This window comes from Delphinus delphis, chromosome 21 (genome assembly GCF_949987515.2).
Source record: "Delphinus delphis chromosome 21, mDelDel1.2, whole genome shotgun sequence".
Classification (NCBI taxonomy): Eukaryota; Metazoa; Chordata; class Mammalia; order Artiodactyla; family Delphinidae; genus Delphinus; species Delphinus delphis.
In genome coordinates this window covers 14,215,900-14,450,426 of record NC_082703.1, presented here as the reverse complement: position 1 = coordinate 14,450,426, position 234,527 = coordinate 14,215,900, and the positions used below count along the sequence as shown (strand labels likewise).

General features: G+C 44.9%; 1 protein-coding gene, 1 long non-coding RNA gene and 1 pseudogene across 4 annotated transcripts; 1 reads left to right on the top strand and 2 right to left on the bottom strand.

The window, feature by feature from the left end:
- Positions 1–6,268: 6,268 nt before the first annotated feature.
- Positions 6,269–77,370, bottom strand: LOC132417737 (alpha-ketoglutarate-dependent dioxygenase alkB homolog 4-like; annotated as a pseudogene).
- Positions 77,371–83,287: 5,917 nt separating this feature from the next.
- Positions 83,288–130,899, bottom strand: PRAG1 (PEAK1 related, kinase-activating pseudokinase 1). Of its 3 annotated transcripts, none has more exons than XM_060001064.1 (7): positions 130,788–130,899; positions 126,077–126,496; positions 122,220–124,051; positions 102,995–103,152; positions 102,707–102,787; positions 91,590–92,329; positions 83,288–84,870 (listed from the first exon to the last, which is right to left on the bottom strand). In XM_060001064.1, exons 2-7 carry the CDS (start codon positions 126,404–126,406, stop codon positions 83,704–83,706), a joined length of 4,308 nt encoding a protein of 1,435 aa, XP_059857047.1. In that variant the 5' UTR covers positions 126,407–126,496; positions 130,788–130,899; the 3' UTR covers positions 83,288–83,703. The 3 variants fall into 3 exon arrangements, with proteins under 3 accessions (XP_059857047.1, XP_059857046.1, XP_069396382.1); XM_060001063.1 differs by having other exon boundaries at positions 126,077–126,579; positions 130,788–130,886; XM_069540281.1 differs by lacking the exon at positions 102,707–102,787.
- A 242-nt stretch (positions 130,900–131,141) lies between these two features.
- On the top strand, positions 131,142–171,364 carry LOC132417525 (uncharacterized). The gene is made up of 3 exons (XR_009517867.1): positions 131,142–131,256; positions 138,937–139,044; positions 171,266–171,364. It is a non-coding gene; the product is annotated as an uncharacterized lncRNA (long non-coding RNA).
- The last annotated feature ends 63,163 nt before the right edge of the window (positions 171,365–234,527 follow it).

The window sequence follows — 234,527 nt, the reverse complement described above, 5'->3', positions numbered from 1 at the left end:
GAAGTGACTAAGTTCTGTCGTGAATTCCATATTTCAAGCCAAGGTGGCTGGTGGTTGATCTTCTTTTCTTATACACCTGTCTCTACAGGTCCAGTTCTTCCTGTTTCTCGAGATCAACTTGAATGCCTTCACTCAGCTAAAACCCTGAATCCGTAGCACTTTCCTTGTGCTTTGCTTATAGCATGTATGGGGGATATTTGAATTAAATACATAAACCCTCTCCTGAGTATCAAGATCAGTGTCCAGCAGTTTAGACAGATTCAATCTCCAAGACACAGGGTGACCACTGAACAGGGTTGATGAAATAAATGCCAGTTAAGAAGGGAAGTTGAATAAAGATGGTTAGACTGAGCAAATACCTCGTCTTACCTTCCTCCCCAAGTTCAAAACAATGACAGTAAAGAAAATGAAATCTAATGGCGTTGCAAAACTAAAGTCAATGCTTTTTGAGGAATTTTTGAGATATGGAAACGGGATCTAATATAGAAGACCAGAGGAGAGCATAGCTTTATAGAAACGGAGGACTGCAGGGGAGCCCCAGACTGGTAAAGGGTCTTGGAAAACTTGGGCAGGTTCCCTGGGGAGGCTGTATGTGACACGGCTGGATCATTTGGCCTCTCCCCACTTGGCCAGGGCAGCAGGCAGCAACAGCAGCTGTTCTCGGGCCAAAGCACCAAATGAGGGCGTTGGGCCAGAGAAGACCATGAAACCTTCATTAGCCACGTGGGATGGAGGGCCCTCACGCACAGACAGTAGGCTGCTGACTTCGCTCACACGGCAGGTGTTCCAGCGTTCACCAGTCAGCAGAGGCAGGCCACCCAGAACCACACCAGCACCCACAGGAAGGAACAGAGCTCCCACGTGACAAAGATGAGGAGACAGTCAACTCCTACACATTTGAGGAAAAACATTCTAAACAATACAACAAATCCAGTGCCCTTCGATTTGAGGACGTGCAATTCCAAAAATTATCTGGAGATCTAAAATATGTTCCTCAGACAGTCCCTGGCACCACAGAAGCATTCAATAAAAGTTTTTGGAGTCAGTGAATGAATCGTAAAAATAAACTAAGCAAAAATAAATAAATAAATAAAATAAACTAAGCAGACGAGTTAAACAGAAGAATGAATTCAGACAAAGGATGAAGGAATGAGGCAGAGCGTTGAGTTGGGGTCCTTTCCAGAACACAACGCAGAAATCAGTAGAGGCAGAGTAGGAGGGAAATATCGAGATGTGGGGGAGAGATTCAAAGTTTTAACGTTCATCTGAGAGACGATTCTTAAGAGTAGGGAAGAAACAAATAATGCACGTAATTAGCTCAAGAGTAATAAAATAATTTAGGTGCTTTCTTAGGTACCAAGTTGATCCATTTAAATAGGACAATAAGGCAAACTTAGATGACCAAGGACAGACAAAACAGCAATATCTCAACTGTCTGGCTCATCGATCCACAGGGAAATGACTGGCTCAATGAGATGAATTTTCTTCCTAAGCCAACACTTAAATGCCAACATTTTTTATAGATAGGACATTATGACGTGGCTTAATAAATGAGCTCTCTTACAGACCTGCCTCCAAATAGCCTTTGGCTGTTCACCAAAATTTAGAAGTATCCTTAAGGACTTTTTTTTTTCTTTGGGCGGGGGCAGGTCACAGTAGGATATTGAAAAGCCTACAGACTTCGTTCAAAATGTGGTAAACACGCACATTTAATCCTCAGAAAAGTCCTGTGAAGTAGGTAGTGTCCTTGTAAGGATGAGGAAATGGGAACACTAAGTAGTTAAGTAATTTGTCAAAGGATTACACAGCTAATGTGTGGTGGAACTGACCGAAGCCAGGCAGTCTGGCTCAACCTTACCACCACCCAAGTTCTAAGGCATCTAAGAAGGTCGATATGTGAAGGGTCTGGAAGTGACTGGCGTGACTCCCTGACTTAGTAGGCTTTACACTTGGGGGAGGGATGCATTTTACAGCGATAACATTAGGACTTATTTTTAAGCACCTCACCAAGATGGTGAGATGGCCAAACTGGGCTCAGCCCTATATTTTTGGGAGCAGTGTAAATTGCTAACAACCTTTAATATTGCAGTTATGTATCAAGGATCATTAAAATGTTCATAATCTTCAACCCAAGCTCATACTGTGGCATCTTCTTATCCCCCATGTTTCAAGTCACAGAGACCCAAATTAAAACAAAAAAACCCACAACAGAACAATGGTATCTAACATTGAAATTGGGAAAATCTCATATGCTTATATACCCCATGCTTATAATACCTTCTGTATTCTTTGAAATGCCTTTGTTGCTGTGTACTCAGTGACTTTCAAATCTTAATCCACTTGATTTAATTGTAAACCAGTATTACTGGAATTAGTCAAGAGAGTCAACAAACTCTTCCAAAAAAGGAAAGGAGGGAAGGAGGAGTGTATATGAGATTCCTGAAAAGAATTTTCTTATCATCAACAAATTGAATATGAAGCTAGAGAAATGACGACGTAGCAACATACAGAACAGATCACTGCTGAACAGCCGAACATGCTAGAACACATTTAAGCAAGGACAGCAAAGAAAACAAAATGGCAAGGTGAAAGGCTGTAAGAACTCCTTGTGCAAGCCAAGGAGTGAAAGAAAAACATACCTTTAGTTCCAAGAACATTTCCACATCGGTGGAGTTAGAACAGACTTAGGAATTACCAGACTTAGGAATTACCTCTTGTACTCAAATGTCCAAGCCCAAGACAGGATGTTAAGTGGCAAGTAAAAACAGATGTGCAATAACCAGGTCTCTTGGTGTGGAGCAGTGGCGTTCGACTGAGCTCCTCTTAAGTACCAGACCCCATACTAGGCACGTACACACATGTATGTTGCTGCTGAAAGTCTAATGCAAACCTGACTTTTGTTCCTTTGGTAAGTGATCTAGGTTCTTCCCTGGCACCCCAATTTTTAAATAACTTCCCTGTTCTCTCTCGGCATGAAATAATAGTTGAATTTATTCAGTGTTTTGGACTTGGTATTTCACTGTAAATGTATTAAACTATGCCACAGATGCACATACACATATACACACATACGCATCTCCAAATACACATTTTTCTTTTTCTCTTCTTCTTTACCATTACATGTATGTTAGCCCATCTGATATTCTTTCATAGCTCTCTGATGCTCTATTTTCCCTTTCTTTGCTCTTCGTGTTTCAGTTTAGGTAATTTTTCTTTGCTCTATCTTGGAGGGTGGGCATTGGTTTGTGTTGAGGGGTTCACTAAATTACTCCATAATACTGCTGCCTGGGCATCAATTTGTGCAGCCAAGTGCCCAGTGGGGGCCTTGAACTGACACTAGCCCTCCCACAGGTGCGTGCCCTCCATGGCAGCCTCAGAGTCAGGTTCCTGATGTGACTTCTCCAACACCCCGCTGATAAACAGTCTCTCCTGCCTCCTAGCTTTCTCCACTTGTGCACGAGAGCCCCCTGGAGCTTACTTAAACCCTGCTCTTTATGGTTTGAATTAACTGATCCAGCCTTAACCCGGGACCCGCAAAGCACTGCACCTGTGGACCCTAATAAAGCCAGGCGCCCCAGGTCCTGCTGCTCCCACCCTGCCTGCATCCTGCCTTTACCTCTCCATGTGGCCGCTTGAGGCTGCCACGGGCCTCCGCCAGGACCTCTGAGGAATAATCATCTTCTCTATTTCCCTTTCAGTCTTCGTTAAACTGTGGCTCATCATTTGACTCAATACCAAGGTTCTACCTAACAAATGTTAATTTAACAAAATCACAACAGTTTGCCTGAGGTTTTTTCTTTATGTTGGTGTTTTATGCTTTTCCTGCTGCCTGTGCCTCACGGCAGTTTATAATTTTTCAGTGCTTACTTGCCCGGTAAATAAGGGGGTTTCTCTCTTATCATGGGCCCCCCTCCGTTGGAGACACTCCACTCCAGCATGAACTTTGAAGATGGCTCTGCTGGTTTTGTATGTAAAGAATAGGTTCCTACTGTTTAAAGCCACTCGGTGTGTGGTACACCGCAACCTCAGGACCTAATACAGCATTCAATTCAGGCTGACGACAAGGATTATGATGCAAAGGCCACGTGGAAGTGGGTCTGAAACTGGTGGAAAACTTCCTTTTTCAGATATAATTGATTCTAGTAACTGGAGTTGGGAAATTTGTACGTAAAGTTGACAATAATGAAGAAAGGTAGGGAATGAAAGACAAATCAACAGATGAGACTCAAAATAATTATGCCTTGACTCCAGAAACATCTATTCACAAACCCATTCAGACTGTCAAATATGAGACACTGTAGACAAGAAAATCATCCTCCCGATGTGGAGAAAAGGGCACACGACACTGTTGGTGGGGATGTAAGCTGGTGCAGCCACTATGGAGAACACCAAAAATAGAACGACCATATGACCCAGCAATCCCACTCCTGGGTGTATATCCAGAGAAAACTCTAATCCCAAAAGATACATGCACCCCTATGTTCGTAGCAGCACTATTCACAATAGCCAAGACATGGAAACAACCTAAATGTCCATCGACAGATGAATGGATAAAGAAGATGTGGTACATATATACAATGGAATACTACTCAGCCACAAAAAAGAATGAAATAATGCTATTTGCAGCAACATGAATGAAACTAGAAATTATCGTACTAAGTGAAGTCAGTCAGAAAAAAAAAGACCATATGATATCACTTATGTGGAATCTAAAATATGACACAAACGAACCTATCTACAAAACAGAATCATGGACACAGAGAACAGACTGGTGGTTGGGCTGTGAAAGGGGAGGGGGTTGGGGGAGGGATGGAGTGGGAAGTTGGGGTTAGCAGATGTAAGGTTTTATATATAGCATGGATAAACAACAAGGTCCTACAGTGTAGCACAGAGAACTATACTCAATATCCTATGATAAACCATAACAGAAAAGAATATAAAAAAAAATGTCTATATATGTATAACTGAATCACTTTGCTGTACAGCAGAAATTAACACAACACTGTAAATCAACTATACTTCAATAAAAAAATTTTTTAAATCCTCCTCCCATCCCAAGCCAACACATCTGAATGATTCTAGCACGTCATATGTGTACTAGTTACTCAATAAATACCTCTAGAATGACTGCCTATCTGGATATAAATATGAACAAGTGATTTCATGTTACTATTAAGTTGGTTTGATTTTTAAAACTGAGAGATCAATGGGGTCTCTGGGGAAACAGAAATTTCATGAAGCCAAGTTACTCTCATTCTTAATTTTACAGAGTCTTATGCTACTTCTGTACCATATTGTTGACAATATATGAAGGTTAAGAATGTCAGATGGTTAGAAAATCTAGATCTAAGTGAGACAGCACTTTTTACTGTTGTTGGGCAAGGAATACCAACTTTATCTGGAAAGTCCGAAGGCTGAGAAGACAGCAGACTAGCATCCCAAAGAACCATCTTCCCGGAGGTAGAACTCAGGCTTCTTTTATACTAAAAGAGGGGAGGGGGGCTTCCCTGGTGGCGCAGTGGTTGAGAGTCCGCCTGCCGATGCAGGGGACACGGGTTCGTGCCCCGGTCCGGGAAGATCCCACATGCCACGGAGCGGCTGGGTCCGTGAGCCATGGCCGCTGAGCCTGCGCGTCCGGAGCCTGTGCTCCGCAACGGGAGAGGCCACAACAGTGAGAGGCCCGCGTACCGCAAAAAAAAAAAAAAAAAAAAAAAAAAGAGGAGGGGGTGAAGTCCTGGGTCCCGTCACACTTCAAAGGACATGTGTCAATTTCTTCCTTCCTGCACCCGTTCACAGGATGTGTCAGGATGTTTCCTGTGAGCAAGAGCCTACTTTGTGCCAGGTGCTCTCACAGCGACAAGGGACTTTGTGGAATAATATAAGTAAGGTCTGTGCCCTCAATAAGCTTCAAACACTACACTGCGGGGGAGAGACTAGATTAAATAGTCCAGAGTGGCCACAGGGCAGGTCAAAGGGGACTGATCCGGCACACAGTCCATCACAACCAGCTCTCAGGCAAGGCTCACATCCCAGGGTCTGAGGATACTGAACGGTCTTCTCTGAAGACCTGGGCTTCCTTTGAGGGAAGGAGGGAGATCTGCAGGCTTCCTGGATCCTACTCTAGTCCTTGAAGCCTCTGGCCTGGACAGACACGCCCATGGCTCCCTGAAGGTGGCGCACACGCGGCCCCATGGGACCGCGGCAGAGGGCGTGCCGCCCCGGGTCCAGGTCCGTGCGGCTCTTGGGTGCCCAGCAGAGACCAACGGGGTTAGGGGACAGCCGCCTCCACCTGCTGGCCCAGTACAGAACTACTGGGGCCGTCGCACCTTCCACCAAGGCCACGGGGAAGCTGGATGGGGCTAGGACAAGGAGGCTCACCAGCCCTCCCCACGCCAGGCGTGGTCCCCGGTGGGGTCTGCGGCTGAACTCCACTCGTGGCAGTGGTCCAGCGTCCACTGCTAGACGCGCCGGAAGTCCTCCCAGATGGGGAAGAGGCCAGTTCTCCGCACCACCGGCCGGCTGAAGCTGGGGGGGCCTCTGAAGCCAGCAGTCCTTAGCTTCTGTTTCTGAAAGCTGCCTTTGGGTCCATAGTCCTGCCTGCTCCGTCCAGGCTGCGAGAGCTACCGGGGCTCGTGGTCCAGCAGCTGCGCCATCTCGGCCTCCTTCCCCCTGGTCACGAGGTCCTCTAGCAACGTTGCACTGGGAAGCGGCTGGCTCAGTCTTAAGAGTCAGACTCCTTGGCCCCCACGGCCCAGCCAGCGTCTGAGCAGTAGACGAGAGGTCGTGCTTCGTGTGGGTAGCGGTGCCAGGACGGGGCCGCCTCCCTGCTGCTGCTGGACCAGACAGGTCCGGATGCCCATGCACAGCATTCCTGAAGGCCCTTCAGGGCCGCCACCGCAGCAGCCAGGATGACACTGTGAGGGCGCCACTGCAGACAGAGGAAGGAGTAAGTACAAAACCCTAAGGGGAGATGAGATTGGTGTGTGCAGGTATGAAAAAGGAGGCCAATGAGGCCAGAGTTTAGGGATTAAAGAGAATAGCAGAAGCAAAGGACAGAGTATTAGGCAGGGACCAGATTACATAATATTTTATAGGCCACAGTAAGGACCCTGGATTTTCTGTGAGTTGGTTTGGGAAGCTGTTGGAGAGTTTAAAGCAAGGGAGGCATATGCTCCCAGTGGCTCCCTGCTGTGTGGAGAATGAGAGAGAGTACTATTTTCACAGTTAGATCTTTGGTTCCAACAATACTTATTAGCATCTACCATGTGCCCAGAACCGTTACAGGTATTTGGAATACTTGTATCGACTCCTTTTACACTTACAGTTTGGTAGGAAAGACAGATACGTCTGCAAATGTGTTATGTGTATGATCAGTGTTCCAGGGTGGGCTGTGCTGACTGGGGAGTATATGGCCACTGTGAAGTAAACGAAGAATGAAAACTAAATGGAGAATTGATAGAGACTAGGACTGGACCGGCGAAAAAAATGGGTGTGGGCAGTGGTCCAGGTAGACTGATCAACGTGGGATCAGAGAACCACAGGGAATTTTGTATTGCTTATGGTGTGGCCAGAAGGAAGGTGGGTAAGGGGAGAAGTAGGTCTAGATGAGGCTGAGGTGGTAGGTGGGTGTCAAATCACAAAGGCACGAGAAAGAGCTAGGACTTTATCCAATGGAAAGCATCCCTTATCAAACACTCATTTCAACCAGATTTTTTCATACATGACAGATCACAAAAGGCTGCCTCACTTTAGACCTAACCAATGTTATTCCTGCACTCAAAAGTTTATAACAAAATATCCATGGCCAGAAAAAAAATTCAGTCTGGTATCAAAATAGCTTTAATTAGATGAAATCAATCAATATGCTATTTGTTGAACTTTTACTATGTATACAACATATAAATACTAAAATCTTATGCCTGTTGATTTTAAATCTCTGGGTGGTTGATAGGTATTAGGAAAAAATTATTTACGTATTTTAGACTTTTAAATTCAAAGTATAACGCACATATAGGAAAGTGTACAGGATTCTGGACAAGATGGTGGAGCAGAAGGACTTGAGCTCACCTCCTCTCACGAAAACACCAAAATCACAACTAACTGCTGAACAAACATTGATAAAAAAGACTGGAACCTACCAAAAAAGATATTCACATCCAAAGACAAAGAAGAAGCCACAACAAAATGGTAGGAGCAGCACTTTCACAATATAAACAAATCCCATACCCACCAGGTGGGCGACCCACAGACTGGAAAATAATTATATGGCAGAAGTTCTCCCACAGGAGTGAGAGTTCTGAGCCGAACATCAGGCTCCCCAGACTGAGGGTCTGGCATTGGGAGAAGGAGCCCCCAGAGCACTTGACTTTGAAGGCCGGCAAGGCTTGAATGCAGGGGCGCCACGGGACTGGGGAACAGATTCCACCCTTGCAGAGCACACACAGGGTTTCACATGCACTGGGACCCAGCACAAAACAGTGACTCCACAGAAGCCTGGGCTAGATCTACATGTGGGTCTTGGAGACTCTCCTGGGGAGGTAAGGGTTCGCTATGACTCACTGTGGAGGCAAGGACACTGGTGGTATAGGCCCTAGGGAACACTTATCAGTGTGAGGTCTCCCAGAGGTCACCATTTTGGCACCGAGACCTGGCCTCACCCAACAGCCGGCAGACTCCAGTGCTGGGACACCTCAGGCCAAACAACCAGCAGGGGCAGGGAGAGAAAACAGCCCCACCCATCAGCAGACAGGCTGCCTAAAGTCTTCCTGAGCTCACAGCCACCTCTAAATACAGGCCTTGACATGGTCCTGCCCACCAGAGGGACAGGCCCAGCTCCACCCACCAGTGGGCAGGCACCAGTCCCTTTCACTAGGAATCCTGCACAAGGCCCTGGACCAACCTCACCCACAAGGGGGCAGACACCAGAAGCAAGAGGAAGTATGATCCTGCACCCTGTGAAAAGGAGACCACAAACACGGAAAGTCAGACAAAATGAGACAGCAGAAAAGTATCTGCTGTCTTGTTCCAGGTGAAGGAACAAGATAAAAACCCAGAAGAACAACTAAATGAAGTGGAGATAGGCAATCTGCCTGAAAAAGAATTCAGAGTAATGACAGTAAAGAGAATCCAAGATCTCAGGAAAAGAATGGAGGCACAGACAGAGAAGATACAAGAAATGTTTAACAGGGGGAAGAGTCAAGATGGTGGAAAAGGAGGACATGGAGTTCACCTCTCCCCACAAGTACATCAAGAATACATCCACAGGGCTTCCCTGGTGGCGCAGTGGTTGAGAGTCTGCCTGCCGATGCAGGAGACGTGGGTTCGTGCCCCGGTCTGGGAGGATCCCACATGCTGCAGACCGGCTGGGCCCGTGAGCCATGGCCGCTGAGCCTGCACGTCCGGAGCCTGTGCTCCGCAACGGGAGAGACCACAACAGTGAGAGGCCCGCGTACCGCAAAAAAAAAAAAAAGACTACATCTACAAATGGAACAAGTCTCACAGACCACCTGCTGAACACTAGCAAAAGACCTTAGAAACCTAAAAGGACAAGAAAAATCCCCACACAGCCGGGCAGCATGGGAACGGACCTGCACCCCTGGTGGGGAGCTGAAGAACAGATGAGACTCCCATACCCGGGGAAAGCCTCCCTCACCAGCAGAGAGATCAGCTGGGACAGACAGCTGGGACACAATACAAGCAAACCGAATCCAACAATACATTAAAAGGATCATACACCATGATCAAGTGAGATTTGTCCCAGGGATGCAAGGATTCTTCAATATCCACAAATCAATCAGTGTGATACACCACATCAACGAAAGACAAAAACCACATGATCATCTCGAAAGATGCAGAAAAAGCTTCTCAAAAAATTCAACAACACTTACGATAAAAACTCTCCAGAAAGTGGGCACAGAGGGAACCTACCTCAACAAATAAGGGCCACATACGACAAACCCACTGCAAACATCATTCTCAATTGTGAAAAACTGAAAGCATTTCCTCTAAGATCAGGAATGAGACAAGGATGTCCACTCTCACCACTTTTATTCAACATAGTTTTGGAACTCCTAGCCATGGCAATCAGAGAAGAAAAAGAAAAAAAAGGAATCCAAATTGGAAAAGAAGAAGTAAAACTGTCTCTGTTTGCAGGTCACATGATACTATACATAGAAAATCCTGAAGATGCTACCAGAAAACTACCAAATTCATTGATGAGCTATAGTAAAACTGGAGGATACAAAATTAATACACAGAAATCTCTTGCATTCCTATACACTAAGAACAAAAGATCAGAAAGAGAAATTAAGGAAACAATCACATTTATCATCCCATCAAAAAGAATAAAATACCTGGGAATAAACGTACCTAAGGAGGCAAAATACCTGTACTCAGAAGACTATAAGACACTGATGAAAGAAATAAACGATGACAAACAGATGGAGAAATATACCATGTTACTGGACTGGAAGAATCAATATTATCAAAATGACTATACTACCCAAAGCTATCTACAGAGTCAATGCAATTCCTATCAAATTGCCAATGGCATTTTTCACAGAGTTAAAACAAAACATTTTTACAATCTGTATGGAAACACAAAAGGCCCCAAATAGCCAAAGCAATCCTGAGAAAGAAAAACAGAGCTGGAGGAATCAATTCCCTGGCTTCAGATTATACTACAAAGCTACAGTAATCAAAACAGTACGGTACTGGAGCTAAAACAGAAATATAGATGAATGGAACAGGATAGAAAGCCCAGAAATAAAACCACACACCTATGGTCAATTAATCTATGACAAAGGAGACAAGACTACACAATGGAGAAAAGACAGTCTCTTCAATAAGTGGTGCTGGGAAAACTGGACAGCTACATGTAAAAGAATGAAATTAGAACATACTCTAATACCATACACAAAAATAAACTCAAAATGGATTAAAGACGTAAATGTAAGTCCAGATACTATAAAACTCTTGGAAGAAAACACAGGAAAAACAATCTTTTACATAAATCTCAGCAGTATCTTTTTGGATCCACCTCCTCAAGTAATGAAGATAAAAATAAACAAATGGGACCTAATTAAACTTAAAAGCTTTTGCTCAGCAAAGAAAACCATAAACAAAATGAAAAGACAACCCTTAGAGTGGGAGAAAATATTTGCAAATGAAGTAACTGACAAGGGATTAATCTCCAAAATATACAAACAGCTCATGCAGCTCAATATCAAAAAAACAAACGACCCAGTCAAAAACTGGGCAGATCTCAATAGACGTTTCTCCAAAGAAGACATGCAAATGACGAAAAAGCACATGAGAAGATGCTCAACATCAATAATTATTAGAGAAATGCAAATTAAAACTACAATGAGGTATCACCTCACACCAGTCAGAACGGCCTCATCAAAAAATCTACAAACAATAAATGCTGGAGAGGGTGTGGAGAAAAGGGAACCCTCCTACACTGTTGGTGGGAATGTAAATTGATACAGCCACTACGGAGAACAGTATGCAGGTTCATAAAATAACTAAAAACAGAGCTACCATATGATCCAGCAATCCCACTCCTGGGCATATATTCGGAGAAGACCAGAATTCAAAAAGATACATGCACCCCAATGTTCATTGCAGCACTATTTACAATAGCCAGGACATGGAAGCAACGTAAACATCCATCAACAGAGGAATGGATAAAGAAAATGTGGTCCATATATACAATGGAATATTACTCAGCCATAAAAAAGAACAAAATAATGCCATTTGTAGCAACATGGATGGACCTAGAGATCGTTATACTGAGTGAAGTCAGAGAAAGACAAATATCACAATATCACTTATATGTGGAATCTAAAAAAAAGGGGGTACAAATGAACTTATCTACAAAACAGAAATAAAGTTACAGATGTAGAAAATAAACTTATTGTTACCGGGGGAAAAGGGGAGAAGGATAAATTGGGAGACTAAGACTGACAATATAAACACTACTATATATAAAACAGGTAAATAATAAGGACATACTGTATAGCACAGGGAACTCTACTCAATACTCTGTAATGGCCTATATGGGAAAAGAATCTAAAAAATAGTGGATATACGTATATGTGTAACTGATTCACTTTGCTGTACACCTGAAACTAACACAACAGTGTAAATCAACTATATTCCAATAAAAATTTTTTTAAAAAGATACAGGCACCCAAGTGTCCACTGCAGCACTATTTACAATAGCCAAGACATGGAAGCAACCTAAATTTCCATCAACAGAGAAATGGATAAAGAAGATGTGGTACATATATACAATGGGATATTTCTCAGCCATAAAGAAGAATGAAATAATGCCACTTGTAGCAACATGGATGGAGAAAGACAAATATCATGACATCACTTATATGTGGAATCTAAAAAAAAAGATACAAATGAACTTACAAAACAGAAACAGACTCATAGACTTCAAAAACAAATTTATGGTTACCAAAGGGGAAAGGTTGGAGGTGGGTAGGAATAAATTAGGAATTTGCGATTAACATATATACACACTACTATGTATAAAATAAGACAATCAACAAGGACCTACTGTACAGCACAGGGAACTCTATTTGATACTCTGCAATAACCTATATGGAAAAAGAATCTGAAAAAGAATGGATATATGTATATGTATAAATGAATCACTTAGCTGTACGCCTGAAACTAATACAACATTGTAAATCAACTATACTCCAATATAAAATAAAAACAGAAAGAGAAGTGTACAAAGGATAAATGTACAGCTTTAATGAACTATCACAAAATGAAGATATCTGGGTAAAGCAGTAGAACACAACTAGTACCCAGAAATCCCTCCATTCTCCTTCCAAATTACTACCCTCACCTCCTCCCCAAATGTAACTACTACCTTGACTTCTAAAACCACTGATTAATTCTGCCTGTTTTTTAATTTATATAAATGGAATCACATGATATATATTTTGTGCTTGTCTTATTTCAATCAATATTATATCTTATTCATTTTCCTTGTTGTATAGTATTCCATTTTATGAGCTTACCACAATTTTTAAATTTGTTCTAGTGTTGATAGACGTGAATTATTTCCAGTTATTTTGCTATTATGATTCATACATTTGTGTATGTGTCTTAAGACACAGACACACATTAGGGAGGTTAAAAAAGGGTGTGAGGCTAAGTGTGCTGGAATCACTCTCAAGTGCTGTGAAAAGCCAAGAATTGGTTGGCCCTGAATTTTGTGTCATTATGATGTATTAAATTGATAGAATATTGTTTTGCAATGTAACCCAGAGTTAGGAAGGAATCAAATGTTTTTCAGTTATCCTGCAGGGGAGGTAAAGTCTGAGATATGTCTGACTTTTTACCTGCATGGGGTCAACCTACAATTTGGAGTGAAGTGAATATGCATACACCATGCACATTTTTTATTTATTTATTTTTGGCTGCAGTGGGTCTTCATTGCTGTGCACGGGCTTTCTCTAGTTGTGGTGAGCAAGGGCTACTTTTCATTGCAGTGTGCGGGCTTCTCATTGCGGTGGCTTCTCTTGTTATGGAGCATGGGCTCTAGGCAGGCAGGCTTCAGTAGTTGTGGCCAACGGGCTCTAGAGCACAGGCTCAATAGTTGTACATGGGCTTAGTTTCTCCACGGCATTTGGGATCTTCCCGGACCAGGGCTCTAACCCATGTCCCTTGCATTGGCAGGTGGATTCTTAACAACTGCACTACCAGGGAAGTCCCACTCTGCACTTTTTGATTGTTAACCTAATGCCTACAATCTTAACTATAACTTTAGAATTTAGATATGAGGATCTTCAGAATGAAATCAGAATGTCATCTTAATTGAGGAGAAAACAGAATTTCTTACCAAGGTAAAATTTTCTGATCTGTTTATAAAAACGTGTCAAGAAACACCTATACTCCATTTCTGCATGAGATAATCTGGTGATTTGTTAAATATCCTGAATTTCTAAAAATTACTGTCTAGATTGTTACTCAAATCTCTTTCCCTGCAGAGACACACAAGCGTCACCTGGTGGCCAGGAAGATCAACTCCAGTCTGAGATGTCATGCTTTTCGAAGTCTCATTCTAGCCTATTTTCCTGCACAGTCCTATGGGGGGATGGAGGAAACAGGGGCACTTGCTAGTAAATATCAAGGCTCACACCTTTCCTGCCTCACACTGGTTACCAGAAAGACTTGCAAATGTAGTAAAGAGTATTGCCCAAACCTAGAAAACGAGGGTTAGACTGACTGCTCACCACATGGTGATTTAGATAATTGTTTTGACGGCTTGTTTTAATGTAATTACACATATATAACACATTTCTATAAAAAAATTAAGTAATACAGACATATAATAAGCAACAAAATTTCCTCCCCATTCCTTCCTAGCATTCCCGTTTTCCAACCCCATATGGGCTCTGGTCACTGTCTGGACATGTTTTTAGATAGAAAAGGCTTGCTGGAGGTCTCTTCATACTAAATTAGTAGAAAGTTGGGGGGAAAAACCAATGTAGCAGGAAGCTCCATCTGCCACATCTCCTCAGTTGTAGAAATAAGTCTCAGTTAAGAGATCTAGGGGGAGGAGTCAAGATGGCGGTGTGGGAAGATGCGGGTCTTCCCACAACTAGGGCACCTGCTGGCTGCTGGTGGGGGACCCTGATGCCCAAGGAGACGGGAGGGAACCCCCAAGTGAACCAGCAGGACGTGCGGGGAAGAGGAGGGAGAAGTGGAGGCCGGACAGGATTGGCACCCCTGAGGCCAAGGAGATCAGGAGAAGTAGGCAGGAGGAGCAGAGGGTGACTGCCCCGCCCACTCGGGTACAGGGAGCCTGCTGAGCTCCCAGGCCGGTCCCCTGCTCTCCAAAGCCCCCTCCAGGCCGTGTGGGTCCTTGGGGACATAGGAGGGAGGCTGAGGGGAGAACAGGAGAGGCAGGTGCGAGGGGCCCTCCGGGACCGGAGGAGCAGCAGAGGAGCGGAGAGCATTTGCTCTGCCCACTCGAGCCCAGGAAGCCTGCAGGGCTCCCAAGTGAGGTCCCCTGCCCTCTGAGACCAGGGGTGGGGCCACGCCTGGGCCCCTTCTGTTCCTTGAGCCTAAGCCCCACCCCCCACAGCCCCCAGGGCCTTTTCCAGCCCTGTGGGTCCTGAGCATAGGCCCCGCCCACTGCCCAAACCACACCCTTGCTTAGGCCCTGCCCTCCACAGCCAAGGCCTTCCCCCCCCGACCCCCACCCCGCTTTTCTTTTCTCTTTTCCCTCCTCCTCTTTTTTTTTTTTTTTTACTATTGTGGTACTGTTGTACCTTCCAGTTGTTGATTCATCTATATTTTTATTTTTATATTCTTTCTAACATATCTGTTATTTTCCTAGTCTAACTTTATTTTTTACTTTGTTATTGTTCTCTGTTTTTGTTTTTTTTTTGCCACCCCATGCAGCTTGTGGGATCTTGGTTCATGAGCCAGGGGTCGGGCCGAAGCTCCTGTGGTAGGAGCTCTGTGCCGTGACCACTGGACTAACAGAGGACCTCAGACCCCAGGGAATATTCATCGGAATGAGGTCTCACAGAGGTCCTCATCTCAGCATGAAGACCCAGCTCTACCCAACAGCCAACACGCTCCAGTGTTGGAAACCTCAGGCCAAACAACCAGTAAGACAGGGACACAATTAAATAAATAAATAAGACAGCAAATATGTCACAGATGAAGGAGCAAGGTAAAAACTTACAAGACCAAATAAATGAAGAGGAAATAGGCAAACTACCTGAAAAAGAATTCAGAGTAAAGATAGTAAAGATGATCCAGAATATTGGAAATAGAATGGAGGCACGGATTGACAAAATACAAGAAATGTTTAACAAAGATCTAGAAGAACTAAAGAACAAACAAACAGAGATGAACAACACAATAGCTGCAATGAAAAATACACTAGAAGAAATCAATAACAGAATAACTGAAGCAGAAGACCGAATAAGTGAGCTGGAAGACGAAATGGTGGAAATAACTGCCAAGGAGCAGAGTAAAGAAAAAAGAATGAAAAGAATTGAAGACAATCTCAGAGACCTCGGGGACAACACTAAATGCACCAGCACTCGAATTATAGGGGTCCCAGAAGAAGAAGAGGAAAAGAAAGGGTCTGAGAAAATATTTGAAGAGATTAGAGTCGAAAACTTCCCTAACATGGGAAAGGAAATAGTCACCCAAGTCCAGGGAGCATAGAGAGTCCCATACAGGATAAACCCTAGGAGAAACACACCAAGACACAGTTTAATCAAACTAACAAAATTTAAATTTAAAGAAAAAATATTAAAAGCAACAAGGGAAAAACAAAAAATAACATACAAAGGAGTCCCCATAAGGTTATCAGCTGATTTTTCGGAGGAAACTCTGCGAGCCAGAAAGGAGTGGCAGGATATACTTAAAGTGATGAAAGAGAAAAACCTACAACCAAGATAACTCTACCCAGCAAGGATCTCATTCAGATTCGACAGAGAAATTAAAACCTTTACAGACAAGCAAAAGCTAAGAGAATTCAGCACCACCAAACCAGCTTTACAACAAATGCTAAAGAAACTTCTCTAGTTGGGAAACACAAGAGAAGAAAAAGACCCACAAAAACAAACCCAAAACAATTAAAAAAATGGTAACAGGAACATACATATCGATAATAACCTTGAATGTAAATGGATTAAATGCCCCAACCAAAAGACACAGACTGGCTGAATGGATATAAAAACAAGACCCATGTATATGCTGTCTACAAGAGACCCACTTCAGACCTAGGGACACATACAGAATGAAGGTGAAGGGATGGAAAAAGTTATTCCATGAAAATGGACAGCAAAAGAAAGCTGGAGTAGCAATACTCATATCTAATCAAATAGACTTTAAAATAAAGACTGTTACAGGAGATAAGGAGGGACACCACATAAAGATCACAAGATCAATCCAAGAAGAAGATATAACAATTATAAATGTTTACGCACCCAACCCAGGAGCACCTCAACACGTAAGGCAAATGCTAACAACCATGAAAGGAGAAATCGACAGTAACACAACAGTAGGGGACTTTAACATGCCACTTACACCAATGGACAGATCATCCAAACAGAAAATAAATAAGGAAACATAAGCTTTAAATGACACAACAGAACAGATAGATTTAATTGATATTTATAGAACATTCCACTCAAAAGTGGCAGAATACACTTTCAAGTGCACACAGAACATTCTCCAGGATAGATCACATCTTGGGTCACAAATCAAGCCTCAGAAAATTTAAAAAAATTGAAATCATACCAAGCATCTTTTCTGACCACAACGCTATGAGACTGGATATCAACTACAGGAAAAAGAACTGTAAAAAACACAAAAACATGGAGGCTAAACAGTGTGCTACTAAATAACCGAGAGATCAATGAAGAAATCAAAGAGGATATTAAAAAATACACAGAAACAAATGACAATGAAAACACGACGACCCAAAACCTATGGGATGCAGCAAAAGCAGTTCTAAGAGTGAAGTTGAGAGCAATCCAATCTCACCTCAAGAAACAAGAAAAATCTCAAACAATCTAACCTTACACTTAAAACAGCTAGAGAAAAAAGAACAAAGAAAACCCAAAGTCAGTAGAAGGAAAGAAATCATAAAGATCAGAGCAGAAATAAATGAAATAGAAACAAAGAAAACAGAGAAATAGCAAAACAAAGAAAATAGCAAAGATCAAAAAAACTAAAAGCTGGTTCTTTGAGAAGATAAACAAAACTGATAAACCCTTAGCCAGACTCATCAAGAAAAAAGGGAGAGGATGCAAATCAATAAAGTTAGAAATGAAAAAGGAGAAATCAGAACCAACATGGTAGAAATACAAAGGGTTATAAGAGACTACTACAAACAACTATATGCCAATAAAATGGACAACCACAAAGAAATGGACAAATTCTTGGAAAGGTACAATTTTACAAGACTGAACCAGGAAGAATTAGAAAATATAAACAGACCTATCACAAGTAATGAAATTGAAACCGTAATTAAAAATCTTCCAACAGGGGCTTCCCTGGTGGCGCAGTGGTTGAGAGTCCACCTGCCGATACAGGGGACACGGGTTTGTGTCCGGGAAGATGCCACATGCTGCGGAGCAGCTGGGCCCGTGAGCCTGTGCTCCACAACAGGAGAGGCCACAACAGTGAGAGACCCGTGTACCACCAAAAAAAAAAAAATCTTCCAACAAACAAAAGTCCAGGACCAGATGGCTTCACAGGTGAATTCTATCAAACATTTAGAGAAGAGCTAACACCGATTCTTCTCAAACTCTTCCAAAAAACTGCAGAGGGTGAAACACTCCCAAATTCATTCTACAAAGCCACCATCACCCTGATACCAAAACCAGAAAAAGATATCACAATAAAAGAAAATTATGGACCAATATCACTGATGAACATAGATGCAAAACTCCTCAACAAAATACTAGCAAACAGAATCCAACAACCCATTAAAGGGATCATACACCATGGTCAAGTGTGATTTATCCCAGGGATGCAAGGATTCTTGAATATACGCAAATCAATCAATGTGATACACCACATTAACAAATTAAGGAATAAAAACCATATGATCATCTCAATAGATGCAGAAAAAGCTTCTCACACAATTCAACAACAATTTATGATAGAAACTCTCCAGAAAATGGGCACAGAGCAAATCTACCTCAACATAATAAAGGCTATTTATGACAAACCCACAGCAAGTATCATACTCAATGGTGAAAAACTGAAAGCATTTCCACGAAGATCAGGAACAAGACAAGGATGTCCACTCTCGCCACTCTTATTCAACACAGTTTTGAAAGTCCTAGCCATGGCAATCAGAGAAGAGAAAGAAATAAAAGGAATACAAATTGGAGAAGAAGAAGTAAAATTGTCACTGTCTGTGGATGACATGATACTATACATAGAAAACGCTAAAGATGCCACCAGAAAACTAGTAGAACTAATCAATGAATTTGGTAAGGTTGCAGGATACAAAATTAATGCACAGAAATCTCTGGCATTCTTATACACCAACAACGAAAAATCAGAAAGAAAAATTAAGGAAACAATCCCATTTACCATCGCAACAAAAGAATAAAATACCTAGGAATAATCCTGCCTAAGGAGACGAAAGACTTGTACTCAGAAAACTATAAAACGCTGATGAAAGAAATCAAAGATGACATAAACAGATGGAGAAATACACCATGTTCTAGGATTGGAAAAATCAATATTGTGAAAATGACTATACTACCCAAAGCAATCTACAGATTAATGCAATCCCTATCAAACGACAAGTGGCATTTTTCACAGAACTAGAACACAAAAGTTCACAATTTGTATGGAAACACAAAAGACCCCAAAGAGCCAAAGCAATCTTGAGAAAGAAAAATGGAGCTGGAGGAATCAGTCTCCCCGAATTCAAACTATACCACAAAGCTACAGTAATCAAGACAGTATGGTACTGACACAAAAACAAATATAGATTGGTGGTACAGGATAGAACGCCCAGAGATAAATCCATGCACATATGCGCACCTAATTTACAACAAAGGAGTCAAGAACATACAGTGGAGAAAAGACAGCCTCTTCAAGAAGTGGTGCTGGGAAAACTGGACAGCTACATGGAAAAGAATGAAATTAGAACACTTCCTAACACCATACACAAAAATAAACTCCAAATGGATTAAAGACTTAAATGTAAGACCAGACACTATAAAACTCTTAGAGGAAAACACAGGAAGAACACTCTTTAACAAAAACCACAGCAAGATCTTTTTTGACCCATCTCCTAGAGTAACGGAAATAAGAACAAAAATATACAAATGGGACTTAATTAAACTTAAAAACTTTTGCACAGCAAATTAAACCATGAACGAGACAAAAAGACAACCTCAGAATGGGAGAAAATATTTGCAAATGAAACAACAAAGGATTAATCTCCAAAATATACAAACAGCTCATGGAGCTCAGTATCAAAAAAAACAAACAATCCAATTTAAAAAATGGGTGGAAGACCTAAATAGACATTTCACTAAGGAAGACATACAGATGCCCAAGAGGCACATGAAAAGATGCTCAACATCACTAATTATTAGAGAAATGTAAATCAAAACTACAATGAGATATCACCTCACGCCGGTCAGAATGGTCATTATCAAAAAATCTAGAAACAATAAATGCTGCAAAGGGTGTGGTGAAAAGGGAACCCTCCTGCACTGTTGGTGGGAATGTAAATTGATACAACCACTATGGAGAACAGTATGGAGGTTCTTTAAAAAACTAAAAATAGAACTACCATATGACCCAGCAATCCCACTACTAGGCATATACCCTGAGAAAACCGTAATTCAAAAAGAGACATGTACCACAATGTTCACTGCAGCACTATTTACAATAGCCAGGACATGGAACCAACCTAACTGTCCACAGACAGATGAATGGATAAAGATGTGGTACATATATACAATGGAATAGTACTCAGCCATAAAAGGAAACGAAATTGAGTTATCTGTAGTGAGGTGGATGGACCTAGAGTCTGTCATACAGAGTGAAGTAAGTCGGAAAGAGAAAAACAAATACCGTATTCTAACGCACATATATGGAATCTAAAAAAAAAAAAAAAGGCATTGATGAACCTAGTTGCAGGGCAGGAGTAAAGATGCAGACATAGAGAATCGACCTAAGGACACAGGGTGGGAGGGGGAAGCTGGGGCGAAGTGAGAGTAGCATCGACATATATGCACTACCGAACGTAAAACAGATAGCTAATGGGAAGCAGCAGCATAGCACAGGGAGATCAGCTCGGTGCTTTGCGATGACCCAGAGGGGTGGGATAGGGAAGATGGGAGGGAGGCTCAAGAGGGACGGGATATGGGGACATATGTATGCATACAGCTGATTCACTTTGTTGTACAACAGAAACTGACACAGTTTTGTGAAGCAATTATACTCCAATAAAGATCTATTTTAAAAAAAGAAATCTAAAAATTCCACCCATGAGTTTTCAAAGATCCAAAAATTGTAACAATTGACACTAACATATGAATAAATACCAAATCTCAAACTTCATGCAGTCTATTAAAACAATACCACTTAAAGACTATATGTAGTGAATTTCCACCCTCACCACAATCTTTTACTAGTTTATCTCCCATTTGGTTGAGACTTTCTTGCCACTGGTGTTAAAATATGAAAAGTCACAGTCCATTGTCAAATCAAACTTTCTAACAGTTCTCTGGTCCTAAAGACATATGCATCTCTGTAAGCTAGTCCAACCACACACATCTCTCCTTTTACTACATTAATCTATTGACTAGATCCTGGTTTTAGGCTCAGGAAGATAACCAGAGGATACTCCCTCAACGATCTATACACTATTATGGTTCTTCATGACTCTTAACGATTGGGAGTGTATGTCACTGGCATTTCCTGTGACCCACTCAACATCTTAAATCCAAGCCAGTCCTTCCCCCACCCCCACCCCGCGCCCGCCCCGCCCCACAATCTGAGAAGTCACCGAGACCCAGGAGAGCTCCGGCTACAAGCACCTATAAATGTTCTTTCAGAGCGGTCATGAAGCCAAGGTCATGTCTCTGTTTTCATTCACAAAATGAGTGCCTAGTATGTCCTGCCAGATGCTTGGCAACAAAAATGAGTAACACCAATTCCTTGCCTTCAGGGATCTCTCATTATAACAGGGACTTTTTTTTTTTTTTTTTTTTTTTTTTTTTGCGGTACGCGGGCCTCTCACTGTTGTGGCCTCTCCCGTTGCGGAGCACAGGCTCCGGACGCGCAGGCTCCGCAGCCATGGCTCACGGGCCCAGCCGCTCCGCGGCATGTGGGATCTTCCCAGACCGGGGCACGAACCCGTGTCCCCTGCATCGGCAGGCGGACTCTCAACCACTGCGCCACCAGGGAAGCCCTATAACAGGGACTTTTAACAAAGTTAAAACACAAAACTGATTAGAATAAAACATTGATAACTTCTAAGATAGAAGCCTCTGTCCAGAATATATTAATAGTTCCTATAAATCAGTAAGAAAAAGACAAATAATCCAATATAAATGTTCAAAGGATGCAAATGGCCAGTTCACAGAAGAAGAAATACAAATGATTAGTAAATAAAACTGTTCAACCTTGATAATAGTCAGGAAAATGCAAATTAAGATAATGAGATGTCATTTTTTAATCTAATAGGCTGGAAAACAGTTTAGTAGGTTATTAGCATCCAGTCTTGGGTATGGGGAGACGGCACCCCAAGCTCAGCTGGTAACAGCATAAATCGGTGTCATGAGGAAGGGGCAACCTTTGGGTTTTAACTTAAAAATATTCATATTCTGTGATCTAGAAATCTTTTCTTGAGGTATACTTCTAAGGGAAACACTCAAACATCTGCAGAGAACGAGGATTACAGGGTGTTTATAGCAGCACTGTTTGTAATGCCAAGACACAGAAAAACACCTAAACGCTCACCAATGGAAAACTGGGTAGTTAAATATGCTAGTTAGTTCTAGATAACAGAGTATTATGAAGCATTTAAAAAGAATAAGCTCTGTTTCTGCTGACATGGAAAGCTCCGCCAGAATATTTGCTAGAATGATAACCCATAACTTTACTGACAGACCTACTAAGTACCCACTGTAATAAATGGGAAGGGCCCTGCCTAGGTATGTCACTGAAGGATCACACAACACCTCTTTCCTCTTTTCTCTCTTTCTGAAAATTCCGTTAGACAGATTTTCCCCACTTAAGATTTGTTCTCAATTTCTAGTTTTCTTTTGTCTCCAATCTCTACCTTTTTTCTTAATGTTCAACATTCCTGGAATTTCCTCAGCGTCAGCCTTCAAAACTTATCGTGAATTGTTATTTCAGTTACCATTTCTATAAACTGCAAAGAATTATTTTTTCTGTTTTCTTTTTTTTTTTTTAACATTCTCTTCTGATACTATTAAGTGTAGCTTTTGTCCCCTTCCTGCATCTTCTGTTTCCACTCAGCCTCTTTTCCCCATTTGCTGGTTTTGGTCTTCATTTTTCATGTCAGAGCTTTTCCTTGCAAGCGTGATGACTTCTGGCCATCCATTCACATTTTAGAGAGACTCATACAGGTAGGGCTGGGTTTGTTAAAGGCTGGTATAAAAAATTAATGAACAGAAACCTCAGTTAAATAGAATCTGGAGACCAGAAGGGGGAGCACTCAGGCCCTAATGACCACAGCAGAGCCCAATAGGAAGAAGAAAGATTCCTCTTCTTTCCTGGCAAGGAGTCAGCTAAGGAAAAGCCATGGACTCTGTTTGCTATAACCCTCCCAACTTCCTTTCCCCCCCCATAAAAGCGCTCTTCTTCCCTTGCCATGTGGGAAACTCACATGCTGCTCATCACGGTTGCAGCCCCCGAACAGCAATTCTCTGTTGATCCTGAATAAACCCATCTTTGCTGGAGCAATAGCTGTGCATTTGTTTCAGGTCAACACTGCCATCACAAAGGACAGCAGGGAGAGCCTTCGCCCTGAGGGACTTCTGTGGCTGTATTTTTCTCCAGCGTTCTTCAGTTTCTCCAGGACGGATGCGGGTGTCGCATGTGGGAAGGAGGCTGACGAGCCACCGTTCAGGGCGCCGATTTTTCTTCAGTTCCTGCCTCTTAATCCTCCTGGTCTATGCGGGCCTGATGTCCCTGAGATCAGCACCTTCGGATCAAATCCTCTTGAGTGTAAACCTCCTGAGCATGGGCAGCAGGTGAACAGATCAATTCGCACCCCCTTCCCACTTTTCCAGCCCTCTTCACAGATCAGACTGCCTCTAAGTTCCGGTCCTCTCGGGCCATCTTCGGTTATCAGTTATCCCCTCACGCAGGCCGTTGCCCTGAACTTCCTTTGTTCTGTTCAGGCATCACCTTCTGTCCTCTTTCTGTCTTTAGTATTTGTTGAGAAATTTTTCCAGGTAAAGGAGGTAAAACATATTTGGTCATTTTATTTTGAATTGGAAGCCCCGGATTAATCTGTCACTCTCAAAAACAGGGTTAGTTGTCCAAAGAAGAAAACCATCCACTAGGGCTATGTCTTTCTTTGCCACTAGGTGGTGCTGCCACATCTGAAGATGAAATGGGGCCAGTCACCTCAGCTTCAGAGGGAACTGGATCCGTTCTTAAGGATTTGTCTCTCATTTGGACGAAGCATATGCTCTTACATAAGGCCATAGTGCTTTTAAAGTTTTTTTTCTGTTTTAGAAAAATATTCTCTGTATTAGCAGGGGCACACTTTTTTATCCATAATCTTTGAAGCCTGAATGATAAACGAACATTTTTACTAATATTCGCTAGATGTGAAATCTTTGATGAGTTCACTTACCTTTTCCAAGCCTCACTTCTCTCATCTATAAAATGATGAAAATAATAACTATATCTCATATTGCGTAGGAGTTAAATATTCATTACATATCTCACAGGGGCATAGGGTGGGTGCACAAAAAAATGCTAAGAATGGCAACACTGTTAGAATAAACGTTAGGCTTTTGAGAGCACTTCAAAAGTCAATTTACAAACCAGGAAGAAACAGAAAATATGAACAGACCAATCACAAGCACTGAAATTGAAACTGTGATTTAAAAACTCCCAACAGACAAAAAGTCCAGGACCAGATGGCTTCACAGGCGAATTCTATCAAACATTCAGAGAAGAGCTAACACCTATCCTTCTGAAACTCCTCCAAAAAATTGCAGAGGAAGAAACACTCCCAAACTCGTTCAATGAGGTCACCATCACCCTGACACCAAACCAAAGATATGACAAAAAAAATTACAGGCCTATATCACTGATGAACATAGACGCAAAAATCCTCAACAAAATACTAGCAAACCGAATCCAATAATACATTAAAAGGATCATACACCACGATCAAGTGGGATTTATCCCAGGGATGCAAGGATTCTTCAATATCTGCAAATCAATCAGTGTGATACACCACATTAAAAAACTAAAGAATAAAAACCATATGATCAACTCGATAAATGCAGAACAAGGTTTTGACAAAATTCAACATGCATTTATGATAAAAACTCTCTAGAGGGCTTCCCTGGTGGCACAGTGGTTAAGAATCCGCCTGCCAATGCAGGGGACATGGGTTCGAGCGCTGGCCCGGGAAGATCACACATGCCGCAGAGCAACTAAGCCCGTGCACCGCAACTACTGAGGCTGCACTCTAGAGCCCGCGAGCCACAACTACTGAGCCCGTGAGCCACAACTACTGAGCCGGCATGCCTAGAGCCCATGCTCTGCAATAAGAGAAGTCACAACAATGAGAAGCCCGCACACAACGAAGAGTAGCCCCCGCTCACTGCAACTAGAGAAAGCTCGCTCACAGCAACGAAGACCCAACACAGCCAAAAACAAAAATAAATAAATTTATATTTTTTAAAAAATCCCCAGGGACTTCCCTGGTGGTCCAGTGGTAGAGAATCTGCCTTACAATGCAGAGGACGTGGGTTCGATCCCTGGTCAGGGAACTAAAATCCCACATGCCATCTGGCAACTAAGCCTGCATGCCACAACTACTGAGCTCGCGTGCCTCAATTAGAGAGGCTGTGTGCCGCAAACTACAGAGCCCATGTGCCCTGGTGCCTGCGAGCTGCAAGGAAGAGCCCACATGCCGAAACGAAAGATCCCACATGCATGCCTCAACGAAGATCCCGTGTGCCACAAATGAGACCTGATATAGCCAAAGATAAATTTAAAAAATTTTTTTTAAAAATCCCCTATAAAGTGGGCATAGAGGGAAGCTATCTCAGCATAATAAGGCCATATATAACAAACCCACAGCTAACATCATTCTCAATGGTGAAAAGCTGAAAGCATTTCCCCTAAGATCAAGAACAAGACAAGGATGCCCACTCTTGCCGAGGCAGGAGATAGATGGGCCCCAGGCTGAGCAGCTGGAATCTTCCCCTGTGGACAGATACTCCAGGATAAAGATAACGGCAGGAGCAAGGGGAGCTGAGTCCTACTCGGAGAGAAGATAGAGAGACCACATACTTCTATACTTGAGGTCAAGGACACCTTCCCGACTGCACATGCAACAGAAAGGTTCCTCAGAGGTCAGAGAAGGGAAGGGGTGTCAGACCATAATATGTTCTTCTTCCCAGAAACCCCTGCACTGGAATCCGTCTTGGCTAAAAGATGCACGTGCACGCAGGGGAGGGCCCTGAGTTAGACCAAATATGGACTCAGAGCCAGGCAAAGCAGGATGACTGGCCAGAGGGAACCGGGATGAACTGCCCCATATAAGTGATCTGAACTACCCCAAGGGTGCGACTCTTTCTCTGGGCCCTCCCATGTGTGTCTATCCACATGTACTTTCTTTTCCTCCTCAAAAACACTACTTGTTTCACTACCTTCCTTCTCTTTGTTGAAATTCCTTTCTCCAAAGCAGACAACCCAGGGCCTTGTAACTAGCCGCTGGCCCTGGAGATCTAGTGGCTGGGATTTGGTGTTCTCACTGCCGCGGCCTGACTTCTGGTCGGGGAACCGAGATCCTGCTTCAAGCCACTGCAGGCCGAGGCCACCCGCGATCATTTGTGGTGCCCAAACCTGGGAATTCAACGTAAACCGCGGGCTTGGCCCAGCTGCTGCTTGCGGCCCCTGACTTTCGCTCTCGCCCTGTTTCTCGCGCTCCCTGCTTCGCTTTCTTTTCAAGACCCACGGGGCCTAATCTCGGTCCACTCACTGTGTTATGCCTCCCCCAGGTGACGGTGGCAGCGGACATCCCCCAGGCCATGCAGATCCAACTAACACTGGGGTGACTGCTGCCGCTGTCCTCTGGGACCTGGTGGAAATGTGATTTCTCACCATGAAGGAGTCCAAGGGGTGCCTGCCTCTCTCTCCCCATCTCCCTCCATCCCTCCTTCCCTCCCTCCCTCCCTCTCCCTCTCCCTCTCCCCCCTCTCTCTCCCTCCATCCCTCCCTCCCACTCTCTCCCTCCCTCCCTCTCCCTCCATCCCTCCCTCCTCCCTCTCCCTCTCCCTCCCTCTCTCTCCCTCCCTCCCTCTCTCCCTCCCTCCCTCTCTCTCCCTGTCTCCCTCCCTCCCTCCCTCTCCCTCTCTCCCTCCTTCCCTCCCTCCCTCCCTCTCCCTCTCTCCCTCCTTCCCTCCCTCCCTCCCTCTCCCTCTCTCCCTCCTTCCCTCCCTCCCTCCCTCTCTCCCTCCCTCTTTCTCTCCCTCCCTCTTTCCCTCTCCCTCCCTCTCTCTCCCTCCCTCTCTCTCTCTCTTTCTCCCTCCCTCCCTCTCTCTCTCCCTCTCTCCCTCCCTCCCTTTCTCTCCCTCCCTCCCTCTCTCTCCCTCCCTCCCTCTCTCTCCCTCTCTCCCTCCCTCCCTCTCTCTCTCTCCCTGCCTCCCCCTCCCCCTCTCTCCCCCCCATCTCTCTCCCTGTCCTGTATGGAACCCCCCTCTATGCTTTTCTTTCCCACCTCACTCGTACAGCAAGATCTCTTTCTCACTTTGTATCTCTGCACCGTTTCAGGGAAGGATTTTCTGGACCTCATTCCTAAAGTGCGTCCCCTCCCCGCCGCTGCCAAACTCACTGTTGCCTCTGTCAGATAAAATTGGGAAGTGCCTGATGATTTTATCTTAGCCTCAAGATAGATAGGGTAATGGATTGGGGGCTCTTCTGTTGTCTAGTCTTTCACGTCTCACTCAATGTCCAAAAATCTACTCTGAGAATTTCTCTGCCTCCCGGCCCCTTGGGTCTTGAACGTGTACCATCTTCCAGAGCGCCCACCTCTGATTTCTCCAAGGGCTCCTCTCTGCACCTATCGGACCCCCTACTCCAGGCCTCGGCAGCCTACACACTGCTACACAGAAGCCTGCATTATAAGCTTTGTAGATGCTTAATCACGAGGACTACACCCCAGCATAGGAAGACCTGTCACAGGGCATAAGCTCTATAGACCACAGATCCCTCCCTAAGGGGAATCCTGGCAACCGGTCTGCACTGGTTCAAATGTCCTCCCCTGGCCACATGGGGGACACCTTGCACAAGGTACCAAGGATGACTGGAAATGTCTGGTTAGGAATCGATGGGGAAGTAGACGATGCTGCAAACCCCATCAGCAATAAACTGAAGGGAATTCAGAGGATGCTCTGAACCTCCTTCAAGCGCCTCCTCGTGATGTTTCTGGGACACCAAATTCCATTTCTAGGAGAGCTCTTCTGTTCTCGGTTGCAGGCTACCCAACATGAGAGGATCCCCTCCCAAGCCAGAAGAAACACCTCTGGAGTGTAACCTTTAAGAACTAGAAACTTTTTAAAATAGACGGGTTAAGAAAGGAAAAACAAATTCTACTGTAACACTGCCTGGCCTTTGTTTCAGTTTCGGGATAGAAAAATGGCCTGAAAATGGGTCTGTAAATTATAATACCATTCTGCAATTGGATCTTTATTGCCGCAAGATAGGAAAGTGGACTGAGGTTCCCTATGTTCAAGCCTTCATGGTCCTTTACCAAAGTCCCGCCCTATGCAGCTCCTGCAATCAAAAGCCTGGGGAACCAGAGAACCCTCCCGACGTTTTAGATGATCCCCTCCTAACTTCCCCCAACTGTCAGGGGGGAAACCGAGCTCCCCTACTCCTGACAGTACCCGACTTCTTCAGAGCCACCCACTTCTCTGGTGTCACCTACCTCTCCAGAGCCCTCTGACCGATCCCAAACTCCACCTCCCCATGTCCCTCTATACCCTCCGATACCCCAAGAAAGACAGACTAGTCCGTCCAGGGTAACTCGCAGTGGAGCTTCCTGTCACCCAGGATCGGGGAAATTATCCCCTCTTAGGGAAGTGGCAAATAGCAAAGGGACAGTCAGAATACATGTGCCCTTCTCTTTAGTTGATTCAGCCCAATGCAAACAAAGACTGGGCTGATTTGCTGAAGACCCTAGTTTGCTGAAGGGTTTCAGGCCCTAACTCTGGCCTTTGATTTAATTTGGAAGGATGTCCAAGTTGTCCTATCTACTTGCCGTACCCCTGAGGAGAAACAGAGAATTGGGGAGCAGCCCAGGGGCACGCTGACCAGCTTGCCAGGGACCAACCCAAACATTTTGTTATGGGTGGAGTCGCAGTCCCAAATCAGGAGCTCTGTTGGAATTATGATTCCTGGGAGGGAACAGAAGCCAGCAAGCACATGATCCAATGTGTATTAGAAGGGATAAGAAAGTGTATCAGAAAGTCAGTTAACTATGGAAGGGTTAAAGGAGTGACACAAGAAGAAAAAGAAAATCCAGCCCTCTTTTACGGATGGCTTGTGGAGGCTTTTAGAAAATATACTAACATTGACCCCTCCACTCCCGAAGGTCAATCCCTGCTGGGACAACCCTTTATCAGCCAGTCTGCCCCTGATATTAGGTAGAAACTCCAAAAGTTACAATTAGGACCACAAGCCCCCATGCCCCAACTCCTAGAGGTGGCCTTTGGAGTATTTAATAATCGAGATCAAGCTGAGGAGGAAGAAAGAACCAAACATGAGAAAAGACAGGACAAGGCTCGTGCAAAACTGACAGCCGTTGCTGTCAGCCACGCCTTGCAACCTCAAGACAACCCAAGGGGGCCAAGAAAGTTCAACTATCTGTCTGGAAGTAAGACCAACGAGGGGGAATGCTCCAAGTGCAAGTCAACAGGCCGCTGGGCCCAAGAATGGCCCTAGGCCGTGCCCAGCCCGCAAACAGGTCATTGGAAGTGGGACTGCCCTCGGTCCCAAAGGGGAAGGGGGGTCCCCACTCCTGATATTGCCATGCTGGACGACATCCCATGAGATGTCTTGTCTCCATCACGGAGCCCCAGGTGGTCCATGATATGCCAGGTGAGAAGATCGATTTTTTGACTGACACGGGAGCCACTTACTCTGTCCTGATTTCTCATGCTCGGCCTCTTTCCTCCAAAAGCTGTACTGTGACTGGTGTCCAAGGAAAGCCTCGCGCCCATTACTTTACTGGGCCTTTCACTTGCCAATTTGAGCAGCGTTTGAGTTCACATACCTTTTTAGCTGTCCCTGAGTGTCTTACCCCACTACTGGGGAGAGACCTTCTGGGCTCCATCGGGGCCATATTACAGTTAGGAGGAGAGTAGCCCCTTATCTTGACCCTGACTAAGGTAGATCAAGGGCCTGTTCCCAGCTGTATTCTCCAACCAGTGAACCCTGCAGTTTGGGACAAAGGAGTCCCTGGGAGGGCCATAAACACCCAACCTGTAAAATTAACTTTAAGCCAGAAGCTGCCTACCCTAACAAGAGACAACACCCCATAAAGTTGGAAGCAAAAAAGGACTTAAAACCCCCTGTAGATAAATTCTTAAAACATGGCCTCTTGGTGTCCTGCCAGTCTCCACGCAATACTATTTTTCCCGACGTTAAGGCATATGGGGAATACAGAATGGTACAAGATCTTAAAGCAGGAAATGATGCTGTGGTCCCTATTCACCCCCCTCGTGGCCAATCCTTATAACACATTAGCCCAAATCCCTGAGGATGCTAAATGGTTTACTGTGCTCAACTTCAAGGATGCCTTTTGTGCATCCCAGTTCATCCCTCCTCACAGTATCTGTTTGCCTTCCAGTGGCCTAATGCCCTCTCAGGCCAAATGCAACAATACACCTGGACAGTATTGCCTCAGGGACCGCCCACACTTGTTCGTCCAGGCCCTAGGAAAGGAACTAAGGGAGATAACACCTAAAAGAAGGGGCTTTTCTACAGTATGTAGATGTTGATATATTAGTATGCAGCCCCTCCACGGAGGCCTCAAATCAGAACACAACTGAAGTCCTTAATTCCCTTGGGGCCCGAGGTTAGAGTCTCTCGGACACAGGCACAAATCTCAAAGCAACAAGGTAAACACCTGCACTATATTATAAACCTCGGAAGTAGACCGTTATCTCCAGATAGAAAACGGGCTAGATTAGGCCTAAGCTCTCTAAAGACAAACACCTTTTTTGGGCATGGCAGGATTTTGCAGAATTTGGATTCCAGGATTTGGGATAATGGCTTAAGCCCCTGTATGAAGCCACTAAAGGCCCAGATACAAAACCATTACTTTGGACTGGGGAACAGGAAAAGGCTTTTAATACTATCAAGCAGGCCCTCACCAGAGCCCCTGCTCTGGGTCTCCCCAGTTTGAAAAAGCCATTCATCTTATACGTGACTGAAAAGCAAGGGACAGCTTGGGGGGGTCCTAGTACAGAAGCTAGGGCCAGTTCCTCAGCCTATAGGCTATTTTTCCAAACAACTAGACTCGTGGCCCAAGGTTGGCCTGGCTGCCTTCGGGTAGTAGCTGCCTCTGCTCTATAGGAAGAAGCTAACAAGCTTACCTTTGGACAGCCACTGGAAGTCCAGACCTCCCATCAAGTACAAGGGATCCTGGAGATCAAAGGCCACTACTGGCTAACTGGAGGCTGCTTTACTGAGTACCAGGCTTTGTTCCTCGACTCCCCAGAGGTAACCCTCAAAACTTGCTGCACCCTCAACCCAGCTACACGGATGCCTGCTGACAGCCCAGAGCTAATATATTCCTGCCTCGAAACCCTTGACCAGGTCTATGCCTCTAGGCCTAATCTAACAGATCAAGCCATAGAAAACCCGAGGAAGAATGGTTTACTGACAGCAGTAGCTTTATTAAGGACGGGGTCAGGAGGGCAGGGGATGCTATCATGAGCGCTCACAGTGTCACAGAAGTGAAACCTTTGCCACCCAACACTTCAGCCCAGAAGGCTGAACTGATAGCTCTAACCCGAGCCTTAACCCTAGGGGAAGGAAAAATTGTAAAATATACACAGACTCAAAATATGCCTTCCCTGTTCTGCATGCCCACATAGCTATCTGGAAGGAAAGAGAGAATTTTTAAATACAAGAAATTCCCCTAAAAAATGAGGCTGAGATTTTACATCTCATAGAAGTGGTTCAAAACCCAAAACAGGTAGCACTCATTCACTGCTGCGGGCACCAAAAGGGAACTTCTCAAATTACCCAAGGGAACAACAGGGCAGATCGGGAAGCCAAGAAAGCAGCCCTGATACCCACAACAGAAATGGCATTGATCCCATCCCTTGCCCCTTCTAACATCGTACCAAGATACTCAACTTCCGAAGAGACCTGGCCACGAGACCAAGGGGGAACTAAGGGAATAGATGGCTGGTGGCACATAGATCAAAACTTGCTCGTACCTCTTTCTGACCAATGGAAAATTATTAAAGGGCCACATGATTTCTCCATCTGGGGAGGGATGCCATGTCTGCTGCGGTTTTCCAGATTTTTACAGGAAAGGGCTCCCAGGGACAATCAGAAGGGCTACTGGAGCCTGCGCCCTCTGTACCACCCATAATCCGGAGGCAGCCTCAAGCCGCGCCCCTCCCCCTCTTGTTAGCCCAGCCCAGTGACGTGGAACTTACCCAGGAGAGGACTGGCAAATGGGTTTCAGTCAGGTGCCCTCTTTCCAAGGCTTCAAATACTTATTAGTATTTAAAGACACTTTCACTGGATGGGCAGAGGCCTTCCCCAGTAGGACGGAAAAGGCAACCAAAGTGGCTAGAGCACTTCTATCAATACAAGAAATCACTCCTAGGTTCAGGTACCCCGCCACCTCCAGAGTGACAGTGGACCCTCATTCAAAGCCAGGGTTACCCAACAGCTCTCGCAGGCCTTCGGGACCAGATACCACCTGCATTCGTCCAGGAGACCTCTGTCCTCATGAAAAGTAGAACAGGCTAATCACACCCTAAAGAAAACCGTGGGCATACTGTCAGGAAACCAGAACCGTGGTACCGCCTGCTGCCAATAGCTCCCTTAAGGGTCAGGGCAGCCCCTAAAACAACCACTAAGTTAAGCCCCTTTGAAATGACACACAGAAGGCCATTCCTTACCTTGGACATGCTAACTGGCCCAGAAACCCAAGCCCATCTTAAATACATTATAAACCTACGCCAGGTCCAGAGGGCGACACAAGCATACGGCAACAGAACCCAGCCCTCCCCAGGTAAGAGCCCCAGTCACTCCACTGTAAATCCTGGGGACTGGGTGCTCTTAGAGACCTGGAAAGATGAGTCCCCCGGCGCCCAGCTACTCCCGAAGTGGAAGGGTCCTTAACAAGTCCTGCTGAGCACCCCTACAGCAGTTAAGCTCCAGGGAGTCACGAGTTGGGTCCATCTGTCCAGGATTCAACCTGCCTCCACTGATGGTACAGGAACCCGAAGACCCACATTCCAGCCATTCCCATGAATCCACCCCTTTCCCCCAAGTCTCCACAGGACACGGAGGACCCTGAACAGCCTGAAAAACCCAGGTGGACGAGGAAGCCCCTCCAAGACCTAAAGCTCTATTCAGGAAGGACAGAGACTTCTTGGACCCAGGACCAAGTACCCACAGCCACTAGCTTCCTCCCTGCCTTCCAGTGCTCTAGTCCGCTTACAGAATAACTGGCACGCTCTGGGAGAGTTAGATGATAACTGTCCCCCTCGCTCTCGCGTTTGCTTTCGCAATTTATCACGAGTGCCGCTGCAGTCCTGCGCCTATACCCGAGAGAGAACTCCTCTACCCATGCTGGGCGGTTTAGTGCGACTCACCTGAAACCTCAGGACCCATACTTAACCACTGGCTTTCAACTCCCTACAACACTTCTTTTAATGCTCCTGCTTTCCAGTCATTTTTCAAGATCAAAACTCTAATTGGTGCAACTATGAAGGTATTAATTACTTTAGATTTCCTCTACCTTTTTCCCTTGTCCACAGGACAGACGGACAACTCTCAGGTTCACACCGTGCAAACGCCTGCTTCCTCCCCTCAGTTGACGGGACGCTGGAGTTGCTTACCCCGCGAGCTAAGTCCGTCATCGACCATAGCGACCTCTTTGTCTATCCCGTAAAGAATTTTCGCCAAGTTCCTGAGGGAAAATGGACTTTCAAAGACCCATGACTCAGTGCTGTGATGTACAGAGTCAAATTGTTCATCTTTCCACAGAAAACAATTCTCATGTCTCTTGCCTACCTCTTCCTTAGCAGCAGAAAGAGAACATGAGGTCGAAACTGGGGAATGAAAAACTGGCATTAAGACACCCCAGCGTTTCATGATGCCCCTCGCCCAAGCCAGAGGTCCAGCTGCCCGTCTGTGCTCAAACCCTAACCCACTACCTGATGGAAGAAGGATCCATACCGGTGGAGCAATTGACAGAACGGAATGGATGGAGCGCATTGGGTGTATGGTTGGAAAATATTTCCACAACGACAGGATTGGATGGCTAAGCTTTGAAACCTTAGGCCAGTTAGTCTATTGTGCTCCAACAGGATATGTCTTTGGATGCCACGTAGATAAACAACTGTGGGCTACTAACTGCCTACACCATCATTCCACACCCACGCAGTGTAGGCTGGGAACATTGATTTCCCCTTTCTCAATCCACTCCTCAAATGAATCCAAGCACTGGGTCAGTTCATTAAAACCGTTCACTGGATTGACTCGAAACTTACCCGGGAATATCCCAGATGGAGATGCCCATTTCGTTGGGTATGCACTGTTACCATGGCTGGGGGACAGCTGCCCACCAATACGTCCTTCAAAACTTGCGTCGCACTCTTACCACCACAGCCAGTGAGACTACTAAACCTCTTATTAATTTACAGAGTCTCTAGATTCCCTGGCCAAGGTGGTACTTGACAACCGATTGGCCCCAGATTATCCATTGGCAGAACAAGGAGGAGTGTGTGCAACCGCCAATACTTCCTGTCGCAGGTACGTTAACCCCTCTTCCCAGGTAGAAACCAACACTGAAGCAATTCAACAATAAGCCACCTGGCTTCAGGAGACAATTAACCATCAATCCTCGTTATTCAATATGGGCGGGAAAACTGAAGACTGGTTCTCTAGTTTGTTCTCTTGGATCCCACAAGGTATTAAAAACTTTCTGACAGGCTTCCATTTCCTTATACCCCTCCTCTTTTCAGTCACACTGATTTATGTTATACTTCGCCTAGTGCTTTGTTGTCTTCCGTACTGTTATAAACCTATAACTAAGACTTTTCAGCCCAAGTAGGAGGGCTGGGACCAACAGGTTCAGAACTTCCATTTTAGAAACGGAGAAACATGCGAAATTTTAACCCTGAGATTAACAAAAATGTGCTGACCACGTATAACCGGATTCTTACCCCTGCTTGAGTCTCGGAGTATAACTGTCGTCACTAGTCTTTAGCCCCCGCTCCTCTCATCTCCCTATTCAGTTTGCTTCCTCGAGGGCACAACAGGGTAATGGTGATGCATAGATTCCAGCTGCTCCCCGAAAAGACCCTGCAAGAATAACAGAAGTCACCCCGGGATCCCTCAGCAAGATATGGCAAGAGTTGCATGGCTCCAGTTAGGTAGGGTCTGTAAGCCCCATGCCAGCCTGAAGAAGCTACAGAAGACAGACCTTCGGTCTTTATCTTCCCAGTAAAGATTTCTTGGGGTCCACGTCTCTCAGGGGGAATTTGAGGCAGGAGATGGATGGGCCCCAGGCTGAGCAGCTGGAATCTGTCCCCTGTGGACAGATACTCTAGGATAAACATAATGGCAGAAGCAAGGGGAGCTGAGTCCTGCTTGGAGAGAAGATAGAGAGACCACGTATCTCTCATTCTTGAGGTCAAGGACACCTTCGCGACTGCACATGCAACAGAAAGGTTCCTCAGAGGTCAGAAAAGGGAGAGGGCGCCAGATCATAATATGTTCTTCTTCCCAGAAACCCCTGCGCTGGAATCCACCTTGTCTAAAAGATACACACACACACACACACACACACACACACACACACACAGGGGAGGGCCGTGAGTTAGACCAAATATGGACTCAGAGCCAGGCAAAGCAGGATGACTGGCCAGAGGGAACCAGGAAGAACTGCCCCATGTAAGTGATGTGAACTACCCCAAGGGTGCGACTCTCTCTGAGCCTGCCTGTGTGTGTCTATCCACACATACTTTTTTCCTCCTAATAAACACTTTACTTGTTTCACTACCTCTGTCTCTTTGTTGAAATTCTTGTCCACAAAGCAGATGACCCAGGGCCTTGGAACTAGCCACTGGCCCTCGAGGTCGAGTGGCTAGGATTCGGCATTCTCACTGCCACGGACTGGCTTCAATCTCTGGTCTGGGACCTGAGATCCTGCTTCAAGCCACTGCAGGCTGAGGTCACCCGAGATCATCGCCACTTCTGTTCAACATAGGTTTGGAAGTCCTAGCCCCAGCAATCAGATTAAAAAAAGAAATAAAAGGAATCCAAATTGGAAAAGAAGAAGTAAAACTGTCACTGTTTGCAGAGCACATGATGCTACACACAAAAAATCCTAAAGATGCTACCAGAAAACGACTAGAGCTCAATGAATTCAGTAAAGTTGCAGGATACAAAATTAATACACAGAAAGCTTTTGCATTCCTACACACTAAAAATGAAAGATCAGAAAGAGAAATTAAGGAAACAATCCCATTTACCATCACATCAAAAAGAATAAAATACCTAGAAATAAACCTACCTAAGGAGGCAAGAGACCTGTACTCAGAAAACTATAAGATACTGATGAAAGGAAACAAAGATGACACAAACAGATGAAAAGATATAGCATGTTCTTGGATTGGAAGAAGCAATAATGTCAAAATGACTATGCTACCCAAGACAATCTACAGATTCAATGCAATCCCTATCAAATCACCAATGGCATTTTTCACAGAACTAGAACAAAAAAATTTTTAATTTGTATGGAAACACAAAAGACCCCAAACTGCCAAAGCAATCTTGAGAAAGAAACACGGAGCTGGTGGAATCAGACTCCCTGACTTCACACTATACTACAAAGCTACAGTCATCAAAACAGTATGATGCTGGCATAAAACCAGAAATATAGCTCAAGGAAACAGGATAGAAAGCCCAGAAAAAAACCCCACACCTACTGTCAATTAATCTACAACACAGGAGGCAAGAATATACAATGGAGAAAAAATAGGCTCTTCAATAAATGGTGCTGAGAAAACTGGACACCTACATGTAAAAGAATGAAATTAGAACATTCTCTAACACCATGTACAAAAATAAACTCCAAACAGATTAAAGATCTAAATGCAAGGCCAGATACTATAAAACCCTTAGAGGAAAACATAGGAAGAACACTCTTTGACATAAATCACAGCAAAATCTTTTTGGATCCACCTCCTAGAGTAATGAAAAAAAAACAAAAATAAACAAATGAAACCTAATTCAACTTAAAAGCTTTTGCACAGCAAAGGAAACAATAAACAAAACGAAAAGACAACCCTTAGAGTGGGAGAAAATATTTGCAAATGAAGCAACCAACAAGGGATTAATCTCCAAAATATACAAACAGCTCATGCAGCTGAATATCAAAAAAACAAACAACCCAATCAAAAAATGGGCAGATCTCAACAGATGTTTCTCCAAAGAAGACATACAGATGGCCAAAAAGCCATGAAAAGATGCTCAATATCACTAATTATTAGAGAAATGCAAATCAAAACTACAATGAGGTACCACCTCACACAGGTCAGAATGGCCATCATCAAAAAATCTACAAACAATAAATGCTGGAGAGGGTGTGGAGAAAAGGGAACCCTCTTACACTGTTGGTAGGAATGTAAATTGGTACAGCCACTATGGAAAACAGTATGAAGGTTCCTTAAAAAACTAAAAACAGAATTACCATATGATCCAGCAATCCCACTCCTGGGCATATATCTGGAGAAAACCATAATTTGAAAAGATACATGCACCCCAATATTCACTGCAGCACTATTTACAACAGCCAGGACATGGAAGCAACATAAATGTCCATCAACAGAGGAATGGATAAAGAAGATGTGGCTTCCCTGGTGGCGTGGTGGTTAAGAATCCTCCTGCCAATGCAGGAGACACTGGTTCGAGCCCTGGTCTGGGAAGATCCCATATGCCGCAGAGCAGCTAAGCCCGCACGCCACAACTACTGAAGCCTGCGCACCTAGAGACCGTGCTCTGCAACAAGACAAGCCACCACAATGAGAAGCCCGTGCACCACAATGAAGAGGAGCCCCCGCTCAGCAACAAGAACCAATGCAGCCAAAATTAAATAAATAAATAAAAGAAGATGTGGTACATATATACAATGGAATATGACTCAACCATAAAAAAGAACGAAATAATGCCATTTGCAGCAACATGGATGAACCTACAGATTGTCATACTGAGTGAAGTAAGTCAGACAGAGAAAGACAAATATCATATGATATCGCTTATACATGGAATCTAAAAAAAAGGGTACAAATGAACTTACCTACCAAACAGAATTACAGATGTAGAAAATAAACTTATGGTTACCAGGGTTACGGTAACGGAGCGGGGAGGGATAAATTAGAAGATTGGGATTGACATATACACACTACTATACACAAAATAGGTAACTAATAAGGATCTACTGTATAGCACAGGGACTCAATACTCTGTAATGGCCTACTTGGGAAAAGAACCTAAAAAAGAGTGGATACACGTATATGTATAACTGATTCACTTTGCTGTACACTTGAAACTAACACGACACTGTAAATCAACTATACTCCAATAAAAATTTTTAAAAAACGAACAAACATAACAAAACAGAAACAAGCTCATAAATACAGAGAACAAACTGGTGGTCGCCAGAGGGAGGTGGGTGGGGGGGGATTAGGAAAATAGGTGAGGGAGGTTAAGAGGTACAAACTTCCAGTTAAAAAATAAATGAGTCACAGGTATAAAATGTACAGTGTGGGAAATATAGTCAATAACTACGTAATATCTTTGTATTGTGGCATATCATAACTAGACTTATTATGGTGATCATTTTATGATGTATAAAAACATCGAATCACTACGTTATACACTTGAAATTAATAAAATATTGTACTTCAATAAATTATACTTCAATAATAAATAATACTTTATTACAAATAAATATTACAAATAAATATTTATTTGTAATAAATATTACAAATAATACAAAAATAAATAAATTATACTTCAATAAAAAAAATGATACAAATGAACTTACTTACAAAACAGAAACAGAATCACAGACTTAGAAAACAAACCTATGATTACCAAAGGGGAAAGGTGGCAGGGGAAGGGATAAATTGGGAGTTTGGGATTGACATATACACACTACTATATTTAAATTAGATAACCAACAAGGACCTACTGTATAGCACAGGGAACTCTATTCAATATTCTATAATATCCTAAATCAGAAAAGAATTTAAAAAATAAATATATGTATATGTATAACTGAATCACTTTGCTGTACACCTGAAACTAATACAACATTGTAAACCAACTGAACTCCAAAGTAAAATAAAAATGTAAAAAATAAAATTTTAAAAAAGAAGTTTTTTGTTTGTTTTTGTAAAGCAATGACTTTTTCTAAAAAATTATTTATTTATTTTTGGCTGTGTTTGGTCTTCGTTTCTGCACGAGGGCCCTCTCCAGTTGCGGCGAACTGGGGCCACTCTTCATCGCGGTGCGCGGGCCTCTCACTGTCGCGGCCTCTCTTATTGCAGAGACAGGCTCCAGACACGCAGGCTCAGTAGTCGTGGCTCATGGTCCAAGCTGCTCCGCGGCATGTGGGATCCTCCCAGACCAGGGCTCAAACCCGCGTCCCCTGCACCGGCAGGCAGACTCTCAACCACTGCGCCACCAGGGAAGCCCCGCAATGATGTTTTTAAAAATTTGAAAATGATTATACATAAAAGTGGTCTGTGTATGTGATATATCTTATAGTCAATGACCCACTGGAACCCTTATCTCTTTGAGGAAATGGACTCAGATCCTGTGGGGCTCAATAGGTCATCTTACAGACATTTCTGAGGGTGCCTGGCTAACACGTGTGGATTTCCCCTCCTGGGGCAATTGTCTTTGATCCTCGGAGATACGTGTTTTTACTATGAGACACAGGTAGTCTTCTCTGAGTTCCATTAGAAAGCACAGTATCCTTACGATAGATTCCTAAGCCAGCTTACCTCAGCTTCATGTGGATTCTACGACTCATAATCAAATGAGCCTTAACTAGTGCAGCAAGGTGAAATAATAAATGATTTTAACAGTGCCAGAATTTCCCTTAGGGATGGAACTTTTTTTTTTTAACCTGAGAAAAATACCTTGAGATATAGCTTAGAACTTATGGTGAAATTCCTAAGGCAGAACTTGGCAGGAGAGAGCTGAACTGCTCCAAAAGGAACGAGCAGGAATTTGAAGGTGGAGAGCAGTGCAGTGTGTGTTTGCTGCAGCTGAGGACAAAGAACACTCCGAGCTCCCACTGAACGTGGAGTAGAGTTAAACCAGTTTTACTTTGATTTCAAAGGTTAGGCTACTTCTGACAATCGAATTACACTACCAAGACACCCAGAACTACCAACATTTCCGAACACCCCTTAAGAGGGTGAAAACCATGAGAACTGACTGTCAACCAGGCACATAGCAATAAGGGCCAGGTGTGGGTGAGTGCATGATACACAACAGGACACGGCGGTGAGACCACTTACCACACTGCTCGTCCGCCCCATCCGGGCACTCCTGCTCTCCGCTGCAGAGCCAGGCCACAGGAATGCATCTCCCACCACATGCAGCTTGCCTTGTCATCTGACACTGTATTTCATCTGCAATGAAGGACCAAGAAGCAAAGCCATCAGAGTTCCTGGATTCCTTGGGTCCAGGAGACCTTTTCATGTAAGCTGCTTTCACTGTTCTGTTTGGAAGACCTTCCTTCAACTATCATCTAGGAGAACGCTAGGGGGTTCAGTACCCTGAAAACCCATGCAGGTTCTCCAGTGACGATCCTTGGGGACCATCCTTTCTGATGCTGTGGAGTTGTTGCTGGAGAGCTGTCATTCGCCTCCCCGTTGTCTTGTTAGAATGGCTCAGACTTACACTTGTGCTTAAAAAGATACTACTATCTTCTAGGCCTGATTCGGTCTTACAGACTCAGAGTATGAAGCGTTGCAAGTTTAGAGGTCTAGGCTCAAAGCACTTGACTTTAGTTTCCTTTTAAACATGGGTCGATACAGCTTCAAATGAAGTTACGGTTTGGGGTCCTATATACAATCTTTATAAGAATACCTCTAATAGCCTGGTTATAAATACTTAAGTTTTCTGTTATTTGCAGGATACTGATTTATATTATCAGCTTTATTCAAATCATGAACTTGTGTTTCTCAACCCTGAACGATTAATGGTCAAAAATAAGCCTGTTATGGATGTGGTGCTCAGAGAAGGTCTGGTTATACTTAGTTTACTATTTTGCCTAACTTTCAAAGAGAAAAAGCCAATCCTTGGTTCCGAGAAAACATAAGCCACATGTCCCATTTGGCAGAAGTCTCCGTAAGACGCAGTGAAGACCCAGCAATCCTACCCCAGGGACAGTGTGTGCATACGGGATGGAAAGTCGTGTGCAAAGCTATGTGATGGGAGTTGACAATGGAAGCCCACTGCGTAGACTACACCTTCTTTGGTAAGGAACCAGACCTCAGTCTTACTTGCATCCCTCTAAGATAGTGCTTTTAGCATAGTTACTCAGTGTTTGATTTTAAAGGCTGGCTTATAAATTGCATTATAAGTGAAAGACTCAGGAGGCACTGGTTATTAATGAATAGCTAACAACTTTGCCAGCTACTCACATACCATCCGGGCAATCCCACTTGACTTGACCAAAACCATTCAATTGCGAGCAAGTGAGGTCAGCAACCCCTAAGATGGGACCCCAGGCTCAGTCGTCAGGCTAATTATTAGGTTGGAGTTCTGGTTAGACCACGTACTAACAACATCACCTCGGGAGAGTTACTGCCTCCCTCTGGACCTCAGTTTTTCTTGTCTGTAAAGTGAGGCTAGTAAATAAGTGGTTCTAAGAGGAAAATGCAAGGATTAAAAGAGTACAAAGTCACTGGGCACAATACCCACCAAACAAGTGCTCCCAAAGTGTTAGCTCTTCTGCGACCTCTTCTAGCAGATCCTTCCAGAAGGGTCCCAGTTAGGGCTGCAGTCAACCCTCAAAGACTCACACTGCTAGGCGAGTCCCACCTGGAACACTATTTGCCCTGGTGATTCTCAGTCTGGAGACCCAGTGTGCACATGGATTCTGAACACCATCTGTAGATGGGTCTCAAACATTACTTTTCAAATTTAGGTACATACTTGCTGTGAATAAATTTAAAATATATTTATTAATCTATTTACATATTAAGTTCATGGTAGCTTTCTCCGAGTCTGTCAATATACAAAGTACAATGATCATGGGCTGTTCTACAACAGACATCACAAAGATGTCTTCATACCAGAAGGCCTGGGCGAACACTGCTTAGTGAAAAAGGCAAGTAACTTTAAACCCTGTTTCTGGGGTGGAGCAAACAGACCACCCAGGGCAAGGGCTTCCTGCCACAGAGACGCCCCACCAGGTTAGGCAAAAACCCTGAGGGTCAGAATCCCTCCTGGAGGGCAAACAGCTCAGAGACTAAGTAACATCTCCTGCAAACCAGTTAACAGTACCTTGACCAACAACGTGTCTGCATGAGTTAAAAAATGAGTTAAAATCTGCCTCCATCCATGAGGGCCAATTGGGAGCACCTGTCAGGAGAGATGGGCAATCCCGCAGGCCAGGTCGTTTGACAAACACTGGGCACCTCCTGCACCTGCCCAGGTCACCAGCCACCAGCCCTACGGGAACTCTGGGTGTCTCAGTCACCCTGGGACCCCGACTCAGCTCTCCTCTGCCTTGGGGTCCGCCTACACCTGAGTGGTATTAACAAGCGCCGCTGGAAGTTGCTTGCTAATCGCACCTGGGCCCAAGCTCCGTTTCCCCCGGGCTGTTTCTGGAGGGAAGCACCTCTTCTCAAGGTCCCGGGCCTCCAAGAGGCTAAATTTGCTGTCTCGTTAATCCTGGGCTGCGGGCCCATCAGAGACCAGGGCTAGAAAGCCAATTCCACTCCCTTGGATGTTGGGGAAAGGAAGAACCTAGAAGGGAGTGTGCGCCCTGCACTCAGGTGCGGAACGAGCTTCCTTTCTCACCGGCCTGAGGGCCAGAGAGGAAAATACATCCAATCCATCCGCTGAGCCCACCCACCAGGCAGGCTTGTTAAGGAGTTAAGGGCTGAGAAGCAGGGGGCCCCTCAAGACAGTGTACCCTCGCCCTCCCAGACAAAAGGTCACCGCAGGACGGAGGACAAGCCGCGCACACCCAGCGAGGGCACCCCAAGCTCTCCTCCGCCCCCGCCCGGCAGCCGGGCAGCCCCGCGACCCGCAGCCTGCAGAGCGGGATACGGTCCCTCCCGGGGCGCCCCACCCGCGGGCCCCACTCACCGGTCGCGGAGCCCCCGAGGCCGCCCACTGCTGCCAGCACGGGCGGCAGGAGCCGAAGGAGCGACCAGAGTCCCATGGCCGCGAGGAGACAGCGCGGGGACCCGGGCGCGAGGCGCGCTGCGCGAAGACGCCACGGCCAGGCGGAGCGCACGGGCCGCCCGGGCGGCTTTAACTCGCGCTCGCGCCGCGAACTGGGGAAGCCTGCGCCGGTGGGCGGGGTGGGCGGGGTGGGCAGGGCGCACTGGGAGTTGGCGCCGCCCAATCACTGGGAAGAGCCGCGGGGAGCGAGAGGGGCTGCAGACCCGGCCGTAGTGCCTAGCATCCCTCTCCCTCCGGGTTCTCACTGGGTACTAGCGCCTGGGACCCCGCGCCCCTCCTGCAGTGGGACAGCAGACGCTCAGCCGATTCAGGGCCCCTGTCACACTCATGGTCAAATTAGGGTTGGTCAGCCATACTTAAGGCTTCTTAAACTTTAATTTTAATTGAAGTATAGTTGATTTACAATGTTGTGCCGGTCTCTGCTGTACAGCACAGTGACTCAGTTATACACAGAGACATTCTTTTTTAATATTCTTTTCCATTATGGTTTATCCCAGGGGACTGGATATAGTTTCCCATGCTATACAGTAGGACCCTGTTGTTTATCTGTTCTAAATGTAATAGTTTGCATCTACCAACACGGAACTCCCAGTGCATCCCTTTCCCTGCCCGCCCCCTTTGGCAACCACAAGTCTGTTCTCTATGTGAGTCTGTTTCGGTTTTGTAGATAAGTTCATTTGCGCCATATTTTAAGTGATATCATATGGTACAGTACTGTATGGTATCTTATGGTATTTGTCTATTTCTGACTTACTTCACTTAGTGTGATAATTTCCGGTTCCATCCCTGTTGCTGCAGATGTTACCAAACTTGAGTCTGCTTGCCCATGGGCAGTAAAGCCAAGTGGTGGAAAGCGTTTGTTGCAGGGCGAAGCAAGGAGTCCAGGGCAGCCAGTGCTTAAAAGACTCAAACTCCCTGAAGGCTTTCAGGGAATGGGTTTTAAAGACAGGATGAGGGGCTTCCCTGGTGGTTGAGAGTCCGCCTGCCGATGCAGGGGACATGGTTTCGCGCCCCGGTCCGGGAAGATCCCACATGCCGCGGAGCGGCTAGGCCCGTGAGCCATGGCCGCTGAGCCTGCGCGTCCGGAGCCGGTGCTCCGCAACGGGAAAGACCACAACAGTAAGAGGCCCGCGTACCGCAAACAAATAATAATAATAAAAATAAAAATAAAGACAGAATGAGGGAGGGGCGTTGTGAGGTGTGTGATCAGCTCCTGGACATTCTTCTGATTGGTTGGTGGTGAGGTAATCAAGATCAACATCATCAACCTGGTTCCAACTGGTCTGGGGTCTAAGTGCTTGTGGGCAGCATACAGTTAACTTCTCCCACCTGGCGGGGGTTTCAGTAGCTGCAAAACAACTTAAATGGTGTGGCTCAGAATAAGATCTATAGCCCTTCGGATTTGGATGCCTTTTATTATGTTTTAAGTTTTAGAATGTATACAACGTTCATGCCTGTGCAGCCATCTCACTTCCCCACCTCCACCCCCAGCAAACACAGAGGCACTAAGCAAGCACTAAGTTGGTCTCAGTCCACCTCAGGCCTCCTGCACAAAGGCTGCGCTAATTATGGGCATGTTTCTGTGGCCGAATCTCAAACGCAGCAGGCAACAATTTAATTAGCCCCAAGTCAATAGAGCTCCATGAACCCCATCAAGTGAACCAAGCCTCACTAGTAATTATCAGCAGAAGATTTTTCATGTGGAACTATGATGCGTAACATTTGACAGTACCCAACGCAGAATATTTGTAATTTTCTGACAATGACTAACAATGGAGAATGGCATTAAAATGCATCAGAATTAATTCTGCTACAATCCTGGATTTAGAAGGCACTCCCACAAAAGGCTATAACACACAGGAAAACCCCAACTGATATACGGTCAAAGGGTAGACAATTCACAAAATAATTTCACAGACGCTTTATAAACTTTTTCTCAAATAAAGTGACTGCATGAATATTTTATGTAGAAAAAGGCTAATGTTGGTGGGATGGGTCACAGTGCGTTACTCTTATCTGTATTATATATAACTAGCCATCATATAATTCCCTCACTTGAATAGTTCCTTATATTAAGCAGCCCTTGGAATCTGCCACCAAACCTCATTTATGAAGCTAATCACTGTTTTGGGTTAAGAGGTGATTTTGGGCTTCGATTGGAGACTTTGTGAGAGTTTCAGTCAAAGAGATCTAATGAGATAAGCCAGATAAGCATGTGGAACGGGCACCCAGGCACCTCCCTCAAGGTACAAAAACTACCCCACCGCCACCGCCCGTGACACAGGACAATGCGAATCCAGCAGTGCACCCAGTTCTTCAGGGCCAGCCCCTTGTCTACCTATAAAAAGTAGAATGTAGGAATTTTCTCTACAAAGTCATAAAAATAACTTCAAATTTTCAAGGGTGGTAGGCTAATGGAGCGTTATTTTTCCTGCATTCTCATAGGCTCGGTTATTCTCACTGTCCGATCTTTTTAGAGTTTTCACAGCCTAGTCCTGCGGACCTTGCTAGTCGGTATGGATTCGGTTTGGCTGTGAGTGATGGAAAACTCAAAATAACATTTTCTTAAACAAGACACAAGACTCCAAGTAGGTGGTAAAGGGCTGTGTCGTTGTCCGCAATGGCTCCGTCGCTCTGCAGTACCTGACAGGCTTCCTCTGGAGAGGAAGAAGGGGGTCCTGGATGCTTGGGAGGGTCTACTCTAGAGCATGGACGGATTCAGTGAGAATCACATGTAAAGTGTTTATTCCTGGGCTTGACTTCTACCAATAATTAATCAATATTAACTTGGTGAAGGGGCAGTGGGGGAAGCTTCTGTAGTTCTAGAGAAACAGAAAGAACCAGTGCATTCAACTCAACTCAGTGGCATTTGGTATAAAAATCCACTGTACTCGTTCCCCAGGAGTACCCCACTCCATAAGAATAAGCCTGGCCGAGGGCAGGCGCTCGGGGCGGGGCAGCAGGAGGAGCTGTGACACCCGGAAAGACCTCTGGAAAACCCTTTAGTATGCTGAGGGTCAAAATAAGTCATAGGGGCTTCCCCGGTGGCGCAGTGGTTGAGAGTCCGCCTGCCGATGCAGGGGATGCGGGTTCGTGCCCTGGTCCAGGAAGATCCCACATGCCGCGGAGCGGCTGGGCCCGTGAGCCACAACTACTGAGCCTGCGCGTCCGGAGCCCGTGCTCCGCAACGGGAGAGGCCACGGCAGTGTACCGCAAAAAAAAAAAAAAAAAAAAGTCATCAACGGATAGCTGTCCAGCCCTGAAAGAGGACATCTCAGCGGAAGATGCCTGGGTCTCCTTCAGAATCTTCCAGACCGAACGCATCAGAAACCAGAGGTCCACTCGGGCCCTTGAAGCTTCACCCCACGGCCTCCTGTCCTCAGCTTCCACCCGACCATGCTCCACAGATCTCTGCTGCCCCCAGCCTGCCACAAACAGCCGACCTTGAACACTCGATCCCCATAAGGGCTCCGGTAGCTAATGCACTGTGACCATGGGAACCTCCTACCACCTTAGAAATGCAAGCTCCAGACTTCTCCAGAGCCTTCCACCAGGCAAATCTAGGGAGGCTCTGCAGGAGAAAGCCTGGGGGTCGGGGGTGGGGGGTTCATTCTGAATCACTTGAGTGCTTCGCAGTGCAGTCAGCCTGACCTCAAATCGCTGCCTCCTTGGGCACTGCCTGATACTCCCGTTCAGCTGTTCTCTCTTGTTTTGCTAACCCATTTGGCGCCTTACCTTAGCTCCCACTTGTTACTTGGCCCCCAGGCTTGCTGACCCGGCTTAGAATGTTGGTTTGGGCTCTGACTTGCATTTCTTCGGGGACTTGACTTTCAGCGTTTACCTGTCTGTGATTGCATCAGAACTTCCAGCGACAGAAAACCCTCATTCCTCTGCCCCATCCCAGCCCCTGCACCAAGTGGGGCCCTTTGCCAGCCCCACCTGACCCAGGAAGGCGATTACCGAAGAGGATTCTGGTGGAGAATCTACCTTATCTCCTTGGACCCTGTGCACACCACTGGTCCTGCAGGGCTCTGGAGAGGGTGGGGAAAGGGATCTGATTGAATTGATTCCACCTGCTGTGTGAATTATTAATACGCATTTAACCCTCAAACATATCTTAGATGTATTTCTGGTTTTTAGAAGTAAATAAATGTAATGAAACAAAGTGAAGTACCCAATTTTTGGGGTACGAAGAGCCTCAGGCTGGTGTCAGCCCCTTCCTCCTGGAGGTGGAATCGCCCCGAGGCTGCCCTCAGCTGCATCTTATTTTTATCTCTTTCCCTATTCCAAGTCTGAAATCACAGATCCCATAAATACTTCCATTTTTCAAATGACTGCTATGGCTGTCACAGCGGGTACACAGATACGGGAGAGTATACATACTTTGTTTTTTGTGCGTGATTTGGTAGCAAATCATATATTTGTTTTATATTTGATTCTTTCCTTTTTCCTTTGTGTGCTGGCATATGGAACTGTCTGCTTCCAATTCCACCTTGAACAGTGGCTCCAATGATTACCTTTGGGTTTTCTGTCCCCACTCGATGGAAGAGCTCCACAGACTGAAAGACAAGAAGGGGATATATTTGACTTACCTTTATAAAAGCAATAAATTAGGTTTTAAAAAGTAAGATAACTGGGACTTCCCTGGTTGCGCAGTGGTTAAGAATCTGCCTGCCAATGCAGGGGACCCTGGTCCGGGAAGATCCCACATGCTGCAGAGCAACTAAGCCCATGCGCCACAACTACTGAGCCTGGGCTCTAGAGCCCGCGAGCCACAGCTACTGAAGCCCACGTGCCTAGGGCCTGTGCTCCGCAACAAGAGAAGCCACCGCAATGAGAAGCCCACACACTGCGATGAAGAGTAGCCCCCGCTCGTCGCAACTAGAGAAAAAGCCCGCGTGCAGCAACGAAGACCCAATGCAGCCAAAAATAAATAAATAAATAAATTGGGGAAAAAAACAAAGATAACTGGTGTCTTGAATTTTAGTAGATATCAAGTAAGGTTCTATTCCTTTCTTATACCTTGTTACAAAGAAGTGTTATGAACTGCAGGTGAACAAAATCTGCTGCTGGCTGGGCTAACATTAGGGCAGATGTTTCTAATGTAGTCTAACTGATGAGGTTAGTGCAACACTGTGATATGATAATAAACATATATTTTGGTCTTTGTCCTGGGCTCCTGGCCAGAGCTCCCCAAATCTTTGTAATGTCCTAAGTGATAAATGTGCTAGGAGCATCTCTTTTTTTTAAATTAATTAGGCTGCGTCAGGTCTCAGTTGCTGGCACATGGGAATCTTTGTTGCGGTGCACGGGCTTCTCTCTAGTTGTGATGTACGGGCTCCAGAGCACGCGGGCTCAGTAGTTGCAGTGCTCTGGCTCAGTTGCCCTGCGGCATGTGGGATCTTAGTTCCCTGACCAGGGATCGAACCTGCGTCCCCTGCATTGGAAGGCAGATTCTTAACCACTGGACCACCAGGGAAGTCCCTAGGAGCATCTTTTATCCTCATATTTGGCCTCTGACCCCAGTTCCTGACCCAGAGCTCCTAAATCCCTTGGAATTTCCTGGGTGATAGGAGTGTCTTTTGTCCTAATAAGGTGACTCTTAGTGGCTTCCTCCAGAGGCTGGGGCTGGTCACCAGGAAGACCAAGCGATGGTTAGAAGCTTCGACTTTTCATCTGCACTCCTCATCCACCAGGGAAGGGAGAGGGGCTGGAAACTGAGTTAATAACCAATCCCGTTTTCATGATGAAGCGTCTATAAAAATCCCTAAACTACAGTGTAAAAGGGCTTCTACACATCCACGTGCCAGGAGGGTGATGCACCCTAAACCCACAGGGACAGGAGCTCCTGAGCTTGGGGCCCTTCTGATCTCGCCCTATGTATCTCTTCATCTGGCTGTTCATTTCTATCCTTTATCATATCCTTTATTAGATAATAAACTAGTAAATGTGAGTGTTTCCCTGAGTTCTGTGAGATGTTATAACAAATTATTGAACCAGAGGAGGGAGTCTTGGAACCCCCAATTTGTAGCCAAGTTGGACAGAAGTGTAACTGACCTAGGGACCCACTACTTAGGACTGGCATCTGAAGTGGGGTCTGTTTTGGGAGATGGATCCCTTAACCTATGGCTCTGATGCTGACTCCAGGTAGACGGTGCCACACCTGAAATTGAATTGTAGGTCACCTACCTGGCGTCAGAGAGTTGGTCGATGTGAGAAAAAATCCTACACGTCTGGTGTCAAAAGTGTTGTGAGTAGAGAGTAGAGGAATAGTTTTTTCTCTCATTTAGTGAATTAAAGTCATCAGAGACTTTACCAGGTAATGTCTGGTTACATATACAAACCACATGTGGATCCCTGAGTCAGAGATGCATATGAAATTTTGTGTAGTTTTGGAAACGCTAAGGATATGGAAATATTTGTAATTAACCATTACCTGCACTTCCCATCAAAACTTTACTGAGAAAGCCTGCCCAACCTCTAAACCCCAGAACAGGACTCTTTGAAATGATCTGCACAGAGAGTTCTCTCGATAACTGTCAAGTCCAGGTCATTAGTTGTAATAATTCTAGATGGTTTTATAAAGCTGATTAACAAAAGGTTTAAATAATCATATATAACTTCCTACAATATATAAAATCTGTATAACTCTTATAACATAAATGGATGTGATGATGCTGTGGAAGCCAGCAAAGGAAAAGACCTGCTTTGGGGTTTCATTTGGTATCCAAATGCAAGGTCACTGGAGCAAGACTAAACTCGGAAAATTTCCATGAGCCAATGGACAATTTTCCAGTAATAGCTCAGGACTAGTGATACTGAGTTGTATATGAGGCCAGAGGTTTATAACAATATCAAGTTGGTATTAATATCAATTTGCAAGTTTGTTTCACTTTGATGAGCTTCAACTGTGAGAATAAGCACATGGTGGTGTAGGATGTTTATCTTCCTTCCTAGAGTGATATTACTTGTGTTATCTGAAAAAAAAGGATAATTTCTGGAACATTTATCTATTTACCATGGCAAAGCCAGGAAATGTGTCTATTGACATTCAAAATACAAAATATACTTGTAGTTCAAAAAAAAAATAGAAAAAATGGTTTCCAAAATTGGATACCTTTCAAACATTTGTAGATTTTTAATTTGAGCCACTGACAATAGTTAGTCAAACAACATTGTACTTTTTATTTTCTGTTTGAGAAGCATAGACAGAAAGGAGCCAAAAGACTGAGAAATTGAAAACTACTATAAAACTGTCCTCATTTTTCCTGATTAAAGAGTAGGCTAGGGGTTTCCCTGGTGGCGCAGTGGTTGAGAGTCCGCCTGCCGATGCAGGGGACACGGGTTCGTGCCCCGGTCTGGGAAGATCCCACATGCCACGGAGCGGCTAGGCCCATGAGCCATGGCTGCTGAGCCTGCGCGTCCAGAGCCAGTGCTCCGCAATGGGAGAGGTCACAGCAGTGAGAGGCCCGCTTACCACAAAAAAAAAAAAACCTGCCCTCATTTTTCCTAATTAAAGAGTAGGTTAGGCACTTCCCTGGTAGCGCAATGGTTAAGAATCTGCCTGCCAATGCAGGGGACACGGGTTCAAGCCCTGGTCCGGGAAGATCCTACATGCTGCGGAGCAACTAAGCCCATGTGCCATAACTACTGAGCCTGTGCTCTAGAGCCCATGAGCCACAACTACTGAGCCTGTGTGACACAACTACTGAAGCCCACATGCCTAGAGCCTGAGCTCCGCAACAAGAGAAGCCACCGCAATGAGAAGCCCGTGCACCACAACGAAGAGTAGCCCCAGCTCGCCGCAACAAGAGAAAGCCCACGTGCAGCAACGAAGACCCAATGCAGCCATAAATAAATAAATAAATAAATAAATTTCTAAAGAAAGAAAAAAGTAGTGGGCTAGTCTGATTCAGAAAAGAGCCTGAATCAGTGAGGACTTCCTAAAAATGTAACTTATGGCAGCCCTTGACAAGGATAGGAGAATCAAAGTTAAAGCCTTAGAAAATTTTAAAAATTGTTTTAATAAAATAAAGACTAATCATTTGTAACTCCTTGGTTTCTTCTTCTTCTGTTTTAATGCATTTGCTTTAGCACTTAATGGACTAAACACACACACTCCTTCTTTGATTATTGCTGGCAATGTGCCCTCTCTGGAATGACACAAAATTCCAGATTAATAGAGTTCAAATTAATAAACTATCTTGGCTTTGCCTTTATAATGTCAGTTAGAGATAGATCAGTTGCTGGCTTTTGGGGGGGTATTTTTTTAACATTCCCAGAAAAAGAAGTTACAGCTGTATGACAAGATGATTGTACATTTCTACTAATGGCCGCCAGAGGTCTGCTCACCACTGCAAATCCTCCAGGCCTTGCTGCTGAAATGTGAACCACGGACAAGCAGGGTGGGCATCCCTGCTGGTAAGAAATACAGAATCTCCAGCCCTCCCCCAGACCTACTGAATCAGAACCTACACCATAGGTGATTCGTACGTAAAGTTAGAGAAGCACTATCCTAGGTTACGGGAAGAAAACATTTTATATTCAATATATGATCAGAATTAAGAGATCTGAAAGCTCGGAGGATCTCGCCATCCAGTTCCATGCTCAATCTCCTATCTTCTGATTTGTTGGTTTTTCATAAAAGCATTACAGCTCAAAAACTTTTTTTTCTCAAAAACAGTCGACCTAAAGTGTTCCTTTCATGACACATTCTAATCCCATAAATTATCATAGTCGTGAATATGTTTTATCTAATCTCTGATTTATAGATTTGGGGAGTTGAAAGAGCCCTTAAATATGATCTAACACTAGTCTAAATTTTCTCATTTTACAGAAAGAAACCCTTGGGCAGGGGATTTTCAGAATGTGATCCAAGTGAGATTGCCTTTCCCTCTGCTCCCAAATCCAAGAGACTTGCCTCTTAAGAGCCAGGACCTACAGTGGGAGTATATGAGGGCTTGGGCTCTCTGTATGGGTCACTCCCCACGCCCGCTTCTTCTTTGCAAAAGCAGTGGTGCTGAGCTGGGTGAGCTTGGAGAATGGAACAGAGCTTGTCAATCAAGATGTGCAGAACCCTAGCATGTATTCTTTCCTACTTGACTGTGCCAGGATTCCCTAAAGGGACGTAAAGGTTTGGACAAGCCCTCCCTGCCATGGGCGCCGGGAGAGCCCAAGACGATGAGAGATCAAGGATGCTTCCTCTGGATGTCTTAGAGGGGGGTTGTCAGTTTCTATACCAGGACCACAGGGAGGGGATCTAGAAGAATCTTGGATCTAAAGGTGTCTAGAAGCCAAAGAGAACACATAGAAACAACATTCAGATCTTACACCCAATGGAACAGACCTACTGGAGCAGACAAATGGGTTCCTAAAAACTAAAATTAAAAAGAGCACTTAAGAACAAAACTATAGGACAACAAATAAAATTTAAAAAGTCTTCCTAGAGCTCAAAAAACCTTACCAATTCAGCATATGAATCAAGCGGGTAGATGGTAGCTGACGAGGATTGTATTCGTGGCCTAGAAAGTCAAGGACCATCAACATCACAAATCCCAGAGCAAAACATGCAAAGAGATGGAAATCATGAGGGAAAAGGAGAAAGATTTGGAAAATGGATGCAGGATTCCTATCATTTGAATAATATACATTCTAAAAGAAGAAGGACAGAAGAAGTAGAAGAAATAATTTTAAATAACAGGAGAAAATTTTCCCAAGCCAAAGAAAGACCTGAGTTTTCAGAGTAAGAAGGCTCAGAATCCTTGGCTGGATTGAGGCGACAAGCGCACACTTAGGCATAACCTGGTAAAACAAGTTCCAGGATTTCCCTTTTTTGACTGCTCTTGGATCTCTTACCTGCAACACCAGAAGCTAGAGGTCTGTGGATTCGTACATTTAGGCTAGTGCAAGAAACTCCCAAGAATCCTATATCAGGCATTTCAGTCGTTTACCTGTTAGGGTGAAAGAAAGATATTGAGGACATGCACTAATTCAGAGAATAAATCACTGAGTTTCCCATCTTAGGTAAGTAATTGAGGAAAGGACCTTTCCAAAGACCAAATGTTATATACGTCTAGCAATCATCTATCTATATACACATCTATGCTTATATAAATATACATCTAGCATTTTTAGGTAAGTTATACTTAAAAAGGTGTATCTGAATATCCCGTCTGCCATATTACCAGAAATGGAACTGGTCTGTGTGTGCGTGTGTGTGTGTGTGTGTGTGTGCGCGCGAGCGTGTGTATGTGTCGGCTCTTTTGCTCCAGGAAATCTAACCCTTCACAGGGCCTTACCTTACTGCATGAATGACTTCACTGTCTCAGCTGGGCCGCCTCAGCCTCAGAGACTCTCTTCTACCTTATCCGGCTACCCTGAAAGCATTCTAAGACAGATTTTTGCTCTGACTGGACTTTTGTCATATCTGGTAGCAAGACTTCAAAGGTTGTTATCCAGTGGAAATGTAAGATAAGAATCACATGCTTCAGTGGATTTCTGGGCTACTGAATAATTTCATAATTATGCCAACTAATAAATGCCTGCCAACTACAGAAATAAAGGCAGGAAAAGAAGAGGTAGGTACATGTCAGTAAATGAGGAAAAAAAAAAGAAATCCCTAGGTCTTGTGGGACACTGGGATACTGATCATGGATGACTGATCATGATTGGTATTAGATAACTTTAAAATTACACTCAGCTAAGGTCATCTGATGTAAACTTGAACTAGTGGAAAGCAGCTCCCGTCTGGATTAAGAAACATCTTTCAACCCCTACAGACTCACACTCAATAGCAATTCCAGCATAATATCTATAGCTTGTTCGATAAAGTCATTGTTTGAGTTACACTGAAGGCTTCACTCTTAATTCCTTATTTCATTTCCTTACTGTTTGTTCTCAGCGCTCTCACGTTCACAGTCACTTTCTGTCTGAAGCCACCTCAGAGTCTTCTTTTTATCCGAATTGCGCCATCTACTTAAAAGAATGATAATTCTATGTGTACAGCTCTGTCTTAATTTCGAGGCAACATTTATTACATTTTCCCCACTTTCTTGAATCCCGTGTTGTAACGTGCTTGTCTTCAGATGACTTTTTTCCCCCGAAGACACTGAACTTTCAGTATCATTCTGCTGATTCATTTGTGTTGCGTCATTCATTGCATGCCTTCTATGATTAACAGTCAAATCTAGGAAATTAAGGAAAGAATTTCCAGGAATTAAATCGCCTCAGATCAAATGAAGACATTATCATGGGTAGGTTTTGGTTTCCTAGCGGATGTATTGGATGCGTGGCAGGGTCATTCACTGAAGCATTTAAAATGGGTTTCTGCTAAGTGTCCAGTGACAGATGAGTGGATAAAGAAGATGTGGCACATATATACAATGGAATATTACTCAGCCATAAAAATAAATGAAAGTGAGTTATTTGGAGTGAGGTGGATAGACCTAGAGTCTGTCATACAGAGTAAAGTAAATCAGAAAGAGAAAAACAAATACCATATGCTAACACATATATATGCAATCTAAAAAAAAAAGGATCTGAAGAACCGAGGGGCAGGACAGGAATAAAGACACAGATGTAGAGAATGGACTTGAGGACACGGGGAGGAGGAAAGGTAAGCTGGGACGAAGTAAGAGAGTGGCGTGGACATATATACACTACCAAATGTAAAATAGCTAGCTAGTGGGAAGCAGCCACATAGCACAGGGAGATCAGCTCGGTGCTTTGTGACCACCTAGAGGGGTGGGATAGGGAGGGTGGGAGGGAAACACAAGAGGGAGAGGATATGGGGATATATGTATAGGTATAGCTGATTCACTTTGTTATAAAGCAGAAACTAACACAAATAGTAAAGCAATTATAACACAAATATAAAGCAATTATTATACCTTTAATAAAAATGTTAAAAAAATAAAAAATAAAAAAAAATACAATGGGTTTCTTCTTTCGGTTTCCCGCTGGTGTTCCTAGCTGCTGGGTGCTGACCTTGCCTCAGGCACTTTGGACAGAGCAGAAAGCAGAAGCTGATGGAGGACAAGGTTGCTACCTTCCCTTCACAGGGGTTGGCGATCACTAAAGGCAATGTGTTCTGTGTCCCAGGGAGGGAAGAAAGAGACACTTTCTGTTGTCTTATTGTTTTCTCCTCCGTCCCTCCCTCCCCCCCTTCCTTCCTTCCTTCCTTCCTTCCCTGTGTTTCTGTAGTGAGATCATTCAAAGTGTCCCGGAGACCCACACCCCAGCACCTCTGGAGGAATCCACGTGATGTAACTAGACACACCAGGCTTCACGGCAAACGAGGAAGGTGGTCTTCTTGGGTTGAGAGCGGGGAGCAGCTCACCTCTAGGGACCACGGGCTCAGAGAATTATGTCACGAGGCAGCCAGCATGCACTGAGAAGCACGTATGAATCCTTCTCCCTTCTGAGTACCATTCTCAGTACTATTTGTGTGTCAGAGAGGGGAGGGGGACATTTGTAATGATAGAAATGGAACTTTCTGCTGGTCCCCTCCAAATGGAAATCCCAAATCAGAATTAAGCTAAAGTAAGAAAACAGTTACATTTCTTGGATACATACGTGGATTAAGGTTTGCAAACGCACGTCCTCCACAAATATCTATCACAGGAGAGCATCACTGTACTGGCCCCACTGCTGTGACAGAGTTTTGATTCTTGAGACTAAGATACCTGCAGACCATGTTGATTCTACCCACCTTTGAGAAAATATATGTGGAAATCTGTGCAAAGTAGAAAGTGCTGGAAGCGATTATAATTACTAAGTAAAATAGGTGTCAGGTATGGCTTGAAGGACTTGGCGTGAGAATCCCTGTGAAGCAGTATTGAAAATTTGAGGAAAAAAAAATTGAAAAGTTCCTTTAGAGATTTATAAAACTGAATTTTAATACAAAACATCACCCAAAAAATCTTTAAAATAATTTCAGAGTCGCCTATAACAACACGCTCTGAATCTCAAGTCTGGCAATCTCGCTGCACTTCATTTGTCTGAGTTTGGTTGAAACTATGAAATTGCCATTTTGTGGGACAAAAAATTGTCGACTGTCAGTGATTTCATGTAGTTTATTTACCCAAATCAGTGAGGGGGCTTCTGGTTTCTGGTCAGACGTGTGAAGAGTGTGAAAGTCCTCATTCCTGTCTTCACAGCAAGAAAAAGGTTGAACAAAGTGAAGGCTGACAACTCTTCTTAGATCCATCAGAGAACTGAGGTCACAGGCCAGCTATCGCCCCTAAACCTGGAAAGACAGACAGGTGGAGACAGTGGGTCACATCTTCCTGGGAACCGAAGCCCAGGAGCAGAAGGCTGCAGTCAATATGGATACGAACACTTGAAGGGGTAATTGGCAAGTTGCTGGAGGCTCAGTGTGGGTGCCTTGAGGGTTAGAAACTCCTGGCATCCCCGCCTCAGGGAGATCCCCCCACTTTCAGGAGTTTTACCTCCAGGAGCTCTGCCAGGTTCTTCTGTGAAGATTGGAGAAAAATCCCCTTGTGTTTCTGGCAGGTGGAGGGGAAACAAACATTCTGAAATATACCCAGAGCATTCTGTTCTCCTTAGCAAGGACCACACTCAAGGGAAAGCCTCAACGACCAGGCTGAAGAGAAGTCCCAACTCCAGCCCCTTCTAGTCCTCAACGTGGGGAATGGGAAATGCCCGAGACAGGCTCAGTAAAAGACTGAGACCTAATCGTAGGACTGTAGATGCCTCCCTTCCCCACACCTCACCACCACGGGACAGAGCTCCTGGGCCATGACAGGGGAATATGGATTAAGAGCTGCAAGCCTCAAGACCCTTTTTTTTTTTTTTTTTTTTTGCGGTACGCGGGCCTCTCACTCTTGTGGCCTCTCCCACCGCGGAGCACAGGCTCCGGACGCGCAGGCCCAACGGCCATGGCTCACGGGCCCAGCTGCTCCGCGGCATGTGGGATCTTCCCGGACCGGGGCACGAACCCATGTCCCCTGCATCGGCAGGCGGACCCCCAACCACTGCGCCACCAGGGAAGCCCTCAAGACCCTATTTAAAGAGTCTTTGGGGAAACGCAAAGACAATAGGGGAGACAAAAGCAACGGCACTGGAGGACACTTTAGCCTTGGACACCACAGCTATAGGAAACAGTAAACAGACTAACTCCTAGCCAGATAAATGTGAAACCTCAGGCATAGCCTCTCTACCTCAGCTCCTTCTAAGGGCAAAAGAGAGGCACGGATAGTCAGGAAGCACCCAGGGAATCTCTTAGAGGTGAGGGTGGGGATACACTGAATCATTCCCACAGCGTTTATATACAAGTTACCCCAAGGCTATAGCAGTTATCCTGTGCAACATTGCCAAAGATTCACAAAGAAACATGACCCTTCTTGAAAGATTTACAGATTACCAGCACTGAAAGGATTCATCTAGGGCTGGTCCAACCCTTATTTCGCAGATAAGAACACTGAGCTCCAAAAACGATGAGCATTGCCCTGTACAATATAAATAATGGGAGAGTCACATCTGGAAGCCGGCTTTCCTCACTGAAGAAAACAAGCAAATATATTGAACAGGAAGGACTCTTGGGATGTTATGTTAGAGCTGAGTTTATTTTTTGTCTCCCACTGTTCTGGTATATTTGCTCTGTAGTGGAAGTTCTTCCCTTACCTCTGAAGGAAAAATACATCTACTGTTAATCAGCAGGTTCTTGATGTAGTAATTTACAGTGTTCAGACCTACATAATGAGCAAAATTGCAATCAGACTTAGAGGAAACGTCTCACACCGTCCTTCCTTCCGCTCATATACTCAAGCTGGGCCTGCTGAGGACAAACCCCTTCAAATAGGAAAGGAGGGAGGGGTCATTCCCTTTCTTTTCTCCTCCTCCAGCAACAGTGTCTGTCCCTGTGATGTTGTGGTTTATAATAAAAAATATATATTTGGTCTTCATCCCTGGTTCCAACACAGAGCTCCTAGAACCCTTGAAATCATCTCCTAAATGATGAGAGTGACAAATGTGTCTTTTATTTATTCATTTAATCTTATTTTTGGCTGCATTGGGTCTTCATTGCTGCACACGGGCTTTCTCTAATTGCAGTGAGAGGGGGCTACTCTTCGTTGCGGTGCACAGGCTTCTCATTGCGGTGGCTTCTCTTTGTGGTGGAGCACAGACTCTAGGTGCGCAGGCTTCTGTAGTTGTGGCATGTGGGCTCAGTAGTTGTGGCTCACGGGCTTAGTTGCTCTGCGGCATGTGAGATCTCCCCGGACCAGGGATTGAATCCATGTCCCCTGCATTGGCACGTGGACTCTTAACCACTGCACCACCAGGGAAGTCCCGACAAATGTGTCTTTTGTAACATTGATCACATAACTTTTGGGTGCATCTAAGGATGGGGACTGGTTGCCAGGGAACCAACCATGTGGTTTGAGGATTGGCACTTTTGGCCCCCCCCATTTTCCCTACCCCAAAAAGGGGAGAGGGGCTAGAGATTGAGTCAATTGTCAAAGGCCAGTGACTTAATCAACCATGCCTACGTCATGAAGCTTCCATAAAACCCCAAAAGGATGGGGTTCAGACAGCTTCAGCGTTGCTGAACACGTGGAAATTTGGGGAGAATGATGCAACTGGAGAGGGCGTGGACGCTCCGAGCCCTTTCTTCCTACCTGGCCCCGTGCATCTCTTCCATCTGGCTGTTCCTGAGTTAAATCCTTTTATAAGAAACAGGTAATCTAGTAAGTAAAATATTCCTCTGAGTTTTGCGAGCCGTTCTAGCAAATTAATTGAACCCAAGGAAGGGATTGTTGCAACCTCAGATCTACAGCCGGTGGACCAGAAGCACAGGGAACAAACCGGACTTGCTGCTGGCATTTGGGGGAGGTGGGGCGGCAGTCTGGTAGGACTAAGCCCTCAGCCTGTGGGATCTGACACTGTCTCCGGGTGGATAGTGTCGGAGCTAAGTTGAATGGTAGGACACGCAGCTGGCAATGGAGAATTGCCTGTTGGTGTGGAACTCACCCCATCCCCTGTTGGAACTGATGATCAGAATTGTTTAGACCTGATTAGGTGGATGCAGGGAGAGCAAGAAGTAAAATGTGATGGAGAGTTTTTACTTGAATGGTAATGTTTTTATAAATTTATTTATTTATTTTTGGCTGTGTTGGGTCCCCGCCGTGCGTGCGTGGGCTCCCTCCAGCCGCGGCAAGCAGGGCCCACCCTCCGTCGAGGAGCGCGGGCCCCCCACTGCGGTGGCCCCTCCCGTAGAGCACGAGCTCTAGGCGTGCGGGCCTCAGCAGCTGTGGCTCGTGGGTTCAGTAGGCGTGGCTCACGGGCTCCAGAGCACAGGCCCAGCGGCCGTGGCGCACGGACCCAGTCGCTCTGCGGCATGTGGGAATCTCCCCGAGCCAAGGCCCGAACCCGTGTCCCCCGCACCGGCAGGCGGACTCTCAAGCACTGCGCCACCAGGGAAGCCCTGAACGCTAATGTTTTAAGGTGGTTTCATGCTCTCTGGGTCCACTCTTTCCCTCCTGAGGCACTTCTGAGAGTTTCTGAGACTCTTTCCCAGCGGTCAGCAAACATGTTCTGTAAAAGGCCGGGTAGCAAATGTATGAGGCTTTGCAGGCCCTACGGTCTCTGTTGCAACTCAACTCTGCCATTACAACGCCATAGACAACATGTCAAAGAATGGGTGTGCTGTGTTCCATAAACCTATACAAAACAGGCAGCGGCCTGCGGGCCTCAGTTTGCCAGTCCCTGATCTCTGCAACCCTGGGAAGCTCCCACTGAAGTGCCTTTGACCTGGGCAAATGGACTTTATTTTGTGGCTGTTCACGCCCCTCTCAGGCCTTTGGGAAGAGCAGAGCCCGTCACCTTCTCCTCTCCTGAAGCCTGGTGCTTTCCTGAAGGTCACCCAAACAGGTCCTAAGGCAAATCTTCATTCCTTCTCTTGGTCGTAGGCTCACCAGATCAGGCCCACGGGAAACACAAACCATCCCCCAATCTCCCCAAAACTGAGCAGCCAACCCTCAACCTGGCAATCTACTTCACTCTGCCATCAAAACAGCTGGCCAGGCAGTTCTGGACCTTAGATTCCTCGGGCACAAGTCAAATCCAAGCCCACTCTGTCTATCTAGATGTAGGGCACAAGTGTTCTGAGTGATCTTTTAAAGACCCCCTGCCCATCCTCTCTGCTTGAGGTAAGAGGCATAGGTAGAACTTGTAACATGCTGGTAGCCATCTCCAAATAAATATAATCTCCACAAACCCCTTCCATCTCCAACAAAGCGACCTCCTTGACCCTTAGTGTGGATGAATCATCTGACAAGCTTTCCCATTTCCATGGGAGAGTCAGTCTCACAAAGCACCTGGAACACATCATCTATTGTCTTCATGCCTCAGATAAACTGAGACAGGAGATGCCAGTTTCACATTGTGTGAATAAAGCACCGTCCCCTGACTGTGCCCAATGATTCAGTCCCCGTGTTTCTCTTCCTTCCGTCTGAGTTCCGGTTCTCCAGCGTGTCTCAAACTGGGGTCATCTAGCTCTCTCACATAAATTTTAATTTTTTTGTGATGAAACTCCACAGCAAGTTAACACATGCATGTTCACAATCTCCCTTTTTCTTTCACTGCACTCGTGAAACAGTGGGGAGGAGCTGCCAAGAGGGAAGAGGACAGATTTGAGGGGAGAATGAGGAGGAAGAGAGAGTGAGGAATCGCATGGAGCTGGGGACAGGGAGGCTGCTGCGGCGGAGACCCTGGGGCGATGGACACGGGGAGGAAGGATTTTAGGATGCTTGGCTGTGTGTGTGATGCACCCATGTAAAGCACTGAACCCTCCTTCAAAGAAAAGCCGTAAGAAATATCTATATTACTCTTTGAGGTTTCTGGAAGAGTCTGCTTCCCCCCCCAACCCTTTTCTTTGTTATTGTTGGTGGGGAAGATTGGCATCAGCAGGCAGAATTATGCTTCAACATGGCCCAGCTATATTCAGGCTGCATTTCAGATTGGTGGATAAATACAAGTATTGCCACCTGATTTCAGTGCCCATGTCTGTCTTACCAATTACAGACCACCCTTAGGTAGGGTAACCCTATGGCCGGATTACCCAGAGCAGTCCCTATTATTGTTTGTTGTCCCAGCATAATAAGAGGGTGTTATTACACCCCCTTTCACTTTCAAAAGTGTCCTGATTTGCATGATACATTATCTGGTCACTTTGAGTGACAACTTTTAACTTTACTGCAGTGTTTCTCGCTGCTCGTATTGCTGAAGATTAAAGTATGTTTTATACTATGAAAAAATAGAAGTCAGGGCTTCCCTGGTGGCGCAGTGGTTGAGAGTCCGCCTGCCGATGCAGGGGACGTGGGTTCGTGCCCCAGTCCGGGAGGATCCCACATGCCACAGAGCGGCTGGGCCCGTGAGCCAAGGCCGCTGAGCCTGCGCGTCCGGAGCTTGTGCTCCACAACGGGAGAGGCCGCAACAGTGAGAGGCCCGCGTACCGCAAAAAAAAAAAAAAAAAAAAGAAGTCAATTATTTCCATTGACAAAATCAATCCGGGACTTAAAAAAAACAACTGTTCAGAGAGTTAGTCACACATTGGATCCTCATGGTTCCAGAAATGAGGAGTAATTTAATTAGCCTCTGTTGCACAGGAAGCAATGGCACCAATGTTGTTATGGTTCACCAGCTTGGCTATCCGTTAACATCGGTACCCAGAGACTTTATTCTGCTCACCTTCTACACATGGGCAGTTCTGGGCATGAACACCTCCTGTCTCCCTTCCTCCTAACCAATATATTTCTGAGACTTCCCAAATAACCAGCCTGTTCACGTCAGAGCCCCCAAGACATCTGCCATATTCCTCATCTCCTCCTCTTGTTTTTTCCTTTTCCACATCTGCTGCTTACAAACGTACTTGAAGGAGCCAGCTTCTTGCTACAGCTGATGGAATCACAAATAAGGCCCAAGGTCGGTGCAAAGGTGATCTGTCCTCAAGGGGTCGCTGCAGAGCCAGCTCCGTGGAGAACTCAGGAAAGGATCCCTGCTGGCTGCAGTTGGTCCCTGGGTCCAAAACCCAGCCCATCCTATCGCATAAGGACTTTCTAATAAGTAGAACTGTTTGAAAGTAGAAAGACGTGCCTGGTTAGGTCATGATTTGCACATAATACAGGCAATATTCAAGGAGTAACTGGATCTGGGTCATTCCCAGGCTGTTACAGAAGGAGTCTCTTCATTGGGTGAGAACTTAGACGTCAAGCCCACCAGGATACCTGCAATTCTGGGTCTGCTATTCTGAAATTAAGTTACTTACTGTCCATCGACACACTTAGAGATATGAAAAGAGTTTTTTCAACCATGGTACATTGTTTAGATCATGCGATTTATAAACTAGAAAAAAAGCATGGACAAAAGATGTGTTCTCTAAGCAAAGCTACCTTTTTGGTTTACGTGATTATTCTTCTCCCCTCTTAACTAATATTTTGGTTTGGGACAAGACATTCATTTTGGACTCTATATACTCTTGGCTTACCTACTTAGATCCGAATGTCAAACACTTTGATACCTACACTTTATAACAGAGCCGAGGCTGTCTACAGCTGTTAGTGATGACTGGGCCCAGACCCGTGCTGTGGTGTGTGTGGCAAGGCACCTGGTGAGCAATCACTCAACGCCCCACCTTCCCCTTCAAGGAGATGGTGTTGGTAGGTCTTTTATCGCTTCCCGGCTTCCTGTCACGCACTATGCGTCAGGGCAGGATAATTGACAGGATGTATACCAAGTTATGAGTAACAGTCTTTCCCCAGCAGTACCTAATCTTTTATTTGGTTGCTGTTGCCCTATCATTAGCATTTCTTACAAGGACAAGAGGTCTGCCTAGCGGAAGAGCTGACACATCTGTGGGGAAATAAAGTTGCAACCAAGGTAACTACTTTCATTCCATTTGCCGAAAAGTTAGGACTTAGGAGAAGCAAACAAACAAACAAACAAACAAACAAACAAAATCCAGGGAAACCAAGAAAAACAAACCCCAAGACAGTCTAAATCGTTTTTAAAGGCTAGTTATGCTCTCATATTTAAAAATACAATGTTATATAAGCCATGTATATGCAAACTATATGTGATATCTGAATCCATTCCCTCCCCTGTAAATAAAGGGGTGTATACAACCTCTGTGCTCTCTCTCCACCCAACAATTTGATATGAACCCAAGCATCATGAACATGGAAATAATTAATTTTAGAAAATGTAACTAAACACATTTAAATGTGTTTATGTAGACACATACTTGCATTTACCCTGCGAAAGCAATACAGTCAAATATTAAAGAATACATTTCCTCTCATAGGGAAATAAACTGGGAGAGTGACTTTGCCTCTGCTGGTGCACAGTGACATGAAAACCTTTCCAGCGTGGCCAGATCTGGCCAACTAGCCTACTGTTGCTTGATGCAACTCTTCCTTCCTGAACCTTCCCTATTACACTCTTCCGTTCCCCACCCTATTTCTAAACCTTCTTCAGTTTGTAACTTCATAGGGATACATTTTAGAATCTTGCAGCTCTTTTTATGGTTTTGTGACCTCTTGGGAGAAAAGCTCCTCTAAAGAGAGAGAAAGATGAAACCATACCCTGTAACTTACAAGGCCCATTATTAGGTAGAAACAAAATGATTAACTGACACCCCCCACAGACTTGCCTCCAAGAGTACCAGGGAAAGTGCAGGAGTGGAAACAACTTGCTAACCGTGCATTCAACTGGGCACGGCAAGGGAGCATTGAGGGACTAGAATAAGGACAGGGAACTTTGGATGTCACAGGCTGAAAAGCCACCGCATGGAACACATGGAACACCCTTGCCCCCCAAGTTGCGCACACGACCCAAGAAGAGGCATGAAGGCAGTCGCACCTGCGCATTGAACTCTTGAAACTTACACTTCCCACCAGCCATTTCTTTTTTTTTTTTTTGGTCCGCGGGCCTCTCACTGTTGTGGCCTCTCCCGTTGCAGAGCACAGGCTCCGGACGCGCAGGCTCAGCGGCCATGGCTCACGGGCCCAGCCGCTCCGCGGCATGTGGGATCCTCCCAGGCCGGGGCATGAACCCGTGTCCTCTGCATCGGCAGACAGACTCTCAACCACTGCGCCACTAGGGAAGCCCCCCACCAGTCATTTCTTAGACCCCTCCCCATCTCGCTCCCTATGTCCACGGTAAATAGCCCACTCAAAACCTGATCACGGTAAATACCCCACTCAAAAGCTGATTGGGGAGACAGATCTGAGCATTGCCCGCATCTCTTTGCTCGACTATCCTGCAATAAAGCCTTTTCTGTCTCTGAAAAAGGCCATTGCTTCGGTACCTGGTCTTTCCGTTGTGCAATGGGCAGTGACCCCGCTTGCTCCATTACAGAGAAAGAGTGACACAGTTATTCCCCTTCATTCCTTTTATCTTTATTACCATGGATTTCTTTCTCCTTCCCTGTTTCCCTAACCTTGCTGTCTCTTTAAAACTGTTAAAACGATTTTATTAAGTCTAAATACATGAGAAAAATGTATCTTATGGTTCACGACTTATGCAAAAATACTTAATCGTTAGCCAACTAGTGGGACTGAGACAGAGAAATATTACCCTGTATATTTTTTCTCCTCTGCCCACAAGTTTCTATCACCATTTGGGTACAACACAGGGTACTGCAAAGAGCATTAGAATGGGTCTTAGAGGACCAAATTTGGGATCCCTGTTGAGCTCCGACTAGGTCTGACTTCCTCATTTCATTTGTGCTCTATGCAAATTTAAGATATATGCAAATATACATATGTATGCACACACATACGTAGATATACACACATATTTTTATTTGATCATGTAATCACTACAAACTTCATTCTCTTTTTTTGCTTTTTTCAGTATAAATTGATAAAGACTTGTCTTGCTGAAATTTGTACACAACGGAAGTTGATTTTTTGAGGGTATCGTCATATTGTTTTTCATTTGGCTTTCAAATAATCAATATTAGGAATCAGAGGTGTATGATATGTATAAAGATGTGCTGTCTACAGGGGATGTCAGATGTATGCTAACTCTCCACTGTGTAAAGAGATCATCTCTAAATCCCTTGAGTGACTGTTTAGCTAACGTTTAGAGTCTCTTAAGCTTATATTTGATGCTAAACCAAATAGGCCCTTAGGGAAGAATTAAGAACAAGCCAGACAGTATAAAACTCTTATTTTGTTAAAGTTGAATAGTATTTGTTGCATTAGGTATAGCCAGGGTGATTACTCTGAGGGTTAGTTGAGTACTGTCTGCCCTCATAGCCTCTAAAATAAAGAGACCCAGGTACACATGTGGACTAAACGGATTAAATGCTTTTATCTTATTATTTGCCATTCAGAGGATGCCCTTTCAGAAACCAGAATGTCATTCAGATTAATAGACAAGGTCATGCCTCCACTACCACAATGAATCAAAATTGTGGGGGCAGGGGTGGGGCTGGGGTGGGGGAAGAGGTAAGGAACAAATCTTGACCTAAATGCCATGAACTTTCTTTTTGTATGCTTGAGTCTTGGATTTTATCCATAGAAACAGCAATGTTATTCAAACAATAGGAAGTAGAAAAGATTCATCACTATTTAGCAAAACTTTAAGGAAACGAAAGTCAAAAACATTCCTAAATAAACAGATTTTTTAAACACTAACTCTCCTTTGGGTTAATATTGTGATAACCTAATATATGTTCTTTCATTTCAGGAAAATTATTCATGAACATTTTTTTTGTTAAAACACAGATTTTGCCTAAATTCTAAGTTAAAGCAATGCAAATACTTCTCTGTAAGTCTAGTTGAATTTTTTTTTTTTTTTTTTGCGGTACACGGGCCTCTCACTGTTGTGGCCTTTCCCGTTGTGCAGCACAGGCTCCGGACGCGCAGGCTCAGTGGCCATGGCTCATGGGCCCAGCCGCTCCGCGGCATGTGGGATTCTCCCGGACTGGGGCACGAACCCGCGTCCCCTGCATCGGCAGGCAGACTCTCAACCACTGCGCCACCAGGGAAGCCCTTTTTTTTTTTTTAATTAGAGGTTACATGTTCAGTAATCACTTGTATTTATTGCTCTTGCCACAGTTTTTTTTCAGGGATTCTTTGGAGTTTTTTCGTATATTTATTCATGAATAAGATTATTTCTCTTTTTCCCATTTCTTCTGTTTGGACATAGCTCTGCTGGATGCTTCAGTAACTGCCAGGTCCCACCATCGCTTCCAGATACCACAGCAGGTTTGGTACCAGGGTTCTGCTCGGGACCTGCTGCCTCTCCTAGGCAGCTTGCTTTGTGCACTGGGTGCCCAGCCACACTCCCGCTGAGCTGCCAGGTGCTACGGTCTCTGCCATCCTCCTGGCACCATTGTTTCCCACTGTTCGCTTTTACCCCCCAGACACCCAAAGCTGGATATATAGGCCCTCTGTATCCGCAAGCTCTGCATCCACGGGTCGAAAATATTACCCCCAAAATGCCAGAAATTTCCCAAAAGCAAAACTTGAATTTGCCTCCTATCTCATGGCAACTATTTACGTATCATTTACATTGTATTAGGTATTATAAGGAATGGAGAGATGGTTTAAAGTATATGGGAGGATGTGTGTAGGTTATATGCACATACTACATCATTTTATATAAGGGACTTGAGCACCCATGGATGTTGGTATCCGAGGGGCATTCTGGAACCGATCCCCCCGTGGGTACGAAGGATACTGAGAGAGGACTGTACCTCAGGCTTAAGCTGGCGTACACTCTGTATAACGTAACTTCCCCGGTAAGAACAGGAAGAGAATGAGGGGAGAATTTTCCCAAACCCCTTAAGTAAACTTACTGATCGTGAACTTCTGGTATAATATATGTAGACTGTTAATTCTCATCCATTGCATGTAGCCGTTCTTTACTTCTTCAGTTCCTTTACTTCTCTGTGCTTCAGTCTCCCCATCTGTAAAGTGGGGATAATAATAGTATTCATCTCACAGGGTTTCCATGAGGCTTAAATGAGTTAATAAATGTTTCATGCTTAAGAAAGGGCTTATAGAGCGACTGCTATTTAAGTGTTGGCTGTGATTATTTTCCTAGCTTACTGTAATTCATTTTGTCATATCCTGTATTTCATTAGCTAACTGAATGGTTTTCACAGGTGACCTAAGTTTGCTTTTCCCTTTCTCTTTTTTAGTTTTGTCTCCCTACTTCCAGTGTGAGGATTTTCCTTTGAAATATCCTTCCTGCTTTTGTTTAGCGCTTTTGCTAGGATTCCTGATGTGGTTGATTTCTCATTCATTTACTGGCTAATCTCATTCAGATTTTCCATCCCTTCCTAGGCAAAAATGGAGGGGTAGGTGGTGCTTAAGAGTCAAATCAAGGAGAAGCCAGATTTGTGACAAGTGAGTCAGGATCCAGAAGAGGGGGATGTATGAATAAATTATCCCAGAGGCGGAGAGGGTGACGGGAGATGAGAGGAAGGTGCCCCTCGCTCCCCACAGCCTCCTTCCAATTCAAGGACTGTATGAGCCTCTCAAGGCTTGATGGAGAATCAAGAAATGGAAGTCCCTCCTGCCCCCACTCACCCGGTCCCCCGTCACTTCAGCCAGCTCACGGTGCCCTCAGCTGCTATCACTCACCAAACGTGACGTGCTTCTCAAGTCCCAGGCCTTTGTGCACCCATTCCTTCTCCCCAGAATGAGCACCATTTCCTTCTTGGGGAAAACCATCCTCCACCTCTCAAGACCCAGCTCACGGCGTGGTCCTAACTAGCCTCTGAGAAGCCTTCCCCTCCCCCCATCGTCCTGACAGGGGCCCTGACTGTTTGTCCCAACTCTTCCTCCTGTTGCCACCAGCACAGAACTTACTGGGGTCTTCATGATGAACCGGGCTTATTTCTCCAATTTGAAAGTGAGCCCTTGGAAGGCTGGGACTTTTTATCTACAGGCCTGCTAAAGGGCCTGGCACCCGGTAACCAAACCAAACCAATGGTGATTACATGACAGACTGAATGACAGCAGAGCGAGGAGAGAAGAGGAAAGTTGCTAAGAGGTGAGATTGTCCGAAAACTCCCTGTAAGTACAGGATAGTAAACTATGGCCAGATGGTAATAAGTAAGGGAGAACAGTGGGAACAAGAAATTGTTAGGAAGTATTCAATATCCTTCCTTCTGTGAATGAGTCACTCGACCCAGCTGTACCCTGCGAACCTTTGTCTACCTGGCTAGTTCCACTGGAGCTGCTACACCTCACCCCCAGGGCTGGGCATGATTGAGGTCAAGTTCATGGCTCCCCATTCACCCCTTCCTGACTATGCAATTGGTCACTCCCAGGAGGGTGAGGGATCCTGAGAATGGAGCATGTAAAGTGCTGTGAGCATGGAGAGCTAGGGAACCAGCTGAACTCGCCAGCCATGTGCTGCTTCTTTCCCTGTCTCTGGGCGCTGTCCTTCACGTCCTTCACAGCAGTGACTTTAGAGCCCTTCAGAACTGGGGGCCCCCAGCTCAGTGCTGTAAGCAGCCTACTTGCTTCAGCTCCAAGCTTCGGGGCCCCCCAGCCTCACCCTGGTCCGAGGTCTCAAGTTCAAGGCGGGGTCCTGTCTCAGTCAGGCCTGTGGCACCTCTGTGAAAACTACTTCTTTTAAAGTCACAGGCCGGGTGCCACAATTAGGCCTCTGCCGTCCTCTCTAAGCTGCTAGATCCCGTCTTTGGAAGTGCTGAGCACATGGGTACTATTTCTGAATCTGTGAGTTAATTGTCTTGAGTTCCAGTCCATTCTGTTGAGAAAATGGGCCCCTGCAAGTGATTGATGGGAGACACTTCTGAAAAGTGGTGCAAGAGCACACCTCCCACTTCTCAGTCCAGGGAGTGAACGTCATTGATGGCCTGCTATGTGCGGGGGACAAGGCACAGCCTCGCCTAGTCCTCAGCAGAACGGCATCTTCCCTCCCCGTGGAGGTGGCTGGTAGAAGCAAGCGGCTTCCTCCCACTCCTTCCCAAGGAGCCCAGAAGAGCAAACCCATCCAAGGAGCGACCAAACGTTTAGTTTGTTCCAAGAGGAGGATGTGTGGGACTCGGTGGAAGAAACCTGTGTTGAGTCCCCTGCCTGCACCCCGGGGCCCAGAGCAGAGCGAGGGACCTGGCGGGGGAGGAGGGCCGCCCAGCTTCCTCCCTTCCTTGGCGCTCGGTGTGCAGTCTTGCTCGCCTCTAAGTCTCGGCATCTGGATCCCTCTGACTCACCTCTTGCTCTGACTCGGAGGGTGTTTCCAGAGCATTCCATCGGCCTGAACTCAGCGGCAGCCCCGGCCTCGCCCACTGCCGGGGCGCCCAGGGCGCTGCTTCCTGAGCGGCCTGTCACCCCTTCGCCCCCTCTTTCTGCGAGGAGCCCACTTTCCTGGGAGCCGGGCAGGTCACGCCTTCCCAGAGGCCTCGACCCGTCCACACAGAGGGAGATTTTGTGCAGAGCCGCGAGACCGAGCTTTCTCTGAGCGTCCCCGGAACAGGAAGGGGAGAAATTCCGAGCTGGGCCTCAGGGCTTCTGCTCCACAGGGATCATTTGTGGAACAAGAGGACATCTTCTCGGTCGCAGGCACCCGTGTGGTGCCGAGAGGCTGCCAAGGGACCCTTCCCTTCAGCCAGGCTGGGAAGGACACCGGGAGGCAAAGCTGGCCATGCGGAAACGGGGGTGGGGGCCGCCTGGGGCTGTTTCTTCTCCATTTTCAGGAGTCGGTGTGGAAAATTCCCATTCAGACATGAAAACGGAGCCCTCGGAGGGGCCATGGAAAAATGTAGATTGGACCAAAGGACATAATGAGATCTGATTCAGATGCAACTTCCAAAGAAAGCTAAAGGTTTAGGCCTTCACTGAGTCCTGTGTAACCAGATGATGTGGTGACTTTGATGCCCTCCAGCTCCCTTCTTTTTTGAAATGGAGTTAATTGTATGTCTTGCCATCCCCCAAAAGACACAGCAGGAGCATAAGCACTTAGACGGTGGTGACATTATAGTAAAAAAAAAATCACTAGTGTTCAGTCATCGCAAAGCAGGATTTGGAGCGCCTGGGAGAGACCAGGTGCGGAGACCAGGTGGAGAAATTCCTCTCTGAGTTTTAACTACTGGGTTAGGGTTTCGGGTCTGAGCTCTGCCTGGGAAGGTGGGCAGACTCAGAAGGGAAATGAATGGTGTCCCCTGAGGGCTGACCACCTAGACAGGGTGGGTGGGTCAGCTGAGAAAGTCTTATGGATGGGGGAACTCTCGGGACAGTATTTTAACAAGTGGCAATGTTACCCCACTAATGGAAGGTGGAAATCAAGAAAAAGCCAAACAGGGTGGGAGAGAAAGATCATGTGAGACAAGGAAAGAAGAAAGAACCAATGGGTAGTGTAGAGGGACTCAGTGTCAGGAGAAAATGAATGTTAACTTTCCAAAGAGTCTCTGCTACAGTAAGCCTTTCAGCCACCTTGAGAAAGCCTTAACCTCTTGGAGAAGTGCTTCAGCTAAACGCGAAGACTGAGGATAAATACTCCAAAGGAATGATGGTAAGAAAGAGAGCAGGATAGAGGCCCTGCTTTAGTGACCGTAATTGCTAATAGTGGCAGTAGAAGATCTTAACCATTCATATATTTTAATAGCTTTAATCATAAGTTAAAAGAATAGTTGTATCTATTAACAGCTTATCACGTACCTCCTCATTTTGACCCAAAACAAGGCCCTCAGAGCACTTACAAAGCACAGAAAAGAACGACTCAGGTGCCACCCCAGGACCACGGACCACAGAGAGGGCTCCAGTCGAAACAGCCAGATTCTAATTCTAATTCTCATCAGTGTCCCTCGGATTAGAGTCGCCCAGTGAGCCAGGATGGCTTGTCCTTTGTACACGGTCCTCAGCTGCGTCTGGCTGGTGTTTAAAGACAACAGTCATGTTCAGTCCCCTTTTCGGTTGGAGTGAGCCAATTGTCCAAGGAGACAAACCCCAACCTACTGCCAGACTGTCTAAATGAAGAATCACAGTTAAAACTTGACAGGAAAAATAAATCCCTGAATTCCTAGGCTAAATGTCCAGGTACCATGCTGGGCCTGCATTAATAATAAAGTTCCTGACATCTGTGAAAGGGCGGAAACCTTCACTGCTTACAAAACAGACGCAGTCATTGTTTGTTTGTTTAAGGGGAAATAGCCTCTGGAGAACCACAAAACTGGAAAAGACATCACAGATTATCTTCTAAGGTAACCCCTGGGCTAAATTTTTCCCCAAAAGATTTTAAATGGACTGATTATAAAAAATAAACATATTTATAAGTGATTACTAATAGTGAGGTCGTGTTTGAGAGACGGAAAAAGGAAAGCTGTAGTTTTAACCAGGCTTTAAGAAACTGCAAGTATAAAGACAGAAAGTAGCTCCGGAGTTGTCCGGGCCTGGGAGGAATGGGCGCTTGAGAAGGGATGGCTAAGGTGGCAGTGTCTTTATGGAATAATAAAAATGTTCTAAAATTGATTGTGGTGATGGATGCAAAATTCTGAATTTACTAAAAGCTATTGAACCGTACACTATAGATGGGTGAATTGTATAGTATGTGAATTATATCTCAATAAAGTTTTTAAAAAGTAAAGCATTTGTATGATAATTGAGTATTTTGCTTATAGCCTGGGGATCTAGAGAACTAAAAGGTGTACAGCAGCACTTCCCGAACTTTAATGTGCGAACAAATGACATTGGGATCTTGTTAAAATGCAGCTTCAGATTCAGTAGGTCCTGGGTAGACCCTGAGATTCTACATTTCTAGCAAATTCCCAGGGATACAGACGCTGCTGGCTCATGGGTCACGTTTTGAAGGATGTCAAAGATGTAAAGGATTGTCATTTTCCCTGAAGAATTTGAACAAGAATTGGTGAGACAAGGTGCCCAGAAACTACTGATTAAAAGAGATGTGTTTGAAAGAGGGGTGTGTGTGTGCAAACTTTAAGTGCTCTACAATTTTGTGAAAATTATCCAAATTCCAGCCCTTAGAATGCTCTAAGAAAATGAACATAACTTTTTTCAAGCCCTGACTATCCCCATCCTAAGCCCATAATCCTTTCTTCGTGTCTATGAGTCTCATGGATAAAAGTCACAGGACATGGTCGTGTCATTGATCTCTGTTTTTTTCCCATATGGCTACCCTGTTCCTTACAAGGATGCTGGACAAGTGAGTGGGGGGTTCTCACCTGGGTGTAAAAGCGACTTAGCGAAACTTTCTGAGATTAGCATAGCTCTTAGTTGCTGAACAGTGCCACACATTTCTATCAATCAAAAGAGCAATGACTTGAGGACATTACTTAGGGCTCGGGGCATCCAACAGGGATTGCATTACAGCTCAGTGATTGACAGAGAGAAAACATGACTTCTGACCCTAGGATTGTGGCCTGTCACATGTTTCGTTGACTTTTTTTTTTTTTTTTTGGCCGAGCCAAAAATCCCTGCAGGATCTTAGTTCTCCAGCCAGGGGATCTTAGTTCCCCAACCAGGGATCGAACCCATGCCCCCTGCAGAGGAAGCATGGAGTCCTAATCACTGGACCTCCAGGGAATTCCCTCATTGACTTTTTTTAATGCAGACAAATTTCCTGAGGAGATCTATGGATGCAAGAGTGAGTTAAATAGGAGTTGGAAATGTTTGTACCTCTCTGGTGTTCTTAAAAAAAAAAAATCTAATTTCAGCATTCTGCAAGATCCCAGATTTTACCAAGAGCTGGATATTATCAACTCAGAAGCTTAAAAAAGGTTTTATGATCTTTATGGCGCACGCGGCAGCCTCTGCCCACTTTGGAGACTTTCAGTTCTTGTCAGGGCCCTTGTACTGTCTTAACTTCCTCCACCCTTTCTGGATGACGGGAGCTGGGGGAAAGGCATGGCACCCACAAATCCACCTGGCTACAGCCAGAAAGAGTCCGTTGCAGTCACCCCTGACTCCGGATGCAGAGAATATAGTCATTCTCAGCTAAAGCAAACACTTTCCCATCTGGGAGGCCCACTGAGCGACAAGCAGCTTTTGATGTAGACATCACTCCCCCAGAGAGCTATTTGTCTGGAGGCTTTGGTGGGGGGGAGAGGAAAGAAGCTTGTCTGCCAAGATGCCGTGCTATCATAGTTTTGCTTCCTGCAATGCGATCCTCATGGGTTTGGGTAGAAGCGGTTACCCTGGCACTTTCAAAGGAAAGTTGCTTCTGAAACCAGATTCTTCCTGCCAGAGCCCTGACATGCCTTTATTAAGGCTGATGAAATAATCTGCTGAGGCTTGAGCTCACAGACCTTTCTGGCCAGAAATGGACAGAAACCAGGCATAGGTCTGAACTCCACCAAGTGCGGCTGTCAGGGACACTGGGCTAGGTTCATGGAGCCTTTATGCCAGAAAGACTGAGAAATTATTTTGGAAAACTGAATTCCTGCTGTAAGAACATCACACTGAGAAGCAGCTCAAAGGGAAGGCACCGTTGGGCCATTGCCAAGAAATAGAACTGTGTCTTAAAACTGGTCTGAATTTCGGGAAACCCAAACAGAGCACTACATAATGGAAATTTTTCTCAACAGTATTCCTTAAAAATCACTGATAAACATTGAAATGATTTGTAAACTTATGTACACTCATGAATTCAGGTGATTCTCATTAAATTTCATCCTACATTTTACCTAAGCATTGAAGGAAAATGCTCCTCATATAGAGGAAGTCGCATGAAATTCTCTATTGCAAGTAACTAAGGTGACGCGTATCCAGGCTTTCAGCCCTGCGCCCCATCTCAGAGGCTCAGTGCTGGGGCTACTGGGACAGCCTCATTAGAAGCCCTATGTGCCACCAAGCTGGCGTCTCAATGACACTCAGACTCAGCCTTAAGGAGAAAAATCTCCCAATGCAGAGTGGAAAATAAGCAGCTTGAGAAGTGTGAAAACTCTTGCTTCCTTTTTGCCCAGGGAGCCTCAGTTCGGGGCAGAAAATGGAATTTGGTGTTTGGAGCCATCTGGCAAAGAAACCACACTGCTCTCTCTGTCCAGCTGTCCTTCCTGGAGCTGGGCGCCAGGGTGACAAGCCCGAGGTAGGGAGACACCTCAGGAGAGCGACTGTGGAGTCATAGCAGTTTCAATGTGAGTACCTGCCTGGGACATCCCCTACGTGCCCGTCCCAGGCCCCTCACCCCCCGAGGCCTCAGCACAGCGGGGCGGCAGCTTGGCAACTGGTCAGGGCTGAGCAGAGGGTCTGAGGAAAGAGAATGTCTTTCGCTGGGTACCACGGAGGGGGGCATCATCACTCTGGGAGCGCATAAAAGGTAATTCAATTGAAAATGGCGCTGATAAAACTTGTGTGCATCTGTTACTACCCACCTCATTCCTACACATTTTAGAGGGACAGATAGTGTTGGCATGACGTGCCAGAGAAATTGTAAAATGTTCCTTTGAATTTAACTTTTAAATTTGTTTTATTTATTTATTTTTGGTTGCGTTGGGTCTTTGTTGCTGCACGTGGGCTTTCTCTAGTTGCGGTGAGTGGGGGTTTCTGCACGGGCTTCTCATTGCGGTGGCTTCTCTGGCTGCGGAGCACGGGCTCTAAGCATGTGGGCTTCAGTAGTTGTGGCACGTGGGCTCAGTAGTTGTGGCACATGGGCTCTAGAGCACAGGCTCAGTAGTTGTGGTGCACGGGCTTAGTTGCTCCGCGGCATGTGGGATCTTCCCGGACCAGGGCTTGAACCCGTGTCCCCTGCATTGGCAGGCAGATTCTTTTTTTTTTTTTTTTTTTGCAGTACACGGGCCTCTCACTGTTGTGGCCTCTCCCATTGCGGAGCACAGGCTCCGGATGTGCAGGTTCAGCGGCCATGGCTCACGGGCGCAGCCGCTCCGCGGCATGTGGGATCTTCCCGGACTGGGGCACGAACCCATGTACCCTGCATCGGCAGGTGGACTCTCAACCACCGCGCCACCAGAGAAGCCCCGAATTTAACTTTTGATGTTAGTCATGGAGCTCAATGTAGTCACTATTGGAATGGAAAACCAGAAAGCAGCTTAGGTGTAAAAGACAGAGGCTTTTCGGTGCGGATGGTCCCTGTGTGAACAGGAGTGAGTCGTTCTTCAGAAATGTGGAGGCAAGACCGATGGGTTTGACCACAGAAGATGTGGTTCCAGTCTGGGTCCTGTCACTCACCAGCCATAAGGACTGTCCGGCAGGTCAGTTCCTCTCTCTGAGGTGCACTGTGTGGACTGTCCTTGGGGAAGCTGTACCTCCTTGGAGGGCTGGTGTGAGATAAGACGTGTGAAAGTGCTTTGCAACTGTACGGCCCTGGATGATGAGCGGAGCACCATTTTCCCCAAGCAGTGGTCCCAATCATCCACTGTAAGCTGTGCATCATAATCAATTCCATCAGCACATTTATTAAGCACCCACTATATACAATATAAGGGGCTGGGGTCGTTCCAGACATGGTCACTGCCCTAAAGGAGCTCATGGTCTACTTAGTGAGAAAGAATATACTCCGTCGCCACTCTTATTACAATGAGATAAAAAAACAGGCCCTGCCTCTCCATGAGTGTGCCAGGAGTGAGTCAGGAGTACCTGGTCAAGAGTGACCCAGGAGGAACTTCCCTGGTGGCGCAGTGGTTAAGAATCCTCCTTCCAATGCAGGGGACACGGGTTCAAGCCCTGGTCCGGGAAGATCTCACATGCCACGGAGCAACTGAGTCCGTGCGCCACAACTACTGAGCCTGCATGCCACAACTACTGAAGCCTGGGAACCTAGAGCCTGTGCTCCGCAGTAAGAGAAGCCACCACAATGAGAAGCCCACGCACTGCAACAAAGAGTAGCCCCTGCTCGCCACAACTAGAGCAAGCCCGTGCGCAGCAACAAAGACCCAACGCAGCCAATCCTCCTAAAATGTAGATTTCCTGTCTTGATTCCTACATACAACAGAGAAATGTTCTACGGAGGTAAAATGATATTTCAAACACCAGGACTTGAAGTCTTTTGGAACAGAGAAATCAGGTAAACAAGGAGACTATTATTATGTCATTCATAGTTTTCCAATATTTTCATTAGACACCAAACTAGAAACTTCTGTTTATACAACCCGGGGAGTTCACGAATGAAACGTTGCCCAGATAAAGGCATTCCTTTCTCGGTGCTTAGACCACAGGGTGAGTGAAAGCTGGACAAAGAACCTGGATTACATGGCCGGTTTCTGTTCACTAAACATCGGGGTGTCCACTTACAGACAGACACACTGACAGCAAACAGAGTCCTGCAGTAGCATTCCCAGGGCTTGTGACATGCTCTTAACAGAATCATTCCAGGGATATTAAGTGTCTCTCTCCGACAGCCTTTCTTTCCCTTCACGGTAACGTTAGAGGTACCACAGAGGAGAAGTTCCAGACCTTCCAGGGTTTGTGCCCTGGAAGGCGATAATCCTGACTCTTCAGCAAACTGCTCCCAGAGAGGAGCTCCCAGAGAAAGCTCCTTTGTAGGAGCACTTGTGAGCTGGGCATTGCTCAGCAACGGTTATCCTACCCAAAGGACATCAATCCCCATGTCACAGTGCCCTTGGTTTTCTTCATTTCAATGCTTTCTCCGATGGGCTGCTGTCTTCCCAGAGTTGAAACAAAGGGGGCTGCCCAACGATCAGGCAGGGCCCGGCAGCTGGCTCGGGGCTGTCAGCAGGCTGAGGGCTGCAGTCAAATGTGTGATTCATAGCTGGGAGGAGGCTGCCAGCTCCAGCTGCAGGGGTAGAGTCGGCACTGGCCGAGAAGGCCCTGTCTGCTCTGTGCCCTTGTGTGCCTTCTGCGCTGGAAGCGTGGCCCGCACACTCACCCCCCACTTCTCTCCCCCAGTCCCTGTTTCCGTGTGGAGCTGTTCCACTGGACAGAACAGCCAGCGAGCCCCTTCATTCTGTCCATAGTCAATCAGGTACTCGAAACAGCGCATGACTCATGCTGAACTCGGCCAAGACCAACAGCATCAGGCTCCTTTTGCTGAAGAGTTAACTCTAAGTTCCATAAACAATTTCCATTAGTGGAGTTCTTGTTGCTTACACGGCACTGTCTACAGTCAGGGAAAAGCCACAGAAAAGCCAAGCCGCAGAGTAGCACAGTCTTTTCCCTCCTTGAACGCTCTTTCTGGAAGATCATTGTGGAAACGTTTTCCTCTGCGACCTGGCCATGGTCAGCAGGTCGAGTTGGTGGTGCGGGCTCAAGGCAGAGCTTATCAGAGAAGTGCTGGGTTTCAAGTGCAAGAACCAGCAGTGCTACGCCAGAGAGGAGAGAGGGTCAAGGATAAAATTCATCATTAAACTCAGGGGTCTGCTGTCAATGCTGACTGCGGTTTGGGGCAAACCTCAGGATTTCTATCTGGGAGGAAAAACAGTCCATACCTCTCCATGGCAATGAAATGTGTTGTCCTAAGAACTGAGGAGCTGTAGCACTAAGGGATCTTTACAACTTTGGTGTGCAAATGATGTTTTTAATACCTGGGTTGAAGGCGATGAAACCTTGTCAATTCTCTGAATCAAGTGAGAGGTCAAGTTGCCTCCTCGCTTTAAGAAAGCTTCTGTTGACACACTGCTAAGAGAGAAAAGCAAAGTGCTCTTGTATCTCCAGTCTACTAACTTTTGTGTGAGACAAAAGAAATATATTTGCCGCTGCCCATTTGGTTCATGGCACACAGGAAGGAAAAAGAAGAAATCAGTGAGGATGGGTGGGAGCAGGGTGGAAACGATGGAGGGATGGCGACAGGAGATGGGGGGGTGATACTTCTCTGAGTATATATTTTTTGAATAGTTTGGGCTTTTATCGCCATGTTATGTTTTATATTCTCAAAATAAATAAAGCCAGTAAGACTGAGGGGTAGGGGAGAGGCGATCTCTGTCACTCCTTTAGGAAAACCAAAAATTGTTTCCATCATCATGGTGATGGGAATGGTCAGTAAAAAAAGGACATAAATAAAGGGCACAATTTTTAAAAATAAATTTATTTATTTATATTTATTTATTATTTTTGGCTGTGTTGGGTCTTCATTGCTGTGTGCAGACTTTCTCTAGTTGCGGCGAGCAGGGGCTACTCTTCATTGCAGTGAGCGGGCTTCTCTTGTTGTGGAGCACAGGCTCTGGAGCACGTGGGCTTCAGTAGATGTAGCACGTGGGCTCAGTAGTTGTGGCTCGCAGGCTCTAGAGCGCAGGCTCAGTAGTTGTGGTACACGGACTTAGTTGCTGCGCGGCATGCGGATCTTCCCAGAGCAGGGATGGAACCCGTGTCCCTGCATTGGCAGGTGGATTCTTAACCACTGCACCACCAGGGAAGTCCCAAGTCTTTCTAACTTTTAAGGGAAACTGCTATAAACTTGGAAATTGAAATCTACACAATCTAGAGTTCTATAGTTTCCACATGGCTGGAGCTCTTTGAGAACAGAATAGTGTCCATATGATCCCAGTGAGGGTCTTGACAAGAGTGATGCTGTGGACTGAATGTTCGTGTACCCCCCCCCCCAAAATTCATACATTGAAACTCAATTCCCAATGTGATGGTATTAGGTGGTGGGGCCTTTGGGTGGTGATAAGATCATGAGGTTGGGGCCTTCACGAATGGCATTAGTGGTCTTACAAAAGAGACCCCAGAGAACTCCCTCACCCTTTCTGCCACGTGATGATACAGTGAAAATATGGCCATCTATGGACTAGGGAGTGTGGTATTACCAGAACTGAATCTGCTGGACTAGGGAGTGTGGGAGTGTGGTATTAGGACTAGGGAGTGTGGTATGGACTAGGGAGTGTGGTATTACCAGAACTGAATCTGCTGGCACCTTGATCTTGGACTTACCAGCTTCTAGAACTATGAGAAATAAATTTCTGTTGTCATAAGCCACCCTTTATGGCATTTTGTTACAGCAGCCCTACTGGACTAAGACACAAGAATACCTTTTTGGGAGTTGTGGGAAGTCCTCAGGGCTGGCTCCAGGCAAGTGATAAAACAGGTGGTTTGTCTCTGAATCTTGTCTTCTCATTTCCTGCCTTCTCTTCCACCCTTAGATGAAGAGTTCAGTTGCCATGCTCAGTTCCCTTAACCTGTCTTCATGCCTGATTAGCTCTGAGAGGGCATCAAGTCAGGAGCCTGAAGAATGACCTTTAGGTCTTAAGACCATACATAAATGTTCTGGTAGTCTAGCCACATCCGGTGTTCAGGACAGTGTTCTTGTAGGAAATAGCTGTAATCACTTCTGGTAAAAGATCTGGAAAGATCTGAATCCAGCATTCAGAATATGTGCTAAGTGTACATGTTCAAGTCCTACTGGGATAGCCCAATACCAAGTTGGCTTGCTGGCATGCAGAAAAACACCAAGTAAACTTGACTTTGCTTCCGCTACTCCAGAAAGTTGGGATGGATGTATTCAAGTCCCAGGAGGAAACATGCAGATCAGAGAAGACTGAATACCCAGGATCCAGTAAGGTTCCAAACTGACCATGGAAGTTCTGGCCCATCCCCGGTTCCCCCTCAATCAATGATATTGTGTTCGGGTTAATTTGGACTCCTTTCCTTGAGACGACCTCCATTCCAGGGCACAGGTCCTCCAAAGACATCTCTTGCCTGGAGTAGGTTTCCTTGACTGTCATTAACCACATACTTAGCATTGGAAAAGAGAAGGAAAGAGTAATTTGTCGACTTTTGTCCCATAGAACTTACCCTAGATGTTTTATTCTTGTCTTTTATTTTTAGCAATGACAGCAGTTGGTTTAAGTTTTGGTTTCTAATAAATCAATTCCATTTACCTCACCCTCTATTAAATATGCCAAGCAGATTTTACGTTATAAATCTACTATTTTAATGAGATTTAATGAGCTTATCCTTAGATCTTCAAAGATTTATAGACATTCATCAGAGTGGGAAAGGGCTGCTTCCTTTATTGGCTGTATATTTAAAGAACACATTTCAGAGAAGTCATTAAAGTGACGTGTGTCTTCCCTCTTCAGAATCTTCATAACTGTTTTGTGTACATGTGTGCATCACAAAAGAGCTTTTTCCAGCCCCGAGCCTTTGAAAACCAGGACGTGTCACACAGTGGTAACTACAGCTCCCCAGAGCCCTGTCTTTTTAGATCTGAGCCATGTGTTTTGATAAATAAATCATCTCTGAAGTGCTTATCTTGCTTCTGGCAAGGATATAATAATTTAGATGCCTGCTTCGTAACGCCTACAGGAAAGAGAACGACTCCACATCTTGGCATGAGAAAGGGAAAGGCCCGTTAACCACCCAAATTACAATGTGGAAAGGATATGGGGGCGACTTGACTCAGAGTTGGAGGGAAAAAAACCTGGAGATTTAAATACCAGTAGTTGGGTCTAAAGCCAAGAAAAAAAGGAGATGAACTCACAGATAACAGAACTATGAAATAGCCGGATGTTACAGGACTGTCATCATATAAAGGTCCCTGCTTATTTCTGAACCTCAGTCCGTGGAAGAAACTTTTGTTACTGGACTTAATCCATTCGGTGTTTGAACCTTCTGTGGGGTAAAGCCATGCATCCCAGGTGTTTTTTTTATAAATTTATTTATTTATTTTTGGCTGTGTTGGGTCTTCGTTTCTGTGCGAGGGCTTTCTCTAGTTGCGGCGAGCGGGGGCCACTCTTCATCGCGGCGCGCGGGCCTCTCACTGTCGCAGCCTCTCTTGTGGCGGAGCACAAGCTCCAGACGTGCAGGCTCAGTAGTTGTGGCTCATGGGCCTAGTTGCTCCACGGCATGTGGGATCTTCCCAGACCAGGGCTCGAACCCTTGTCCCCTGCATCGGCAGGCAGATTCTCAACCACTGCGCCACCAGGGAAGCCCCCCCAGGTGTATTTTGGGGTAACAAAAAAACAGTTACATCGAGCCCCTGAATTTTCTGTGAATGAAGCGGTTTGCCAAAGCTAATATTTGTAGCCACGTGACTTACCGTTCACGGAAGAGGTGCACCAATGGGAATGAGTGGGTGGCCAGTGCCCTGCAGAACCACCTTGATGAAACGAGGCCTGAACACTCCACACTTGGATTTCACCAACTGTGGATAGAAGAAATTGCCCTATCTAGAAAAATGTTATTTTGTTTATGTGCTATTGGGAACATTATGCGATGCCTTCAAACAAGGAAATCCTTGGCAAAGTCCCTTCAAAACCAAGCACCGGGAAAAGGTTTGTTCCTCCCGATGAACAGTTTCCTAAAATTACACGAATTCTGCAACCGGTTGTTTTCCACTTTTTTAGGTTGGTGGACAGCTCAGAAGTAAGTTTGATCGCTATCATTCCTCTCAATTAGAATGTATTGCTATAGTTCCTTTTCTTTCCACCTTAATTTTGGGTTCATTTTGGTTCCTAAAACCTTTTCTACCATCTCAGTTTTTTTTTTTTTTTTTCCTGAAGTGGGTGGCATATAAAAAAGGTGCAATTAATTCAGAGGTTTAAAATGTGCCTCTTGAGACGTTTATTTCCAAATAGCGCCTTATTCCCCGGCAGAATATTTGTTTCCTCCCTCTCCATTGTTTATTTATTTGAAGTAAGAAAGAACAAGAAAGCAAAAGACAGCAAATCGAAGGAGAGGGTTTGCCTGGAAAATTCCCAGGAAGAAGCAACGGACAAAATAATACCCCCTGAAACAGACAGGTCCTATGGAGAACTATGATTTCCATGTTCAAAACTCTTTCTCTTGTACAAACATAGTTGGAAGCTGGTTTTAGCCACTTCTTTCCTCAATGCTCAAGCGAGAGTTGAAATGACAAATGTGCCCCGAAGCCCCAGGTTTCACCTCAGATGTTTGCAACTGTAGGTGTGTTTACCTGGAGTCCCAGGATGGAAGGCTTGTAAAAGGAGTGAAATTAATATGCAGAAGGTGACCTGGGAGATTTCCCCATCCTGGTTGCTAGCCACATTCCTAGATTTCTAGGACATTCATTAAGATCTTTGCATTTGTTTTAAAATTGTCCATAGTTATTAACAAGGTTTGAGAAATTAGTTCACAAGTTGGAAGATTACTCTTTAGGTAGAAATACAAGGGCCTTGGGCTGTTTCTCTTCAAATGAGTATTTAGTGACTTCTTGTGAGTCTAGTTTTGAGGAGGAAAGATCTGCTGCTTCCTAATTTTCTTTGAGTATTTTTAAAGTATTTTGAATGAGTTTTTGAAAATGGAAACCCAAAAGAGCTTAGAACAGCAGGGGGACTAGCGATCTGAAAGTGGGAACACTGGAGTTCGATTCTTGCCCTGTCCTTATCTAGGACAGCAGTACCAGTGGGCTGTTTTCCACCTAGCCCTCTATCCATCCTTCTCAACCCTGCCCAGGGAGGCCAATCCTGCAGACTGTATCACCCAGGTCCCCTTGCTGTCTGGCATCTCACTGGTCTTGGCCTAGGGATGACAGGTGGGAAACAGGTTGAGTGAATCCTCCCCATTCCTGCCCTTGCTTTTGCCTCATCGTCCTTTGCTTTTCTCTAACCCTGCCTACAACTCTCTAAGTGGTCCCCTGTTAAGGTCTTGTCATTTGAACCATCTGGGGTGGCTTCTGCTTTGAGCCAGGCTTCTGATACAAATGACAACCAGCTTTAGCAAACTGGAAATGGATTTCAAGCAGTGGGATTAAATTCTGAAATTCTGGGATCACACCAGCTGTGTCTGAATTCTTCCTAAGAGACTTGTTAGGTGGGGAGAGAAGCGGGGAAGATTAACTGGTCTCCGCATGCCTGGGGCCCTTGCGGCCTTTTGCTCTATCTTACGAGAAGTGTAAGGCAGAGGACAGTTCAGGTGGTCTTGAAGCCACTGCTCCAGGGGCTTAAAAACAATTTTACCCGCCAAAGGTATTAACGCACTTGGGCACTTGAGGATAAAAGAGCTTTCTTTACTCATGAGTCAACCGAAAATTTTAATTAAAAATGGAGGGTTTTTTGGTTTTTTTTTAAATAGCCACTTGACAAGAGGGTAAAGGGAGCCCATAATGGGATAGTGAGACCAGAGTCCAGGCTTCACTCTGCTGGCCACACTGTCCTCAGGACCTTGCAATAAGCTAGAAATGTACACAATTGTAGGCGAAAACTTCGAGGCTAGGGGAGGAGAGGAGGCCAGACCAGGGTGGGCAGTGACATCCTCAGTCTTTTGTATTTATATCTTACACACACACACACACACACACACACACATATATATATAACATCCAAGTACAACAGTCATTTGTACCATTTCCCAGGAGACACAGATGTTTCCAAGGCAAGGCAGGGCGGGGCTGGGGGCAGCACGCGGGACCGGGGCTGCCTCACAGAAGCTGCAGGAGCTTCAGCGATTGTAAGAGAGCTCCGGGCTCCGCCGACGCCAAATACTGGCAGCAGAGCCAGTCCTCCAGCTCCACCCCGCGCCGGCGGTCCACCGCCTTCTCGGCGAACTTCATCATCATCAGGGCCCGCTTCATGTCGATCCAGTTGCTGAGCGTGGCGCACAGCGCCTCCTCCGAGGTGCCCGGCTGCTCCACCAGCTCCCGCCGGGGTCCCCACAGAAGGCACTGCAGCACGCGCTTGGCCTCGCCGATGCGGATGCGCTTGATGGGGTCGGCCTGCAGCAGCAGGTGCGCAAGCCGCTGCAGGCCCGGCGAGTAGAGGGACAGCGCAGGCAGTGGGGGCAGGTCCTCCTGCCGGTAGTCCTGCTCCCGCAGCTGCGCCCGCACCTCGAACGGGTTGGGCTGGTGGAGCAGCTCGTAAATGAGGATGCCCGTTTGGAACTCGTCGAACTTGCGGTACTGGGAGGCAGACACAATCTCTGGGGCCAGGCGGGCCTGGCTCTTTTTCTGCTGCAGGTTGGTGGAACCGCCCGGCTTCTGCTTGGCCTTCAGGAAGTTGCTGATGATGAGTCGGGGCAAGTGCTTCTCGCCGGGCCCTCCCTGACAGGCGGGGCCAGCCGGAGGGGTGGGCGTGACGCCGGCCGGGAGGGCGGCAGAGGGGCAAGAGGAAGGGGTAGCGGCAGGGGCAGGGGGTATGGTGGTGGGAGGGGCCCAGGAGGTGGCGGAGGAGGGGTCCGGGGAGGCCTGCGGGGCGCAGTGCACCAGCAGCAGGTTCTCCAGGCATAGGTCCCGGTGGATGATGCCGTGCTCCTTTAGGTGCTCCAGCCCGTTGCAGAGCTGCAGAAGCAGGAAGCACACGCGCCGCTCGTAAACCTCGGGCTCAGACTGGTGGCTGGTGGCTGAGTCTTGCACAAAGTCCGAGGCGGTCTGGTGGGGTACCTCTCGGGTGATGACCACCACGCAGTCCTGCTCCTGGGCGGGGGGATGTGAAGGCAGGGCAGACAGGGGGTCCTTGGGCGCATCGGGAGAGGTGAGCATGCTGGAGGGCACCGAGGCGACAAAGTGGCCGCAGTCCTGCTGGATGTTGAAGTGCACGGGCACGGAAGGGCTGCAGTATGAGGCTGCTTTGGGCTCAGGGGTTTTGCAGATCTGTGGGGGAAAGGGGCAGTGAGGTCAAAGGGCCAGAGCCAGCATTCGGTTCAGCAGCTGGGGTTGGGACATTTAGCTTTCCACATGCAAAACGGTGAACTTACACCCATATCTCACACCGTACACACAATTTAACTCAAAATGGATCCCAGAGACCTAGGTCATAATGGAGAGACTTAGATGTGAGAGCCAAAACATACGCACTTTTGAAGAAAACACAGGACAGAATCTTTGAGACCTTAGGCTGAGCCAAGGACCTCTCAGATACCACACCAAAAGCATGGTCCATGAGAGAAAAAAATGGACAAGCCTGACCTTACTGAAACTCAAAACGTGTATGCTTCAAAAGATACTAAGAAAATGCAAAGACAAGCAATAGAGTGGGAGGAAATATCTGCAAAACACATATCCAGTAAAATGATTTCTATCCAGAATTTACCAAAAATTCTTGCAATGCAGTAATAAGATAAATTACCCAATCAAAAAGTGGGCAAAAGATCAACAGGCATTTCACCAAAGAAATATATAATTGGCCATAAACACATGAAAAGATGTTCGACATCATGAATCATAAGGGAAATGCAAGTCAAAACCACAATGAGAGACCAGGTGAGGCCCACCAGAACGGCTATAATAAAATGATAACCGCAAGTGTCTATGAGGATGTGGAGAAATGGGAACTCTCATTTATAGCTGGTGGAATGTAAAATGGTACCACCACTCTGGAATACAGTTTCGCAATTTCTTAACAAGTTAAACCTAAAATTATCACACAACCCAGCAAGAGTGAGTTCCCTTGGTAGGAAGACGTCCCCATGCCCACGGCGTAGGCTGGACAAATTCTCAGGAAGCCAGATAAGAGCTTACACAGGCAGCCAGCCTCACTCCCCAGCCCTCGCACCTGAATTGGCAGCTACCTTATAATAGATGTGTTCGACCCCTGGGATGTTCCCTTCTTGGGGAATCTCGGGGGCAGATGCAGGCCCTAAACCTCTAGGACTTGGTCAAATTCTCTTAGGCTGCCCTAGTTTCTAGATCCAGGTACATATGCCATGCCTACCGGCTGGCACAACCTGTGGGGCTGATTTCAGTGGAGCCGCTAAGTGGAAGCCATGAGCTTTTCCTCCAAGGGTGAGTCAGAGCAGTTGAAAGAAAACAGAAAGCTCTCCAGAGAACAGGGAACCCAGAGGGCCCAAAGGCACCCTCTGAACCAGAGGTGGGAATAAACAGACGGATGATCTCAAGCTCCTTTGGGGAATTCCCAGTATCTTTCCCACCTCTTCTACATCTTCTTGTACTAACGACAGCGACTGCCAACTAAGGATCCTGAGCAACAGAAACCCTCATCTGGTGGCCACACAACTGAAGAGTCTTGAGCCAGACACAATGGCCCCCTGTCAGGCCTCAATTTCCCTCTGATTACACTGAAAGGGTCGGTATATGGTCTGTGGGTGCCCCTCTCAGAAGGAGATGATGCAACCCCAGCCGTACTTTGTAGAAAGGTAAGGATCAGTGCGTAATCCTGAGAAGAAAGGCATTTCGCCTCCATCTATAAAATATCATCCTGCAAACAATCCAAAAATAACCCTTTGGGGTGCTGCACGGCTGCACTCAGATGAGTACAGCAGTGTTTATGGAGCACCACAATGCTTACAGGTGACGTTTTTAGAAGTTCTGTTGCAAGTACCTTTTCAAAGAGATTTATTTATATTGCAGTTCTACAAAGCTCAGCATAAAACCTGGCATAAGAGAGCTCCGCTTCTGAGAAAACTTTTTAAAAGATAATTGGAGGGCTTGGGGGAGAGAACACATTAATTTATTGATCCCTCTATTAGAGAAGTAGAATCGAAATAAAAGGAAAGTACATTTTATCCCAGACAGTGCTTCCTATTACTAACAAAAGTGATTTCAGAATGCATGCCTAAAAGGCACTGCGGCAGGCTCTTTCTTATCCAAGCACACCCAGCTATATTCAGTTTTTATTTTTGGCTGTGTTGGGTCCCCATTGCTGCACATGGGCTCTCTCTAGTTGAGGCAAGCAGGGGCTACTCTTCGTTGCGGTGCACGGGCCTCTCTTGTTGCAGAGCACAGGCTCCAGAGCGCAGGCTCAGTAGTTGTGGCGCACGGGCTTAGTTGCTCCGCGGCATGTGGGACCTTCCCGGGCCAGGGATCGAACCCGTGTCCACTGCACTGGCAGGCGGGTTCTTAACCACTGCGCCACCGGGGAAGCCCTGTATTCAATTTTTAAATGGCAATCTTCTGGAACACTATTACACTAAAGGAAATTTGGGAGGGGTCCTCAAAAAACAGTCTTGCATATAAATACCAACCCCTGTGTATGGACCCGTCTGCTGTGCCATCCATGGATACTGACGTCATCCCCTCCAGTGAGGGCTTCTCAACTACAACATATACCTACTGAACTCTTGCACCATGCCTACAAGCATTTTGTCATGTAGTGTCTCGTTAAATCTCATTGAACAACTCAATGAGGCAGATGCTACTACAGAGGAGGAAACTGAGACTTCAAGAGGTTAAATTATTTGCCCTAGATTATACAGCTAAGAAGTGTTCTGGAGGTGAAAAGTATGGGCTTTGGAGTGAAAAGGACCTTAGTTTAAATATAAACTCTGTAAACATTGGCAACTTTCCCTTGATTCTTGTTATTTGTAGTAGTTATGTTCTATTAAGTAGCCACAAACACTGAATGCATGAATGCTGAACCACTGCTCCTGGGGAAATACAATGTGAAGTTCTTGCAAGCCTCTGGTCACAAGATGTTCACCAACTTATCAATATGTAACCTTGTTGTATACTGTGTGTGTTTCTGTTTAAAGACGCCTTATTCATAGATACTGCTGATGCACTAACACTGACTCACAGCCAACAGCAGTGTAACTCATGCCTGAACTAAGCCGATCTAACACCCTCTCAAAGGTGCATCACAGCCTTCCTGACCTTAGGAACACGAGACAGGACTTCAGCGCTCAGCGTGGCCATTTTAAAGCGAAATCGCCAACGAAAAGCACGGAAGTGTGACGATGAGGCACTCAATAGACACAAAAAGCACACCTGTGTACAGTTATGAGAGCTGAAACAAGAAGGCGGAGGGTCCCTTTGTACCACCTCAGCTGAAGACGTGCAAGTCAGATGACCCGGATTTCCGCCCCTGCCCACTGTGTGCCAGTTCAGGAATGAACCCCAAAGCCCTCCAAGTATTGACGTGGGGTTACAAGTAAGTTTCAGCATCGAATTCACAAACGCAGAATCCACGAATACTGAAGATCAATGGTATTTATCTCCAAGTATGTTTCTCCTCTGTATCTCAGGGGCAGTGTCCCTCTTCACAGGGCCACTGGGAGCATTAAAGGACACAGCACAGGTGTGGCTTTCAACACAATGCCCAGGCGAGCACCCACCGGGAGAGGTTGCTATGGTGACTGCCCTTGCGGGTCCAGCTGTAGCCATGTGGTGGTGCTGGGCAATTCCAGAGCTGGCTGGCTGTACAAACCCAGAGGGTTCAGCTGCCGGGGCCTGGGCTGTGTTTCCAAGGATCCCCTTTCTCCAGGGTATCAAAGGCCTGGGCCCGGCAAACACTCTCCTTGGGAGCTCCAGGCACTTCGCACAGAGGTGTAAATGAAAGAGGAGAGTAAATGACAAGTGGCCTGGATGCATTTCAGAATCAGTGAGCTGGTCCCTCTGGCAAGACCTGCAGCTTCCTCACTGCCTCGAACAAAAGACAGAGCGCGTGTTATCCAGAGGGGCAGCCCTGGGCCACCGCCAAGATCATTCTACAGTGTCAAATTAGAGGTGAGGGGAGAGGAGGGGGCGGAGGGAGGGGACGGCTTCTTTTCCACCCCATCTCCCCTCACCGCCCCCCAAGTTCATTTTCAGGGAGTCTGTGCTTGGGTTCTGGCTCAAGACCTTCACACAGACCTTTGGTTCAGCTCAAATTTCAAACGTTTCACTGAGCCAAGTCTCACTTTAAACTTTGGTGCCACGGCCTGAGTCGTGGTTGAAAATCTGGGCTAAGTCGCGTCTGTTAAATAAAAAAGGCCCAGCCCGCTTAGCGCAGGTCCCTAATTACCGGAGTTCTGGCTGACTGAGGCATGAAACAGCTTCGAAAGCACACACAACTAAGGCTTTTTTCCCCTCCTCATACTCGTGGAGCTGGGCTGCATGAGCTGGCTTCACCTCCTCGTGGCTACAGGGCGTCAAGCCCACAAACGGAGGGACCAGCGTCAGCCCGAGCAGGTGGGAGCCTGCAACTGAAGCTCCCGCTTCCCAGGCACGGATGAAATGAGCTCAGCCACAGCCAGGCGGTGCGGGAAGGAGCCCCCTCCCCACTCCTGGGGATTCAGCCGATTCAGATGACTGTATTCCATCTAGGATCAGCACTAATGAAGTGGAACAGCAGTGTGGAAGGATGCTCCGTGCCCCGCCCCTCCCCTCCCCCCTCCCCTCCCCCCCCAGACCAGGCCCATTTGCAAATTGATATTGTTGTTCCCCAGACTCTGAATACTGGAAGCTCTTCTCCAGATTTTCTTTTCACACATTACGGAGATAGTCCCTGAGCTGCCAAGGCTCCAGCAAAATCAAAGAGGAGACCCCGGGGACTCTCTTCCTTAAGAGGACCAAGGTCTATCGCTGGCTTCCTTATGGTTTAGATTTCGAATGCAATGAACGATGCTGCCTTTTAACATCCTCTGGAAGTGCTGAATTTTCTGCACTGTTCTTCGGAGAACTGGCTAATTCTACATTGTTACAGGAGGTCCTAGAATCCAAGTTGCACGTCACCATCATGGATATAAAAAACAAACCCCTTTGCCCGGAGGTTCTGATCCAGCGGCAGATCTTGCGCCACGTGGCCCCCTGGGCCATATCACTTTCCACCCCATGGGCAAGAGGGATTAAGCCTGTCCCACCAGGCTCTTTCCTCCTCAAAATGGAGAAGTCAGCTGTCTCTTGACAGTGAAGGAGCCGCCCAGGTCCAGCCCAAGTAGGCGGGGGAGAGTAACACATGCACTTGAACACAGGAAATGTTCAGGGTGGAAGCAGAGACATTATTCACAAATCCCTTTCTCAGGTCCACTAGGTTGGCAGAAGCAAAGAACTTCCTAAAGGCACCTCCATCCCCTTGACTTTCAAGGAGCTCAAACTTACATCCCTTTCAGTGCATGGATACAGGCCCCTGGCTCTGGGCCACCAGCGATGACCAGGCTGACCATGTCCAGCTCTCTGGAGGGTCTACTCACTCTTCCTTTACTGGATACAGCACCCTGCTAATAGGAAGGGAAACGCTGGGGTTGTTTCTTTTTCTTTTAATTGTGGTTGGGGGGGGGGGTGACCAGGAAGGGTAGCTCAACAAGAGAGTACTGCCGAGTTCAGATATAAAGAGGCAATGAAGTTCAAAAATCTATCTAGTCTTTCGGGGCCTTGATTTCTGACAATGAACTGGATCCTCCTAATAGCTACCTTCCTGCCTAGTTTTTTTGCAAGAAGGCAGCGAGTAATTATACAGAGCCCCTTGAACAAATAAATCAGGGGTTCCCAATCTATATTTTATGGTGGTGTCACCAATTTTTTAAAAGAAAAATCTCACAGTAAAATTCACTGCAATTTTCCTTGGCTAATAATCATAGTATTAAAAAAAATCTTACTGGTAAGAAGGAAGCCACCCCGCCAAGATCGTTTCATGTTAGTTCACCGTTTGCATTTTTTCTAATTAGAAATAAAAGAATGTCTTGGGGCAGGTGATGGCAGAAAAGAGTTCAGGGTTCCCTTCTCACTCCTCACAAAAGCCTGCATTTATAGAAGGACCACAGACCACCAGGTACTCAAGGGACACCAAAAGAAGATGAGAAAAGGGGCCACCAGAGGGGCCAGATGGATACAGACAGCTCCACCAGCTTACTCAGAGCTGTGCCCCAAAAGAGCAGTGGGGCGTGCTAGCAACAGCCCTGATCCAGGGCCAACGATTAAACAGCTGTGTTACTTTGGGCTAGTCACTTAGCTTCCCTGAACTTCATTTTTCTTAACTGAAAGGGTGGTAGCATAGGCTTTGAGACAAGACAAAGAAGACTTCAAATCCATCTTAGCCACCTGCCAGCTGTGGGCAGATTACTTAATCATTTTGAGCCTCAGATTTCCCACCTGTAACACCTACCTCCCCTGTGAGGATTTGAGGTCGTGTAGTTAACACACCCATCCAAGAGTCTAGTTGTATACTGACTGCTCTATCAATAATATTACTGTTGTGGTTCAAGATGATGTTTGGGTCTAACTCTCCTTCCGGCTCTATTTTAAGAACTATATCTGAATTGCCTACCTCCCGTATTAGATTATAAGCTCCACAGGAACCATATGTTCACCTCTATATACTCAGATCTTTACAAAATACCTGGCTCATAGGAGGCATTCAATAGAAACCTGCTGAATAAATGAATGAATTCTCCATCACATTAAAAGGCAACTGTCTTAATCCAACTCGATCACGTAGGTTCGTTCCTGAAAGCACAGAATGAACCTTGTATTCATTGTACAAATCACACTGCACCACGTCCTGGGCCAGGCAGAGAGTGAGATCACCGAGCATTTTTTGGAAACTACCCTCCTTCGGGAGCTGGCTGAGGGGAAATGACTTCCCCAGCCATAGCGCTGCCCCCCCAGCCAGGACCGGCTGGCGGCACTGTGGAATGGGAGGAGGGGTTGGTACCTACTTTCACAGCGTAGGTGCTGCCGGGGTCCTCGGAGCAGGTGGCACAGTAATAAATGGCATCCCCCGAGTCGCAGCAGGGCTTGTTACAGGCCAGCTTGAACAGGGACCAGTTATTCTCGCTGAAGTGCAGCCCCTTTTTCTGGCCGCCCATGAAGAGGTCCTCACACCTGGCCACGAGGCGGACCAAGGACTGGGCGTAGAGCCCTCCCAGCTTGGTGTAGGTGCCCTCCTTGCTGCTGATGCTGCTCAGGAGGCTGTGCAGCTGCAGCTGGGCACTGCCCGCCGAGGCCTGGCTGGACACGCTCAGCTGGGAGGCCGCGGCCGAGGAGACCCCTTTGCCCTGCAGGCTCTGGCTGCCCGCCAGCCCTGGCGCTGGGCCCCAGGGGCCATTGTCTTTGAATGTTTTCTCCAGAGGCTCGGAAGCAGAGAAGGTGTGCTGGAGGCGGCTGCCGGGGCCTGAGGAGTAGCTGAAGTGGGACTCGTCATGGACACAGACGTTGGTTTCCGAGTGGCTGAGGTTCAGCTTGGGACCTGCTGTTCTTGGCTTGGGGGAGCCTTGGGTCCAGAAGAAGCCATCTGGAGAAGAGGCCGCCCGGCTCACTAGCTTCTTCTGGGGGAGGGGTGGGGGCTGCAGGGGGCCACTGGGGGACACATCCTCAGTGGAGCCCGAAGGGAAGGGGACAGGGCTGAAGAGCTCCTTCCCGCTGCTGGTGGGCGAGTGAGTCAGCTCAGATGATGGACCTGAAAAAGAGAAACAGAAACCATCAGACCGGGAGCCCAGGCCACTCAGTTCCAGGGTCCCGTGGGCCTTTTTTTTCTTTCCATCAAAGCAATCTATTTTATTTTGTTTTTATCTATTTCTTGAAGAGACAACATATGCACAATGAACACAACTCAAAATGCAAAAAAGGTGTACAATGCCAATGAAGTCTTCCTCCTACCCTGTTCCTTAGCGCCCAGTCCCTCTCTTCAGAGGAAACATGGCTGGCAATTTCCCACACATCCTTCTGGAGATCTGCCAAACAACCCAAACACACACACACACACACACACATTTACACAAAGGAGAGCAAACGGTGCCCACTGATTGCAGTATTCCTTTTCTTCACTTGCCACTATGGCTTGGAGATATTCCACATCAGATGATGTTCAGGTCTATCTAATTCTTTTTAAAAGCTATCCCATACTGTATCATCATATGCAAGTACCAAAATTTATTTAACTGGTCCCCCGTGGATGGACACTTAGGTTGCTTCTAATATTTTGCAAACAATGTTGCAACAGCACCAACAAACTTGAACATGTATGGCTTGGCTGGATTTTTTCAAAATGTCAGTTTATAGAGGGTACAATTTAGCTACAGTATAATTCCTCCTTTTTAGGGTATAATTCTCTGAGTTTTGACAAATGCCCTGATGGCCTGGGGGACAGTGCAGGCCCACAGACATTTCAGAAGACAGAGAATGTGATTTCATAAGAAGAAACAGATTTCAAGGGAAAGCGAGTGGTTCCCAGGCCCCACAGTTCCCAGAGGTGCACGTGGATATTGATGTGATTTGGGGAAAGTTCCGTCACCGCCTCAGGCCTCCGCAGAGCATGGGGACCTTCAGAAATGTCACAGACGGTGAGATAAGAGCGAAGCCTGGACTTACTCTTTATATCAATGTATGAAATGGAGAGTTCACAATGAAACAAGAGTTCAGGTAAAAAATACATAAGAAAAGGTACTGACATCAGAGACAAGAAAGGGCCAATTGAAAATAATACTCATTTCTTTCATTCTAAGAACTGACTCAAAGATATACCCAATATTTTAATAACAGTTTTTAAGGGGACTAAAAAAAAACCAAAACATTAACTGTATCCATACATTATAAAATACATCCTATTATCCTGAAGGTTAAAATGTGAAAGAAATATGGGTCTCAGATTCAAGGAAATAGGCAGTTATGATGTGCGCCCCTCATTTAGTTGACTGTGCATGTAGCCTAAGGGTGGGGCACATAGTGCCTCTCTGGACGCCCTCCCACCTTAGCAGGACGACCAAGATGCAAGACGCACAACAAACACAGAGGCCGGAGGCAAGTGGAGAAAGGCCGCAAAGGAAGCAAACTGTCTGTTAGTTTTGTGTCACTTCACTCAGAGGCACATGGCCTTCGCAGGGCTGCTTCTGAACAGGTAACAGCTGTCTCTGCTTGAGTCCCTCTCTGATTTCTCCAGCCACAGGGGGACAGAATGGGCTGGCACCAAGCCTCTCCCATCAACACGGGGGCCTCCTTACATGGGGGTGCTCCACAGGCAGGAGGGAGCCAGGTGGATGACCATGTCCTCAGGCGCCGATGTCCGTGCCTCAGCCCCATTGACCAGCATCAGTAAGTGACAGCAGGGGCCTCCTGCACAGTACAAGCTCCAGCGCAAAGCCCCCAGGAGGACAGAGTTGGTAAACGCAGCTAGTTGAACACAGGAGCTGGGAACCAGGTTTGTGCAAAGAGATGCATTATCAACACGCAGAAGATAAGGGTTGGGGAGGCGGCAGGCAGAGCGTGATCAGAATCCCGGTCAACGCTTTACTCAGTGCCTCCAGTCTCCCTGTCCAGACTGGGACAGCCTGCCTATGGTCAGGACACCTGGGTCCCCCGTCCAACCAGCCGGGGAGCTTTTTGACAAATCAGTTTCATGGCTAGTCCCCTCCTTAAGCCTTATGCTTATTCCCACCCCTTTCTTTGGTTTGTCTTCCTGGGCTTCCCCCTACAGCTCTCCTTGACGCTTTCAACACATTCCTTTCTGCCTCTGGTCTGATCTGAGGGCGCATAGTGGGATGAACCCTGATGTAAGCTGTCAATCTTACTCGGCTGAATTTCCTCATTTAAAAACTGACCGGGGGGCTTCCCTGGTGGCGCAGTGGTTGAGGGTCCGTCTGCCGATGCAGGGGACACAGGTTCGTGCCCCGGTCTGGGAGGATCCCACATGCCGCGGAGCGGCTGGGCCCGTGAGCCATGGCCGCTGAGCCTGTGCTCCGCGACAGGAGAGGCCACAGCAGTGAGAGGCCCGCGTACCGCAAAAAAACAAAAACAAAAACTGACCGGATTGCATCCCTGCGAAGGCTCCTTCCAGCACTAATAGTCTATAATTTCAGCCATTCTCTCCATTTTCAACAACTCCTCATGTGCATTTTGTCTCAAAGCTGCCCCTGAAATAAAATACCTCTAGGCAGATGGTTATCTTGCTTCCACTGTTCCTCTATCTCTAGTTCCCACAAGCTGCTGCTGGAAAACTTTTCAATCCTTAAGGATAGCAGGAATCTTTAAAAAAAAAAAAAAAAATATATATATATATATATCGGTAACACTTCTCATTCCCTAGATTACCAAAGAAAACCAAGAGGTTTTGCTTTAGCACAGAAAATAACACGTGTGTTCAGGCAGTTGGAAGGAAGTGATTTTCTCCTTTGCCCTGTGTGTGTTCTCTTGCTTTCTTGTGGGAACTGTGAGTACGTGGCTTTGGTCAGATCTATATCCCATAACCACTTAGCTAAGTAGGGGCAGGAGTACTGGGTATTAGAAGGAGGTGCGGCTTCAGGGATTAGCATGTGGACTGGTTCATTTTTCTTTATTTCTTAGATGTTAGGTGTTTCTCACCCAACAATCACTGCCTAAAGCACACAGTAATCAGAGGACGGCACTGCACAGGAAGGCTCCTAGCCATGCACTTCCCCAGAGGTTGTAAAGGACTGCATTACACAGACCTCATCTGGTGAAGTGAGGCTCATCTGAAATGTGCACTTCCTCTGTATGACTGGGCATTACATACACATATTGTGATTTTTGCATTTAAAAAAAAATCTCCTACTTGGGTAACAGGTACACCATCTTCTGACCATTCTCCAGATGTGGACCCGCACCAGGCAAAAAGACCATAATTCACTCTGATCGCCCCCAGGCACCCCAGGACCATATAACATCTCAGCTGTTAATATTCTTGGCTGTTAATATTTGGAGGGAGATGTCTACGTGTAGCCCTTCTCCATAAAACCGATTTCTCCAGCATGAGACAAGCAGTTAGCTGTCTTCTGCGGGACCAGAGAGCCCCCCAGAAGACCCGCTCTGGTTCTGTCGTGTTGTTGGCTCTCGCATGGGGCACCTCCTCACAGACACAGCTTATCCCGGTTCTATGCCAGTGTTAGACCACCCTGTTTCCAAATTCTGGCTTACAATTAAGGGTGTAAAAAGGATATGAATGGAAAATTCATATCAAAGGATATGAATGAAAAATACTTTGCTGGGAAGTCTGCCTACATCATAGTTACATAATTAGTGTTTTTTTGTTTTTTTAAAATGACTTTGAGTCCTAATTGGGCCAGAGAGCTACAAATCCCATTTCCTAAGTTTTCCTTCCAATTTCCAATTCTGCATGTCAACCCTGCAGCCGGCTATAGAGCAGAACACCTCTGCATCTCCTTAGTGCCTGTGCTTCAGAGAAGAGAAAAAAGTTTTCTAGAGAACTTCCTAGAGAAGTTTTCTAGGAAAAAACTACACATCACATTTGGTGCACTGGGTGGGATCTTAAAACGATGGAGAGGAAAGTATACCAGTTTGGTGCCATTATATTTATAAAGCAGAGAAGAGAAATCAGGATTTCAACGGTGGGGGAAAAAAAGGCTCAACTCCTATGCAGAAATGCAGGCCAAAAGTTCAAACCCAGCACTGTGAGGTTTTCTGATTATAGAGTCCTCTCTTCTGGCTGGGTTTTAATAGGTACTTTCACTGTTCTCTATAGCCAAAGGGAGAGCTGGGCTTCAGGAGGAAGTGGTCAGTCCAGTTTTGAACCGTATAAATGAGCCCGTGTGGCTTGCTTGGCGCCCGGCTCTGCCTCCTGACGGCAGCTGGGCCAGAACAAATGTGGGGACAAAGGGCAGGGTCCCAGCTAAGAGTCCCCCAGCTCCAAACTTCAGCTTTGGTGTCTGACGATTCTCCAACTTAAAGTAAAGGAAAGCAAATTGAATTTTCTTTTGTTCGAAACACTGAGTGTTCTGTGGATTGTTTTTAAAAATGAGGATAAGAGATTTGGCTGGAAACGGCTGTATAGATGAATCCATGCATTCACTCAGCATTTCTTGAGCACCTACAAAATGCAAGGCAGGGGGAACAAAGCAGATGGAGAAAACCTCGCCCACACTCTGTGGCCTGGTTCAATCCCTTCATGTTCAAGGTGAGAAAACTAAAGGCATCTGTGTAGGCCAGCGTCGCACAGGAAGTGGCAGTCTTACAGGTTTTGGCCAAAACCCCTCTTCCCACCCCCAGAAGACGTGAAGAGTGGTGGCAGAGGGGATGTTCTAGCCTCACAGAGAGTAATTTTTTCCTCCAAAGGAAAATTTGGTCAGAATAAACTCTAATTTTTTTTTTTTAAAGGAAGGTACATAGCATTCCTTCAAGAGGAACCCTTGCTTTTTCAAGAAGGTAAACGTGGTCTGAAAATGGAAGCATAGTATTAGCATTTTACAATTGGATGGAAAATGTGGCATTTGTGAGAAGTCTCTCCAGACCAGTCAATCATCCCAAGAAACAGTGATCCAGATGGGTAGGCAATTGACATGCAAAACAGGAGAAGCACCGTCTCAGTTTGGAAAACAGGCTCGTGGAAAATATTGCGTGTCTGCAGCCCATGTGTGGTTCCATGATCTTTCCCCTGTTGTAACAAAATCATCATGGGTTTTCTTCCAAATGAACAGTAAAATTAAAAGTTAGTTCAAGGCACTTTCACATGCTGTTGACAGAAGCATAAACTGACATTTTTAGAGGTTAATTTGGTAACATCTGTTTAAAAATGCATATACATTTTGACATATCGATTCTACTTCTAGTAATTTATCTTACAGATATGCTCACCAAATTATCTTGGTGTACGTCACAGGATCTTCCTGCAGACTTGTAATGAAAGTAACCTAAACATGCATTGACAAGAGAAGGGTTTAACCAATTTATACAATGAAAAAAATATACAGCATGAAAAAAAATGAGGTAGACCTAGAGGTTCTGATTTGAAGGACTTCAAGATACATTAAGTACAAAAATGTGTAGAACTGAAGTTTATATTTAAAATATGGATACGAATTTCTGGGATGATATAGAAAAAAATGTTCCAAATGGGGGGTGGAGCTGGGAGTCTGAAGACTCTGACTTTTCACTTTATATCTTTCTCCATTGTTTGGATTTTTATCATAGACACATATTGACTTCATTGAAGTAATAATATATTTTTAAAAATTTAGTTTAAAGGGAATAGCTCAAACTAAAACGAAGCTTCACTTTAGAGATACTGTGAGGGCTCAGGCCACAGACAATCTTAAAAACGCGTATTTTTTCCTTTAGGATAACTTCTCCATCCTTCAGTAACACATCTCCCAGAATAGAACCGGTGACTCAGTCTGTCTCCGTGGGGGATATACTGTGTTAGAGCAAAACATCAGTGTAATATATTAGACTGAACCCATCAATTTAGGATCAAGTGCTCTAACAAGCCTGCTTAATTGCCAGAAAGCACGCTATTTTTGGCTAGAGAGTTTTAGATGCCTTTTTCAGGACCACCTTTCTTTTTTCTTTTTTTTTTTTGGCTGCTATGTGCGGCTTGTGGGATCTCAGTCCCCTGACCAGGGATTGAACCTGGGCCACGGCAATGAAAGCCTGGAATCCTAACCACTAGGCCACCAGGGAACTCCCAGGACCACCTTTTTAAAAATACTATTTCTTCTTCTTTTTTTTTTTAACATCTTTATTGGAGTGTAATTGCTGTACAATGGTGTGTTAGTTTCTGCTTTATAACAAAGTGAATCAGCTACACATACACCTACATCCCCATATCTCCTCGCTCTTGTGTTCTCCCTCCCACCCTCCCTATCCCACCCCTCTAGGTGGTCACAAAGCACGGAGCTGATCTCCCTGTGTTATGCGGCTGCTTCCCATTAGCTAACTATTTTACATTTGGTAGTGTATATATGTCCATGCCACTCTCTCACTTCGTCCCAGCTTATCCTCCCCCCTCCCCATGTCCTCAAGTCCATCCACTACGTCTGCATTCCTGTCCTGCCCTTAGGTTCTTCAGAACCTTTTTTTTTTTTTTAGATTCCATATATATATGTGTTAGCATACGGTATTTGTTTTTCTCTTTCTGACTTACTTTACTCTGTATGACAGACTCTAGGTCCATCCACCTCACTACAGATAACTCAATTTCGTTTCTTTTCATGGCTGAGTAATATTCCATTGTATATATGTGCCACATCTTCTTTATCCATTCATCTGTCGATGGACACTTAGGTTGCTTCCATGTCCTGGCTATTGTAAATAGAGCTGCAGTGAACATTGTGGTACATGACTCTTTTAAAAATACTATTTCTTCTTAGAGTCTCAGGTAACAGCCTGAGTGGGTGAGCAAGGGCTCAGTGAGGGTCAGGCTGTCACTCATTCTGACTGACGTCTTTGTGGACTTACTATCTCCCCACCCTTCCCTGGCCCCTTCCTGGCTGACTTTTCCCCATAGCACTTACTGCCATCTGACACACTGGCTACTTTAGTCCCTTATCTTCCTCATTGCCCATCTCTCCCCACTAGAATGTGAGCTCCACGAAAGGAAGGGACAGGGCATTTTTTGGTCACTGCTGTATCTTCAGCATCTAAAACTGTATCCAGCCCATAGTTTGTATTCAACAAATATCTATCAAACCAATGACTGAATTAATGTCTATATTTCAAAAATCTTCTTGGCATTATTGTTGAGAAACACAAGCTGACTACTGTCAAGATATTTAATTAACTTCCTGTGTTTCTGGGTTGGAAGTTACAAAAAAATCAGAACACAAACACTGCCTCGGTGCATAGCTTCATGGGAGTTTATAAGTATATTCACTACTGTATAGTTATTTAGACCTCTCATCTATCACTTCTGCCCATATTTTCAGTTCAACACAGCACTCATCTCCTTTGGGAAGAGGGGAACCTGGCATCTATGATGTTTGTTTAACTGTGGAACTGAGTTGTAATGTTATCCTAAATCAAAAGGGAAAATGATCTTAATGCAATTATGAGGTCTGCGTATTTAAAAGTAACCATTTAAAAGCACAAGAGTCTTCTGGTGACCATTTCTGCTGATCATTCCCCCCACGCCCATCCATCCATCCACTACAGAGGACCTTCCCCTTGGCAGCGTTCGTGGATCTGTCCTAATACATGCAGTTTGTCCCTCCCCAACCAAGCATAAACCCGACAACTGCTTAGATGGATTTTTCCTTTCACCAAGTTGACCTACTGTTCAATGGAACTGCCCACATGGACAAATGGGATAACAGATGTGCTTGGAGAAGTATGGAATGTGATACAAGTACAAAGAGCTGACATTAACACTGATATAAAATATTTTGTCAACGAAAAGTTTAGACACACTCGTTTTTAAAATGCAACCAAGTTATAGCTTTCGATTATGTTTATTTTACTTAGAAAATTTAAAACTATATTTTGGGGAACCACAAAACCTGAATGGTAGAAAACTAATTTTCACCATTAACCCTGATGAGCTTCCAAGAAGTTTACACAGACTACTACTATGCTATGCCCCAGAATGACTTTGTCCTTAACTCCCCCAGGCCCACCCATACCACAGAGGCACAAAGTCCACGAAATGCATTGTTTTCGTTACTGAATTCTTACTGACAAAAATCAATGTATAGTTGAATGGTCTCTTTTGACTTAATATATAATATTAAAGAGGTGGACGCTACATTCTTGACCTAACTCTACCTCTCCCGTTTGGATTCCCTCTCTCAGCTTTGGCGCTAGATGCCGAATAGTAACAAAAGGCACGATGGGTCAGTATTTCAGCTACGAGGTAAAAGTGAGTACGGATTCACAGGATGGAAAGCTAATTGTTCAGTAATAGATTAAAGCCAGCTGTCTTGGCTACTGACGAGCGGTTGAATGAAGGGTTTCCTACATTTTAGGACCTGCGGTTCTGGACATTCTCCAGCTTAATGTTTAAGAGACACAGAAAAGGAAAAAGAGAGAGAGAGAGAATGCCTGTGGTCTCTTGCCAGTTTCAAAGCATGGTTCTGGGTACAGAGCCATAAGCAGGAGCAGCAGATAGAAACTGCTTTGCTCTGAGAAGCCAGAGTCCGGTAAGAAGGTATATATACCTCTTTGTTGATCTTCTAGGAATCTAAATTTCGAGGTGCATTTCCACTGAATAACTCGTTCGTGATAAAGGACTAGCCATGAAAATATATTCTTTTTTAAAAATTGCAGTACTGTTGATTTACAATGTGATTTCAGTGTCAGGCGTACAAGAAAATATATTCATTTTAATTCGAAAATGACTGAGTTAGGTGTCACCATTGTACTCATAAACCCTCAAATGGCTCCCTATTTCCGAACTCCACAAACTGGTTTTGAGAGTTTTGTACAATCCAGCCCCCAGCCTCCCACCACCTCATGTCCCACTGCCCCTCATTTGCTTCCACTGAAGTGCGTTGGGCTGGTCTGACCCTTTCCCCATGTGCACCGCTAACCCTGTGCCTTCTATCCTCTTGAATTGTTTCCTTAACCTGCAAAGACCCCTCCTCCTCCCTCTACTGTCTCAATTTTAACCACTCTGGAGACAAGAGCTGAAGTCCCATGTCCTCAAAAAGCCTTCTGGGGACTTGCTTGGCAGTGGAGTGGTTAAGACTCCACGCTTCCACTGCAGGGGACGCGGGTTCAATCCCTGGTCAGGGAACTAAGATCCCGCATGTCTCAGGCGCGGCCCAAAAGAAAAAAAAAAAAGCCTTCTCTGAACCCTACATCAGCACTCATTGATTTCTCTCTCTCTGGAAGCTTTCATAAGCACTCCTGTTCTGAGCAGCCCAATTTCCTAGCTTAACCCATCCACCCACATGTCACGTATTTTAATCTTACCTTCCTGGCTAGACCGTGTAAGAGCCCTGAGAGCAAACATCATGATCTGCTGGTTCTGAGAAGCAAAGTGCTGGGGCAATTAAGTCCAGTTCTCACTAACACCAGCTGGCAAGTGGAGGATGAAAGACCCCACCCTCAGAATTGCTCACAATCCCAAGACAGCAGGTCAGGGCTGACCAGCACAGGGACTAACGGTTCACGTGCCCAGCCCAGCCTTCGATGGCATAAGGTGCCTTGTAGAATTTCTGCACAATGGAATGGGAAAAGGAAAAAGATAGAAACCCAGAAAAATCTGCAGAGAAAGAAAATCCTTTTTTGCCACGTCCCACCCAAATCAAGGCTAAGATATTTCCTGTTTTGAAGTCAGAGCTGTCAGAAGTTTCCCATCAGAACACACCACAGGCTGACGTACAACATATGCTTTTGTCTTAGCAGCGCTAATCTTTTAGATAGAAAAATGTTGGTGACAGTAAATTCACAATGGAACCCTCTACTCCAAAAATGCCTACGGAGAGGAAATACTTCCTTAGGACTGAGAAAGACAGTCATGCTAGCACACGTCCGAACCTAACATGCTGGGGCAAGTCGATGAGAAAAGCAGGAGAGGACACACACACACAAGTGGTAAAGGGTGAAGGTGTTAACAGTACCCATCACAACCACAGGAAAGCAAGAGTTCTTTTTTTTAGGAATACAGTCGTCCTTCATTATGTGCGGGGAATTGGTTCCAGGAATCGCCTCAGCTACCAAAATCCGTGGATGCTCAAGTCCCTTATATAAAATGGCGGAGTACCGTCGGCCCTCTGAACCCGAACCAACAGAGGTTGGAAGGCCTTTGAATCTGCGAATTTGGAGCCCGAGAATACCAAGGGCCGACTGTACACCCAGTCAGGACTTAGCCACATATTACGCCTTAGAGCTTAATCCAGAAAGTGGGGTGGATGGTGGTCTAATGAAGCCGGCATGCTTTAGTTCAACACACACTTATGCAAACGCCTGCTGTGTGTCCAAGGAAGTGTGTGCGTATGTGTATGTGTGTGTGTGTGTGTGTGCCCATGAAAGAATGAGAGAGACAGAGGGTGGAGGAGGGGGAATTTGTGGTTGGCATGCACCCAATCCCCTGCAAACTAATCCTGAGGACAGAAATGGAACGCAGACCTATACACAGATGTCTCATTACCCAAGGAATCAGGAGTCTTTCGATATGCTTCCGACTTCAGCCTCCTCCCACCTTGCTGCCATGCGGATGCGCTGTGTGTAACTGGAGAGGGAGATATGGGATGAGGCGCCTTGTCATAAACTCAATAGGGAATAAATGTCAGCTGCTCCTTGGTAGAGTCTACTTCACAGGGAAAGTGGGACCAAGACAGTAGGTCTAGCTCGGCCCTTCCGAATCTAGGCAATTAACCCAGGCTGGCCTTCCAGACTCAGGGAATCTAAGCCTCTCCATCAAGGTCAAGTCTGTTACCTCCATCACTGCAGGTCCTGGAGTCGGAGGCCAGGCTGTCCGTGGAGCCCGTGGTGAAGCTGACGTGGACGCCCCTGAAGGATGGGCTGAGGCTCTCAGCAGAGCCCTGGCTCACCTTCTCCAAATCAGAGCTGCTCTTGTTCATTTTTAAAAGGTGCCTGGAAAATGTAGAAACAAATGATAAAAGTAATTAATTTGGTTTCTATTCAAAAACCAGCTGATGGATTATGAACCTACTATGCTCCTGAAGCCTGATCAGTGCCAGTAAGTTTTAAAAAAACAATTTGGGGAAGAGAGAACAGGGACTCTTCTGAAACCTTACGCACGTGAATGGCAGGAGATTTCTCAAGCACGGTTAAGGAGAAGTGAGTCTATTAAATTTAGAAAAGCACCAAAATCATGATTTGGGAGGAACTGCCTTCATATTCTGGCCCCGTCTGCCAAAACATTTACGTCATCTACTACATTCTATGTAACATCTCTACAAAGAAAAACTGAACATTATCATACAAGCCAATGTATAGAGATACACAGAGATTGGGTAGGTTTTGCAAGATCACAGGACAAGGGAATTGCAAATTCAGACCAAAAACAAGAGATTTCTTTTGTGCCTGATACCCTCTTGACATAGCTTCAAAGGGTCTAGCTTATTCCTTGGACTTAAGGTCAATTTTAACCAGACATCTAGTGCAATGTTTAGATGGAACCATGTTAACATAACCCTTATTCCAGAACTATGGAATGAATCTGCCCTTAGGCTTTCTATGAAATCTTTGATTGCATCTCTAAGATAGCACGACCGATACATCAGGGACAGGAATACCAAGTTCAAGAAAAAAGAACTCGCCGTGGAGAAGACGGTTCCATTATTAAGTGGAAGGTTTAGCTTATTGATTTCTCTTTCCCTCTTTCCAAGGACTACATGAATATTCACTCTGACCTGACATTTCCCCCACGCAGCCGGACAGACCACAATCAATCCAGCCCTTTTCCCTGTTGGTGGTAACCCAGATTTGTCTGAACTGATATTTCCTGATTACATGCCTGCTCCCACTACGGCAGATCTATATCTCAATATCTGCTGTAGGAAATACACAATACAGTATTGATTTGGCATCAGAACTGCCTCATTTAACGCACATGACCTTACAGCCAAGAATGTATCGATCATTCTCTGTGTTCAATATTGCGCAGCCCTGTACTGGTCCTCACAGGCACTGGAATCCCTTGTTCATTAACAGAAAAGTTTAGAGAAAGTTCGCTCCCATGAAATGTGCTCCCTAGAAACATGTCTGTCTCCCCACCTCCAACCCTTAGAACCAGATTAAAAGACGTTTTAAAGCTGTTACACCTAAGTGTGACCGTGATGGCCATGTTACAACTAATAGTATTCTTTATATTTCAATGTCACTGTAGGGACCGTGGGGATGTCAAATCTTTTGGAAGTGCTACGGCAGTATATTATCTTTATTTTACCCTCTGGCAAAATATAATCATAGAAAGTTTCATGAAATATTTTTATCCTCATCAAATCCATCAATAATGGCTTTTGCAGATGAAGCCAAGATATGAAGCTGTGAATAACGACAAGTCCTCAGTCTAGGAAAAAAGCCAGATCTATGGCAATCCAACTACGCTGCCCTCTTCAAAGTGGCCCCTGGAGTCTCTTGGTTTTCAGGCTCAGAAAGCTGCCAAGGGAGAAATTCCAGCACCATAGCTGCTGAGCTGGTGCAGAAAAACACTAGATGAAATGTATATAAATAGATGAAACTAAGAAGTACATAAATGTGTGTATGTGTGAGTATATACAGATACACATACGCACACATACACATAATTATTTAGTATAACAGTGAAGCATTAAAAGAAAGAAAAATGCGCAGTGCCAGATGCAAAGGGAACAATGATTTTCAAATGACTCGTAGTGAATGAATGGCCAGGTCAATTTCATGAGCCAAGGCAGTTTACCGACTAGCAGTTTATTTTAATAAGAACAGACGAGAAAAAAATATGAAAATATAGAGTGAGGATTTGTGAAACCTTGTTTTGTGGAATTTTTGTTTCGTGTGTGTATGTGTGTTGGATCACAATATTAAATATATTTCTTTAAAATATATTTTAAAAACCTGGTTCAAAAAAGGTTAAATAGGGATAGACAAACTTTTCCTTAAAGGCCAGATGGTAAATATTTTAGGCTCACAGATCATATAGTCTCTGTTGCAAGTATCAACTCCGCTGTTGTAGCAGGAAAGCAGCCATTATATGTAAACAAATGGGTACGCTTTCCAGTAATACTTTATTCACAGACATAGATGGCTGGCCTGTGGGTGGTGGATTACTGACTCCTGATCTATTGATAGAACAGCCTTATTCAACAGAAGTATAATGCAAGTCATATATCTATAGATGTATATATATATATAAAATTTAAAAAATTTTAGTAGCCAAATTATAGATGAAATTAATTTTAATAATGTATTTTATTTCACAAAATGCATAAAAATATTCTCATTTCAACATGCAATGAATATAACATTATTAATGAGATATTTTATATATTTTTTTCATTCTAAGTCTTCAAACTCTGGTATGTATTTTATATTTACAGCACATTGCAATTTAGGCTCACCACATTTTAACTAGTGGCTATTACACTGTACAGTGCAGATCTAGAGAAACTCATGCATGGACAAGACTGTTCACAGTGTTACTAACAGCAAAAACAAAATCATAAACAGTCCAATGTCCATCAATAAAGGAGTGGATACACTGTGGTAGAGTCTTGTAATGGAATACCACATAGCATTCAAAAATAAATAAACTTGATTTTAAGGTACCAGTATGAAAATTATTCTTAAAATGTTGAATATTAAAAGTAGATTGCAAAAGGCTCATGTAAAGTGTGATACCATTTATATACAATTTAAAAACACATAATGATGCTATGTATTCTTTATATATTACATATATGTGGTAAAATGGAAATAACTTCATCAACTTCAAGACAGTGATGACTCTGGGTAGCAAGGGGAAATTGAAATGGAAATTGGATGGACAGGGATCTTCCACTGTACCTGCAATATTTTATTTTAAAAAATCCAAAACAGGTAACAAAATGTTAATATTTGAAAAATCTTAGGGGGACACATGAAAGTGAGTTAAATTATTCTTTGAACTTCATCGTACGCTTGAAATACTTGATAAGTTGAAAATGAACACAGAAATGTTCATTTCTAGAAAGAAGGAAAGAAAATCACTAGGGCCTGAATGAGTCCAGGATGGCCATTCCTGTTGACCTGTTGCTGAGCCTCTGAAAGGCAAGGAACACAGAGATGACCCAGTGAGATTTCCATCAGTCCCCATGGGACAGACAGGCTCTATGAGGATTGGTTCCGCCACAGAATAGCCTCATGGATGGAAAAAGTTATTTCTCAGTCCTAACAACTCGCCTGAGACTGTGGGTGTTAATTTTTCTGCATCTAGTCACTATGAGAAGTCATAGCTGTGAAGCCCACCAAGTGAATGCAGACAAAACCAGATTATTCCTGTGGTTGCAGGATAAATTCTCCGTGTGTGTGTGTGTGTGTGTGTGTGTGTGTGTGTGTGTGTGTGTGTGTGTGTGTGTGTGTGTGTGTGTGTGTGTGTGTAGGGAAGTGGGAAGCCTCCAAATGCAGACTTTGGTCAATCTTAGTACAAGCCACAAGTGGAATTTTCACGTTTCCACGGCTTCTGGGGATATTACTACTGTTTCTCTACCAAAAAAGCTCAGGAAGCCCAGGTTCCCGCCCAGTAACAAAAACCCAATAGGCAGTTGGGATGCTTAGATGTAAATAAGGAGGAAAGGGGTGACCCCTTCTCTTAAATCTGTCATATGAACTGCATCAAATATCTTCCACCTTGGAAACCTGTATGATCTGCTGTCTTAGAGAACTGCCACTTTAATTATTGAATGAACAAAAACACACCAGATTTGAAAACGAAAGGGGAAGCTGGCCATCAAAGCAGACTGACAATCACATTGTTTTTGTATCTCCAGTCTGTGTGTGCAGTAGATTTCTTAAGAATCCCTGCAAAAGGCTTAACATTCCGAAGGTGACTTTTCTGAGCCCTAATGGATTGTTCTGTCAGATGCAAGGCCAAGGTCAATCCGAATGTACTCAGCAACGCATAACAAGACTATACTTATTCTTTTTTACAGGCACTTTTCCCTCATTAATGATAGTTTGATTTGCCTTTCATAAAACCAGTGCAAACCATCTATAAGATGAACTGATGTCATGTGATTTAAGGAAGTGGCTTCATGGGCCCAAAACCACATCTAGTCTTTCCTCTCTGGGTGGCAAATAACTCTTATCAGCTGCAGCGAGAGAGCCCGGCCCGCACAGATGTCTTTGCTCCGCGCTGTGATAAATGACTTGCTCTTGCTCAGACTTCCTTCCCTGCCTCCCCACGTTGATTAGACACAGTCACAGGAGAGCAGCGTGAAATACACAGCCAGTGGCACAGCGTCCTTAGAGACCTGAGCCCTGCAGCTGCTGCCCGGTGTTTGCAGAATGGCTTTTCCCCCCATTGTCCTTGGAGAAAGAAGCCTTGCCAGAGTTTTCTCCATACTGTATTAGTAGAAAGCTGCAAAAAATAATAATAATCCAGCCGGAAGAGCCATCTGCCAGACTTCCTCATCTGTAGGAAAAAAGCCGAGTCTAAAAATACCCCCTGAGTTTTCAGAATGTCCAAAATTTTTAACGGATACTGGACCCCAGTGTGGGTCAGAGATTGTATCTCGAACTTCACATGGCTGCTAGAATCCTCATACGGCAGCACAACTTAAAGTGTGACAGAGGCACATTTTCATTCTCATGGCCAACTTTGGTTTAGTTCACATCCATTTGGTTGAAAACTTTTTGCTTCTGGAGCAGGAGATATGAAAAGTCACATAATGCCAGCATGCAGTTTTAGACTAGCTCTCCAGACCCTGGTACACAATCACACCACCCAGTCTTTGGATTGGGCAAGTTCACTGCTAAGTTTAGCCTTTTGGAGAAGCCCTTGCGGGTAGCTCTGAAAGCACAAACACGTTAGAAAACTCTATATACCTTGTTTACATTACCAAGAAGTGAAAACAGACTGGTTTAGATGCGAATAAATCAAGTCATGCCTAAATCAAAGAACGAGAGCCTCTTACCATCCCAGACTCCAGCCTGCGGTGCTGTGATCATCCGCATGGCCCCCCAGAGCCTGGGGATGGGCCGTGCCAGTGACCGTGGGGTCCCGTGGAGCAGCCCTGAGGATAAAGGGTCAGCTTCAGAGGTGGCTGAGAGTGCCCTGTCAGACCGCTGTGAATTCACCAGCTCAGAGCTCTCCGTTTCCCCTCAGTTCCTCTCTGACTTTTCTATAAAATGCACTTCCTGCAAAAGCACAGGAAAATAGGGACGGCTTTGCCTCTGTGACCTGCAGCTTTCAATCTCCAATTGTCCTGTTGGGCTGCATCATTAGAAGCAATTCAAATACCCTCTCAAATACACTCGGTTTCACCCCATTCATTCTCTACTATTTGGCCACATCCTAAAGTCAAAATCCTTCAATGATTTGAGCTAAAACACGGGGTTTGCTTGGTGAATAAGAGCACCTCGTTTTTATTTATCTTATGCCTGTAGGACCTGCAGTGCATCCCCCATCCTGTCTCTTCTGACTCTCAGATTTTCCAACGAATAAATATTGACTGCCTGCTGCGTGCCGGGCACTGTGTCAGGTCTTGTGCATACAATAGTGAGTAGAGGTGACACCGTCCCTGCTTCAACAACCCTTCCCTGGTGGCACAGTGGTTAAGAATCCGCCTGCCAATGCAGGGGACACGGGTTCGAGCCCTGGTCCGGGAAGATCCCACATGCCACGGAGCAACTAAGTCCGTGCGCCACAACTACTGAGCCCGCACGCCTAGAGACCGTGCTCCGCAACAAGAGAAGCTACCACAACGAGAAGCCCACGTACCACAACAAAGAGTAGCCCCTGCTCGCTACAACCAGAGAAAAGCCCGCGCGCAGCAACGAACACCCAATGCGGCCCAAAATAAATAAATTAATTAATTAAAAAGCACATTTATCTACAACCTGGTAGATAAATATTGATCAATCTCCTTTCAAAAAGTATATACAGGGTTCAAGCCACATCTTCCAAAAAGATCTGCAGCCTTGGGGCAGATCATCCTGACTCAAAATCTTTCCAAAATTCTACTCTCATAATGATGACCAACCCTGAAGAGCCCTACACGGAGCTCTTGTAAGTATTCTTGACCTTGGCAGCCATACTAGATCAGCTCTGGTCCTCTATGGTGACAGAAACACACACCCTGGATTTTCTTTGACACTCCCTATTTCAAATATTTCCCCACACGGTCTGTACATTAGAACATATGCCTAGTTTTTAGTTTGGAAAAAAATTAGCACCATTTTGGTTAATCAATACCTATTACTTATGCTCATATATACTTTGCTCTAATGGGGCTAGTCTCCCACTGTCCGCAAAGCACCCTGCATTCCTGTCCTTTCCCCACCTTGGCACAGAGGAAAACATTCTCTCTCCCCTTCAAACCTTTTCCATCCCCAAGACCTAGCAGCAGGATCACTCACCTAAAAACCCTTCCTAAACCATCTCAATCTTCTCTGACTGGTCTCTCCCCTCTGGAACTCACACCAAACAGTCTGATTCACATCACTAAGCATTTGGTTATAATCCTGGTTAGATTACTCTGTTTCATGTGAAATAGGCTTGTTGCCACCACAATTATAGACTGTTTGAGGAGCTGTGTCATAGTCAGGACATGCTGGAACACAGAGTAATTATTAAATACTTCTTGATTAAGTTTATCTGCCTCTGTTTCAATAACTGGGAGGCATCTAGGAGGATAAATGTTTCCTTTAAGAAAAGAATTACACTTGCCCAGCTACACTTGCCCAGCAAAACTTGCAAAAGGGGCAAAACTTGCAAGAGGCAGGGACACTGAGTAAACAACAGCCCTCAGCAAAGCTGGACCTTTCTCATATCTACAAAATATAACAGTCCCAAAATATCCTGAATTTACACAATCTTGCAGTTAAAAAATTGTTTTTTCAAGAGATGGGATGAGAAAGGCAGATAGCTACACCAGAAAGGTTCTTATTGTTTTTATCTTTAGTGCTCTTTGATGACGATGCTATGGGAGTTATTTTGCAAGTGTCTAAGTGCCAAATGAAGGAACTAAAGGATGCAGTCTGCTCTGGGGCAGGTTTCCCCGCTGATTTATTAGCATGTATAAAGATAGGAAATCAGTTTCATTTTGGGTCAGATGACCTTTACGGTCCCCACGGTGCAGACTTGTTAATTTGCATTTGCAGTTAATGCACTGGTGACTGCTGGGGCTCTTCAAGCTGAAAAAGCCTTTGGTTCAACCCAAAAATGAATGTGCTTTGCATTCAGTGGAAACCATTTAAAAACAGAAATAAAGCCTTTTTTTTTCTTGCGGTATGCGGGCCTCTCACTGTTGTGGCCTCTCCCGTTGCAGAGCACAGGCTCCGGACGCGCAGGCTCAGCGGCCATGGCTCACGGGCCCAGCCGCTCCGCGGCATGTGGGATCTTCCCAGACCGGGGCACGAACCCGTGTCCCCTGCATCGGCAGGCGGACTCTCAACCACTGCGCCACCAGGGAAGCCCAAGCCACGCTTATTTTTAAAGATAGTGGTAAGCGCGCCTGTGCACGCACGCACGCACGCCTGCACCTACACACACATCTCTAGGTTACTAGTTAGCTAGTATAAAAATGGATAAAAATGCTTAAATTGGTCAAATGGAAATTTGGAGCCATTTGCCCTGACTATACACAGATATACTTTGGCGTTGAGAGACACAAATGGTTTTAAAAGATGACCTTTCCTGTCTTGGAAAACCAGTCTCATTTGTGGCCGCAAGTCTGCGTGGCTGTGTCCTTCCCCAAGGAGGTTCTGGTGCAGGAGTGAGAAGCGCAGATGTTTGCAACTACCAAGCGTGGGGAGGTTTCAGCTAAGGCTGAGGATGGGGAGACCAGCTGTTGATAGCAAGTAACAGAGTACGGAAGAACACAGCGGCTGGACGCCATCACCTGGTCCACTACGCTTACACCTCCAATCCCATCACCTGAGAACAATAAGTCTTCAACTCCTGGCCTGTTAAGCCAAGGTGGAAGCTCTTACATCTGTTCACACAGGGGCAGATGGGAAAGAAGACGATGAATAACCACCGGAAGTAAAGACTGAACAACTGCAATCCACAGAGGGGCCCCTCCCACCAGCTGCCCTGCCCACAGGCCAGCATAGCGTGGAAGGACCCTCTGGAGCCTTTGGGAACAACAGCAATGTAAGCATTGGAATAGCTTCCCAGACAGATTTCAGAGTCACCCAGGAAGGCCACTGATGTAGTTAAGAGCATGAACACTGGGGCTCCGCTGCCTGGGTTTGGGGTCCTTGCTCCACTGCTTACTGGCTGGGTGTCTTGGAAAAGACGCTTAATCTCTCTGTGTTATAGCTTCCCATCCATAAAATGGAGGTAACAATACTACTTACCTCATTGTGGGGAAGGAGAGTGGTTAGGAAGATTCAATGACTTAATATTTAAAAAGCGCTAAAAGCAGCACCAGGTACATAGAAGGTACTGGTTATACAGAAAGATGGGTGGATGGATGGATAGATGGGGAGAGAGACAGAGAGACTTCAGCAGCCTCCAGCAAACCCAGCAATTCTTTCTGCTACCTGGATAGAAGCAGAAAATGGATGGGCTAGAGATTTCACTCTCTTGGTACTTTGAAGAGACCCAAAAAAGAAAGTTCATCAGGGTGATTCTTTGAGGACATGCATTATTCTAAAATAACTAGGAAGAGTTGACTTGTCTGTCATCCAGACCTCAGTTTGAATCTACACATTCAAGAGCTTGATAAACGGTAGTGTAGCTCCAGGTTCAGGGGCTGACGTAGTCTTCAGATGACCAGGTAGCTTAGCTCCATTACACAAAAATTTAAAAACAGAAGAACCTCTTTTATTATATTAGCCTGCCTCCCCGCTGTAAAAAAAGAACCTCCCATGATTCCTTCCCCCTTCACACCACCTCCCCACCCTCTAGCACACAGAAGACTTCCAGTGAGGGACTGAACTAAAACTGTACTGGGTTGTTGCTCACCAACCTGGGAATCGCCGCTGTTCTAGTCCTGACCTATTCCTGTTGGAATCAATCCACCACAATGATCTCTGCCCGGCCAGAATCTTTTTGTTTCTAGACTACTGATTTTGGCAACCCTGCTTTCAGAATGATCTTTCCCTCCTTCTCTTGACTCAGCAAATGCTTCAAGTCCACTTTGTTGGCCCAGCTTCTGAGCCCAGCTATTGGGCTTAAGAAATCTGTACGTACTTATGTTAGATTTCATTCCTACCCTCCTGACTCGGGAGATTCAGGCTATTTGTAACTAAGCTCCTAGGATGATCTACTTCTCTACTCTCCACTTTGGTCCAGCCTGTTGCCTAATAAGGATAAGGTTCCCCTCCTACTCCTGGGTCAGTTTGTCAGCACCCTCTTACCTGCTCCCCAACAGCTTCATCTCCTGTCCACAGACTTAGCTGAACCCTCCCCACCCCAGGTAAGGGTTCTGGTCACCCAATTCCAACATGGGATGGTGTGCTCCCCACGCCATCAATTCTCGGACGCCACCTGGGTGTTCTACCATTCAACTCAATTCTGACACTATCTACCCAGAGACAGCATCAGGTTCCACAAGGTTAAGGGCTCAGTCCCACAAGACCGCCCTCTGTTGCAGATGACCGGCTAGGGTTAGACAGGTTGGAGGTTCCAAACTGGCTGCAGAAGCTCACAGAGAAACATTTTACTTAAAATTAAAAGCACATGACTCAGGAAGAGCCAGATGGAAGAGATGCCTCGGGCAAGGTATAGGGGAAGGGCAGGGAGCTGCCACGCCCTCTCCCAGTGCCCCACAGGCCACCTGTGCCACTTGCTTCACCAACCTGGAAGCTCTCTGAAGCCTGTCCTTTTGGGTTTTCATGGAGGCTTCATTACATTAGGTATGCATGACTGATTAAATAATTTAAATCATCGGCCACTGCAGACAGATTCAACCACCAGTCCCTCTCCCCTCCCTGGAGGTGGTAGTGGGGGGTAAGACTGAAATACCGACCCTAATTACATGATTGGTTCCCCTGGCAACCGGCTTCATCCTTAGGTGGGGTCCAAAAGTCAGCTCATTAACATAATAAAAGACACCTTTATGGCTTTCAGCACTTAGGAAATTCCAAGGGTTTTAGGAGCTCTGTGCCAGCAATGGGGAGGAAGACCAAATGTAGATTTCTTATTATAAATCAAAATATCAAACTAGGTAACTCCAAACATCCTCACTCTTCACTAGGCAGCGCAGTGCTTCTCTAGGAAAGCACAAAACCGTGCAGACTGGGACCACAATTAACGCATGCTTCCTGACCAGCTAGCTCTTGCGGCTCCCTGGCCATCCTTTCACTGGACCTCCCATTCTCCAAAGCAAGACTGCTGTTAAGTATTTCGTCGCACACACATTTTACTTTTCTGTTTCCGTAGAGGTGAATACCTGGGTTTGCTCCAACTCCCTGCTACTGTAAGCAATGTTGTAAAGATCTTCACTGGGGCTTCCCTGGTGGCGCAGCGGCTGAGAATCTGCCTGCCAATGCAGGGGACACGAGTTCGAGCCCTGGTCTGGGAAGATCCCACATGCCGCGGAGCAACTAGGCCCGTGAGCCACAACTACTGAGCCTGCGCGTCTGGAGCTTGTGCTCCACAACAAGAGAGGCCGCGACAGTGAGAGGCCCGTGCACTGCGATGAAGAGTGGCCCCCACTCACCGCAACTAGAGAAAGCCCTCGCACAGAAACGAAGACCCAACACAGCCAAAAATAAATAAATAAGCAAAATTTTTTTAAAAAATTAGAAAATTAAAAAAAAAAAGATCTTCACTGTATATGCCCCTAATTGGTCTGTGTGTGTTACCCTAAGGCATGGCTCAGGAATGAAGACCATGGGGACACAGTGTGGTCTCATACTTAATTGTCCGGAGTAATTCGTTTTAGCTCCACTTACACCAAGTCCTCAATACTGGGTGATTGAATGACTATCAACACCAAGAAAGTCTCAGACTCTGTACTGTTGGAAGAGTCTTTCATTAGCTTTCCCTGCTTTCACAGGAAGCGCAGACCAGTATTTAAGGTAGGCCAAGAAGCTGGATCAAGGGGCTGGATTTAGGATTTACTGCACAGACAATTCCCTGTTTCAAGAGAACACAAATATAGAGAAGGTATTTTGAGAGATTTGAAGGCAGGTCACCAAGTAAACATAACAGATCAGTGAATATTCCTGTCCTGGTTTTCTTCTACTTTCTTACCCAGGAAGATGCGTTTTGTCCTCACGTTGAACATTTTTATTAAAAAGATGGCTTTGGGCTTCCTTGGTGGCGTAGTGGTTAAGAATCCGCCTGCTAACGCAGGGACACGGGTTCAAGCCCTGGTCTGGGAAGACCCCACATGCCACGGAGCAACTAAGCCCGTGCACCACAACTACTGAGCCTGTGCTCTAGAGCCCGTGAGCCACAGCTACTGAGCCCGCATGCCACAACTACTGAAGCCCACGCACCTAGAGCCCGTGCTCCGCAAGAAAAGAAGCCACCGCAATGAAGAGTAGCCCCCGCTCGCTGCAACTAGGGAGAAGCCCATGCACAGCAACGAAGACCGACGCAGCCAAAAAGAAATAAATAAAAGAAATAAATTTATTAAAAAAAAAAAAGATGGCCTAACTTGCCACCAGTCAAAAAGACTTGGAAAAATTATATGTAATATTAATTATGAAAACAATAATTTGTCTTCAATTTCCAAAATTTAAATTTATATTATAATATTTAATTTCCAATTACAAAAACTATTCCTCCAAAAGATTCTGACATACCTCCTAACCCTTACCCCTCAATCTGGGACACAGAAAGTCAGTGCTATAAGTCAAAGAGGGTGAGGCTAAGTGAAAATTCATTGTTTAATGAGATTTAAGGACCGAAAATGTAAATTTAAGGTCTATAAGGAGAAATAATACTTTAAATATTGGATACTAGACTTAACGGTAACTGTTTTTTACTAAAATAGAGTTCCCAAAATGCATGGAATATTCATAATCACTCATTAAACTTCACAGAATATTCAGTCACTCATTAAGAGAAAACCAAACATTTTGGCACAATAGTCTGAAATTGAGGCTGTAATCAGAAAGGAAGACCATCTTCTGCAAACTCTTTGCTTTGGGCCATGTGGGCTGGACAGACCACACACCCCTCCCAGGTATGAACTTTTAAATTAGTATACGAAACAGTTATTGACCACCAATGATTTTGCATCACCGATGGTAAACTTTAGATTCTGAAGCTGGATTGGCAAGCAGCTGGCACACATGTCTGCACTCCCCCCTCGTATAACGTGCAGACAGTACTGATGGATGATGGCAAGCTCTCCTGCAGGGTGGGCACGTGGCCTCACTGTTTTCCATGAAGAGCTGCAGACTGGTACTCCAACTGATTGCAGCTGGTGTGGAGGATGCAACCTAACTTGTGGTGCGAGAATATGCAGTCACAAAACCCTCCTTTTGATCTGCACACATTCGTAAGGATTATTTTAAGTGACCTCCTCACTATGACTGATTTTAACATTCCAAGGACTCTTCTTCCCTTTCTTCCTGATCTTCAAGGTCTTATTACTAATTAATGTGTCTATTTATCTCAACCATTCATGGTTTTATCCAAGGTGGCTGCATTTTCATTCATTTTGACTGTCTACAGAGCTCCTGAAGTCAGGAGCCATTCTGGAGGGTTTCTACAACTCAGGGACATATGGTGCACACACCGCCAATTATGGGCCTAAAACACAAGTTTTAAACTCTAGGGAAAATTTTTATAGCACGTGCATAAGTGGGCACGAAACGGCTAAAAACCAAACCGACAGGAAGTCAGGGGGATCATTTGATAGTGACAGATACTAAAATTAACTGGAGAGTAAAATACCTGAGTAAAAAGGGAAGGATTTTTTTAAAGTAGTCTTTAATCTGGAACTTCCCCTTTGCCCCCAATGGAGAACACTTGTTTATATAAGTCTGCCTGTTAAAAAAGTACAGAGAATAAACTGTCCAGGGCATCAGACAAAAGTGGAAGCAGGGGATTTTACAGAGCTGTATGGGAACTGCACGAACACCCTTAATACCCAGCATTTTTAGGGATCTGCTCAAAAGCCAATAGAAAGAAATAATGAGCGATTTTAGCACAGAGGATGAAGACTCTCATCTTAAACTCTGAAAAGTATTAGCTGCAGAAATGGCTGCTGAGGAGTCTCTGTAGTTGGTCTATCTACCCTGATAGAGGGAAACGCAAGCCTTTTCATGATCGCCAAACAACAAATTTCTTGCACTACAAATAGAGAATAGAGGTGTGAGTTCCACACCTCAAAGGTAGGCTGGCTATTCTAGGAACAAAGTCCCTTTGATCACTTGATGGGCAGAGGGGGCTTGATCATATGGCCCATGCTTGTGTTTCCCAACCCACCTCGGAAAGCACGGAAAATCTATTCTCAGAGAAATTAAACCACACCCTAGAATTCCTTGCAATTCATGGGTGGGGAAAAAATGTCCTTAGGTGATTACTGCCTGAAAGGAACATTCTTGTGGCAAGAGAGGGCTGGGCTCCACACACCTGCTCAGCTTTAAAAAAAAGAGCAAATGTACAATCGTTGGAGAGTAATTAATCCATGAAAGGATGCATTGTGCCCTCATGGTGTTTGCCCACCTTGAAGCATTAATAATTATTAACTTCAGTTTCTTTAACTCAAGGCGACAATGTTCTATTGAGCAAGGCTGGCCACGGAATTATAATGGGGTGTCCAGTAAAAAATAAGGCCAAGATCTGTAGTTCCCTCTGGCCTTTCTTCCCCCAATTCAATAATCTTTTATTGAATACCTACTATGTCCCAAGGTATCCTATGGGAAAGTCAAAGGAAAATGTATAAAACGTGGTTCCTGTACTCCCAAGAGTTTACAAGCTTTCAGAGAGATATGAATATGAATCCAGTTTAGTTCAAGACACTGCATTAGCTGCCAAAACAGAGGCAAGAAAAGAGCACTGGGGCCACCCGAAACCTGGGTGTCAGAAAGATACTTTGATACAAGTATTTAATGATGCTACTTGTTCCTTTTCCAATATTTCTTCATGCGCAAAACATAAAGTTAGGTGCTTTGGGCCATAATGAAATAAACAGGGTATGGCCTCTGCCTACTACTGTCTATTGGATAAAAATTTCTTGAGCATCTACACGTGCCCGGCATCAAACAGGATATTTTGGGATGACAGATGGTTAAGCCTGCTTTTCACCTTCAAGGAGCATCTGGATTTTTTTTTTTTTTTTAATAAATGGTTATGTATATGCTGTACTATGTGTGATCTTGTATCAGGTCAAAGGACCTTAAAGGAAGGACTATTTTTTCATTACTCCTGGACACCAAGCCGAGCTTACCTTGGCCTTACTGAATAGAACAAGGAATCTGGTGAGAGGCCAGATGCTATGGTAAACAGTCTCATCAAAAGCAATCAAAGCAGGAGTGAACCTTTCGTGGTCATTTTGCACATCTGCCGATTTCATTCATACCAACTCAACCCTCAGGGGCCTTAAGGGGCAGAACCCCAGTCACTGGCTTTTTAGCACCTTGCACAAAGTGTAACAGAAAGTAGGCAATTAGTAGATATCTGATGAATAAAATAAAGAATCTCTAATCCCTAACCTTCACCATGGATGCCTGCTCAAAAATGGAGAGAATATTGTAAATATTTCATATATATGAAAATCAGTGATTTTTAAAAAAATTACAGAATAGGAAGATAGGAATCAATTTGATTTCTCCCTGCTTCAGCATCACTAGATGTCCCATGTCAGGTTCTACCCACAAACTCATGGGAAGAGGCCAACTAGTAATTTCCCTCTGGCATGGAGCAGGGTATAAACTTGTATTGTTGATACACGTGCTTTGTTCTGTTTGCCAAACTTTGTGTGTGTGTTGAGGGGGGCGGGGTGTGGAAGGCAATTTCTCCCCCTGAAGTATGCCCAGTATTCAGTCTCCCCTGGACCGACTCGACCTCCAGCTGACTTAGTTTTGTCAAAAAGGCTAAACATAGAGAAGATTCTTGAAGCACATACAGTGCTTTCCAATACAAACTGTGATCTTCAGAATGCCACCCAGAAAAACCTGTTGTACATGAAGAGTGTGGGATTTCTTAGTAAATTGTTGCCATCCCATTGTAATCCACTACAGTAGAAAGGGCTTCAGGAATAAAGCATTTGGAGGTTTCATCAGATTGGATATGGGGTCTGGAGACAATGACCCATCTCACTCATCTGACTCCCATCCTCAAGGTCATGCTAAGAGATCATGTGATTGAGAGACCACACAATGAAGTCGTTTTGGTTCCTCTGGATAGCAACGTGGCCACTTCTGTGTGCAGAAAAGACCTCTATCTTTGACACCATCACCACCTGTCTGCTGAGAAGCCACGTGGAAGGGAGGGAGGGAGGGAAATTAGGAATGAACGAAAGTCCAGGACAGACTCAGTCTCTGCCCCCAGAATCCCTGCAGAGGAGGAGGAGAACTTAGTACTATTGGGTTAAAATTACAATAAGCATGAGTGATAACTTGAAAACAAAGTCATCCCTCGCTTTCTTGGGGAAACGTTTCTTTCTTTTGATTAGTCTCACCTGGGGCCAGACCATTTGGAAACTAAAACCCTATAAACCTGTCTTATTTCTCAGTCACCTGTTGTCCTCTAATTCCACCTCTGAGTTCAGGTCTACCAGCCTAATTTGGGGTTTCTTTGTGAAATGCCTGCTCTGCACTAATCAGATGATTTTCCCTCAACTGACCTTGTCATTCAAAAGCCATAAGTCATTTAAAACGCAGTTTGCATCCACAAGGAAATAAAAGGCAGAAATAAATTTGATTTTTTCGCATCTTAATTACTCCCCCAGGCACTGGCTGCTCTCATTAAACTGCCTTAAGTCTTGAACGTGACATTTAAACTAAGAAGTCCGCACTTCCTTCCTGCAGGTTTTCATTTTCTAACCAGCAATATTTGTTGACCCTCACCTTCCAACTCTGCTCTAAAGTGGAGCAGGGGTGACCCAGACTCAGTGGGGTCAGTCAGGCTGAGTAGGTGTGAGCTTGTACAGGTAGGAGGCTGCCTGGGCAGCAGCAGGTAAAGAAGGACCCAGGACCCTTACCTGCCCGGGAGGAGGGGTGGGCATATACTTAAACACCTCTAAATGGCTTTCAGGCATTAAATGAGTATTGAGAGCCTTCGTCCTACACGGCATTACGGCAAGAGTTTCCTCAGGAACCCTAATGGGAGTTTACAGAGGATGATATCTCAAAACAGACAGATAAGCTACTGCCAACCATTCAAAACAAGACCACAGGAAAGCCAAGCCACTCTCGACATCTATTTTTTTTTTCCCGCCAAGTGAGTCAGTTTTGTAAAACAGGACCGTAGGAGCATGATTCTTTCTTCTTCCATAATGGCCCAAGAAAGTAGGTGGATCTGCTTAAGTAAGTGTTAGTAAAGAGTAACACCACCTTGCATGCAGCAGCCCCCGTCTCTAGAGCTGTGAGTGTACATAGTACACATCGTGACAGCAGGTATCGTTGTTCACAGGTGAGCTTGATCCTTAGAAACAGGACCCACTGAACAGATGACCCATGTGAAGAAATTAAGTTAACCTGGGATGTCGCTCAAAGACCTTCCAGCATTTCTCCATCTTGGAAAACTGACATCAGCCTGCAATAGTCACCAATGTGGTGCTGGTATCGGTCCTGGATCAACTGTGGGCTGCATTCTCATCAATACTCTGATGTGCCACCACACGGCTAGGTTTGAAGGCTGTGGGTTCCTGACACCCTCCTCAAAGGAATTCAGTACGTACAGTACCGAGTTCCAGAAACAAAAGTCAATTTATGGTCCTGAGCCTGCCCTCTTATCTCCTCATGGGAGAGATGTGATGATTCAAAAGAGAATGTTGGTAATGCTTGAAAAATCTTCCTCAAATGAATATATATATACTAGTTTGATTTATTTTAAATGGTACCAGATGCTCTTTTCTTTTTTCTGTGTTCCCTTACGCTAATTTTATTTCCTAGATTTTTCTCCCCAAAGTTCTGAAAATAAAAACTTTTTTTTAAGAGCTGGCACCTAGAACCTCTGAGATTCCCACCTGGTTTATGTTTTATATAATCCAGTGGTTTTGTCATAAAAAACTGGCCCCCAAACTTGATCGCAATCAACCCAGATGCTAACGAACATTCTACCTGAGTCACATTGTTACAGTGGGTGACCGGGGTTTCTCCAAACATTATGATTCTCACCAGGAAAGTTTTAGTTCCTTCCCCAAGGCTCAGGTGGTGTTCCTGGTATCGGGCCAGGCCCATTCCTACAGGGTGTGTGTGTCCCTGCCACTGTCAACAGCTTGGGGCGGCTTTTGCCTACATAACTAATCTCTGCATTGGATTCTGCTCGTCTCACTAGAGAGCCTTTCAACAACGGGGTGCTGCAGATGTATTGTTATTATTAGCCCATTTTGGACAATGACTTGGAGTGGAGTTCACAGCGAGCGGCTTGCGTAAGATCACTCCACCTGCAGGTGAGACAGGCACAGCCTGAACTCGATTTTCTGACTCCAAAGCCAGTGCTTTCCACCAGCCTTCCCAGGCCTGAGGCAGACAGATACAATGCCCACGTTTTACTCGCATGCCCTGCCTGCTCCCTAAGCCGGCTGATGTGCCCTAGGTGTTTGGAAGCATAGACTTTGGAAGCAGACTGCCACGTATGGCCGTGTGACCTTGGCAGGTTACTCAGCTCTTCCTATCTCTGTTGCGTCATCTGTAGATGGTAATTCCTCCTTCCTAGAGCTGTTCTGAGCATCAAATGAGTTAATACGTCTAAGTCTCTTAGCTCCCTGCCTGGCCCATAGTAAATGCCATATAAATGGGAGCTCTTCTGAGCTGCCTCATTCATTTAGGGAGTGAAAACTGTAGCCCAAGAGCCTGCGGTCGCCCTACGATCTGGAGGATGGCTGTCTACTCCGCATAGCAGGCGCCCAACTCGATACCAGAATAAAGTAGCAGTGCCAGAAAAAGCCCACGTTAGAACGCATCACAGCCCGTGATGCTTTGATGTTCAAAGTCAAGTGTCACAGCCGCTTCCCCCTGCGGTCAGTTCCCCGCTTCTGACATCAACCTGGAGGCACATGAGCTAAAACAGAACCAACAGAGATGACCCGACTGAAGGAAAGTCTGTTCGGAAAGGCTGTCAGCTTTTGAAAAACAGCAGGTTGCTCCTTTCCCTGATAGGAATCAGTTCTGCTCTAATAGAGGGCCATTTTTACCCCCCAGAATTTGAACTCCATGCACAACTCAATACCTTAAAAAAGGCATTTGTTTTTCTTGGGCCTTTGAGAGGGACTTTAAACCGGACTTTAAACTCGGGCCTTTGAGAGCAGTGAAGCAGTGGAGAGAGTTTTCAGTTTCAGCATGCTACCATGAAACTACATATATATTTTTTTCTTTAAAAACCCACATCTGAGGGTTCCAAACCATGTGCAGCACCTCCTGCTACTCTGCTTTTGGCTCCAAAGCCTAATCGCCATCATGGTCCCAATTCAGGAGCCCTTGCTCCTTGGCCTCCCCATCTCGTTGCCTCTTGAGATTCTGTAGCATAGCCTCCTGGAGCCTTCTTTTCCACGTTTAAATAAACGGGGAATTTCAGGATTTGGAGGGAAAAGCCTGCTGAAGACACTTCAGAGGGACGGAGAGAAAAAAGAGTACCAGATTATAAGAGGACGGGCACCAGGAAAGAGCGACAGCTTGGCATTGCTTCTTGGAAAGACGCCTTCCGAATAGCCAATCCCAAGCAGGGCACTGCTTGTAGGCTTGTGTGCTGAGCACCAAGTCACAGAAATTTACACAAAGGCACGAGGGCCTTTGGGCCGACACTGGTGCCCGGAGGTAGGGCTCTGAGCCTGGGCCTGATGGCTTCGGTACAGGTGGCAAAGACCAAGGTTTCTGGAAGAGGCCTCGGTCCTGCCAGACGAGCCCCGGAGTCGCACGCGCACACACAAAACCGTACTCACCGTGACTTCGGAGGCGGTGGAGGAGGCGAGAATGCCTCGATCCCACTTTTGTCCTTGGGGAACTCAAAGGCAAACGAGGCCGATTTGCTCATCCCGGTCCCGGCTTTGCTCTTCGGCCCAGAGGCGCCGTCTGTGGGGCGGGGTCGGAGCCAGGTGGAGGAGCTGCATGGGCCCATGGGGCCACCGTCCACCCCTCTCCCCCAGCTTTGGCTCAGCAAGTCCTGCTCCACCTCCTCCTCTTCCTCTATCCGGCACTGGCGGCTCCAGGCGCCGGTCTGGTACCGGGGCCGCCTCTGGTCCGAGGCTGACGTGGCAGTGGCGGGCGGGGGGCCCCTGGCAGAGTCGCTGGCAGGGACACCGTTGGCCCGGCAGGAGGAAGCAGCGTCAGCGGGGCCCCTGGATGGAGGCTGGGGCCCAGTGACACCCGAGTTGCCTTCGCTGAGGCTGGGCTGGGGGGAGGCCGATGGGGACACCGGGGACCCTGCGGGGCTACTCTTGGACAGTTTGGGAGGGATGGCAGGCCTCCCCTTGGGCGTGCTCTCACTGGCACCGTGATGGCGGCTCTCCCTCGAGCTGAGCCCCTGCCCAGCCGAAGGCTCCCCTTCGCCTGCCTCAGGGGCCTGGCTCAGGGGCCCGCGAGGCCACTGCACCCCCACCGAGGAGTCAGGGCTGCTCAGGTAGATTGTCCAGTGGTCTTCTTCTGGGTGGGCCGCCATGACTGTGATGGTGGCCGCCACCTGGGGGGCCACCTCTGGGCCTTCCCTGTCCTGGCCCCAGCCAGACGTTGTTTTCTGAGCCCAGGTGTTAGCCATCCTCACCTGGCCCTGGCCCTGGGCAGCTGCCGCCTGTTCTGCCTTGGCCTGTGGCCTGGAAGGCACTGGAACAGCCTTCTTCCTCTTGGTGCTCTCAGCATAGATGGGTTCAGGCTGTGCAGTCTCCCCGGGGTGGGATGGGGCCTGGGGCTCCCCAGTCAGCCCCAGGCACCTGCTGGAGGCCACCCCGTGGCAGCCAGAGTCCTGCTGCTTCCCCGGCCCAGGTGCCTTCATGAGGGAGCAGGAATCACTCTCGTGCTGGGGGACCAAGGGGCTGCTGGCGCGGCTACTGGCACTCCCGCAGGAGAGGCCATCCGAGGAGCTGGCAGCCTCCGAGGTGAGGGACTGCTTCTTGGGGCCCAGGCGGGGTGGGTTCTCTGTCGGGCCCTGGCTGCGGCACTCCCTGGGGAAGCTCAAAGCCCGCCTCTCCTCCTCGGTTGGCTTCGAGCACATCCCCTGCTCCCAGCAGGCCGGCGAGCAGTCCCTGCAGCCCTGCCTGCGCCCGGAGTCCTCAGCCTGTGAGGCGTCCTGACCACCTGGGCTCCCAGGGCAGCAGTCCAGGATGGAGCAGTATTCTCCCCCTTCGCTGTCCCCTGAGGGCGAGCACCTTTGATCGCTGTCATCCTCCGAGGGCAGGGATTCCCGCAGGGGCTGTGCAGAGGGGTAGGGCCTGGGGCCCTTGTGGCAGCCAGAGGTCATCTCAGCAAAGGCAGCCAGTTTCTGGCGGAAGCTCTCCTGAGGGGAGGTCAGCTCTTGGTAGGGAATCGTGGGTTTATCTTCTCGTCCAAGCTTCTCATCGGGGAGGCTCACTGGGTGGAAGGCGACACTCCGTTCCCCCCGGGGCTCTAGGCTGTGCAGGCCGACCATGGCATAGGCAGGGGGGCAGCGAGGGTGCCCCCCGTCTGCCGGGGCCAAGGGCCCAGCAGGCTTCTGGACGCCTCGGAAGCTGCCCAGGTAAACTACCGGCACATCTTCCTGCTTCGGGAGGGGGAGCTTGCCGGGGGCTCGTCTCCAGATGACCTACACAGCCCCAAGGTTAAAAGACTTACATTAGACCTTGTCAGAGAAAAAAGGAAGAGAGAGAAAGTGAGAGGGCAGGGCCATGACACTGTAAACTGTCTTCCGAGCCACCATGAAGCAGGCGGGCAGCGTGCCTACCCTCTAACCTCCCCACAGCCTTCTTGTCATCACTGGGGGCCCGTGGAGCCACTGGGCTTCCCGTAACCTGCACTCCTCACCCCCGTCTGTAATTCTTTTGGCTTAGGTCTGTGAGGTAGGGGGGGAAAAACGCCAAAGAATAACGTTTTGCCTTCTCCCTCGAAACTGCTGGACGAGATAAGTTCTCCCAAGGGCTTCAAAATAGAGTTTGGGGTTTTGTTTAATTTTTGCTTTGTGTTCATTAGTGTTTTGATAACATTGTCACAGCACAAAGAAAACAAAGCCATAAAGCTTTTAAAAACACTTTGGGGGGCTTCCCTAGTGGCGCAGTGGTTGAGAGTCCGCCTGCCGATGCAGGGGACACGGGTTCGTGCCCCGGTCTGGGAAGATCCCACATGCCACGGAGCGGCTGGGCCCATGAGCCATGGCTGCAGAGCCTGTGCGGCTAGAGCCTGTGCTCCACTACGGGAGAGGCCACAACTGTGAGAGGCCCACGTACAGCAAAACCCCCCCCTCCAAAAAAAAACAAAAAAAACCCAAAAGACACTTTGGGTGGGTGGTGGTGGGGTCGGAGGGCAGCAGGGTGAGGGCCGCTCTCCGAGCTGGGTCTCAGCTCCCTTGCTTCGCTCTGAGCTGTGCTCTTTCTCCCAGTTACAGGCAGTGACCTCAGCCGAGGCTGCATAAGTGGCTGGACTAGTCGAGCTAGAGACAGCGATGTGGGGTGGTCATTCCCATCACTGAAATCACTGTCCCCTCCTCCTTCCCCTCTAGTCTCCCCTATCCCCAGTTTTAAAGCAGTCTCAAGGCAGGGTCAGCCTCTGGCTCCTTTCCAAGATGATTCAGAACAGAAAGAGTCCCTGGTTTACATCTGTGAAGGTCAAAGGTATCGAGAAAGGCCTGGGGAATGGTTGTAACCAGCTTCTGCAAAATGGGGCGGCTTTGAAGGGGACAGGAAGCTGAATGCAGCCCCAGGAGATGGCTCACCTTAGTCAAGCCTCCCTTGATTTACAACTGACCTCTGATCTCACAGACGCTCACACACCCTTCCTGACCCACTCACTATGATATTTTAAGGAAAACTAGTTAAGTTCTTAGAATATGCCCTAGAAATGCAGATTCCCAGAAGACATGTCTAGAGGCAGCAGGCTCCATGTGCCCTTTAAATAATCACACCTTGGTCAGGGTCACCTGGGGGATGAGCGGAATGGTCTAATCTCTAAGGATGTAATTGTCTTTAGTAATCCTAGATCAGAGCTGGAAAAACCCAAGCTCCCAAATTGGAAATATGAACACTGTCTGGGAGTTGGATGACATTATGGAATTACTGCTGACATTTTTAAGTGTGATAATGATATTTTTGTATAAAGACTTTATGTTTTAAAGACGTACGGACATGATGCAGTATGTGGGGTTTGCTTTAAAACCCCAGGTGGGGAAGGGAGGGTCGGGGCAGGGGTAGAGATGGAACAAGATTGGTCATGAGTTGATGATTGTTCAACCTCACGCGGCAGGGTGGTGGATGCATGGGATTCGTTAAGCAATTCTTGCTACTTTTGTATATATTTAAAATGATCCATTAAATAAAAAAATTTTTTTTAACTTTTTAGAAAAAGCTTCATTCTGGTGTGCCCTGATACAGTCTTCAAATGAACTTGGGGGGACTGCATTGATGGTTCTCAGCCTAAAGGGACAGAGAGAAAGGAGGGCAGAGAGAAAAGAGAGGGCGGTAGTTGGGAAGGAGCAGTTTTGGGGTGAGCCAACAGGAAGCCACCCTGCAGGAGTCCTGCTGGGACAGCCCTCCTTGGCCGCCCGCCAGTCACCGGTGTTACAACAGGAGCAGCCTCGTAAAAATACCACAAAAATACCACGGGGCTGAGTCAGCCTCACCTGCGCAACGTCGGCACTCACGCCAGCCTCTGTCCACCCATCGGAGGCGTCGGAGCTCATCATGGTGGGCTTCACGGCAATGGTGGGCTTGGAGTAGGGCGAGCTGCTCAGGCCTTCATCTTCCGGGCGGCCGCTCTCGGGCCTGGGGGGCAGGCGAGGCGGAGGGGGCAGGCTGCCAGCTCGGGGCTGGGGGCGGCCAGGTGCCGGCTGGTGGTCGGTGCGCAGGCAGAAGCAGTTTTTGCAGGACCCGGGCTTCCAGATGTGCTCCACAAAGTCGCTGCACGCAGACATTTTCGGGCTCTCGGGGTTCACTGGGATGGTCTGGTGCATCTTGAGCAGCAGGCGGGGCGCTGGTTCATCTTGCGCCTGGCTCCCTGCCGTGGTCTCAGGGGAGGCGGATGGGGCTCACAGGGTGGCTTCCTGGAAAGGCAGAACACTTGCCTCATCAGAGATCTCCCCTGCCAGAGGACGGGGGCATGATCAATTCGGGTCTGACGATGTGACTGGGGAGCAGAGCGGGGAGCAGGGGAAAAGGAGGAGAAAGAGGTAAAGATGAATATTCTATTTATTCTGAGACCCTCACCCATTTGTCATGAGGCTCTTAATCCCTTTCTAGTGGTGTGGCCTTAGAAAAGCCCTAAAAGCTAAACACAGCTCTGTTGCATGAGTAGAGAGCGTAAAAGACACTTCAGTCCCCTAAACTCCTGAGTGCTTGGAGGTTTGGGGCAGTTAACGGGGAGAAACCGCACAGGGCTGGCGATGAGAAGCTTGTGGCTGACCCATGCCTCCCCTGCTGCTAGGGGTCTCGAGCCTGGGACTCTGCCCCAGAGAAACAAGAACTACCAAGTAGGACAGCAGATAAAAATCGTGGCTTCTGGAAGACAAGCCACAATTTTTAACCAAGAACGATGTGTGTGGGGAGGCAGGCCTGGGCTCTGAAATCAGCACTGTAACCCATACTTGTGAGGATATGGAGACAGAAGTGGTGAGCAAGGGGGGAGGTGGGGTGCCGGCTGCCCCCCAGGGACCTTTGTCGGGAGGTCTGGCATCTTGGGAATTCGCCCTCCCCGGCCCCCCTTTCTTAGTATGCCTCATTCAATCCAGGGCTCAGTGAGATCAATACAGCCAGAGCTGCAGGGCCAGGGGGAAACCGAAAGAGAGATTCATGGTCACAACAGCCCTGTGGTCTAGGGCTGGTTAGGCTACAACAGAAGGAAGAGATGATCACAGTTATTTTCCCTACGAGGCCCCTGAAGGGGAGGCAGTGAGCTTGCTGAAAGAGTTTGTTGCCTCTGACAGTAAAAACTGAAGGCTGAGAGTTTGCACCATAGAATTCACTCAGTAAATTCACCATTGAGGGGGAACTCGAAGGATTGCAGATTTTAACTAGTTAACCTGAATAACATCCATCAGGTAGCTGTCATCCCCATTTTACAGATGGGAAAAGAACGGCAGCGACATCAACTAAGACTTGGCCACAGACACAGAGAGTTCGGGGGTTCTAGAAAAAGAAGCCAATTTTGCTGGCAGCTCCTCATTATCACCTCACTCATCACCTCATTCTTTATACTGAGTTGCTGCCATTATCTGTTTGCTGCTTTTGCTCTTCTTTCCTCATTTAAATGAACTAACTTCCTCAAAAGGAGAGCGTTCAGGAGAAAATCGTCCTGAAGAATCTACAGTGAACATACTCTCATTAAACAGGGAGGGTTTGGCCCTGGGATCTGCTTTCCACTTTCCTCCCGTGAGACCTGGCTCTGAGGTTGATGCTGTCCATACCGTCAACAGGACTAACCAGGTGGAATGAGCCAGGAGCCCCAAAGATCATTCCAGAATCTCTGTGGGAAGAGCTCTCTTTCTGGTCTCCCACACTCACAGAGAGGGGTGCCTATTCAACAAGAGCTGAAGCTATATTGGCCTCTTTTCCCTCCAAAGTTAACCAGGAAGCCCACCGCATCATCTTTAAGCTAAATGAACTCTCTGAAATAAAAGACAAGTATTTGTCTTTTAGTTTGTGACCGTTGTTAGGATTCACGCATCAAGATGACTGCAAGTTGGGTTCTCCTCCTCCTGCTACACCCAAGTTGCAGGTTCATTCCCTGCCAAGTTCCCAGAAGAGGTCACTAAGCTTCAACGGGCAGAGGAGAGCAAGGGTTTTTCTTTCTCCAACAATCCCAGGCCACGGAGAGCTCTAGGCTCTGCTGCTAGATTGTGGAAAGAGGAAAAAGTGGAGGAGGTGCTCTGGTGTTCAGTAAGGCAAATCTCCATACCCCTGCCCCGAGGCGAGGAGAAAGTCCTTTCCTGGGGTTCCTGGCCCCCCTCTTCTACTGCAGGCAGAGGCTCCCACGCCCCAGGTGGGATGGAAGGCGAGAGCTTGGGAATTGGTTCTGTGTGGGCTCAGCTCCTTCCTGCAGCTCCTCACAGGGCTGGGCTATCTGAGGACTGGGGGCGGGGGGTGGGGGGCATCCTACAGATTAGCAAAGCAGCCGCTTGGGGTTAGCCACGCCTCATCTCCTGCTCAACAGGCAACTGACCCACGTTTGTCATGGTTACTTGGTGCCGGAGGTTCCCCTCCTGTGCCACAGATGGCCCACTCCAGCCCTGGGACTTTTGGTAGGCTCTGGATTACCAACGTTCTGGAAGCTTCCAGAACCCCTCCCCAGTTCATGAGCACTCTCCTTGCTCCCATCCTCAGCTCTGAAATTCTCTGACGGTGAGTACAACTTCTACCACAGACTGGAGAGGTTTTTCAGGAAAAAAGAATGAAGATGAGAACAGAATAAAGCCCTGAGCTCCTCTCCATCGCTGACTCATTACACATCCTGTTAAAACTGGTTTCTCAGTCACAGCAAACAGAATCTATCACTACATCAAGCCAGAAAGGATTCTCTCTGTCTAGAGAGGTTCTGTGCTTGGAATTATATCCGATTTGTTTTAAGTAAAAGACGGTGGAAAACTCAAGTGGCACTCACAAAGCAGGAGCCCTGCCTGCCTGCCAGTGCCAGCTCTCCACAGCCTGGGAATGGCACCTTTCCAGCCCACATTCCTTGCCTCCGAGGGGAGGTAGCCCCCAGAATTATGCAAATTCCTCCATTTCAGTGGGAGGCAGCGGTGTAAGATTAGAAAAAGATCTCAGCATTCTTTCTGATCCAAGTCATGATAAAATATCTTTGCCTCTGCAAACTTCTGCACCAGATTTGTGGCTAAAGTGTGCAAGATCGAAGCTGTCAGACACACACCCACCCCACTGGAAAAAGAATCCGAAGAATGGTGACCAGATCCATAAAATGAAATCTCTGGGCTCCAAGTGCCCCTCATACTTGCATGGAAAGTTGCTCACACCTTACCCTGAAGTGACAGAACTCCAGAAAATACTCATCTAAAAAAATTATCTATATTACAGTTAGATGAATGCAACACCGGAAGAGAGAACTATTTATGAAAGTGTTTGTCTGGATTTCAACACTCCATTGACAGAGGTTGCCCCGGCAGAAAGGAGAAAGTGACAGCCTTACCTCCCCTCTCCCCCCCGCACACACAGAGGGTAAACCATGATATTCGCTCAACTTTTAATTTTCTTTTTTCCTTCTCCAGGGCAATGTAATCTAATCTCAGCAGTAGGAATGTGGTTTCTGTGGGTTAGACCCATTAGTCTAAACCAGTAAGGAAGATACCCGCGTTCCACAAGACCCCATGATAGCGAAATAACCGCACAGTTTCCCAGTGCTTCCTGTCAAATTTCCGGCTCAAAAAGGGAAGGGGTTGTTAAGGACAGTTCAGGCCAATGGTCCATAGGGCCTTCCCAACCTGACTCAGGGCTGGACGCCTTGCAAAACTCCTCCCTCCTAGACCTTTGGGCTTTGCTATCGGCTCTGCAAAGCCATGTGCTTGCTGGCTGAGCTTCACCTGAGAGAAACATACAGAGCCGGCCCTGCCTCCATTCTCAGTGGAGAGGTTCTGTTTTCTAAGAGAGAGAGAGAGAGAGAGAGAGAGAGAGAGAGAGAGAGAGAGAGAGAGAGAGAGAGAGTGAGAGTGTGTGTGTGTGTGTGTGTGTGTGTGTGTGTGTGTGTGTGGCTGGGGAAGCGGCAGCACAAGCAAAGGTTAACAACGTGCCCACAGTAGCCTTTCAGAGGGCTCTGCCACGGCTCAAGAAAAAGGCATCGTCTCGTCCCCCTTGGAGACCCCCAGGCTGGCATCCAACTCGGGGCTGCCTAAGAGGCAACTACTAACTTGGGGCCCCAAAGCATCACCCCCGGGGTCCTGGTCCGAGGCGCGCGGGCGGTCTCTCCCTCTCTGCTCCTTTGACAATCCTGCGGCCGCGGAAAGGCAGTCTCCACAATAGCAATCCCCAAAGCGCTCCGGTCTCCTGCCCCAAACCCAGCAGCCAGACCAGCGAGACCAGCAGAACAGTCGGTTCCCTTGCCGGAACTCGGAGGAAAGTTTCCCCGTTCGAAAGAGCGCGATTCTCGAATGAATCGAAAACACCCCTCCGGCTCCCCGGTCCTCCGGGATCGGCGCCTCCACCTCGGGCGCAACCCGGGGCGCACGCGGTCCGGACGCTCCACCCTCCCCCAGCGGCCGCCTGTCACTCCGGGGGACGCCGACTGGGGTCGCCCGCTCGGTAACCGCCGCGCTCCCCCGGAGCTTCCCTCTGCGCCCACGTTTGCCAAACAAAAAGAGGCAGGCTTTGGAGAAGGCGCCGCGGGCTCACCTCGGGGCCGCGCTCCCCCGGCCTCGCCGCTGGTCTCCGAGCCGCCAGCCGCCCCGCCGAGCGCCTCGGAGCATTGTTTGCAGAGTGTGTGCGCGCGGTCCGTGCCCGGCCGCGGGCGGTGTCGTCTGCCTGGGCCCGGCGGCCGGGTGGCAGCTGCGAGCGCGGCTCCGCCCCCTCCGCCTGCGGTGGCGCCGCCCGCCCAGCCTCAGCCGCACCTCCGGAGTCCCTGCCGCCGCCCCGCGCCCCCCGCCGGCGGGCGCGCTCCCTGGCCCCTGATTCCTCCCGGAGATCCACGCCCCGCCCCTCCCTCACGCTCCCGACGGAGGCTCCGCCCCCAGCCCGAGACTTGGAGGAGTCCGACCCCCGAGCGAGCGCCCTTTTCCACCCCTCTCCAAGGAGGGCCCGAGGGGTTCTGCAGGGGCGAGTTTCGGTTGTCTAAAGCCTTCCTTTTCCCATGATGTGCGCATAGGTATGTAGTTGTCTTGCGTCCCTTCATCCTGCCTGCTCTGAGAGACCCTGAGAGGACCAGAGAGGCGTGGAGTGTACAGCCCCAGAGCTGGAGGGGCGGGCGGGTGGGGAAGGAAAGCGAGGGGTCCGGAAGGGAATGATGAGGTCAGGACCGAGACGCGTTCCGAAAGCTGCGTGGGCGCCGAGATTGTCATGACTTTTGCAGGTAGGAGGAGGCTGACGCACGACCCAGCCGGACTGGGAGTCCTGACAGCGGATTCTGGGTCCTGCTCAGTCCCTCGACTGAGGCCTCAGGCAAATGGCTTAACCCCCTTGAACTTTAGTTTTCTGAAAAAGGAATACAACGGTTAGAGTGGAAAGAGCTGGTCTTCCTCCACACTGGGAAAGTGAGGGCTTTCGCAGGCCGGTATTACACCTGTGTTTACACCGTTTCCAGTAAGTGACTCATTCACTGAGATAGAATGAGTTCGAGATAGTCCTCCGGCTAAAAATCTTTTAACCGAGAGTATGACAGCCTACGACCCAGTCAGTGCCCTCCCTTTCTCCTGCTGCCTGCAACAAGCTTGCACCTTGACCTGGGTGTTTCCTCAAGGAGCTCGCACCAAGGTCACCACCTGGCGCTGGCCTGGTTGGGGGGAATTCGCGAAGACCCCAGAAAAACACTTGTGGCTTTCTCTCTGCTCCTTCCTCCTTCGCAGAGAGGCAGTGTATAGTAACTCCAGCGGGAGTCCTCCGCCAGGCAGCCCACCACGATGCGCCTGTGAGTCTCCACCCAGCTCAGAGCAGGAAAGCTGGTTCTCCTTGAGATTCCTGCGTTCTCTTAGCGATCCGCAGGTGACGGAGCAGGAATGGGGGGTGGGATGAGGGTGGGGAGAAGACATGTATTTGAGGTTTGGTTTCTGTGTGAGAAAAAGAGAAAGTTAGAAAGGATATTTAAAAAAATACTTCCTGTGCTCCAATGTCACTGATTTCTCCTGAGTATGAGTAGAACTGGGGAGAAGGTTTAGAGGGAGGAAAGTACGTTAAATACCTACCCTGTGCCAAACAACCCCATGCGAGGGACATCATCCCCATTTCACAGAGAAGAAGACCAGGGCGCAGGGGGTCACGTCATTTGCCAGGGCCCATCAGCTGAAAAGTCGTGGTCCTGGGGTTGGAACCAAGAGCTGTCTGACTCCTCTGATGGGCAGTTCCACTCTGCCACTCTGCCCTCCGCTAGTACTGGTTGTCCAGCTCTATTTTTCTTTCTTCTCGAAGTGAAGGGAAACCATTTGAACAAACATGGAAGGAAAACTCCGTTTAGGCTCCATCATCATCCAACAAAACTGAAGGGTCAATCCCACTCATTTACAGAGAGACCAGGAGGGGAAGGTGTTGATAAGCAGGTAGGGACAAAGTGGTTGTCGCTGGAGAAATCCAAAAATGACATCAGGAGGTGCATGCAATTCAGTTACAACCGAAGAGGGCAAACCCGGGTGTTTGACAAGTTCCTAGTTCCCATGATTCAGGTGGGATATCTCCGTTCTTCCTCTGTAAAGCCTGGTGGGGACACCCACCCCGCGGAATGGAGCATACAGGAGGCACTCGCGTTCCCACATTGTTCCTTCTCTTTACTTAATTTGTCTTTAATATATTAACAGGCTAAAGAACGTAATTATAAGAAGCAAAGGCTATAGTATAAGATTGGCGGTTCTGTGGCATGGTTCAGCAATTGAATGGTTAATTCAGTCTTGCAAAATAAACTGTTTTCAAGCGTTTTGCTGCGCTCACACGAAGTAAATGCATTATACTGTAGTTGCTGACATATAAAGTGCATCTTTTAATGCAAGCGACATGGCCTTAAAACTGGCTTCATCTTGCCTAATGAAAAGAATAAAAAAATACGTCAAAAGAGTTGCTTAGATCCACACAAAATACCCATTATCTTATGCAGTGCTCCACCAGTGACTGTTAAGTATGTTATCTCCTCAGTGAAGCTACAGTAAGCTCATGCATTTTAATAAAAAATTCTTGCTTGAACTTCCAAAATTCACCCTGCAATGCAGTGCAATTAGTGTATACACAGCATTCTGCGTCTACCCGCTTATCAGTTCATTTTCACGACATTTTTAACTGCAGGGCTTGGCTTCCCAGATACAGATCAGACCTCGAAGAAGAGTGATTCCCTTCAGGGTTTTAGTCCTGGAGCACCATTCTGTACAAGAGAGCAGTTAAATTTGGGGAAATTAAGACAAAGTCTGGGGCAGGTGGTGCTTTGAGGTAAATAAGGGTAAAGTAATTTGGAATTAGAAAGGCAAAAAGGTAGGATTAAATTATACAGAGAAAATAATGCTAGCTGGGGTACTTGAGGAGTTAGCATGAAGATTGGACCAAAATAATCCAAGCCTGTATCTCCCTAGCTGGAGAAGAGACCTCAAATGATAGAGAGGTGTTCAATTTTAGTCAACAAACATTTCTCGAGTGCCTTCTCCTTATGAAGCACAGGATGAGGGAATATAGGGGGAAAAAGAAAGATGAAAAAAAGACAGAATAAAAGCTCTATGAGAGGAAGATAAGCTAGGAGCAGTGAGGATTCAAAGGAGGAAAAGATAAAACCGCAAGAAGTGGTTTCAGGGAGGAAGGGGCTTTGTAGGATGAGAAGGATTATAATTTGTGGACAGTGGGGACTTTCCAGACGGAGAGAGTGGTATCCGCAAAGGAATGGACGTGGGCGAGGCAGAAGACTTTTTGAGAGATTTCTTATCCAGTCTGGCTGGAGCATGATTATTGGAGACAAGCCTGGAAATGGCGTGGGGCACTGGGCAGGAAAGGCTTGCTTTCTAAGTGAGCCAACGGGAGAGGATTGACATTTCTCATCAGCTGGACGATGCTCTCCAAGTTAGCTTTTCATTTGCTCTGTCTGGATCGTATATCTCAGGTGGATTAGGAAGTGGGAGAAGAAATTGGAGACAAGGAGACTGGCTTAGAGTTTCTAACCCTGGTCCAGATGGGAGGTCAGGGCTTGATAAGGGACATAAGCAGGGGCAATGGAAAGGATGGATGTTGGAGGGAGGGCTTTGAAAGGCATCAAGAGGGAGATGTGGGAACTGGATGCTTCCTGATCACTGTGAGCAGTGAGATCTTAACTACTCATGGCTTACAGGATGGGGTGCTTCCTCTGTGTCAGGCCCTGTGTGCTACATGCTCTATGTGCTTTCACTTAAACTGCACAGGGACTCTGAGGTCAGTGCTGTTGCTGAGGGAGAGGAGGGAATCAAAGATAACCAACAGAACTTTCGCTTCAAGAGACTGGTAGAAAGATGATGTCATTAGTACAAATAAGGAAGTCAGAGGATTTCGCTTGTGGTCTCTGGAGTCTGAAGTGTATGGAGCCATCTGGTGAATGAAGTTCTCCTGCCAGAGTGGTGTCTGGAGCCAGAGGAAAAATGAAAGAGCTTGGAGGGGTGGGTGAGGAAGGAGCAAAGATGAGGCGAAGAGAGGCCTGGTGATCTAGAAGGCCATGCATGAAACAGAGGCGCTCTCTTCCAGACCTTGTGTAATCCGGAGCAGTGTGAAGAGAGGTCTCTTGGAGAGGATGGAGGAAGCATTGTCAAGGGAATTCCAGGTTTCTGCTAATTGAATGAGGTGGGGTGTGTTCAAGACCAGCTTAAACTCTTAGTTACTTTGCTTATATCAGCAGGTGTTTCCAGCAGACCCCATGGAAGAAGTAGATCAAATGGGAGCACAGATGGGATGGGAAAGGCCGGCTTGACAGGGATGCAAGTCGGGAAAAGGGCGGATTTAGCAAGGGGAGGAGGGTGACGGCAGGTGAGAGAGGATGAAACTCCTGGAAGCCATGGGTGTGTGCCGGGCTGCCTTGGTGGCATCTGGAGTCCCAGAGCCATCATGGAGGGGATTGCCAGGGTAAGGAGAGAAGGAAAAAGGTCTTCTGAAAGTTTGCTGTGAGGAGCCCTTCTGGGTTCCCTCTGTCCTGCGAGAAGATGGTATTCTCAGCCAGCCAGTAAAGGTTCCTAGGCGTACGCGGCCCCACTCCTCTTTCTTTTTCCTTCCAAGTGATCATCAGCTCTTTAAGTTGCCAACCCTCAATTCTCTCTTCCTTCTCGAAGGTGTGGAAACTCAATCTGATCAGTTAATCCTGGTCCTGTGGTTATGGCATCACATCCTTGTGTCCCAACTTTGTTTTTTTTAAACCATTCCCAACATCCCGTTCTTCCCTGTCTTCAGTCCCAGGCAGTGCTACCCAGGATAAGCCATGTTAAATAATTTACATTATTTTATCCCAAGCACTGAATAGATTCCCCCCTCCAAACTGAAAGCTATTATTTAAATAACTGCAGATGTCAGAATCTCAACCCACATGGGACTGAAAGCCTAGGGTTCAGGATTGTTACGACGTTTCTTTGTGCCCAAGCGCCGTAGAACTCAGATGTCAGGTGTTGAAGAAGGAAAACACTTTTCTCCCCTTTTATAATATAATTACAGTGAGATGTGTATTCAGTGACAGATACCTTATTGCAAACCTCATTTTTTTCCAAAATGTTACTGTTATGGATTGACTTGTGTTCCCCTACCACCCCTCCCCCCAAAAAGATATATTGAAGTCTTAACCCCCAGTATCCCCAATAAGGTCAGATGTGACCTTATTTGGAAGTAGGGTCTTTACAGATGTAACCAAGTCTAAATAAGGTCATTAGGGTGGGTCCTAACCCAGTATGACTGGTGTCCTTATAAAAGGGGGAAATTTTGACCCAGAGACAGACACACAGAGGGAGGACAGTGTAAAGACACAACGAGAGAAAGGCCATGTGGGTAAAGTGATGCATTTACTAGCCAAGGAAGGCCGAGGATTGCCAATGCGCCCCAGGAGCTGAAAGACACAAGGAAGGATTCTTCCCTGAAGCTATCAAAGAGAGCTTGGCCCCTGTGACACCTTGATTTGGGACCTCTAGCCTCCAGCACTGTGAGACAATAAATTGCTGTTGTTTTGAGCCACCCAGTTTTTGGTATGGCCAGCCCTCTGTTTCTAAGGCTTCAGATCCACAGCTGGTTGACTCCAAGGATATGAAACCCAAGGATACAGGAGGCTGACTGTATTCCTTGAACTACCTCATTTTATATAAGGGACTGGAGCATCTGTGGATTTGGGTATGCGGGGCACTCCTGGAACCAATCCCCCACGGATACCTAGGGACGACTGTACTTTGTTAGAGCAGCCCTAGGAAACTAATATAGTTCCTAAAATAAAAATGTTCCAATGAGTGATATACACTACAGCTTCTAGACAGATGATCGATAGTTTTCAAAAATCACGAACATGACCTACAGAGGCATGTTAATTAATGCCCACCATGAATGTAATGCCAGACAGTTCACTAGAATAAGAAAGTCAGAGTGTCCCTTCATTCAACCTGCCCGAGGAAGAAAAAGGTCATTCTTTCATCTGTAGCTCCCTCTTTCTCCAGTTTTAAGGTCCATGGTTAGGGGAAAGTCCCAGTTCCTTAATTGAGTTTGTATTTGCATGGTTGAGAAACTCTTTACCTCCACACCCAGGCAGTGTGCATTAAGTATCTCGAAGCCCATCAAGGGATTGTTCTGGGTCCACAGACACATCCAGAGATGCCCTTAATGGACCTTAGAAGTCATCTTGGCCTAATCCTTCACTGACAAATGGGGGCCCTGAGGCCCTAGATGACCAATGTGACTTGCCCAAGGTCTCATAGAACATTTCATAATACTTCTTCTGAGCTTTCAAGGTTGTTTGATTTTAATGTGAACTCAGCTGTGAGTTAAGGATGTGAAAATGAGAACTATTTGAAGAATTAATTCATCACGCCCACTGCTTGGCTTTCTGACTGAGCTGGGGTCAGAGTTGAAAAGCAGCAGAACATTTTACACTGGGAAGGTCACAAAGGAAAAACAAACCCATTTGAAAGATGTGTTTACTTACCCTCAAGCAGACCTCCTGATGGCGCAGCCACATTGGAAGACAGTCTGACAGTTTCTTAAAAAGTTAACTGTAAACTTGTCGTATGGCCCAGTAATTCCACCCTCAGATATCTACCCAAGAGAAATGAAAATATGTCCACACAACAACTTGCATACCAATGTTCATACAACATTATTCATAATAGTTAAACAGGGAAACAACCCAGATGTCCATCAACTGGTCAATGGATAAGCAATATGTGATATATCTGTATAATGTAATACTATTCAGTAATAAAAAAGAATGAAATAGTGATACATGTGGCAACACAGATGGACCTCAGAAACATGCTAAGTACCAAGTGAAAGAAGCCAGACTCAAAAGACAACTTAATGTACGATTCCATTTCTGTGAAATATCCAGGGGCTTCCTTGGTCGCACAGTGGTTAAGCATCCACCTGCCAATGCAGGGGACACGGGTTTGAGCCCTAGTCTGGGAAGATCCCACGTGCCGCGGAGCAGCTAAGCCCGTGCGCTGCAACTACTGAGCCTGCGCTGTAGAGCCTGCGAGACACAACTACTGAGCCCACGTGTCACAGCTACTGAAGCCTGCATGCCTAGAGCCCATGCTCCGCAACAAGAGAAGCCACTGCAATGAGAAGCCTGCACACCGCAACGAGGAGTGGCCCCTGCTCGCCGCAACTAGAGAAAGCCTGTGTGCAGCAACAAAGACCCAATGCAGCCTAAAAGAAAAAAAAGAAAAAAAAAAAGAAATATCCAAAAAAGGCAACTTTTCAGAGACAGAAAGTAGATCAGTTGTTGCCTAGGGCTGGAGGTGGGAAAGGGGTTGGAGAGTGAGGATGAACTGTAAATGGCCATGGGGGGGATCTTATTGAGATGATGAAAATGTTCTAAAACCAGATTGTGATGATGATTGAACAACTTGACCAGTTTACTAAAAATTATTGAGTAGCACGCTAAAAATTGTTGCACTTTATCGTATATAAATTATACCTCAATAAAGTTGTTTATAAAAAGAGAAAGATGGAATAGTATTCAGCCTTGAAGGAAATTTTGACACATGCTACAACACAGATAAACCTCGAGGGCATTAGGCCAAATGAAGTCAGCCAAGAGGACAATTGCTGTTTGATTTCACCTAAGTACCTAGAGTAGTCAAAGTCATGGGGACAGAAAGGAGAATGGTGGTTGCCAGGGCTTTTGGGAGGGGGGAGTGGGGAATTATTGTTTAATGGATACAGTTTCAGTTTGGGAAGATGAAGTTCTGGAGGTGGATGGTGGTGATGGCTGTACAACAATGTGAATGTCCTTAATGCCATGGCATCGCACACTTAAAAAAAGTTATAACGGTAAATTTTATGTTACATATATTTTATCACAATTAGAGAGAGAGATCACCCGTGTCTCTGTGAGAGAACTGCCTGAGTGTGAAAGATGAAGCAGGTCTGAGAAATCTCACGTATCTTTAGGTCAGTGAACCTTAGTCATTCAGAAGGCCATCGGGTTTAAACTCCTGTAGCAGATAGATGGATCCATGATTCTCTAACATCACAGAAACTCCAGGCTGATTGCTGCCTGATAAATCAGGTCAGGGTTGAGAAAACATCACATGCTTTACTGTGGTTGAACAGTTGCTTCCCCCTCGTCTTTCCCAAGGCAGCTTCGGTTTCGGTTTTACTAGGTCAGTAGGCTTCCCGAGTGTCCTGACCTCTGTGTTGTTGTTGACTTTGACAGGAAACCTTCTGTGTAACCTTACCTCTGAGACCCAGTTATCAGTTGCCCAAACCCAGCCATAAGGATGTCATTCCATGGACCATATCTTAGAGGGTTTCACTTACAAAGGTAAGCCGGTGCTCTAAATCAAGTTTTCCTGAGGATTTTTTCAGTGGTAGAATAAAAGGTTTCTATTTATCTAAAAAGAACATGTCATTTGCCATCTGTTGTAAAGTTGTCTAAACCTCTTGAAAAACTGTTTCCTTTGGTTAGTCACCCTTGAAGTGAGGTGGCCTTTTCTCTTTCCCTTCTTCTTTTTTTTTTTCCTTAGCTTCTCTTTTTTTAAATTTTTTTTTTTTTGCGGTACGTGGGCCTCTCACTGTTGTGGGCTCTCCCGCTGCGGAGCACAGGCTCCAGACACACAGGCTCAGCGGCCATGGCTCACGGGCCCTGCCGCTCCGGGGCATGTGGGATCTTCCTGGACCGGGGCACGAACCCGTGTCCCCTGCATTGGCAGGCGGACTCTCAACCACTGCGCCACCAGGGGAAGCCCTTCTTAGCTTTTCATAGAAAATATACCACAAAAGGATCTCAAGACAATTTTTGGACACAGAGCATTTTACCAATAAACAGCCTTGGCCCTTTGCAGGAGTAAAATCCCATTTTAATACAGCACAAGGGACGCTGGAGAGAGGTCTTATTTCTCTCTGCGGTACACCACATGGTGAAACCAAAAAAAAGACTTTAACTTGCTTCCTCCTTTCAGGTTTCTGAGTGCGTGCACTCAGTCCAGAGACGTATGTTGCTTGGTTTCTGCATGGGGTGGGGTGGGGTGGGGTGACATGGGGGAGCAAATAAACCTCCCCTGTAGGACCTGCAGGTACCCTGTAGCCTCAGGTCCACAGTACATAATTGACACAGAGTATCTATCTATGCCAACCCCTGCACCTTCTACAAACACTGACTCTTATTAGTAAATTACCTCTTCCCAAGTCATAATGTCACAGAATTAGCATTCTCATTTTGCATCTCTGTCAAGTAGTAGGGGGAGGACTTGCCTAGGCAGACCAGTTAATAATCAAGTGTAGAAGATTGGAGGGAAAAAACCACGATTAATTTGGTCTTCCAGAGCCTCTGTATAAAACTCCCAGATAGCGTCGCATGCCGTGTCACCAGTGCGGCACTTTGTGGAGTCGGAATGATCAGCGCACTCCTGACTGGTGCTGACATATAATAATAATTGTGGCCGAGAGGCTCCTGGAGGGACACTTGGTGGAGTATCCAGTGACCACAGAATGTAACCGATTCAACAAGCTTTGCAGTGACCAGTGAATGGGGAAAGGGGGGCATCATAGCTAGAAGACAGAGCAGAGCAAAAGCTTGAGCTGATTTACTGGAAAGCCCCAGGCCTTGTTAAGGAATCTTTATGATAATAGCTCTTTTGACTGGCCGTTCTGTTTTTTCCCTTTCAGAAGTAGCAATGGTGGTTGGCTGGGAAAGATGTGGAGAGAGCAGGGTAGGAAGGGGGTCGGAAGACACGTGACAGGGCTGATTAACAAGTAGTCTTTGTGAGCATTGGCCAGGGGACACCTGCAGCTCTTCCAGACATGCCTGCCCAGTAGGGGTGGTTTGAATGAGAAAACAGCTTCCCAAAAGATGTAACACAAGAGCATAAAAGGAAAAGAAAACTGTGCATTTGTGAGATGAGGGAATTGTAGAGTTTTATCTCTGATTCTCCTTTAAATAAACCTTTTACTATCTAATACTCTCACCCGTAGGTCAGGGCTCACCAGATGACGAGAGAGAGGACTCATTACCAGGGCTCCAAGCTGGTGTTTTGCTCAAAAAGGAATTTGCTTTCAAACAGACATGTATTCACTAATCTCTTTTCTTAAAAAAAATAAAATAAAACAAACACAAAATCTCTTCCAACTCAGCTGACTAAGTCTGAGTGGGAATGACAGCAGCATTCACTGGCGTGATCCCACAGAGCAAGTGTCCAGGATGAAAATAAATGTGACTTTTCCTATCAGGGCACAGTGGTGCTTTGTTTGTAATTCAATTAAAGAACAGGCGTTACAATGCTCTTGTATGACAGAGGAGATAATAAAGAGATCCACATCTTTGGGGCTGAAATTCAGCTAAACCTGTGCTTGACAGTTTGGAATCAGTATCTTAAGAGAGCCAGAAGGGGACAGTCCTTGGTTTCCAAGGGGCTATACTTGGGGGAGGGGGGAGAAGCAAAAGAAAAAATCCTCGTACCTTCCATGTTCAACCAGCTTAGCCCAGATGTATTCTAGGTGGTTGTTTCTCAAATTTATTGATATTTTCCATAGCTAATAGAGCCTTGATGAATATCAATTGTGTGATCATATTGTGAGATATTAATTCATCTTTCGGTCTGTCTATCTCTCTCTCTCCCCCCCTATTGAAATGCTAAGTCGCCAAATAAGGTCATCACTTAAGTTTGGTTTTAGCAGGACTTGGAAGGAATTAAGTGAGGTGTCATCACTGTCACCTTTGGAAAAGCTTTCCTGACTGTGGAAGCTGAGTTGGATGTCCCTTCTTGGCATTTTCACTGGCTTCAGTTTCCTTGTCTGTAAAACATAATTAGTGATACCTTCCTCGGGAGGTTGTTTTGAAAATTAAGTAAGCTAAGTTATGTAAAATGCCTAGTTCAGAACCTGGTGTCTTAGCCCATTCAGGCTGCTATAACAAAGTACCAGAGACCAGTGACTTATAAGCAGAAAACATTTCTCAGCGTTCTGGAATCTGAGAAGTTTGAGATCAAGACACTGGCAGATTCAGAGTCTGGTGAGAGCTCACTTCCTGGGTCATAGAAGGCTGTCTTTTTGCAGTGTCCTCACGTGGTGGAAGGGGTGAGGGAGCTCTCTGGGGTCTCTTCTGTAAAGGCACTAATCCCATTCATGAGGGCTCCACCTTCATGACCTAATCATCCCCAAAGACCCCCCCATCTCCTGGTACTATCACCTTGGGGGTTGGGTTTCAATACATGAATTTGGGGGGGACCCAAACAATCAACCTGTAGCACCTGGCAGGCACTCTCAGTAATCGATAGGCATTGTTAGAGCATGCATCAGAAAGCTAAGTCCATTCATTTACTCATTTGGCGCGCTTTTTTTTTTTTTTTTTGAGGACACACCTTGTACTAGGCGCTAAGCAAGCCCCTGATGATAACAGCAATGAGCCCAACAGATATGCTTTCTGACTTTCTGAATCGGACAGTATAATGGAGGGGAGAGGGGTAGGCAATGGGAGAGCCAAACAGGACCATGCACTTTTGATGACAAATTGTGACAGGTGCTCTGAACGGACAGTGCTTTGTAAGGTCACAGTGCAGGAGAACTCCATCATCTAGGGAGTCAAAGAAGTCTTCCTTCTGAATGGACTTTGTTGCCGAGTTTGCAAGGATAAGGTTTGACATGGAGGGTGGGACATGAGGCAGAAGCAGGATGTGAGAAAGGGGTATCTGTTCTGTTGTGGTTTAATTTCATACTGTTGGAGGATCAGGGGATTTATTGATGTGAACTTAGAAGACTAAATTCCTCCAGTGCCTTTTCTGGCATGAGTTGCTGTCCTCTGGTATCACAGGGATGCGTATGAAGGGAACACAGACAATGCAAGGGAGACGGTTTAGGGGTCTGCGGGGAAGGCACCTGGCTGGCAAATAGGAAGGAGCCAATAGGATCGTGGAGTTAACACAAGGAACACCGGGCTGAGAGGCAGGAGAGTTAGATCTTGTCCCCAGCTAGCAGCTGTAGGATACAGATGAGAAAACTGGGCTTCAAGAAGATTGTGTATTTACCCAGGATATGCACCTGACAGGTGGTAAAACTTAAACTAAAATCCAGGCCTTCTTATTCCAGGTCTCTTGACTATACCACAAATGGAAGGATTTGAGAAAATAATCGCTGAGGTCCCTTCCAGGTTTAAAGTTTAATATTATGAATGATCCCCATGGTACTTCCTCAATAGTAAAGAGAAAAAAAACGAAAAAGAAAGAAAAGGAGGAAAGGTAAGGTCAACAAGGATGGAAGGAAGGAAGGATGGAAGGAAGGAAGGAAGGATGGAAGGAAGGGAGGAAAGAAAGAAAAAGAAAGAAAGAAAGAGAAAAGAAATGAGATGAAGACCCACAGAGACAGACAAAAAAGAAAAAGAGAAAGGAAAAGAGAAAAGAAAAAAATCTTAAATTTTATCTATGATTTTTCTACTTTGGAATATGTCCAACTTAATCATTTATAGAGCCGTTAAAGTCCACATCAGAGCACTTGCCAACTGAGTGTTCTGTCTCCAGCCCACCGTCAGGGCACTCACTAGGATGGATGTGAGACTTCCCTGCCATATTATCATAATGTTTATTCCAGCCAATGCTTGATTATCTGTGCCAAACACAGGGCAAACCATGGAGACACGAAGCCCTGAGAGAGTTCACACGGTTCTGAGTCATTAGCTCCACTATCCTCGCAGCTCCAAAAGCGGCCAAGCTGGAGGTGTCTGCAGAGCTTCATTGCCTTAACCTCTTCCATGCTATTGTGTTGAGCCTGTAGGTTCAGAAATGAGACATAACGCCAGGCAAAGAAACAATTTACTTTGCACCCAGGGCAGACACCAAGTTAAGTCACCTGGCCAAAATTAGGGTCTCGAAGGTAGGCAGTGCCTTGTCCTTTTATTTTTTACACCAAACCTCCTTTTGGCTACTCTAGGTATAAGGCAAATTTGCTTCTCCTCGAAGCCTTTTGGGCATTTCCTTTTTCCCTAAGCCATGGCGACCAGACACTGTTCTTCATGCCAATGTCTGCTTCACTGCCCTCCCCTGTCACACACACACAATTTTTCAGTTTACGCTTTTGTAAGAAATTTAAATGTGTTGCCAGTTAAACACAATATCAAAGGCCCCAAGTTGTTTAGTTCTGTTTCTCTATTAGAAGAAAGGAATCATGATAAAAATTGTGCTTTGTGGTTCTAATGGAATTTAGATATGTTTTTAAACAAAATGTTGGTAAGAGACACCTATCTCCTCCTCACCAAAACCCCTCATTTTATAAAACAAGTATTTTAAAAAGTTGGATCTATTTTTTTCTGTGGAATAGAAACTCAGGAGTGACGTTGAAACTTGCTGTTAGTAATACATAGCAACAGCTCCCGGGCTCTCCGTGGTGTAGAAAGAGCAAGCTAATGACTAAAATTGAGATATTCTGACGTGATATAATACGTAGACAAATAAATTGTCTCTAAAAACAGCGTATTAATAGCACTCTCATTTTTAACCAAAGTTACTGTAAAACAGAAGGATCTTCTCAACGCTTATCCCAAATTCCATTATTTAAGTATTTCCAAGGGCTGGAGGAATATCTAGAAATGTACAGACCAGAAAGTACAAGAGAGTCAAGAGAGAAAATAAGGTCAGTTCTTCCTGACACACAAGCTACTTCAAAGGAAACTGGACATCTTTTAAGGAGCAAGGGACTGTCTTTTGGGGTCTAGGCCATCAGAAGACGGTTCTGTTCAGAAATGTCATCTGTGTGTCGTGGAATCCCCAGTCTAAGATTTAACTCAAGACTGGCTACACTGGGTCATGTCATTGGAGAGTAACCTATGTTACTTTAGAAAAGATGTTTGTTTTTTTTTTTTGGCCACGCAGCATGTGGGATCTTACTTCCCCAACCAGAGATTGAACCCACACCCACTGCATTGGAAGCACAGAGTCTTAACCACTGGACCACCAGGGATGTCCCAAGATATTGTGTTTTAAGAAAAGACATTATTGCCCTTTGTGATAATAACCCTCTGTTCAGGATACAGACACATCCCTAGTTCCTCTTAATGACCTATGATGTGTGTATAAACTGTGAGTTTGTATTCACACTTTTGAATGTATGTACATTTAGTCTGTATCTTTCAAGGTTATCAAGTTCAATAAGGTTTCCAACTACTTTGCAAAGTAATACTTTATTTTACTTTCTCCAAATGCTCTCATTTTCTATCTCCAAAAGGTGATCCTACGTCCCCTTTGGGCTCCACGGAAGCTGTTCATATTCTTTCACTACTTCTGCAAGATTTCTTTTTTTAAATTAATTTATTTATTTAAAAATTTAAAAAAAAATTATTTTAGGGCTTCCCTGGTGTCGCAGTCGTTGGGAGTCCGCCTGCTGATGCAGGTGACACGGGTTCGTGCCCCGGTGTGGGAGGATCCCACATGCCGCGGAGCGGCTGGACCCGTGGGCCATGGCCGCTAAGCCTGCGTGTCCGGAGCCTCTGCTCCACAGCGGGAGAGGCCACAACGGTGAGAGGCCCGCGTACCGCAAAAAACAAAAAAATTATTTTATTTTTGGCTGCGTTGGGTCTTCGTTGCTGCGCACGGGCTTTCTCTAGTTGTGGCGAGCGGGGGCTACCCTTCATTGCGGTGTGCGGGCTTCTCATCGCGGTGGCTTCTCTTGTGGCAGAGCACAGGCTCTAGGCGCACAGGCTTCAGTAGTTGCAGCACATGGGCCCAGTAGTTGTGGCACTCGGACTCTAGAGCACAGGCTCAGTAGTTGTGGCGCACGGGCTTAGTTACTCTGCGGCATGAGGGATCTTCCTGGGCCAGGGCTCTAACCCGTGTCCCCTGCATTGGCAGGCGGATTCTTAACCACTGCGCCAGCAGGGAAGTCCCTGCAAGTTTTTTTTTTAAATCTCTCTTGGTCTTGCCCTAAGTTTCAGTACACAAGTTCGTCCTAGACATGTCCCCTTAAATCTGTCATCATCGATGGAATGCGTTTACCCTACCAATGAGTTTTTCCTTCCATATTTTCTATTCTAATCGGTTCTAATTGTTCTACCCATAGAGTTCTTTCATACCACCCTCCCCAATCTAAATTCTGCTCATTCTCCAAAGTTCATCTTTAGGTCATTTCCCCAACTCCCCCCACCATGTCCTTTCCCTCTTAATCCAATCCACTCCAAACTCCAAACTACTCTACCATTTCTGTTGGTCCCCTTCATGCCACCTCCAAGCCTCCTTTCATTGTTCTTAACCATTTTAGAGTTTTCTCTCTTGCTCTTGCCTTGACAGTGAGAGACCAAAGGCCAGATATCCCAATTTAGACTTGTTCTGTAGGAGGGAGCTTTGCATCTAGCAAGAGCCATACACTGCATTTTAGAGTCTTTAATGGTTTTTCCCTGTCAATCTTTGTCAAGAAGATATTTAGTCTGTCCTCTTGCTAAGTTTATTCCCCACCTGGATCCCTTTTATTGCATCTATACAAACAAGGACACACCTATTATGACTGTGGAAGCTGGTTATCTCAATATGAAGTAGCAGGAAGGGGATTCAGTGGGCTATCATGCTGATAGATTAAGACTCTGCAGTCTTTAGAGCAGCTACAAACTTCATGGAGGTGTTTGACTGAAAATTTTATGGTATCTTTGGGTAAAAGAAGGGAAATAAATTGTGCTGAATCTGAGCATATCTGGCTCCTGAAGCAGTCATTGCTCATTCTGAATTAACTCACTGGCCTTCTGGATTTTATATACTGTACAACCTCACAGGCTTGTCCTGCCACAGGCAGCGTGATTGACCTTCAGGGTACTAATAAGGTCAGCATTTGCTGCCCTGGTCCAACCCACCATGCGTACTCGGTTCTCATCACCACTTTTCTGAGCCAGGGACCTCATCTTTTCCTTATGCAGTTTCTATCGTCATAAGCTCAGGGTTAAGCCAACAGCAAGGTGATGTGTTACCAAAAAAAGTCAGTACAATCTTAGACTCATTGCAGCTTTGGGTGATGGCATCCTGGGCAGAGCTGACGTTCTAGCAGAGCCAAGAGTCTGGACACTGTTGATAAGGAACAGTTTAAAAGGCTGGAAGCTGTATCACCCAGAAAAGAGGATGAGAGCGAGCAACAGGATTCTCTTTTTATCTCTACGGGTTGGGAGGTAATGTGGAAGTGGGACTTTGTTCATATGAAAGCTAGGACTAGTGAGGTTAAATTATAGGGAAGCTCCGTAAGTTTAAAAATGGAAGGGATTGCATTGTAACTGGTGGGCACTCTCCTAACACTAGTCAGATGTAAGGACTTGCGTTCAGTGGTTAATCAAGATACTATGGAAGAGATGCCTGCATTACGTGAAACTAAAGAGACGCAAATCAGCTCTAACTCCAGCCTTCTTTGAATCTGTGATGGTTTCCAATTCATTTATGTCTTTCAAGAGATGTAGCACCTGAAACAAGTAAGACTCCAGATTTCGTATGGATGAAAAGATTTTATGCGAGGGCAGGATTGGGAGGGGGGAATGGGCAGGGGGAAGGTTTTTCCAATATTAATCTTGATGGTTTTGTTCTAGTAGGTCTATCTTGAAAACAGCAGTGGTCACTCACAAGGCGATACTAATTTTGTTCCCTCCTTCACAACCAGTACACAACTCATTACAGTCGCCCCTTACTATTCATGGGGGATTGGTTCCAGGACCCCCACGGATACCAAAATCCACAGATCTCAAGTCTCTTATATAAAACCCGGTAGTACCATCAGCTCTCTGTATCTGCGGGTTCCGCGTCTGCGAATTCAACCAATCTTGGATTGAATTTCGACTATAAGTACACGAGGATTTCAGGCATTCTAAAACCTCTAAAACTTTGAAAAATAATGTTTGGTTGCTTTTTCATGTCAATTTACAATGACTAAGAGTACCAAATAATTAGGCTTTGGGGGAATTATTCTTTGGAGAAAAAGTACCTTTTACTGAGTTGTTTTCGTACATATATCACATTCAATCTCTAAAATAATTCTACAAGGTAAGCATTTTTATTCCAGTTTTACAGTTGATGGAGTTGGGGACTGCAGGCAACTTATTCAAGTTCACATGACCATAATGCTGCTGCGCTAGTCTTTGAATCTGGGCCTGTGTGATGCCACAGTCCTTTCACAGAATCCCATGGCTCTAATCGTATATCCTGCATATTTTTGAAAGATGGAAGGCAATGTTTAGAGAAGCCTGTTACTTCTGAAAGACATGACTTGGCTTTACAAGGATGGAGGAGTATTTGCTTAGCGGGTGGGAACTCCAGCTCTGGCAATGCACTAGCATGGGTCTGAATATCAGCTCTTCCCTCTTAAGTCGCTGAGTGCCCTTCAGCAAGTTCAATAACTTGTGTAGGTCTCTATCCTTATCTGAAAAATGGGAGTGCTAACAGTATCTTCCTCATAGGGCTGTTTTTAATAGTAAATGAAATAATATATGGAAAGCACCTAACACAGTGTGGACATGGTAAGTTTTAGCCATTGTGAGGAGTATACGGTTGACCCTTGAATGATACAAGTTGGAACAACACTGGTCTACTTATATGTGAACTTTTTTCTATAAATATATTGGAAGAATTTTTGGAGATTTGCAACAACTCGAAAAAACTTGGAGATGAACCGTGTAGCCTAGAAATATCGGTAAATACAGTACAGTATTGTAAATGTATTTTCTCTTCCTTATGAGGGATTTTCTTAACATTTCAAGATATAGTAGTTCTGTCACCCCCTCAAAGTTCCCTCGTGCCCCTTTGTGGTCAACGCCATCCTGCCATTTCTGGCCCCTGGCAATCGCTGACCTAATTCCTGTCCTTATAGTGTTGCCTTTTCCAGAAAATCACACTGGTAGAATCGTATAGTATGTCGCATTTTGAGTCTGCCTTCTTTCACTTAGCATAATGCTTTTGATATTCATCCATGTTGTTCCATGTAGTAGTATGTTTTTTTAATGCTGAATAGTATTCCATTATATGGATATACCACATTTGTTTACCCAGTCATCAATTGACGGACATTTAATTTCTTTCTGGGTTTTGGTGATTTTGAATAAAAATTCATTTTGAAAGGGTTTTTTCTTTTTTTTGAAAGTTGTCAGCCTTGGTTTTTAGCAACTTCCCATAACTTACTCATGTAGCAATTAGCAATCAGTACTTTTAGTTTGATTTGATATTAAGGAATTATCTTTTGCCTTTTCGCCTTTTCAACTGAAGTATTCATTCTGAAATACGATGACAACTAGGGCAGGCTGGCCATGGGAACTCAGCATAGATGCTCCAATAGGTAGCCTTCTTCCTGTACTTGTCATTCCAGGCCTGCGACTTTCCTCGTGGAGAATAGAATGCCACTTCTTCTCCGTATCTGAACAGGCAGATATTCTGCTCGAGGAGGGGACTCAGAAGGTAGTGGTTGTAGCTGCCTGAGATCCAGTAGTCACCCTTTGCAATAAGGCTGTGATATAAATAATCGCATGTGCATGGGTTTTCAACTTTACTCATGGGAAATTGGGAGCCGAACTTTAGTTCTTCAAACTGTTCCGTTTTGAAAATTACCTATCTGAGAAGTAAGAAGAAAAGGGCTTATAAAGACATCAAAGTTCTAAGATAGGTGAGTTCTGATTTATTACTTAGTGTATTCACTGAAACTGGAATTTGTCTTTTAGATTCATCTGCCCCTGGCATCACAGTGCTGCAGCGTGCTGCAGTATCACATTGCAAAGCTATGGCTGTTGAAACTTCTCTCTCTCTCTCTCTCTCTCTCTCTCTCTCTCGCTCTCGCTCTCGCTCTCGCTCTCGCTCTCTCTAACATCTTTCTTTTCCCAGAAAAAGGTGGGGGGGAGGAGAAGATGAAGCAAGGAAAAGGGGGTAAGGAGTGGAGAAGAAGGAAATAGAAACCCTGGGTAATTATATAGCACCTTTGATGTTAGAATCTCAAAAGTTGTTTTCAAAATCAACTCACTTGACACTACTTGACTGTCAGGACGGGGGAAACCAGGCAGGAACTGGAATGGGTTTTTGTAGAGAAACACAGTGCAGAGGTGAATTTTAGGTGTCGACTGGCTGGGCCATGGGGTGCCCAGATATTTGGTCCAACCTTATTCTGGATGTTTCTGCGAAAGTGTTTTTTGGTGGAGATGAACATTTAAATTGGTGAATTTGAGTAAAGCAGATTATTTCCATAATGGGAGTGGGCCTCATCTAGTCAGTTGAAGGCCTCCATAGAACAAAAACTTGAGCTCTGGAACAAGAGGGAATTCTGCCAGCCCACTGCCTTGGGACTTGAATTGCAATTCTTCGTTGGGTCTCCAGCCTGTCAGCCTATCCTGCAGATTTTGGACTTATCAAGTGTCCGCAATTCCATGAACCAATTTCTTAAAATTTTTAAATAGTTATAGATAGATACAGATATAAATAGATACACACACATATCCTCTTGGTTTTGTTTCTCCAGAGAACCTTGACTAATGTACACAGCAAGTCAGTGGCAGAAGGAGAACAGCCATCTGAGTGGAGACAGGAGAGTCCAGTGGTTAATGGTAAAGGCCCTGGAGCCAATGAACCGCCTTCAAATTAAGGTTCTGCCAATCATCAGCTGTTTGCTCAGTCTCCTTATCTGGGGAGCAATTCTACCTACCTTACGAAAATGTGAAGGGGTAGGGCCCTGGAAACCCAGCTGCAGTTACCGTTGTAATTAATATCTGAATCTTAGTGGTACCTATTTTCTAGGTCTGCTTCCACACCACAATGGCAGAATTGAGTAAGACCTGCAAAGCTGAAAATATTCACTATCTGGCCCATGCTTGGAAAAGTTTGCTGACCTCTGAACTATGATGTGGGAAAATCTGACAGTAATACTGCACAAGTAATTTGACTAATGTTCTTTTTAATCAGAAACCACGTTCTTGCAAATCTATCTTGAAGTTGGTCTCTTTGTATTAAACTTTAAAACTTCTTAGAGGCATCAAACAGTCTTGCTAAGTCTCTGGGACGCAGGTTGTCGTGTTTGAGCAGAAATTAGCCATCCTTATGTTTTCTTGAGTAGGCTCCTTCTGAATCTATTAAAATTGCCAATATCATGTGTAACAGGCTTCTCAGAGATCTTGTTTTTGATTAGTTTGGGAATTAGTAATTTGGCCTAACCACCTTTGAGAAAAGGACAGAAATAATTACTCTAAAACTTGGAACATTTTCTGGGTTTGGGAGTGACAAGGTAGGGGATTTTGCTGGGATTATCTCATTTGAATTAGTGCCAGTCGAGGCATGCCAAGAACATTTCTCTTAAGAGCAAAAGGAAACATGTCTAGGGTGGCTGATGTTTACTAAACAATGTATATGCTGTAGGCATAGATATGCATCCACACATATGTCACAAATACACACACTCACATGTACGCATTTCAGGCACACCACTCTTCTTCCCGCTGAGATTTATTTTGTTATAATTTTTCTATTGCTTCCAAGAGACAGAGACAGCCCTGTCTTCATTCTGTGACTCTTATAGTCCTAGACTGACTACATTGGTGACCACAGTGATGATTTCAGAATAGGTTGCATTCAGCCTTGCAAGTCCTACTCAGCAACAATTTCCCATCACCCCTTTAGCAGCATTCTCACTTGTCTTTAAGTTTGTTTGCTGGGCAAATGTCCAAGCAGTGACTGGGAGAATGAATCACTGCGGGGAATGACATCATAAGGAAGATTCAGGGGGTGCTCATCCACCCAAGGGGGGTGCCTGCACACGCTGTGATGGGAACTGGGTGATGCGGATGGGGAAGACTATTTATCCTGACACAAGGGATACTTTCTGGCAGATGCGTTATCTGATTAGACTCTTAGAGGGTGAGTAATGACTATTGCCAAGAAAGTAAAGAGGAGCAGAAGGGACGAGTTTGAGTCAAAGGGTGCAGATGGTCAGAAGTCCCTAACAGTTACTCACTGGTCATCGGTTCTGCATCGCTTCCCCCTGTTTAAGTTCCTGCCTCCCCCTACTGCCCACTGCCACCCTGGATGTTTCCAGGGGAAGATGAATCAAGTCAACCCCATAACTGAGGAAGTGCCTTCTGACCTCTGGTCTCTGTGAAACTCTAACTTCTGTTTCTTCCTCTGTAACAGCGTCTCGCGGTAGGAAACACCACCATCAGTTCATTCCTGCACGGGCGCCTTGCGTGGCAGGCTTGCCCTGGGTGGGGCGGGGTGTAGCTCTTCCACAGAACACTCTTTATCTGGATTAGATGAGAGGCTTGATCTGTCATTGGTGCTGTTTAACCAAAGAACTGCCTTCAGGACTTTCCTTAGTTAGTGAAACTATTGTTGACAAACCAAAACTGCATGCAGACTCACACCCACAGTTTATTCAAGCCAGGTAATACGCTAAGTGCATCGTGAAGGTAACAGTTTCTTTCTTGTCAGAAGCCCTGGGCTCAGATATCAGTCTGGTGGTTTCATAAACATCTTCCATTAAGATTCATTGTTAGCCAAGTGTCTGCAGGATCTGATTTAAACGTGTGATAAAACACAGTGGGGCATGTGTAGTTTACACGTACATGTAATTTACGTGTATAATTTACATGTTTAATTCTTTCCTGAATTTTTTCCTCTACTGTTCACAAACTTAGACATATCTCTTTCTTGAATTAAATAGTAAGTAAGAATTTTAATAAAGCACTCCCTGAATAAAATTTTAGAAAGTCTACTGCTAACTTTGATGGTTGGAAGATGGAACTGGTATGTCAGTGTTGATATTTGCTGGTGGTCCTCATCTCGCCTACATAATACGGTTTTGTGTAGGGATGTGAGCACTGCCTTACACAGTAATATGACACGATCCTTGATATTCAGCACAATTTTGGAGCAAAAGCATGACACTAAGACCCTTCTGACAGGCTTCCACTTTGCCCTGTTCAGCATTACAATGGGGCCATTCTTTTTCCAAGATAGTCATTGAGACCAGCACTATCAGATTATGGCTTGATAGCTATTTATCACTTTGGTTTGATGTAAAAAGCAGGCATCCCTAATCACTCACAACTTAAAAAGGACACAATGTTATCAGAGAAGAAAGTTTTAAAGAAATATTTTAAACATTATTTCACAAACTTTCTAAACCCTTAAAGAAATCTGGCTTTCCATGCAAATATTTAAATAATACATGAAGCTGTTAAATTTGATGACTTTTTAAATTCCCTTCGGTTTTATGTATTTTATGTGGAGAGGGCCAGGGGACAGAAAGAATTTCACTGCTCCTTCTAGGATTTAATCACAAATACCTTGTTTTTTACTCCTGGGGAATACTATAAAGGGAAGTTGGGATGTGATCTGAAAGGCTTGGTTGATTCGATTATATCTGATGCATTTGTCAATTGATTGAAATTATCAGATTTCAGAAGTACCTAGGACAGAGGAAGCAATCTCCTGAAAGTGATAGCCCAGTGCTGGGTGACAGAGGGGATTGCACAGAGAAGACTTCTCCCTCCCCCATCTGAGTAACAGATGTTCTGTGTTCCCATCACAAGTGTCTTTTGCACATCCCTAGTCTGATATTCATATCATGAGGTTTCACGATCTGCCCATTCCATTCATCTGTTTCTTCTGGACTGTGAGCTCCTTGATACCAAGCATGTGTTCTTTATACTGTTTTCCTAAATCCTGGGCAGAGTAGATGCTCAATGAGCATTTTGGAAGGAAGGAAGGAAGATAGGAAGGAAGAGAGGAAATGAGGGAGAGAGGAAGGAAGGGAGGAAGAGGAAAAAGTTTACATATAATGTTTACAAAGATACTCAACAAAGTAGAACATGTACTTAGTTTGATGAGTCATTTGATTAATAACGAAGTATGATTTATTTAAGATTCAAATACAAGTTATAATTTAACAGGTGCTCTGGGCCTGACATAATGAAAAATAAGTGCAATACATTTTAAAGGCTTTCAAGTCTTAAGTATAAACTAAACAGATGAGATTTTTCAACCTTAAGAATTACCTGGGATATTAGCTTTGGAAAGTGTAAAAGGCAAAAAGAGGGAAATTGCTGAAATGAAGTCAGGGGGATTATTTGCATAAATATGTACAGTCACTATAAACTTCCAAAGGAATTTAAAATCACAATATAAACTTCCAAAGGAATAAAAAGGAATTGCTAAAAGAAAGCAGCTTTACTTATTGTCTTTATGTATTGAACCAAAATATTTTAGTAAGTCTTACTGTTAAGTGGTTGATTTAATTCTTTGTAAAGTTATTTTTTTAAAACCTGGATAATGTAAATATGTTGGTTAATCATTGGAGAACTCCCAGTCTTCTTCTTTGTTCCACTTCGTAAACAACCAGAAGATTGTAAATCCTTGAAGTTTCCTTGGAGTTATCTTAGGTAAAGTCCAAAGTTTAAGGTAGTGTTCCATAAAGCATAAATCTCACGACCAAAGTCCCTAAATCTCACCGCCAAAGTCCCCTAAAGCAGAGAAGGATCAAAGGACACTCAGCATTCTAGGTTAGTCCTTACTTAGCCTGCTTTCAACCTGTTTCTTTAAAGATTCATCATACTTGGTGTTTCACCCACGACCTATCCAGCTTTTCTTTAAAATATACTTTTTTTAATCTTAGAATAGTTTTACTTATTTATTTTTATTTTTTAATATTTATTTGGCTGCATCAGGTCTTAGTTGCAGTGCATGGGCTTCTCTCTAGTTGTGGTGTGCTGGCTTCAGAGCGCACGGGCTTAGTTGCCCTGTGGCATGTGGGATCTCAGTTCCCTGACCAGGGATCGAACCCGCGTCTCCTGCGTTGGAAGGTGGATTCTTAACCACTGGACCACCAGGGAAGTCCCCTAGAACAGTTTTACATTTATAGAAAAATCGCAACAATAGTACAGAGAGTTCCCATACACTCTGTATCCAGTTTCCCCTATTATTAGCATCTTACATTAGTAAGTTACATTTGTTACAATTAATGAACCAGTATTGACACATTCCTATTAACTAAAGCCATAGTTTACTCAGATTTCCTTAGTTTTAGCCTAATATTCTTTTTCTGTTCCAGGATCCTGTCCTGGGTACCACCTTTCCTTTTGCTGTCAAATTTTCTTGGGTTCCCCTTGGCTGTAACAGTTATTCAGACTTGCCTTGTCTTTGATGAACTTGACAGTTTGGAGGACTAGTGGTTAGGTATTTTGTAGAATGTCCCTCAGTTGGGATGTTTTTCTCATGATTAGATTACAGGTTTTTGGAAGGAAGACCCCAGATGAAGGGCACCTCTCAATACATCAAATCAAGAGAACATACTACCAATGTGACCTCTCAGTGTTGATGTTGACCTTGAGCTCCTGGCTGAGGTAGTAGTATCTGTCAGTTTTCTCCACTGCAGAGTTAGCTCTTTTCCTCCTGGTTCCAGACTGTCCTCTTTGGAAGGAAGTCACTAGGCACAACCCACACTTAAGAAGTGGACAGTTATCTTCCACCTCTGGGAGGGCAGAGTACAGAAATTATTTGGAATTTTTTTGCACAGCCAATTTGTCTCTTCTCCGTTTATTTATTTATTCAATCATTTATTTATATACATACTATGGGTATTTATTTTTACTTTTGGTTGTAATCCAATTCTACTTTATTTTCTTGCTCAAATTGTTCCAATTTTGGCCATTAGGAGCTCTTTTAGTTGGCTTCTGTGTCCCTTTGACATATGTCTATCATTATGGGGTTTTCTTTTTTATCACTTTTTACAAAAACCTTCCGGCACAATAAGATACTTCGGACTCAACTTTGGTGTTTCCTGCCCCAGTCCTAGCATCAACCATGTCTCCAAGGAGCCCTAGTTCCTTTTACTGGAGGATGCTATAAGAAACCAAGGTTTGAGGTCTAGGTATTCTTGGTGTTGTTGCTTCTAGGTCCTCTCAGCTGACAGAGAAAAGAAATTCATGTGTGTATATTAACTTGTATTTATATGCATGTCTATAAATATTTGTATATGTAACCAAATATTTGTATATGTAGCCATACAGACACATCTATACCTCTATTCAGCTAAACATACAGTGTTTCCAGTGTGGATCCATTAACATATGGATCATTCTAGCCTTCTCCCTTTGCTTATCTGTAAACTCTTATGCCAACAATGAGAAATCTGACTCCACTGTCGGTCATTCATTTACTTAATTGTCAATTTCCAGCATGCAGGTATAGTAAATCTGAATTGTGCATCTGTACCCCTGTGGGAAACAACTTTATCAACTCAAGCACAAAGCTTGCTTTCAGTTTCTTTTGCCTTTGGTCTTACAGACTCCACTTACTTCCAAAGTTACTAGGGTCAACACCAATTTCCCCCAAGCCCGAAACCCCTTGATGGGTTGTTTTACGCATTTACAGTATAGTTAACTTGTTTCCTCACATTCTGCATTCCATCTCTGGGATCCCCAAACTCCAGATGATTTTTTTGAATTTGCATACATTGAAGTTCATGCTTTAAACCTAATACATGAGGTTCATGTATTAAAATAACGTTTTAAATTACCTAACGTCTAGCAAAACTGATAAACTATGGCCTACCTTGTGTCAGGCCCTATAACAATGTCATTTGGTGGGGCTTTATCTTGTAGTCTCCTCGGAACAGCCCTGATGTGTCCCTGCATAATCAAGGCCCAGGCACCCCAGTCTAGGAAGCACGGACTACGGAAACTGCCTTGTGATATTTATGGCCGCGTCTCTAAAATTCTAGGATTCCTTAGATTTGTGTAACCACATTTCTCTTAGCGGTTCCAGAATCTGCAAAACACGATCTGTTTGGAGAACTGCATTTACATAAAGTTAGAATTTTTTTTCTTGTTGCTCTTTTGCTCCTAGGAAGAAAGTAATTTAAACTGCAGGGGAGAATAATAACTACTGAAGTCAATACTAGCTTTTGTCTAGAACAAATGCCATCAGCGCAACTTAAATTAGAATCCCCTTTGTCAGTCTGGGTTTGCTGAAAACAACGATTAAGTTGCTCTGCACTCACAAGCGATCTGCTGCTATATTGTTTTTTTATGGGCTTTATTTGTTGCCCCAACCACATTATCCAAACAGCATGTGCAAAATTATGCCAATGAAGGACAGGCAATGGTTGTGTGTTGCTGTTATTGTTGGGTGGGGGTGAGGGATAGGACTGGCTGGAATTAGCACATTAACAAATAAATTGTCGTCCTGAAGGACTTTCATGCTTTGTAAATCTTTCCAACTTCATTTTACCTAACTCCCAGGATGATCGTCCACCACATGATGGTATAAAGTTGTCCCCAGTGGGGAATATTTATTTCTAATGGTGCCATGACAGATTGAGGACTTGGTAGGAGCGATGCTCTGGAGTTGTATGATTGAGCTGAAAAGTTTAAGAAAAGTATACTTAAAATCGTAACATTTATGTAGTAAGGCACTGGACTGTATCTTTTGTTTGTTTGTTTAAGCTACTATTTTTTAAACATCTTTATTGGAGTATAATTGCTTTACAATTGTGTGTTAGTTTCTGCTTTATAACGAAGTGAATCAGTTATACATATGTTCCCATATCTCTTCCCTCTTGCTGGATTGTATCTTTTGATGTGCTGCCCCACTGAGAGATTGCAAGCATCCCTGGGGGTGGAGCCTCCCCTGTGGTAGGAGGGACTGCTGGGTGGGACTTTTCTGCATGTTAGTTATAGATCAAACAGCCACCTGTTGTGCAATGGGAAACTTGGAACCCAGAGAAGGAATCTAAAAGCAGATGCTTCAGGTTGAGATGTCCTTTGGCGCTTAGCAATGTCGATTAGGTATAATAACAGAACTCCACCTCTGAAGAGATAGAAAAAGGTTTCCCCCAAACTTTCCAGAATATTATTTTTGTTCACAGAAGCTAAGCATACTTTGTCATCCAAATACTTGGTTTTGAATGACTGGGAGGAAGAACCAGCTTAGTCAGGAAGGACAAGCTTACCTGAACTGTTCACTTCAGGCTGGAGGAAGGGCTGAGAAAAGGAGTGGCTGGGCTGGGTCATGCAGCCTGGACTGTTGTCACGGCCCCCACGAGTGGTGATTTCAGGTGAAATGTGCCTGACATTGGGAGGGTTCTCAGGACTCCCATGATCGCCATGCCCGAGCTCTGAGGGTCAGACTCTACCTGCTTAAGACAAGGGTGGGATTTCACCCAAAGGGAAGAAGTAATGATCTCTTATCCCAGAGGAAGAGGAGGCTCGGTTTGGACCAGGCTGAGAAGATTCTTCTCTTTTTTCTGGGAACCAAGTTGGGCGTGGACTCTGAACTGCGGAGGTGGGGACGGTGCCAGGGGAGGCCCATGGAACCTAGACCGGGGTGCAGAGGTTGAGTCTGAGCCTGAAATCCTGACAGTATCCAACTCTAGAAGCAGTTATGAATTTCACCGAGCTTATGGCCAAGTCTTCTATAAGGTTTTATGAAAACCCTGATCTCAGATGTACTATGTACAGATGTATTGCAGGGGGTTAAGGAGAATCAGACCCCCTCTTGGAGGCTGGAGAAAAGGATGCTATGAGGACAGAGATGCATGGCCCAGTAGAGTTGCACTCTTATATAAGAAGCAGCAGCAGAAGGCTGCAGGCCAAAAAGCATGAAAAAAGCAACCCCCCAAAACTTACCCCTGAGAACATATGTGATGGCACCTTGAGAAACCTCAGATTAGCTGGGAGGCATGGGGTGAGGGTGTATGTGGGTGTTGGGGAGTGGGGGCTACATCTGAGTAACTAAATCAGGAGGGGCTCATGCAGTAATGTCTTGGGAGGGCAAAGATGGGAACCTAATTTCAGTTCAAGGTCACAGTTTGGAAATGTGAAGGACACAGAAGTCCCACTTAATTTTCTTCAGCTCCTAAGCATGTTTCTATGAATTTTATCCCATGAAAGGAATGCTACTGCACATCAGAAACAAATTCAGTGGCTAATTTGAAAAAGCAGTTATTTAAAAATAGAACAATATTTCAAACATTTTAAGCTAACAGCAGCACATGGGAGTCACATTGCCCCCTTTCTCTTCTTCCCATAACTCCGACGTATGTGCTTTCTTGTGCACACAAGTTCACTCTTCTCTCTCAAACATCCTTAGCACAAGTGGAGTACTTATGTTCTTTACAATCCTAAAACCTTCGATTATAACCCACGCTAACGTAACAAAGGTAATAAAATGTGGAAGCTTGCCAAACATTTGTAGAGTACTGTGCCATTCACAAAGCACTTCAAAAATATTTGATCTCATTGGAATAACACTTTCTTGCCAGCGTAGCTGTGTAGGTTTCTTTCCATTTTCTTTTATTTTATTATTTTTATTTATTTATTTATGTATGTATGTATGTATGTGTAAGCAAGAACTCATTTTTAAAGACTGGGCAGACATGAGCTCCCACTAGCTTTCTAGATTCAGCACACAGGAAAACAACGTTCAGTTTCCTTTTTTGGTATCACATGCTCGATCTCTAAACAGATACATGAAGTGGGTCTCTAAACTGTGAGTGGAAGTAAGCTAATCATTGACATTCCAGACACTTTGCTACTTGACACACTTAAACAAAAAATGGCCAGCCGCTCTGCAAACTAAGTTTCTACTCTGGAGAAAAATGATCCCCTTAAGGGGCCCACACAGCTCTGCTGAGGTTCCTGGTAGACTGTGACCTGTCTGCTTGTTTTTTTTTCCAGCATCCCTTGGAGTACCCCGCTCAGAGACTGGCACAAAGGGAGTGGGTATCGTTGTTGAACAGGAAAAAATAAGGTAATTGCCACCAAAGGAACACTCCCTCAGTCCCAAGCCTTTGCTAATAAGTGCCAGATTGAATCCTCTTAACTACCATGTGATGTATTGATTATAATCCTATTTCACAGATGAAGAAACTGAGGCTGTGATAATGTGATATAATAAGAAATATATATTTGGTCTTTGTCCTCGGTTCCTGGCACAGAGATCCTACAATCCTTGTAATTTCCTGAGCAATAGGGGTGATAAAGAGCATATTTTGTTATCATATTTGTTGTAGTCCTCAATTCCTGACTCAAGGGCTTCTAAGCTTTTGGGATCTCTGGAGTGATAAGAATGTCATTCTTATGCTAATGAGATGACTGGTGGCTGGGGTCCTCTAAAGAGCCTCAGGATGGGGGCTGGTCACTGGAAAGACCACAATGAGAGGATCGGAACTTTCATCCCCACCCCCTGACTTCCGGGTGGAGGGGAGGAGCTGGAGACTGAGGTAATCACCAATGGCCGCGATTTAATCAATCATGCCTATGTAATGAAACCTCCATAAAAAGCCCTAAACTGCTTGGGGGCGGGGGTTTGGGGTGATTTAAAGAGCTCCTGGTTGGTAAACCGACTGAGGTGCCGGGAGGGTGGTATGCCCACATACCTTGTCCTGTGCATCTCGTCCACTGACTGTTCTAAGTTGTATCCTTTATAAGAAGCTGGTAATAATAAGTAAAGCTTCTTCCTGAGTTCTGTGAGCTGATCTAGCAAATTACCAAACCCGAGGAGAGGATGCTGGGAATCCCCGATTTACAGCCGGTGGGTCAGAAGTATGGGAGGTCCAGAACTTACACTGGGTGTCTGAAGTTTTGTGGGACTGAACCCTCAGCTTGTGGGATCCCATGCTAACTCTGAGAAGCTAGTATCATAACTGAGTTAAATTGTAGGACACAGTTGGTGTCCAGAGACTTGGAGAATTGCTTGGTGCGGAAAACCCACACTTGGATATCACAACTGTTATGAGTAAAAATGGTTTATAGAGGCTCAGAGAGATTAACTTGTCTAACTCCACACAGCCTAAGAGTGTAAAAGCTGGTATTTGAACCGAATTCCTCAGATTTTAATTCCGTAATACCATGTTGTCTACTGTTTTATCTGTTTAACTTCTGGAACATTCTTATTAATCCTGGTGCTGATAAAAAATGTATTTCATGAGAAACCCACAGTGGCACTTCAAAATGAATTTTTGTAATCTTTACGAGAGAAAAACAAAGCATAAATACACCACTGAATGTCACAGTGAGTGGCTGAAGTGCTACGTCTGGAAATTAAGTCTCTGGTCCCAGGTTCACTATGGACTAAAAATATTAATTCTGATAAAATAGGTGGTTTCTCACTTTTGCTTATTTTGTTTTACTCTTTCAAAACATAAGCAACTCATTATCTGTGTTTTTGCTTATGAGATAATATTAAACTTCAGGAAACCACATTGTTCACTTCAGTGGAACCAGCTGGGGAAAAGGCATGATAAAAATTAGAAGGATCACTCCCGCTAACAATAATTCCACCACCAGCAGCAAAACCAACAGCATAATCATCACCACTACCCTACCACCAGTAAGACGACCACCACCACCATCACCATCAGCATTAGGTTTTCTTGGGACAAGACAGAAGGTGTCGATTTCTCTTCCTTATGTGGATATCACATTTATGACTTCCCTTTCACTAAAAAGTTATGTCCCACCACTATCCAAGCCTATTCAGACTTCAAACATTGAAACATGGTTTTGACAGGATACAGAGTTTTAGTAAGTAAAAACAAAGAACTGAGCCACGTTAATGGCAGGGGTAGTTTACAAACTCTTTTTGATCAGTCAGATTTTTTTCATCATTTATATAGAAGTGGTCAATTTTCAAAAATGTCTTTGAAGTAAGTTTGAATATACGCTTTTTCTGACTTACCCCCACACCTCCGAAAACATGTGCACGCACATACACACACACTCGCTCACACACTCAGACACACTCAGACACACACACTCACATGATTCTATAATAACATTTAGCTCTTCCTTATGAATTTATGTTATACGGATACAAATGTCTCTCTCACTACTTGTCTTTCGAGGCCCTAGATTAACACACTGTATGACTAATAAACTGGGGATCAGACTTCGCTCTCTGCACAGCGTAGTTTCTAATCTATAGTGACCTGTGTTATGAGCACAATCCCTATGTTTAAAATCTGTAACAAGTAGATAATGACTAAGATTAATTTTCTTAATCAACCAGTTAGATTTTGAGCACACAAACAGATATTTTCCTTTTCTAGATATCAGTATAAAATCTATTAAGAATCCATCTGAAACTGTTCTCAAAGTCTATGACATCTCTTATTTTATGATGGTAAACTCTCCCTATTCAGAATGGATTTGTTTTGAAAAAGGCCTCATTCAGAGGCAGGCTGTTGAGTAAAGGGAATAATCAAACTGAGTATGAAACTGTTTGTGTTTTGGTTAAAAACAAGCTTTTACTAAAATGTAATACAGTGATTCTGAGTGGGTAAGTAAAAATTCTGGGGATGGTGTATGTGTTGGTTATTTTGAAAATGCATTCTGAGATGGCAGATTGAAAAAGAAAATCCTTGATTTCATTAAATAAACAGTAAAAAACATTGCAACTTAAGTTTAAACTTTCTGGGATGGCATGATAAGTGTGGTGGGGTTTAGGACAGAGGATAGCTGACGGTCTTAAAAAATTTTTTTCACATGTCAAAAAGATGTATGAAAGGTTAAAAAACGTTGTAAGAAGACTTTTTTCTTGTGCGGCTTCTAACTTGATTTTTAAAGAAATTCACAAAATAGAACTCCAGAAATATTTTGAGAAATGGCCTCTGCAATGAAATAGAGGTATAGTCTCAGGGCGACTGTTTTGAAGGTTAATGCTCATTTTAATATTAAAGTTCTAGTATACTCACTTAAAAAAATAGATTAGGGGCTTCCCTGGTGGCACAGTGGTTGAGAGTCTGCCTGCCGATGCAGGGGACACGGGTTCGTGCCCCGGTCTGGGAAGATCCCACATGCCGCGGAGCGGCTGGGCCCGTGAGCCATGGCCGCTGAGCCTGCACATCCGGAGCCTGTGCTCCGCAACGGGAGAGGCCACAAGAGTGAGAGGCCCGTGTACCGCAAAAAAAAAAAAAAAAAAGGAAGACACATATGCTGGCTCCTACTCTGTAGTTTCTCTACTGTCTAATCTGAGAGGCAGGATGGGCAGCCAGGTGCCCAGACACATATGGGCACCCAGGTGTGATGTGTTACCACACCCCAAACGGAAAGAGCAATATATTTCCTGCTCAGCACAACTCCCCTATTCTGGACGTACAGGTTTCACCAATGTCCAATTTCTTAGACAAGAAAATAGCTGGTCCAATGTAGGTTCACGAGTGATCAGTGTTTCTAAAATCTAAGACCCTTTGTTTCAGCCCCGTGTGGCAGTCTTGCATCCCCCCAGGCAGCTGTGCATTCATGGGAATCCACTGAAGTCATTTGTCGGGAAGGAATTCCCTGATTGGGCTTGGGACATGATGCAGCTATTTTTAGGGTTTCAGCTGGTGTCCTTACCAGTTCCACATGATCTAGAAGTTGCTCCACTTCCTTCTATTGAGATAATTTGGGAAATGAGTGTTAGATGGAATTTCAGTCTCTGCATCTATCATTACTGATGTTTTAAAATAAACAAGTTCTTAGAATTCTTTCCACCAACCGGAAAAAATCTAGTTGCCGCTTCAGGTTTGAGTGCCTTAGGAAATTATGGGAAAAATCAGCTAAAGCGAGTTGCGAATCTTGGGCCTCTGTCACTATACGAGTAAGTCAAAGAAGGAGCCTCGCTTGGGACCAGCTTGCCGGGTAATTTTCACACTGGACTCTGCTGAGCATCACTGTAAAGGATGACAGATTGTGAGATGGTAGGGCAGGGTCACATCCTCTACATCCCCTGGGGTGCTTGTTAAGACTCTCAGACTCCACCCAGATCTTCTGATCAGACTCCTCAGGAGTTAAACCCAATAACTTGCATTTCTTATGGACTCCCAGGTGACTCTTAAACACACGCAAAAGCTTCAGAACCACTGCCGACTGTCCATAGATTTAGGAGCTGGAAATTGGGGTCTGGGCTGCCCCCATCCCCATTCTACATTCATCTACTTTACACATGGGAAGAAACACTTCTGTGGCCAAAAAATTTTAAAAGTTAGAAATAACTATTCCAGTGTAAACATCTGAAAAAGACCTTCTCATGCTTATTTTCACTGATGATTTCTTTCTAGTTAGAATACAAATGAATGCATAAGAAAGTGATTTTGTCCAGAAAACGTCAGGATATAGAAAGCCACTTACTTCATTCATCTACCACAAGGACCCAGTTCTGCATCTCCAGCTGCAACTGATCTGTAGGATTCGGGAGACTCCCAGGAGTGTTGGGCCAGGGTGTCTGGGATTAATGGCCGGCCACCATTGCACATCCAGGACCCTACTCCCCCGTCCACTTCTCAGATTTGGCCTTCAGCCCAAGAGCTCCTCATTGCAAAGTTTAAGAATGTGACATATACAAGCATGATCACAGAATGCATTCCATATGCTGGCTTTTGGGTCACACAGAATGAAGACATTAAGAACATGTTAATATGGCTGCTTGTAAGACAATTTTGTGGTTTTTGCTGTCCTAAATACCTGAAATAAGTCTTTCTTATTGTGTCAAATTTAACAAGAAATCTAGAAGATGAAAGGAAGTAGTGGAACTAAAACTTCCAAATTTTAACTCATATAATATACCATTGAGTTTCACATGTTATGAAAACTTATTACTATGACTCAGATAAGTTTCGTAGGGTAAAAACTTCAAATCCATAAAAATACAGTACATAGTAACTCACAAATGTTAATTAATTTATTAAGCATCTATTATATACAAAGCTCCATTCTATATATTTTGTGAGAACTACAAAGGGGATAATATATTGATTCAGGCTTTCAAGGAATGTACAATTGAACAGAGTGTAAAGGAGAGGAGTAATGCTCATATAAGACTCTGTAGCAAATGCAAGGATTAGAGCTCTGTCGTTATATATGAGAGAAGGGGAGGTCTGAGTGCTTCTTTGAAGCTGTTGTACTTTCACAAAGGTATACTTTTTAAAGATGGTACCTTTTGCCATGGATTCTTTGCTGTATTTGTGTGTGTGTGTGTGTGTGTGTGCGCGCGTGTGTGTCTGCCTTCCTCTGAGTATTTATTTCTGTATGTTTTGGCTTTTATTTTACAGGTTATTAAAAGAGTACATATGCACTAGAATATTAAAAAGTTAACCTAGAGGCAATTACTATTGTCAGTTTCCTATATATCTTTTAGAGATATCCTATGAAATTATAAGCATAATGTATGTACATATTCTTTTCTAATCCCTCCTTTTTAAAAAGCAATAAATATTAGCACATGATATACACCATTTTTGCTTTTACCTTGGAGATTATTTCCAAGAAATACATATATAGTTATTGCACTTTAAAAATGGCTGCAGGCTTCCCTGGTGGCGCAGTGGTTGAGAGTCCGCCTGCCGATGCAGGGGACCCGGGTTCGTACCCTGGTCCGGGAGGATCCCACGTGCCGCGGAGCGGCTGGGCCCGTGGGCCATGGCCGCTGAGCCTGCGCGTCCGGAGCCTGCACTCCGCAATGGGAGAGACCACAGCACTGAGAGGCCCGCGTACCGCAATAAATAAATAAATAAATAAAAATTAAAATGGCTGCAGAGTATTGTATTATCTGAATTGTATTCATAGTATTCTATTATCCATAATTATTTTAACTAATTCTCTATAATAGTCATTTATAAAGTTTCCAGTTTGTTGCTGTTTCAAAAATTTCTAGAAGTAGGATTGTGGAATATATGCACTGTATGCATATATGGTTACCTTGGAAATTTTTAATATGAATGTAAAGTCTAAAGTTAATGAATACCTTTACCACCCACCCAAACAATTCAATGTATAAACACTTTAACTCCAATCACCTCCTCCTTACTTCTATACCATTGCTGTATTTTAGTTTTATCATTTTTGTTTAACTCTGAAAGTATATTATTATTGTTGTTTGCCACATTAAAAGTTTGTTTATGTATGCCCACAATTTTACATATTTCTTTACTCACCATTCTTTCTTTCATCCCAGACCTTTCGTCTAGGATTAGTTTCTTTCTATGTGAAATGCTTATTTGGAAGTTCTTAAAGCCAGGGTCTGTTAGTTGGAAACTTTATTAGTTTTTATTTACCATAAAATATCTTTATTTCATCGTCATATTTGAATGATTTGTGGGTATAAAATTTTAGTTTTTGAGTTATCTTTTTCTCAGCATATTGAAAATATTATTCCACTATCTTCTGATTTTCATTATTGCTGCTAAGAAGTCAGCTGCCAGTATAATTGTTACCCCTTTGCAGATGATTCTTCTTTTCTGGCTGCTTTTAAGATCCTCTTATTATGTTTTTTCTACAGTTTGATTATGATGTGTATAGTTGTGGATCTTAAAAAACTTAATTTTCTTTGAAAGATTCATCTTTCAAATATGAGAATTTGAATCTTTTGACAGTAACAGAAAATTCGTAGCCATTTTCATTTTGAATATTGCCTCTTCTCCATTCTCTTTATTACATCCCTCTGAAAATCTGATTGTGATTTTGGGATTCTGAAACTCACTCTATGCTACAAGATTCTTAATATCTTTCTAATTTTCAGCACTTCATTTTCTCTCTCTGCTGCATTAGTGTAATTTCTGCTGAACCATTTTCCATTTCAGTGAATCAGTCTTAAACTGTGCCTGTTGTGTAGCCTGAAAATTGAGCTTTGACTTTCAATCACTATATTTTTGTTTTTAGACATTCTTTTGGATTCTTTTTGAATTTTCTTGATGGGTTTTATAATCTCTCATTCATGACTCCTGTTTATGTGTTTGTTGTAGTGCTGACTATGGACTCATGTTCCTTGGAACTTTATCTGTAGTAGTCTTTGAAGCCTTAGTTGAAAGTAATTTCCTTCAAAGATAATATGCATTTACTTCTACCTTGTAGAGCAGGGCACTACCCACTAGGGGCTATTTTAAAATCAGTTCTAGATTTGAAGTAGTGTGAATTTGGGCTGAATATTCCCATGAAAACTAGATTATGGTTATGAATTCTCAGGGGAGAGATTTTTCCCTTCAACCCAGCTCCAAGGTTGAGAGACACAAGCACTTTTTAATGGTCCCTTCTGTGGGTTCTTAGGTTTGTCTGCTGTTCCTAGATTACTCATGGGTCTTCCTTTCAGACTCCCCGCTTTGGTTGCACATGAGGATTTGTCTTATGCCTCACAGTTTGCACAGTTGTCAAAAACAGAAGCTCAAAATAATCATGATTTAAAAGATTTCCCCAGAGCAAAAGCCAGATTCAGTGCTTAGTTACCTATATATATTTCTCCTTTTAATTAACTTTTACCCTCCATTGATTTTCTTTTCTCCCTTATTCATGAGTGCATTTATAAAGAGGTTTATTTTTTTAAATAAAAGCAGCATCTATCTTTGTTGTTTTCAGTGGAAGAGCAGATCAGGCTATCGCTCTAAAATTATGTCAAGAAACAGCAGCCCATAAAATTCTCAAGAGCTGAGCTTCAGTTCCTTCCCACAGACACTTCAATTCTTGTCTCTCTGAGGCATACACTAAGATCACGATAATGGGGGCAGTTACAGTGCAGTGCAGTGGGGATGCTGGTGCCTTTGATGGAAAAGTGAGGGCTTTCACTTCTGCTGTAGCAGCAGGACTGCACTGGCACTACATTCTTCTGCTCACCCAGGTCAGGGGGATGTTGTGTGAGTTCCTCTTACATCCAAACATTTCTGGCACCGCCAAAGTTTCTCACCTGATACTAATTGTATGACCAACTTTGAAGAAAGTATTAACCTCAAGTTGAAAGCTATATCTATCTGTGTTTATGGCACTGGGGTTACAGGAATAATCTGGTGAGTTTTCCGAGAGTGGATTTGTCTGCTCCTGTTGCCATAACAAAATACCACAGACCGGGTGGCTTGAACAACAGAAATTTATTTTCTTGTGGTTCTGGAGGCTGGAAGTCCTAGATCAAGGTCTGGCAGGGTTGGTTCCTGGTGAGAACTCTCTTCCCGGCTTGCAGATGGATGTCATCTTGCTGTGTGCTCACATGGTCTTTCTGAGGTGCAGGCTTGGGGGAAGAGAGAGATAGAGAGAGGGAGATTGAGGGGGAGAGAGAGAGGGCTCTCTTCTGTCTCTTCTTATAAGGGCACCAAACCTATCTAATCCAATTGGATTAGGGATCCACAGTTACGACCTCATTTAACCTTAATTACTTCCTTAGAGGCCCAACTCCAAATACAGCCACTCTGGGGGGTTAGGGCTTCACCATATGAAATTGGGGGGGGGCGGACACAAACATTCAGTTTGTGAATGAACTCACCTATACGAATGTCAGGTGTTAGGGGACTATTACAGGTTACAATCCGAGGCAGTGACAGCCAGTTTTAGCCCTTGGAAGGCTTTGCTCTGATGTTTACCTGCTTGGTGATACACTAGGCCTGTGTTTCAAAGCAGGGTGTTTAAATCTCAAAGGGGTAGACAGTGCATTAGGAGAAAGGATAAAATATTAGAGCCCTATTTATAATTATTTCATCTTATCATTTTACAATTTGTTTTTGTGTTTTATATATATATGGAAAGTATTTTACTACACTTATACATGTATGTAGTTTATATAATCATAAATGTACTCATAACAAGGAACATGTCTAGAATAATTACTGAGGGGTAGGGAATCACAAAGTCCCAGGGATCACTTGCAAGGAAGGAAGATGGCCCTTTTCAAGGTATAGGAATCCATGAACACAGTTAAGATATAAAACTCGATAATAAGAATAGATCACAAGAAAAAACCGTCAGAGAAGTAGAGACTGTTGATAGAAGGAACGAGAAGGATAAACCATGCCACCCCAACCCAGGAGGAAAGGAAAAGAAAAATGAGAATGAAGAAAGTATTGTTATTATTTCCCAGTAGCTTTTAGTTGTCTCTGCTGTGTTTGCCCTACTGATTCTTTTGTTGTTGTTGTTAAAGATTTTTCTCTTTTTTAAAAAATTAATTAAGTTTTGGCTGTGTTGGGTCTTCTTTGCTGCGCGCGGGCTTTCTCTAGTTGCCGTGAGCGGGGGGCTGCTCTTCGTTTGTGGTGTGTGGGCTTCTCATTGCAGTGGCTTCTCTTGTTGCGGAGCTCAGGCTCTAGGCGCGTGGGCTTCAGTAGTTGTGGGACATGGGCTCAGTAGTTGTGGCTCACGGGCTCTAGAGCACAGGCTCAGTAGTTGTGGCGCACGGGCTTAGTTGCTCCGCGGCATGTGGGATCTTTCCGGACCAGGGCTCTAACCCGTGTCCCCTGCATTGGCAGGCGGATTCTTAACCACTGCACCGCCACGGAAGTCCTGCCCTACTGATTCTTAATAATCCCATTGGTGGCGTGACTCCAGCTAACCACAAGTGATAATCATATAAGTGTTTGCTCTCACAGAGTGCCATGATTTCTTGCAGAGGGCTCTGAGCTGCTCACAGAGTTTATCCTGAACCATCTCTCTGTTTCCTTCATAGAAAGAATAACGTTTGGCCTTGACCCAAACATCCTCTCTGCTGATTAATCCGAGAATTGAAAAGCAGAGTTAACTGCACTTCACCAGTACTCTTGAGGTGCAGGAAAACACATTAAATTGTTTTCTTTGAGAAGGTATTTTAAAACTTGATGTGTTGGATTCCCTTCTGAAAAGGGAAAAACCAGTCAGGGGATTGGCTACCCTTCAGTAATGGGTGAGAAGGAGTCCTCTTTGGGGTTATAAAGAGGCCCAGAGCTTCGGTCCTTTCCTATCTGGCCCCCACAAGGATGTAGAGTTCTATGTGCAGCCCCCAAATTGCCTGAAAATCAGAGCGGCCGCTTCTACTCAGATCCCAGTCAGTGCTTGTCTCTCGGAGGCAAAAACACAGGCATCCATGCACAAAGAACAAATGTCCTTGTTGGCAACAGGCATTTGCAGAGAATCTGGGCTGGATAAAGGGGAGGGGAAGATTTTCCGTGTCTCATGATACACAGAGAGTCAGTGTGCATGCCCGGGGCCAGCGTGGAGGCAGGATGGGTCTAACTCAATGAGTTTATTCTCTGCTAGGTGTTGAAGGTACAGAAACACATAATGCAGTTTCCCTTCCAGGAACAGTTCACACATAGTACAGGGCTCAGTAATTTGCCTAAAATTTTATGCCAAATTATGTGTTCATTTGGATACAAGCATTTGTTTTTTCTGGGGATGTACTTCATAGATTGTAAAAAGGTCTGTAACCCCCCAAAATGTTAAGAATGTTTGTTCTACACAAATGCTTTTTCTTGGGCATCTTTTCATTCAAAAGGGATGTTAGTTCTTAGAATTAGATAGAAGCATCCAGGGCACACAGAGGGAGATATATAGAGTTGGCAACACCTTTTCAGAGGTCCGGTCCTCTAACTCTTACCCTGCTGCTGAAGGGCCTGATAAAACGCTTCCAGGCAGATTGAGCTGGTGGCATTGGTGGTGGCAGTGGTGGTGGGAGATTCTGTTTTTTAAGGACTTCTAGGCTTTTATCTTTTTTTGACATTCACATGGATGACGGATAGATTTCTCATCAAGATCAAAATTTGTTAAATCCCAGCATAAGCACTTTGAGTAGAAGGAGAAGTTTCCATCATAATATTTTTAAACTTTTCTTTTCCTATACATCTTCAAGGAAGACAGATCTATAACAAAAGTAATGTGTGTGGCAGGGTGTTTGTTGGTTAGTGAGAAGCTGTCATTTTAGTGGTTAAGGGCACAGACCCTGGAGCCAGGCTGCCTGGGTTCAAGTCCCAGCTCCTCCAATTTGTCACTACTTAATCTCAGTTTCCTCGTCTGCAAAATGGGAATAGTAACAGTATCTGCCTCGTTGGGTGGCAATGATTTGATGAGCTAATGTATGTGAAGACCTTAGAACAGTGCCTGATTGCTTATAAATGCTACCTTAGCACATTCTTAATGATACCTCCCCCTCCAATCCCTCTAGACCCTACCTCTGCTCTCCATTCAGTAACTAGATGGTGGTAGGTGATCACTCTCATAGGGAAGCAATGTGAAAGCAAAGATCAGAGGAAAAAGTCTCCTCATGGCCTTTGAGTTTCAGAAGAATAGGCTTTGAGGAAATGGAAACAGGACAGAGGTAACAGACTATCAATCTCAGATGAGTAGTCGGAAGGGCCCTCCCTTCACCCTCACATACACACTGGCTAGAAAAGGATGCCACAGGCTGGAAGGAGAGTGAATTGGATCGGGGAGTTATGAGACCTTAGAGGCTGGGAGGTCCCTAAGGAGGCCGTGAGCCCTGGTTCCACGTCAAGCGTGAGGGATGCTGGAACCTAAAACCAACCCAACAAAAAGAGAACAGAGGGCTTCCCTGGTGGCGCAGTGGTTGAGAGTCCGCCTGCCGATGCAGGGAACACGGGTTCGTGCCCCGGTCCGGGAAGATCCCACATGCCGCGGAGCGGCTGGGCCCGTGAGCCATGGCCGCTGAGCCTGCGCGTCCGGAGCCTGTGCTCCGCAACGGGAGAGGCCACAGCAGTGAGAGGCCCGCGTACCGCAAAAAAAAAAAGAGAACAGAGTGAGCCCACGTCCTGTTTCTTTAATGTTCTGGGGAAGTGACAATGACTCTACTTGGCAGATGTGGCCTTATAGAGTTCTCCGGGCCCCATCATGACCCCAACATGATTTCTTGGTCCCCAAGCGTGGCAGAGTACGGGAATGAGGCAGCCCCAGCGACCACCCGGGCGGACAGTGTGTGACATGAGATGGTGCTTCCCAGCAGGAACCAGGATGAATAGACGACACTGAGGATGAAGACCAGGTCTGCCCTCACCCCGACACCACGTTAACCCCCTGGAGCTCAGATGCCACACTCGGGAAAACAGAGGGGAGACTCACCCCGCCATCTCAGGAAAAAAATGGAACTTGAAATAAAAATTAAATCGAGTTATGAAAAATTCAAGATTGCTTTTCAGCACATTTGAATTTGCAGAGACTTATACCTACTCTACCTATTCCTTCGTGACTCAGTCGTTGTCCTCATTCGGGGAAAGTGAACGAAGTTTTGGCTTGAAAGATTTAGTTCAATATCCGAGTCAGCAGGGTGCATCTCCTCTGCCCGTCAAGGCTGCACACACTGAGAAGAGACAGGGAACTGGGGAGCAGTGGACCCCTGAGATCACAGTCACAACACGTCAGGCTGGGGGAGGGAGATGAGCAGGCGCTGGGAGCTCTCCACTGGGAGGGATGGGGAAGGGGAGCATTGCTCCGAGGGCTGGACCTCTATCCAAGGCAGGGACTGTGGGAACATCCATACCCGTAAGATGGGAGTACTGTAAACCTAGCTTCCTGTTCTGTTCCAGCCAGGATTCTCTACACAAGCATTAATGGATGTCTACTCTATTCTAGGCATTGTGTTGGATGCAGGGAACGTTCCTGTGAATGAGAGGGGGTCTCTGCCCCCAGAGTGTCCATTTGTAATAGGGGCGGGGCAGGCACATGGCTGTTAGCGAGCCACCCGTAGTGGTCCCGCTCAGCCATTGGTCGGCCTCGCAGGGGGCCCCTCCCCCAAGCAACTGACCGTTAGTGAGAGACCCTTAGGGACCAACCGTTAGGGAGTGACCGTTAACAGTCCTGCTCCGCCGCTGGTCGGCCTCGCAGTGGGCCCCTCCCCCAAGCAACTGACCGTTAACAGTCCTGCTCAGCCGTTGGTCAGCCTCGCAGTGGGCCCCTCCCCCAAGCAACTGACCGTTAGGGAGTGACCGTTAACAGTCCTGCTCAGCCGTTGGTCAGCCTCGCAGTGGGCCCCTCCCCCAAGCAACTGACCGTTAGGGAGTGACCGTTAACAGTCCTGCTCGGCCGTTGGTCGGCCTCGCAGTGGGCCCCTCCCCCAACTGACCGTTAACAGTCCTGCTCAGCCGTTGGTCAGCCTCGCAGTGGGCCCCTCCCCCAAGCAACTGACCGTTAGGGAGTGACCCTTAACAGTCCTGTTCGGCCGTTGGTCGGCCTTGCAGGGGGCCCCTCCCCCAAGCAACTGACCCTTAGTGAGAGGCCCTTAGGGACCAACCATTAGGGAGTGACCGTTAACAGTCCTGCTCAGCCGTTGGTCGGCCTCGCAGGGGGCCCCTCCCCCCAAGCGAGCCAAGCGAGCGGCCCTTAGCGAGCAAGTGTCAAGGAGCCACTGTTAGCGGTCCCACTCACCGTTAGCGAGCTACCATTAGGGAAGGACCCTTAGCGAGTAACCGTTGGTTAGTGAGCGAGCCTTAGCAGTCCCGCTCAGCCATTAGTTGGCATCGCAGTGAGCTCCTCCCCCTCCCCTTTCTCTGTGTAAAAGACCCGAATTTGGACTGAGGGAAGATGGTTTTTTGAGACACTAGTCAGCTATTCTCTCAGTCGGCTAGCTTTCCCGTTAAAGTCATTACTCCTTGCCTCAACAACTTGTCTCCCGACTTACTGGCCTGTCGTGCAGCGAGCGTGCTTGGGCCGGGTAACACATTCCGGGCTCACAAAGACCTTTACACGTTAAGCAGACAGTAGGTAAGGTGGGAGCACAAGCTGGGGAGGGGAGTTTGTCCAATCTGAGAGCTCCAGAGCAATTCCTAGCAAACAGGGCTCCTACGCTGGGTCTTGGGAGGATAAATGGGTGTTCGTGAAGGAGACAGAGATGCAGGGGACACAGCTGCATCACAGGTGTGCAGGGAAGGAGCGGCAGAGGGCACGGAGCGCAAAGCATTCGGCATCTCTGCACTGTCGGGTCAAGTCACCGAGTGGAGACGTGAAGTCGGAGATGGAAGTTTGGGCCAAGTCACAGAGGGCCTTGGAGCTTATTATCAGGAGTTTAGCCTCAGTTCTGGAGCCAGTGAGTAGCTGCTGACAGGTTTCTGGGCAGATGGCGCTATAGCCAGGTTTATATTTCACAAAGACGTGTCTGGGGCAAATGGGAGAGAACTCGAGGGGTGGCCAGAATGTTAGTTAAGATTGTCTGCAGACCCTCATTCACCAACCAGCTCCAGCAGGTCCCCAGGTTGGACCACTGGCTCCACAGACCCATCACCAAGTCTTGCAAGTCTTGCTTGTAAAAGAAGGTCCAAAGGAGGTTTCCGACTAACTGGGAACAGTGCAGGATCAGACACCTGAGATCTGAGGGCTGGTACTTGGTCTGGTTTCTGATGAGTTAGAAGAGCAGCAGACAACTCTCCTTGGCGTCCAGACTCCTGCCTGTTCCCCCTCCGGCAACCTCAAGATCCAGATCGCCCACTTCCCTGACCTTGCTGCCGGGTGGGAGCTTCCAGTACCACACCCTCTAGCCATCCTTGTGTAGCTGCCCCCAGCCCAGGGTGGAGGTGCTATTCTTGGAATGAGGAAGCAGGCCATCTCGCCAGTGACTGCCCTAGTCCCTCAGTGCAATGGGGTCGGCAAGTGTCCCTGCACCTTCCAGAACTCCCAGTTTCAGCCCAGAGCAGGGTATGACACTTCTGTCAGCCTTAGGACAATTGCAGATCTGTACTTTATCAAAACTGCATTTTCATAATTAACAGTGTGTCCAGGGCTTCCAGGGATTGCAGTAACTCCATCCCGCCTCTTGCTAAGTCATTTGGCTGCATTTCGGAAATACTGTCTCAGTTCCGACTGGCTTCAGTCTGCCTCTTCCAATTCATTATTCATGCCTGTGGCTCAGATTTTCACATCCTCACAGCCATTGGTGGCCCAGCGATCTTGGCTGGGAAAGGGAAGAAGTGGGAAGGGAGGGTGAGAGCATACAAAGTAGGGTGATGGGAAATGACAAAAAATAAATAAAATCATGCAGAGGGTTGGCGGGGGCGGCACAAGGCAAGGTGGGGAGCAGATCTGTGGATGACTGGGCAAGGGGATGGATGGGTTAAACAGGAGTAAGAGGGAAAAAGCTCGGAGAGACAAGAGAACAGGGCAGAGGGAAGTGTGGCACTGTCCTGGAAAAGGAAACTATGTGACTTGACTGCAAGATCAAAAGCATGCAGGGGGTGCGGGTTGGATCCCTGGTCAGGGAGCTCAGATCCCACATGCCCCGTGGCCAAAATAATCAAAACATAAAACAGAAGCAATATTGTAACAAATTCAATAAAGACTTCAAAATGGGTCCATGTCAAAAAAAAAAAAAATTTTGAAAACAAAACAAAACAAAATGCAGCTCTTGCTATTGATTAATTTTGTTTATCTTTGCAGCACACGCCGGGCTGCAGAGACATCGTAGGTGGGTGTGAACAGGGAAATGAGCTCACTGTGCAGAGTTCCCAGTAGCTTTGATGCTGTCCCACAGGTTTCTTAGGAACCACTACGATTCCCTTTAAACAATCCTTCCCTCCCCAACCCCCCCCCAAATCCTCACTCTTTAGATTGGGTAGTCCAGTTAATGATGTTGACTGTTTCCGCAGATCCTGTTGGAGCTTTGGCCCTGATGACTTATGCATCTGGAACGTTCCATGGGATGGAGCACGGCTGGGCAGGGTGGACCACTGAGGACAGAGAGCTGACCCAACAGACACCTGATCTGACAGGAGCAAGTCCTGCAGAACCTGCGCTGGAGAGATTTTGGCGATCACCCAGCCGCAGTTCACCACCCTGGCTGCACCTAGACGCACCTGGGAGCTTAAAAAAATATTCGTTTCTGGATTCCATCCCTGGAGGTTTAATTCAAGTGGTCTGGGGTAAGGCCCTTGCATCATTATTAAAAATAAGAAAATCAAGCGAGGCTACTGTGCAGCCAAGAATGGAGACCCCTAACATAGTTCAGACTTTTCATTTTACAGATAAGAAAACCAAGGCTCCCAAAGGCAACGTCAGGTGCCCTGATTTTCACAGATAAGGAGTCAAGGCCCTCCTGGCCCCTCAGGTGAATGCTGGCTCTGCCAGGCTAGGAGCATCTCAGCACAAGTGCCTTCCTAGCATTACTCCTGAGCCTTACTCCCTAACATGTCCATCTGGGCCTCAGCACCCTCCGGAGAGGTTCATTCTAGCCTGCTGAATATTTTATAAGTGCCTGAAGACAGGTCAGACACATAAATAACTCCTTCTGTGAGGGAACACACACACACATCCGTGCCCCCCATCCCAGCATGTGCACACACACACGTACAAACACACAGACACAGCCTTCCCTCATTTGTGTTTGAAAGCAGGTGGCTTTGTTTCTGAAATGTAGTCACTGCTAACAATAAAAAACGTGAAGGAAAAAAAGTGAACAAAGGGAGCAGCTCTGCTGATGTTCCATTCCAGAAGCGTTCTGTTTGATCCTGGCTGGAGCAGGGCATTTCTTAGATGGATTTGGACTTCATACACATTTGACTGAACAAGGGGTGCTGGGGATGGCAAAAGTGAACACTGAGCCTGGTGAAATGAGGCAAAAGGATGCATGCCTCTCTTTACAGGAAAAATCCAGTTTATTAACAGATTGTGGAATTTCAAATGTAGAACACACTGTATAGCTTTCTTTTTAACATCAACTCCAAATGTTTTTTTCCTTTTTCTTTTTTTTAAAAAATAAATAGAATAGCTTTGCTGCCTAATAATACTCAGGACAAATATTCTCTGGTAAATTACAAATAAGAGAAATCAATTTGATTTCATACAAGGCTGCATTTCATTTTGGAAGATCTTTTAGTCACATTTAAGTGCAAGAGAAAAAGATAACAGATGAAATAGCTTCATATGGAAATAGAACATTCTTGAACATTTGTTTTAATTCATTCCCACGTCCAGCTGAGCATGATGCTGAATAATGGTTTTCACAATGACTCAGGGCATCTCCCTCCCCCGCCTCCAAGAATGTTTCCAGTTACATTCAAAACCTTAGATGATGGAGGATGAAAATAGCATCTTATTACACACCTGTCGGGTGGCAACATTCATTCCTAGGAGAAATATCTCCCCCAAATGTTGCAGCGGGAGACTTAATTTATACACACCACAAAATTCATATTCATGTGTGCTCCATTTAGGCTTCATTACGCTTACAAATCTTCTGATGAATGATGAGAAATCAATAAACTGAGGAACTGTAGATGTAGAAACAAAAAAAATAGAGTTCACCATCCATGACAGTTAGTGCCAGCCTGTAGATGCAGTTGTTATGGGTCTAAAACAATGTCAAGTTCACTTGTGCAGTTATCTCAGGGTATATTTTCCAACTATTTATCTTAAAAAGGGACACTGGAAAGTTAAACTACAGGTACATTATAGAGATTCTTATGGCTTCAATTTCAATACCCCCTCTGGAAATTTTCCAGGTAGAACTCCTTCTGAAGTTCTATGAGAAAGAAGAGCTAAATGTCACCCATGACTGCAGACCTCCCTGGGGCCTTGAAGTCAGTGCAAGAGGTGAAACAGCATCTGCAGGCTGAACAGGTAAACGTTATGCAAGGGAGTGCCATCCTGTCTCATCATTATGCTTTTTATCATTAAAACCACTATTATTTAGAAGTTTGAGACTTTAAAAAAAAAAAGATATTCTATGCTTGCAGAGGCTAAGAACTCTCGGCATACATTTTTGAGCTTTGATGACCCATTCTTTGTGGTTTTAGTGTATTCTTTTTTTATTTTTTATTTATTTATAGTTTTGACTGCATTGGGTCTTCGTTGCTGTGCATGGGCTTTCCCTAGTTGCGGTGAGCCAGGTCTGCTCTTCATTGCGGTGCGTGGGCTTCTCATTGCAGTGGCTTCTCTTGTTGCGGAGCATGGGGTCTAGGTGCGCAGGCTTCAGTAGTTGTGGCACGCAGGCTCTAGAGTGCAGGCTTAGTAGTTGTGGCGCACGGGCTTAGTTGCTCCGCAGCATGTGGGGTCTTCCCAGACCAGGGCTCGAACCCGCGTCCCCTGCATTAGCAGGCGGATTCTTAACCACTGCGCCACCAGGGAAGCCCTAGTGTATTCTTAAAACTGTGTTCTGAGGAATGTCTTGATTTTCTTCTGTACTTTTTTTTTTTTTTTTTTTTTTTTTGGAGGGTAGGGCATCTATTCAGATACAATTCCTGATGGGCTTCGTTTTCATAAGGTGATGCAAAGACCCGTGAACGTGAATTAGCACTGTTGAGTTTCTGCATATCCATTTCTCGCCCCAAAGTCTAACCCTGCATTTTTTCCCACCTGCTGTGGTTCATCAGACCCCTCCTACTTGAAACACTCAAGGTCAGGGGCTGATGGATGATCCAAACTCTGCTTGTTACTCTACTTCATGGTTCTAGACCCAGTGGTTGCTCCAGCAGGTGGGTACATGACCCAAGCTGGCCCAGTTTAGAGCTTGTCTATGGCTCTTCTACATTTGATGTGGAGAGCATGTTTTCTCTTTCTTGCCTCACGGGCTCTGAAGTGCCTAGAATTGTGCCTGATGTAGATTAAGTGTCTCTTCTCATTATTGTTAATGGGATGTGCCTTCAGGGCTGCTAGTGGCCATGGCCCCTTCCACATGAAGGAGCCTGCAAGAATGAGGGCAAACAAAAACAAAAGCTGAGATGAGAGGTGGAGAGAGAAATCTGGTACCATTCACATGAATCCATCCTTTTTTATGGTTTGGTTCCATGAGCTAATACATTTCTTTTTCTTGTTTAATTTGAGTTTTGATTCTGCTATTTGTAATAAAAAGTTCTGATGATGAACATAACATGATGTTATTTAGCAAATGCTTGGAAGTGTGGACTAGAAAAAAGTAAAGATTGATGCAGGAGTTTCTAGTAGGATAGACTCAGAGACTAAGACAGAAAACGCAGGGAGACAGGTTTGAGGGATGATTATGAACTTAACTTTGGATGTATTGAGTTTGAGGATCTTTGGATTTTGCCATGTGGAACTGCTCATTAGGTGTTTAGAAATAAGGATAGAAAACTCAGGAGAGAGTTCAGAGGTGGGGATATAGATGTGTGGTCAACAGAATGGAGCTATGGCTGAAGCCCATGCTGGATGGGGTCCAGAGTGAGACTGGAAGAGGCACAGGAGGAAGAATAGGCAACGGGAGGTGATGTGGTCCAGTGAGAGGACAGGAGAGTCAGGGTATATAACATGAGAGACGTCAAAGAGGATAATCCCAACAACACCCTCAAATGATGCCAAGAGGCTTGGATGGATGAGAACTCAGAAGAGACATCACATTTTAACAGGTAGTTTATTGGTACCACTTGAAAGAAAATTTCAGTTTAGCAGGAGCAAAACACAGACAGCACAGGGTTGAGAAATGGGTGGGAGAAATGGATGGCAGGTGTGGTCAAAAGAGGGAAAGGTGTGGGAATTCCACAGTTTCAGTGGAGTCAGATCACCTCTTTTTTTCTTGAGAGTAATTGTGATTTAAGCATATTTGTATGTTAAAGAGAAATCAAAAGGCAGAAAAATACATCTGATGGGTACTGATGGAAGAAGCATGTTAAAAGAGGAAGTGATAGAGGGTAAAGGAAGAAGTCTCAGAGAGAATAAAATACATTTCCTTATTTAAGACAACAGGGCAATAGAAAATGACCACGATGAGCCTGGGAGAATTTAAGGTAGGAGGTGAACGGTAGCTGGAACTCCATCCCATGATGTTGAACCCAGGAAGGTAGATGACAGAGTCATGCACTACATGGTGGGTGGGTGAAAGAACTTCATTGTGGACAGAATTTAGAACCACTATGAGAAATTAATTGAGTTTATTATAATAACTTTGGAGCAGCACTGAAGTTAGAAAGAACAAATTGGCAGTAGATTCAGTCAGTTGCTACTGGCAGCCCAAGATAAGGAATAGCAAAAACCAAAGATGCATTTGCCCAGTTCAATGGAAAGCCAAGGAACAAGGAAATCTAGGATGCCAGGGAGTCTTACTGAGTGAAGAGAGCATGTTTGTCTCACTTATTAGCTTGCTTACTGTGGACTCGGTGCAGGTCGGTATCCAGCAATGAATGGAGATGCAATAAAGATTTACACCATTGTAAAAAGGCACTCGTTAACTTTTATGATGTACTCTTTCATCTAGTTTGAGCTCTGAAACACAGGAATCACTTTCCTTTCGTCTTCGCATTTGCCCTGGTGGTGTGATTAAAAAGAACAAGATGTTTCTGGAATCATCCCTGTGGAGAGAGAGGGTGGTGATAGCCATGGGAAAAATGGGAAGTAGAAATTCTGGAAGAATAAATGAATGTATCTGCATTCGCATTGTGAGGAAGGAACCAGGTGTGTGTGTGTTCTAAGCACATGTGCTGATGGTTTAAGATGAGGCAGTGCATGAGTCCCACGGAAGGAGAGGATTTATAAAGTGATGGTGAGCAAGGAGATCTGGGCAGAATATAGGGTGACCAATTGTCCCAGTTGCCCAGTGGAAGGTGAATATGGGACTTTTAGTGCTAAAACGGGAAAGTTCCAGAGTGATCAGGATGTTTGGTCAGCCTCATATGTGCAGAGAAACATGAACAAGTATATTAAATATCCATTTCTCTTTAAATAGAATAGTTTCAGAACTCCTGGAGACTTTGTGGAAGATGACACCCTAGGGAGCCCCTGAGAAAGAACATTTGAGTTACATCGGCAGAGTAAGATTGTTAACTCCAGGAACTGGACACATTTCTAAATTGGGCTTCTTGAAGATTTCTAAAACTTCCAAGTAATTGATCTGAAGCTAAAAGTGTAAGCCTAGCCTTTATGATGACATCTTAGGTAAACTATCCTATTGCTCCATTTTAAAACATATATATATATATATATATATATATATATATATATATAAAATAGAATCACACAATAGGTGGCCTTTTTTTTTTTTAAAGAAGATGTTGGGGGTAGGAGTTTATTAATTAATTAATTTATTTTTGCTGTGTTGGGTCTTCGTTTCTGTGCGAGAGCTTTCTCTAGTTGTGGCAAGCGGGGGCCACTCTTCATCGCGGTGCGCGGGCCTCTCACTATTGCGGCCTCTCTTGTTGCGGAGCACAGGCTCCAGACGCGCAGGCTCAGTAGTTGTGGCTCACGGGCCTAGTTGCTCCGCGACATGTGGGATCCTCCCAGACCAGGGCTCGAACCTGTGTCCCCTGCATTAGCAGGCAGATTCACAACCATTGTGCCACCAGGGAAGCCCTTAAAACATATTTTTATTAGAACCTGAAAGTGTCATTTAAAGCGACTCACCAGCTTTCTTGCAGTACAGTTCACAGGATACTAGGGGAAAAAAGTTATTTTTATTTTTTCCTCTCTACCCTCCCCCAGCTGAGGAAACACTGTGCTGGGGCCCATCCACTGTCTCCAATTAGCAGGTGAGATGCTTGCATGTTTCAAAGGCTAAACAAAACATAAACCAGGCCTTATTAGCCTGCTTTGGTGCTGATCTGGACCAAAAGCTGAATAAAATGCATGAACATAATAGGAACACTGTAGATAAATCCCACACAGAAGAAACACACATATAACAGAAACATAATTGTCTTCAATTTGCAGATTCACACTGGATCCTAAGAACCTAGAATGAATGGAGCCTTTTCTTACATCTTAGCTTGAGTCAGTGATTTCAGTAACGTTAACAATTGGATGGTGGTAGCGGTGGGTGAATGGGTGGGGGGACAAGTGTCTTCAGAACTTCTCTTGGGGGTGCAGAACCTGCAGAGGACGATCGAGGAAGTAGTGGTGGGAAAAACAAACACAAAAACTCTGAGCAAAGGAAAAGATGGTAATTCCCAGCATTCTGAGTTGATTGATACGCTCACACACAAATGCTATGAATGACTTACTGCTTCATTCAAATTCTTGCTCCAAATCAGTGGGTCTCAGACTTGGCTGCTCATTGAAATTACCTGGGGAGCCTTAAAAGACCTGGTGCCGGGGTCCAATCCCAGAGATTCTGATTTAATTGCTCTGGGTTGTAGCCTTGGCAGCGGACTGCTTCTGTGCAGCCAAGATCGATAGCCGCTCCTGTGCTGTCAGTCAAGAAATCAGGAGAAATGGCGCAGGCAAGCAGTTCTCAAATTGCACGTGCCTAAGAATGGCCTGGAGGGCTTGGTAGAATCTCCTGGAGCCCATCTTCAGAGGATTCAGTACGTCAGGGTGGCGGCTAGAGATGCTGCATTTCAAAGGGCCAAGGACCTCGCTTTGGGGACCACTGGCTTCGATGGATATTCTGTTACTATGTCTGGAGACAACTAAGCCATTCAGCATTCCTTGTGTACCCCTGGGAGCTCTGTGAACCCTCATTTATGTGTGCTTGGAGGGCACATCCGAATTAATTTGCCCCACTCTCTCAAGCCAGCCGATGGGAGGCAGCCTCTTTTTTTTTTCTAGCCTGGAAATGTAAGGGCTTTATTCTTTGCTGATCTTGGTGATTTTGGGGAAAGCCATCTAATTATTTGTGGGTGTCTGGTAATCCCAAGGAACACAGTGTCCTGGGCATGCGCCAGCCAGCTCCATGGAGTCCCTCAGACCTCCTGGCACACCAGCTAGCCGGGGCACCCTTCCTCCTGTGTACCCCTCCATTCCACCTTGGAGTCCTCCCTCTGTGCTCTAGGCCTGCCCTCATCCAACAAGCAGGACCCACAGCGCATTTGGAATCCTGCCCCATTGTGCTCAGAGAACCGTGGTGGCCCAAAGAACAGTAATAAATCACAGCTACTGTTTGTGGGCACTTATTCTGCCAGGAACTGTGCTGGCACTTCACACACATCTTTTAACTTAACCTTCACGCCAACCTTCAAAGATGAGAATCATTATGCCCATTTTATAGATGAGGAAACTGAGGCTCAGAGAGTATGACTTGCCCAAAGCCTTAGGGCCATTAAAGGAGAGATGGGATGTGTGGCTGGGCCTGGCTCCAAAGTCCATGCTTTTCCCCCTACCCTTCTGCCTCCCTGGCACAGATGGACTAGGGTGGCAGAAAGAGCACTGGATCCCAGCTGGTAAATGGTCTGGCCTCCACTCCCAGACGCCGCTGAGTGGACAGCCTTGGACAGGTTGCTGGCCCCGCCCCTAGTGCCTCTGTCCTCAGATCTTTATCTATGAAATGAGGGGTTTGACCATATGGCTAAGGTCCCTCCCACTCTTACTTTCTCACAGTGTCTCTGTGACTAACACAATTGTGCTTCCTTTCCCGGGACTCTGCCCTGCCTGGTGATCACATCATATGTTCAGCAGACCTGTATCCAGGGAGAGCATCTTCCAAAGGCGCAGGTTGAGTAGCTGAGGTGCCACTCAGCCAAGGTAGCGGGGGGTTATGTCAACCTGTCTGAGAGCTGCCTAACGACAATTTATAACCCACTTGTAAAATGTCCATTCTCTGGTGAAACCTGGCGTTCAGTTGTCTGAGTCAGTACTAGATCGAAAGCTGGTCACCTAAAACCTGAGGGGGAGGAGGACGGGAATCAGACACACTCCAGTGTGTGTCCCCTTGCCTGTTGGTCCTGGAGCAGTAGCCTCGGGGGTGTCCCCTGCCCAGAGGAGGCCAGAGAGATGTGCACTGGGCTCCGCTTTCTGTAGCCTTTCTCCCAGGGCCCCAGGGAGCGGGTGTGCGGAAGGAGGTTGTCCTTACAGCTTTTTATTATGATAGTTACTAATATTATGGTTATAGACGGATGTGCTACTTTCCCCCAGGTAAACAGAATCTGACCTGAAATTAGGAACCTTAAATTGTTCTTTCATATATTTTTTTTATTGAATTATAGTTGATTTACAATGTTGTATTAATTTCTGCTGTACAGAAAAGTGATTCAGTTATACATATATATATTCAGTTATATATATATATACACACACACACATTCTTTTTTTATATTCTTTTCCATTATGGTTTATCATAGGATACTGATATAGTTCTCTGTTCTGTACAGGAGGACATTGTTGTTTATCCATTCCACGTATAATAGCTTACATCTGCTAACCCCAGCCTACCACTCCATCCCTCCCCCAGCCCACTGCCCCTTGGCAACCACAAGTCTGTTCTCTATGTCTGTGATTCTGTTTCTGTTTTGTAGATAGGTTCATTTGTGTCATATTTTAGATTCCACATACGAGTAATATCATATGGCATTTGTCTTTCTCTTTCTGACTTCACTTAGTATGATAATCTGCATCCATATTGCTGCAAATGGCCTTATTTCATTCTTTTTTATGGCTCAGTAGTATTCCATTGTATATAGTACCACATCTTCTTTATCCGTTCATATCTGTTGATGGACATTTAGGTTGTTTCCATGTCCTGGCTATTGTGAATAGTGCTGCTATGAACACAGGGGTGCATGTATCTTTTTGAATTATAGTTTTGTCCAGATATATGCCCGGATATATATCCCAGTGGGATTGCTGGATCATATGGCAACTCTATTTTTAGTTTTCTGAGGAACCTCATACTGTTTTCCATAGTGGCTGCACCAACTTATATTCCCACCAACAGTGTAGGAGGGAGGAACTTTAAATTAGAGTTGATCTTTTTGTTCAGATGGGCCTCATTTCTCATATGTAATGTCGGATGAAGGGGTGAGATGGACCACCGATCTTCAAGTCCCCTCCCATGCGTTGTGAGATTCCATCACAGATCAGAGGGCAAGCAGACGCAAGTAAGCAAAAGGGGACACAGAGCAGGTGGATGCCAGGAAACCTGCTTTCTAAACAATCAGGTAATACAAAGATTTTGTTGTTGTTGTTGACTATATATTTATTTTAAAAATTGTGGTCAAATACTCATAACATAAAATTTACCATCTTAAAAAAAATTACCATCTTAACCACTGTAAAGAGTTCATTTCAGGGGCGTTTAAGTACATTCATATCATTGTGCCACCATCACCGCCATCCAACCAGGAACTCTGTTTATCTATAAAGATATGTTAACAGTGTTCACACAGGACTAAAAATAGCATCTCCAAAAGCAATAATATTTTGAATTTATAAACCTCCTTCATAGAAATTTAAGGCATTTCACAAACATTGTCTTGTCTGTCCTTACGATGACCTTATGTAGAAGCAGAGAGATCGGAGAGTGGACAGATCAGACAAAAAGAAGGAAAAAGACCCGGGGGGACATGCAAGTTTGCTAAATTTCATTGTGACCCGCAGAGACTCAGTGAATCATCCAAGGTCTCATAGTTTTCAGGTAGCTGAGGATCTTAGAACTCGGATACGTGCCTTTAAGTTCAGTTTTCTAAGACTGTGATAACATCAGCCAGAGAGGGAAGTTAGAGGACAGTACGGGCTTGCCCTGCCTTGAGGGAGGAGTTTTCTTCACGGATACATTGTTGGGATGGGTGTATCAGTGTGGGAGTGGGGACTTGGGGGGCAGGGATGCTTTGGCAGAGGTGGGGTGACCTGGGAGGTTCTCGGGTTCTGTCGGTTTCTGGGCAGCTACTAATAGGGAGCTTTGAGTGGAAAGGGCTGAGACCTGGTTATAACACTGAGAGAGGAGTGCTCACAGGTGCAGAAAATTTCATGGCCTGGGAATGAAAGCTTCACTGTCCAGGCTGTGTGTGTGAGAGAGAGAGAGGGAGAGGGAGAGAGAGAGAAAGCCAGGTGGAATTCAGATAAAAAGATACAAAAGAAAAAGTATGTGATTTTTCCTGGCTGTGGATGATGGGTCAGATGATGAAGCTAGTCATCAAAGTTAGTAAACTGAATTCTTGTTTTCAATTTGGTGATTTGTTTTTAAAAAATGATATTTTTTGTTGGAGAAGAAAATTGTATTCGTGGAAAGTTGTGTTTCAGTTAGATTCCACCTTTTGGTGACTGGAAAATTTCCAGTGAATTTCCAGGAACAAGAAATGGCAGTGTTCCTGGTGCAAAGTCTGAATCCTCAAAGTCCAGGAACAGTCATGCATAAACTGTGATTAAAAGACAGAAAATGAACTTAAGAAACAATCTAACAATTAGAGCCTGGCAAGTAAGATGCCGTCCTTTAGCCTGGAATATACTCATCAACGTGTGTAGGAGAAGGGGCTGCTTCTTCGTGAATAGAGTGGATGATTAACTGGTCTGGTGGTCTCTACTCAGCCAGTTATATGTCATTGGTTTCCCACTGAAAGCACATGGAATAAGTATTAGCTCTGCTGTTGTTCCCTCTGCAGTTGGCCACATTCTGGTGGATCAACAGGGAGGCCAAGAGGAGTTGGCTTCAGATATTCTCCCTTCATTCACTCCATTTCTTAAGAGCCTGCTTTGTACCAGGCACTGTGCTAGAAGCTGCTGGGCAGGGCTCCAGCCTTGACCTTGGATGAGTTTACAGACTAGCAGAGGAAGGGAGACAAGTGTCATTGGTGCCGTGAAAGGAGTTTGCTCAAAAGGTACAAACCTCCAGTTATAAAATATATTTCATGGGGTGTGATGTACAGCATGGTGACTATAGTTAATAATATATTATTAACTATATATTATATAATTTTTATATAATATTATATATTAATTATATATTATATAATTAATAATATTATTAAATATTGTGTATTTGAAAGTTGTTAAGAGAGTACATCTTAAAAGTTCTCATCACAGGGCTTCCCTGGTGGCTCAGTGATTAAGAATCCACCTGTCAATGCAGGGGACATGGGTTCAAGCCCTGGTCTGGGAAGATCCTACATGCCGCAGAGCAACTAAGTCCTGCGCCACAACTAGTGAGTCTGCGCTCTAGAGCCCGCAAGCCACAACTGCTGAGCCCATGTGCCACAACTACTGAAGCCTGCGCGCCTAGGGTGTATGCTTCTCAACAAGAGAAGCCACCACAATGAGAAGCCCGCACACTGCAAAGAAGAGTGGCCCCCGCTTGCTGCAACTAGAGAAAGCCCAAGCGCAGCAGCCCAATGCAGCAAAAAAAAAAAAAAATTTCTCATCACATGAAAAAAAAATTTGTAACTATGTGTGGAAATGGATGTTAACTAGACTTATTGTGACCATTTCACAATATACACAAATATCAAATCATTATGTTGTATACCTGAAACTAATGTAATATATGTCAATTATATCTCAATTATAAAAAAGAAGTGTGTGTAGAAAATACAATGAAGGGATTGATTAGCTTGTTTGAATGGTGTATAAGGAATAGGGAGGGCTTTTGGAAGAGATGACATCTAAACTGTGTTTAAAAATAAATAAATCGGAATTTTCCAGGCAGGGGGGTTTTCCAGGAGAGGTTAGATGCACTGAAGGGAATGGGGAGCAATTGAAGTGAAGGTTTGGACTCCATATACAATCTTTAAAAAATGATTACCAAACGGCATGGGGCACTGGCAATCTGAATTGCCTAAAGGGATTTGGCCACAGATCCTTATAAGAGAAGACAAAGGTGAAATTGAATAACAGAAAGAAGGAAAATGATGAACAAGTACATGAGAAAAGTTGAATGGGAAAGGAGTAAAGAAAAGTGAAAAGATTTTAAAAATCATATATTAAATCCCAAATAAAGAACGACAAAGTGGTCAGACTTGGAGCAGATGATCAAGAGACAGACTTTTCCATTCTAAAGCTGGACGACATGGTCTGCATCGGACAGAGAACCACCTAAACAGAAGTAGGAGAAGATGGTGCCATTTGGTGACACAGTCTGTAAAGACTAGAAGCCTGGTCCCAATGCCTGGTGACATTGAACCTGCACAAGGGAGGGAGCCCCCAGATGGCACCATGGGGCAGCAGCAAGGCCCATCGTGTGCCCTGGGCCTGAAACCTCCCTCACCTCCTCCCCGAGAGCTGCTCGCACTCTCGCTCCCTCCAGGAGTGGTGATAGGGCCCAGAGACTCAGACGGCAGAAAGGCTACTGGAATCTGGCAAGCCCTGGACAGACAGTTGTCTGCCTTCACCTCCTTTTATCGGCTCTACCACAGCAGACTTTGTCCCAGGACATAAAACCACAGAACCACAGAATTTCAGTGAGAAAAGAGCATAAGTATCTCCTAATTTAATCGTTTCCAAACTCCTTTGATCATCTACCCTCAGCAATAAAAAACAATTTGAGCATGTAGCTTCAATTTAAGCATATTCATTCATTTTTAAATGACATACTTAGCCTTCTGTACTAATATATTTACTTTAAACATACACAAACATTATATTTACAAATAAATAGTTATATTATTTTCTTCCTGTCCTCTAACATATTATCTTTGTTGTCTCTGGGGTACATGAAATCTATTTTTAGATTCAAATTCAAAATTCAAATTCAACCAGATGTTTTCATCTCTTCTGTAACTCTCTTCCAAAAAAACAGTCTTTTTCTTGAACACCTAGAGGGACACTGTTCCATTTTTGGGAAACTTCTCGGAGTTCCCTGGTTACCGTGTCCCAGGTGGCCAAGGAGGGGGGCTTCTGTACAGGCTCACACCAGGAGTTTGGGTCAGAGCAGAACACTTCTCTGGGAAAGAGCCCTGGTTCCGCATTTGGCTCTCCCTGTCTCTCACCACCATCTGAGCTGTGAGGACAGCAGGAAGGCCTCTCACTGCCACAGTAAATATTATGGTTGCCTCTGGTATGCAGAAGAGCAAGAGGGGCGGCTGCATTTGCTGCTTCCAGGTGGCAGACGGACAAGAATGAAAGCAGGCAAGGAGGAACTGGAGGGGCGTCTGGGAAAAAAGAGAACAAGAAAACCTCACTAGTGTATGATATGTACTATAAACAGCCCAGGGTTGTTTGGGCTAAGAAACTGTCAACATAAATCAGTTCTTTCTCAGTGAGTGTGGGAGCAGGTGTTCCAGGGGAAGGATGAGCATGGCAGCTGTGGTGGGTTCTGTGATCAGGCCCTGATTGCACGGAAGTCCCCAGATGTTAATGTGGACAGGGCGCAGGGGCCCCTGCCATTTGTAAAACTCGCTTTTCAAAATCCTGCATTACCACAATGTGTAAATTCTTTCAGATCATGGATTGTTTCCTCAATTCTTCAGCAGTTTTTCCAAAGCACACAAACATTAGTGGTGGAGCTGGTTTGGGGCCAAGAATCCTTAACTGACCAAGAGCGCAGAAAGGCCCGGGGATGATAAAAATGCAGGCCGGCCTTGCTCTAAAACATCTCAGGATGCTCAGAGAACCAACTGGAAATGCTTCTTTGCGCAGCTCTTTGCGAAAACATTTGAGAGAAAAATCTCTTTCAGTAATTAAACTGGGTGGTGGGGGGGTTGGAATCAAAGATCTTTCTGGCAATTCGAGATGAACTTTCTCTCTTCCCCCTCCCTAATCCTCCTGCTTTTGAATGACAAACTAAGTCAGATACCGAGGCCAGATTTAAAATCACTGTGACTTTTAATTTGGGTACTTATTGTTTGATAGCAAAAGAAAAATATTTCTTTTGAGGTACGTGCCCCAAATTGAAAGCTGCTCTGAGTTTAGGGAAAAGGCAGAGTCTTCAGGGTCCATAGAAGTTGGATAAAACTCAAAGGGAAAATAATTTGGGTTTCAGTTGTGGAGGAGGGGTGCTTAGACTGTGGTAACAGTTGGTTTTTGCTTGTCTGGAATGCTTTTCCTAACTCCCGATTTCAGTAACTTGCCCTGCTGCCCTGGCCATGGAGACAAGTGTGTATCCCAAGCCTGGGCAACCATTATATCCCATCTTCCTGACAACAGTGATTGGTACAACGGTTGGATCCTTGACTCAGGCAGGGCTTTGCTGAGGTCTGATATATAAATAGGAAGTGAGCTTCCATGGCCGCTAAATGGGAGGGTGTGGATTTGGGGCTCTTGGACATCATACTATCTCCTGCCACGCGGAAAATTAGAGTGAAGCCAAGAGACAGGCAGAGATGGAAGATGGATGGACACATGCTTGAGGATGGCTGGGGAGGGAGAGAGTCCTGGGAGCAAGGCATCAGACATGACGCTCTCTCGTAGCAGCCCAGGTGGGATCTGTCAGCACGTTCTTTCATCTCCACCTTTGAACTGGAACCTGATCCTGATAATGTGACAGAGTCTTATCTCCATCATAACAACTTTAGGTTCAACCTTCATTGTGTCTCCCCTGGAAAATGACAGTAGCATTTTCCTTGTCCTCCTGCTCCTGCTTTGCCTTGATGCAGTCCATTTTCCATGCAGCAAAGAGGTCATTTAGTTGTCTGCCTGTACAGTGTTTTGAAACGTTAATTACACCTTGTCACTGCTCTGCTCAAACCCTTCAAAGGATTCTCATCTCACCCAGAGGAAAGCCAAAGTCTTACTGTGGTTTTCCCTACAACCTCTGTCCCTTCCTCCTTGGAGCTCATCAGCTTCCTCAGCTCCTGAATGATTCTCCATCCTCTGACATGGCTGTCTTTTAATTTTTGTGCACTATATATTTACCTCTCTGGTTTTTATTGTTGCTTTCATTGCTGTGTCCTGCACGTCCCCAGGAGACCCTGGAACACAGCAAGCACCACAAATTCCAGTGCTGGCCTCCAAGGCCTTCCAGAGCTGGTTCCCTCTGCTCTTGCCTTCATTCTATCACTGATCCCTTCCCGCCTTCTGAGCCTACATATTCCCTTTATTTTGCTTAAGCTAGTTTTGAGTTGTGTCGGAAATTTTTAACCAGGAGATTTGGGGGAGACCTGTACATCACTAAAGCTGCCATAAGTAAATTTTTCCCTAAGCTTTTGATGTTGGTTCAACCTAAGTGCTCTAAAGATACCACTTGTTGAATCACCTCCCGCCAAAGTTTAGAGGTTATTAATATTTTCCATAATGTTTTTTATGCTTAAATAGTGTGCTCTTAAGATTTTTGCTACATTCTTAAGCTTGAGCCTTAGTATATTTCAGGGTCAGCATTCTCCTATGTCTTAAATCAAATCTAATTCAGTGAGCAAATGGGTTCAATTTAGAAAACTTCGGTGTATAGTCAACTTTCCAGGTGGGTAACTACTCTTTAATAAAATGAGAGACACTGTGGGGTTAACACTCCATCTTTTTATCCTCTAGATGGTATAGGGCTAGAGGGAGATGACTGACAAGGAAGCATCCAGGGATCATCTTTTTTTAGCAATAGTTATGTTGCTCACCTAGCTGGCTTCCTCTAGGCTGTGGACCACTGGTTTCCCTTTGCTGTGGGTTAGTGTCATCTGGGTAACTTTTCAAACTCTCTATACCTAGGCTACACCCCAGACCAATTAAATCAGATCTTTAGGGGTGAGAAAGCAACAATAATGAAAACAATAGTAGGTAACATTTACTGAGCACGTACCACGTGCTGGGTCCCGTGTTACATGGCTTCACACGCATTACCTCATTTCACTCTAACAACAGTTCTATCAGGCAGTACTGCTATGATTCCCTCTAAACATATGAGGAAATAAATCGAGTCACATAGAGCTTAAGTAGATTGTCCAACATCTTACAAGGAGCCAGTGATGAGAACCAGTTACTAATCCAGGCAGGCTGATGCCAGAGCCTAAGCTCTTTTATAATTTGGTTTTTATTTTTTATAAAAATTCAATACACGTAGTTTCAAGAGCCAAACAGTTCTCAAAGTTCATTACTAAAAATATCAGCCTATCAATCCCGTAGCACCACACCCAGCTGTCCTACTTCCTCATTCTCAAGACTATCACTTTCAGTTATTTTACTTTTTCTTTTCATATTTGCATACGTGTCTCTCGCTATTACTGTTCATCATGTGATCTTTTTCTTTTTTCAGTTTTAAGCATTAGCTGTTACCTTCCCATGTGGAAGATTAAGGCAGAGTTTTAGCGCCCATCACTGCTCACTTCTCCTAGTATAGCTGCATCATACTTTGATGATATCATAGCAGATTACATCATTTGGATTGTGTAAATCCTGTTTATGGCTGAGCTATATGGTACGCTACTACGTCGTTATTTCTTCCTTCCTGAAACAATTCTATTCTTGTTTTAAGCTGTAATCTCTGTTGTTACCTCTCTGAAAGTAACAGTGGCAGTTTTCTGTTTGTTTTTGACAAGAATGGGGAGTAATTCTCATGTCCTTGCATAGTTTCTGTTTACTTCAAGTTACTTTTTTGTTTGTCTGTTCTGGAGTTTGCCTTTCATATCTGAGACTTGCTTCAGATGTCCTGTGATCCTTGGCTGTTTGTTTCCAGATGTTAGACGGGGGCTAAAAATCAGACTGGGAACCACGTGCACAAGGGCATTTATGGTACGTCACTGGGCATTTGAATCTCAGGCCGATCGTGTTTCCCAGAGGAGATCTTCCAGTCTCCTGTCTGAAGAGTGTTACCCTGGATGCCAGCATTTTAGGAGTAGAGTCAGGGAGGGAGGTTGGGGATTTTCAGTTAATCCTTCTGTTTTCAACCAAGCACTCTGGCCCGAGTACTCAACTGGTCTGGTGTCTGTAGATCTTCTGTTTTGTCCTCCTTAGAGAGTAAGACTCCAGTCTTCTGGGGAGGGGTGTGGCAGGGAGGGACACTCACCCATCCGTGCAGAGTTGAGGAGGGGATCTGTGCACCTTACTGCTTTGTAAATAGACTTTTAACCAACTGTCTCCTTTTCTGCCCCTTGTTTACCCTCACTTCTAAAAGCACCTGTGCTACCAATTCCTGAGGCTTCTGAAGGTTCTGGATGCAAACTGAGTTGTTTCTCAGCTTCCTGCCTGCTGACTTAGAGTGATTCTGCCTAGAAATTCTGAGCCAGTTATCATTTGTCCTTCTGCTTTTAACAAACATCACACACACACACACACACGCACACACACACACACACACACACACACACAGAGATATGTATGCATGTATTTGCTTTATTATCTTCTGACCCAGTCTCTTTGTTCTAGTAACTTTATTCCGAATCCTCATTTTGTTGGGAATACAGACAGGAGTGGAGTTAAATGAGTGTGTCCTATCATCCTCCTTGTGGAGGGGTCAGAGCCCTCAATCACCACCTCCCTTGGAATGATAGACAATGAGCTATTTTCACGCTCCTAAATGCGTGTATCAGCACTGTCACGATTTTTGTTTCACTGGCTTTTCTCAGCCTAGTTAGACAGGTCATGAGGCTGTCATATGCCCATAGCACAGATGAAGGATGACATGGCAACAGTAAGGGACTGTGCCAGGACCACACCACATGCCTTCTGACATCTTTCCAACGCTGTTTCTGCATTTTCACAACTGTGTCCTGGCCTATACTGAGGAGACTGTCTGCCACTAGGAACTCTCGGATCCACCAGTGATCCTGGGAAACCATGATTCAAATTTCAGGTTCCAAAAAAAAAAAAAAAAAAAAAAAAAATTTCAGGTTCCAGGCTTCCCTGGTGGCACAGTGGTTGAGAATCTGTCTGCCAATGCAGGGGACACGGGTTCGAGCCCTGGTCTGGGAAGATCCCACATGCCGCGGAGCAACTAGGCCCGTGAGCCACAACTACTGAGCCTGCGCGTCTGGAGCCTGTGCTCTGCAACAAGAGAGGCCACAACGGTGAGAGGCCCACGCACCGCGATGAAGAGTGGCCCGCGCTCGCCGGAACTAGAGAAAGCCCTCGCACAGAAATGAAGACCCAACACGGCAAAAATAAATAAATTAATTAATAAACTCCTACCCCCAACATCTTCTTTAAAAAAAAAAAAATTCAGGTTCACTGCCTGAGTCTACAAAGAAGAGACATAGAAGAGGGAAGTGTGGTATACAACTCTTTTATTCCATTCTGGGCTTTCTTTATCTGCTCCAACTGTTCAGGCTCCTTAACATTTAGGAGCAGATAAATGCAGAGATGACTACATTTGGAGGAGCTACAAAGGATGCTAAAAAGGCATGGGGCTTCCCAGGACTGGAAGAATGAGTAAAACAGTAAACTTTGTTCCCAGGCTGAAGAAAAATGCTGTACCGAAACTGAAATTGGCCCTTGGGATGACATTTGGAAGCCAAATGAACTGCAGCTGTTTAAGCAGTGAGGTCAATGGCTCAGCTATTTGTGGAAACGTGGGGATTCCCCACTGACCCAGAAATCCTTGTCATCCATGGCTAAGGACATACATTGTGAAGGTGATGTGCGCAGTAGATCTTTGAAAACAGGAAGACCTGGGCAGCTCTAGCTAATGCACATGGCTATGTTGCCCTTCTCCTGAAGCTTAGGATCACTGGCAAAATCCAGCTCCATGGCCTAAAAAATAAAAGAGGACCAAACGGTAAAAAGAAATCCAACATTATGGTGAATGGGCTAGACTTGATAAGGTGCACACAGAAAACTGCGTTATTTTGTCTCTCTCTAGTGCAGTTGAATCCCTTCTGTAATTCTGTAGGCAAGTTCATTCCCATTGCTGGGGGAAAACTCAGGCAGGTCCACTGACTTTGTCACTGCCAGTAATAAAAAGTCTCTGGGTCCTTTAGATCTCAAGATAAGTCTCATTTCAGAAATTAGGCATTTCAGTAATTAAATGTATGCATCAAAACTCGAAACTTCATCCAAAGTTAAAGCTTTTCTCCTGCTCTGTGTCTGCCGTGGGCTCAAGATCTGACATTGCGATTTTTCCTCCAACTTCTTCTTCCTGGCACTGCTCCTGGCTTCCCTGGAGCTGGAGCTGGGGCAAGGGAGGTGTGGAGGGAGACCAAGAGGTCTTTCCTGAAGGACCCAGATGTAATCAGACAGTGGATTGCACATGATCTTAGTTAGGTGACTGTCTGCTTCTCTCTCATGGGGGCCCTTTCTGACTGTGGACCGCATGGTGAGGACAGAGCTGTTCTGCTGCCTGGTCCTTACGATGACTCCCCCCTCAGTCTTGGGGTCTCTGCATGGTGGTTCCTCTGTTGGAAGGCAGTGCCCCTCCAGGAAGCCCTGTTGGGTGTGGAGGGGGTCTTCCACGGCCTGTGAGCAGTGCTTCCCCACTCAGCCCAGGCCCACCTCCCTTTCCCTCAGCTCTTCCTGCCCAAGCCTGTGGTCATAGCTTCTGCCCTAAGGTTTCCCAGGCAGGAATGAGGTGCCAGTGTCTGTGTTCTGCGCACTCCACGGGGGTGCAGTCACATTAAAAACTCTGTCACCATGCTGCATTCTGTTCCAGGTAGTGCCTTACATGGCCTGGAAGAGGGGAAGGTCCTCTCTCCTCCGTGGGGGTGGGAGGAAGTGAGCAGCATCCTGGTGACCCTCTCTGGCCTTTCTAGCATCCACCTCTGGATATCTAGGTGGGTGATGGTATTTGACTTTTTCTTTAACCTTTTTGGATGCTTTTTGCTTCCTACGTTGGCCTGGCACCTAGTGATTTGTTCTTGGCCTGTGGGAGCTGTCACAGCTGAAGAACGTTCCCCAAAGATATTCAGTCCTAAGTCCCACAACCTGAGACACTTACCTTACATGGCAAAAGACAGGGTTAAACTAAGGATCCTGAGATGGTATTATCCTGGATTATATGGGTGGGCTCTTCATGCAATCATAAGCACTCTTCTACAAGGGAGGCGGAGGGAGGTTGGACACATAGGGTTAGGATGCAATGTAATCATGGAGGTACAGGTGACAGAGCTGCAGCCACAAGACAAGGAATGCCAGCAACCCCCAGGAGCTGGAAGAGGCAAGGAGCCTATCCTCCCCTAGCGCCTCCTGACGTGGTGTGGCCTTGGCCTTGATTTCAGCCCAGTGATACTGATTTGGGACGTCTGGCCTCCAGAATTTGGAGAGAGTAAATGTCTGTTGTTTAAGCCGCCCAGTTTGGGGTAATTTATTACAGCAGCCCCAGGAAACTAACACAGGACTGTCAGCCAGAATCCCATTTTAAATTATATTGTAAAAGAAATAAATTTTTAAATTATCCCAATGCCTCTGAAAGGGGCTGCTTATCACTCTTGCTGGTTGTGTTGATATATTTGACTTTTAATGTGTATGGATCAGCCTGAGGGACATGGTTGGACTGGTGATGTCTCCACATTTGTTATTGCCTCTGACCAAGGGGCAGAGGCACCACCCCGCAGGTGCTTTGTCACTTTCTGGCCTCAGTCATTCTTTCTTTGACATAATCTCTGTAGATAGAACCTTCTTAACTGTCCCATTCTCAGGCAGCATCCTTGACCCATTTATGCTTGAAAATCACTGTCTATATACGCATCTGTTTCTTTCCTTGAGAGGTTTAGTACTAATTTTTCCCCAGGGGAGCTCCCAGGGAGAACACAGAACAACATGCCCAGTGCACTCCCTGCGGAGGGAGGAGGATTGCCTTGCTGGAGATAAGAGATGTGATTGACATCTCTGATGCATGACTGGCTCCCAGTTCTGGCATCCTTACTGTTGACTCATAGAAACTTAAGAACCTGAAATTGTATAGTCCAGCTCCTAGAGTTTTCACATGAGGCCCCGAAGGCCTGCTGAGTTCCCTGGTGAGTGGCAAAGTCAGTGTTACTCCCAGGCCAGCCGTGTGGCACCCTGCCACTGGGTCACACAGTTCCCCTCCCTGTGCTCATTTCCTCATCTCCAAGGATGAAGGGAAGGTGGGGTTGGGGAGGGTCATTTGCTCATTCAACAAACAGTGTTGGGCAGCTACCACAAGCCTAATCTCCTGCCAGGTGCTGGACACCAACCAAACTGTCCCAGACTAATAGGCCTCAGCCTGGTGAGCTACATACTCTTTTCAAGCTGACCTCCATGGAAGTCCACTGTATATAACAAAGAAAAGCAGAAGGAGGGCAGGTGGGGTGGGAAGAAGGGTGGAGACTGAGAAACTGGGTGCACCACAGCTAGGTACCTCCCACCCCCGACAATCCCCAGTCTTAGGAACCCTAAGACTCAATGGTTTCTCAGCTTGAAAAGTGCTATTTAAGAGCCCAGCTTAGGGCAGAGGCCACATGTTCTGACTCTGAAGACATTCTGCTCGGTTTCTAATCCTGACATTGCTGCTTCCAAGGGTTGGGCTCTTGTTCGAATTACCTAATCCTTCTGTGTTCCAATATCCTCATCAATAAAATCAGGATAGTACCTAATTCTAATAGTTCCTAACTCTTTGGGTGTAGAAAAGATTAAATGAGCTCATTCATTCACAGCAGTGCCTGACACAGTTAGCGCTCAAGAACTGCCAGGTGATAGAATTTATGTGTTTATGAATTGCCCTTCGACTCTCCACTGTCCTACATACGGTCCTCATTCTTCGATCAGGGTGGACGATGTCAATGGAACACACTTGAAAGTTTAGGAAAATTCCACTCGACTTCAAAGCACTATGATGAATGATCATGTAATTCCTGCCTTCTGATGGGCAGGACTGAACTTCAGCAAGCCCTGGACACTGATTGGAGTGAAAGCCAGTCAAGGGGAACAGAAGGGAAGCCATGTGGGGCTTCATCTCGCTCTGCCAGGGAATGGACTTCTCTTTGCAAGTTAACAACCAGAGAGTCAGAGGGAAATTGCTTTTGTTGGAGGGTTATGCCTTTGCCACTAGAAAGTTTTCCCTCCTTGCCAAGCCCTTAGCCAAGATGCAGCAAAAACATAAATGACAAAAGCTGGGAGTGTTCCAAAGCAGACCGGAGAGGAAATTTAATTTTGGAGATGGGGTGGGAGTTGGGGGAGAGGGCAGAAAGGAACAGGAAGGGAGACAGGCTTGGGAAAAATGTCAGGGGTGGGAGGGGAGGAGGTGAAGGAGGCTGCATGGGTCTGCTCAGTACAGAAGCCCATCTTGCAATATAGAGTCGGTGCTCAGGGCCCCAGGAGCCTGCATCTTGGACAATGGCAAACAGATGGGGCCTGGAGGGCCTGCAGATGACTCTGGGGGAGCTTCAGCTGGTGGCAGATGCAGCTGGGGCCAGTGGCCACCTGTGCTCTGGCGCCCTCGCTCCCCACCTGGCCCATCTGCATTTACTCAGTCTGCCAATTATAGCTGTAAAGCCCCAGGGGCTCCAGATCACGTTCCTAAGGAAGGCTGACATCAGACCCAAGGAAGGAGTGCTTCCTGTCTGGTGCACATTCTAACCAACCATGCAGCCTGTGGCAGGCTTCCCTGCGTTGCAGAAACTGTGAGGAAAGTGAGCCTGGGCTGAGTGTTCCCTGTTCTCACCTGGGTGCCCTAGCATCTGTTTGTTCCCAGCCAGTGGGAGGAGGAGGATGGTGCCAGGGGTTGCCTCAAATTCTTGACCTTGCTGGAGAATAACCCCATGCTTCCTGGGGGAGTGTCACTTTCACATAGAAAAAGAGAACATGGGCACAGCAGTTGGGGATGAACCAACAAGAAGGAAGGTCATCCTACCCGGTATTGAATATCGACAACATCCCAGACACTGGATCTGGAAATTTACATGCATTCTCTGGCTTATTCTCAGCAGTGATGCTTTAAGGTTGCGATTACATCTTTACTTTACAGATGAAGAAACCCAGTCTCACTGATTTCAATCATCTTTCCAAGGCCATGTAGCTGGATTCAAACCCAAGCCTGTCCTAGTCCAAGGGAGGAGTTCTTGCTATTACCTGAGTGGCTCCCAAATGTTAGACTGGTGTTGGGGAGCTGTTTAAGGCTACACATGTCCGGTCTCATCTCTAGAATCAGAAATTCTGAGGTGAGGCTGGGGAATCTGCCTCCGCAGATGTTTTGAGGCCCTCCTGGTAATTCTGATGCTCAGCAACATCAGGCACCAGACCACTGCACCACACTGCCCTTCCCAGCAGCACCTCTGACCACCGCTTAAAGCAGCGCTTGTACTTGTCATGGGCCTTGCACCTGGGGGAATTCCATCACCAAATCTGCCTTGACCTGTTATAATTCCCTTTATCCCGGATCCCTGACTTTCCTTGGGAGGACTCTGCTGTGGTCTGGTCGACCTGCTTCCTACTGGCTCCCTCTTATAGCCTCCCTTAAGATGGGATCTGGCCTCTCTGTAAACTCAGTCAGGGATTTCTTCATTTCACAAACACCTCTATAGCAGTAACTCTGTGCCTGGTGTGCTTTAATCCTTTACATATGCAATCGAGTCTCATTTTTGCAGTAATTGTGTCTTTAAAGTCACAGGGAACACTGAATTAGCGAACACTGTACTATCCGTGTTCTTGGGAAGATTCAGGGTTAACGTTCCTTCAAGCCTTTAGCCACAACATTTTCATCAGCTGATCAGTACATAACTTGTTTTATCTGGCTTTCTGTTTAAAGACACCTTGTTTAATAGATATTGTGGACTCATTAACATCGAGCTTATAGCCAACAGCACTCTCAGGCGTGCCTGGATAAAGCTTATCTAACACACGTATTTTCTCTGAAAGATCCTTCCACAGCTTTCCGTACCTATAAACACCAGTTGGCACTTTTCAGTGCTCTGCTTAGGGGCCACTATATACAGCATAATCATTAATAAAAAGCACAAAAATGCAAAAACGTGGCCCTTAGACTTCAAAAATGACACTTGTTTGGGCTTCCCTGGCAGCGCAGTGGTTGAGAGTCCGCCTGCCGATGCAGGAGACACGGGTTCATGCCCCGGTCCGGGAGGATCCCACATGCCGCGGAGCAGCTGGGCCCGTGAGCCAAGGCCTCTGGGCCTGCGCGTCCGGAGCCTGTGCTCCGCAACGGGAGAGGCCACAACAGTGAGAGGCCCGCGTACCGCAATAAAAAAAAAAAAAAAAAAATGACACTTGTTTATAGTCTGAAGCTGAAACAAGAAGGCAGAGTGTCGTCTTGCTCCACCCCACCTGGAAACCTGCACGTGGGGAGACTCAAATCCCTCACCACCTCGCATGTGCCAGAATGACCACGAAAGTGCCACGAGTACTGATTTGGGGGGTTACAAATAAATTTAATAGCAGGCGAATTCTTGAATTGTGTGGATGAACTGTATTAACGTGTCTAATCCTCACAACAAAAATATGAGGTAGGCACAGTGATTGCCCTTTGCCAATCCTGATGACCTTTAGAAAAAGTTATCAGCAAATTCTAAAGATGTCATTCCCATTATAACAGATGAAAAAACTGAGTCACAGAGAGGGCAAGTGACACAGCTAGTAAGTGTCAAAATCTGGATTTAAACCTAGTACATTTGGCTGCACAGTTAACCAGATAACCATGCTACTCTGTAGGGATTGCAAACTTATCTATGGACTGCAGAGCTGACCCAGCCGAGAACTTGCCCACTTGAGGGATGCTGATAGACTTAAAAAGGGAAAAAAAATGAATAACTCTGAACAGGTGGTAGGCACTACTAGATATTCATTAGGCCTGTTGCCTGAGTTCCCTTAAATTTGGGTTTCTCAAAGTATGTTCCAGGACTCCTGTCTTCAGAACCATTTGTGTAATGCAGAGTCTCAGAGATTCTGATTGAACTGGTGTGAGGTGAGGGCTACATTTTTAGTAGGTACCTCAAGTGAGTCTGATGTTTTAGGATTTGGAAAGCACTATCTAAAATTCAGTACCACCTTGAATAAAAATTACACATCAAAAATAATATTTGTGAAATTTGTAGCATTCCGAGTTCTTCAGACTTTTTTTTAAGGCCATCTCTTTTTTGTTTGTTTGTTTTCTTAATAGGATGGTGGGGGGAAAATGGGTCCAATAAAGATTATTGGGAACTCAATTAAAAATTAGAAAGAGTATTTTTTAAAATGAGTTGCTTCAAGATTTCCATAATACCAAAAGTTAAAGAAAATTCACCTTACCCAGAGATCTTATTTCTTTCTGAAGAGTGGATTCTAACCTAGCTCAACCTCCTCAAACACTTTGGCCTAGGGAGAAGCAAGTTCTTAACCTTCTCTGTTTATCAACTTCCCCAAGATCTGGCCTTTAAAAGAAAAGAAATTGCAGATTTACTTGAAAACAGGGGAGAAACAAGATTAGCTTGTTAATATTACTTTTAGAAATCTGAGCACTTAAAAAAAAGCGAGTGAGTGATTGTTGTATCAGTGTGTGCATTTGTCAAAATGCTCTTATACACTTGTGATTTATATACTATACCATTAGTAAATTGTAGTTCAATAAAAAATAAATCTACAGAAATAAACAAAAAAGTTAATGACTGCTTTTGCATAATTCTGCTCCTTGATTTCTCTCCTTTCTGACTTAGAAGACAAGATCTGTGTGTGCACCAGCTTTCTTTGGGGATTTTGTTCTCACTTGTTTAGTCCTGTGCAAAAGTCAAAGACGTAATAGCTAGAAGGGCTGCAGAAATATTCACCAGCTTAATGTTACCTCTGGTAAGAAGGGATGGGTATGGACTTGCCATGCCTTCTGCTGTATTCCTCTTTAAAAATGGAATGCACTATGATTGTTTCAAAGAAACAGTTACGTACCACATCAAAGGATCTAACTGTAAAACCAACTACCATCCAAGGTTCCAGGCAACTCAATGGTCACAGTGCCTTGGTAAAGGGCAATCTCACGTCTATGAGATTTTCTGTCCAGACACCAATCCGCTGACCTCATCTTCCCCTGTTACACCAACTCATCCATCATCCAGGAGCTTGGAAAAGGAACACCTTACAATCATCTGTGAACATAGACTCTGAACTATGGTCCCAGATGGAGCTCTTTTCCATATACATACAGTTGACCCTTGAACAACACAGGTTTGAACTGCGCATGTTCACTTATAGGCGGATGCTTTTTTTCAGTAGTAAATACAGTACTACACGATCCATGGTTACTTGGCTCCGCGATTGTGGAACCGCGGAGGTGGACTACCGGGCCTGAGCTTCCACAGAGTTGGGTGACCGCAGTATGTCCTAGAACAAATCCCCCGAGGATACCAAGAGACGACTGTACTTCTCTCGTTAGCAACGGTAGCTCTAGAGGTTGAAAGATGGAGCAGGTTGCTTTTCACGTAGAAAAGGAAGTCCACTGACCCTGGCTGGCTCATGAGGCAGAAGACTGATGCTCACGGTGTTCTCTCCCTTAACCGACTTCCCAGAGAGGAAGCAGCCACAGTGGTTGGGTGACCGACCAGAGTTCAGGATGCAGACAGCAGTTGGTTTTTGTGACAGGGGAGCATATTCCCCAACCAGTGAGCTACTCCTGATTGTAATGCTTTTCTTGGGCTAAGGGATTTGTTCTCTGGCATTTTTGGCTCTTGTGTAACAAGGCTGGATGTGTGGCAATCATCAGCATAATTACTATTTCACATTTGTGTTTCCTATCTCTTGTCAGTTTATGCTCCCAGTTAGAGAGGGTTAAGAGGCTCAGCCCTCTGACAGCCATAGCCATGGCTGGCCTTTCAGAATCTAACACAGATTACTATGAATCATCTTCAGATTTCTTATCCTTTCATTCCTGATAACCTGGAAAGCAGGATGGGATTTTGCTTTGGGAACTATTCACACATTTGTTTTCACGAGGCCGGTGACCTCCTTTTGAACTCAGGTGTTCTGCACACCTGGATGATAATATGTTTCAGAGTCTCAGAAAAGTTGCCTGATCTGATAGCTTTGAGGGAATTAAAAAGGACGCAAACACAAGTAGATAATTAGCAATTGTACCAGTAGATGTCAAAATACCTAAAAGGTTCTCAGTTGGATGCCCAAGTAGAAATCTGATTGAAACGATTTCCTTAGCACATTTGTAAAATGTGGACATGAGTGTGACTGTATTTTATTTTTCTTTTTTGCTTGTTACTACATTGCAAATCGGTTGGGACCTGAATCAATGTGTTAAAAAGTGGGCAGTAAAGAGAAGTATGTCTTTTGCTGCAGTTTGGGGCCACCTGCTTGGTTTTAAGGACCATGCCAGCAAGGAGGTCAGATTAGCAGATAGTGAGAAAGCAAACTTGCCCAGAGCATAGGCCAGGGCTGCTCTGACAACAGCTTGGCAGTTCTCTTCTTGGAACCACTCCCTTCTGAGAGATGCAAGAGACACACAAGCCTTCAGCCTCAAGAAAATTTACCAGCGCTCATGTTAAGAAGGAAGGGACGAATGCTCAAATTATCAATCCAAAAATTGGGCATATTAAGTGACTACACACAGCACCGAGCTAGATGGTACACATAATGTACAAAAAAGCAGAATTTTTACCTTCCAGGGACTTATGATCTAATATTTCTCATATAAACCAAAGACGAAAACACAGTGCGATCTTTCTTCTCCTGAAATGAGACGTCAAATGTTGAGGGGGAAATGTAAGCGAGGGAAAACAGCAGTTTGGAATGTAGAAATTTGCATCCTGTCCCTGTCATGGTCAAAGGGAACTCTGGATGCCAGTGTTCTACCTAAAAAGTGAGGAAGGTAATTACATGCCTTCTCAACCTCCCTTCCAGCTTCCGGAGCTCTGATTCTGCGGCCTCCTATTTCCTATGCTGGCAACAGAATTCAGGAGAAATGTTGGTAAAGAACATTCAGTGAGATGGTTAAGTCATTGCCATCAAAGACATCATCAGAGGAGAGTGACTAGTGACATAATCTAGCATAGTATGTTAGAAAAATATCTGTAAAAACCTGAGGTCTTTAGAAATAAAACACTGTAATGGTACCTTCGGTGGATTTCTTGGTAGATGGCTTCACCAACAGGCAATACAGGAATACAGAAAGGACTACAGAAAGGACATGTGAGATATCTCTTACCCTTTTAACTGGGTACTGAGAAGTTTTATTAGCCATACTTGCTTGATGGGTCCTCTGGTCCTTCATTGCTCCATTCAGTGGTCTGCTGCAAATTTCTGCCGTTTAAAAGGCAATAAACAAACAGTGGGTAAAGTGAGAACTGTCAGCGCCAAATCAACGTTTATTAAAGATCTACCACGTGTCAGTCCTTGTGTTAGAAACCAGAAGGATATGTGTCCACATTCCCAAAGAAGGAAGCTAGGATTCTCCTCAAAGTAAATCGCTCGTAAAGTATGAGAAGGTTTCAGGAAAGTAAGTGGCCTCACTTTCTACCAGACCGCTTCTTTGTTAAATACAGCTAGACCTCAGCTCACACTGAAAGCTCCTTCACAGCCACAGAGGACTATTTTAGCCCATTCCTGTAGGACTGGAAGCTCTGGATAATATTTTGCAAGTCATGAATCAATTAAGCCTGGACTAAACAGCCTCTGAATGAATTTTCTTCATATAATCACGTATCCTGACATATTTATAAATGAAACTACTAATTTAAATTAAAATGATTAAATGAGTTTTGTCTGGTATATGGTATTTTGGACTAGAAGAAAACCACTAAAAGCCCTTCCAGCCCTTAGCTTCTATACTTTAATTTTGCTTGTTGTGATTTTTAAAATATTTATAATTCATTTTTAAAGTTAAACTTGTTATTTTAAAATAATTATAGATTCACATGCAGTTGTAATAAATAATACAGAGACATCACATATTTCTGTTACCCAGTTTCCCCTGATGATAGCATCTTGAAAACTGTAGTACATTGTTACACCCTGGATATTGATATGGACACAGGCAAGATAGGAAACGTTTCCATCACCACAAGCACCCCTCATAGCCATACTCACTTTCCTCCCACCCCGTTACCTGTTTAACCCCTGGGAACCACTAATCTGTTTTCCACTTTAATAAGTTTGCCACTTGAGGAGTTATGTAAATAGAATCATGCAGTAAGTAACCTTTTGGTTACTTTTTCACTGAGCATGATTCTCTGGAGATTCATCCAGGTTGTTGCCTGTATCAATATTTTATTCTTTTTATTGCTGTGTAGTAGTCCATAGTGTGAATGTACTGTAGTTTGCAGGACAGTTTATTTAACCATTCACCTGTTGAAGGACATCTGAGTATTTCCAGTTTTTGATTTCTAATAAAACAGCTATAGAACATCCACATATAGGCTTTTATGTGAACATAAATCTTTACATCTCTGGGATACATGCCCAGGAGTATAATTGCTGAATGGTATGGTAATTGCATGTTGCTGGTTTTAAGAAACTGTCAAACTGTTTTCCAGAGTAGCTGGACCATTTTACATTCCTATCAGCAATGTATGAGCGACCCAGTTTCTTCACATCCTTGCCAGTATTTGATGTTGTCACTATTTATTTTTAATTTAATTTTATTTATTTATTACTTATACAGCAGGTTCTTATTATCTATTTTATACATATTAGTGTATATATGTCAATCCCAATCTCCCAATTCACCCCCACCTTCCCCCCTTGGTGTCCATACGTTTGTTCTCTACATCTATGTCTCTATTTCTGCCTTGCAAACCAGTTCATCTGTACCATTTTTCTAGATTCCACATATATGCGCTAATATACGATATTTGTTTTTCTCTTTCTGACTTACTTCACTCTGTATGACATTCTCTAGGTCCATCCATGTCTCTACAAATGACCCAGTTTCGTTCCTTTTTATGGCTGAGTAATATTCCATTGTATATATGTACCACATCTTCTTTATCTATTTGTCTGTCGATGGGCATTTAAGGTGCTTCTATGACCTGGCTGTTGTAAATAGTGCTGCAATGAACATTGGGGTGCATGTGTCTTTTTGAATTATGGTTTTCTCTGGGTATATGCCCAGTAGTGGGATTGCTGGGTCATATGGTAATTGTATTTTTAGTGTCACTATTTATTTTTATTTTAACCATTCTAATAGGTGTGAAGTGGTATCTCACTGTGGTTTTAATTTGCATTTCCTCAATGGCTAGTGCTGATGAATATCTTTTCATGTGCTTATTTACTATATGTATATTCTCTTTGGAGAAATGTCTGTTCACATATTTTGCCCATTTTCTAATTGGATTGTTTTTGTTGTTGTTCTTTTTTATGTTGAACCCTAAGAGTAGCTTATATAGTCTAGACACTAGTCCTTTGTCAGATATGTGGCTTGCAAATATTTTCTCCCAGTTTGTGGCTTGACTTTCACAGGACAAAGTTTTAAATTTTGATGAAGTCCAATTTATCAATTTTTCTTTGTAGAGATTATGCTTTTGCTGTCAAGTCTAAGAATCCTTTACTTAGCCCTAGAATCAGAAGATTTTCTCCTGTTTTTTTCCTAAAAGCTTTATAGTTCTATGTTTTACATGAAGTCTGTGGTACACTTTGAGTTAATTTTTATGTAAGGCGTCAGCTTTGAGGTTTATATTTTGTTTATTGATGTCCAATAGCTCTAGGGCCATTTGAACTGTTTTTGCTCCCTCGTGTCAAAAATCAGACATATCTCTGTGGGTCTATTTCTGGGTTCTCTACTGTATTTGTTTGCCAAGGCAGTAAGTATTTAATTATTTTTTAAGAGAATGCAAATGGTATTTCTAATTTCAGTGTCTACGTGTTCATTGCTAGCATATGGAAATACAATTAATTTGTATATCTTCATTTTGTATCTTGTGTCCTTGCAGAACTCACTTATTAGTTTTAGGAGATTTTGGCGATTCTTGGGATTTTCTACATAGACAATTATGTTATTTGCAAACAGGAATAATTGTATTCCTTTCCCATCTGTATGCCTTTTATTTCCTTTTTTAATTGGTTAGAACTTCCAACACTATGTTGAATTAGAGTGGTGATCAGACATCTTTGCCTTGTTCATGATCTTAGGAGGAAAACATTCAACCTTTCACCATTAAGTATATGTTAGATAATCTTTATCAGGTTGAGGCAGTTCCCCTGTATTGTTCTTTTTTCTTAGAGTTTTTATCATGAATGGATGTTGAATTATGTGAAATGCTTCTTTTGCATTGATTAATATAATCAATGTAATTTTTCTTCTTTAGCCTGTTAATATGGTATATTATTGGAGAAATGTCTGTATTTTGGAGAAACGTATATTATATTGGTTGATTTTCAAATAGTGAACCAGCCTTGTATCCTTGGAATAAATCCCTCTAGGTCATACTGCATAATTCTTTTCATATTTTTCTGAGTTCTTTTTCTTTCCTTTTTTTAATGAACCTTTCAGTATTATTTTATTTTTATACTATAAGCAAATATTACATTGATACAAATAAGAATAAAATACAAAAATAAGACAATCTGTACAGATTCTATTTTAATATGATCAAATTTTAAATACCACTGTAAGCCAAAAAAATGAAAATTCTATATTTGGCTTATTATTGCAGACGTGTTAATGTGAGACATTATTGTTGATAAACGTCTGACCCAGAAGGTACAAAATTATGTTAATTTATTAATTCATAATAAGATGATAGACTTTAAGATGTATATTTTTTAATAGTTTGTACCTCTTTTTTTAATAAATTATTTTTATTTATTTTTGGCTGCATTGGGTCTTCGTTGCTGCACATGGGTTTTTCTAGTTGCGGAGAGCGGGGGCTATTCCTGGTTGTGGTGCACGGTCTTCTCATTGCGGTGGCTTCTCTTGTTGCGGAGCACAGGGTCTAGGCTCGCGGGCTTCAGTAGTTGTGGCTCTCGGGCTCTAGAGTGCAGGCTCAGTAGTTGTGGCGCACAGGCTTAGTTGCTCCGCGGCATGTGGGATCTTTCCGGACCAGGCTCGAACCCGTGTCCCCTGCATTGGCAGGAGGATTCCTAACCACTGCACCACCAGGGAAACCGCAAGATATATATTTTTAGTGTTACTAATAGTAGTAACTTTAAATGTTAGGCCATGAAACTCATATATTGTGGCAGAGGGGAATAGTCCCCTTTTTCCCCTTTTCATTTTTCTTTTTTTTGGCTGGCAATTAAAATGACATAAGGCAGATATTAGCAGGAGATAATCAAATTTATTATGTATTGTGAAATAAAATTCATATTTTATGACAAGAAAAATTGAAACAAAAAAATTTTCTTTGGCCTCCTCTCTCCCCTCTACTGTGCATTGTGTATCTGCATAGATCAGACCTCTCCCATCGGCAGAAATACCTGCTCAACCGTAAGGAGAAACACACTCTCCTAACATCAACAAGACAACTCCTTAAAGATAGCATTCCTCCTTGATCTTATAAGGGGCGATGACAATGCTTAGATCTGGATTGTGTAAGCTGTCAGTAATACATATAATGTACAGCCCTCTGTCTAAAATAATTTATATATAACTGTGCCTTGACTTCTAACGGAACAGTTGTCAGAGCTTTCTGAGATGCTGTTCCTGGGTTATAATCTTCAAATTTGGTTCGAATAAAATTTCGTAGAGTATTGATTAATTTTTGTTGACAGTATGTATGGTGAATTCATACAAGCATGAGGGGTTCCAAAAACAGTAAGGCGAGATGAGGTATATATGTCATTGTGGACTAAGGAGAAGGAGGTAGGTGTTGGGGACTTCAAAAGGAAGTAAGGTACTGCGTTTTTTCTTAATATTTTGTTAAGGACTCCTGTATCTATAATTTTTTTTATTTATTTGTTTATTTACTTATTTATGTTTTGGCTGCGTTAGGTCTTCGTTGCTGCGTGTGGACTTTTCTCTAGTTGCGGCAAGCAGGGGCTACTCTTTGTTGCGGTGCACGGGCTTCTCATTGAGGTGGCTTCTCTTGTTGCGGAGCACGGGCTCTAGGCACACGGGCTTCAGTAGTTGTGGCTTGCGGGCTCTAGAGCACAGGCTCAGTAGTTGTGGCGCACGGGCTTAGTTGCTCCACAGCATGTGGGATACTCCCAGACCAGGGCTCGAACCCATGTCCCCTGCATTGGCAGGTGGATTCTTAAACAATGCGCCACCAGGGAAGCCCTGTATCTATAATTATGAGGGATATTGGTCTGTAGGTATTTTTTTTCTTTTTGGTACTGATTTTGAAATCAGGGTAATATTAACTTCATACAATGAATCGTGACATGTTCATTCCTTTTCTATTTTCTGGAAGAGCTTGCATAGAATTGATGTTAATTTTGTAAACATTTGATATAATTCTTCAAGTGACCTTGATATTTCTTTTTTGGAACTTTTTAACATTATGAATTCAATTTACTTGACGGTTGTAGGGCTGTTGAAATTGAGGTGGAGTCTGAAGGCCGGGCTCTCCACTCATGCCCCATGGACACCCGCGGCAGGAGTGGTGGGGGCTCCTGTTACGCTGGCTGAGAGTGGGAGTCTTGCTCCCTTTATGCGCCTCATTAATGCTGGTAGACCTTGAAAGTCCTCATCTCCCCCTGGCTTCCCTGGCACCACCCCACACAGTAAGGGGATAGATGCCTGATTACTGTGGGTGAGGAGGAAGGGCCAGGCTCCCCGGGTGGTCTCCACCTGATGCCACAGGGGGACCTCACTGCAGGCTCTCTATTTGGCTTCCAAGGGGGGTATTGGGGCACCTTGGGACAGCCTTGCATGGGTGGAAATCTCCACTCAACTATATTAGCATCGGTAGAGATGGGACCACAGCTCTTTCTGAGTTATTTGGCTGGAGAAGAGAGGTTATTGTATGCAAGTTTTCTGTCTTGCAAGTTTTCTCTCTTACAAGTTTTCTCCTTTCCTAGTCCTTTGGCTAAAGAGAGTAGGCTTTCGTTGAGTTTCTTTTATCTACACTCTTGCGCATTTCTGGGTTACTGACTTCTTCAGCTCCTAGTCAGAGATATATGAGGACAAAAGAAAACTGAGAGAACTCACCACTGTGTGGTTCCTTAGGCCCTGGGTTCCCCTAGCTTCTCTGCCTTCCTCTCCCCACCTTCAGAGTCTTCTATGCTTGTTTTAGTTGCACTGAGCAGGAAGAATAAGGAAGAGACATCTATTTCATATCCTTGGAGATGGAATTCTCTGTGCTACCTTGTTTTTACAAAGGTTTTTTAAAATTTTTATTGAAATATAGTTAATTTACAATGTTGTGCTAGTTTCAGGTGTACATCAAAATGATTCAGTTTTATATATATATAGTTTCATATATATGTATATATAGTTATATATATATATGTATATATATATATATATATATATAAAATTTTCCATTATAGGTTATGACAAGATACTGAGTATAGTTCCTATGCTATACAGTAGGTCCTTGCTGGTTATCTATTTTATATATAGTAGTATTTTAATCCCAAACTCCTAACTTATCCTTCTACCCCATCCTCCTTTGGTAATCATTTTGTTTTCTATGTCTATAAGTCTATTTCTGCTTTGTAGATAAGTTCATTTGTATTATTTTTTTAGAGTCCACATATAAGTGATATCATATGATATATATCTTTCTCTGTCTGACTTACTTCACTTAGTATGATAATCTCTAGGTCCATCCATGTTGCTGCCTTTTTTAATAGTCAAAACCAGAATACCTCTTTCAAAGATTCTTTAAGCTTTTATTCATTTAACAAATATTTATTGAGCATCCACAATGTACCAGGCAAGGCCCCCGCCTCTGAGGAGCGTACATTCTGGTGATGGAGACAACCATTAAACCAATAATTGCACCATTATGCTGATGTGGTATGGAAGATAAAAGTCAGCTTGTGAGTTATCATCATTGCTATCATGAAAGGACATTCATTTAGGGCTTTGTTGCACATAGGCTGTACAGAGGAAAGAAAACCCAACAAATGTCTGATTCTACTAACTTAGTTAAGAAGCAATTTTAGTCTTGGCCATGTTCAAGAAGGCTGTTGCAAAAGTGATTGTTTTTATGCATCTAAATATAATGTCAATGAAAGAAGCTGCTACCCACATTTGATGACAAAACTGTGTTTAGTTCCTTAGTATTAACCACTTAGAGCATGCAGATGATTTCCACGCCCACTCCCTCGACCCACTCAAATGCCAAAAAAGTCTAGTTTCCTTTCAATCTTCCCATTTCTGAAAACAGCCTGTCCATACACCCCCGTTGTTCAAGTTCCAAGCCTAAAAATTGTTCTCTTTCCCTCACCAGCCCCCTACCTCCATCCAGCCAGCAGCAAAACTTGTCAGCTGCACTCCCCAAATATCCTGAATCTGATCCCTTCTCACCATCTCACTGCTGCAGCCCTGGACTAAATCACCACCTTCTCTGGTCAGGACTGAAGCAAGAGCTCCCAGATGGGTCTGCCTGCGTTCACTCCTGCCCCACGTTCATTGTCCCACAGCAACAGAGTGTTGTTTTATTAAGATATATTTACAGAACAGGTGAGTGAGGGATCATGGGCCCTTTTCTCATTGCCATGGACTACCAGATGAAGAATTGATGCAAATGGCTGTGGAAAGATATGAGAATAAGTCATAGGAAGTGGTTACTAAAGGCAAATGTTCTGAGACAATAAAGTACATTGTCTTGTGGGAATGTAAATTGATGCAGTCACTATGGAAAACAGCATGTAGTTTCCTCAAAAAAATTAAAAGTAGAACTACCATATGATCCAGCAATCTCACTTCTGGGTATTTATCCAAAAGAAACAAAATCACAATATTGAAGAAATATCTGCACTCTCATATTCATTGCAGTATTATTCACAAATAGCCAAGACACAGAAACAACCTAAGTGTCCGTCAACAGATGAACTGATAAAGATGTGGCATATATCAGCATATACAATGGTATATTATTCGGCTATGAGGAAGAAGGAAATCCTGCCATTTGCAAAAACATGGATGGACCTTGAGGGCATTATGCTAAGTGAAATAAGCCAGAGAAAGACAAAAATGATCTCACTTACATGTAGAATATTTTTAAAAAGTCAAACTCATAGAAACAAAGTAGAAAAGTGGCTGGTGGGTGAGGGAAACAGAGATTGGCAAACAGGTACAAACTTTCAGCTATAAGATGAATAAGTTCTGAGGATCAAGAGTAAAACATGGTGACTATAGTTGATAACACTATATTGCATATGTTGTTTTAAATCTTCGGCCAGATCACGCCACTTCCCTGTGGTGAACCCTCCTAATGCTTTTCTTACACACTTGGAATAAAAGTCAAGCATCCTGCCCTGGATTTCCAAGTCTGTCTTGAATGGTCCTCTGCCTCTGTTTCTCTTGTTCCGCTTTCATCTTGAGCCTCATCTCCTTTGCCCCCCAAACTCCAGTCATAACAGCCATCTTTCTGGTTTTTAAACACCACCATGCTTGTGCAGCCTTAGGACCTTTGTACTGCCTGGTCTTTCTGCCTGGAATGTTCTTCCAGCTAACCTTTGATGGCGGGCTGCCTTTTGATTTTATGTTACCTCCTCTGACCTTCTAATTGGACTGATGGATAACCCCTCTATTATTCTTTATGAAGTCACCTTTACAAAAATTCTCAGGCATAACATGTATCATCTGTTCCTTTTCTTGTTTATTTCTTTGTACTCTATTTTGCCCAGTAAAATATCAATTCCACGAAAGAAGAGGGACATTCTCTGTCTTCTTCACTGTCCCTAGTAGTTCCTTAATAAATATTTATTTACAGTGTGTGCCTCTGTTTCCTCATCCATAAAATGGAGACAGTTAATCGTACCTATCCCATGGGGCAGCTGTGAGGATTAAATATGTTAGTATTCACTATGCATGTAGAATAATCCTCAGGCCATGGCAAGTGCTTATACGTGTTAGCTATTATTTTCAGAGGCAGGTGAATGGGTAATATGGCCTATCAAATTCTCTTCCAGTTTTGCAAACTAAAAGAAACTTGAATTTAAATTTAGTAAAACTGAGTGAAATTTGAAATTTAATGAAAACAGATGCTGCCATTTATTCCTCTTCTTAGTATGTATAGTGGACAAAAGAATCAAGAGTTTTGATTTTAAAACTTTGGGCCATTCTATGACTGCATTTTATAGCCTTGAGAATATCATTTAATCACTCTAACCCATTCCTGAGATGGAAACAGCAACTGTTACCCTTCTCCCTGTGAGCAGGATTGGTTCTAGGACTATTACTGCAGGGGGCAAATACCCATCTAACTGGCATCCCCTTACCCTAGCTGAGCTCTGCCTTCATCCTTCTCCTCCATGTTCCGCATCCAAATGTGTTCTCAGGAAAGTACCGGACGAACTCATCACATGGAGGTGAATGACTAGGGTGGCTTCACACATCAACACTACCAGCATCATTTGCGTTTGAACTGTTTTAAGCTTTCCTTTTGCAGAGCATCAGTCATTAATAAGCCAAATAAGCCTTTTGGGCATCCCCAAACCCATTATCTGTGCATAGCCGCCCACATAGACACCTGCCCCAGTTGTGAAAACTTGTCGCAAATAATCCAGATGAGCACTCTACAAGGCAGACCTCCTCTCACAGACCTGTGCTCCTAGGGATTTATCAACAGCCATGTTTACGGGAGCCAGGGTGACCACACTGAGAGCGTGAAGGCATTCAGAGGCGTGCAAATGAAGTGACACCTTGGAGGGAGATCTTCGGCTATGGTTTACAAGTATTTGAAAATGCCAGAGAGATTTTAGATATAATTGTTCAAGTCATGAACACAGTTACCTTCCCAATAGCTCGAATGATTACATAATGGTAACACAGAAGACATTTAAAACTAAATGGAGGGTCTCCCTGGTGGCGCAGTGGTTGAGGGTCCGCCTGCCGATGCAGGGTACACGGGTTCGTGCCCCGGTCCGGGAAGATCCCACATGCCGCGGAGCAGCTGGGCCTGTGAGCCATGGCCATTGAGCCTGCGCGTCTGGAGCCTGTGCTCCACAATAGGAGAGGCCATAACAGTGAGAGGCCCGCGTACCGCAAAAAAAAAATAATAATAAATAAATAAATAAATGGAAAGAAAAATTGAAGTGTATTGTGTGGAGGTAAAAGTAAGAGTTAGGTGTCTCCCAGCTTTTACTGTTCTTTCCCCTGAATGTGAAGAGGGTCACGGTACAGAAACTGAGCTTGGACAGCTCCATGGATCAGAAGAGAATGTTAGGCAGGAAAAGATTTGCAAGGACCTGTCAAGTATTCCCTGAACAGAAAGCGAGCAGCCTGTTTCCTCAGAATGGTCTGTGTGCCCTCATGGAATCCAGTACCAAGAACCAAAATTAGCCCAAATGACGCTCAAAATTAGCCACATCAGGAGCTGAGCTCAGTTACGTCATGAATCATATCTTCAACAGTGATACTAGCAAAACCCTCTTTTTACAAATCAACACTCTTTGGGGACTTTGATGGTCTAATAATAATAATAACTTTAATAACAATAATATCTAACACTTAACGAGCACTACTGTGCCAGGTACTCTTTCTGAGGACTTCATTATTAATAATAATGTAATTTAGCATTTATATTAATAATAATATGGGAATATTAGCTAGAGGGATAGTAACTCACTTGATGATCATTCAGGAGTTACAGGTACTTTCAGTCCAGTGAGAGTAATGGGTTTTGTTGGTTGCATTTCATAGACAGCAGTGTGTTGGGCTGTGCGGTACGGGTGAAAAGAGGAAAAACTGTAAAACCTCTGACCAGGAGATCTGCTCTACAGCGAGACCCCTCCAGGGGCTCAGACAGAAAGGAATTCTGCATGAGGATTCAGGGACCTTGTTTGGGCTCAATCAGAAGGAGGCCTTGGTTACTCCTTTCACGTGTTGGCCATGGGAAAGGAAGAGGAAGTGGGGACCAGCAGTTGTGCCAGGCACATGCCACACCTTTGCCACTTCCGCCTCAGGACTTCTCTAACTGTTTGAAATAGTGTCTTCTGCCCACTTCTAAGGAAGGAGTGGCTACTTCCATGGGAAGCAAAATTCCACAGTGGCAAGAGCACAAGGTCTAATCTGGTTCTAAAATTAGAACAGCACCAACAGAACAAAGATTTTTGTGTGTATGTTCTGGTCATCATCCGAAACACTCACACACAGTGATCATATTGTTCAAAGCAAATTTCATTACCCACAGTCCCAGCCACGGGATGCTTTTTTTAAAACCTTCTTTGTTTCAGATTTGCTGAGTTATTCAGACTGTTAAAAAGCTAAGTGCATGTAAGAGCTCTAAATCAAGTCATCTGTCTAGAATATTTCCTTTGAGGAAAGTTCCTTTTTTCATTCTATCTCTCACTCTCACCACCACCACCCCCTGCCCCCGCCTTTTTTGGAATAAAAAGACTTCAAAGGGTAAATTGCTTTATTTTTCCTCTAATGGTATCCTGGAAAGAAGAGGCAGCCTTTTGAAATACATGTCTATCTGTGAATGCCAGAAAAAAAAAAAGGTGCATAGCTGTTATCAGCTCCTGCCATCAACATTTTTTAATTTAAAGAAGTATTCAGCTGTCTGAAATTAGGTTGCAGACTCTCGGGTTGCATATCTTGTGGGTGGGATTTCTTGGTGATATAAAACAGCATTTAATAACTGATATGCAACTTGGGATGGGAGAAATACAATGAAGAGTAGAAGATACACTGTGTTGGGAGAGAAGGGAGGGTGCGTGAGTGTGTAGATGGTGAACGGATTAGAAGGGGGAAGAAATTACCCACAGTGCAGACATTCAGTGACTCCCATTTCAGACAGGTCAGAGAGCTACTGCTGCCTCCTTTCATAGATTTTGCTAGAGGCGTCTAGAAGTGAACATGCCCTTAAGCTTTCTCAACCAAGAGATGAACTTCTGAAAAAATATTCACTCCTTCCACGCAGACCATCATTCCAATTTTCCCCTCTAGGCACTGCTTTATAAAAATCATATTGTCATCCAACACAGGAGTCCTCCACTTCGACACTACTAACATTTTGGGCTGGATAACTCTCTGTACAGGGGGCAGGATTGTGCACTGCAGGATGTTTGTCCACACCCCTGGCCTCTCTCACGCTGGTAGCGTCTCCCCCCCGGCCCAGGACAACCAAAAGTGTCTCCAGAACTACCGAGTATCTTTTTTGGAGACAAAATCACCCGCAGCTGAGAACCACTATTCTAACCCAATGAACCACAGACTGCTAAGAAAAACACAAATTGCTGAGAAACATCTAATCGGCAGATAGAAGCCATTGCCATCATTTTTTAAAAACCCACCCAAGGAAGGAAAATGACCTCCAATTTCTAACTGAAAACAGATCACTCCTTTCACTTAAATACAAGAATGATAACAAGGCAGTGCTTAGCTCTGTACAAAGTACTGTGAATTTTATTTGTGACTTTTGTTATGGAATAAGTTAACGTGAGTCAGTCACAACTGGCAATTCTTAGGGTGAGACACAATGATGGGAAGGGAGTCAGGGTAGCTGTTGGAACCAACTTCACTCATTTTACTCCTAGAGTCACCATTAGATAGGCTCCATGGATGTGTTGCCCTTACGATTGTGGATCAGAATGTCACCTTGTGAGATCAGTGGGAGATTCACCCATGAACACAGCATGAGAGTTGAGCTCCCTCTCTCACCTTCGCGTAGACTAAGCCACAGTCACCTCTGTGGCCCCACCATGCTTGGCTCAGGTGTCAATCTCTTGTCAGCACCTGAAGCAGTTTACTGCCCCTCTCCCCTCTTTTTCTCAAACATACTCTTCCTCTCCAGAAGCATAATCTCCTCAAAGCCTAGATATTGTGGCTTATTTTACGAGCACAATGCCGGGTAGGCTCTTAATAAATATTGGTAATTGATTAAGCCCTTACACCGTCACTCTAGGTAAATTCAAATGGCCACAGAGTTCCTATTGTTTTATAAAGTTACTTCCAACAGTAAGTTAATACTCCAGAGCTGAAATTGTCTAAAATTTGTTGGAAATTATAAACACAGATCACATCTTTTCCTCCATATATATTTTGTGAATAAAGACAAAGCAAATAAAATAGCTTCCAAAATGTATCTATGTGCAGACCCAAAATAATTACATAAAACATATATATATATTTGTGATTTATGTGCCTACGTATACACTGTGAATCTATTCCATAACTTGTGAGGGCTGTTTGTGCTTGAGTATTATTCATTTGTTTGTGCTAATCAATATATATTGAAATGATATGCTTAAGAATAATAAGAAGACAATGCATGAATAACTATCTTTTTATGCAAGACATTTTTGAAGCATCAAATAAATGTTCTTTGTAAAAACACACATTTTCCCCTCATATCTTGCATTTACTGACATCTCAAATAAACCCAGAAAAATAAAGTACTAGACTGCTGGGAAATCCCTGTCACTTTGTTAGAAATCTCAGAAGGGAAGGCTCTGGTAAACCATAGATATGACAGCGAATTTCAACAGCGACTGTCAAGTACTATGCGTGTTTCATTAACAGGAGAAGCTGAATTGGGATTCCACAAGACTGTGACTGAATTAATAAGCCTGGCTTCCTTTGTGAAGATAGTTCCTTCAGGGCATGCTAATAATGGGCTCCAGATAGGGAATGTCAGAACAACAGTTATAATAAGACATGAGATGGGAAGTGGCCTCTGCACTTTTCAGTTTTATAGCAAGCTGTTAAGGGTTTAATGAGATACATGGTCAGAGTGACCCTTTCTGCTGAGGTATGCTTTCAGCCCCTCCACGGGAGCTACTGTACCCCACCCAAGTGACGGGGTGGGGGAGAAAGTGATAAAGTTACCTCCAAAAGTAAACCACGTTTTTAAAGTATTTCTTTTGGAGAATGGATTTATAGCACGATGGCAGGAAAGCTCAGTTTGGTATTGGACGGGTATCTCATGGTCTGCACCTGACCATGAGAGCGTCCATCATCCGAGTGGATGGTGAGTCAATCACAGGACAGGAGGCCTGCTGCCCCACAGTGCGAAGTTGAAACAAAAACAATTGCAGTTTGTTATGTGGTGTATCACATTGATTGATCTGTGGATATTGAAAGATCCTTGTATCCTTGGAATAAATCCCACTTGATCATGGTGTATGATCCTTTTAATGTGTTGTTGAGTTCGGTTTGCTAAAAAAAAAGGAAGGAAGGAAGGAAGGAAGGGAGGGAGGGAGGGAGGGAGGAAGGAAGGGAGGAAAACAACTCCCCCCGCCCCCTCCCCACCACCACAAAAACCCCCAAAAACAACAGTTGTGGTTATGCACAGAAAGAGCGGCACTAACTCTAGACGTAGCGCACACAGCAGCAGGGATAAGTCATGGTCCTAAAGCAGAAGAACTCTAGAAATGCTGATTGCATGGATGGGTGAGTATATATCAAGAAATACCCCTGAATCCTGTTTCAGAGTAAACTTATTACACGAGAAATCAAGCTAATGAATCAAGCATCCACATTACGCAGAATTTATCTGTGTGCTTTTAAAGCTTTTATGTTCCCCTAGGACATTTAAAATGCAATTGATTAAACAGTGCAAGAAATGTTCTTCCTTTGTTTCTCTGTCTTTTTTATATTTTTTTCTGAAATAAACACATATTTCTTGTTTAGAAGGAAAAATAATAAAAATTATTTTAGAAACAGTTTAATTTACAAAAGTGGTATTTCCATGCACACTTTTTGAAGTAAATTATTCGAGTCTTAGAGCTGGTGCCAGCTTCACTTGTGGTTAGCAGCTGTGCTTTGCCTTGCCTGACTCTGCAGCCTTTTTGTGGGACGAGAAAGCCGAGGTCCAGGGAAGGTGAGCTATGTACCCATAGGGACAGATGTGACTAGAACAGGTGGACTCACAACCTAGGGATCCTTTACTGAGAGGGACACACTTAAATAAAAAGAACAGCAAGGTTGAATGTAAAAGACAGTTTATGCTAAACTGAGTTACTGGACTCTAGAGTGTTTCTATTGTTATCAGATAAATTATGCCACCTCTTCAGTGTCTTTGGATGTCCAGACATCTGTGTGACATCAAGTGGTAAATAATAGTACTATCACCATCATGTTCATTAGCAGGTACTTGACTTGAATGCCTGCAGTTATAATTAAGCTTTTCCTTGGGAAAAATTTCAATACCATGTTCAGCTTTCTGTATGGTGTTTGCCAAGCTATGTCTGCAACCGTCTTATGTGGTACAAATCAATCCACCAACATCTCCAACATGGAGTTTTCATGGGGAAGAAAGCAGTTAAGATTTAGAGCAGGTGCTGCTTTGACTATTAATTATAAACCCTGTAGAACACATTGAAATGTCCAGTATAATTCTGAGAAACATCTCATTCTAAATTGGAAATTTTTTTTTTTTTTTGGTACGCGGGCCTCTCACTGTCGTGGCCTCTCCCGTTGCGGAGCACAGGCTCCGGACACGCAGGCTCAGCGGCCATGGCTCACGGGCCCAGCTGCTGCGTGGCACATGGGATCTTCCCGGACCGGGGCACGAACCCATGTCCCCTGCAACGGCAGGCGGACTCTCAACCACTGCGCCACCAGGAAAGCCCTGTTTTTGCTTTTTAAGGAGACAGCCTTAGGCAAATTCAAGGTGTAAATATTTTAATGGATGCAATAAAAAGTTGAGACTCTCTGAAACTTAGGTTATGAAAGCACTCAGTTCTATTAAATGACTCCGGGAATGAGTAGGAGGTTGTGAAGGATTCTGATCCAGCAGAATATGAAATATTAATATCAGTATTAAAATTTTTGATAGTCATAGTAAACTTGGGCTAAAATAAATGTAGTCCAAGGACAGAGAAGAAGTCTGTTGTCCCTGGCGGGTGTAGATCTGGGGTGGTCCCAGCTCCCAGGGGATGCAGGGAACAATAGAATGAGAGGTTGGGATACTACAACGTGGCAGGTGGGACTGCTTCCTTCAGTCCCATGTAGGAGCCATGAACATGGGCACTCTGGCCCCAGGAAGCAGCTCATATATAGCTGGGGAAACATGGGATGCCAGGCCCAGAAGACCATTTATTAATGAACACAGCACGTTGAGAGTACACTCTGCTTTCCCCTACATCACCGGAGACAAGCCTTGTTAAAGAAGCACAGTATTCACAAACAGGCAAGAGAGGGCCTCAAATGCAAGTGTGAGTCCACACCAGAGTTACCTAACAGGTTAGATAAATAAACAACATGAGAGACACGAAAACTTATAAACAAAAGAACTGAAATAAATGAAAACGAGTTGAGAGAAGAAAGAGGTGCAGGCATTAAAAGAAATGTTGTTATGAATAATATCTTCAGAGGAAATAACAGAGATTACACATCTGTAAGACAAAATCAGGTTATATGAACAATCATCAGGGAAACTGAAGATAAAAATCACCATTATTGAAAGAACCATTTCAATAGATGGATGGTGAGACAAAGCTTAAAAGCAACATTGTAGAGAGTAGAGCTAAGAAATTGAGAAGATAGTTCAAAAGAACAAAAAGATGAAAAATGAGAAAATGGAATTAAAAGGCTTAGAGAACATCTCCAAACATTATAACATCTATCTTAAGGAAGAGAATAGAAAGAAGAAAGGAAAGAAAATCGTCTAAAAACAGTACAGGAATATTTCCCTGGGTGGAACTATAATACCAATTGGTTAGATTTTATTTCTACTCTCAGAAATTAACTATATCAGCAATTACCATAAAATAATTCACCTGCTAAATACTCTCAGAATGGGTAAAAAACAAAACCAAGATAATTCAAACTATATGCTGCTTACAAGAGATACAAACATGACACAGAAACACATCTATGGGGAAAAAAAAATCTTTGAAAAAGATTTACAAAACAGATGGTAACAAAAAATCCTTAAGTGTGATAACATTATATTAGACAAAACAGAATTTGAAGCAAAAAAAAAAAAAATCAAAAGAAACAAAGAGGGTATATGTCATATTTTGAAGAGGTGCAGTTATCCAGGAAATTATAACATAAATCCTAATGTAGCCAACAAATTGCCTGAGTTACATAAAGCAAGAACTGGGATAAGTACAAAGAAAAATAATATTCACAACGCTAAAGGGAGATTTTAAAATATTTCCCAATAAAATGGTCAGATAGATACAGATACATGGGATTCAAATGACATAATAAACTTAATTCAGTATGCATACATGACTGGTTTAAAAATATTTACAATAAAAACCTCCAAATTTTATGTGTGTAGATATAAAATACATACACATACTTTTAAAACATACATGGAACATTCCTAAAACTGTCCATGTATTAACACAAAGAAAATCTTCACAAATTCTGAAATTCCTAATCAAGCAAACATTAGACAGACCACACTCATCGATCAAAATGCAATACAATCAACATGAAATAGAAAGAAAAACCAAATCTAAAAACAATCCAACTGGATTTTAAAAACTCTAAATCCTTTCAAGTTAAAGGAAAAATTTAAACAGAAATTGCTAGCTATTCAGAAATGAACTACTATAAGAAAAATATATCAAAACCTGAAGCATACAGGCAGTGCTCAGAGGAAAATATATAGAATTCAGTGCTTTTATTGGAAGACAGTGTTGGATTCCTTAATTTATGAAGGCCTGAAACCTAACCAAACTGGCTTAAGCAAATGGAAAAACGTATTGGTTTATGTAATTAAAAAGTCCAGGATAGATTTCAGGCATGGTTAGATCCAGGTGCTGAAAAAAAAATCGTCAATTCCTGTTTCCTCAGTGTTGCCTTTATTCTCAGGTAAACTCTCCCCATATGACTGCAAAATAATGGTCAACTGCAGGGCCTGGCATATATATTCTCAGTTCAACAACCCCAAGAGGAAGAGAGCCTTTTTTGGCAAGACACAAGAGTCTTCGGACTCACTCCAATGTGATCCCTTTGAATGAGAAGTTGGTGTGCCCCACTCAAAACAGAAATACTAAGTAAGGATGCATAGGAATAAAATCTAATTCTATGGGAAAGATAAAAAATAAACTAAGGTTGTACTCAAGAGTTAGAAAGATAATGTAAACCCTGAGAGTAAAAAAAAAAAACACAACTAATTAAGCAAAATGTTATAAAAAGATGAAAAAGTAGTGGAATTTATTAATTAAAAAAACCACTTTACAAAATAGACAAATCTTTGGCAAATCTGATCAACAACTACGGTGGAAACAAACACAAGCAAAATTAGGATTGAGAAAGAACAGAACTCAGGACATGGATTTCTAAAACTGTAAAAGAATACTTTTTATGACTTTGTTTTAAATATCATAGAAAATATAAGTGAAAGAGATGATTTTCTATGAAGATAAAATTAATCAAAATTTGGCTTAAGAAATACACCTGACATGAGAAAATCACCCTCCCCACCACACACACACACACACACAACCTGAAAAGGGCAGTCAAAGATATATTCCTAATAAATGCCACTAGGTTTGGAATTTTGACAAGTACAGTCTACTAAGCTTTCAAGAAAAGATACCTCCAACATTGTATAAACTGTTCCAGAGCTTAGAAAAGTATGCAATACCTCCCAATTCATTTTATGATTTTGGCATAATTCTGATGGCAAAAGTAGGCAAAGAAAGTATGAGGAAATGGTATGCAAATCTCACATATAAACAAAGGTGCAAAAACCCTAAATAACATATCTACAAATAGACTCCTGTATTTAATACGAAAGTTCCACAAGATACATAGATTCAAGACTTCCATATAAATGTAGATAACATTATATTCACTGATAATAACCATTAAGCATTTCAATGAAAAACTCCTATTTTCAACAGAAACAAAAGATAAAATGCTTAGTAATGTGCTAGCTAGAGCTATGCAAGACCTAAATGGAAAAATCTATTATAACATTTCCAGAAAGGCGTGTACTGAGAGCCGAATAGGCAGAGGTAGTCCAAGGTCCAGTAGGAGAAGAGGAATTTCCATCATCTCCCCTTTAACCTCTGTGCGTCTAAGATCAGCCGCCCACAGATGAGGAACTTACATCCTAGGCTGAGGGATGGTCCTCAGCCCAGGGAACCTGAGGCCCGGGGATGCCTTCTGCTTCCCGGGGCCTCTGCTGTAGGACAGGTGGGGCGGGTTCTTCGGCCAGGTTCTTGTTCAGTATGTTACATCTTTTCCGTATGAAGCTGCTTTGTTCTCCCCCAGAAAGCAAAATTCTTCCCTTTTTTCCCCGCATTTCTTGAGGCAGGTCTTATGTGGCAAAATTCCCTTTCTCAGATTTTCTGCTTTCCAACAATTGCAGGCCCATTTGGGGGAAACGGGGAGTCCCAGAAGCTGCTTTCCGGGACAAAATGATTCTCTGTTCTGCTCCTTGTCACCCTTCACCCTTCAGCTATTTCTGAAGATCAGTGCAGAGTAGGGGAGGGAGGAGGGCAAGCACCCTTAGTTACCCCTCGGAGCCCCATGTGACCTGGTCAGGGCCATTCCTGGGCCTCTCAGTCACTCTCTGTCAACTGCAGGGCACGCTCAGTGGAAGGAAACACCAAAATGCAAAGCATCAGCCATCCTGTGGGCCTTAAGTCCCATCTGCTATCCTTCAGGTCCCAATCCCAATTCTAGCACTGTCCCCACTGTTGGTAGAAAGGATGTCATCTGGAGCGGAATAAAAGGAAAAGGGCTCTGTTTGCCTTTAGGTAAGAATTCCTCAGCAACTCTTCAACAGCCTGGAATTATACTTTGTGGAGACTCTAATCCACTGGGAAAAAAGTTTGTTTGTAATAGTCATTAATAGTCACTGTAATAGTCACTCCATGGCTGCCCTTGTCTTTTTCTCCTGAATAGCTGACCCTTGTGCCTCTTAAGCTTCCAGTCACTCATCTTTCTTACCTGCTTCTCCACTATCTTCCTGAGCCTCTTCACCCCTGCCAGACTCACACACAACGCTGCCCTTCCTATTTTTTGTTTGTTTTCATTTTTGTTTGTATTTAGGCTTTTTCCCCCTTTTATCCTGCATCAGGACCTAACTCAATTCACAATTTCTTGAATTGGGGCCGATAAAGATGCTGGCTTTGGAAGCATCCATCCTGTTTTCCTCCTACCTAACTCTTCTCTCCAGTCTCTGCCCCACTTTGGGTCCAGCATTTTCTGGGGTCAGAGAGCCAGCACAGGGAGAGGGCTGCAGGGGAGGCACAGGGGTGGCAACTCAGATCCTCCGGCCCCGGGTCCAGGCAGGTGATAGGAGCTTGTGGATGGACCAGATGGCAAGCTGGCAAGTGCATGCCTAATGAAAGGGAGCAGCTGCTGCTCAGCTGCTGATTTGTGCCAGGTGGGAGTGCGGGCTCAGAGCTGCCAGGGCTTTCGATGTTTAAGAAGCCAGAATTATCTTTGTTATGAGGAACAAAGGCTGCCCAAACACTGTATAACTCTTCAGCTAGATCTGGAAACCTGCAGGAGGTAACTACCAGCTGTAGCTCAAACTTAGAGCTTGTTAAAGATCGTTATCTCCCACCTGGGGATTGGTACCCAAACAAAGCAGAGAGCAGATGGGTGTCCAACAGGAGGACCGGCCCTTCCTCCCTATCCTCTCTTGGGGCAGACTGGCTGATCTCAATCGTGCAGCTATGGTGCATGTCGGGCCCTGTGTTAAGCTTTTCATGTGTGTTATCCCAGAGAATCCTCACAATAACCATGAAAGTAGTGCTGCAGGATAGCAAATAAAACCACAGGACTCCATCAGATTTGGAATTTACATGGGACATACTTGTACTGAACAGTTATTTGTGTTTCTGAAATTCAAATTTAATGGGGCATCCTGTGTTTTATAAAATGTGTTTGTCCTGGAAGTATCCCCTGAACTAGCGTGGCAGGACTGGGAAGTCTCTTCAGCACGCAAAAATGTTGGGCAAAGTGACCATGACTGTGATAGGCTCTAACTTGACCTCAGAGGAGGTTATTACCGCTGAGCTTCCTAATTAAGAACTTGTCCGGCCCCTTGAACAGCAAGTGTTGCCACTGGGCGCCCTCCACGCACATGCCTGGTCATCATCTGTGAGTGTGTTCCAGCCTTCAAAAGTAGGAACAACACTGTTACTCCAAGATCTTCCCATAACTAGGCATAAGCAATGGCCATGGGGAGAAGAGGAAGGAACGACAGGCAGAGGAACTGCACAGTATCCGAAAACTGGATGGAGAAATAGCACTGAATACAGTAGTGGCAGGGGTAGGAAGTTGCCCTCAGGTGGCACTTGGTAGCATTTGTGCTGTAGATACAAGTGCTTCCCAAGAGTGTGTCCCGAGATACAGAGTAGCCCCCATTGCCAGGTGACCAAGCGTGCCTGGGTGGCTAGAGACCCACAGCTGGTCATGTCCATTGGAAGCAGTCTTGTTTGGGCTCCGGGTTACCTCTGGGTGACATCAGTGTGACGTACGAATGTTGCCATTTTTTCATGTAATGTGATATGAAAAGCATACTATAGAATTTTTATTTACATTTTCACAAAAACAGCCAACCAGACCCAGGGGCCCTTGCCAGTCACCACTCAGTAGCTTAATCTCCACATAAGAGGAGCTTTGACTCCAAGGCTGCAAGTTTACATGGCTTTCACGTGTGAAGGACTAGTTACATGCCAAGTTTATACCACCTAAGTACATAGCCACGTTGAGATAACCATTATATGTGTCATCTGCAAGACACATCATTATTTTTTCTCATGGGTCCCTACCCAGTAGATTCACTGCAAATATGATGAGTTCACTACCCAAGCTACATCCCATAACTCAGATAGGATCCTATCAGAGAGACTGAGGAAATAATTTTTTATCTGCTTGAAGCACTTTAAGCTATTCAGTGGGGGAAACGTGTGGTCCCTTTAAACATTTTTTAAAAATCCCAGTCTTTGGATTGGAGCTCTTAGATTCTTTCTTTTTTTTCTCCCCTTTAAACATATGAACAACTTTTAGAAATCTGATCAGGTTGTTAAGAAGAAAAACATTTCAATGCACAAACAGATAATCTGCGAGTACAGTGAGGTGGAATGCCTGATAAGAGAGGAAAAAAATGATCTCAGCTGACCTGGGGAAGGAAGCTGGGCATGTGCCAGATAACGTGTGTGATCCTATGTCTATAATATGCTTCTTCTTAGTTTTTTTTTTTTTAGCACAGGGACTGTTGATGCTGAGTATAACAATAGCCTTGGGTAGCAAGGAGGAGGATCTTGGAGGAGGGAGCTGGCCAGGGGCTGCTTGGCAAGGATTCAAGATCATGAGATTAGCAAATTTCCGGAAGGGATCTGCTGCAGTTACTTCAGCCTGACTGCTTCACCAGCGCCTGTTTCTCTGCCACGATTGCATTTGTAAATGGGCCAAAGGCCCTAGACATTCATTCGGCAGCAATTCAGGGAGGTAGACAGTGGGTGGAGTCCAAATGGAGCCAAGGAATCCCCAACCAAGCGGAGAGAGAGGGGCCTGGAACACACGAGATTCTAGGGACTTGAGTCAAGGGGAAAGGAACAGGCTGGAGGCGGGACCTTATAACATAAGGCGTCCACTCCATTGTCACAATAGTGCCACCATCGTGACCTGAGCATGGAGGTTAGCCACCTTCTACCCCACTCCTTGCTGGGTGTGGGGAATCTAGAGTTGGAAAGTGTGTGCTGACACTCAGAGAGGGGCAGGGCTTGCCATGAAGACCTCTGAGCCCCTGGGACAGGACAGAGAGAGGGACTCTAGCAGAGGTTAGGTCTTCAGGGAATAGAGGTGGTGAGTCTTTCAAGTGGAAGTTCCAAAGGACAAATGTGGCCTATCTTGCAAGATTCAGAGAGAGGCTTTCCTGTTAGAGCAGGACTAGATATAGTCTATAGCAGTGCTTCTTAAATTTTAGTACGTGCACGAATCACTCGGGGATCTTGTTAAAATGTGCTCCGGAGCAGGCCTGAGTCTCTGCATGTCTAACAAGTTCCCTGATGATGCTGGTGTTGCTGGGGAAAAAAAAAAAAAACTCTGACCGAAATGCCAAAATATAGAAGACTTCAAAGGAAGATTTTTGAGCTGAAAAGAAGTCAAAGACAGTCAGTAAACTAGTTTTACCTGGGGCCTGAGTATGACCAGGATTGGATTAAACAACGATTTTTAACAGGTTAAGAATTGTTGCTAAGGGTAACAAATTGGTCCTAGGTGCTTGTATTTCTTTAGCATTTGCTCTAATGGTAATCAGTTTGTAAATATAATATTTTTATGTCTGCACTTAGTTCATTTAGAAAAGAGTTCAGTTCTTTTAAAAAACTGGTGCATAGGAGCTGTAAATGTAAACATTTACTGAATAAACACAAACAAACAAGTGAATAGGCATTGTACATCCTGACTTTGTTAAGATAATGGGAAATACTTCACTTCAGGTTGAAATGCCATAACCTGTGCCTTCTGGTCCCTCTCAGCCTCTGCATTTTATTGTGGACAGAGAAGCAGTGAGAGGGTGTCTAGTTCCTTTCTGGGACAATGGCAGACCACAGCCTCCTTCCAGAATCAGGGGCCTTTGCCTCTGGAGCTTCAGGCATGGTGGTCATACTCAGCATCCCCTGCATCCTTTGCACCTCTGGATATAGAAGCCAGGCTGGGCTCCTCACCCAGAGGGGAGGGCGCAGCCTCACCCGCTTCAGGCCTCTCTCTTTCCCTCCTGTCAACTCTACTTTTCACTTTGGCACTTACCCGATGATCTATTATCTATCTTCCTCTGTAGGTTGTGAAACCCTCAAGTACAGGGACTTCTTTCACTGCTGTATCCCCAGCTCCAAGAAGAGCACCCTGCAAACAATGGTGCTAAATAAATTTTTGTCAAATGAATGTGTTTGTGAGAGAATGAAGTGGGCTCATTGTGCGGGTCTCACCTTCTCTTCCCTTCCCATGAGTGTGTGAGGTGACTTCTCAGTACCCATTAAACAATTAGTTCCATGCAGGCAGCTCCCACCAAGCACATCAGTCTTGTTTCTGCTCCACCTGGAACCTCCTTCTGGATCAAGACACTGTCCTCCATCCCCACCCTCTCACCACCCCCTGGAGCCTTCCCAGCCCTAGTGATGAGGATGCCCTTTAGCTTAGCCCTTTATCTGTCTGGCCAAAAAAAAAAAAAAAAAAAAGTAACTTTGATTTCTAGTGTCTAATCTTTTTAAAAAGAAAAAAACAAACCAAATAGTAAAAAAGAGAGAGTAAATGATCTGGGGAGAGCATTTTTCAAAATTTATTTTTCTCAGAGTAAATAGAATAGAAACATGTCAGCATGAAGGAGACAAAAGAAATGCGGTACTTGTCTAGAGAAACCACTCTTTTATTTTCAAGATAAATTATTATTTTATGACTAGGCTTTAGAGCCTTCTCATTATTTGATTTCCTTGGGTGCATCTGCTGAGTTGTTGTGTAGCTTTATCTTCTCTTGATCTCTAGGCTAGGTGATGACTTTAGTGCCTCCACGCCTCCCATAAAACTGTGTCTTCCTACAATTTCTAGAACGTGCATCTCAAACATGGAAATGTCCCATGTGTCTCTATAAAAATCTCTATCTATAAAAGTCAAGACCTGAAAGTTGCTAACATATAATACAACCAAAAAGAGTGATTTTTTTAAAAATTGTAATTCCTGTAACATTTAATTGTTCCTTTCACTCTGCTGTTTCCACCACATCCCTCTGTCCCAATAAATATTTAGATATGGAAATGTGCCTTCACAGATGCCATAGTTACATTTCCTCATAAATATGCATCTGTTAGCTTTGGGGATTTGGTTGGGGAGAGAGCATCTGTCTTGTGGAAGGAAAAATTCTGCAAATGATTTCCCTAAACGAGCGAAAGTCGCGATGAACTTTTTGTCACCTCCTGCCCAGCATTCCTGCTCAAGGAGCAAACTTTTGTCTTGGCATCTGAGTAAGACCATGAGGAGATGCAGCGAGAGCAGGAGGAGGCCGCTCTGCCAAAGAAAGAGGCAGGTAAAGTTCAAGGAGAGAACAGCTCTGCTCCCCCAGAGCCCGCGTGAAGTGCTTCATATGTATTTATTTGCTGACTTCTTAGATGCACTCTGCTCTGAGAGTTACTTTCTAGGGAACCATCCCCGCAGCAATATCTGTGTTCAAACACAGTTTCTTTACACATGTATCCCCCGGGTATTGCTAGAGCCTTCCCAGAGACCGCCCACGTCACCATGCCGGCACAGGTCCTGCCCCATCGAGCACCACCTTCATAATCCAGGGCTTTAAATTAGATGAATGCAAGCCTTCTGCCATCAGCAGCCTAACAGACCATCAAGTCAAAATTAGCAAGACTTGTTAGAAATTCAACTAAGCCAAGGAGAGATGTCCCCCCTCCCCCACAGTCCTCCACGATTATATTTTAATCAGTAACATAAAAATGTCACTTTTAAAAAGGAAGAAAAAATTAAAATTTTGTGAAAATTATCTTTGCTTTGGTAAGAAATGGTGCTGTTTGCATCTTTCTCAGTGCTGAAAGTAGCCTAAGTGTTGACTTTTCCAAAGGAATGGAAACATTTGCATCAGAATTTTTGAGAATAGAATTCAAATACTCCGAAATTGTGGTCTAGTCCAGGGCCCTGGGTGTGCATCAGCACAGTCCCAAGTTCTACTGCAGCCTTAGCATCAGAATCTCAGGCTCAGACTGGCCTCAGCCAGTGGTCTCCAGAGTGGGCTAGAGTGACACAGGGGGTGCAGTAGAGAATTCACTGCAGGAGGACTGGAAATGATTAGAACTTCTATTTTTCTATATTTCATCTCATTGTCTGAAGTAGTATTATATATGTTCAAGGTACACATAACATATGTTTAAATATACATATGTTTGAAATATACATAATATCATTTATTTTATATGGTTAAAATATCAACTTGCCTCTCTATCACTTATAGGTAAGTAGTCATATTTTGGAGTCCATGCTCAAAAACTTTTAGACAAGGGTGCATGACTAAAATTTTGAGCTAGCCAGGGACCTAGCTCACAGGCACAGCCTCTCAGTGGTCTGCCTCTGTCAGGCCTGAGTCTCTTAATTCCCTCTGCTTGTTATCTGACTGTTGTCACATGACTTGGTGGTTTCCCAGTTCCCTCAGGAAAGTCATATCTCACCCACCCATCTTAGGTCTGCAGGATCTGGTTTCCTTCTCCAAACTCCTTTCCCTCTGGCATCCTCACTGTACTCTACATCCCAGCTTTCAGGGACAAATCCCGCTTCCTGAGCACCCATTCTGGCTCCTTCCCAGGCCTTTATACACGTTGTTGCTTCTCCTGGGATGTTCTCTTCTTCCTACCAACCTTCCCTGGTCAGCTTCTGTTCAACATACAGTACTTAGTTTAGATGTTATTGTTTTGGACCCCAAAGACTAGGCTAGGTGTCCTACCTGGGTGCTGCCGTAATGTGTAATAACTCTCTTTTATCCAGCTGTACAGTAAACTCTTGGAGGGAAGGTTTATCTGGCTTGTCATTATAATTCCAATGCCTAGTAGATAATAGATATGTCAGATATAAGTGGAAACCATTCCACTGTTATTTTTCTAAACAATAAAATGGGTCCACTTTAAATGTTTAGTTCCCTCCTCCCCACCTTTTATGATCTCATAGGAAAAACAAGGGAATTCACAGTTTCCATATTTCCAAATGCACAGTCCCAGCAGACTAAATTGTGTGATGAAGAGATAAAATAGGGAATGTGTGAATGAATCTCTCATCCAGGCCACCACATCTCATTTTGACCATTGGAAAGAATAGAAGAAAGAAAAAGAAAAGAAAGGGAGCAATGGAGGAACCATTTTCATCTACTTGGAAGTGAATCTTAAAATACGTTCTGTTCTCTCTCCAACCTCAAATACGAGGTGGAAGTTGTAATTGCTCGGTAACACTGGATTGTCCACTATTCACCACATAGCCTTTAATATAGAAAGGTCATTTAAAAGGGGGACAATAGGATCACTTCCCTGCCAACAGCAACTTATAAGAACACAAGATAGACAGCCTTGGTGTCCACCCTGGGTGGAGACAGCAACTCTCATAGGAGGCATTGTCATGAGTTTTAGTTTATATGGGAGACTGGAGCAGAGGTTATCAAGTGACACAAATAACATATCACGTATCAATCCCAGCTAATCCCAGAATGTTATTGCATCCAAGGTTTCCTGACATTAGAAGTATAAATCCAGATGGGTCAGAATTCCCCAGATAAGTTCACATGGGCTCAAGACCAGCCCGCAATTTGAGACCAGCCCCAATCCAGGACTGTTAGCTCTGCATTCCAACTCTATCACTGCCCGAGGGAGCAGAGGTTCTGGAATTTCCATACCACTCAGTGACATATTTGGGGTCACAGCAAACACCGACTGCCTATCCATTTCCTCAAGGACACCGTGCTTCACATTCCTCTTTAATTTAATCACGGCTGTACATCCAAGCCTGGCATCCCTGCAGTCATTAGCAGCTCAGCCCTCATCCCCACACTGTCCCCCATTCTGAACCAAAATTCCACCCCAGCCCTCCCCTCCAAGCCATCCACATACCCCCTGAAGTCCAGGAAACTCCACAACACCTTCAGTTACGTCACTGAGCTTGCCCTTCAGTCTTGGCCTTCTCAGAAACCAGACTGCCTCCGTGGGCTCTGCAAACAGTTCTCTTCCTCTGGTGGCCAGTCCACGTGGAGGACATTTCCCCTCCCAGCCCCCTTTTTTGCAGAGTGGAGGGAGAGCTCACGATTTCCTTCCTGAGCTGGCTGCTTCCAGACCACTTCCACTGGTTTCTTAGCAGTAAACAACAGGGACAGATGGCAGTGTCTACTCTGAATCCAGCGGAACCTCCTGGGAGGCCTTCTTTCTCAGAGAAGGGTGTAGCTACCAAGAATAGGAGCGAAGTATTTGAAGTGGGTCATTACATGTCCTAGTGAGGGGCGTCATTCCCACTCCCCACCCTGGTTCCCAGGCTTATTCTGGCTCTGGGAGAAACAGCCCTGTACATGTGGAACAATCAGATTTCCCAGTTTTTATGTCTGTCATACCAGAAAACTACTCATGGCACCCTTGTAACTCTGACACCGTTCGGTCTTCCAACTACTCAGATCTGAACGCCTGACTCCCACCCTCTACTCTGACCTCAGATATGTTCTTTTCTCCATATCGACTGTCTCAACAAACAGCCCTCCATCCATCCGGTTACTCAAGCCTGAAACCCGGGTGTCATTCAGATCATCTCCTTCGCCCTCATTCCCCATATTCATCAATAACCAAATTATATTTCAGAATATCTCACAAACACTCCCTCTTCTTACCTCCACGGCCCCCTAGCCCAAGCTCTTATTATCTTTCCCTGTATTACTGCGGTAGCCCCCTCTTAGCTCGCTCTACATCCATTCTTTTATCATTGTTATTATTATTATTTCACATCCAAGTTATTTACTCTGTGCCGCTGAAGACATCCTCTTGAAAAGACCAATTGGGTTATGTTACTCTAATGCATAAAACTCTTCAAAGGCTCCTCACTGCATTTTGAATAAAATCCAAATTCCTACAAGATCCGGGCCCTGCCTGTCTCCTCGTCTCTCGCCGGTATCCCTGTGCCCAGCAAGCTCGCGCCGCACTGGCCTTCTTTCTGTTCCTGAACCGGGGGTGTGAGTTCTCTCTAACCTCAAGGTCTCATCATAGATTGTTCCCTTTCTGGACGTGTCTGGCTACTTGAGGCACCATGACCCACTCCCTCAGGCCTTACTTAGCTTCCAGCTCTTAGAGAGAAGCCATTGTTCTCTTTGATTCTGCTCAGTTTTTTTTCTTCCCTTAGAGAAATCGGCACAATTTGTAATTGTGTATTTTTCAGATTCTTAGTAATGGCCTGTCTCCACATTTGAGGGCAAGTTCCATGTCAGGGGCTTTGTTGCTCTCTCTACTATTCCAGTTACCTCCCCAGAGTCCAACACATGGTAAAGGTTAACAAATATCTGTAAAATTCATAAATGTATTTAACAACTACATTAGCACTTGCTAGAAATACATTGTACATTGCAATTCATTCCAGAAATACCTACCGAAGTCTGTTATGTGCATAGTGCCAGATACTGTGCTAGGTGTTGTAGATGCCAGGAGAGGAAAGCCTCAGAGGACTGACAGTCTACGAGGCGACTGGCCAGTGGCCTGAGAAGCTCATTAGAGGAAAAACTCAGGTTTCTAATGGGCCCAGAGGGGCAGCCAACTCTCTCTTGGGGGCCCAGTAAAGGCTTCCCAGAGGAAAGAATGTCTCAGGTGCATCCTCTCAGGCAGTATCGGTTATGTAATTTGCAGGGCCCAGTGCGAAATGGAAATGTGAGGTCCCTTGTTCAAAAAATAAGAATTCCAATATGGCGACTGCAGAATATGAAACCGAGTGTGAGGCCTTTCTGAGCACAGGCCCCCATGTGACTGCACACATCGAATGCCCATGAAGGTGGCCCTGCTCTCAGCATCGTGAGGACATGGGTGAGAGTGTTTGTAAACAGGGTTTAGGCAACCACACTACCTAAGATTTTAGAGCAAGAAAGACCCTCATTTGTCCAGCCCCCCATTTGAGAGAAGTTATATATTCTCTTTTCATTTTCAAGTTGTTTTCTGAGACTCAGTGAAGGTAAAATTACCACTGTCTCAAAAAAAAAAAAAAAAAGGCAGTAACATTAGGGTATTAGAGCCATGCTTCCACCAGGACAAAACGTTTCTCAAGGAAAGGACAGACACTCCTCTCTCCCGGTTCTTGTGCAAAGCCAGCACATCCTGAAGCAGCCTGAATGTTTTCGGCTGGGACCATCCAGGCAGGCAAGCACGTGGGCACCGCATACATGGTGGCTGCCAGGAGGAATTCCCCAGGGACCAGTGAGACTGGCAGAATTCAACTCTAGCAAGTGTTGGCAGCTTTTGCCTTTGCTCTCTTGCTGCTCTCCCTCCATTGTGTGGATCCCCTCTGGCCCTCAGCAAGACAGTGGGAGGTAAGAGGCTCAGGCCCTTTCTTGAGAGCATTTGAGTTTCTTTAAAGACTCAGTGGAGCCTGTTATGGTGAACTTCAAGCATTTGCAGGTTGGTGGAAAACACATCTCTGGCTCCAGATGTCTTCCAGCCTCAATCCTGCTGCAGAGGCAGCCAGCCGCTGCCCACATTCCCGGGCGTACCTGCCTGCAGAGACAGCACCAACACCAGCCTGTCTCCTCCGAAGACTTGCCTGGGACTCCTTGGACACACCCAGACTCAGCTGAGTAAGACCAGCAGGTGTGAACGGAACAAGCCAGTACATTCCCTGGAAAGAGAGAGCTGGAGCTTGAGTAGGGGCTGCCAGGCAGTTCAGGCCACCTCTTCCTCTGTGGGAGCAACATGTGACTCTCAGAGGAAAAGCAGCCTCTGGCATGGTTGCTGAGACGCTGAGCAGTTGCCTGTTTTTGTCAGGGGGCTGCAGGATTCTTTGGGGTGTCAAGCAGGATGAGAAAACGCTGTGACTTTGGTTTAATTTAATGGAGACACAAAAGCTTTAAACTTCAGGCATGTGTGTCACACCCCAAAGTGAGTGCCAGGAAGGAAGCTTCACATTTTCCATGCCCTGCGTCTTCTTTGCCTTAAGATCATCCCTGACTCGCTACCTCTTGCCAAGGAAAACCAGCACCTTCTATAATCATTGGTACAAGACAGAAGCTCACCTGGGGCAGACATTCAGTGAACGCATGGATGAATGAATGAACTAACAAATGAACTAACGAATTCACCACTGTTGGGCTTGGCCACCACCTGATGGAAACAGATGGAGGAGTAGACTGTCAAAAGCATGTTAGATTGCGCCAGTGCAGGTACCATACTGACTACGGGAAAGTTCAACTCTTTTACAAGTGCTAATCAGATTGCTCACATTTTTCATAGTATAGACTTGTGAATTCAGTCTATTATATAGGACATACATTTAGAAAGAGGAATGCTTTCATTAACGTATTTATCTATTTTATTAATAATGATATAATGTGTAAAATGCTTTGGGATTCACTAAGATGAAAGCAAGCAATATAAACGTGAGATATTATTATGCTTCTTATAATTACAGTGTGTGTATACACAGCCATTATGAGTGCTCCTCAAACAACGTACCCTATCATGCTACTGTTACAAAAGGCAATGGTTGGAAGGGTTCACCAAGGCCAGAGGATACCATTTTAAAAGGATTTGGGTTGGCTCACTGTTTATAGGAACACTTTGGTGTGAGTCAGCTGCTTCAAATTCCATTGGCCCAGCCTCAAACATGGATTAGTTTTTAACAAGTTCAAAGAATAAAAACCAGCTCTTCCTCAACTTCCCAGGAATATATTCATTGCATCTCCTGAGGCAGTGAGTACTCATAGTATGAGAAAGTTTTTCGTCTTTCTTATGTGCAGCCTGAGTCATTTCAAAGCTGGAGAATGATGGTGGAGGTGGGGACAGTGAGGAGGGCAGTAGACCCCTTTCATTGATCATCATTCTATGGTCCCAGCCTTGCACTGACTCAGAGTGAATTTTCCATGAAGCCTGTATGTCCCCCAATAGAGCAAAAATTGATTTGTGGGAGAGCAAAAGAAACCTCTTAGCCTTTTTATATGTAAAGCACAGGTATTCATAAACTACATTAAGAATAGCTCTTAATAATGTTTCTGCAGTGTGAAAATTTCAAGGAAGAAACTAGAAAAAAATGTCTAAAATGGCTCCTTAGGAGGAGTGATAATGAAAAAAAAAAGTTGAGAAACACTGCTTTTGCTCTCTAAGAAGAGTTTAACAGGTGAGAGTCAAGCTTCAGGGTGACCTTGGAACCCTGGAAAGAGATAGATCCTCCTAGGAAACCATCTTCC

What these genes read in the sequence shown, in the direction of transcription:
- PRAG1 (XM_060001064.1), bottom strand. Translation starts at nt 126,406, where the DNA reads ATGCACCAGACCATCCCAGTGAACCCCGAGAGCCCGAAAATGTCTGCG. An exon ending in CAGGACCTGCAGTGATGGAG is followed by an intron (nt 102,788 to 102,994) that starts GTAACAGACTTG and finishes CTCCCTCTCCAG; the next exon opens with TTACACACAGCGCATCCGCA. An exon ending in GCAGCACCTACGCTGTGAAA is followed by an intron (nt 84,871 to 91,589) that starts GTAGGTACCAAC and finishes TTTCCCCCACAG; the next exon opens with ATCTGCAAAACCCCTGAGCC.